Genomic DNA, 288,358 nt, shown 5'->3' on the forward strand with positions numbered 1-288,358 from the left:
ACCTCGTTTATCACTTAAAGGGTTAATGGATCACTACCCAAAATTTCGTCTGTGTGATGTGTCGAGGACATCTCAGCTTGGTAGCAAGGGGAATAATCTGTGTATTTGACGCTTGTATTTCAGATTGTTGTGTTTTTCGACAACGAAGACTAAAAGATAAATCAACTCTGAGAAAATTATGCGGATTTTATCTGGTAACTCTATCAAGTTATATGAGAATTGTTTTGTGGAGTACTGACCGGGAGCTCGTAAGAGACGAACTGTAGACACACTAGTCCGTAGAAAAGGGATTGCCGGTTAGGTGCGGCGCATCATAAACTCTCTCACACGTTGTAGATAATTAACACAGAATAAACCACACTTTAACTCATTCTCGTTTGTGGTTATTTTTATGTATAGCTTAACAAAAGATATAGTTATTTATTTTTATCGATTATAGAAGGATTGGAAGGCAAAGTGATCTCTTATCTTCTATAACGCTGTTACATTCAAGATGCATTACAGGAATATTCAGTTGAACCATTACGTGAATGGGAGTTTATTTTATTCATCCCAGAAGAATGAAAGGCAAAGTCTGACCTAAACAGGATTTGTTCTCAAAACGTCGGGGGCCGTAACTAAATACTGCAGGCATTTTGTCCGAACCCCTAAAGATTCTGCCAGTCGAGCAACTCTGACAGGATTTGAACTCAAAACAAAAAGATGAAACTAAATACTATAATACTGGTGCATTACTGTTTCTCTTGTCAGCCTATTCCTTCTTAGCCCCAGGTGAGCTTTTACTGAACAGATTAAAAGTGCTTCAGTCTTGAAAATTTCGTTTCTTTTTCTTAGTCTCGTTTATTTGTTTATGTTTTCCTACTCGTAAAGTATGTAAACTTTATTATCCAATGTCTTCCTCTCTTTTAAGACGGCAGGGTGTAATTTGAAAGCGATTTGGCTACTAATTCTAGCAATTCGCTTAACCACCTGGAAGCCTTCTCATTGGATAGTCTTCTAACGCAGCGTTTTTCAAACTTTTTGTCGTGACCCATTTTATCTCGCGACCCACTGAAGGGTCGGGACCCACGGTTTGAAAAACGCTATTCTAACGTTTATAATATTTATTAATCAAGGTGGCAAGCTGGCAGAATCGTCAGCATGCCGGGCAAAATGCTTAACGGCATTTTATCCGTCTTTACGTTCTGAGTTTAAATTCCACCGTAATCGACCTTGCCTTTCATTCAATTGAAGTCGATAAAATAAGTAGCAGTTGTGCACTGGGGTAGATGTAATTGACTTTCCCCTTTCCCTCGAAATCGCTGGCCTTATGCCAAAATCTGAAACCAATATTTATTTATCAAGAGCGGCATCCAGAATTTGTAACAACTAGAGAGAGTTCACGTCGCTGACAATGGTAATTGTAAATCCAGGAGATCCCGTTGAGTATCAGTAAGTTCAGTTGCCGTGAGACATGGAAAAACCTGAGGTGTTAGAAATAAAGCTCTCAGACAAGGATATGACCTAAAGCATCAACTTTTAACCAAATTATTTGTAAAGGGTGTTTTTTATCTGTTTTGTTTTTTTCATGATCTTTACTAAGTCATTACATTAGTCATCTTCGTATAATAGCCATAAACGAAGAAATAGATTTTTTAAAAGTTTGCATATATGTTTGTATATGTATTAGACTACCCGTGGCCCGTTGGGTCACCTGGAAAGTCTGAGTTTCACAGCAACGGAATTTTGTTTGGTGGGTTTTTCTTTTCTTTTCCAGGTTATTTCGCATGCTTTCAACGAATGTGACATCGAAATCACACGTAAACGGCTCCTTTCCCCAGAAAAGGAAAGATTTGACCGCTATTTCTTGCATGCCCTGCTACCACGTAACAGGTATTTCGGGTCCTTTATCAGAAATAGTTTGAGTATTATTAAGATGCGTTTGTATGTATGTATGTATGTATGTATGTATGTATGTATGTGTAAAGTGTATATGTGTGTGCATCAGAGTAGGATGGCTAAAATCGATGGAAGTACTTTGTGATAAATCTAGCTGTCTCAGGAGTTTGCTCCATTACACCCAAACTGATATCACCATTCGTCTTTTTCTGGGTCCGATATAAAATAGGTACCAGACAAATTATTGGGATTGATATAATGGATGAAAATTCTTGAACGCATTGCCCTAGCATGAGCGCAAGTCCAGTGAATAAAACTAGCGAAGGAAGAAAAGAAAAATTGTTATCTATATGCCACCCTTGTTTCAGAGTATTCTATAATATTTTTCTGTAGGAATTCGTTTACTGTTAGAGATAACTTCTTATAGACAATTCCTCTGTGAGAAGATACTGGGTGGGGGAGAAGAGTGAGATAGAAAGATTACAAAATCTCAAGGCAATGGATTTATTAAAGGAAAGAGAATACCGGAAGTTTATTTCTAAACTAGTGCTCTTTGCACAGAAAAGTATTGATTTCTTATTAAACACAAGGTCACACATTTTGTTCTGAGCGGGGAATGTGATTGTGTAATGTTCGTCAAGCTTGCATCAGGGACGTGAAATAGCTATAAACAAGAAACAAAAAGCGACTGTATGATTTAACAGCATTATCCAGAATGATTAATGAAAACAGTTTTAAATCTGGTTTTGGTTTCTAAGTGACAAAATAATTTTGGTAACTGCTGCAATTGGAGATTACAATTTGCTGAAACTGATTGGAAGAGGAGAGAATGAAAGAGAGAGAGGGGGGTGAGTGAGTGAGTGAGTGAGTGAGTGAGTATGCAACTATGTATATATATCTTTTCTTTTCTCTTTCACTTTATTGGACTGCAGCTATCTTGGGGCACCACCTTGAAGAGTTTAGTCAAACAAATCGACCTAGCACTTATTTTTAAGTTTAGTACTAATTCAAGTCGTCATTTTTGCCGAACCTCTACATTACAGGGACGTTAACAAACAAACAAACACAGGTTGTCAAGCGGTGGTGGGGGTATAAACATAAACATAAAGATACACACACACATATATATTTACGGTGGGCTTCCACACAGTTTCCTTCGACCAAATTCACTCACAAGGCATTGTGAGAAGACAGTTGCCCTAGATGCTGCGCCGTGGGACTGAACCTGAAACTACATGGCTGCAAAGCGGGTTTCTTAACTACAGAGCCATGCCTGAGCCTATGTATTTGTATTTATGTAGTGTCGTATGTGTATGTATGTGTGTTGTGTGTGCGTGCGCGTGCGTGCGTGCGCGTGCGTGCGCGTGCGTGCGTGCGTGCGCGTGCGTGCGTGTATTACTTGCTGGACCTAGAGGAAGAGGCAGTGTCCTTGACCAGGGAGTTTGATGCCGTTAATTTAAACTATTGAAACTGTTAACTCTGCTGCAGGAAAGACGTGAACAGAAAATTACAGAGCGATGATGTTCTGGGAAGGAAAGACTGATCATAATGGTTAGTCCGCAGACCTAGGAGACTGGATGCAACGAGGGTAATGTATGTATATGTATACACACACAGAGACACACGCAGACGCGCGCGCGCGAAAAGAAGAAGAAGAAGAAGAAGAAGAAGAAGAAGAAGAAATGTTTTTTTTTATATATATAGTATATCTAGGACCACACTGTCCAATGTGTAAGTCCTTTTTAATGACGGCTGGTTGTAATCTGAAGGATAGTAGACAACTCTCACTAGCACATGCTCTACATGAGGTCTGAGTTTCCCAGACTAGCTCTACATGAAGAGGTGTAAGGGTGGACGTGGGCTGATTAGCGTACAGGAATGCATCAACAATGAAAGAAGAAACATGGCAGAATATTTGATAAATATCAAACAAGACCTGCGATAGTATGCTGCTAATGCAGAAGGATTTACCAACAAAGGAGTTGAGAGTGCTAATGAATTCCAATCACGAATAGCCAACGAGAGAGAAGAAACTCTTCTCCGCATGAAATTATATGGTCTGTAAAAAGCATTACGGTAAAATTGACAGTATATAGATTGCTAGAAATAGGGACCAATTCACCACCAACTCGACCCGCCTATTCCGTCTTCGGAAAATAAGTGCACAGTTATCTGCGTAATGGTCAAATTAATTCAAATGACACGAAAGACCTGAAATATTATCAATTTTGTTTAGTATTTTCAGCAGTCAACATAAGGACACACACACACACACACACACACACACACACGCACAAACAAACAAACACACACACACAAACAAACACACACACATGCATACATACACAAACACACACATACATACATACATACATACATACATACATACATACATACATACATACGTATATGCAGAAAATCATAGCATTTTTTCCGTTCGTGTAACAAACTAAGACTTTCAACAAATCGTACCATTATTTTATGTACAAAGATACATGTCAAAATCCCTTCAAACAAATGTAGAGAGAGGGAAAAATGAGCGAATGAGATAACTAAGGACACAGTGACGTTACAAACTCTGCTCCATCTTCATATTCTTCCTTCTCTTCCCACTCCACTTGTACTTAACTTTCTTTTTTCTGCTCTTTCTTTTACTTGCTTTCTTACACAGTTTTTCAATTTGTAGAATTCTCTGTCTTTCTCTTTGTACTTTTTTCTAATTTTTTCTCTTTATTTTCCCGTTAATTCCATTATTCCTCTCCTTTTCTCTCTCCAACTCTGTATTCTTTTCCATTCACTATTATCAATATCAACGTCATCACCGATGCCTCCGCCACTATCACTACTACCATAACTACCAACTGTTTTATTCTAATCTATTTAAGTTACTTCCCTTAACAAAAAATAGGTAAGTAAAAATGTACTATTGCATTATAATTTATGTCCTCAAGGTTAACTGAAGTAAATATCAGACGAATTATCTGTAAAACAAGTGAGTTACTTATGGTGGAAAAGGTGTTAGTTAAGATAGAGTAGTGCTTAATATGATAAAGAAGTGCGTTTACCCAAAAAGCGATACGTAGGTAGTTCTAGTCACGTCAGAGGACCTATTCTTTATTTTTCCGTCCCAAATTAGTGATATAATTTACGTTTTAACTGTTCAATTGTTAAAATAGTTCATAAATTATTGAATCAGAGAAATTTAGTCTTTTTGCTTAGCGAGTTCACATAATGCTAGTGGGGCCACAATGGGAATACTCAGTCTTGGCCCCTTTAGTGTGACTAATTCAGAGAGAGAGTGTGTGTGTGTGTGTGAGTGTGTGTGTGTGTGTGTGTGGAACGGTCTAAGTACTTGGTTAGTACTTTATTTATCGATCCCACCAAAGGAATGGAGGGGCAAAGTGGATACCGGTTGGAATTGAACTTGGAATGAAATAAATGTCGCATAATATCCAATTCAACGTTCTAATGATTCTGCCAGATCGCCACCGATCTATCTACACACACACACACACACACACACACACGTGGATGTGTAAGTGTGTGTGCGAGTAAATACACACACATACACACATCTCTCTCTCTCTCTCTCTCTCTATATATATATATATATATATATATATATATATATATATATACACACACACATACATACATACATACATACATACATACATACATACATACATACATACATACATACATACATACATATGGGTGTGCGTGCGTGCGGTACTGAGCAAATTTCTCTGAAGGTTAATTATTTAACCTCGCTATTTTTAGTTATCCTTTTTTTTTTAAGTTACATATATAACAAAGAAGTTCCGAAATCAATATTGTAAAGAAAAGAGTAAGGTTTATTTAGTATTATAAGAACATTTAAAGTAAGTATTGTTAAGGTCACACAAACGCGAGCACACACTCGCGCGCGCGCGCACTCACACATACACACACAATACACACACACTTGTGCACTCACACTTTCACACACATCGATGGAAAGAATGTGTAGATCAAATAAGAGAAAAAACATTGCTGTGTTTTTGCTTCTGTTCGATTAAAAGCCGTTGAGCTTTTGACATTGGCTCATCGAATTCTGATATTCTTTTATTTGTTTTGTTTCTTGTCTCACAAACGTGATGCCAAGCCGCAGTTAAAATTTTCAGGATGATACTGCTGACAAATTCGTACACCATCACCGGTGCTATATTTTGTCTATGTCAATGGCCAAGACAATTTACATTGTGTGGCTCAATCCACCTAGGTATAAACTGATATTATGTAGTGATGTAGTCAATCATGGTAAAGCTGGCATTGGCAACCTTTTTCAAGAAGCGGACCGCATGAGACATGGTTTATCATTAGGCGTTTATCACACGCTATAAAAAATTCGAGGTCATTTTTCGTTAGGCATGCCATTCAGAAAGTCCCGCGAGGCGTAGTTTTCCCATAACTGCTGTAAGGAACAGAAACGTAACGAAAGAGTGTTTCGTTAGCTTGCGCAACTGATTTCAGGTCTTCTCTTGGTTCACGAATAGGCAGCTGCTGACTGTCAAATTAACAGAAATCCTAAAAACGGCGGATAGAAGGGAACATTAATCTTTTTACAACAATTTTGACGGTATAAAGAGACAGAAAACGAAAATAAATAAGGAGAAATAAGTGTTACAAATTTTTGACACCAGACTAGCTGAATTAAGAGAGGAAGCTAGTCGACTACAACATCTCTAGCTGATATACTTTTTTAACTCGAAAAGATGAAAGTCGACCTCGGTGAAACAGAAAAGCCGAAAGAAACGCCGTTAAGCATTTTGTCGATTCTACCAGTTCGCCACCTTAATAAGGCGAAATAATGACATGAAGTTGGGTGCTCAAGCGATGATTTCTAATACTATTAGCAAAAAACCACAGATCTGTAGTGGATAGAGTGCAGTCGATTCAATCGACTTCCAATACATGTTATGATAGTAATTTTACTAACTCTAGAAAAATGGTAGGTGAATTACAACTAACGGGGTTTAAACTCAGAATGTAATAGGATAAAACTACATAGTACTAGACATTTAGTCCAAGCATTACTGCTGCTGCTACTTTGCCGTCGATGGATCCTTTGCTTGGATACGCATTTACATGTAGTTTACTTAAATGACTTCGTTCTGTAAATAGTTACGCAAAATTTAAAAAGCAGAAGTTAGATCATCAGTAGTGCAAATTCATTAATTATACTAATCGCTTTAAATCAATGGTTTTCATTCTCTTTTACTTCTCAGCGATCCAGAAAAAGAAAAAATTAATGGTGTACTTCGTAACGGAAGCTGGGTTTTTTGTCTTTTTTTTTTTTGGTTTTTTTTGGGGGGGGGGGTAACGAGAAAAAATTGGAAAAAATAGAGGAAGATATTGTTTATCTTGTGTTATTAATCATACTTGTGTATAAGAAACTGATGAATAACACATTTTTTGAAGAAGATCAAGTATTAGTATGGATTTTGTAAACTCTATTTATATTATTAAAACGGCGCGCCGTTTGAGAACCAAAGATCTTAAATGGAAGGTACAAACTGAGTGAGAACCAATTTATCTTTTGAGTAGAAATGTTTAGCGTGAAGAAATTTATCAGCCTCTACACAATCCCTCAACTTGTTACAGATTGCAACCAAATCTCTTTTTAATTGCATTTCACCACTTTGAATACAGAAATGATATGTTAGAATATGTATTCCAAGGTAACCCTGAGAAAGACGTGAAAGCCTTTGATTAGATCGCTTTAATACAGGAAGTTTGTATCATATAACCAAGGGCAATATTAAGTAGGTTGCTATCAAAATGGAGAACCAATTACGATTTCTTCCTTCTACCAAAAGCCAATTGCTGTAAGAGAAAGGATTTCGCTGAATGTTTTGACCTAGCAAAACAAGTAGTATTACTGGTATTCATTTGATTGAATCAATAAGTAGTCGTTACAGCATTTCATTTTACTGTAAGTACAAAAGGATATTTCATATCGACATTGTAGTGGCGCGAAATTATGGCCGCCATTAAGAAGTACAATCTACGCATGCGCAAGGGACTTGCCTTCCCGGAAGCCCCTCGAGTGCGCATGCATAGTAAAACCAGTACTTAAAGAGCTACTTTCGTTTTCTAACTCTTTACCACGATGCCTTCGACGTGACAGCTACTTGCTCCTCTGGCATGCATCAACGAAGCTCTTAACCTTCCCATGCCGACTACAAGCTAACCAGCGGCTGCTAAGCTGAATGACACAGGATTTGTAAAACCAAGCATCACCAAAAATAAAACTTATTTTTATTATGTTGTTAATTGTTCTACTGTTTCTTAATATATAATTTTTGTTGAAAGGTGATAGAGAGAGACTAATGTCTCTATTACAACTATCAACCTTTTACAACATTATATTTTATAAGTGAAAACTGGATATTTATCTGTGACTAAGTTTTATCTTCATTGAAAGTCAATGGCTTTTAATTTCTTAATTCATGAAAAACAGAATTTGGTTAATGTTGACATTATTACCCGGAAACGAAATCGAGAGGTATTTATATAAAATTTCATTAAAAAAAAAAAAAATTTCCTAAAAGTTATGAGGGAAAAACATCAGATCTTGTGAATTTTCCGAAGGCCTCTCCCCACCTCCCGTTGCTTTCCGAGCATTTTTGTTTTCATATTCGCTTCCTACACCTTTTTTTCCACCCGTTGCACTATTGTTTTTTCGATTTCAATTTCTTTTCCGGGTAATAATGCCAACATTAACCCAGAATTTTATCACTTGACATTCATTACGTCTGGTGATGAATTCCTGCTGTATAATTGCTGTAATATTTCTTATGTATGGACGTACACAGTATATGTTATCCTATATTATGCGCATGCGCGAACTCGCGTTTTCTGTTCTTTCTCTATTTCGTGCTGTGCATTGGGAGTATCTTCAGTTTCTCTATGTAAAGAGATTGCTAGCCTCTTGTTAAACCCTCCTTCATTTCTGGAGAAAAGATCGCTGTAAGCGGTCTTTTACGGTGCATCATAGCTAATTCAGAAATACTATGCGTGCGCGCGTGTGTGTGTGTTTGTATACGTGCGTGCGTGTCTATGTGTATGCGTGTGTATGTGTAATTTTTTTAAAATTATTAACGGCTTATGTCACAGCTAATTACGCTAGATATTTTGGGGATACTAACAATTCCTCTGATACTGGAAGCTAATTTGTGAAACCTATCTGCCAGTGGTGAAATTATTGTTAAATTGTCTGTGATTCTCGTGGGATATGAGAGAGGAACAGATTGTTTGAAGATGTTTATAAATGTTATTTTGATAATCAAATAAATTCAGAATCTACACAGAGTAGTCGATAACCTGACAAGTAGCAGATACGTAGTTCGACTCTTGTGGATAAATCGATTTTGTTTTTGCTTTTTTTCTGTCTTGTATTATAATATATCTTATATAAATAATGTAGTACAAAGCAGCGTTGAATGAAATACACTCGTATAAAGCCATATTCAATACGCTAGAGTGCACTCGGACGTGAGAAAGCTTTTCGCTGCGAAGATAATCACGAGAGAAAATTCTCCTCGTAGACTTCGGTGAAAACATATGATGGGCTATCTCAACAGTAGAAGGTATTCTCACGTTTAAGTACACTCGAACGTATTGAATATAACTTTATATAAATATATCTTACATTATATATGAGTATGATTTTCCCATATTGAAGAATTGTGTAAACATCAACAAGGAAACCGAAAATCCGGTATTCACAAACGAAGTCACTAACAAAATTTGTTGTGCCCGAATTAACGACATACTCTTTTGTCACTTTTACCAACATAAATCAGTAAACCTGTGATTGGTTAGTTGGAAACATATAAATAATGACGTTATTGTTCACCATTCACGATATAAAATATATCCAAAGAAAATAATTTGTTTCTCTCAATTCGGATAAGTAACAGCTCTACCTGGAACGCTTCCCTGACCAATGAGCTATGCATTACTCTGAGCTAACATTACTCTGAGCTAACATTACTCTGACAACTCTTCGAAGAAACCTTAGTAGAATTCCACTGAAACAGGTGAAGTTCAAGTATCTCGAGCCGTTTTCACAAGTGATGGAAGGCAAGAAGCTGAATTGACTGTAAGAATTTAAAGAACTGGCGCAGTGATGCGTCAGTTTCAACATTCAGTCATCAGAAGACAGAAGATGGGTGTAAAATCCAAACCCGCTCTCTTCAATAGACAGGGCAAGAGGAGTTTCGAGAGACAGAAAGTCGCTGAAGAGGTCACAGAATGTGTTTCGGAAGAACTCTGACAAATAAACTAATAATATATAAAGCTAGAAATGAAGATCAAATGGCGCGGGTGTTTAATTAGCAAAAGATGACTGTCTCCAAATACATATATGTATATGACAACGCATCGCCAAGTGGTTAGGGAGTTGCACTCACGGTCGCGAGATCGTGGTTTCAATTCCTAGACCGGGTGGTGCGTTCTGTCCCTGAGCAAAACACTTCACCTCGCGTTGCTCTGCGATCACTTCGACACCTGACGCGTGTTACTCAATTCATCTATTCAGACAACGTCGGTTTGATGGAAAGAGTGAGCTGTGTAGCACGAACATTTGATCACTATAAACAAATCATTTGTGCAGGTTGTTCTGCAAAAGCTGAACGCTCATATGTCGTCTTCGTCGGGAGAGTCTATCATCTTAATAATACTAAAACTCTAGATGTTTGTTTGTACCCGAAATATCTCAGAAATAGTATATCTTATCTTAATTTTTTTTTTTTGCATATTTATTTTCATACTCACCTTCGGCAGTGCAGTACAAATTTTTGTGATATTTGGACCTCTATTTATTAATGAAAACGATTAAACACAATTTTTGCTTATTATTTCTTGACGAAAAAAAAAACATGGTTTCCGTGACGTCAACACTTAAATAGAATACACACACATACAATGAATGGATTGGCGTGTCAGTCAACACAAACACACGTCCGCTACCTGTGACATATACATACACATAGTCTTTTCGCTCTCTAAGAAAAAAAAACCTCAACTCTTTGACGTACACAATATTTTAATCATTTAGAAATATTTTTAACTGAATGTGATTTCAAAAATGTAAGTTGTTTGTACAGTAAGTATTTATATTTTAGCTTTCTTTAAATAGACAATATTTTAATGTCTTTTTTATTATTTTCAAGTGAATGGCGATCTTTCGTTTTGACTCTCAGAACTGCCAGCCGGAGTTCGTTAATTTCCGTAAATTTTTTTTTTTTTATTTACTTTTGTTTTAAAGTGAAAGAAAGGAAAAAGTGAAAGATGTATGTACATGTATATGAAATGGATGTATGTGTGAGAGAAAGAAAGAGAGAGGAAAAAAGAGAAAGAGAGAGAGAGACAGTGAGTGAAGGGGTGTGTTGTCATGTATACATACATACATCAATACATATGTATACATCTTTTTTGTATGTACGTGTGCATGTATGTGAGAGAGAGTGAACTTGTGTGTTCTCATGTATGTATAAGTGGCACTCTCTTTCTCTCTCTCTCTCTCTTGCTCTCACACACACGTGCGCGCACGTCCGTTTCATATACACGTTCATACATCTTTTGCTTTCTCCCCTCTTTCAATTTAAAACAAAAGTAAATTAACGAACAAAACCAGCTGATCTGGATGACAGTTCAGAGAGTCAAAGCGAAAAATCGCCCCAAGGGAATACCATTACAAAAAACTTTTCAAGCACATTCAACGTATCTCAGTGCCAAAGATTTGGCTGCTATTTCTAGCACGCCCTGTTATCACATAACAGCTATTTGCAATAAAGGACCCGAAATACCTGTTACATGGTAGCAGGGCATGCAAGAAATAGCAGCCAAATCTTTTCTTTTCTGGAGAAAGGAGCCATTTACACATGATTTCAATGTCATGCTTTGAAAGCATTTGAAATAACCTGGAAAAGAAAAAAAAACCCACCAAACAAAGCTCCATTGCTGGGAAACTCAGGCTTTCCAGATGACCCAATGGGTCACGGGTAGTCTAATATATATACATAGAGAGAGAGAGAGAGAGAGATGCAGGATGTAATTGGATGGCTGTTGATTCCTCTGAGTTCTTGTTTCTCTTTGTGCAGGTTGTCCAAAATCCATCCTGCTCACAAGCAGGCTTGGTGTTGTTGTCGGTTTCGAAGCCAGCCCGACCATGCAACTGGTTATACCGGATTACATCTAACCAGTGGCACTCACAAAATGTGTTTGCATGTGTGTCTGTGTGCATGTGCGTGTGTGTGCATGCGTTTGTTTTCTCTACCAGTGTTAGTTTAATTATGTCCCCGTAACTTGAAGGTTAGGTAAAAGAGACCAATAGATTAAGAACCAAACTTAAAAAATACTGGGAGTGATTTATTCGACTAAATCCTTCAAGGTAATTTCCCCAAGCATAGCTGCAGTTCACTGACTGAAACAAGTAAAAGAAGAACAAGATGATATATTTGACATCGTATTTGGGGAACAATAGTACCATTGGTTATAGGTTTCCAACAAGTCAATTGCTGGATGACTGCGTAATTAAATTGAGACCTTATATGCAGCATGGTTACATTTCACCAAGTTTAGTTTTACTGAATAACACTCTCATTAATTTATAACTGTTATGAAAGAAGTTGCACACCAAGTTGACAAACTTAATTTTTATGACGTAGATTGTAGGAAGTAAATAATAATAATCATCTTTGAAAACTAGATTTGGTTTACACATCAATCAAAAAATATTAAGACAAGAGGCACTTTTTTTCCCCCCCTCGTGAAACAAACAATCGACTTCTGTTCAGATTAGAATTAGAAGAGCTAATATTAAAATAGCAGTTTTCTCAAAGTGACACGAAATATTGGTTTCAAATTTTGGCACAAGGCCAGCAAATTCGAAGGAAGGTGTAGATTGATTACATTGACCCCCCACTGCACAACTGGTACTTACTTTATCGTCCCTGAAAAGATGAAAAGCAAAGTCGACCTTCGTAGAATTTGAACTCAGAACGTAAAGATGGATGAAATGTCACTAAGCATTCTGCTAATGATTCTGCCAGCTCGCCAACTTAAAGTAACACAATAAATATTTGTTTAAAATTTTGGTACAAGGCCAGCATGTTCGGGGGAGTGGGTAAGTCAATCTCATCAATCCTGACACTGAACTGGTACTTATTTTATTAACCCCAAAAGGATAAAAGGCAAAGTTGGCCTCAGCAGTATTTGAGCTCAGAACATAAAGACAGACTAAATGCTGCTAAGCATTTTGCCTGGCACAGTAACGATTCTGCCAGCTTGGCACCTTAATGACCAAAACAATTATTAAACAACATTAAATATAAGCTCAGGCATGATTGGTTGGTAAGAAGTTTGCTTCCCAACCAAACAGTTTGAGGTTCAGTTACACTGTGTGGCACCTAGAGCAGCTGTCTTCTACTAGAGTCCTGGGCAGAACAAAGCCTTGTAAATGCATTTGGTAGATGGAAACTAAAAGAAACCTGCCCTCTTTGTGTGTCTGTGTATCTTTGTGTTCATGTCTATATATATATATATATATATATATATATATATATATTTATATAAGGGCATTACTATACAAGAATGCCTCACGCTATGAGGGATTCTAAGGTCAGACTACCATAATAAACACATTTTTACCGAACGCAAGGAAATGCAACTCTCAAAGCTAGCCCCTTAAAAATAGTGTGAGGTATTCTTGTATAGTAATGCCCTTATATAAATAAATGAATATATTTTGGGGAATAAATGATGGATTTTTTCCCTTATGAGGCTTTTTTCATGCTAGCTACTTGATAAATTCTTGTAAAAGAATTCATCCTATTATTGAATTTACATACATATATATATATATATATATATATATATATATATGTGTGTATATATATATATATATATATATATATATATATATATATATATATATCCATCCAAAGAACCTCCAAAAACTAGAATCCCTTAAATATTATCCTAGCATGATACAACCACAATAAACACAATCATGCAATATCATACTAACAACAAACCTACCATAAACCATGAACTCTTTAACAAGTTCAACCTTACAAAACTGAAGGACAACTCAGAATAACAAGACCCTAAGATATAAAAGATTCACAGACAGCAAGCATATCAAATGTATATTACCATCATCAAATGCCTAGTGTACATCACTATGACAATATATGAGGTAGAGAGAGAGAGAAATGCAAAACAGTAAAAGAAAAAGAAGGTAGGCTGACAAAATTGGCAGTTAGAAAATTAAATATATTCATTACATGATTTTACTACTCGGGCTAAATACAATTTCAAACATAATACCAAGATGTGCAGAAGAAACATTATAACATAAAAAAGAAAAGGAAAATAATTGTTATTTTAAGACAGGAATAAACTTAGTATTTAGCACAGACACTCAACAAACATGGACTTAAAATACTTGCCATTAATTTATTTTACTTCCCTTCTAACTTTTCTTTTTTTCTCTTAAAATACTTGACATGACCTGCTCTTAAGGATTTTAGTTAATAACCAAAAGTCATTTTCTTGTACAAATTAATAAGAAACCTCCTAAAAATACAGTGGAAAAATGGACAGCTTCCAAGAAAATCAACCAGTAACATACAGAGAAAATTCCAGTGATATATAGTCTACAGTTTAAGTACTGAATGTCATGAGAAGACTTTATTTTATGATATCTAAAGAAAGAAAAATTACATCTTGATTTTCTTAAAAAATTTATTCAGAAAAGAACATTGGAAACAAATATACAGAGGTTTTTCAGATATAATGCAGATTCCATGTAAGCTAAAAAAAGAGAAAAAGAAAATCATAAATTAAGCATATTCTCCATATCATAAATTAAAACTTATTATATTATTATTAACAAAATAACTAACTAACCATTGACAGTGATGTTTTACACACTTTGATTCAACCACATGTGTACTGAGAATTGTGAAGTGGAGAATAGTTAAAAGGTCATCTTCTTCTTCTCTGACTCAAGTATTTCTTTCTCCAGTTCTGCACAAGCTCTTTCTATTTCATAATTTTTACTGACGAGGCCTACCCACCTGTAAAATAAATGAGACATTGTTTGTTATGTCAGAACAACTTGACATTGCTCAACTCAGATTAACACTCAAACATATGCATTCAAACACATACATTTTGAAACCCTGCTGCATGGTGAACTGGTTTGGGCTGGACAGTATAACAGAATCAGATGGGCCCAAAGACTACATTATAATCCAGTATGTTTTGGCATGGTTTCATTGGTTGGATGCCCTTCCTAATGCTAACCACTTTACAGTGTGTACTGGGTACATTTTTCATGCCACTAGCATTAGTGGGGCTGCCATGCAATTTGCTAAACTGTGAACCCCAAGGGGCAACTTTATACTGAGAGATAAGGAGTATAAGACTGATAAAAGTACAAGAGAGGGGCCAGAGCAGAACAGGTTCTTCACTACAAAAGAGCTACATGGCAACTCACATTTTAGAAAAGAAGGTAGGAGTAATTGAAAGGAGCTCAAGAACAATATGAAAATAATGATGATATCAGGTGGACATTCAAGGTATGAGATAGGTAGAAATGAGTGGGGTGGAGGGACTAAGAGTGAAAGGGTAGTAGGAAGTAACTGACAGTGTGGAACAGCGGAATAGTTATGATGAAACAGTAGACAGGAGAAGGATGAAAGAGGGTGCCAGTCATCGAATTTGATTCAGTTTCGATCTCACTTGCCCCAACAGGTCTTCATAAGCTAAGTTTAGTGTCCAATGAAGGAAGGTTGGCATGGGTGCCAGTCATCGAATTTGGTTCAATTTCGATTTCAATTTCACTTGCCTCAACAGGTCTTCGCAAGCAGGGTTTTGTGTCCAAAGAAGTGAAGGTACACATAAGTGGGCTGGCTACACCCCTGGTAAAGGCCACAGGTTATGGTCTCACTTGTCTTGCCGGGTCTTCTTATGTACAGCATATTTCCAAAGGTCTCGGTCACCAGTCATTGCCTCAGTAAAGCCCAATGTTCAAAGGTCGTGCTTCACCACCTCATCCCAGGTCTTCCTGGGTCTACCTCTTCCACAGGTACCCTCAACCACTAGGCTGTGGCACTTTTTCACACAGCTATCCTCATCCATTCTCACCAAATGACTATACCAGCGCAATCGTCTCTCTTGCACACCACAACTGATGTTTCTTAGGTCCAACTTTTCTCTCAAGGTACTTACACTCTGTCGAGTATGCACACTGACATTACACATCCATCGGAGCATACTGGCTTCATTCCTTGCAAGCTTACGCATGTCCTCAGCGGTCATATATATATATATATATATAAATTTAAGGAATGGAGTGAACGCATGTTATAACTGCATACTTTATTCCGACATATGTTTCGAAGAATTACAAATTATGCGATCCATAGGAATCGTCGATGTTAAAAATGTAAACTTCTCCTCAGGGAAATGTATGGGAACCATCTTAAACTTAAGACATTATGACCGAGTATCATAATGTCTTAAGTTTAAGATGGTTCCCATACATTTCCCTGAGGAGAAGTTTACATTTTTAACATCGACGATTCCTATGGATCGCATAATTTGTAATTCTTCGAAACATATGTCGGAATAAAGTATGCAGTTATAACATGCGTTCACTCCATTCCTTAAATTTATATATACTCAAATACCTAAAATATCAAGGAGTTTCTGCCTCACAAACAGGAATTACACCACAGTTATTTTGTGATCTTTGCTACCCTGGTTTCTATTAACCCATTTATTCTATCCGAATTATTATTAATTAGGATAAAATAAATACATATAATTAAATATATATATATATATATGTATATATATATATATATATATATATATATATATATATATATATATAATAAAAATCATTCCATTTGTTATCCTGGGACACTTCTTTTTGTCAGAACTGACTGTATGGTTAAGAAGTCCACTTCTAGAACAACAATAAAGATATGCTTGGACTATTTAGATGCTGTATTAAAATGATGTACAACTTACATAGAAGTCATTCGGATTTTGAACTTACATATTTATCACCACATGAGTATTTCTTTTATATACTGTTTGGCATTTCAATTACTAACCTAAAAATTACAAAAAGAAACTTACTGGCTTTCTAAATCCTTTAGTTTACCTCCAGCTTCAGTTTGTTCATTTTTCCGCTGCCAATTAATATCTTGAATTTGTTTTCTGCAGAAAAACAATTAAGAATAATTTAATTAATTGTATTTTAATGAATGGTTTTTAATTAATACATCGTAAAACAGCTACTTCTGTTGAGCCTATTAATTTAAGTGTTTTAAGGAAAGGAAATGTTAAATACTTCAAGTGCAATATTTTAGGTGCATGACTTTATTCTAGCTAATATCAAATAAATATTTAAAATCCTTTACATTAAAAATTCAAAACCTAATTACATTTCTATGACTCGAAATTTACTAAATCTAACCAACAGCTGCCAACAACAACTGCTTTGTTATTAAATGAGTAGAGGAATTCCAAGATATATTTCAAACAAAGAAATAAGATATGCAAATGAAAAAAACTGAAGTCAATTTTTTAAATAGATGTTAGTGAAAGACTTAGTATACATCAAATGTCTGTTATAAAAAATTATCATAAGTACAATATATGGGAGCTAACTTATTTTATACACGCACGACCTTCATTAAATATTTTATAATTGTTGCAAATTTTGTGGCTCTAGTGAGTTTAAAACTTTTTATCCAGTCTTCAGTTTAGTTCCACTTTTGGATATGTTGTCTATCCAGGTGAGTTATAAACCTTTCAGCTAACATGATTTTAATATCTACAGGTAAAAGTAAATCTATGCAAAGTAATATTGCAATGCCTATAAATGAAAAAAATGCAAGATATGTTATAAGAATTTAAACCAAATGATATAAATTATGAAATAATATTTTGTCAATGAATTATATATTTCTGATCAAGAATTGTACATTATTATTCTAAGAACTAATTTCAAAAGAGAAACTATGTACCAAACCTTCAAATCCATAAAAGATTATTAAAGTATATATGAAGGAAGTAAACAAAATGAGAAGCAACTCAACACAAATGCAATAGAAGAATTGCACTCAGATGAGTTAAAGTTCTGGCCAGTAATTGAGTGTCAAAGAGTTTGCATCAGAGACAAAATCATTTAATAAATAAGTATGGCTGAGTTGATAAGTTAGCTTCTCAACTACGTGGTTTCAGGTTCAGTTCCTGCTGCATACAGCAACTGCCTTCTACTATAGACCAAGTCAACCTAAGCCTTGTGAATGGATTTGGCAGACAGAAACTGAAAGAAGCCTTGTGGGCATGTGTGTTTATGTGTGTCTGTGTGAGTATTTGTTTTCACCTGCACTTTTACAAAATTCCATAAGATAAAAATGGTGATGTCATTCTCCTTGTCAACAAAATGTATTTGCACTTATGAAAACATGTGAAATAAGAGATCCCTTACATAAAAAACAGGTAAGGGTTAGCAACAAGTACTTCCAGCTGTATAACAATGCCTTAATAAGATACTCATCTGTAATGTTGTCATTATTAGGCTATCCACTGCAGACGTTACTGGTAAGTTTTCAACCTCAATCTACAAACCCACTTGCTAGAAAGATTGCACCTGGTGTGGTTTTCATACTTTTCTCATTAATATGAAAGGTGTGAATATCAAAACTTCCCATTTCTTCTCCACATAAATCTGCATGTACAAAGAAATAATGGAACAGTTTGCATGAAGAAAATTACATTAACTTACTTTATGTCTTGAAGCTGTTTCTGGCATTGTTCAACAATTTGAACCAAGAGAGTATTATATTTTTTCCAGGCATTGCATCCATGTTCTGCCATGAGTTCTAGATTCAAAATTCTAAAATAAAATGTACAATCTATTAGTTTGAAATAATGCTATAATTTTGGATAAAATAAGTATTAACTGTCAAGCTTTTCATTTATTCAGTTACATATTTTCATTCATAGATATTTAAATTTTTTCATAAAGCACCAGACATTTTGTTTCTGTCAAATTATGTAATTCCTATTTCACTACCAATGTTTGGATGATTGTGAGGCATGGACCTTAAGAATGGATAACATAAAGTGACTGAGCATGTTTGAGGTAACATGCTAGAAGCAATGCTCAGATCAATTTAGCAGTTTGTAGAACAAATAACTCAGTCCTGGAGGTGATGGGAACAGAAAGAAAGTTGGTGACAATGGCCAGACAGTGAAAACTACAATATTTTGGTCCTGTTATCAGAGTCTTGAACCACTGTGCCTCCAAACCTGGGAGCTGCATGGATAGAAAAGAAGCTTGTAAGCAACAAGACAAAATTGATGCAATGACATGAAGAACTGAACAGAGTGGACCCAGGCAGAGTATAGGACTACAGTATGAGAAGACACTGTGTAGTGAAGAGTGATGGTTGTATCTGTAACCCCCAACCCTTAGACATGACAATAGGAATATTCTTTTGTTCATTTCCTTACCTAATATAAAATGAAAATATACACTGATATTTTTATAGTTTTTTTTTTATTTTAAAATAGTTTACAGTAGTATTAATAAAGGTAATGAAGTTTTTATATATAAAAAAAAACAAATAATAACAAACAAGTGTTTGTATAACACTTATTAGAAGTTTGATATTTTATGACAATGTACAAAGGTGAATTAGCAGAAACAGTAATCACTTGACTGAATGTCCAACTGTATTTAATCTTATAATATCTATTGAAGTAAACAGTTCCTTGCATCCTTTCGAAGTAGATGTTGATAAAATAAGTAGGAGTAATATAATGGAGTTGATTTAAATGGCAGTGACCTCAATCAGTATTTTTTAAAAATAGCAAAGAAATTCACACTGAAAGAATGAACTTCAAAAATGGAAAATAAAAAGCTGACAGAAGCAGTAGAATGCAAGACTAAATGATTTGCAGTATTTTATATTTGACTTTCTACATCCTGAGTTCAAGTCTTGCACAAGTGTCACACAAATTTCTGCTGGAGATTAATAAAATATAGCAATATAGTGAGAATGATTTAATACATTATAACTTTCAGTTTTAAAAACTAGTTGTGATTGTAATCAAATGAAATCAGTATTGTATTCAATTAATATTAATTACATGGACAACAGACGTTAAATGATGATGATGATGAAATTCAAAAATATTAGGATAGTTTACAACAGAGATGACAAAGACAGGCCATAAAAAAATAACAGATTAAACATTCAGAAAAAAGGTAGTTTGGGAGTAGGTGGGGGTTAAGACATGAAATTTTTGCTTATATAAAATTTCTCCCTAGTAAACATTTAACAGTATTTGATGCAGTAACTGGTTACAAAAACTTTTGCCAAGCAGGAACCTAATATATAGAAAATGGTTTTAGATTTGAGAGAAGATAGTGGTTGGGTCATTCAGATACTGGTATAATAGTTTCAACTTATTTTACAAATAGAGCTAAATCCTTAATTAAGACATGCTACTGACTCGAATTAAGTTTATATGATAATTCAAATTTAAGATTTAGACAAAGAATCCAGTTACAAACTAAATCTATAATCTAATTAACCATAAAAATATATGAACTTCTAAAAATATGAAAAAAAAAACATTTCAGTCTTACAGTAGAAATACAATTCATAAACAGAATAATTGTAAATTTTATGAGTAAAAAAAACTAACATTTTTGTTGACTACATATAGAGAAGTTATTATGGTGGAGTTGTTTACCTTTTACGTAAAATGGTGGGAAGCAAGTTACTTGGAGATATTACTTTCAGCAGTTACAAAATGTGGTACCAATGTCCATCCAAATAAACATCAGGAATTAAAATAAGACAAGTTTCCTTCCTTTATACTAACATTCCACAATCTGACCACCACTACCTTCTACATCTAATGTAATTATTTATAATTATTTATAGATTTTATTTTCCAAGAATGAGTTTTTCAGTGAGTCTCAACTATTTCAAGACAAAGCCTACTGATGGTTCTGCACTAAAGAAAACAAAACATTTTTATAAATACAAAAAGAATACGGGTACTTATTATTCAAACATCTAAAAAAAACTATTTGAATCTAAACAGACATTGAATACATAGTCAACAAGAGACTGAGGCCATATCTTCTTTCTAACATAAGTATAGCAAGTTGATTGATCAGCTCTAGCTCTGTCATCTTATAGGTTCAGGGACAATGCTAATCATTTGTACCGGTCTTTTTTAGAGAAAATGGTTTGCCTTCTAAGTTTGACCTGCCAAACATTATGAACAGTCACCATTACCTACTTCATCTTCAACAACCAACTTTGAAAATATGTAAGAAACATAACTGGCACCCGTGCCAGTGGCACATAAAAAGCATCCTTTGAACATTGGATGATATGTCATGCTTGAGAAGATCCATCAAGCCAAGTGAAATCGTAGCCATGGCTGATGTCAATGTCACATACTTGGCACTCATGCCAGCAGCAGATAAAAAGCACCCTTCAAACAGTGGGCCTCACGGAGGCAGTGACAAGTGACTGAGACCAGTCAAACCAAGTGAGATCATAGTCGTAGCCAATGCCAGTGTTACGGAACTTGTACCTCTGACAGTGACACATAAAAAGAAGCACCCACTACATTCCTGGAGTTGTTGGCATTAGGAAGAGCATCCATCCATAGAAACCATGCCAAATCAGATTGGAACCTAGTGCAGCTCCCAGCTTACCAGTTTTCAGTCAAACCATCCAACCATGCCAGCATGGAAAACAGACGTTAAATGATAATGATGATGATGATAACAAAAACAAACTTACCGTAGAGCCTGATGCTCCAATTGTGCTTGAGAATTTTCCACACATTCATTCCATGCTGATATATCTGTCATTTTACCTGCTGGAGGTTGTGGTAATTCATATCTATACAAAGGAAACTAAATAAGATTTCTGTGGATTTTGTTTTTTTTTTATAAATGAAAATGAAGTAAATACATTGGAAATGTACAGAATATAATCCTCTGAGGTTTCAAATACTGAAAGTCCTGGAACTCTAAAAGTATCATCAAGACATAAATACGGATAAGTTATAGTTAATTAAGCTCCAGATTAGCCCTGTTTGAGCAGACCTATGATCACACATTAGTTCACTGTCGCCATCAAATTGACGTTGTCTGAACAGGTGCACAATGTACCACAAGTTGGGTGTCGAAATGATCACTGAGCAACATAAGATAAAGTATTTTGAACAAAACACACCATCCAGTCTAGGAACTGAAATCACGATCTAGCGATTGTAAGTACAACACCCAAACCACTAAGCCGTGCACCCTCGCTCTGTGTGTGTGTGTGTGTGTGTGTGTATATATATATATATATATATATATATATATATATATATATATATATACACTCCAAAATAAAACTAAAATAATATAATCAAATATGTAAGCAATGATATTTAAACAAATACATCTATGATTCTAAAGTTGATGAAGCTGAAATCTTAGTTTATTTTGCTTGAATATAAATTTTCCCCAGACATAGTGCTCTATTTTGATTGATAATTAAACCTAAGCCATGTGTGTATAACAGATTCCATAATTCCATACAATCCAATGGTCAATCAACTAATGTGGTTTCTATAAGCCTTATAACCTCAAATAACATGTATATTCCAAAGTTGTTTTCAAAAGACTGTCATATGTACATAACTTCTTCCTCTGTTAGATTCAATTACCAATCAACACACAGAGCCATAAAGTGATACCTTAATATTAGTATTTCTACTTCTTAATGTATTTTGCTTGTTTACTATTGAATGCACATTTAATTATATAATGTGTGTATGTATTGATGTGGGATGGTGTGTCAACCAAATTAATGTTTGTATATCAATCTGTCTCAATTAAGTCCTTTTTGTCTTATCCCAAGATCGACAAAATAAGTACCAGATAATGATATATAATTGACTAAAACTTGAATGCAGAGACAGTACCTCAGTGTGGTTGCAGTTTAATAATAAATGAAACTAATAAAAGAAGCAAAAAGAATTTTTTCTTAAATATATAAAATTTATATAGAGTACCTTTTCATACTTAACATCTCCATTGGCAATCGAGATTGAAGACGCTCAATTTCAGTCTTCATTATTTCTGTCTGTGATAGAATGGTAAAGCATTATAAAAATACTCATTCAGTAACAAAACTTCAAACATTATAACTGTTCACTGCCAAACAAAAGTAACAGTAAAAATATTGCAAGTAGCAAGATACTGAGAAAAGTGGCCAAATGAATACAATGCGTTGACTGCACAATATTTATTACACATTAAACTCACTCTACTCAATTCACCTCTCTCAAGTATTAAAACTTTCCAACATTTGCAACCAAGTTTCACAACATCACACATTTTACAAATGCCTCCTCTCTTCCTATATTTCCATTGAAGTCAAGTTTTTGTATTGAGAACTGAACCCTGATGACCTCCTACCAGCACATTATATTCATTGTTAACTCTTAACTCACTCAGAGCACTCCTGTTCATGGCTTGTATGGTTCTTATATGTTATTCCTCTACCCCCAGCTTCCTCAGGAGACTACAAAACAAGGGAGTCTGCCGAAGACTTTCCCAAGAACAACAAATGCCAAGTACAGTGGCTTACTTTTAGCTAAGTACTTCTCTTGTAATTGTCATACTAGAGAGGGGTCCAAACATTTGATATCTCTGTAATTACTTCTATCTATTGCATCTCCTTTACCCTTGTAACATTAGCATCATCATTTAACGTCCATTTTCCATGTCGGCATGGGTTAGGTGATACTTTCCTGTACAACATGACTAGGCCGTGTCATACTCCACCAGATATTTTAAGTATCTCAGCAGTAATTCCTAATGGACCAGGGGCGTTCCCTGCCTTTTTATTCTTAACTGCTTTATCTATCATACTGCTGTCAACTAGTTGAACACACTGTCGGGTCCATATTGGACCCATGCATTCTCTGCATTTAGTAACATTTCATAGTAGCATTTCTATGCCTCTTAGAGAAAGAAGCTGTACAAAGCACAAGTTCTTTATATACTTCCTACCTGCAAAACATTTGTCCCCAAAACCATTACTAGCAAACTGAAGATAATATAGCTTATCTTTACTCTCTCCTTTCCCAACCCTACATAACTGCTACATTAACAGCTAGAAATTTGTCATACTGTACTTGAATACATTAAAAATAAGACTAACTTTAACTTTGCAATCAAAGTAGCCACACAGCAAAACTTATAGCTGTAGTTTTTAATGACATAGACACACACATACCTATATGTATGTATATATATCATCATCATCATTTAACGTCCGCTTTCCATGCTGGCATGGGTTAGACAGCTTGACTGGAACTGGTAAGCTGGAGAGCTGCACCAGATTCCAGTCTGAATTTGGCTTGGTTTCTATGGCTAGATGCCCTTCCTAATGCCAACCACCCCAAGGGTATAGTAGTGCCACCAGCAGAGGTGCCTTTAAGTGTCACTGGCATCGGTGCTTGGCATGGAAGCTGTTATGTATCACCAGCACACACAAAGACACACATAGATACATACAGATATATAAACACATACATACATGTAGGTAGATGTAAAGAAACATTTCTTTCAAATCAAAGACAATAAAAAGTGATAATTACAATAAATAATAAAGTTAAAGAACCTTACTTCAAAAGCTGAGTAATTTGGAGGTGGCAGATTGTCAAGATAATTTTTTGTTGGTCTGTATCGCCTGGTTTCTTCTTCAACAAGAGCAAGTGCCTGGAATAATAAATAATTCAAAATATTTAATGACAGAATATCTTAACAGAAAATTTGAAAGACAAGTTCTCTACAGCTTTAACATGTCAACGACTATACATTCTAAAAATTATAAATTTAGAAATACTAAACATTCCTGTATCCCTTTGGAATTTTAGGATTTCACTCATATTCTAATATACAACCATCATTTGCATATTGAAGCAAATTACAACAAATAAATTTCATAGGAAATCACTATTTACAGATGCTTTTTGGCAACACCAAAGAGGTAACAGCTTAGATATCATCATCATCATCATCATCATCGTTTAACGTCCGCTTTCCATGCTAGCATGGGTTGGACGATTTGACTGAGGACTGGTGAAACCGGATGGCAACACCAGGCTCCAATCTAATTTGGTAGAGTTTCTACAGCTGGATGCCCTTCCTAACGCCAACCACTCAGAGAGTGTAGTGGGTGCTTTTACGTGTCACCCGCACGAAAACGGCCACGCTCAAAATGGTGTCTTTTATGTGCCACCCGCACAAGCCAGTCCAGGGGCACTGGCAACGATCTCACTCGAAAATCCTACGGGAGCCAGTCAGGCGGTACTGGCAACGGCCACGCTCAAAATGGTGCATCTCATGTGCCACCCGCACAAGAGCCAGTCCAGGGGCACTGGCAACGACCTTACTTGGCTTGCCGGGTCTTCTCACGCACAGCACATTTCCAAAGGTCTCGGTCAGTAGTCATCGCCTCGGTGAGGCCCAATGTACGAAGGTCTTGCCTCACCACCTCAGCCCAGGTCTTCCTGGGCCTACCTCTTCCACGGGTTCCCTCAACTGTTAGGGTGTGGCACTTTTTCACGCAGCTATCCTCATCCATTCTCACCACATGTCCATACCAGCGCAATCGTCTCTCTTGCACACCACAACTGATGCTTCTAATGTTCAGCTTTTCTCTCAAGATACTTACACTCTGACGGGTATTCATAGAAAGTTAATCAGTGGGAACTTAATATTCTTTTCTACTCTAGGCATAAGGCCCAAATTTTGGGAGGAGGGGTCCAGTCGATTAGATCGACCCCAGTATGCAACTGGTACTTAATTTATTAACCCCGAAAGGATAAAAGGCAAAGTCAACCTTAGCAGAATTAATATTGTAAAAGTAATGGTTGTGTTGAGGTACTTTCACTAAAATAACAATGAACAAATATTTCTAATGCCTAACCCATCTAAAGCAGCAGTAACTCCAGTTAAATTATTTGCAAGGGGTGGACTTAGATTCCATACACTATAGTGAAGGCAATCTGTCCAGGAGAGCAGTCATCATCATTTTAAAGTCTACCTTTGTATGTTTTGCATGGGTCAGATGAGAGTAACCAAGTTTCACTACATCACATATTTTACACATGCCTCCTCTCTTCCTGTATTTCCATTCAAGTCGAGGTTTTTAGTGAGAACTGAACCCAGATGAACATTATATACATTGCACATTATATTCATTGCTAACTACAGCGAGATGTCCTTCCTGTTGCCAACTCTCACTTGTTTCCAAGTAAGGTGGTAATCTTTTAGTCTACTTACTAAACAACAAACAATTTATACTCTCAGGAAGGACACATTAGGTAGTGTTTTTAGGCATACCCTGTGTGAATAAAAAATGTTCAAGAATGGGATGTTATGTCAGCTCGATCGAAGTTGATGTGGAGTAGAATAACTACACTCCTCTTACAGAATCCTCCTTTAAGTTCGTCTAAATACGTTCTATGTAAATAATATGCTTTTAGTCGTTTATTCTGATATTCGTCAATCTTAAATGCCATATTTGCATGTAACAACGATGGGAGGCAACTCCAAATTATAATTTCTGTATTTATCACACTACAGTACTGTAAACGAAAAAATATTTTATATACTGCATATTTTCTATTACTTTTTGCTAGTCGACAAAGCTACATTTTGCACGTGATTGAATGAATTTCAGTTTTAATATAATTAACGATATAGTGACTGAATGGTCACGGCTAGAATACCTTTGTTACTTCTTGTTATAATAGTTACAGAAACAAGTGGAAATTTAAGAATAATATTTTCTTGCAGTAGTAAATAGGTAACTGCTCAGTTTGATTAGATTTTAAAAAATTAAATAAAAATTAAGGGACGAATCAATCATAGAGGAATCGTGGACAATCATTCAACTAGGAAAAGCTAGAAACAACATTCTTCGGTGGTTGGCACGGCGTCAACTAATTGTAAATATGTACAACTGCGAAAATTGTAATTCACCATGTGGCCTTACTATACGTGGTAACGTTACTGATGGAAAATTATGGTACTGCAAGCGTTGTAAAAGGAGTAAATCAGTTCGTTACGGTTCATTTTTTGAGAGAAGTCATATTTCGCCAGTGTTTCTGTTGTGCTAAAAGTAGTGTAAAAAGTTGACTTATCTCCCCCTTAATTTTTATTTACTTTTTTTTAATTTCACCAAACTGAACAATTACCACAGTAAATAAATTAATAAATATATATATATATATATATATATATATATATATATATATATATAAACAGACTTTTGAAGCGCTTATTGTGTTGGTATTCTACAAGAAAGCAAATTCTGAACGCAGTGAAAACAGCAGACAAAGAATAGGTGTTCACCCTCAGAAGACGGAAAATGTTGTCAAAGGCTTTCACATTCGAAAAGCTATTATCTAGCATTAAAATTGACAGTAATTGGTAATTTAGCTTAATGGTTAGAGCACTCAGCCGGCATCTGAAAGATACGGAGTTCGTCTCCCCGTCTTCTAAGGGTATATACTCTGTATGTATGTGTTGGTGTCTTTTCCACCACCTCTTAACAACCGGTGCTGGTGTGTCCACATCCCTGTAATTTAGCGGTTTGGCAAAAGACCGATAGAATAAGTACCAGGCTTAGTAAAATAAGTACTGCAGTCGATTCATTCCACGAAAAGTTCTTCAAGGCGGCGCTCCAGCATGGCCTTAGTCTAAATGTGCTGTTTAGAGTTTTAAAATGTAAATAAATTGACCGGAAGCGATGACAGTAATATCACATCATTTCATTAAGAGTTGGTGAGATGCCTTAATTTATTTTAACTGAACACCCTCAATACGCTGCTCCGCAAGGACTTACGTGTATAGCATCTTCTAGTGAAAACTTAAATATTTCAGAAATACTAGCTGAGGTATACACCGTTCCAATGTACTACGAACATTACTTAAAAAGTAATTCAGTAGCTTGCATGTCGACGCATGACAGCCAACCTTGGTACATATGAGCACAATTAATGATCTAAAGAGAAAGAACCATCGGGAAGCGATGGTGTTATTTCATTCGATTCATGTTTTGTGTACAGGTTATATTACATCGATTGTTTACATGAAAGTATGGGATTTCATTGTCATCACTTCCAGTCGATTTATTTTCATTGATTTCTAAACTGCATGTTTAAATTTCTATATTTTAAGCGAAGGGGACAAAACTATAATTTGAAGTTCGGAAATAAAAAGATAAATCAACTTACTGCATCTCTCACACCAGGTTCCTCGTAACCTTTATCATAATAGGGTAAAGCATCTACAATAACTTCGCCAGCCATTTTGCACGTCAACACGGTGTAAAGAATCAAGCTGTTTTAGTTAGATACATTTAAGCAGGGTTATGCCCCTTGTTTACTATACCCGAGTTTTATGAAAAAATTGATGAGAGACAATGAATTCATTTCTCTTGAATCAATGGTTCTCAGCCTTTTTAACTCGTGCACCCCTTACCATTTGGAATCTTAGTTTTTCTGTTTCCCCTGGACATTATTCAGTTTTGTAATAAATGGTTAATAGTAAGAACTGATGGCCATGATTTTACCTCGCTTGACGTGTCTTCTCATGCACAACAAATCATCAGAAGTTTCAGTCCCTTGTCATCTCCTCCGTGAGGAGGTGACACCGCTTCTTCCTGAGCAGTATATTACCGGTTAGGACATAAGTGTTCAGAATGTTAATGACAGTTTTGTGCTGACTATTGTACTTGCTAATATTGCTGACACTTCAAACATAGACATTTGCCTGAATACAAACATCTGGAAATTCATAAAGAGACTTCACAACAATCAGAAGTTGACTATTAATCCCGAACTTCTGCAATAGACTCCACATGTCTCACAGCACGTAGTCATAAGCCTTTTTGTTGTGTCATTCTATGTAACCATGTTTTGTTATTGTGATTTTCATAACTATTATAATTGTTATTATTACTACTATAACAAGTGGTGAAACCACCATAACATGGGTTTGTCACTGATATATTTGAATGGAAAAACGAAAAAGCTTTTCATAAACTTCGCAAATAACTTCACTACTTTAGCATGCCAGACAAAATGCTTAGCAACTTTTCATCTTGCTTTATATCTTGAGTTCAGATTCTGCTGAGGTCAACTTTGTCTTTCAAGCATTCAGGGTTGATGAAATAAGTACCAGTTGAGCATTGAGGTCAATATAATCAATTATCCTCCTCTCCAAAACTTCAGGCCTTGTGCCTATAGAAGAAAGGATCGTTATTATTACTACCAATCTCATTATTGTGCATTTATTAGGAGCACATACAGATGTCTGTGACTCAGGAGCTGTTGCACGTGTGAGTTTGTTTGTTTGGGTCTGTGTGCTTGTGAATGTGTACATTTATAGATGCAGATGGTGGGTGAGCGAGTTCGAACACCAAAGCACATTTATCCCACTGGCCAGTCTTAACATCTGAACACAGTAACCTTGTGTTTGCTGAAGTATTTTCTTTTCTGTAGGATTGCTATAAATTCTATCATCACACTCCTGTTTCTTTCTTTCATCATGCCATGCTGACCACTGGCTATCTTTAACAGACTATTTTATCTTTTAATTTTTCTTTATTTTCCCTAATTTTTACATTTTTAATTCTATTATTATTCTCCTTATCATCATCATCATTCTTGTTGTTGTTGTAAGTGATATATGCTTTATGTGAAGCATTGCTCCAAAGATTTTTTTTTCTTTTCTCCATCCCATCACACTCCCTTCTCATGCCTTCATATTCTCTCTTCCTTCTCCTTTTATGGTAACTCTAGTATTCATATTTGCATACTGGTGTATATAAAGGCCTACATCTTTTTTCTGTGTTGTATTTCTGTTGAGTGATGCTGATGAACAGGATCAGTGGTTTCTGTAACTGAGTGTTAAGCTCAGTTACAGTTACATAATTGATGCCAACCAATCACACGAAATGCGTGTACATTATATAAAGCATTAACACAGACTACATTTTCTGTGTTCCTTTTCTGTATGCAGTGTGTAGATTCTAACTCTCTGGAATTATGAAGACCATCCAACCACATTGAAGACAGGAGTTGCGTGTAAAATTGATCTACCACACTCATACTCTTGAGTTGCACCTTTTGATTATATATATATATATATATATATATATATATATCATCATCATCATCATCATCATAGTTTAACGTCCGCTTTCCATGCTAGCATGGGTTGGACGATTTGACTGAGGACTGGTGAAACCAGATGGCAACACCAGGCTCCAATCTAATTTGGCAGAGTTTCTACAGCTAGATGCCCTTCCTAACGCCAACCACTCAGAGAGTGTAGTGGGTGCTTTTATGTGTCACCCGCATGAAGGCCAGTCAGGCGGTACTGGCAACGGCCACGCTCAAAATGGTGTCTTTTATGTGCCACCTGCACAAGAGCCAGTCCAGGGGCACTGGCAACGACCTCGCTCGAAAATCCTACGAAGGCCAGTCAGGCGGTACTGGCAATGGTCACGCTCAAAATGGTGCATTTTATGTGCCACCCACACAAGAGCCAGTCCAGGGGCACTGGCAACGATCTCACTTGGCTTGCCAGGTCTTCTCACGCACAGCACATTTCCAAATGTGCTGTGCGTGAGAAAAATCAAAAAAAGCAACTCGGATTTTCAAGGTTATTGCAGTACGCACGTTTCATGCCACTCCATTTATATAAGTAATGCGAGCATTACATTAAATGTAAAATGCAGAGCAATCTTCAGCTGCACAAGGATACAGAAAATTTACTGAAAACTTCATTACAGCAGAATGAACATATTACTGTTGTGACAACATTTAAAACAATCTAAGTGGGAAAGAAGAATACAAAAAAACCATCTTGACATAGCCAAGGCTAGCAGGCTAGTAATTAATTCTAGGTAGAATTTTAACTGTCCCTGATTCTATTTGTTTTTTATCTAGTGATTTAAAGGAGCAACCAGCCTTTCTCTTATAAGGAAAAGGAAGGGATAAACATTATACATGGATATGGTTATAAAGATTCCTCTGGTCACAGTGGCAACACAATTTGAGGTTGGGTTTTTTTTACTACCATCATATGTTAAATTTCCCCTACTACATTATGATAAGGGACAAGCATAGGTATCTTGCTATAGAGGAGATACTTGGCTGTCCCAAATTATACATAGGGGTAGTCGAAGTAGCTGAGGAGAAAAAAAAAGATGGAAAGGATGGAATGCCAGTGCAAACTCTCAAGGTACAAGGTAAATGTAAGAGAGGATATAGACAGTGGATCATGAGAGAGAAGGAGAGTAAATACTTTCCTAAGCGTGTAAGTGGGAGTAAGAAGTGGTTAAAAATAGGAGTGGATAAATGTAGTGAGTGATGAACAAGAGTGAAGGTATAATTGAGGAGAAATACCAGAATGGAGAGAGATATAGGAGTGGTTCAAGAAGGAGAATAGATCAGAAAGTAACAGAATGATGTGCAGTTGGTTTTAAAGACCAAATGAATTTGCATTGTCTAGTATTTCTATCAGTAGTTATTATTAGAGCTTGTTCTTAGACTTTAAACACCACTGGAGAGAGAATTTTGTCTTCTAATTATTTAGATAATCTCAGCTGATTGAAGTATTTCAACTCAATATTACATATGTGAGAATCAACCATCAAAGTGCATTGGTAAAAATGCTGTATGCACAGTTTTTACAAGTCGACACCAAAAAGGAGTATTTCATGCTAGTTATTTCCTGACCAATCAGATTAGTTAAACAGATAAGTGACACATTTCCACAAGGCATATTCCTTCATAATTTGATCATAAGTGTACTTGAAAAGAACTGAACTGAAATAAGCAACAAATTAGGATTGCATTTAGGTATAAGCTAAATAAGCTACAGCTGAATGAACCTCTCAAAATTTCAGAATTGTTTTCATTCCATTCACTACAGTTTCTAGGTTAATTAACAGCAATTAACATAAACAAATTATTTCCACAAATATGTAGGTTTCCCTCGTTTTATAATTATGCTTCAATATCAACTTTTATCATATTTTCCTTATTCTTTAATAAATACCAAATGGGATCTTTAGAAAGACCTTATAGCTTACAGCTTCCTATAATAGCCCTGAGCATGCAATTGTATGCAGAAGGGGAAAAAATAAGGAAAAACATTTAAAAGGAAGCAGAAATATATATAAAGACAAGAAGCATTTAGAAAATAAAAGCATTAGAAAATTTTTTAATTGATTCTGAAAGAACTGTTAGAATTCAGCAAATATTTCATGTTTTAATTCCCTTCAAATAATTATTTTGTGGAATTAACCATAACCTTGTCTTCAATCTGATACAGTAAACAAACAGAAAAGAAATAGAAAAGCAGAATTTCCATGAACTGACCTTGAATTGATTCTGAAAAGAAGAAACAAGAAAGAAACTTGCTATGAACTAATGGAGAGAATAAATGCTAACTCTTATACAACATTAACTTCTTTTTGGTTTGTTAGTCATTGTAATCTTTTATTTTTCACCAAATTCATGAATGTAAATGTTTCATATAATCAACTCATCTATTTTTTGCTGCACAAAACACAACCAACCAACATGGTGGTTATTGTAAATAAGGTATGGATGTTATGTGCATTGCCCGATGAAAGTCAGTAAAATTAATATCTTTAAGCATTTTATTGTTACTGATGATAAATAAGGTTTAAACCATATCAAAACCTACAGTGTAACACTAAGTTGTGTCCATAGTCAAAGCTTATTTTACTTGCCTTAACCTTTTTACAAGCAGTTTTCTGAAAGTATGACAAGAGATGGAAGACATCAGTAAGCAATTTTAATTGTTATATCATTTTTTAAAAATATTTAACAGTTCAATTTTCAAAATATTAATTTTTTTTCTTTTGTGTGTACGGCCAGGATGACGAGCTCAAACATTCGTTGATGTATGATGAAAAGTAGGTCACATAGTGACTATTGTTAAGGAAGTGTCCTGATGTGGAACACTTGTTTCAGAATTAATGCTCCTTTTGTTTTAGTTTGGAGAGACAATCTATATCCATGCCAGCAAAGACGAAAAATGGTTATAAAATAGAGAGTGATGTTCAATCTTTGATAGCATTAATTCTGTAAGATTTGATACATTACAGCAATTTTATAATTCTTTAATTAGGAGTATATTTCCATGCTAGATAAAAAACATATATAAAACCTGTAAAAGAAAATAAATATAAATAAGTGGTTCATAAAAAAAAATCTTATTTGTGTTATTGTTATAACATCATATCAAGCATATTTTTAATCCTTAATTAAAACAGGAGCAAACAATTTTCTTTTTTAAATTAACTATTTGGTAAGCATTTCAGCTTATTTAGCTGTAAGATATGCACCAAATAGTGAATGGAACTATTGTACAATTGATAAATGTTTCTTTAAGCTGCAGAGCTGAACCTCAATCCTTTAGTGGGTTACTGAAGAGAAAAATCACTAAGTCATGTATCCTTTCCTTTCAATCATTCCATAAAGACGAAGATATTGGTGATACCTTAACAAACTAATATAAAGCATTTAATATTGTAACATAAGGTGGCAAATGGTAGAGGCATTTCTCTGATTATTTACATTCTGAGTTCAAATTCCACCAAGGTTGACTTTGTCTTACTTCCTTTCAGGTTCAATAAAATAAGTACCAGTTGAATGCTGGTGTTGATATAACTGACTATCCTTTCCCTCTAAAATTGCTGGCCTTGTGCCAAAATTTGAAACCAATATTGTAATATGATATATAACGCAAAAATTGTGAAAATTATAAAAAGAATGAAGCTAAGTAAATTAGCATAAATGATTCAATAAAAACTAGATAATTTATAATAATTAGTTTTAATTACCAGTTTCTGAAGAAACTGGTTGTCAACGCTACATTTATCTTTCATCTTTATTATATCAATAAAATAAAGCATAAATAATAATAGTGTTGATATAAACTGACTATGCTTGTTTTTCTTATAAATTTCACTGTATTCTTTAACATAATTAATTTGCTCATTCTGTGCAATAAAACTGATATAAACATTTTAATCACACATTATAAAAGCCAACCAACATCTAAATATCAATAATGTCCCCTCCAGCCACAACCCAAAATTGTTAGAAAAAGCATGATTTTTCTCTCTTTTCTTTACCTTTCCACAAATGATCTACTGCTTCTTGATACTCTTACCTACATATTCTTAACAACAGATGACCTATACTCCTGTTCACATCCTGTGTGATAGTCAGGATCATGAAATTTGAATAATGAGAAGCAAGGTGTCAACTGCAATAATCATAAACAACTCTTCCCTAGACATGTTTAGAACTTTTCGGCTGTAACTATGTACACTATGAACACACATACATATATGTGTGAGCATGTGTGTATGTGTGCATTAAAATTATAAATGGATAATGTTGCTTACCAGTTACCAAACCAAGTAATGCATAATAAGGTCCACCAACTATAATTGACAGCCCTACAAGAGTAGCATATTGCAGCATTAGAATTATGAGAATGGACTGTTGCATAGCTGGAAAAAAATAAACATTTAAAATAAACAAAAGGGAAACAATTACATCAAATTTTTTTTTTTTTTAAATACAGAACAGAAAAGGAAATTAATATATTTTAATTCATTAAATGTAGTAAGGTTAGTAACCAAAATGCTTAATTTTCACAGATTATAAAATTCAGGGTGGCCAATACTGCCAATATTCAGGTTAATATTTGTCTTTATTGGTATGCCTATTGCCAGTTTCAACATATCAATATAGCCACATCTTTCTGAAATTCTTTTGCTGTCCATATTTTACCTTTGTAACAGGAAGTCCAGCCAAGAATTTGAAACCTCTACTTTCAGTCCGCTGGCCATTTTTTGACCATGAGTCATGGTCCTCACCTTGCAATGTATATATATATATTCTATATGTTTCTTTACACAGAAACAGTTTTTTGTCGACTTTTTAAAAATGTTTAGTGCTTTTTTTTTTTTTTTTTTACCCAATTAAATCTTTTTATCAGCATTTCTTTAATAAATGATCATCCATGTACAGCTTTCAAAGAAAAGATACAAGCTATGGTCAAAAGCAAAACAAAACTTCTTGACTCTTGCTAAGCACATAGGGCTAGATGTCTCCATTAAATTGTATTTCCATTTCTAATGAAGTACGTAACGTATGTACGAGTTTCTGTCAATTTTGTTTACCATACCCACTCACAAGGCTTTGATCTGTCTGAAGCTCTAGAAGAAACTTGCCCAAAGTGCCATGCAGTATGACTGAACCCTGAACCATGTAGTTGAGAAACAAGCTTCTTATTACACAGCCATGCCTGAGAATGTGTCTAAATGTGTGCATGAGAGAGAGACAAATCAAATTTAGCAGTACTTCATTAGAAATGGAGATACAATTTAATGGAGACATCTAGCCCTAAGTGCTTAGCAAGAGTCAAGAAGTTTTGTTTTGCTTTTGGCCATAGCTTGTTTCATCTCTTCTTTGAAAGCAGTACATGGATGATCTTTTATTAAAGAAATGCTGATAAGTTTTAATTGGCTCAAAAAACAAAAATCACAAAACATTCTTGAAAAGTCAACAAAAAGGTGGTTTCCAAATTTCTGGCAGAGTGAATTGAATCACAAGGGTGTTTTTCTCACAGACGGTGCCCAAATGACCCTACCATAATGTATAGTCAACCAAATTAAAAACAAACTATGCGCATGCACAAAATTAGAAATATAAAATGGCAACAATTTACCCATTCACACCCTACCATCTCGATTATGCTGCTGTTTCACGTGGAACAGCAGCATAGTTGAGATGGTATGTTTTCTTCAGTTACTCTTGTTTTTTGCAAACATCTTCAAAATGACTTTCTAAAATGAAATTCTATTATGCAGCTGAGGAGTACATTTTCATTGTACATTCTGTGGTGTTCTCACTACATGAATAAATGGAGCTTGTACGAAACGTACGTACTTGTTATAACCTATTGAATTTTTGTTGCTTATCTTCAAAATTATATATATATATATATATATATATATATATATAAAGAAATGAAGTTGGTATGCTCCGCTGGATGTATAATGTCAGTGTGCATACACAACAGAGTGTAAGCGCCCTGAGAAAAAAGTTGGACATAAGAAGCATCAGATGTGGTGTGCAAGAGACAACTGCGCTGGTATGGTCATATGTTGTGTATGGATGAGGATAGTTGTGTGAAGAAATGTCACACCCTAACAGTGGAGGGAACCTGTGGAAGAGGTAGACCCAGGAAGACCTGGGATGAGGTGGTGAAGCACAGCCTTCAAACATTGGGCCTCACAGAGGCAATGACAAGCGACCGAGACCTTTGGAGATATGCTGTGCTTGAGAAGACACGGCAAACCAAGTGAGATTGTAGCCATGGCTGATGCCAGTGTCACATAACCGCCCTGTATAAAAGTACCCTCTAATCATTGAGCAATATGCTGTGCTTGAGAAGACCTGCTGAATCATGTGAACTCGTTGTCATGGCTGATGCCAATGCTGTCTGACTGGCACCCGTGCAGGTGGCATGTAAAAAGCACCATTTGAGTGCGGTCAATGCCAGTGCCACCTGACTGGCTCCGCTGCCAGTGGCGCATAAAAAGCACCATTCAAACGTGGTCAATGCCAGTGGCACGTAAAAAGCACCCACTACACTCTTGGAGTGGTTGGCATTAGGAAGGGTATCCAGTTGTAGAAATCGTTCAGCCCATGCCAGCATAGAAAGTGGACTTTAAACGATGATGATAATGATGATGATCTATGTGTGTTTTTCTGTCTGTGTCCCCCCATACCGCTTGACAACCGGTTTGGTGTGTCTACGTCCCCGTAAATTAGCGGTTCAGCCAAAGAGACTGATAGAATAAGTATTAGGATTTGAAAAACAAGTCCTAGTGTTGATCTGTTCGACTAAAACACTTCAAGGCGCTGCTCCAACATGGCCGCAGCCAACTGATTGAAACAAGTAAAAGAATAAAATACATAATATACATATATATCTGCGTGTGTGTGTGTGTATCTTTCTGTATTCATCCCCTACCACCGTTTGACAACAGGTGTTGATGTGTCTACATCTCTATGATCTGGCGGTTCGACAAAACAGACCTATATAATAAGTACCAGGCTCTACAAAAGAAGAGAAATCAGTACTGTGGTCGATTCGTTCGACTAAAATTCTCCAGGGCGGTTCCCCCAGCATGGTTGCAGTCCAATGAATGAAACAAGTAAAATATTAAAAAGAGCAAACACATGATGAATCGTTCATCTTGTATCTTTTACTTGTTTTAGTCATTGGACTGCAGCCATGCTGGGGAACCGCCTTGAAGAATTTTAGTCGAACGAATCGACTTGTTTAAAACCAGGTACTTATTCTATCGATCTCTTTTTGCCGAAACCCTAAGATGATATAAACAAAGCAACACCTGTTGTCGAGTGCGGGGAGGGGGTATCCCATGTATAAATATACACACACACACGACAGGTTTCTTTCAGTTTTTCGTTCATCAAATCCACATACAAGGCTTTTGTTGGCCTGGGGCTGTAGTAGAAGATACTTACCAAGGTGTTACGCAATGCGACTGAACGCCTGTACCATGAGGTTGGGAATCGATAAACAAATGAAGGCCTTCTATCCACTAAAAAAAAGTTTTCACCCTACAACTCTAATAACATTTTAACTGGAAATTTCTGAAAGGTTTTTAAAATCTTTTAGTAAGGGAAGGAAAGTATCTTACTTTTACAAATTTAAATTATTCTAATTATAATCCAATATTTGTTTATTCCAAGCTAACTTTCTTAACTCATTGCTGCTTATTAAAATTGCGATGGTAATTGTCAACATGCAAAATAACGGTTTTTTTTCTTTGTTCGTTGAATGTCGCCGAGTTTTGGCGTCAAAGCGATTGTTTTTAAAGGTTATGTTGTTGTTTAATCCCAGAATCAGGCTAGTCAAGCCGTAACCGTTCTGGATTTTTTCAAACATATCTTGCGAGACAATATATGCAGGCATAACTAGAGTTTGTGCCACCCAAGACTTTGTTTCCTCATAACTTTATAAAATGCATATTATTAAAAGTGATTTCGCAGAAATACATTTTAGAGAGTGTATAAATACGTAATTTTTATGTTTAAAACATAAACCTGGAAAAGAAAAACGTGAAAAGTACTAAAGTTATGGAAATTGGTGGTAACGAAGTCGACGTAGGTGAGAATAATGATCTGAAACTCTCCCAGCTTTTCCTAAATATTTTCAACATAATCATAATCTATGCCATCGAAAATGTATTTTCAGGAACCTATTGAAGAAATGGGACACCAAACTAGTTATGTCTATGATCCTGTCTGTTTTTGGCTGCTTTTAAGGTAAGTTTGATTTTAGAGAAATTTGATTGGTATTTGTAGCAAGTCGAGCGACCATACAGAAACTCTCTCATTAACCCAGAAGTGTACCAGCGTTAACAGGAAGATGAAATAAGTTTTTTATTTACTCATACCTGTTAGTTAAGATTTCATTGAATTAATTTAATGGTTTTTACTCTACAAATGCGCACCTGCATTGTACCTTCTGACGTTTTGGCTTCGAAAGTTCTTTGTGGTTATATTACTCCTTTAGTACTGAGCTTTAAAATGACTAATCTTTTCGAAAGACCATTTACCGTCCTCCGATCTTAGTATTTACAATCTGAGAATCCGTTTGGTTGTCGGCGGAAGGATTTATGTTTTGTGGCTGTGCTGCGGTTAGCTTACCGGGGGAAGGGGATGATGAGGTGTCCGTTTTCTTTTTCTATTTTTTAATTTTTATTTGTGAAGCGAAGTTCTTTATATTAGTTTATGAATTATTTTGTTAGGTCAGCATTTTTTAATAGCTAGGGTCGAAATGACAGAAATTTATATAAAATATGAGTAACTGTTCATTTGTTTTTTTGTGTCGGCCGATTGTTAAATAACAGAAAATAAACAGTTAAACAACCACAGATCAATAATAGGAAACTTATCCCCAAAATGCAGTCAGAGTTAAACAAGATGAGAATCCTAGTGATACAATCTTTTTGCCCCGCTTGTTACTGAACAAGACTTTTCGTGAACCAAGGGCATTCTGTCATTTTAAGACCAAATCAAATGAGCCGAATCAAAACTCTCCTGCAAATCATGTGGTACTGGAATAACAAGCGCTCAACTATAAGTACAGAGGCCACCCTTGGCTTTTTTTTAGTGAGTGCATGTCAGACTTGTTCAACCTTATTAGTAGACTTTGTGTGAAGAAGTTTGATGTAGATGAACCAATAGATCCTGGAGACAATGGTCTCGAAATGCATAGTTCTTTGTATTTAAAATTGGCGAAACATATCTGGAAAAGGAACCTTCAATCGAGGAAAGGTGCTTGCTGAAGATCAAAGGCTCTCAGAAAAGATCGACGGTTGCAGAGAAAGTGTGATGCCATGTCAGTTACTAATGTAACTATAAGGAAATAGTTGTTTGTTCATGGATCTTTGACATCGCAATGTGGGGGCGGTAGCTATAGAACTGTAGTGACAACCCTGTAATTTCGTCAAAAAATCGTACCTCTAGTGATGAGATTTGTTCAGATCAGTTGACTGCATACGATAAAACTGACGAAAGTAATGGCTTCGACTCTGTCATAGCCAACAATCAAAATACTGAGCAGCAGTAGAAGACAATGAAGACTGGGCTTATCGGAAGGTAAAAGAGCACTTGCTCGATAAATACTTCACAAAACACTGAAGATCGACTGCGAGAAAAAGGTTCGATCGTTTCAGTGAAATCATTGCAGAGATTCACCTAGTCTAGTGAAAGATTTCGGTCTAAGATAAATTCGTTTTCTGTTATTTAACCTCCAGCCACTGATAAATATTTACATCATAAGGAAAAGAATAAAGAATAATATTCTTTCATAGCACCACATAAAAAAAAAACTGAATAATTTCTATTAGTTTTACCTCATAAAAAGAACAAAAAACTGATATCGAGACTTGTCAGCAAAAACAAAAAAATTATGTACGCCCGACAAGATGACCACAGCACAGCCAAAAAAAATTCATCCGCCAGCTGTCAAACGAAGACCATCTTTGCAACATCGTTCTTGATATTCTTATTGCAGTCTTTTATTTAGCAGATGTCATTTTTTTAAAAATTACAACCTCTCTCTCTCTCTCTCTCTCTCTCTCTCTTTTCCACGAAATATTATGTCGTTATATCAGAAACGACAAAGCTCAGAAATATTCTCTAGACAAGCGTTTCCTAAAATTAGTCGCATCGTGCGCGTTCTGTGAAAGAGAAATATCTGTTATAAAATACAAAGATAATATTAACGTATATTATGTGGAAGACAAATGAAAATGCCTTCGACTGAAATACTTTCGAAAGCTTTGTATAAAAGAAATTAAATTTGATCAGTATGGAAAGAACAGTTTTTTTTTAATTTTTATTAATTTTTTTTTTTATCGACGGACTTTCTGAAAAAAGCTATCACGAATAAAATGGAATTTCTTAGGTTTCTTTTTTTTTTTTTTTTTTGACATTTCAAAAACATTACAAAAAAACATTGTAAATCTCCATATTTTTCAAATATCTCAGCCTCCTCCCACCTCTTAATCGTGCTTCCGCAATAACTGCCACGAATAAAATGATTTTTTTTTTTTTTTTTTCGTTATTTTTCGTCGTTTGGAGTATTCTACATCCTGAAATATTAGTAATTCGCATTTTAAACTAGTCTTATCCCACCCCCTTCATCGTAACTCACGATTAAAGTGTATGTGTGGTGAGGTCCACTTTGGTTTGTTCTCTTTTTTCATTCTGTAAAAAGATTTTTTTTTCCTATACGACATTAAATGAATTAAGAGAAAAGTAAAAATTTATCACCTAATTTCACCAATGTTTGCATTGGTATTGAACAACTTTTTCCATTAAACTCTTTTGACTCACAGACAAGAAAATAATGACCACCCGACAAAAAGAAATAAAAATTGACAGAATTCCCATCACAGAATTTTTTAGAGGTTGGGGCACAAAAAGTAAGATTTACTGCATTTTTGACTTTGATGAAAAATATAGTTTTTACAAATGCTCACCACCTTACAAAAACTATAACAGCTAAGTAAATGACCTTCTCTAAATGCAGTAAAAACACTATAACATATTCAGGACATTATTTCAGAAAATTATCTCGTGTATCTTTGAGCATATAAAAGACAAATTTAGCTGGGCAAAATGAGTAAGACAAGATAAAGTAAATTCACTGCTGCAGTTCTCCAGAATTACATTTGAAAACACTCATATACATCAATATCCATCCTTAGGTATCAGAAATACAACAAAAATTTTAAGATATCTCCATCAAATGAAGGAGGATCATGAAAAAATGGCACATGATACGAAATCAATGAAACTCAACTAAATCTAAAAATTCATCATAAAATATTCTCTATAGCTTCTTCATGATCTCCTGGAGTGATTCTTTTCCCAGTATATTTACACACCGTGCAGATAGAGAAGAAATTATTGAAGTCAAAACTCATTTTTCCCCATTTTAGACTTTATTTTTTGAAAATTGAGAATTATTAAATTAGACATTAGTGTGGGGAAAAATTGACTTGGAATCTATTTGTTTGTACACAGGCTATTTTTTATTCTAGTGGTAACGCTCTCTGAGCAACCATCCCCACTACAGACTTGGTCACCTAGGTAGTGGAAGCTATCAACTACTTCTAGTTTCTCACCCTGGCATGTTAGGGAATCTGTTTTCTGAGCATTTGTGGTGTTTATTGCTCCTGTGCATCTGTCGCACATGAAAGCTATCTTCCCAGTTAATCTTCCTTTTATGTTGCTGCACCTCTTATGTGTCCATAGTTTACACTGGGTACATCTTCTGTCAGAGGTAATGACAGACCTTTGGCATTATGCTGTGCTTGAGATGAAGACCCATCAATCTGAGCAAAATCACAGTTGTGACAGATATGGGCCTCACGGCAGCAATGACCAACACTTTTGAAGCACTTTTCGAGTGTTGGGCCTCATGGAGACAAAGTGACTGAGCTCCTTTCAAGTGTTGGGCCTGTCAGAGATAATGACCAAAACTTTTGACATTATGCCGTGCTTGAGATGAAGACTTGTCAAGCCGAGCAAAATCGCAGTCGTGACAGATATGGGCCTCACAGAGGCAATGACCAAGACCTTTGGCATTATGTTTTGCTTGAGAAGAAGACCCATCAAGCTGAGCAAAATCACAGTCATGGCAGATACTGGTATCATGCAAATGGCACCTGTGTTGGTGGCAAGTAAAAGCATCCATTACACTCTTGGAGTGGTTGGTGTTAGGAAAGACATCCAGCTATAGAAACCATGCCAAATCAGATTGGCGTCTGGTGCAGCCTTCCAGCTTGCCAGCCCCAAGCAAACCACCCAACCCATGCCAATATGGACAATGGACGTTAAATGATGATGATTATGTCCTACTTACTAAGACTTTGGATTTTGCTAGGTTAACTCTAACACCCTTCAATTCTAGAGCTTGCTTTCTCACATGAAACTATGTATATATATATTATTCTAAAATGTTTCAGCTGCAGTCATGCTGGAGCACCACCATTGACTGAGCTACACCATTATTTGGAACCTCCTCTGATATGTGGCTTTTGGTCAATGAGGGTGTTTGATGCTGCTGCCAAAATCTGTGTTTCCTGCCAGGAGGTAGGCTTGTCTGGAACCTGTATCAGGAAGAGATCCAGTTTTGTCTTAAAGATACTTACATCCACACCATGCAGGTCTCCCAGGCATTTTCGAAGGATATTAAAGAGCTGTGAACCAGTAACCATGTGGTTGCAAAGCAAATTTCTTAACCACAGATTCATGCGCGCGCACACACACACACACACACACAAAGATTTTGTGTTAGTAAGTTTGTGGTAGACATACTTTTTCATTTGATCCTTTACATTCAGTAATTATTCCAAGCTAGAGTGACTGGGATAGTTTTTATTGGTGCAATTTACCACTCAACCAGAAATATTAGAACCATAGAAACTGAATGAATCAAAATACTTTTCTTATAAAACAAAGCAAAAATTTTTCATCATTATTTCATTATTTACAAATAAAATGTACATGATATAGTAAAAATATAGAAAAATAGTTTGATGGAAACTCTTCTGAATACAGAATTATCACAGATTCCATAGTAATGTTCAATACAAATATTTTAAACTTAAAACTTATAAACCCATGTTTAAAATTAATTTAACAGAGTCATTTATAAAATTACAAATAATCTTTGAAGTCATCTGCCATTTTGTATTTCAATGCTTTTGTTCGTTCAAAAAAAGATATATTCATCTCTAAAAATTATAACTTATTATTAATACTTAATATTTTGTCATTATATCTAAACCAGTGTAGAGAGCTAAGTACCTTCCTGAATGATTAAAGAATGTGTTTTTCATAATGAAATTAACAAAGGCAAAGAATTTTTTTTAAATGAAGTAATGATATTCTAACAACCTTTTAGTAGCACTACAGGTACCCATGCAAATTGCTGCATTAGTATTTATTTATTAACAGCAAGCCACAGCATACATAGATCAGAATTGGGCCTCTAGACTTGTAATACAGACCACCGAGCAATTACTCAATGTGCCTATGTCTTAAGGTGACATTGCCTGTTAGATGACCAGCAACTCATTTGTTGAAACTAACACACACAAATGCAGTTGTTTACTCGTAAATAGTAAAAAATCACTACTCCTTGGAAATTTATTTTTCACTAAATTATGAAAACTTTTCTTTTCAATTCTCAGATGTTCCCCATACCTCATTTTCAGGTTCGATGTCAAAAATTTAAGGACTTACTTTAGGTAAATACATAATTTGAGCAAGAGAATGAGATGATGTCCCAATAAACCTTCTCTATTTTAAGCAAATTTCTTGTGGAGCTTGTCCAAAGGGAAAAAAATCACTCAGAAAGTACAAACCTTCTGAATCCCAACAATGCATAGGTTTAATGTTCAATTCCAGTTTCTGTGGCATTAAACAGATGAGAAACAATTTGTCCTTGAATAGGACACTCATCTACAATAGATACACTTCTCTCTGCTATAGAATGTTAGCACTGCAAGCTGATGAAAATCAACAATTTCACAGTGCTGTTACTGCATAAAGTAGTGAAATATGTCTCATATGATACAACCTTGGTAGCATTATTCCTTCTAAGTTATTACATGTGTGCCTGCTCTTATATTTTTGCAATCAGTGCATTACAAAATTAATGTGTGCATAAAGTGCTAGTTACCTAGTATATGCATTGTTGTCACAAGAAAATAATTTGCACAACATAAAGATTTTTGCACACACTGACTATTAAAAATTTAAAGGAACATTGCTAGGAGAGCTGAGCTACTGAAAGCTAAAATACACAATGCAGAAACAATGACTGGCAACTCTTCACTTGGTTGTCCCTCACCTAACCTAAATGGTTTTACTAAATCAGATACAAATCTTGCAAGAGCCACAAAATCTGCTAAACACATCTTTAGTAGGCCTGTCTAAATATGTCCCTTGCAATATGTACCTTTAACAATTGATCTATGTGCAACTTGTTAAGAAACTTTTAACTTTTGGAGTTATGATCATCATGATCATCACCAACATGATTATCATCATCAATTACATTAAGTAGAGAGAATAAAAAAATTGTATACCTTCTATTTCATATTTTCCTTAACTATATATCATTTTAAAAATAATAAAAGATTTAGTGTGAAAAATATGATTTAATATGATCTAGTCATTTTCTTCATAATTATAAGCAAATTTCTCGTGACCATCAAAAGCAACTTTTTGTCCATGAATTAAACATTGTATAACCCACTCTGTCGACAATAGAGGAATGTGTTGACTGTCTGCTTGTTCAATTATATCAGGTGAACAGCTTCCGTCTGTGATGACTGCATCTACAGATTTATTAGATCCTGAAACATGAAATATCAACAATGAGATGCTAAAATATATGAAATATTACATGCACACACACATTAGTTTGGTTATATATACATATACGCACACATTACTTTGGTTATAAATATAAATATATATATATATATATATATATATATATATATATTTTATCATCATTATCATCATCATTTAACGTCTGTTGTCAATGCTGGCATGGAGTGGATGATGTGACCAGACCTAGCAAGCCAGTGGGAGCTGCACCAGACTCCAGTTTGATTTGGCATGGTTTCTATGGTTAGATGCCCTTCCTAATGCCAACCACTTTATAGAGTGTGCTGGATTCTTTTATGTGGCACTGCATGGGTGCTTTTAAATGGCGATGCACAGATACTTTTATGTGATGCCACATGGGTGCTTTTACGTGTTACTGCACAAGCGCTTTTACATAGCACAGCCATGGGTGCTTTATACAACCAGAAGGATTGATCTTCACACTTCTGCTGTGGAGTATGGGTCTTCTTGAGTACAGCCAGGTGCCAGGTATCTTGGTCCTTTGTCACCTTGCATAAAAGGTTCAGCTTCCCAAAGTCATTCTTCAATACTTCATTCCATGTCTTCCTGGGTCTTCCACTTCTACATGTTCCATCCACTTTGAGAGATTGTCACTTCTTTATGGAGCTGTCGGCATCCATCCGCATCACATGACCAAACCAGCGCAGTCTTCTCTCTTGCACGCAGCAACAAATTCCTCTTATTGCCTAACTTCTCTCTCTCAGAACACTGGCATTCTGTCAAACATGCACACTTACATTACATATCCATTAGAGCATACTAGCCTCATTCCTTTCTAACACTTGCAAGTCCTCTGTATCCATGGCCCATGTCTCACTATCATGTAGAATTGCTGTCTATATACATGCATCCTTTCACTCAGAGAGAGAAACGTTTCATGGCCAACAAAGATAACAGCTCTCTGAATTTCCTCCGTCCTATTCTTATTCTAGCTATCACACTCTCCATGCATCATCTCCCACTACTAATTTGGTCCCCTAAGTAGCAGAAATTATCTACTACCTCTAATGAGCCAGCAGGGCATCTGAGAGAATCAATTTCCCAAGTCTTTTAAAAATCCTATGCATCTTCTTACATACAAAAACTATCTTCTCTGATAATCTTCCAATTAACCCACTGCATCTCTTGTGTGTTCATAGCGTGCACTGAATACACTGCATGGAGTTCCTGTCTACACCTTTCCTACAAATTGAACACCTACCTGAATGGGGGTAAGGTCCTGTCAGTTTTATTACTTACTAGGACCTTAGTCTTTGCTAAGTTAACTTTAAGGCCCTTAGATTCCAGGTTTTGCTTCCACACCTGGAATTTTTCATCTAGCCCTGATATGGAATCGGCTATGAGGACAAGATCATCAGCATATCGTAGTTCCCAGGGGCTGCCAGTCTTGAATTCCTCTGTTATGGCCTGGAGGACAATGATGAAAAGGAGGGAACTAAGGACTTAGCCTTGATGAACCCCCTACTTGTACACCAAATTTTTTGCTGTACTTGTGGTTACCTCTTCCCAACTCACAGTGTCTTTGTACATGGCCTGTACAGCTTTCACCAGCCATCTATCCCTGGCCTCCCCAGAGCCCATCATATCACATAGCAGGGCACTCTATCTAAGGCTTTCTCTAGATCAACAGGTTTCAGGTGTAATGGCTTATTCTTAACTAAGTACTTCTCTTGCAGTTGCCTGACTATAAAAATAACATTCCCTGGACAAAGCCAAACTACATTTTGTCTAGCCTAATTCTGCTCCTAATTAATTGGGCAATATCTCTCACTGTAATTTTCATCACCTGGTCTAGGAGTTTTATGCTGCTATATTTGCTTCTATCTAACATATCACCCTTGCCCTTGTAGCGTTAACAATTATGCTGCTATGACCCAATTAACTATGCAGGTGACCAGCCCCTATCCTACCTTACCAGATATTTTGAGCATCTCAGGTGTGATTCCAGATAGACCAGGGGCTTTCCCAGTTTTCATGCTTTTAATCGCCTTATCTACCATACTGCTGTCCACTAGGACAGCTGGTCCCTCTGTTGGGCTCACATAAGGGAGACTCCCTTTATCCTATTTATTTTCTACATTCAACAGTCTTGCATATCCAGTTCACAATATAGAATGGTTGGCATTTGGAAGGGCATCAGCTGTCAAAGCCATGTCAAAACAGACCTCTCTGGTGCTGGTGCCATGTAAAAAGCACTCAGTCCATTTTGTAAGTCGGTTCATGTTAGGAAGGGCAACAGGAAGGATATCCATCATCATCATCATCATCATCGTTTAACGTCCGCTTTCCATGCTAGCATGGGTTGGACGATTTGACTGAGGACTGGTGAAACCGGATGGCAACACCAGGCTCCAGTCTGATTTGGCAGAGTTTCTACAGCTGGATGCCCTTCCAGCTATAGAAAATCAGCCTCAATTTCATCAGGTCTGTAGAAGTATGAAAAGTGAACACTAAAATGATAAGTGTTTCTTAAGCCTGCAAAGTTGAGATAAAGTACTTCTATGAGCTTAGAAAAGATAAGGTGTTGCTCCAGTAGTCGCCTCAGACAAAAATTCCCAATCATTTTTTGTCAAATTTGCCTTCCATTTTAAAATCTGAATAAAGAGTAAAAGACCCTTTTCGGTCATGAATGCCCATGGGATGCACCTAGAGAGTTACCCTCCAAAGCACAAGTCCAGGCAAGGTTGTTTATGAAAGACCAGCAGTCACCCATGTATACCAGCCTCTCCTCTCCACATCTCTGATGTTATCCAAGGGAAAGGCAACAGCCAATACAGCTTGGCACTAGTGACATTGCAACTCATTTCTATAGCTGAGTGAACTGGAGCAATGTGAAATACAGTATCTTGCTCAAGAACACAACACACTGCCCAGTCTAGGAATCAAACTCACAACCTCATGATTGTGAACCCAATGCACTAACCACTGAGCCATGTGCCTTCACCAAGTCTGAATACATGTTTTATAAATGCTTGTTTTCTTTATATGTGTAACAGGTTGAAATACAGCTATATCAATTACATTGTGATCTTAAACAAAGCACACAACTTTTATATACTGAAGTCTGCTGAGTTGGGCAAATAGATTCTGCTCTTATAGAGAAGATGAAGAGACAGGAGGAAATCAGGCAAATGCTTGAATCTGCAAACAGCAAATTTGTAAGAAAATGTAAAAAATAAATGAAAACGAAAATTTAATAATAAAAATTACAAACAAACCTTTAGTTTTTCTAAATTTCTTTATAATTCTACAGCCTGCAATTGTAAGAATCTCAGACCAAATACTGACAAATTCCTTTTGATTTGAAGTCACTAAGATTTCTAAGTCTTCCAAACATTTCGCTTTCATTTTGCTGAAAAATAAATAGAAACAATATGACAACCTCAACTTAACTTATATACAGGGTGGTGGAAATATCTGCCAAAAAAATAGAATTGGTATTTTCTGCAAGTCATGTTGCCTCAATAAATTTGATATATCTCAACAAAAAATAGTTTTAAATATGACGTTCCTCAACAAAAGATAGATTGGTATATAAAACAGCTTTCTGCAGTTACGTGTAATGGCATTTTGAGCAGATATGTCAGATTTCTGCAGTAAAAGGGTTAAATATTATTCTTTCCTAATTTTATGTTTTATTTGTTGACTTCCTTCTGTGATTTTCAAAATTCTGTATTGGAGAGAATTTGAATTTAAGTGTCTCTAATTTTACATCATCATCATTATCATCGTTTAACATCTGCTTTCCATGTTAGCATGGGTTGGACGATTTGACTGAGGACTGGCGAACCAGGTGGCTGCACCAGACTCCAATCTGATCTGGCAGAGTTTCTACAGCGTGATGCCCTTCCTAACGCCAACCACTCCAAGAGTGTAGTAGGTGCTTTTATGTGCCACCGGCACGAGGGTCAGTCAGGCAGTACTAGCAACGGCCATGCTCAAATGGTGTATTTTACATGCCACCTGCACAGAAGCCATTCCAGTGGCACTGGCAACGACCTCGCTCGAATGCTTTTTCATGTGCCACCAGCACAAGTGCCAGTAAGGCGACGCTGGTAACGATCACACTCAAATGGTGCTATTTATGTGCCAACGGCACGGAAGCCAGACAGCTGCTCTTGCAATGATCACGCTCGGATGGTGCTTTTAGCGCTCCACTGGCATGGGTGCCAGTCATCGAATTTAGTTCAATTTCGATTTCGATTTCACTTGCCCCAACAAGTCTTCACAAGCAGAGTTTAGTGTCCAACGAAGGAAAGGTACGCATAAGTGGGCTGGCTACACTCCTGGCAGAGGCCTCAGATTATGATCTCACTTGGCTTGCCGGGTCTTTTCACACATAGCATATTTCCAAAGGTCTCGGTTATTTCCAGGATAAATTAGTGTCTTAAGAGTCATATGGCTATATATAGGTTTAAATGTTCAGTATGTGTACAGTTGACTTTCTCTGTAATATAAGCTGGCAATGATAGAATTAATGCATAAATGAGAAAGAAAGAGAAAAGAAATATACCACCTCAAGACTCCTGTTAATAATTTGCCCATAACATTGATGGTGATAGTGGTGATGGTGGAGGTGGTAACAGTGACAATGATTTCTAACATAGACACAAGGCCAGAAATGAAAGGTGGGTGAACAATAAATATAACAATCCCAGTAGTTGACAATAATAATTTAGTGAAATAAATGAACTAACCTTTCCATAAGAGACTTTTTTGTAATACTTATGCCAGCCTGTAATAGGTATGATCTATAATCTAAAAATGTTCCCTAAAAAAGAAAATAATCAAACAATAAAATTTTGCAAATTTATCATTGAATCAACCAAATAAAAAATTCCATATTTTAGTATTTTCTCATTAATTCTTTTGCTATTAACCATTCACTTTTCCTTCAACAAACATTGCCATTAATTGTATGTTCAGTCTGTTACTGTCGAATAATATTTGAAATAAAACATGGAGATATAATGCTTAACACATTCATAATGATTTGCATGTATTATATTGCAAGTTTTTATATTATATAACTGGTTAAGGTGCTTAACTTGCTAACACTGCTTATCTGTCCAGAAAATATGAACAAGAACCTTTAAAAAAATCAATCTATAACAGAGTTACATTCATAATAGAGTTACATTCTATAAAATTGCAAAATTTTCTTTCCTCAGCTAAATTAAAAACAAAATACATAATTCAATATCATCTAACTATAGACCCTTCCCAGCTTAGAAAATTGAATATTTAACTGTCACTTATTCTAGGAAATGAAAAGCAATAATTTAGTGTATTTATCCTAATAGCATTTATCTTTCATTACAAAAATGTTGTGCATAATATCTGCAATTCTAGAAAGGACTTACCTGCTTACAACAATCTCTCACCCACAAATGAGATATACAAGGAATACCAGCTGCAAGTCCTTGAAGGTATTTGACAGTTCTCTGGTAAGTATTGGACACAACAAAACTTGTTTTATGAAGAGACAGAAACTGGAAATTAAAGAAATTTTCTTTGTATTGATAAACATGGAATAAATAAGCAAAAAGGGAGAAAATATGAGCTTTTATATGCATTTTAAAATATTCCTTATCCAATGTAAAAAAATGTATAGTCTATAAATTTTCTTTGGATTCCTTTGGAGTGAGAAGATGAAATCATTGCATGAGGTTAATGCACTTAAATGAAAAATATATAAAAAAAAGGTAAGTAAATAAATTAAATTAAAATATCAAATTACACAATTTCTATCATACAAACCACATCAACAGTTTTACACAATAAAAATCAACCTTAATTAAAATAGTGACAATTTTTCCCAAATTAACGTAGATAATAAAAGACTGCAAAATAACCTCCATCTCACTGACTCCATGTCTGATCCATTCTTTTATAAAATCTAGGATTGGGTTCATTTAGTCTAAAACATTTTAAATCCTTCTTCTGTATAGGTTGTTTTTTTCATGTTACCTAGCTCATATGTCATATACCTAAAAAAATCAGAATTGTTATTTTTGCATCTAACAACATATGTTACTAAAACCTTACCAATTTCTAAACTTACTCTACATAGGCAAAAATATTAAGCATTAACCTCCAGCATTTCTCAGACTTTTGCCTTCACTATACATCATACAGGTTAAACCTACTTCTTTAAATATAGAATTAAATACACTTTGCTGGTCAACAATGCCAGCAGTCTTTTATTGTCATCCATCTTCTTAGGCAAGTATCAGCTACTACATTTCATTAACATATTTTGTACATTGACTTTGTTCAGTGGTTACATCTCATTTCGATAATAGAATTTGTCTACAAGCTTAAAACAATTATTAACAACTATAAGTATAGATCATTAAACAGTCAGCTGAAATTATGTGCACTTGAAACTTTAAGAAACATATCATTAGACAAAACAGACTATGGGAAAATAAATTACTATTGTCACTTTATAAACATAAAGGTGACATTAGAAAAGGTATGCTACTGCAAAAGGTACACTCCAAAGAATCACCCTAATGCATGAGTTTTACAAATAACTCAACTCATGCTAATGTGAAAAAATAAATATAAGAAGAATTTTATATATTAATATGAGTAAGCTTACATCTTTGTGCCAGCAACTAAAAACTTGTCCTCCACCTGTTTCAAGTTGGATCCGTAAATGGTTTTTATCGAAGGGAACTTTAGGTTCAACTGCAAAAAAAGTATTAATTTTATTTTGGGGGAACAACAACCACCACCGCCGCCGCCACCACCACTGTTTAATGTCTGCTTTCCATGCTGACATGGGTTGGACGGTTTGACTGAGGACTGGCAAGCCAGAAGGCTACATCAGGCTCCAATCTCATCTGACAAGGTTTCTACAGCTGGATGCCCTTCCTAACACCAAGAGTGTAGTGAGTGCTTTTATATGCCAGTCAGGCAGCACTGGCAGCGACCACATTCATATGGTGCATTTTATGTGAATGCAAATATCTAATTCAATCACCTGCTTTTACTTATAAATTCAAATAAAAGCTATCACTGAGAGAAAAATCTCTAAAATAGTCGAGAAGCAGAGAGAAAAATTTTAGCAGCAATTGGAATTACACACTTTCACAATGGTAACCACAACATCTCTGATAGAATGAATGCATGATTTGATTGTAATTATTCAAATTACTGAGACGCTTCTGAAAAAAAGAAAACTGTTGGAAAACAGTTTATAGCAGAGACTCCAGCTAAGAAGATCTGAAGAAGGAATTGTAATTCCGAAATATCATCGGACTATAGATAACCAAATTACAACAGGTATATAGTCCATTTTTTGTTTTATAGTGCATTGTTGTACCATTCTAAACATTTTATTCTTTAATTATTCAAATATTTAGCAGTTACTCACAAATATATATGAAGTATGTTCATCCTTTCTTCTGAAAACATGAACCAGTATAAACCTTGTACAAGAGCCTCTATGTGGTCAATCAATTTTTAAGAATAACTGCCAAATCTCCCTCAAAACACTCCATACCATCTTAAGGACATATCTGAGACACAATTCATAATATAGCCCTAGATATACATGGTCAGGAAAAAAATTCCTCATGACAAGCATGCTTCTCATTGTAAGTCTGCTCATTCAGAGATGGCCTGGGGCTTAACAACATATTTTAATCTGTTAACAGTATCAGTTTTATTACCACTTTAATGTGTTATAATTCTAGCAATATTTTTCAACCTTTCTACATTGACAACATCCCAAAATGATATTGGTTTGCTGCATTCTTAATTAATGTTCATTAGAACTTTTATTAGATATACGTTATAATTATCATCACTGCCATTTGATTTTTGTGCATTATACAGGGTGATTCAAAAGTTGCCATACATAAGAACAATATATTTTTTTTATAAGAAACAGACAGTTTTTTTAATTCACTGTTTCTTATAAAAAAATAAATTTTTCCTATGTATGGTAACTTTCAAATCACCCCGTAGTTTTTAATGCAGTAGAATTTAGCAATTTTGCAGCAATATTTGACACAACAGTTGAAAATAATATATTAAGATTTGATTGCTGTATGACAGAGTTGAAAATTATTAGCTGCCATAATTGAAGAATTGATGAACTTTTTAAGTGACCTCTATGTGGTCACCCAACCCACAGCGAAAAATAACAGCCAAATGTCTGAAGGAAAATGGGATTGTCAGTGCTGGAATTCTTTTAACCATAGGTTTGCTTGACCATGACTAACTTGGGGCTAAACAACAATATTGCAGTTGTTGTTGGTGAGGGAGAGGTTTTTATACTAACAAGAAATTAACATTAAAATAGTTATGAGAAGAATGCTAATGGTATCACCTCCTAAGTCAGAATTAGATAAATTGTTTGAACTTTCAGATGAGAATTCATGAAGTAATTTCTTGTCGATTAACTTTTGTTCGGGTGATTTTTCAGTGTAAGTGAGCAAGAAATTCATTGCACTGAAAAGTGACTTCTTTGGAACAGGTCCCTTGACAACATCAAAGAGTTCTGAAATTAATCAAAATACAAATATAGAAGTCTTAGAGGAAGATAGAGTACGGAAAAGAGAAAAAGAAATGAAAGAAAATAACAGGTTTTTTTTTTTCTCTTTTGTCTTTTAGACGAAACACAAAACTACCTACATGTAGGGGATAATAACACAGTGTAACAAATTTTTTTTTTTGTCTTTGGTCTGTAGGTGTTATTTTCTGTTTGCTTCTATCTAGAAACCAATGGAAATGACTACTATTCCCTTCAAACTTTGCTTTTGTGACCTGGACATCAATGTTGTTATGAGTAGTAGTTGGGGAGCATGATAGCCATGCGTTGAGAGGGATTCTTTGGGGTTTGAATAAATGTAACAAAGGCAAAGTTTGAAAGAAATATTAGCCATTTTTCATATTTTCTGGGGGTAAGCAAATAGGAAATAAGAGTTGCTACACAAGGACAAAAATCGTATTGCATAGTGTAATTCATTCAATCCAATGTAATCAAAAGGGAGGAGATGCATCAGTATATGGTGATAATTTCAGGAACAAAAAGCAACAAGTATCTCGAGAGAAAAGCTGAACATTAGAAGCATCAGTTGTGGTGTGCAAGAGAGACGATTGCGCTGGTATGGACATGTGGTGAGAATGGATGAGGATAGCTGCGTGAAAAAGTGCCACACCCTAACAGTTGAGGGAACCCGTGGAAGAGGTAGGCCCAGGAAGACCTGGGCTGAGGTGGTGAGGCAAGACCTTCGTACATTGGGCCTCACCGAGGCGATAACTACTGACCGAGACCTTTGGAAATGTGCTGTGCGTGAGAAGACCCGGCAAGCCAAGTAAGATCGTTGCCAGTGCCCCTGGACTGGCTCTTGAGCGGGTGGCACATGAGATGCACCATTTTGAGCGTGGCCGTTGCCAGTACCGCCTGACTGGCTCCCGTAGGATTTTCGAGCGAGATCGTTGCCAGTGCCCCTGGACTGGCTTGTGCGGGTGGCACATAAAAGACACCATTTCGAGTGTGGCCGTTTTCGTGCGGGTGACACGTAAAAGCACCCACTACACTCTCTGAGTGGTTGGTGTTAGGAAGGGCATCCAGCTGTAGAAACTCTGCCAAATTAGATTGGAGCCTGGTGTTGCCATCCGGTTTCACCAGTCCTCAGTCAAATCGTCCAACCCATGCTAGCATGGAAAGCGGACGTTAAACGATGATGATGATGATGATGATGATGATGATTCACCTCAGACAGTTACACTTTGAGTTGATCAGTATATAAAGAAGCAGAGGGAAAGAAATAATGTTAATGATAAATATCAACAACAGGGCTGAAGGAAAACCTCTCAGGAAAGTATACTGCATACTAAACATACATATAGTAGAGTTCCATATAGCAGAGTGAACTGAAAACTTTGATTAGCTGGCGTTACTCTGGGAGAGTATCAAAAATTCTTTCTAGGAATGTTTGAAAAACAAAACCAACAGGTAAGGATGATAACTCCAATAATATTAGCTAAGACAGGTTTAAGTTTTTAATGCAATACATGGGGGAAATGGACACAAGTGTCATAATCAGGAACATTGGTAGTGATGTTGATGGTTGACTATCTCTTTACAACACAATAGGGGCAGGTGGGGATGCAGATAAAACAGGAAACAATATGTTGTCTGGTGGGATCTATGTACACACACATATATGTATACACACACACACACCTTGTGTGTGTGTAAGCTACTAACTACTTCTAGGGAGCTGACTGGGCATTTGATCAAATCTATTTTCCAAGCACTCTTAGTGCTTACTGCATTTGAAAGCTACCTTCTGTTAGCTGTCTGTAATTCCACTTCGCCTCTTGCGTGTCTATTGTTTACACGGGGCACAGCTTATGGAAACTCCTTTTCTGCATACAGAAAAATGTCCATTTCCCTGATAGTATCAGTGTCCTGTCTTCCTACAAACTAAAACATTTGCTGTTGCTAAGTTTACTTTGAGGCACTTCAATTCCAGATTTTGCTTCCATACCTGGAATTTCTATTTCAATTCTTCTACAGACTCTATTTAAGAGCCAGGTCATCAACATACACAAGTTCAGAAGGACAACCAGTTTCACAGCTTAGAAGATTATAATAAACAGGAAGGGGCTAAAAATTGATGAACCTAGCAGACCCTGCACATATGCTAAATTCATCAAATTCCTCACTGAACTCAATGCTGTATGGTCTTCACAAGCTATTCATCTATTTGTTGTTTATTTAATTAAGGATTCATCTTTTAGAAATGTTCCATGTAGTGAATATCTAAACATTTGTGCAAATGGAAAATCGAAAATAAAAGAAGAAAATGATCAACTACAAAAAAGCAAAAGAAGAATATTTTATAAAAATTCTAAAACTGAAAATGAACCAGAAACGGTCAACACCATTACTAAAAACAACTTCCACTATGGAGATTACCTCAAAACAAGTGTTTCTGAAAAATGGAACAATGAAAGCACTTGCACACAATACAAAAAGGTTTGTGTCATTCTTTTTTTTAAAAGATTTTTTTTAAATAGTTAATAACTCTTAAGAAAAATTTTCTTTAAATATGTGTGTATGTGTGTGTGTTTGTGTGTGTCTTTGCATATGTATATATGTTTGTATGTATGTATTTATTTATGTACGCAATTTTTATATTAAAGGTTTACCTTTTTTAGCACGTCGATTTGTTTCTTCATAATTATGTTTGGGAGATGCAATAGCAGCTCCAATATGGCAGATGCTGACATCAGAATCTGAAAAAGATAAAAATTATTTTTTTAATATTTAATACACATCACTTTCTTGTGTCACTCATCAATCTATATTTCATCTGAAATACAACTAATAAAAGTCTCTGACTAATGAACCTATTGAGTCAAATGTTTTGCTGTTGTAGCAACACTAATCTACAACTACAACCACCACTACAACTACTACTTAGATTGAACTTCTCACCCACTACTAATCTTCCATTCTTTCTTAATATTTATAAAAAAAGGCACCACTGATATAACTGGTGACCACAATATCACATGATTCTTAAGTTCAATAAGTCTTTGAAAAAAAAACACAGACAGACAGTGATTGCATCAAGTAGTAGGAATATAACATGAAACAACCAAAAACAAATATAACAACAGCAGCAATGGCGATGACAACGACAGCAACGATAATGACAATGGAGAATGATTGACAGAGAACAGTACAGACATGTATTTTGTATTTAAGATATGGCACAAAGCCTACTGGAAATGTGTGAATATACAATCTTTAAGTCAGAAGTTCAATATTTTATTCAAAAGAGTCTTAAGTAAAGAAGAAAATGAATATAAGAAAAATACCTTTTTTGAAGGCAGATGCTTTTCTTTTATGAGTTGGTGTACTCATTGCTTGTGGTTCCATTCTTGTCAATTTCTTAGTTTTTTCATTTTCAGATAAAACTTTCCGACTGGCTGAACGCCGTGATCCATCAACCAAATTATCTTTAATGATAAACAATAAGCTTTGAACTGGGCACGAACATGGTTTGCTGAATAAATGGACATGTCATCATCATCATCATTTAACATCTATTTTCCATGCTGGCAAGGGAAAGCTGGGGAGCTGCACCACGTTCCAATCCGATTTGGCATAGTTTCCACAGCTGGATGCCCTTCCTAGCGCCAACCACTATAAGAGTATAGTGGGTGCCTTTTACATGCCACCAGCATGGCTGCCATTGATGTGACACCAACATTGACTTAACAATCTCACTTGACTTAACAGGTCTTCTCAAGCACGGTATATTGCCAAAGGTATTGGTCACCTGTCATTGCCTCTGTGAGGCCCAACACTCAAACTGCTTTTTATGTGCCACTGGTACAAGTGCCAGTCAGACAGCACTGGTATCGGTCATGGCTATGATTTCCCTTGGCGTGATAGATTTTCTCAATGTTAATCTGCCCTAATTAGTACTGTGTCAATTACTTTAAAATATTATTTAAATTATTAAAAAAGCCAAGCCAGCTAACTTCAGTTCAGTGTTTGTACCTACCCTTATTTATGGTCATGAATGTAGGGTAATGACTGAAAGAATATGATCATAAGTACAAGCAGCTGAAATGGAGTTCCTCCAAAGAGTCTTTGGAATAATATTATTTGATAGAGTGCATAGCTAGATCTGAGAAGCACTCCAGGTAGGGTCACTACTTATCCAAATTGAGAGATCGTAGGTCCAATACTATGGACATGTGGTAAGAATGTCTCAGGAAAAAAATCATAGAACAGATTTTACAGGCAAAGCCAACCAGCCCTTGGGTAGGCCACGAGCAAGATAGTAGGATAACATCCATGAGCTCAGTTGGTCTTACTTGGGAATCCAATAAGATCAATTGGAGGTGGCTGCTTCTGACAGGACCCAATGGAAGGTGTATGGGAGGACTCTACATCATGACCTTCCAAGGAATAAGTGGGTGAAGATGATCAGATGAGATGGAAAAAAACCAATTTGTAAAAACAAAATCTGTATATTACTAAACTCTGTACATTATTAATTAAAATTAAATTACAAATATAAAATAAAAAGTGCGGGTGGCACATAAAATACACCATTTTGAGCATGGCCGTTGCCAGTACCGCCTGACTGGCCTTCGTGCCGGTGGCACGTAAAAGCACGCACTACACTCTCGAAGTGGTTGGCATTAGGAAGGGCATCCAGCTGTAGAAACTCTGCCAAATCAGATTGGAGCCTGGTGTAGCCATCTGGTTTCACCAGTCCTCAGTCAAACCATCCAACCCATGCTAGCATGGAAAGCGGACGTTAAACGATGATGATGATGATGATGATGAATTCACTGAAATTATAACACATATTTGGGAATATGGTACAGCCCCTCAGCTTACCAGACCTGGTAAAACTATCCAACCCATGCCAGCATGGACAACAGATGTTAAATGATGATGCTGATGATTTGAAATAATAAATACTAATTAAATTAAGTAATTACAATCTTAAATTTTAGGAAGGAAATATAGTAAGTGAATTCATACCTAAACTAACATCAGCTCCTGATGGAACTGGTGTAGATAGCACACCAGGCATAAGCAAAAAATCTTCATCAGATAACATGAGCCCAGCTTGATCTTCAGACAGAATTACTTGTTTCCTGGAACATCTGAAGTTATGAGAAGACAAAAGAAATGTAAAATTAAAGCCCTTTTGTAACTGTGTTTCTACTGAAATATACTATGTGTTTCAATTAATTTTGAAAATAATCAAGAATTTGGTGAGGATTTAGTAAGATAACTATTTCATTATCAAACTAATATTGTTTGGTACATAACAGATAAACATGTATTCTTCCATAGATTGATGTATATCAGTTTTTAAATATACAAATGTATCAGTCATTAAAATATTAAAACATTAAAAAAAATCTATGAATACATCATCATCATCATCATCATCATCATCATCATCATCATCATCATTTAACTTTCCATGCTAGCATGGGTTGGACGATTTGACTGAGGACAATACATAAATATATAAAAATTCAATATACATATATAAATAGATGAATGGAATTAAGTTATAAAAGTGTAGATGTATAAAAGTATAGATGTATAAAGATATATATATATATAGAGACATTTAGAATTATAGTCATATTACAAGGCATTGTAGAACGGCATTGTAAAAATTATTTAAGAATAAATATGCCCTTACAAAACGGTGAATAAAATAAAGTCTTACGAAAAGAGCAAATAAAGAAAAATCGTAGCATTGAGATTGGATTTTACAAAAACATATGTAAATAATCTAAGAAAACAAGTAATCCTGTTTAGATAAACTGTTGGTGGTAATCCTCTTATGGCTGTTTCAGGGGCACAGTAATCCATAGATTTTAAGGGTATTTTCATCCCAAAAATTGGATACGGTCTCCTTCATCAGAGAGTATATTATTCAGGATTCACATTTATATCTTGCATCTCAGGCTTTTATCTGAGCAATTCAAACTACTGCCTATACAATACACCAAGAAATTTTACTGAATATATATATATATATATATATATATATATATATATATATACACACACACACACATATGACTGGCTTTCACACAGTTTTCATCAACTAAATTCACTCACAAGGTCAACCCAAGACATTTGCCTAAGGTGCTGTGCAGTGGGACTGAATCCAAAGTTACATGATTGCAAACAAAGCAAGCTTCTTAACCACACAGCAATGCCTAAGAAAGTTAAATAAGTTAAAAACCTCGCCGACATACTTACTCAACAATTTTAGAATCGTCCATTTGAACTTGATATAAAACGTCTTCATCGGAATCAGATCCATTATATTTATAATTTATTATCATGCCTGAATCAAAAAAACCATCATCGGACTGTACCATCACATTCTGTCCATGTGGAAGATACGTGACTGAAAGAATTTGGTTAATTTTCACCCACAATTTATCACCATCAACAAACTTCACCAAATATCTACAAAGTAACCAAAATGTTTGATATTTTTAATAAAAAGTTTGCTTTTTTAAAGTTTTTTCAGTAAATGTTTCAAAAAATAGCATTTATAAAAAATAATAAGAGGGATTTTATTGCAATAAATTTAATATAAGTTATAAAAATATCCTTAATACCTTGAAAATTTCAAATGAATTTTAATACTGAACCCCAAATTGACAACAGATTTAATAATGACAGAAAAGTGCTGGACTAGTTACTTATTGTAACTCATTCAGTATTAAGGTCCCAAAATCTCTGCTTCAAACTGGTAGCAGAGTTATCTAAAGTTAAAGAGAGAAAACAACTGAACAATGATATGTGGGACTAATGAGAAACTGTGTAGGCATTATAGTTAGATAATTAATAATAATAAGACTGAATTATCTCACAGGAGAATGAATGAACAAGTCCAAAAGTATTTCACTTGTGAAAATTTACTTCAATAAACTAAGAATTGACAAAACTAGAGTAATGCGGTCATTTAACAAGGGTATTCACAAGTTTTTCAAATCTTGAAGTGGCGAAGAAACATGTACAGGATGTAGTAAATATATTGTCCTCTAAATTACGCTAAAATGAAAATAACACTGATATCTAATTTTAACAGATATATTTACCAAAATTACATAAAAATAACTTGAAATACTAAAGAGTAAATTTATTCAATAAAATCGCTATTGGCTTCAACCACAGCCTCCAGGCGATTTCAGAATCTCCTGCAACTCTTCTGGACAGTCTCCTTGTTTAAGTTGGTGAATGCTGCCATAACCTTTGCCTTCAGTTCAACTTTGATGTTACAAGGAGTTTCGTTGATCTCTCATTCAACTGCACCCAGCGCATAACAATCGAGGGAGTTGCTGTCTGGGGAGTTAGGTTGGAAGATGTTAGGGGTGATGTGTTCACAGAAATTTTCTGACAACCATGACTGGGTTCTCCTGCTAGTGTGGCATGGTGCAGAGTCCTGTTGCCTGACATAAGACCTTCCAGCAGTCATCCTCTTCACCAAGGGGAGCACTACCTCCTCCAGGCACTTGATGTAGGCACATCCTTGTTATATGTGTGTGTGTGTGTGTGTGTGTGTGTGTGTGTCTGTGTGTATGTGTATGTGTTTTTTCCCCCATCACCATTTGACAACTGGTGTTGGTGTGATTAAGTTCCTGGATCTTAGTGGTTCAGCAAAAGAGATTGATAGACTAAGTAAGTACTAGGCTTAAAAAAATAAGCTCTGGAGACTATTTGTTCGACTAAAACCCGTGAAGGCAGTGCTCCAGCACTGAAAGTCTGATAGATCTGTCATTTTAATGAATTTTAATTACTTATTTCTGATGATATCTAAAAAAGAAACAGCAATTTTAGCAAAACATATTAAGTAACACTAATAATAAATAAAAAAAACATTATATATACACACATACACACATATGTGTAAGTGCATGTGTGTGTATTATGGTCTAAAATGTAGTAAAATTATTACAAAATGATACAACAACTTATCAACTCATTTTCTTTCCTATCAAAAGAATTCAGTTATTTTTAACTGTTTTCCCCTGCATCTTTCTCTTGGATAACAAGTAACAGGGAGACATTTTATAAGCTAGTTCAGGAAACTCATCAGAACCACAGTCAATCTGCAGATTGGTTTCTAGAATATGGATAATAGAGGAAGACATATGTTGCAAATCATGTGAATGTTTTTTCTTAATTTAATTTTTGGGTCATGATGAAGGGACAGTACCCATTCTTCTGCAGGCCCTTCAGAACCAGAGAGACTGACAACATCAATGTTCCTCTTTAACCATTGTAAATCAATACTTGTAAGAAAGACATGAGTAAGACGGGTGTTCTAGAAAGCCAATGTAATGGGGAGGAAGGATTGGGTATAGAGATTAGTACTGGGCCTGGAAAGTTGGACACAAGAGTGATGAAAGGAGGAGAGATAAATTCATTAGGAATATCTATGTGAAGATGGCTTGAACCAAGCTAGCTACAATGAGCAGAAGTTATTATAGTTGCAGTTGAAAAGGCAGTGAGAAGAGACAGAGCACCTATGGGCCAATCAGTCAGGTGGCCCCTTCTGGATGCAGTCTAGGGTATCAGTTTGTGCAGCAGCAGCACAGTCCATGTACGTGTGTGTTTGTTTGTTTGTGCCTCCTTGTTTTGATATTGCATGATAGTTGTAAATGAGCCTCACCATCAAACAAGCAGTGTTATTTGTTTTCATTCTTCTGTGAAGACATGTTTGATCATAGGAAAACATTAGCTTGCTTGGAAACAAGTGAGAGCTGACAACAGGAAGGGCATCTCTGGCACTAGATAATCGACCTCAACAAATTTTATCTGACCCATGCCAGCATGGAAAAGTAAACATCAAAGTAGCAACAGTGGTAGAGGCAGCAGCAATAGCAACAGCTATGGTGGCAATGATGACAATTTTTAAAACAAACGAGTCAAGATATTCAAAGCTAGAAGAATTGGTTTGTCTTCCATAAACTTACTTGCCATTCTTTTCAGGTGAAGCAATCTTACCCGGATAAAAGAAACTGTCTTTCCATTTCGCCATAATTAAGATATCTGTAAGTATAATTATAAAAGTGTTTTATGACACCTTTGAACATTCAATTAGAACAAATTTAGATTATTACAAATTTGTGGTGTATGAGACATTTTTAGCTTCTTATGATCAATTTGCTAGAATATTTCTGAAACATAATTCCACTAAGAGGCTGAAATTGGTTACTACTGACTTGATTTGAATGCACAAATGAATGTTACCATACTGCATGCTTTAATTGTATCATGTCCTCTTCTGACCAATACTATACATGTTAACATGACAACATCTAATGCATTTGGAAATATATTGGTGCTGCTGTTGTTGATTATGATAATGGAAATGGTAACAACCTCACTAATGGCTTCAACAATGTTACCAACAACCTCACCACTACTAACATCAATATCCCCAAGCTAATAACTGCCAAATACCCTCTGCTCCCACTCCACCATCCTCAAAAAAAAAAAGAACACATTAAGTAATGTAGCCATGGATAGACAAAAAAGATAAGATGGTCATAGCTGTAATGTTTTTGATCACAGGTGTGCTTAACATCATCATAATCCTCATTAACATTGTTGTTGCTTCTATTGACATCATTGTCATCACCACTGCCACCATCATTCTCATTATTGTTGTCATCACTTTTTGTTAGGTCTTTGTTGTCATCACTTTTTTTTAAAATCTAAGTTTCTCATTCTAGCATAGGTTGAACAAGTCTACAAAATATCCACAAACTACTCTATGAATCTCTTTTTCTACTTTATCTTTGTCTACTAAGTTTCCAATGTCTAATCCATGAATGAATCAAAGACACATCACATATGGCCCTCTGTGTATATTTATCCACAAACTGTAAATCTGCCATTTTCAATTCTTCAATAATAGTCAGTAGTTAAAAAAGACTATAGTCTTGAATTAAATGATTTACAGTTTTTATTTCTGCGTCAAGTGTTTTTTGGTTCAAATTCTGCTTGAATTCATTTTGACATTCATCCTTCTTGGACTTATAAAATAATTACCTGTAATATACTGATCAATTCAATAAACTATACCCCACTTTTCTGACAAAAGTTGACCTTATTCCAAAATATAAAAAAAGTCATTCATTAAAATTCTTAAGATAATAATTGCCAAAAAAATGTAATTATGATTTAGAGAACAAATTAGCCCTTGAGCATTCAGATTACTCTGTCAAATGTAATGCCTATTTATTAACACTGTTTTTGAATGAATCGTGCATTATCTTGTAGCTTCAAGATTTCAATGATGTAATTGTATATATTTACAATGAGCTTGTAGGGTTGGTGTAAGAGCCTGGATCTGGTTGGTGTGAATATAAAATAGATAGAATATTTGGGCCAGATATGGCTAGTTTAAATATGAAGGGTTAAAGTATAATAAACATTGTTGAAACTAAATATTTTATTCTTATGGCACAATTAAAAAAAAATCCTCTATGTATAAGTTTTTTGTGTAGTTTTCCATTCCACTGTGAACTACAGTGATTTCTTTTGATTATGTACTAAGCCAAACTAGTAAGGGAGGGTTTATAATCAGTTGAAATTATTTTTGTATTTTTGTTGGCATTTATTTTATCCACTACAAAATGATGAAGGGCAAACTTGTAGGTTTATAATATATTCATCTGAGAAGCTGAGTGTCTAGAATACTGCTCTGTTGACCTTTTAAGCACTTCATCATCATCATCATCATCGTTTAAGGTCCGCTTTCCATGCTAGCATGGGTTGGACGATTTGACAGAGGACTGGTGGAACCAGATGGCTACACCAGGCTCCAATCTAATCTGGCAGAGTTTCTACAGCTGGATGCCCTTCCTAACGCCAACCACTCTGAGAGTGTAGTGGGTGCTTTTACGTGTCACCCGCACGGAGGCCAGTCAGGCGGTACTGGCAACGGCCACGCTCAAAATGGTGCATCCCATGTGCCACCCGCACAAGAGCCAGTCCAGGAGCACCGACAACGATCCCGCTCGAAAATCCCATGAAGGCCAGCCAGGTGGTACTGGCAACGGCCACGCTCAATATGGCGCACCTCATGTGTCACCCGCTAGTTGATGTATGATAATGTTGATAGCAGTGATGCTGGGTGGGGGGTGATGGTGGTGGTAATGGTGCTGTTAGTGATGGTGGTTCTTGACATGGTGGTGGGGATGCTGATGTTGGCAATGGTGGTATTGGTGGTGATCTAATTCAATGTGGGGGGTTGTCGATGATGATGGAAGTAGCGATGGTGGAGGTGATGTTTGTGACAGAGGCCGCAGTAACATATCTGTGGAGATATTTTTGTCATTTTTTTGTTGGTGCTATTGTAGTCATTATAGCTTTTGATGGTGGTGGTGGTGGTGCAATATTAAAAGTAGAGGCATTAGTGATATGTGGTAAAAGGTTAATGGTGGCGATGGCCATGATGGAGGTGGTGGTGGTGGGGTAATGCTGATGGTGGTGTGTTTTGTGTTTCCAATCAAACTGACTCCAAGCCAGCAGTTTGGAAGATGACTTGACCACAGTGGGCCTGGGGTATTAGTATGGTCTGTGGGTGGTGTTCACTGGGACTGACCGCTACAGCTGCTGCCGACGTTGGTGTAGTTTCAGCATCTGGCAAAATACTTCGATACGAAACATTCATCATAGTCACATCTGACATATCATAGTCGATTGTCTCACCCTGGCATTCTGCTGTTATCACCAGGTGGTGCTGTTGGCTGTTGTGTAGTGCAGCTTCTAGCTGGACATGATTGCTGTTGGTGACCACCACATCGTCTGGATCGACAATGAGACTCAGCGTATTTGCTGCTGCTACTGGTGCAGCTATCACTAACGAGCCTTCGGTCATTACTGCTGCTGGTTTTGGCAGACGCGACTTGGTCTGTTGCACACCGTGCATTTTCAGCTCATGCCGCTGTAAATGATGCTTGTGACGGAAAAGGTATCTGAACAGCGGAACTTTCCCTGTGTGGTGTGAGCTCGGAAGTGTGCCTGGCACATTACATCGGTCTTGAAACGCCATGTGCAACCAGGAAAGGTGCATGCAAATGGCTGGATGGGGTCGTGGACCCGTTTGTGCTTGTTGAGTGTTGACTTGTCCGTGTAGGCAAACCCGCATATGTCACAGATGACACTGCCCTCATTGTGCAACTGACGATGTGCATGAATTGCCGCATTAATTTTTTATGTGAAACCACATTGCCTGCACCGGTATGCTCCTTTTTTGTGTGTGCGTTCGTGTGCAGCCAAGTAGGTGCGAGTCTTGAAGCCCTTTCCACATGCCTCACAGAACATTGCATCTGTCCGGCGGATCTGTGTGTGCTTACGCAGATATCGTAACCTGTTAAACACCTTTGTGCATTTGGTGCAAGGGTATGACCCAAGGAGGTCTTGTTTCTCAATGCTTCGTACTCTCTTGTTGGTTGAGCTTGTCCTGGTCTTGAAACGGTTGACCATTGATTTATTATAATCCGACATCTTCATCAGCCTCTGGTTGTCACCAACGGGAACAGCGCCGAGATCAGATACAGAAGTGGAGGGGGCTTGATTCAATATTTCTGGATGTTTGTCTCGCATGTGGTTTATCATGGAACTCTTCCAATGTGTCCGAAACGGACAGTGAACACACTTGAACGACTGCTTGCCATAGGTGAACGAGTTGCCACGGACGATGCTGGTCACCAGGACAAATGTAAAGTCAGGTCTTGAAGTGGTGGAAGTTGTGCTCCCCGATTCAGAATGCATCGCAGATGAAGGCCGTAGTCCGGACAGGGGGACAGAATGCTGAGCGTCCATATCATCCTCATTATCATCTTCGTTGTTGGACGAAGAGTGTTGGTCAGCAGTGCTTGATTGCAGTGGGTCACTGAAGGTTGCTGTTGTGTCCAGTGAAATCGATGGTAGCAACGCTGTTGGTGGCAGTGTCGGTGGTGGAGTTGTTGCTGAAGCATTGTTGAAGTGTTCTGATAGATTAATTAATTCTTTAGACATATTGATCACCACCTCCTCTTCATCCTCATCATCATCATCTTCATCATCATCCTCCTCCTCTTCATTGCCATTATCTTCTTCTTCTTCTTCTTCTTCTTCTTGCTGTAAGCTCTGCATCACTGTGGTAGCGCCCCCTTTGTTGATGATAGCTGGGTGCATAAGGCTGATATTTTCAGCACTGTCATCCACCGAGTGAACAAGAACAACATCCTCACTGTTGCTGACCTTATCATTGTTGTTGTTGTTGTTGTTACCAATGCATCTTCTTCCCATTTGCGTATCAACCACAGGATGCACTCCTTCAACAGGGCCACAGATCTTCCGGCTGCTATTGCTGACCCGTGCTGGGCCTGAAAGCTGTGGTCTCGAAGAGTCGGTAAGGACCACTGAGCTGTTGTGTTGCTGTATTGAAGAAAACTGGGGATGAATAGACAGAGCAGCAGCACCACCACCACCACCACCACCACCACTGACATCAGCAGCAGCAGAACTGGCAACAGTACCTGTAGTAGTAGTAGTAGTAGTAGTAGTAGTAAGAGTAGTAGTAGTAGTAATAGTTGTACCAAGCGTCGAGGCTAAGGAGAAACCTCCAATGATACTTCTATTCTCGTTGCCTTCTGCTCCAGTCTCTCCCTGTTGAACCATCAAGATGTTTGTTGTGCCATGACCATCACTGCAGGCCGGCTGTGGTATGCAGAGCCTTTGAGAGCCATCACCGTTGTGCACACTGACAAAAGGATCCATCATAATCACGTCAGGTCATTCAGACTTCACGAGATCCTGGTAAGTTTCCAGCTCCCTGGTCAGTAAGCTGACCTTGTGGTTGAGTCGGGGTAAGAGGCAAGGTGGTTTGCCGGTGCCCTTGCTACTGGCCTTTGTTTTGCCTAGAAAGATCTTGTGTTGGCGGCAATAGTGTTCCTTCAGTGACATCTGTCGGGAGAATAGTGTACCACACACACTGCAACTGACTTTGGTGTTGGGGGACGCATGCTGTAACTTATGTTCCAGGATATCCAGTAGTTTGTGGTAGACCTTGTTGCATAATCCACAGATGAAGGTGTCCAATTTACCAGATGACACTCGGTCCCTCGCTCGGGTTTTCATTTTATCCAGATTGTAAACCTCAATCACGAAGTTATTCGGCGTGTCCGGAGGCCGAGGGGCCTGGAAACCATTAGTGGCCATCAGAGCAGGGTTAGTGGTCAGCTTGTGGTTTTCCACGGAAACGGGTAGAGAACCGGGTAGTGAGGCCACACCGGACGACACCACTGTGTTCACACTGTTGTTGTTGTTAATGTTGATATTGTTCTTGCTGTGATTAGCGTTGCTATTGTCGGTGTTGTAGTAGTTGTTGTTGAAGTGGTCACCGGACAACAGGGAAATGTTAACACTCTCTTTTCTTTCCATTTCAGTCTCTGAATATATTTGCTTACGGCGATTTTCACTTGCGTTAGTGTTGACGATGTTGGTTAGCCCCAGGTCAATCCAAGACGGACAGACCTATAATCAAATACATCCAAGTGGCCATCCCGTAGGCCTGTTGTCAAAGTTGATGTATATTTAATACTACATTATCCAACATGTCCTTCTTTAAAGACAGTAACGGTGTAGATTAACAGAGATGTCGATGCTATTTCTCACAAGTCATGGAACTAATGGATCTTTTTGTTGTTATTGTTGGTGTTATGTAACTCATTGAGTCCTAGGTCAACCCTAAGAAAACAAATCTGCAATCAAAAGGTTCCCAATTCACGATCATCGCGTTTTTCCTCATGGAATAGTGTACGTTGGACTACATTATTCAATGTATGTGTGTGTGCATGCATATGTGCGTGTGTGAGGGTGAGGTATGATTTGAGGCAGATTTTAACTGCTATTCCTGGCAAGTTAAGAGACGGCATAAAGAAATCCTAGAAGTCTATTATTATTGTTGTTATTGTTACAGGAAGTACTTAATGAGAAATTATATAAACAAAAATGGAAAAAAGTTAAAAACAAGTCTTCACACCCCTAACTGCCCAAATCAGTCCCCTACTTTTTGTCAGGGGGATTCGAATACACTCGAATTCCAAAGATAAAAATGATCCCCCCCCCCACAAGAACGACACCACAATCACCACCACCAGCGACAAAAACAACAACAGCAAGGCCAACAAAGACAACAACAACACAAACAATTATGTCATTTACAATAAACTATAAATTTATTGGTGCATTATTGGTACCTGTGGATATTTGCTATCAAATAGTGTAGGATTAGAACTTATAATACACCCAACTGTCCTTTTAATTAATCTCCCTCTGTTAGTGTATTTAAGAATATATAAATGCTAAAACCAACCTATAGCTGGTTGCTGACGATGCACATTCCTTTTTATGCCACTTTGTGCAGCTACATTCCCCTGGTCTTGAAACGGAATCTCAGGACTGAAGAAGAAGAAAAAATTATTTTAAGCTCAAAAATTAGATTTTGTATATAAGAATAGATTTACTTTTTCTGTTCAAAACAGAATTTTAACTGAGTCAATAATGTTTTTGTTCTCACTATCTTTCAAGAAATATTGAATTTCAAACCAAAAATTACCAATAATTCTTCAAACTTTATAAACTCTATATCAGGCTACTGTTCAGTTTATTTCAAAACAATTTCAATCAACTTAGAATTAGTAAACAAAATTTAGGAAAAAGTACTCTTCAAAGGAGAGAAATATCTACTCAGTTGACTGTGTTCTCTTTCTAATTAAATTTTATTTCTAATGCTACAGATACAAGTGCAGGTACAGGCATGGCTATGTGGCTAGGAAGCTTGCTTCCTAACCATGTGGTCTTGGGTGCAATCCCACTGCGAGGCAACTTGTGAGTGGATTTGGTAGATGGAAAACTGAAAAAAACCCCATCATATGTGTGTGTGTGTGTGTGTGTGTGTGTGTGTGTGTGTGTGTGTGTGTGTGTGTGTGTGTGTGTGTGTGTGTGTGTGCATGTGTGTGTGCGTGTGTGTATGTGTTTGTGTGCACCCTTGTCTAGACATTACATGGTGATTGTAAATGAGTGCCATCATAATACAAGCAAAGTTGCTCATTTCCAATCTTTCATGAAAAACATGTCTGGCCATGAGGAAATATCTTGCTTAAAAACAGGTGAGAAAAGGTATTCAGCTGTAAAAATATCTGTGCCAACAAATTCCATCTCATCCATGCAAGCATGGAAAAAGTAAGCATTAAATGAATGATGATGATGATGATGACTACACATTTCTAATAGTCCTTTTTATTTCCTATTTCAGTTGTCACTTAGAACAACCAACTTAAAACTTTCTTCCACTTTATTAGTGTAAAAGAAATTTCAAACACACAAAAATGAGGAGAAAATCCTACAACACTCTCCTTTCTCTTCCTTTCATCATCATCATCATTTAACATTCATATTCAATACTGGCATGGGTTGGATGGGCTGACAGGATCTGACGAACCTGAGGGCTGCATTGATCTTCAACGTCTGCTTTAACAAGGCTTCAATGACTGGATGCGTTTCCTAATGCCAATCACTTTAAAGATTGTACTGAGTGCTTTTTTCATGGCACCAGCACTAGTGAAGTCACCAATAAGTGGTTGGTGTTAGGAAGGGCATCCAGCTGTAGAAACTCTGCCAGATCAGATTGGAGCCTGGTGCAGCCATCTGGTTCACCAGTTCTCAGTCAAATCGTCCAACCCATGCTAGCATGGAAAGCGGACGTTAAACGATGATGATGATGATGATGATGAATCCATCAAAGGATACCATTGATCATTGAAAGGTCAAGCATCTGACTTTATTTATTACAACCAGAGTGTGAGACAGTAATAATTAACAATAATAGTAAAAAGAAAACAATAAATAAAACTTTCAAATACCTTTGGCTTCTATCACTACATTTAGGTTTATCATCTGAAAAATCTAAGATGAAAACAAAAGGATTAAATTAAATTTATACTTTTAATTGTCAGCATTTTTCTAGTTTACATAAAAGGTTTCTCTTTTGTTTATCTTAAGTCATATTTTTCAAGCTTTCATAAATTGGGTAATTTCTTTTATTTGTAAATTTTTTTGTATATTTGTATATTGCTGGAGATTTGAAGTAAGTAGAATTATATACTTTAATTATAGCCACAGTCAGAAGTTAAACATAGTAGATTTTGAACTTAGAATGTAAAGATATGTGATTAAATATTACTAGGTAGTTTGTCTGATGCTCTACCAATTTTTCCATTCATGATAACAACAACAACAACAATGATCCTTTCAACTATAGACACAAGATCTAAAATTGAGGGGTGGGAGTAGTCAATTACATCTATCCCAGTACTGAACTGGTAGTTATTTCATCAACCCCGAAAGGATGAACGGCAAAGTCAACTTTGGTGGAATTTGAACTCAGAATGTAAAGAGCTAGAAGAAACGTCATTAAGGCGCAGGAGTGGCTGTGTGGTAAGTAGCTTGCTTACCAACAACATGGTTCTGGGTTCAGTCCCACTGCGTGGCACCTTCTACTATAGCCTCGGGCTGACCAAAGCCTTGAGAGTGGATTTGGTAGACGGAAACTGAAAGAAGTCCGTTGTATATATGTATATATACCTGGTGCTGCCATCCGGTTTCACCAGTCCTCAGTCAAATCGTCCAACCCATGCTAGCATGGAAAGCGGACGTTAAACGATGATGATGATGATGATGATGTATATGTGTGTGTATATGTTTGTCCTCCCCAGCATCGCTTGACAACCGATGCTGGTGTGTTTACATCCCCGTAGCTTAGCAGTTTGGCAAAAAAGACTGATAGAATAAGTACTAGGCTTACAAGGAATAAGTCCTAGGGTCGATTTGCTCGACTATAAAGGCGGTGCTCCAGCATGGCCACAGTCAAATGACTGAAACAAGTAAAAGAGTAAAAGAGTAAGCATTTTATCCACCATGCTAACAATTCAATGATGATGATAATGATTTCTTATATAGGCACTAGGCCTCAAATTCTGATGAATGAACAGTTGATTATATGAACCTCAGTACCTGACTGGTGTTTAAGAAGGATGAAATGCAAAGTTGATCTTGACAGGATTTGAACACAGAACATAAAGAGCTGACACAAACATTGCAAGGCATTTGTCTGATGCACTAAAGATTCTACCCAAAATAAGAAAAATAATAATTGCATTTGGAATAGACTACTCAAAATCTGATATAGAAAGATTATAATTATCACAAATACAGAGAGGTAGTGAACTTATCCAACTACAAAATTATTATAAAATATCCACCATAGAACAACAAAAACATCTAGTAAAGAAAAATCATGAAATTAATACAAACAGCTACAAAACATGAACATAATTAAAAAAATTATCTGCTTTCAATAAAGCTAATAAATATAAATCAGAGGATGAAATAACACATAGTTATGAAAGACACAGAGAAACCAAAACAGAAATTGTAAAAAGGCTAAAATATAAACTAAAAATGGAGCTACAGAATTCTGATAAAACAATGGCAAGAAAAGTCCTTACATAACCAGTACTTGAAAAGTTAAATGAGTGGGAGTAGAGAAGAAAAAGTCACAACACTGGTTGAGAAGCACAGACTTCAATGCTGAGATTAAAGGTTGTTCCTAGGAATGCATAATTAAAGCCTTCCTACCAGAAACCATGAATAGTATTAAATAAAATAGAATACAGTAAATAACTGTAGAATACACAGAGCATAAGAAGAAAAAAATTAATTAGAATGTCTCTAGATGTCCTGTTTTAACCAATAAAAACTGCATCTATAGACACGACAAAGAAATGATATACAAATGAATAATCACATTTACAAAGTTTTATGGTCATCAATCTGCTTGGTCAGAGCTGACCAGGGACTAGACAACAAGGGCTAAGAATCTGATATGTATCTTTCTTAACTGTGCAATGCTTGCAGCAAGACTTAACATTAGGATTTGGCTTTTAAGTCAATATTAGATCATTTTTGTTACCATGGCAACTGGGAACTTCTATGTCATCAATACACTTATTAGAAATTGCAACCAAATTTCCCTCAAATCAAACCAGCTTAAAAATAGGAAGGACATATTGGACAATGTAATTCTGAATACACAAAAGTAGGGATTGTCTAAGGCTGGAATATCTTTGATCAAAGTTCTGTTTGATCAGGGCTAACTAAAAAATAATAACACTTGAAAATAGTGACAATATATAGGGCTAACTTTAAGAAGCAAATCATTAGAAACAAAATGTACTTTGTTTGTACTTTTTAGATGTACCTTGTTTGTACTTTTTAGATGTACCTTCTTCACATGGTTCTGGACTACATAACCTTTTTGATCCTCGAATTTGATTTTCAGCTTTATCTGGTGTTTTCAGATCTTCTTCATGTGCAGATGTTCTCAGAGGACTTCTGTTTGAAGAAGTTTCAGGTAAATTTAAATTCTTATTACTGGTATATATTTCTTGACAATCTCCAGCTGTTCCTGAAGGTTGAGTCACTGGAAGGCTTTTCATGTGATGTGCAGCTATTTCTTGGTCAGAAACACTGAGATTTTCATTTGATGAAAAAAGTGAGTCAGAATGAAAAACAGTCATTGCCTTTGTCTTCAGTGGTTCTTCATTTGATGAATATCTTGATAAAGTGGCAGTCTCAGTTACAGAAGTATTACATTTATCAGGAGTTGCAGTAATTCCATGCATCCCTAATTGGCCCCAGCTTTGTTGCTGCAGGTCATCTCCAAGACTGCAATAGGCCTTCTCACCAAAATTAAGAAAGAAAAACATTTTTTAAATCATTTGTCGTGTTTTCATGTAATATTTCAGATTTTTTTAAAATGTAGAAATGTTCCAAAATATAACAAAAATTAACACTTAAAAGTCTAGTTTATATAGACTTTTAACAAAAGAACATATATCAACATATTTACTGGCTGGAAATATCTATTTCTCATAATAGGTATGCAAATAACAGGTAAAATGACAATATTGCTTGATTTAATTGTCTACAATACTTATTGACACTTATTCATCTCCTCAGTTTTACATATTTTCTCATTATTGTTTGTTACTGTCTTTGCTTTTCTACAACTATAAAGTATTCTATTTTGATTTCAATACCAAACAGAATGTCTTTTGTGAGAAGAGAAACTCATTTTTATCAAGACAAAATCCTATAAATGTTTGTAACATACTATAATTATTACTGCAGTTCACATTCAATGGGCAAAGACATGATATTCGGTTGTAATCAGCCTACAGTAATACATCAAGTGTACACTAAGTAGCTGATATTGCTAAAACCAGCCCTTAACAATGAGCATAAATAATTGAAGTCATGTTTCTAATCTCAGATACAAGTTCTAAATTTTATAACAAGAGCCTCAAACATATACAAGGAAAGACTATATAAATGTTCAATCAAGCTTTGAATTCCTCATTGATTTACTACACTGTGTGATAATATTTTTATCCTTGGGTAGTAACTGTTATTTCCTATTTGCTTACCCCAAGAAAGTATGAAAAATGCCTAATATTTCTTTCAAACTTTGCTTTGTTATACTTATTCAAAACCCTAAAGAATCCCTCTCAACACATGGCTATGATGCACCCATAACTACTCCTGCTCATGAGCAGAGATGCACATATTGTCAGCCACTAAGGGACATGCTCAACTGGTTATGGTCAAGCAACTGACAGGCAAATCTGTGGTATTGAGCATAATATTTGCTATAATGATATTTCTGCTTCAGCAACTCAGTGCTGAAATGTAATGGAAAATAGGTCAGTTTCAAAACTTTCATGTCATAAAGCAAAGTTTGAAGGGAAGAGTAGTCTTTTCCTTTGATTTCTAAATAGAAGCAAAATGGAAATGACCAAAGACAAAAAAAAATTTTGTTACACAAATATACTAAATTTAAAGGCAATTTATAATTCATTTGTTTCAATCCAAAAAATTTAATTTAATTAAATGTTCACTTTATAAAAAGGCAATATACAATTTTGGAATGAACCTGTTAACTACATCAACAGGTGCAGGAGTGGCCGTATGGTAAGTATCTTGCTTACCAACCACATGGTTCTGGCTTCAGTCCCACTGCATGGCACCTTGGGCAAGTGTCTTCTACTATAGCCTTGGGCCAACCAAAGCCTTGTGAGTGGATTTGGTAGACAGAAACTGAAAGAAGCCTGTCGTATATATGTGTATATATATATATCTATATATGTGTGTGTGTGTGTGTGTGTGTGTGTGTTTGTCCCCCCAACATCGCTTGACAACCAATGCTGGTGTGTTTACATCCCCATAACTTAGCAGTTCAGCAAAAGAGACCGATAGAATAAGTACTAGGCTTACAAAGAATAAGTCCTGGGGGCGATTTGCTCAACTAAAGGTGGTGCTCCAGCATGGCTGCAGTCAAATGACTGAAACAAGTAAAAGAGTAAAAGTGTATCTCATTATCCACTGCCAGCAAGTAAATATATAAAAAAAATATTTTTAGAAAGCTTTGAACTAAATTGACATGATAGTGCGATTAATAATAAAGACAGAACAGTATATCAATGGAACAGGTGTGGTAGTGTGGTAAGAAGCTTTTTTCGCAATCACATGGTTCCAGGTTCCCACTGCGTGTCACCTTGGACAAGTGTCTTCTACAGCCTTGGGCCAACCAAAGCCTTGTAATTGGATTTGGTAGACGGAAACTGAAAAGAAACTCATCATGTATGTGTGTATGTAACTTCGTGTGTTTGTGTCTTTGTTTGTCCTCCACCAGTGCTTGACAACCAGTGTTGATATGTTTACATTCTTGTAACTTAGCAGGTCAGCAAAAGAGACCAATAAAATAAGCACCAGGCTTAGCAAAAAAATTAAGCACTGGAGTCAATTCATTCAACTAAAAATTTTTGAAGGTGATGCCCGAGCACAGCCACAGTTTAATGACTGAAACAAGTAAAAGATAAAAGATAACAATTAGAACAAGGCAACACCAATGTCCTCTCAACAACTAGCTGGAGATGATTTTTAAAATGAGAATATCTGAAATAAACTCAACTACTCTCACAAATGAGAATACTGAAAATGAACCTGATTGCTCTCAAAAATTAAGTAAAAAAACTGGAAAAATAATCCAGAATCCTTGTCTGGTACCAGATTGATCCCAAAATCTAATCAGTTTGTGCCAGTCACAAGGCCAAACATCCCTGAAAGTTTCATCTGAATCCATCCAGTGGATCTTGAGATATCTTGTCCATGGACAAACAAACAAACATGACTGAAAACAATACCTCTGCCTTTGCTGAGACAGAGATAATAAGAAAGTAATGAGAATTAACATTATAATACTTACAGAATGTTCCTGTTTGTCTTCTAATGTAATTGGTGACAGCATCTTTAACATATCTTCATCAGAAGTGTGACTTTGACAAGGCTTATTTGAAACAGACTGTCTCTTTTTTAAAATACTAACTTGGCCTTCCTTGTGCTGCTTCTCAGATTGATTCACAGATGGAGTAGATGGTAAGTCAATAGAAGAGGATTTTACTGTGAGACTGTTAAAGCTACTACTGTTGTTACTGCTGCCTTTACTGTCAGAATGAGACAATGAGCTAACATCAGCATACTCCCCAGATGTCAATGAAGTTGGACTACAAAATGATGATGTCCCTTTTGATGAATTTAAATACTTGAATTCTTCATTACGAGTACTTTTAATAACAACTGGATCATTTTTCTCCTAGAATTAGTAAAGTAAAATTCAAAGTAAAACTGAATAAGAGATAAAGAAAATAATGATGTCATGTAAATTTTCTTAGCCTAATTTAATATTAATATTTTTTTACAAAAACATATTTATTCTTTAGTTAAATAGAGAGGAAATTTTTCTGTAGTTAAACAGAGAAAGATAAAGACTTGCAGATTTCCTTAATTACTGATGCTATAAAAAAGGCTCTCTTCCTTCTCTCTTAGGCATAATTCAATTTATGTTCTAACAAACTAATAATAATTTTATTTTATTAGTTAGTCAAGGTTTGGTTTTGTCTTACAAAAGAGCCAACTCAACTAAAAACAAAACATTATGGCGACAAGTTTTCAGCAGATTATGGTTTCATCTGATACTGAAATAAAATATGTTCACTAAAACTAACACCAGAACTACTAAAGAAAAATTATAGAGCTATATATAATATAAAAAATATTAAATGATGAGTCACTTTTCCATTTTTTTTTTGTCCATTAATAAAGTAAGTTTCAATATTAAAGAGATCTGGCAATGAAACTACGGATCCAGGTCAAAAATATAACCAGTTCATCTCAGTTTCTAGATGGTAACAATATTTACAGAAATTATTGTTTGCAGCTGAGAGAAATGCTAATATGTATTTCTTCTTCAAAATATCGGGTTAAGAAATGGCTCTTTAATCATCAATTGTTTATCTGCTATTTTCTGTGTGAATACTTGACCTTTTAATTTCATCTACCTTGAGTTTTTCATATACACTCCCTACCACATATCCAAAATATCCATTCATTCTAAAATTATTTGATACAGAAGAAAGCAATGTCATATATAAAGAAACTGTTCCCCCATTTATTGAACATCTTTTATATTGCTAGTAAACAAATACCTAACAAAAATAGCATTATGTGATAAAAATTTGTGAATATGGAAGTTTTAATATTGTTTTTCCCTCACAAAGTATTAACTTATTGATAATTACTTACCACAACAACTCGACGATCAATAACTTGAGAATTTCTCAACATTTCTACTGTGGTTTTACGGTACACAATCTGTACAGTAGTTTCTTCCGTAATTTTTCTTTGAAAAACCTTTTTAAGATTCTGCAGATTAAAGACATGATAAAATAATATCACGGCAAATGAAATATTAATTTTAAATTTTGGCACAAGGCTAGCAAGTTCAGGGCAAGGGATATGTCAATTACATCAACTTGTGCACCCAACTGGTACTTATTTTATCGACCTTGAAAGGATGAAAGGCAAAACCAACCTCAGCAGAATTTAAACTCAGAACGCAAAGATGAACAAAATGCCAATAAACATATTGCCCAGTATGCTAATGATTCTGCCAGCTCACTGCTTTTCAAATAACAAAATATTAACAGTCAATAACAAGAGTGGAGTGAGAGAAGTTTGGGAGGAGTTTTATTGCAGGTGTGTAGCATGAAGCTGAAGGCAAATATGATGGCTTTTACAGACTGATTATTACCTACGGAAAGTGGTGAGAAGGAAGGTTTTTGCAGGAGATTAGCAAAGAGCTAGTAGAAGTCTGACCATTTTCATGGACTGAATTGACCAGAGAACTCAAGGAATGTAAGAATACTGTACAATAAGAAAAAATGAGATGTACAGCTCCAATTAGGCTGTGCTCAGATGATCTAATAGGTGCTGAGACAGTGATGGATGTACAAAGGTTGACTTTGGATGTGAAAAGGTCGAGGATATTTGAAGTCAGAGATATAGTTGGATGAGGAACCTAACTGGCACAGCTTGCTCAGAATGGCAAACTACTCAGCCTTTGTTAGAGTAGTATTAATGTGAAGGGTGGGAGAGCTAAGAAGAGTTGTGAGCCGAAGTGACTACAGATGATAATTTTAGAGAAAGGTAAGCTGAGATAAATATCCAGAACGCAATATGAGGCATAGTATTACAGTTTGGAAAAAATCTGGAAAGTAGCAGAGACAGCAGAAGAATTTAGAGAAACAAAAAAAATGGACTAAATAAGAATAACTGGAAGATTTTTGCTCCTGATATCCAGATAGCAGAGATGTGTGGTTGGGAGGCTAGATTCTATATATACATATGTAGCCATCGACTTAGAAAATGAAGTTAGAATATACAATAGACTGGACAACAGATTTAGGTTAGATAAATGACTTGTGTCAAGATAGGAGTAAGATATGTAGTTTGTATATTAGAAGGAAATAATTGATGGGACTAAACTGAAGTCCATGAATGCTTGTGTAATGAAGATAAAATTGTCCAGCAGACATATATGATTCTTGGTATTTACTTTCTTTAGAATTTAGTTTTGAATTGTTTTGGTGAAGTAAGAACTTTGACGCTAATATCCATATATATTAAAATATATATTTAATATATATGGATATTAGCGTCAAAGCTCTTATTTAAATTTTGATATATAACCAAGGAGATCAATTCACAAGGAGTTTATTATAAACCTTTGCAGACGGATTTTTGCTATTTTGGTAACGACTGCATGTTTTATCTTACCAATACATTTGGTAGATATCATTATATGAACATATATATATATATATATATATATATATATATATATATAATTAGTTCAACTGAAATTCAAGCCAAGGTTGGTTCTCACAAAATCTTGTGTTTAATGCAGCACCTGTCACAAACTAGGGAAGACACAGAATTCTGTCCCAGTTCATAGGACAGCTTCCAGAAGCATTAACCATGAGTTTGGACCTTTTACATATCTGATAGCAGGCTACTTCTAGCAAACATTTTTCACTAATATCCTTTCACAAACAAAAAGTGCAGCTGAAAATAGTGTCGAAGAGACTGTTTTATCCTGAAATCAGCCACTTATTTTGTATGCTTGCAACAGAGTGAACTCAGTTAACATGCACCCAAGTCTGGTGGTGGTGCTTAACCTAAGATAAGGAGGTGACATACGCAACTGAACTGACACTGAATAATCAGTTAAGGAGCACTGTTAGGTACCTAACCAAGGATTGCTGTTCTACTTACATCCATCCACAAACTTGAAAATAAATAGCAATCCCTACTCTTTGTGATTTGCATATAAAAGACTACTCAGTAATAATATATTTTTTCCAACAATTAACCAAATATTGCATGCAAAAGAATTAAAATGAAATAATATAATTTACATACGGTATAAAGTGAACATTGCTGCTGTTGCTGTTCCCTGGTTTGTGAGCCACTATCACTAGAACTGGGTGTTTTATCACCTTTGTTATGGATTTTAGAAGATAAAATGGACTCAATATCTTTATGCGATGGAACTTTTAAGAATGCTGGATTGCTGAGCAGAGTAATAGGATTACGAGCCCTTTTACGTATAGCTTCAAACCGTACTCTATAGACAGGACTTTGACGGTCTTTGCGAATACCTCGACTACGAGAAAAAATTGAACTCTTTTTTGGCAGCAGTTTCTTGGCACTTTTCTTTTGTGTAGACCTATTGGCTAACTGTAATTAGAATGAAATAAATCTGGTAAGTAAAATCCCCAATGAAATAAATGTGTAATAAAATATGCTAAGTGATAAAAAAAGTAATGCAAGATATGTGATCAAGAAGAACAGCAATGAATATCAACTTATATTATTGTTTAACACAGAATAAATTTATGCTATTATAAATTTTGAATCCTTTTCTCTGCATATATTCTATAAAAAGTTAAGCTGTTTTGAAAACATTTTTTTCATCTCTTTTGCAGTATCAGTTTCTATCATTAATGTACAATGAACAAATTACATGCTAACCTCCAATTTTTATCTTCTAAAGTGTTTTATGTTAGATAGATAATGTTGTTCTGCAGCCAGGGAATAACAAACAAGCCTTGAAAGTTCCAAATTCACTTGCTTGTGTCTGATGTAACACAAGAAAACAGTGTACTCCAAACATAGTCACTATTAACACACGTTTGGCTACATGCATTGTGATATATATATATATATATATATATATATATATATATATATATTGTACAATACAAATAAAAAGATGATATTGTTTCGAACACAAAGTTGCCGTTAGAACAGCAGAAATACTGGGTAAATTACCCTTACAAAGCAGAAAAATTTGTCAACAACTAGTCATAGTTGTTGACACACACACACGTATATACATACATACATGCATATGTATAGATGTATATGTATGTGACACTTGCCCAAGGTGCCATGCAGTGGAACAGAACCCAGAATCATTTAATTGGGAAGCAAACTTGTTATCACACAGCCACAGCTGCGCCTATAAAAAAGATGTTTCCTTGATGAGGATTGAACTCATGACCTTCAGTTACTTCTGTTTTTATGTTTGATTATGAGACTGACACGCTGCCTACTGCTTTTTCAAATGTTGTATGCAATATGTGGTGGATCAAAGCTTCTTGCATCTTTCACAATTGATGGCATTCACCAACAGACATATTTGTAAGAAAGACTTTCAAGCTCTTTGAGGACTGAGAAAAGTAGCTATTAATTAACACTAGCTATGAGAAAATGATGGCATTTGGACCTCAACATTATTATCATTACCAACACTGCATTCAGATTATTACTAAGTCTACAGTCACTAATAGAAAGTAAGATTAAATAAAGCAACCAACTAGAAGCATTTAAATTGTCATGAACTAAGAAGATATATTGGAATTATTTTTTTATTACATGTACCTTTTGACGTTTTCTTGATGTAACAATAGTAGACTTGTTTTTAAGTTGAGAATCTGGGAATAAATAAGGATCATTGGAAGTGCATGCACCAACATTTACATTTTGTGTCACAGCAAGCTGTGCCTCAGTATTTGGTACAATGTTTGTTACATTATTAGCTGGTTGCACAATAGAAATATCATCTTGTTGAACAGATTGAGTTTCTGAATCTTGGTTGTCTCTAGCTACAAGAGGAGAATATTGTTTTTGTCCTAAGATATTTATTGGTGTTTTCATCATACCAGTAACTGTCACTTCAGCTGTTGGCGTCACAAGGGGTTTAACAGGCATTAATTCTGTAATAGTGCTAGATGTTTCACCCATGCTGCATGAAGCCTGTCCAGGCATTGATGCTGATACCACTTTACCAAGACATTCTGTTGATTGCCTTTTGTAGGGCTGAGATATTGAAACACCTTTTCCTGGTATATTTCCAATTAACATTTGATTAGACATATTGTAAACATTCATTTCATCTTCTTCTTCATAAGGCATGATGGATTCTTTGGCATTGGAATTATTATTTTGGCTTGAAGTTGATGTAAGCCTTGCACATAGATTGTCAGGCATCGTGGTTTCATGATCATAAGAATTTGGGGAAATATCACTTGGCTGACCTACTGGTTCGGATTTTGAGGAAATTTTAGAATTTCCTTTAGAGATTAATTTATCTGGGAGAGATGCTGGTTTTCTTTTTTCTTGTTCACCATCGTGAAAGCTGCCATTAGCATCTCCAGCTCTAATGTCTATAACTCCCTGGCTTAAAGACAGTGGTTTGGCAGAAAGATGTTTTTCACCTTTGGGAATTAAAGAAAAATACTTATTTGAAGACACTGCATCTTTCTTCTCTTGAATCTTAGTAAAAGTCTTTTGTTGACAACTATCAAGAATTGTTTTTTCATGTAAATCAGCCTCATTTATCCTCTTTTCATTAGATATTTTAGAAACAAAACCTTCAGCTGAAGACATTGTTGATACAGAGAATTCACTTTTCCGTTGATCTTTTTGGGAACTTTTACCAGGTAATGGATCAAGCAGGTCTTTCTGTCGAGCCTTAAAGAAATGCTCTGAATCAAATGGATTAGCTTCTATAAATGATTCTAATGGTTTCAACTTAGATGGAAGATCCTCTTTTTGTGGCTGCAAATGTAAAGAGTAAAATCAGAAAATAATGAAAACTATAAAAGCAAAAGAGGCAATAAAAAAGAACAATATACTATTAAACCAAGTGATTCATGAAGTATTTTCAAATAAAGTAAACTAATGAAGAAATTGATCTAAGAGAGTAAATGAAATGCATATTTGAATAGCTAAATATAAAAATGACTGTTCAGATATAGTAATTTCTTGGAATTACCATCTTTTCTCTCTCTCTTCTCTCCTTTTCCAACTGGAGTAGCCATGTATCTCCTCTACTACAAGACACCTATTCTTGTCCCTCTATCATACTCTAACCTATCATCATCTAGCACAAAGATCTCTCCCTTAATACTACTCCAACCTCAGTTGAGGGACTCTTGTCTTGCAAGTTAGTTAATGACCTCACTAATGCTGGCGCCACATAAAAAAGCACCAGTACACTCAGTAAAGAGGTTCGCATTGGGAAGGGCATTCAGCCATAGGAACTATATTATAGCAGAGAGTAGAGGTCAGTGCAGTTGTTTGGCATGCCAGCTCCCGTCAAAAACATCTAACTCATGCCAACATGGAAGACATACATTTGATGATGATGATGGTTTCCAAGTCACATCAACCAAATCTAATCATTATCATGTAATATTTTATGTACAAATCAATATTATACCTGGGTTTTATGTGGATTAGCTGCATCTGAAGGTGATGATGTCTGCTGAGAAAATTCACTATTTGACCTGTCAAAATATCAGATAATAAAACTGAGAAAAAGTGTAATCAAAGCAGGTCATATTCACAAGGAGAGAATTTACAGATGTAAACCCTGTAACACTATGGAACTAAACTATAGTTGATTTTTACAGAAAGCAAGGCACTGTTAGTAAGTCAAAGTGTAAGTTAGAAACCAAATACAAAGACTCCAAACTGAATTTCCTGGAAGTTCACATTCACATATACACACATGAACAAACAGATAAAGAGAGAAGTAGAATGGGTGAGAAAATAGTTAAAATATGATACAAGCTGAATAAGTACTTGTTTATATTTATATTCATCTGAACTGTGACATCTGAAAATGCTTTTACCCAATAGTGGGGAATTCACTGGGCTTTGAAAGATTCTTCTCCTATCACATATATAAAAAGCATTGTTGAGTTGAACACTATATTATGTATATAACATTCAATTCTCAACTGTAGTAGCACTTGTTGCCATTCTATTTTCACTAAGATTTAAATTCTATTTCCACCAAGACTCAGCATAACAAAGACATCTGGTTATTTGAACTTAACCAGAAATATCTGACATGATGACGCCAAAGACGAGTAGAGTCATTAAGATCAGACAAAATATCTTGTATTTAGTTAAAGATGTTCACAACTGAAGAATCTTGAAGAGTTGATGGACCAGAAGTTTTTCTTCAACTACACAATGTCAGTAAATAATTTTTATGGTTGAAGGGAAACCTCTGGTCAGCTAACTTCTCTTGTTCTTTTTTTTGTTTTTTTTTCAGTTGCAAACAACCTTGAAAGATATACCCTATCAGCCTAAAATATGAAATTTATATCCCTATTAACATGATGTTTGCTTGATGGTTGACATCTTTTTTTAGGGAATTTTGAGCCCACATGAAAAATCTCTGAAGTCATCTCTGGTATGAAACTGAATCAGGATACACATCACAAGGTTACATATGTCATTCAAATTGAAGAGATTCACATTGGCTCTAAGGTCATCATGCAAAAACAGTGTTGACTAATTTTGCGATCAGACAAGTTCTTCATAATATCAGGAGAATGTTTACAGGTTAAATATTCACAAAAATATTTCTGTAAATATTTGTGAATAATCACAAGTGTATTCTTGTAAATATTTGTCTGAATCTCAGAAGATTGGTAGACAAACAAATGATATAGAGAAACAAGAATGCTATCCATCAAGATTATTGAAGAAAATTTAATGCAGAGGGGAAATCTTCTATGTAAGAAGATTTAATAAAGATTAATATTTAAGACTGATAAAGAAAAATATTAAATGTCAAAAATTAAACATGAAACTAGTGTTGTGATAGAACAAGGAAGCATAGTAAAAGATATTGTAGTAACGCTGTGCGCATGCGTAGTCTCACGCATGGGTGGAATTCAACAACCAAGCTTTCCCGCTTCATTCTGTCTCTTTCTTGCTGGCCAGCGATTGAGCAAGGACGTGTTTAGCTGTCTCCCTCCATCTTTCGAACTTACGCTACTTTCCACTAAAATATCTAAAAAATGAAAATTATCAGAAATTACTAAGAATGCAGAAAAGCAAAGAGAAGTAAGTCTCTGGTATATACAGCAAATATAAAACTGTATATTATGATGATAGGAATTAATCATGACAGTTATTTACATCCATCATCCTCCTCCAAACTCCACTGAAGGCAGTGAGCTGACAGAATCATTATCACATAAGACAAAATGCTTAGCAGGATTTCTTCTCGTTTTTACATTCTGAGTTGAAGTTCTACTGAGGTCAACTTTGCTTTTCATTCTTTAGGGGTTGATAAAATAAGTACCAGCTGAGCACTGGAGTCAATGTAATTGAGTAGCACCCCGCCTCTCAAAATTTCAGGCCTTGTGCCTACAGTACAAAGAATTACTCTGTTAATCTTCAAATAATGATCTTTATGAGAATAGTAACCGCACTAATATTCATCTACATACAACAGCAGAAACAGTTGATCCTGTTTTATATTAGTGTTGTATCATATTCAATCATCACTGCTCCAAGTTTAAATTTCATTTGAGATCAACTTTTAATAAATAAGTGTAGAGTCTACATTTCACCAGAAATTATACATAATCCACCACAAAGTCCAGTTTTTGTTGCTGTGTGGTGGCTTGTGTGCCTCATTGACCCAGAAAACCAAGCCAGTGGGGCACAAGCTCCTGGTAGGGTCTCCGGTGCTGGACTCCCCATATTGATACAAACGACCTCTTCCCAGAGGTAAAAGTAGGTTTGCATAGGGCCAACACCCCTATCTAGGAAAAAGGCAAAGTTACTGAAGCATCAATGACAATTCTACATCAACAAGACCTGGGAAAGAAGGCCTTCCCTCAGGGAAATATATGATGTGATGCAGCGAAATCCTGAAGGAAGAAGAACTGAAAAAGCCAGGATCCAATAGAGAGAAGTAGAAAAAGCAGCTCAGGGTTGAGAATAGTGGAGAAAAGTTATCAAAGGCCTATGCTTCATTGAGAGTGAAGGGCTTAGATAAGTAAATAAGTGTTATACACAATATCCAATTCATTACAAAAAAATATCTTTGTGCTTGATTAAAAGAGACTAAAGTTAATTAATATATAACTCTGTAAATGTAGTAGTAAAATTAAGACAGGCAACTAGGAATATATTTTTCATTTACTTACAGCTGAGGCATAGAATCTTGGTAATTCTTCATTTTCTCACTGGCAGAATCACTAAGACCACTCCCTTTCTGTGAGATCTGAGAATCAGATGAATTAGTAAGATCACTTCTTTTCTGTGAAGTTTGAGAAACAGACAGATGACCAAAACCACTCCCTTTTTGTGAAGTCTGAGAAACAGAAGTTTTTCTAACACTACTTTTATTTTGCGGTGTCTTAGATAAAGATGAATTATGAAAACTGTTTCCTGGTGATACTTTTGGCAAATTAAGGGTGAACTCAAGAACTGAAACCAAAGAAATAATTAAATAATTATATTTAACTGCAATTAAGAATTATCATCTCTTTTATCTCTGTAATTAATAATTAATTAATTGATACTTTTATTGAGTATTAAAAATATATTAGGTTACATATGAGTGAAACATGAAATAAAATTTCCTTACACATATTATTCTATTATTCCCAATCACACAAAATACTTTATATCAACAAAATTTATCTTATAATAGTACTTTCAAGGGTTTTGCTGTATCTATATATATGAAACTGATCTTAAAATTTTGCTGCTTACGAAACCTCACAAATATGATTAATAAGAACATTAATAAAAACTTACAATGAGTCATATCAGCTAGTAATTTAGACATTCTTTATATATAATGAAGAATTTGCTGAATGTATTACTAGAGACAGGATTGCACACTTAATGAAATTCATATACATGCACAAATGGATAAACTAGATACCTATTTTACATGTTGTTATTTCTAAACCAATGCCATTTACCTCTGCATCCACATTTAGCTTTAGAATATATGTGTAGACCAACGAGGAAGCTTCTACATGGGTCATTCAATCTTCTAGAAATAGCATCTCCTTCAAATCCACCCTAACATCTTAAACAAAAAAGGTCATTTCAACTCATATGATCCTTGGTACAGTGCCTAGATAAAAGCTAGAATAGTCAAATACATTTGTTTTGCATTCTTAGGTTAATCCTCAAAAAATAACTTCATTTATTTCATTTTTGTATTTGATCTGCAAGATTTTTGATGTGAACTCCTGTATTGAAACAGATTTTGTTGTATCTTGGAAGGGTCAAAATGTCAATAATAAACATGTACGTCCCACCCATATCCATATAACTACATAAATACTAAATCTAAAACTAAAAGACAAAGAGACCAGAAGCTGACCTAGAGTAGAAAGGGCATGTCCTTGAGGTCATAAATAGCAATGAAAGGTCTTTGGTAAACACAATTGATTGTTTAACTGAATGATTAATCAAACAATTTATTAATTAGTTGATTAAATAGCTAACCAACTGATGAATAATAATACAGAAGTGAAACTGAACCAGTGCATGTGTTTATTATTGGTGTAATGACCACCCCAAGATACAACATAATTTCTTTTAATTAAGTGAATTCAGATAAACTAAAAGTGGGGCACTGAAAATTTTTTAAATGATCTCATTAGAGATTAGATTTAAATGATATGGACTCACAAAGTAAGATTGAATATATGATACTTAAATGAACAAGATTGCTGTTGTTGTTGCATAGCTTGGATCTGCTCTACTTATATAGACTTATGGTTACTATGTTAGCCACTTAATGTTTGGACAGAATCCAGAAATTCAGGACCATAGATAAAACTTACTTCAGTCTAGGTAGGAAAAAAAAAATCATTGTACACTAGATCAGGTGATCATTGATTGCACAGGGTACAGTTAGGTAATCAAAGCATGTTGCATTTGTAAAATTTTTCTCAGAGGTGCTGTAGAACTGTAGAACAAAGCAAGTAGGAGAAAGACAATATGCAACAATCTTAGTTCATAAGAAATGGTTGTCAACTGTTTGGGCAAAAGGAAGTGGCAGCAATGGTAGCAGCAGTCATTGTCTGCAGCATTGTAAATGTGTCCAGACGTTTCAGGGTAGCTTGATGTATGGTTGCAAAGAGTTGGAGTAGAATGTGACAACATGAACTTTTTGTTTAGTACCTAGCCAGGAACAGAGGTCAGTGTACATGACCCTTTTTAGGGTCTTCAAGACGCTGGTGGATAAGAGAGAGGAAGATATAATTAAACTAGAAACCTAGCCATAGTGCCTATCAAGACTGGTCGCTGCTAAAGGTACCCAAGGCCCTAGTGGTGGTACTGAACTGGACAATGGATTTATTCTATCACACAGGTAGGCCACAACAGGATTTTAATACAGAATGTAAAAGCCAGAATAAATAAAAGTCCCCTCACCCCCATCCTACACTCTAACAGTTTTGCGAGCCCTCTACTGTAGACTTTAATTCATTCGACATCTGTTTCTCCATGCTAGCATGGGTCAAGCAAATATATTACAGAAGTATTGCTTTACAGCTGGATGCCCTTCCTTCAGTAACCCCTACCTGATTTTCAAATAAGGGACCTCTAATTTCACATGTCTTTGAAGATACAAAATGAGTAGATGATTTATTGACAGAAATGACAACACCACTTACACCAAAGAACTTTCATAGGACACAAATATAAACAAATACAGAAGCACACACATATAGTGTTCAGGTTAAATTTGACAATTTTCATATCTTCTTTTCTTCTGGAATAGTCAATGGCATTAGAGAGCATAGAGATTAAAGTTGTAGTTGAGATAAAATAAGATGACATGGAGGACTGGAAGCCATTTGAATTTTGGAAAAGAATTACCTGTATCATGATGAATCATACTGGGTGTCAAAATGCCAATATCATGATTGCTACTCAATGCTCTATGAACAGTGTAAGGGTTGTAAGATGTGGCATGGACAGTTGCAACAAAGACTATGTAGCCGTGGCCAGTAGGAAGGGACACAGCAAGTGTTCTCACTGCATTAGCACAGCAGAATTCATTCAACAACTGCAGAAAAAGGTGATGGAAGATCTGAGCAAGGGAATTTGGACTTTAGCAAGAGAGATGGGCATTGGAATCACTACCATGAAGCTGACTCTGAATGAGGACCTTTACAACAACTTATATAAGAGGTACATGGGACAAACTCTGACAGTCAAGGTCAAGGAGAACTGTTTGATGAAGGCAAAGAAGCTCCGAAAGAAACTGAGGCATCCTGTTGAACAAGGGATGATTTGGTTCTTCTCAGATGAAAAGAACTTCTGCCAGGACCAGTTCCACAACACCCACACACATTGGGAATGGTTTTTTTTTTTCATTTTCCCTCTACCAAATCCACTCACAAGGCTTTCGTTGGCCCAGGGCTCTCATAGGAAACAATCAGCCAAGATGTCGCACAGTGGGACTGAACCCAAGACCACATGGCTAGGAAGCAAGCTTTTTAACCACACAACCATGCCTGCACCTATAAGATAATTGGGTCAGATCTTCAATAACATAATATAAGCCCTTCAATTCATAACAGTTTAGAAAAGTTAAAGAGTAAATAATAAAAGTGATCTTCATTGAAGAAGCAGAATAAATTTGTAATTTCAAAACAGATCAACAGCATTGAGGTAAATATGTATTACAACATTGTAAACATACCATCTTCAGAACTACTGTCTTTAAAAACAGAACGAACACTTTGATTAGATTTTTCTTCTTTCAACATAACAGAAGTTCTGCTTGCTTGTGACTGTGTCATATCCTTGTTTTCAGATATTTGTGAACTGAGACTCAAATACAAATTTAAGTCTTGGCTCTCTAGAAAAGAAAAAATATTTGCAACAGTTAAGAATTTAAAAACAAAGAAAAAAAATCTTAAGAAGATATTCATTTGTGATAGCTGAAAGAGATTTGGGCCAAGGAGACTCACAATGCAATAATCAGATCAGAACTTAAAATATTAAAATTCATGCAGGAAGTTGTAATGGATAAGGAAAGACAGAGAGCAGTTCAGCTCCCCAACAATGTCATTCCACATGATATAAAGATCTCTCGAGTAATGTTACCCAACACAGTACATAGCTTGGAGATCAGGGAGTCTCTCCAGGTCAAAACTGCTATTCACATTGAGAGATCACAGCTCCAGCTCTATGCACATGTGATTAGAATGTTGCAGGGAAGAATCACAAGGTGGATTCTTCAAGCTGAACCAACCTGTAGGAGACCTGATAGTAGACCAAGAATGAGATGGTTGGCTAATATCCACAGTCTTAAAGTCATGCTTGGAAATTCAGCTGGAAAATCTAATGCAGTGACTTTTGTCAAGACCCTAGGGAAAAGGTACTTGAAGATTCTATTCCATGACCCTTCCAGGAACAGAGGGCAGAGAAAATGGATGGTAGAAATATAGAGTACCTAAAATTATTTAATTCAAACTGCCTTATATTCTTTGTGGGCTCAAATCTTACTGAGGCTGACTTGTCTTTTATCCTTCAGGGATGTACTGAGATCAACTAAATCAACTACATATAGCTGCCCTCTAAATATTTATTAATCTTCTGCCAACATAAGAAATTATCATCTAAGAAATGAAATATTTCTTAGAATATTTGAAAAATTGTGCTCTACAAAGGCAAAGTTCGCTATACAACTAAATTTTATATCTCATCTGAGTGGCTTAACTATATATTTCTAAATTGTCTTTGAAACTACAACTTTTGCCCTATATAACAAACACTTTTAACCTAAAGAGATATCAGACAATAGAAGGGTAAAGACCCCCTTTGGTCATGAAAGGCTATGGGATTGCACCTAGAAGGTTACCCTCTGAGGCACAAGTCCAGGCAAGGTTGTTTATGGAAGACCAACAGTCGTCCATGCAAACCAGCCTCCCTTCTCCACTGTAATCCAAGGAAAAGGCAGAGGCCAATACAGCTTGGCACCAGTGATATCGCAACTCATTGCTATAGCTGAGTGAACTGGAGCAATGTGAAATCAAGAGACTTGCTCAAGAACACAACACACAGCCCAGTCCAGGAATCGAACTCACTACCTCATGGTTGTGAGCCCGATGCTCTAACACTGACCCATGCGCCTTTGCTTGACATCAGACAATAACTACAATATTATGGTTAGCACTAATTATGTCACTTAAATAACAGGCATAATCACCTTCTAGCAGCTCATTTAAACAGTCAACAGCTTCCAAGTCTACAGTTTCTATTGTTAACTACATGAGATCCTTAAGTTTTGATTCCTTGACAGTCTTAGTATTCACACACAAATACATATATATTCATATCCAGAGAACACATAAACACAAAATTTAAACTGAGATAAAGAAGGGAGAGAGAGATTATTAAGATAGAAAAACATGCAATGATACAAAGAAAAGCACTTAGCTGTAATCCTAGAAATATAATCTGATATTCTCAAAGTGAATTGATATCAATAGTAAATCAATATATTTAAATAAACATACCACAAATTTCATCTGTATATTTTTGTGAATATGTTTTTGGGTCAATCTAAAATAAAATAATACAAATCAAAAGCGTTCTCTTAAATAAATAAATAAAAAAGGAACAACTGTCAAATCAACAAAAAAGGGTAAAACAAGCAACTTAAACCATTTCAGCTTCATTATAATCAGTTAATTGTTATCGGAGCTGAATTAAGCTAGTGTTTAATCCTGCAGCATTGCATTCAGTTAGCAGAATCATCAACTTGTTTCAAAAAGTGCTTAGTGGCATCTGTTCCAGTTCTTTACATTCTGAGTTCAAATCCCACCATGGTCAACTTTGCCTTTCATCTTTTCAGGGTCAATAAAATGAGTACCAGTTAAACACCAGGGTCAATGTAATTTGTCCTCTCCCTTAAACTTGCTGGTTTTGTGCCAAAATTTGAAACCATTTAAGTTCATTTAAATGTGCTCTCAAAGAGTACTATCTTTCAAATTATTTGGAAATGACTTAATAATAATGAGTGTGATGATGAAATCAAATATTTATTTCTAGCATTACCAGCTGGTTCAGCTTAACCAAAGACCTTTATAAACTAGTTAGATTAAACATCACTATCATCATCATTATTTAATGTGTTTTCCATGTTGGCTTGGGTTGGATTGCTTGACAGGAGCTGACAAGCAAAAGGGCTGCACCAGGTTCTAATTGCCTGTTTGGGTATGGTCTCTATGACTGGATGCTCTTCCTAACACCAGCCACTTTACAGAGGGTACTGGTTGCTTTTTATGGGGCACCAGCACATGTGCCTTTTGTGGGAGCTTGTTACGTGACACCAGCATGGGTGCTTTTTACATGGCACCAGCATGGGTGTTTTTTATGTGGTACAGTTCATATACAAAGAACTAGATTTGGTGCACAGAATTGTTGTTTATACACCTTGTTTCTTCAATCTTTTGAAAATAGGGAATCAAATCATGTTCAATATTCACTGTATCATAAGTACATACGTGGACAAGTAAATCACATCTTGTGTTTGTACATTAGAAAATGAATGCAATAAAATAATTCTTCCTATTTAAAATAGAAAGAATTATTTTATTACATTCATTTAGGCACAAGGCCTGAAACTTTGAGGGGAGAGGGCTAGTCAATTACATCAACCCCAATGCTCAACTGGTACTTATTTTATCAACCCTGGAAGGATGAAAGATAAAGTCTACCTTGGCAGAATTTGAACCCAGAATGTAAAAACAGTTGAAATGCAACTATGCAGGTTGTCCAGCATGCTAATGATTCTGCTAGCTAAACACCTTAATGAATGTAATAATATAAATTCTACCCAAATAAAATAGAAACTTATTGGGAATTAAGGAGATTTGAAGCATGTAAAAATATATTAGTTAATGGAAAAGCACAAATATTGATATAAAAAAATAACATTTTGTAAAACTACACTTTCCAATATTTTACTGCTGGTCATAATACTGGTGTCAAATTTTGGGTCAAGGCCAGCAATCCTAGGAGAGGAAGACAGTTGATTACATCAATCCCAGTATCCAAATGATACTCATTTTATTGCCTGCCAAAAGGATGAAAGGCAAAGTCAACTTTGGTGGAATTTGAACTCAGAACATAAAGAGCCAGAAAGTGCTAGTCATATATTAAACCACTTATTTTGTGCTATTGGTATTTTTACCTGTGAATACTCTTTTTGGCAGCAAACATTCATAAGGACTAGTAAGAATTTTATATCAAGACTCACTTATGCAGATAAAGTATCTTTAAAAAAATCAATGACGTGCACACAGTAGTATTAGAATTCAAGATATATGAATCATTACTCCAAGAATAATAATAATAATCATCATCATCATCATGATCGTCGTTTAACGTCCGCTTTCCATGCTAGCATGGGTTGGACGATTTGACTGAGGACTGGTGAAACCAGATGACTACACCAGGCTCCAATCTGATTTGGCAGAGTTTCTACAGCTGGATGCCCTTCCTAACGCCAACCACTCAGAGAGTGTAGTGGGTGCTTTTTATGTACCACCGGCACGAAGGCCAGTCAGGCGGTACTGGCAACAGCCACGCTCAAAATGGTGTATTTTATGTGCCACCCGCACAAGAGCCAGTCCAGAGGCACTGGCAACAATCTCGCTCGAAAGTCCTTACACATGCCATGGGCACAAGTGCCAGAAAGGCGACGCTGGGAACAACAACAACAACAACAGCAGCAGCAGCAGCAGCAGCAACAGCAACAACAACAACAACAACAACAACAACAACAACAATAATAATAGATTAAGTAATATTTAACCTGTGAACATGATTGTGTTGATGAGTAGTGAAGGTGTAAATTCTCACTGTCATCTTTAGAACCTTTATTGCTTTCATTCTGAGAGTATTCCCTTGATTGATGCAGAGAATCCTGTAAAATAAAATTGTTAAATCTTTACATTAAAATTTTGTTTAAGATATTCATCCTATTTAATAGCTCTACCTGTGGAAGGGGCACACTCAAGATGTGGGATGAAGTAGTGAGAAAGGATCTTCAGATGCTGGGCCTCACTGAGGAAATGACAAAGGACCAGGAGTTGTGGTGATTTGCTGTACTTGAGAAGTCATGTCAAGCTAAGTAAAATCATTGTCATCCACACCTACAGGCTTGTCCTTTGCAGGTGCCAGTGCTGTGAAAATGCACCCATGCTGGTGGCATGTAAAAGTCAACCAGCACACTCTGTAAAGTGGTTAGCATTAGGAAGGGTATCCAGCTATAGAAACCATGCCACAACAAACAGCACCCTGGCTGACCAGCTCCTGTCATGCCATCCAACCCATGCCAGCATGGAAAAATGGATGTTAAATGATGATGAGTAGATACAATAGCTTATGAAAGAAAGAAGTCAAGTATAACACATAGCAAAAGATGATAGGTTCATAATATCTTTTTATCTCTCTAATTTTAGCACAAGGCCAACAGTTCTGAGGGGAGAGGCAAATCGATTACATTGACCTCAGTACTTGACTGGTACTTATTTCATCGACCCTGAAAGGATGAAAGGCAAAATTGACTTTGGTGGCATCTGAACTCAGAACATGAAGATCCAGAAGAAATGCTGCTAAACATTTTGTCTGATACACTAATGATTCTTCTAGTTTGCCACCTCTGACAGTCTCATGATTATTTTCCACAATTATCATCCTCTATATAGCTTGTCTTAATTCAAGCTATTTTCTATAATCGATCATTAACAATTCTTCATTCAGTTCTCATCTTATTTTCCTCACATGTTTTCTTTACACTTGATAATTTTTTTCTCTAACTCTCTGAAGTTTATTTTTATTGTATGTTTAGAAAATAAGTGTGATTGTGTGGTAAGAAGTTTGGTTCTGGGTTCAATAGCACTGCTTGACACCTTGGGCAAATATCTTCTGCTAAGCCTTGGGCTGGTCAGAGCTGTATGAGTGGATTTGGCAGACAGAAACTGAAAGACGTTTGTCATATGTCTATGTAAACATCTATATGCATGTGTCTGTGCATCTGTGTTTGTCCCCCACCAGTGCTTGACAGCCAGTGTCGGTGTGTTTACATTTGAATAACTTAGTGGTTTGACAAAAGAAACCAATAGTTCTAGACTTAAAAAAAAAAAGACCTGGGGTTGATTCATTCAACTAAAATCCTTCAAGGTGGTACCCCAGTATGGCTGTAGTCAAATGACTGAAACAAGTAAAAGATAAATTAAATGTTGAAGTTTTCTAAAGTTGTTTTAGTCAATAAGGCTGCTAGACACGAAGAAAAGTGAAATATAAATAATAAAATAAATCTTACTTTGGATGTGCCATTGCCATGATTTATAGACCAGAGAACTAGAAAGTTTGTCAGTTATAGCAAAACATTTGGTGGGCTAGAGTTGTTGGTTCATTCTCAAAATTATTTTTGGAGTAGAGTTTAGGATACTGCTAAATTCCTGATTTCTCCTTTCATATATGCTAAGTAAAACTGTTTTGCTTTTTTTTGTTAGATTGGCTCTGAAGACTGTATAGTAAAGAGTCATTTGACTACTTTAATTGAAATCAAATTAACTAAGAGATCATCATCACTATTATCTATAGTCCACATTCCAAACTCTATGAATTAAACAATCAACTGTATCGATACTATCAAACTATAAAAATATTTTACACATCTATTCATCAAAAAGAAAAAAATATATATATATAAATATATATATATATATATATATATATATATATATATATATATATATATATATATATATATATATATATATATATATATATATATAATAATGTTAAACTTAACAGAAAAGAAGCCTTGACTCAATAAAATGTTTCTAAAAGTTACCTTGTTTTTTATTACAGTAGCTTCCATCACTGTAGATTCCATCACTGTAGATTCCATCATTGTAGATTCCTGACAGCCAGAATCTTCAATAAAGAAATAATTTCATATCAAAGATCGACAAAGTTATTTAGGTAACTGTAATTACCTCAATACTACCAAACAATACACACCTACATACTACACAACACCTTACCCCCTACTCTATGACACTTCAAGTCAATCAGCAGGTTGGAGCTCCACCAGCTTCATGCAAATTATCTCTAACAGAACACGTACTTGATTGTTAACCCATCAGAAACAACAAGGATAGTGACAACTAAAAGGATGAAATGATCCTTTTAAGCATGTCCTCCACGTACAAAACACAAGAATTCAATGCTCCAAGTACCCCAAGTAGTTCACTCAAAGCTGCACTACAGCTGCTCATGCAGAGAAAAAAAAAGGCTTGCAACATTTGGAGAAACACCTCCCCTAAAAAAACTGAGTGGCACATACCCAGCAATCTAACACTTGCAAGACCACGCATAAAAAAAGCCTTCATGCATTGCATAGCTACCAAGTTATCCAAGCTCCCAAACAACAGCCAATTCTTTTGATCCAGACCCCAACAATTATTGATATTCTACAAAGTTTAAGTGAGGCTCACAATGGTGTATTGCTCCCACATCTAGGATGGCAATGCTGCTACTCACACACAGAGGTCCTTAGAGTAAGGCTACTTGACTGATTAGCATAAAATCTCTCACAGATATAGTCAAGCATCTGATCCACAAGTGTGCTTTACTCTCTCTAACCTTTCTCCTGGTACTATAATAGCTTGCTTGTCTCTTTGTCTCACCTTTCACATTGTGTCCAATGCCCCCAGTCCTGCACTAACTCCTTTACCCAGTCCATCTTCCCCACAATGTCAACCCACTTAAATTTCCTCCTCAATATCATTAATCTCAGACAATCTGTAAATAGCATAAGTACAGCCTCTAGCAAGTTTCACTTGATAACATGTACCATGCTTTCAAATTATCTTAGGTGTCTATATAGTAACAAGCAGATACAGAACTCATTCAACCCCCTTGCTCTTGTAGAACATCCAGAATGTGACTGCTGGAAAGAGAGCAAGTTGATACTCATTGCAGCTAAGAAGACTAGAGCAATGTGAAATAAAATACCTTACTCAGAGGCACAATATGTCACCCAATTCAGAAATTGAACCAGTGACTTTGAGATCATGGGCTCAACACCTTAATCATTAAGTCACACATCTTCACAATAAATATCACAAGCAAAAATATGGTACTTTGTGCCAAATATAGTAGTAATTTGTAAACTGCTTTAAAAGTAATGGTAGAATAACTAAGGACAACAAAAGAAAAGTGGAACTTTTACTCAGAGCAAAATAGATAGTGATAGAGAAGCACTGATATGAAATTCCCCAACTTATGGCAGCATCAAGAAAGAGAAATGACAAATTATTATTTTCATTCTTCTAAACTCCCTTTATTGGGTTATGTTACAATACAAAAAGTACTCAACACCTTGCGTTATCATAAAGTAGAGAAATATTAAAATGAAAATATATACCATGGTCAGAATTATCTGTTGTTGGAGAATCAGGGATAATTATTGGGAATGAATGATGTTCAGGTGATGGATCAATGTAACTGTCAAAAACAAAAATAAGCAACAAATTATCAAATATCTAAAAGTAAATTAACAGAATTTTTGAAACTATCTCTGAACCAGAGTATTCAGCTCTGTTAACTCTACAGCAATAGAAACATATTCCATGCTGTCCATAAATTAATTTGTTCTTTAAATATTGGTTTCAAATTTTGGAACAAGGCCAGCAACTTCAAGGGAGGGCATAAGTCACTTTTTATTCAGGAGCAGTAATGCAGGAGATAGAATAGGCATGGACTAGTCATGAACTGAGGCAAAAGAAACTGAAACAATAAGTATTAAACTTAAGGAATAATTACTAGGGTTGAGTTGTTGAGCTAAACCCTGCAAGGTAGTGCCTCAGCATGGCCACAGTCAAATGACTGAAATGAATAAGAGGTAAAAAAAAAAGCTATTAAAATAATACAAACAACCAACTTACTTCATCTCATCTGCTGTATCTGATACTATCACAGACACTGGAGAAACTTGTAGAGAAGCAATATGTCTTGATGGAGTATTCACTTCTGGTTCACTATCTAGCAGAAGGTAAATTAATAATGCCCAAGATTATGCAAATTCCAATTTTCATAGGGGAACATATTTTAGAAAAAGTGATTGAATACATTAACCCATATTAAGAGTATCGTTACAGCTACTTAAAACAAAACTCATTTCTCTTTTTCAAATTACTAATTGCATCAAAATTTTTCTTACACACACACACACACACACACATATATACAAATAGAGCTTAGCAGTTGTAGTAACCGACTGAGGGATAAAATATCTGTATGTACTATCAGTATCCGTTACCTGTGTTATCCCTGGGCAATGGTGCGCAGGGACACCATACACGCTGAGTGCAGGTAACAACAGGATAAACAAGTGTTTATCAGGAACCAATGCAAGTAATTAGAAAATGGAGAAAACCATAGATTAACCAACACATCGATTGGACCACATTTAAAGCTTGTTTACTAATACAAAGCAAGACATAACAAAGCTAACAGTTATTTCTAATCAGATTACCAGAATGCAGTCTATACATAAATGCAAGAAAAAAATTCTTCATCTTCATAGGGCATCCGAATTAAGGCAATTGATCTTCATCAGAGTGGAAAACAAGAGCATACAATATAACCAAAAAGGAGAAGGAAGAGGTAAGAAAATATGGTTTAGAAAAAACAGTCTAAAAGCCCAAAATGTTAAATGCACACACACACACACACATATATATATATAAAGAGAGAGAGAGAGAGAGAGAGAGAGAGAGAGAGAGAGAGAGAGAGAGAGAGAGAGAGAGAGAGAGAGAGATGAAAAAACACAGAAGATTTGTTTTACAGGATTTAAGAGTATATTAGAGCCATGATAATAAAGATGTTATACAATTTTGTACAAAATAAGGCCTTGTTCTTTCAACATAACTGAAGTGAGGACTGGTTTCGCATTGCTCATCAAACTGAGAGTTGTAAAAAATAAAAATATTGCTAGGAATTTGTCTTTTTCAACTCTCAGTTTGATGAGCAATGCGAAACCAGTCCTTACTTCAATTATGTTGAAAGAACAAAACCTTATTTTGTACAAAATTGTATAACATCTTTATTATCATGGTTCTCATATGCTCTTTAAATCCTGAAAAACAAATCTTCTATGTTTCTTCATCTTTTCTCATTCTCTATATATATCCACCACATGTGTTTCCCCACTGAAATATTTTCTACCTCATATATATATATATATATATATATTCTTTTCTACTCTAGGCACAAGGCTCAAAATTTTGGGGTGGGGCCAGTCGGTTAGATCAGCCCCGGTATGAAACTGGTACTTAATTTATCGACCCCAAAAAGATGAAAGGCAAAGTCGACCTCGGCAGAATTTGAACTCAGAACATAAAGACAAATGAAATATCACTAAGCATTTCACCCGGTGTGCTAAAGTTTCTGCCAGCTCACTGCCTTATAGATATATTAACAGATACTCTACGTCAGCACTGTACTTTGGCTATTGAAATTCAATTTGTATATGATGATTTATATTTAATTGAATTTTTTTTTTTCATTTTGATAAGTCATACAATAATGCAGCAGGTGTTTCCAGCGGCTAAAATAAATTTTCAAGATGTAATAATTTCTCCATAAATAATCTTAGTCTGAAAATCAACCAAAACAAATATATGAAAACAATTACATTTTCTACTCTCTTGGAGAATTTTACTGAACTTTGAATACTTTAATAATGAGAATGCTTTAATAATGCTTACAAAGTGAAAGTGCACAGAAAAGATTAAGCAATTTACATATTTAAAAACTAAAATTCTACAGCTTAAGTTTAAACACACAAAAAAATTATTGAACGTTCAGATTTTTCTACCAGCATTTGTCTCCTAAACTATGTTATTCCAGAACATCTTCCATAATTTCCACACAATTTCTAACCTAATGAAAAATAATTTCGTTAATTTCACTCTGTTATGTTAATACTCAAGATTAGGAGTGTCTGAAAAACGTTATTAGAATTGCACTTCCACTGCATGTTTAAAAAATGATGGAAAAAAAATCTGAAAAATAGATAGCACATATATATACAGCTAAATAGTTCATATTACATAAATCATTTATGTGTAAACACTGGCTGCAATTATTTTGGTAAATTTTGAAGAACTAATTAATCTTGACATAGAAAAACATATTTATTTACAATCCTTAACATAGTATGAATGAAAAATACAACCATATCAGAACAGATTTGTTGTTTAAAGTTCAATTTTCAGAATCAAAATTAAATTTGACTGATATTTCCACAACATCTTTGTCTCTTGGGATTTTTACTAATAGACAACTTATTTACACAATAACCATAACAAAAGGAAATTCTATGAAATTTAACTTCTTAATAAACTGGTATACAAAATATTCAGTTTCATATCTTTACAATCAATATTAATTTAGTAACTAATTAACTTAAGTAATATTGATTCCTAACATGAACATAAGCTTTTAGTTTTAAAGAGGAGAGGAAGTGACACTGTAACATTCATTCAGTTCTCAACAATATTAAAAAAGTTACAACCAGATTTCAAAATCAGATTATAGAACTGGCTAGCCAAGAGCTTACCTCCATTGATAGAGAAGAAGGAAGAGAAAACCTATAACTGGTTGAAGCTATATGTTTATATAAAAATATAAATCAAAATGAGTGAAGGTACTTTGACCTCTGTCACATGAAAAAGCTCCACAGCATCTGTCAAACAATTTCAGTTATAAATCAACAATTCTTAAGTTATTACAACCAGTCAAATGAAGTTTAAAGGGTGCAATGCACTGAACAACACCATATCAAAAACTGTGATTGGCTGAGTTTTAAACATTTACCTTTTAGCTTTTGACATAAACAATCAACCCAGCTGAAGATATGGACGTTATAAACCCATAAGCCCCTATACATGTACAGACACTACCATAAATGTCTATTAATAACTATTATAGTTTAGTATTAAAAATAATGTAAACAGTCACAAACACATGGAGGTACACACACACACACACACACATACGTGTATTATTTCTGCTGACAATAAAAGGTTTCTCTCTGAGTAGAGGACAGAGTACAAAGTGTGATATTGAATGGTAGCAAGATGTGTAAGTACAGAAAGAGGTAGATGTGCAAAGGCTAGAAAGAAACAATGCTCACTGGTATGCAATGTATGAACAAGAGAGCATAGATGAGATGATAGAAAAAAATCGGTTTAAGAGAAATATCTCATTGTCTGTACACAAACATCATACAAACTGCCTTTCATGTTGAGGCAAAGAACTTTTGTTATTAATGGAGGTAACAACTTCCTGAACTTTCTCCATCATATTCTTATGCTAGGAATTATATTTTCAGAACATTCTTCTCTGCTGCTAATTAGGTCATCTCGGTAACAGAAGTTATTTGCTACATCTAAGGAACCTTTTGAGTATTTGAGAGAATCTACTTCCTGTATGTTCTTAGTGTTTATTGCTCCAGCACATGATACACAAAGTCTACTTTTTCTATTAACCTTCCTGTGATTCCGCTTAATGTCTTGTGTATCCATAGCCTGCACTGAGCACACCATATGGAATTTCTGCCTAACACCTTTCCTACATATCAAACTGGGCCATTTTCCTTCAGGAGAGTCCTGTTTGTTTTCTTGTTTACTAGAGTATTGGGTTTTGCTTGACTAGTTTTAAGGCCCTTTGTTTCTAGATTTTTCTTCCACGCCTGGATTTCTTTTCTAGTTCTACTATAGATTCTTCTTTAAGAACAATGTCATCAGCATACAGTAGTTCTCAAGAGCACCAGTCTTAAATCTTGCTATAACCTGGAGAACTATGATTAGTAGGAGGGGACTAAAAACCAAGCCCTGGGGAACTCCTGCTTGTATACTAAATAATTAGCATAGACTTTGTCTTCACAAGTGTCTGTCGATTTTCTGAATTGTGTGCCCAGCAGATTGATAGGTGGCCAAATGGCAAGTTGGTGGTAGATCATCAGATCATTTGCATAACAGAATTCCAGCAACCTTGTTTCTTTCTCATGTCTAGAACTAGAGTCATAGCCTCTATATATACTCATGTCCATTGAAGTCATCAGCCACACTAAGGTCACTACACTTCATCATCAAAATAATCTGCAAAAGAGCCCCATTGAATTGGTCCTTCTGTTCATCTGCCAGGCCAGATTGTGGAGCATAAGCAGTCCTGAGTTATTTTGTTTGTCAAAACATCCATTGTACTGGCTGACAACAGAAAGTACCTATGGCCAGGAAAAACTTGGGAAGAAGTAGAGGGCTCAGATCTGAGAATAGCGGACTTCATAAGTAAAAAGAAATGTAATCATCACTGAATAGCAATATGCCATATTGAAGAAGGCATGTCCTTTCTATGTTAAAAAATAATCATTATAATCATAATGATAGCAGTAATGATAACAGTAGTAATGATCTCTTATAGGTGAATTCAGCATATTTAAGTTTTGAGTTCGTCTTTTCTGAGAATTTTTTAAAAAAACAGTGATATGTGAATTTTAGACAGCAAGAATGACCAAGTAGAAAGCCAATTTTAAGTGAATAATATATATGCACTTAAAAAATAAACTTGAATAATAATTTCTTTCAGTTACCTTTATCCTCACTTGTATCTTCATCACTTTTAAACAGAAATTTACGTGCTAAAGCTGTTGATTTAATTTCCTCTGGTTTTCCAGTTCTAAATAAATTATAAGAAACAAAGCTAAATTTTTAAAAATTTGTATAATCTTTATTTCTTGTAAACCTAATCATGACAGTATAATCATATGAACAAACAGTTCGTGTGCAGTCACAATTATTCTTTGCATATAATATGCAAGTATGAATAAAAAGAATTGTTTCTAAATTGGACACAAAGCCAGCAACTTAGAGAGAATGAAGTTAAGCTATATCACCGACCTCAGTATTTGATCATTGCTTTATTTCTTTATTTTATCAATTCTTAAAAGATGAAAGGTAAAGTTGACTTTGACAGGATTTGAACACAGAATGTAGAACTGCAAAACATTTTTCTTACAATTCTTTCAGCTTACCACCCTTTGCATGAATAAGAGAATAAAAAGTGTAGATACTTCACTTTAACACAAATGCAAAAAAAAAAAAAATGGGACAATACAAGAAACTTGAAACATTCATGACTTTCACAAGAGCATTAAGCAAGTAAAAAAGAAACAATAGGATTTATTTCCTGGAGACAAATAACTACACTACAGCAAATGAAACCAAAGTCCAAAGAAAGTAGCAGTGGTCTATGTTGGCAAAAAACAATTAGTGAAGTTCACAAATGTGACTGAGATCATCTGTTGCTCAGATGTGAATCTGTTACTTAGAATAAGTGCCCTTCTGTGAATATACACTATATCATTTGCTCCTACATATACACAACTCTGTGTCTTCTAAATGCATATTATTGAACTATTTGCATTTGAATTCTCCTCCTGAGAGGAAAAATTGAAATGAATTTTAAAAAGACTATGAAGTAATTTGCAAAGGTGGGCACCATTAATTGAAAAGTTAACTTCATTAACTGTTAATCTATTAACCAAAAAGTTAACACCTTTAAAAAGTGCCAAAACTATAAAAATCAGTCATTTTTGGCCTTTTTAAGGGCTTTAGAACCCAAAGACTATAGTTTTTGTTGCTTTAGAGTTAAATAATGCTGATTTTATAGTTTTAACTTTTATAAAACCTAAAAAAGGCTCATTTTGTCCATTTTTTTAAGGTTTTTAAAGGCTGTTAAAGCCAGAAGAGGGTAAAAAAAAATTCAAATGAAACACAATGTTAGTATTAAACTAAAAAAAGTTTATTAATAAAGTGTCTGTAAAAAAATGAAAATTTAAAAAATGAAAAACATGACATATATATATATAATTAAATTTTTCCTCTTCTTCTTGTTCTCCATTTTGTTCATGAGATGAATGTTGCCCTTCATGAAAATTAGCATATCAAAGTTTTCATCAGACAGAGATGATCTCTTGGCCTTCAAGATGTCCTTGCCCATAGAGAACAAACACTCCACTGCAGCACTGTTGAACTTGATGAACAAGTCCACCAACATTTGCTAACTTGAGAAGGCAGTATCTGTCAGCAAGTCCTTGGAGTTGGTCTCCAACCAGGTCTTGACCAAATTCAGGGCCTTGTCTTTGAGTGACCTGTGGCTCCTGCTGCTCTCTTTTGGCCAAGTGACACCACTGAAGAAGTCATCCTCTTGCTCTTCGTTGTTCTTGCCTCAACTGTTGCTGCTCACTTTGTCAGACTGCTGCCTTATGGCCTCCTCAACCTTACCCTCCATACTTTTCCTCACCCTGGCAACCTTGATGTTGTCGTACTTATCCAACCAGATGAGGCAAAATCTGGGGTGGAAAGCAGCAGCCAGCTGGCATTCCTCATCTTCCAGAAGGGTCCTAAACCTTTTGTCGATGCCTGCCAAAAGTGTGTCGACCAAGAGACTGCAGTAGACAAGGCCCTTGGACTTCGAGTACTTGAGCCTAAAGATTGTTGCAGCAACTTGAGTTAGCGGAAGTTAACTCAAGTGGACTTGAGTTAATGGATAACAATTAACTTATTAATGGTTTGGTGCCCAAGTTTGATAACTATAAGAGAGAGAGTGTGTGTGTGTGTGTGTGTGTGTGTGTGTGTGTGTGTGTGCGTATGTTCCTTATGCATTCCAAAACTGAATTGCTGATTTTGACGTAAGGGGTATCAAAAGATTCAGTAAGCATTTGGCCACCAACTAAACTATATTTTCATTCACATATTTGCATTACAAAAATTTAACATTATCATTTTTCTTTTAGTCACCTACTGTAAACAACATTTTATATCACCACCACAATGACGAAGACATCACATTTTCTATATGAGTGTGTTCACATGTTCATTACCTACGTTAGGCCGATGACTGACAAGCATATGTGCGTGACAGTGTGTCTGTAAGTATACATGCATTTTTGTGACCACACACACACACACACATCTAAAGACAGAGACAGACACACACAGGGGCAAATATAGGCTTCAGGTGTGCGTTAATGTATGTAACCCCACCACCACCACCAACAACAGTGAAACACACTGATATTGAAAGTTTATTTGCAGCCTGGACTTCAAACAAACAACAATGTTCATCCGTAAGTATTACCAACATGAAGATTTGGCTGATTTTAACACCACTCACAATACTTGCAAATATATCTGAAAAAAAATATCATTCTGGTCATTATAACAAATTCGGAAACTTGGCGAAGTAGAAAGCCTCAGCTTTCAATATAATTACAGAAATGTTACTCCACTCCTTCTAACCAGTTTCACAATAATGTTTTTTTAAAGGTCCTTGTATTCTTCATCATTGTAAGTATCAACGTTGCACAACCTTTTTACTGTGTTACTCAGTATTTATTCTACAGCCTATAATGTTACACAGTTCAAAAACAGCATCTTCTTTTTTATACACTTGGTTCAGCATTCGTTTCAAAATTGTAAGATTAATTATTTTTGTATGAAAAATTGAATTATGCCTTCTGAATTTTCTTGGACTTTCACTTTCTTCACCATGACATTCATTCAGTCATGAATTTTATAACATTTAGTACATGTTGCAAATAAATGTTGACTTTCTGTACTTTCTTACATTGGTGACTTTCCATTTTTTTTATATCATAACTATATTGACTACATTTCGTTTCACTTGAACTTCATGTGTGTACGTTTTGCTGTTTCCAGTATTATCAATCTATGAGTGTGTGTGTGTATGTGTGTGTGTGTGTGTTTCTACGTTCGTTACATCTATAGTAAACTATAGTAAAGAACATTTTACACTGTTTTAATGAGCCCACATTTAATGAAGTAGCCATCCTTATAGTTGGTGATCCTATTGAAAATTATGATATTCTTATTCGTGTTCAAGGTAACAACCTTAAACGTGTTTCACAGACTCATCCCTTTTATGATGCTCTCCAGTATAATCTTGTTCTGTGGAATGGACAAGATGGGTATTATTTCAATATTCCTTGGACTGAATCTGCAACAGGATAGCCAATTATAAATAAAAGGGTGTCATCAAATGACTTCTATTCTTACCAACTGATGTTAAGATCAGAACAATCAAATCCTGTCTACTATAGGCACAAGGCCTAAAATTTTGGGGGAGGGACCAGTCAATGACATCAACCCCAGTGTCTCACTGGTACTTAATTTATCGACTCCAAAAGGATGAAAGGCAAAGTTGACCCCAGCAGCATTTGAACTCAGACCATAAAGCCAGGCAAAATACCACTCTAGCATTTTGCCCAGCATGCTAACGATTCTGCCAGCTCACCACCTTCCAGAACAATCAAATCAATTACACATGTCAAATAAACTTTATTTTCATTTACATATTTTTTACGTTATCTCAATAACCAGCTATAGTTACTTCAAATACACTTCTCTACAACAACCAGGTTTCATTACAAAATGAAAATAGTTTCACACTTTCAATTTGAACCAAAATTACAGTGTTGCATTACAAGTGTGACAATGTGTGAATAATGAAAGTAATGTTTCTCCGAATTAGTCACATGTGTATTATAATAAAGAAAGCTGTTTATTATGTATCTACCAAATAAACTATGTTTTTGACTCAATAACTCTTTTTTATAACTAAAATAACCTTGGCAACTAGGTTGGGTCGCACAATTTTGAGGTTATTTTCGGACAATATTTTGATTTGCTTCTAATGTATCACTTTCGTCTGATGTTTCACACATGCGTAGAATTCTACTCAGACAAACAGTTATGAAAATGTACACATAAATATTGTATTAAAATAAGCCACAACAAAAAAAATTGCATTAAAAGACATCCATTTTTCTATGTTATGAGGAAATATAGCCTCACTCACTCTCTCTTATGCACAAAAAAGATGTATGCATATATATTTATGGGCAAAGATCAAGATGCGCAACCCGGTGTTTAGGGTTAGAGTTACACCGAAATAGGTGATGTATGTATTCTTTACCTGCGCCTATTTATGTACATGTATATGAAAGATAATGTGTGTGTGTGTGTGTGTGAGAGAGAGAGAGAGAGAGAGACAGAGAGTAAGTGCCACTTGCACATATATGCAAAAAATTTCATACATCACAACACGCACCTTCACTCACTCACTCTTTCTCTCTCTCCCTCTGTCACACACACACACACACATGTCCATTTCATATACATGTACACCTTACGCTTTCTCCTCTCACTTCAAAGCAAATGTCACCTTTTTATTTTATACTCTGTTTCAATTTCTGCTCTCTTCAAAGCATACAGAAATTAAAACAATTTTACAGAAATTAACAAACAATTATATGATCCCATATATGTCGAGTTGACAACTTTGCTTCTTCAAATGAAAGAATGCCATAAAATAACTTCCTTTGACACACACACATGCATACACACACTCTAGGTAAAACTTCTGTGTGAATTACATTAATTCTTGCAGTGTGCACGTGCAAATTTATAGCTCAAACCCAATTGAAATGATCTTTTTCTATTGTGTAATTTGTGTTTGTGATGAGCGTATTTGAAAACCTGATTTTCGATATAAACTTAAAAGGAAGTTTTCCCCCAAATCCTGTCCTTTACCTCTTCTTTCTAGCATGTCCGAGGTGACATTCCCCACCCCCCTTATTTTTTTTTCTAAATTTCTTCCAATTCCTATATTTGCGATACAGGAAATTAGGATTTCCCCAACAAAACACATTCTCAATATTTTAATTTTCTCCCTCTCCACACTAAATTAATTTTTTACTTTTTCAAATTTTGATTCTTGGTAATCCATGGAGAAAAAAACAGAGAATATGAATCTAAGAATTTTACTCATCACCTCACCACTTTTAAAAAGCTACACACTCCCAATGTTTCACTTTTAGCTTTTTGGAAAGCAGGGAAGTTTCTTCAGAAATAATGTCGTTTACCTGTTGTTTCTAGCATGTTGGGTTTTCTGGTGGTGTTCTGATATTTTTTAAGTCTACTATTTCAGTAGAATTCTACACATGTGGGAAACATCAGACAAAAGTGAAAGGTACTTATTTTATCAATCCCGAAAAGATGAAAGACATATATGGAATTTAACTCAGGACATAAAGGCTGATGAAATGCAGCTAAACATTTTGCCTAGCAAGCTAACAATTCTGCCAACTCACCACCTTCTAAAAGCAATAATAAAAACATGTTCTATTAGCTATAAATGTTTGTAATTAAACTGCATTAAGAAACAAACACTTTTGTTTCCCTTCTCTAAGGAATAATCGAGTAAAAAAAAAAATGAAAAGATACATACAAATTATTTTTTGATTCAGCAGCCAATTCCCTGGATTTCTTTACATTTTGTATAGTCACTGATACGGAATCATCAGCACTTGATTTTTCATGAGAACCATGACCTAGAAATAATTTTAATCAAGATTACTTTGTTATTCAATGTATGGTTGCATGGTAAGAAGCTTGCTTCCCAACTACATGGTTCCGGGTTCAGTCTCATTGTGTAGTAGTCTGAGCAAGTGTCTTCTATGATAGCCTTGGGCTAACCAAACCCTTGTGAGTGGATTTGGTAGATGAATATTGAAAGAAGCCAATCATATATGTATATATTTGCATGTGTGTGTAAGATGGGTTTCTGTGTGTTTCTGTGTGTATGTGTGTCCTTGTATTTGTACCCATCACAACCTGACAATCAGTATTGGTTTATGTCCCTGTAACTTAGCAGTTCAGTAAAAGGAGGCTAAGAGAGTAAGCTCCAGGTTTAGAAGAAAAAGAAATGGGGTCAATTTGTTCAACTAAACCCTTCAAGGTAGTGTTCCAGCATAGCTACAGTCAAACACATGAAACAAGTAAAAGGTAGAAGATAATCCAAAATATTAAAAGTGAGATCCGATTTGACCAATGAAAAAGCACCAGCATAAATACTGGTTTCAAATTTTGGTACACAGAAACAAGTTTGTGGGAGGGAGAAAGTTGATTACGTCAAACCCCAGTATGCAACTGGTACTTAATTTATCGACCCCCAAAAAAATGAAAGACAAAGTCAACCTCGGAATGAAAGGCAAAGTGAACCCGGAACATAAAAGGCAGATGAAATGCTACTATGAATTTTACCTGGCATGCTAACAATTCTGCCAGCTCACTGCCTTGAGTAGGTAAAAAGTATCAGTTTTAAATTTTGTCACAGAACCAGCAAGTTTGGGGGAGGAGGTAAGTCAATGACATCAACCCCAGTGCTCAACTGTTACTTCTTTCATTGACCCTGAAAGGATGAAAGGCAAAGTCAACCTCAGTGGCATTTGAACTGAGAACATAATGACAGACAAAATGCCACTAAGTATTTCACTAAGTATACTAACAATTCTGCCAGCTCACCGCCTTCATACAGCATAAATAAATATTGATTTCAAATTTTGGCACAAGGCCTGCAATTTCGTGTGAAGGGTAAGTTGATTACATCAACCCTAGTGCCCAACTGGTACTTATTTTATCAATCCTGAAAAGATGAAAGGCAAAATCGACATCGGCAGAATTTGAACTCAGAACATACAGATAGATAAAATGCTGCTAAGCATTTTGCTCAGTGTGCTAATAATCCAGCTAGCTTATCACTTTCATCCAGCATAAATAAACATCAACTTTGGTTTGATATTTTATGGTTTTAAATACAAACTTTGCTTCCCTTCACTCAGCAGTCAATAAACTGAATACCAGTAGTGAAAAAGTCAAGAAACACCAGCAGAAAAAGGGTCAAAATCTTTCCAGTGTCAAGAATATTATGGAAAATAAGACCATTAAAACATTCTTTGGCTCATGAAAAGTTACAAACAATTGTAGTGGTGGTAGCTGTAGTAGTGTGATGTTGAAGAAAATAACAATGATGGCTAACATAATTAAATGCATAAAGAGAATTCATTAATCATTAGAAAAGAAAACTTCATCTGACCCATGCAAGCATGAAAAAGTAGATGTTAAATGATGATGATTATGATGACGACACTGATTATTATTATTATTATGATGATGATGATGATGATGATGAAAGAATTTTGAAACATGAAATTATAATCAAAGTTTATTAGTTTAAAAGATAATTTTGTGATGTTTATTGTTTATTAAATTACAAGAAATATAACTAAAATTGTATACCTGTAGGTGTCGACAGATTTTGTTTAGAACTGGGGTCTTCAATAGATGAGGGTGGTAAAGGTTTACAAAAATTACTGTGAGATTCTTCACTTGATGATTCACTGATAAAGAAAGAAACTTATGTAAATATTTAGCTGCATTAATAATCGGATTTAATTTGTTAATGTTAATTGTTGCTAATTAGATTAACTAGGTCATATCATTACTTAAATACAAGGTGTTCAAGCTAAATTTGACGATTTTTTTTTATATCTTCTGATTTCAGAAACAGTCTAATTACTTTCTCTGTTAGCCTATCTGTGATATCACTGCATTTCTTATGCAACCAGTGTTTATACTGGGTATAAATTTTCCACTCTATCTTATTCATTTTCCACATACCAAGCATAGTAACATCCCAAACAGCAGCATTCTCCCTACTCTTCTGATAATTAAATAATTTTTCTTTGATAGGTTTCTTTTGAGGTTACTAGAAACAACAATATATTACTGAGTAAGGTAAATAAATGAAAAGTCCCAATAGTTATATTTCTATGTTTAGAATTTTTTTAAAGCAAGATAGTAATTTGAAAGAGAAACTGCAACTGAATAGACAAAAAGTGAAGCAGTTCAATAAAGTCTTAGTGATTGAGATTTCTTTCTAGTGGTTTAGGTTTTCCTTATATGAACTAACTCTTTTACAAATGACAAGGATCCATAATGCAAGTGCTTGTCACGATTTCCATAACATTAAGCGAGTGAGAGACAACTCTTCCTATCTCATAGATAACTCATTGAGCATTACCACCAAAAGAATTAAAGTGAGTATTGCCAACCAATAAAATGTATATCAGTTACACAATGCTGCCATTGTTTATAGAAGTCAATTATACAACCCACAATATCAAATTGAAGTTCAGTGTGCTAAACTGTTTAGAGCTAAGAGTCTTAACTATAAACACAATGTTGTACTGATGACAAGATACAAACAGCCAATCTATCATTACCTTATCAATTCACCATTCATGTTCTATCTTTTCATATATTTTTAAGAACATCATAAGCTAACAGATTTCTACCAATACAAGTACAGAAGCAATATTCCAAAGTTAGTTTAAAATAATTTCCATTCACTTATTTGAAAGGCATTTAATCCTTTAGCATTCTGATTACTCTTTCAAATGTAAAGCTTATTTATTCACATTATTTTGAATTAATCATGCACTGTCACATAATTCGAAATTTCAATGATGTGATTGTTTAGTTTTAAATTGACATCATAGGGTAGATGTGAAATGCCAGAAACAGGTAGAATATTTTAGCCAGATATGGCCAATTTAAATGCTTATGGGTAAATATACTTCAATGTCTTTAACAACATTAAAAAAAAAAGATATAATAAAAAAATTTATAAATACCTTTGAGTTCTTACAGGCTGGTTACTTTCCATATTTGGTGCTTCCAAGAATTTTAATGACACTTGAGAAAAATCAGAGGAATCTACTGCAAGAGAAAAATAAAACATTTAGTTATTTCAACGTTTTATAGAATATATACAACAGTCTGTATTTTGGTTTTAGAATAGGATGCTTAACCCTGAGTGTATTAAGAGATAATTAAAAAGGATTTATGACAAGAAAAATCATGGCCTGGTGACTGAGATTTCCTTCTAGTGGTTTAGCTTTTTCTTATGTAACAAGTGATGCCATATTCTGAAAATAATAGGTTTCTTCTGCATTCTTATCAGAAATGTCAATTAAGCAAGATGTTAGAGCACACTGTTTCATTTATTATAATATCTGCAGATTTTTAGGGGAAAAAAACACATTTTGAGCAACTCATAATGTTCATGAAAGAGTTTCAATTGATTTATCATTGGATTATCAAAATTCTCACATGAATTTACAGAACTGTCCTCCCACCATCAATTCAGGCAATCTTCAAAGATCTAACATGTAATTTTGAAACTCTGTTTTCTCTCTATTTCAGTAACTATCTCTCAGATCATATGCTCCCTTTCATGTCTTTGCCTCTACCCAGTTATGAACATCATCCAACTGCAAACCACCCCAATGCATCATCTATCAATAAGTTCTATATTGCAGAGATTAAGCTTCTTTGTCACCTCTCAAAAATATATTTTAGACTGATTCTTTGGATCTCAGTCAGAATTTCCAAATAGGAGTTTTCAGTTGTTCAATCAGTTGGACAACCTGTACATTGAAATAGCATGTAAATGGCTAATTATTCCAGACACATTACCATTAGGTAGGGTAAGTGTGATATGGTGTATAACAAGTTTAAACCTTTGAATGGTACAATCAATCCAAAAAGCTTCCACACAGTTTCCATCTATTCAATTTCACTCCCAAGGCTTAAGTTGACCCAAAGTTATGATAAAAGACAGTTGCCCAAGATGCCACACAACAGGATCAAACCCAGGACCATACTGTAGCTAACATTTGGTAAGATATGCTCGTCTCAATGAGCAAAATATTAGATAATTAGGCAGCATCCTCACTCTGAAAAGAAAAAAACTTCAGTATTACTGATGAGAACATAAAGAACTCAAAATACATATATTAGTCCATAGGAGGCACTCCAAAATGATTCTGGTGTTTTGCATCTTTGCCTAAATTGAGAATTTTTCTCCAAGGTAAACCACAGTGAAAATGGCCCTTTTCAAATTTGTTCCAAACATATTTGAACTGATTGAAAATTTTGGTAATTTTACAACACTGCTTTATATTGCCAACTATGTATTTTGTTCTGGTCTAGTGGTCACAGCACACAATTGGTATTGAATTCTGATAAGGAAGCAAAGGATTCCAGACATTTCAGAGCTTAAAGAACTCAAAATACATATATAGTAATCATTTGCCATATCGTGGTTCACCTATCGCACTCTCAATACATCGTGGATTTTTCTGGCTAATATATGTAAATTTACATCATGGGTTTCTGCAGCTGATGGGTATTTATATTTTTTTAGATTTTAATTATTTAATTATTTAATAAGCATTTTCATGCCTAAAAATTAATAAAAATACAGTACAGTACTGCACTGTATAACACATTAATTAAAATATATTAAAAGAAAATATAAAGTGTACCATAGATGAGTAAACAAAGAATTGCACATACCCTATGAAAAACGAAACTTGGGGGGGGGGGGATGTGGTGTTGTTTTGCATTTGTGTGTAACATTGTGAATTTATTTAAAGTCCTACAATTTTGCCCAAACGTTCTGCACCTTCTAAGGCTTCTGGCAGTGAATCCAAGTGCCAGACGAAGATGCTTACTATAGCAGAGGTGAGACTCCTTGACATGCTTAAAGAAGGGAGAAAGTATGCAATGTAGGCTGCCATTATAGCATCATTCTTCTCTCCTACACACTACATCTGATGCTCCGTATACCCAATTTTCTCTCAAATCATGTACACTGTTTGCTACATCAAGAAGGATGAAAAATAAAAGGGCAGCAGGAGCAAAAGTGACTTGTAACAAGACAGCGAAAAGGGTGATAACTTCCTGCAATAAGGCTATTGTAAGGATAGTCTGCTTTAACCCTTTGGATCAGTGACTGCAGGAAGAACATTGCACTGGATACCAACACCATCCATGAGAAGGCCAGGCAGCTGTATGGCAAGTTTACGGATGGTGGTGACAACCCAGATAGCCCTGAACTAGGACCATCTACAGTATCTCCCACCAAAGCAACTGAATTTAATGCCAGCAAGGGCTGGTTTGACAAATTTCAAAGGAAGTTCACCCTTAAGAGTGTGTCCCTGCATGGAGAAGCTGCCTCTGCTGACAAACCTGCAGCTGAAGAGTACATGAATGAGATATTCAAGACCATCATCAAGGGATATTCGTGTGAATAAGTTTTCAATATGGATGTGACAAGCCTCTTTCAGAAGTGGAGGCCAGAGCCCTTGGATTTAAGGCATACAAAGATTGTGTCACAATTATAATGAATGGAAATGCTGTGGGCTTTATGATAAAGCCAGAGCTTTTTATAAGTCCAAAAACCCAAGAGCCCTCAAAAACAAAAATAAGAACCTGCTGCCAGTGTAGTGGATGCACAACCAGAAGGCATGGATAACAAAACCATTGACATTGGATTGGTTTCACCAGTGCTTCATCCCTGAAGCCAAGGTTTATTTCACTGAAAAAGGACTGGAATTCAAAGTGCTTCTCTGAATGGACAATGCTGGAAGTCATGTGCTCAACCTGTCATATGAGGGCATACAAACTGAATTCTTACCACCAAACACTGCATCACCGATCCAGCTCATGGATCAAGGCATTATTCATGCTTTTAAGGCACTCTATATGCAAAACTCCCAGCATATATATATATATATATATATATATATATATATCAGAAAAATGTTATTAATAAAAGATGAAAGAATACTCATTGTCCTATAAATGGCCCAGTATAATGGTAAACCTGTTCATGTTTCTTGGTATACCTAGTTCTGCTATGTGGGATGGTGAGGGTGGTCAGTAATATGAACAGCATGGTAGTGTATCAACTATCTTTGAATCCCTGAGCCATAGGACTGAGTCAGTGGGGTTTAATAAATGCACATGGAATATGGATGAAGGTTATGGTGAGAAAGTATGAGGTATGACGGAGGTAGAGATAGAGAGTAAGAATCTCAACTGACACTGGCTGTTAACCAGTTTATATAAATGCAAAAGTGACTTGAATTATTCTGTATATTTATAAATGCTAGACCTCTTGACTTCAAACTTTTTAAACAGCAATTCCATATGGTTGTTTCAAAAGGTGTTTCTATCCAGCTGTGTATTATATTTCTCATAATTTCCATCTTGCATAATACTCTACCATGCAGTGTATTTCAATAAATTAAAAGATGTTGTCAACTGAAGCCATCAAGTTTATTCATACATTGTAACTACTAAACCATCGTCACTATCACCACCGTTGCCACTATTATAACTACCATAATTATTTAAGGAAAGTGAGGGTATTTTATTTATTTTGATGGATTGATTTACATCCATTAAATTTCAAATCCTGCATGAATTTTCTCCATTTTGTAAATGTTGCAATACTCCTTCCATCAGATTCTGACTCATTAACTTTATGTGTCAGTATAACTCATCTCTTTATTTTCAAAAACACCCATAAGCACGGGAAGGGTATGGATGGTTGAGAAGTTGACTTTGCAGTCACATGGTTCCAGGTTTGGTTGCACTACTTGGCACTGCAAATTGAAAAATATCTGTCTCGAAATGTGTTGTGTGTGTGTGTGTGTGTGTCTGTGTTTATATATAATCATCATCATCATCAAGCATCCATCTCCATGCTGGCATGTGATGGATGGTTTGACAGGAACTGGCCAGCTGGAGAGCTGCCCGGGTTATATTTTCTATGATTTCTATGGCTGGATGTTCTGCCTAATATCAACCACTTTACAAAGTGTACTAGGTGCTTTAAATGTGACAATGGCACTTTTACATGGCACCAATATGGGTGCTTTTATGTGGTGCCAATACAAGTGATTATATATGGTACCAGCACGGACGCATTTACATGATACCAGCATGGGTACATGGCACTGGAAGCAGTGCTTGTATTTGGAACTGGCACAGGTACTTTCATGTGGCACCAGCAGCCACAAGCTCATAAGACTAGGCTCTCTTGGCTGTGAGAGGGATGTAGTAGACATGCTTGTATGCATGGATGGCCACAATTTTACTTCACTTGATGTGTCTTCTCAAGCACAGCAAACCGTCTTGACTCGGTCCCTTGTCATCTCCTCTAAGAGACCCAACATCTGAAGATCTTGCCACTTCATTCCATGTCTTCCTGTGTCTACCCCTTCCACTTGTTCCCTCCACAATTAGAGATCAGCACTTCTTGATGCAGCTGTCTACATCTAATATGCATTACATGACCATATCAGCCCATCTTCTCTCCTACACACTACATCTGATGCTCTGTACACCCAAATTTCTCTCAAATCATGTACGCTGTTGTACACGCACACTGACACTACCCATCCAGCAGCACATGCCAGCTTCATTTCTTTCAAGCCTTTGCATGTCCTCAGTGGTCACAGCCAATGTCTCTCTGTCATCCAACATAGCTGTTTGGAACAGTATTGTAAAACCTTCAAGTGATCTAGCTTAGTTTTGAGTTTTCTAATGGGTATATCTTGGAGAAGGTTGGGCTCTCCTAGGATGACTCCATAAATACACTAAATAAACCGAAAATATGTAGTGGTATATCTATGATTTATTGAGTCATCAGGTACACTACATCTAGCACATAAACTATACTTTAATTAAAATGTCATACTGTTAATACATATTTTAAAGGATTACAACCTTACAATCAACATAATTAAATGTTAATGATAATAGAAGATGATGCTGTTACACTTACTAAGGTCAATATCATATTGATAAGTCTCTGAAACTGCAGACTTTTGATTTGGGGAAGGATTGATGTGCACTTGCTCAGTCTAAAATAGGAAAGCAAAATCAATAAAGTTGGAATAACAAAACATGAAGCAGAAGATAAAGGGGTAAATTACCTAACATTAATGAGGTTACTTTCTAATTTAAACACTGAAGAGACATTGCATAACCAGAAAGTGATATATGAAATCCTGTCCAACAATTAAAGCCAAAAACTTGCAACAGCTGGTTGTCCACTAAAATAGTAAGAATGCCCCACAGGTTTTAAAGTCTAGCACCATTACAAAATAATTAAAAACAAAAGAATATTCAGAAGTTACTAAAAAGCTAAATAGAGAAAAGAAAAGCAAAAATGAAGAATGGATATAACAAGGGATAATCGTGGGAAAATAATCTTGTTGAAACAGTTGTGATATCAGATGGATATTTTAGATGCCTCAGGAAAAGTATTATTACAGATATTTGTGAATGAAATAGCTTGCAGAATACATAAATCAGAAATTACAAGTGCATTTATACGTTGTCTTTGTTCATGTTCATCTGTGTTGCATCGTCAATGTAATTGGACACACATTTGAATAAAAACACCAAATGATACCATATATGGAGGATTAACTAAAATGTAAGTATTAATGACTCTGATTTAGGTGTTTTAAAACAGACTGAAATGGGAGTAAAATGGTTCCAGATGAAGTTAAATATGTATATTTATAGCAAAATACACTATTTTTGCAAAGGATTTGTGTAAGAGTAATAAAACATAACATTTTAATACAGGATCTTAGTTTGAATAAGTCATCATGGAAACTCTGTTACATCTGATGACTACAAATACTATTACATTCTATATCTGAAGAAGAAACTCAGTTTTCCAATTTGTATCAAGGGTATGAGATTTCTGCAAGTCATGAAAATTACTCAATTGATTAGGAACAGAATTAAACTAGATGAGATGCAGTTTGGTTTTGTACCTGGGAAGAGTACCACTGATGCCATCTTCCTAGTGAGACAGCTGTAGGAAAATCACTTGGCCAAAAGTAAGCCATTGTACTTAGCTTTCGTCAACCTAGAGAAAGCTTTCGACAGAGTTCACTGCTCTGTTATATGGTGGGCTCTAAGAAAGTCAAGAGTAGAGGAGTGGCTTGTTAAAGCTGTACAAGCCATGTACAGTGGTGCCATCAGTAAGGTGAGAGTTAGCCATGAATACAGTGAATTTAGCTTTCAGGTAGGAGTACACCAGGGCTCAATTCTCAGCCCACTCTTATTCATTATAGTCCTCCAGGCCATAACAGAGGAATTCAAAACTGGGTACCTGTGGAAACTACTATATGCTGATGACATTGCTCTTATTGCAGAAACTTTAGCAGAATTGGAGAAGAAATTCCAGGTATAGAAACAAAACTTGGAATCAAAGTGCCTTAAAGTTAACCTAGCTAAGACAAAAGAGGTTATTATAAGAAAGAAGATAAAACTTTCTTTCCATCAGGTAAATGCCCTTGCTCCATATGTAGGAAAAGAGTTGGAAGAAATTCCATTCACTGCACCCAGTGTAAACTATGGACACATAAGAGATGCAGTGATATCACAGGTAGATTAACAGATAGAGTAGTCTTTGTATGTGGCAGATGTGCAGGAACAATAAGCACTAAGAGACAACAAGAATTAGATTCTCTCAAATGCCCAGGAGGCTCTCTTGAGGTTGTAGATAGTTTCTGTTACCTAGGTAACGAAATAAGCAATGGTGGAGGATGCTCTGAAAGTATTGTTCCTAGAATAAGAATTGGGTGTAAGTTCAGAGAGCTATTACCTCTGTTGGCAGCAAAAGTACTCTCTCTCAGAGTGAAAGGTAGACTGTATGATACTTGTGCATGAATGACTATACTCCATGGTAGTGAGACATGGGTTCTGAACGCAGAAGACATGTGTAGACTGGAGAGAAATGAAGGTAGTATACTCCGTTGGATGTGCAACATCAGTGCGCATGTACAATAAAGTGCAAATGTATTGAGAGAAAAGCTGGGCATAAGAAGAATCAAATGTAGCATACAAGAGACTAAGTTGGTTTGGACATGTGATACATATGAATGAGGACAGCTGTGTAAAGAAGTGCTGATCACAGGAGAGGGAGACCCAGGAATACATGGAATGAAGTGGTAAGGACTGATCTCAGGAAATGACCATGGACTGAGATGTCTGGTGATATGAAGTTCATGAGAAGACCTGCCCACATCAGCAAAACTGAGTTCTAGAAGTGATGTGTGTCCCACCCACACTCTATCACAATGAACCAAACTATGTCTCTACATCTCTTCTCTTCCTCCCATTTCCGCTCCATGTACTATGATTACCTCCCACACACCAATCTTGTCTCCTTGGCCCAGTGCCACTGTATCATTGCTCTCTACTTGCCCCCAACCTGTGCATTCTACCCACATGCCTTGTCCCACTCTATTATTGCCATCTGCCAGCCCCTGCTCTGGGTGTTCCACCCACACGTAACAAGAAAAATTTTCCCACTCTACCCCAACAAACCAATCTACATCTCTTCTCTTTCTCACATTTCCTCCTTCATTCACTATACCTAGCTCTCACTCCCCAATCTTGTCCTCACAACCCTATTCCTCTGTATCATTACTATCCGGTAGCCCCTCCAACTCTAAATATACCCAGGCCTTTTGCCACTTACTCGCACTCCCTTCACAATATCCTGTCACCTATATTATGGCATTTGAACCTCAAGGGTATGCCCTGGCACTTGCCACTATCTATATCTCTCTCTTCCTTTACTCAACCACCTCATTTATACTTTGATCTCCGGTCCTTGTGAGTATGCCTGTCATTTTGCCACCATCTCCATCCTGCGGTCTCCCACTCTCTCTCCTTCTGCACTTCCCTCAAGTTGGGCAACCATGTATTTTCTTTGTGGTAGCACACCTGTTTCTGTCTTCATTCCTGATCTTTCTCTCTCCAGCCGGGTAACCTTGTACTTCCTCTACAACAAGACACCTGTATCTGTCTCACTATAACCTTTTCATCATCACCTCCTCCCCTCTTAAAAGTTTTTGTCTTCAAAGTAATTGGTAACCCTGTCAGTGCAGGTGCCACTTAAAAGCACCCAGTCCACACTGTAAAGTGGTTGGTGTTTAGAAGGGCATCCAGCTGTAAAAACCTTGTCAAAACTGACTTCACCTGTGCTTGTGCCACATAAAAAGCACTACGTCCACTCTGCGAGTGGACGGTTTGAGGAAGGGCAGCCAGCTGTAAAACAGTCACAGAAGTCTGGTGCAGACTTTGGCCTGGCTGGCTCTTGTGGTACTGTCCCACCCATGGAACATGGACGTTAAATGGATGATGATGATTATAGGAGATGGTTGTGAGATGTGTATAATGCCAAATTACTTCAGAACATCTTTAAAATAAGAGGACTAATAATGCAACCTTTGATTATACAATCTTTATAAGATTAGCAAATAAAATCTTACATCATTCATCATCATATAACATACTTTTTTTTCCATGATGGCAAGGGTTGGACACTTTGAGAACAGACAAACTAAATGGCTCCACTAGGTTCTAAGTCTGCTTTGGCATGGTTTCTACAGCTGGATGCCCTTTCTGGTGCTAATTACTTTACAGTGTGTACTAGGTGCATTTTATGTAGCACTAGCAGCACCCAGTACACTCTGTTAAGTGGTTGGCATTTTTGAATTTTGTTTTGAAATACTTCCTGCTCCCACATTGTTCTATACAATTTAAAAACAGGACATCTCAACTGTCATTAGTAACAACAATCTTAGCAATTTCAAAAGTAACTTCCTCACTGCACCCTTGATAAACAATGATTAGCTTTCTGTTACTACTGAAGAGGGCAGGAAACACCCATTACCCTGATTTGAAGAAAAGCAGATAGGTGCCCTGGCTAAATACTTGCAGTAGAGCTAATAAATCTGCTAAAGGCATCTAAGGATCAGGTGGTGATGTTAAAATGGGTCATGGATTAATTCTGCTACCTAGGAACAGGAATGGTACCCTCCAATCAGTCTTTGTATAGTATCTACCATTAATATTTCACTCAAAAGGCTTTGATTGACCTGAGACTGAGGTACAAGGCACTTTCCCAAGGTGCCAAATAGTGGAATTGAACTTCACACTATGTTGTTGGGAAGTGAACTTCTTAACTTGCATGCATGAAAGGATGCTACTGCATAAAAGGTAGTATTATAAGAGGATGTAATCTTTTGATTAATCTTGTGATATATCCTAGAACAGTCTGATCTGGTACCATTCTTTAATGCCTAAGAATTATTAGCAGAACAGTTTCTGTAGCAAGTTATTTGGCTGTTTTCCCAGACAGAGCAAATTCCTAAGATCTAGTTTGTTACATTGTAGCTGTGGTGATGTATATATTGTGGATGAAAAATACACATTTCTTTTTAATGGTTTCATCATAATTTAAACACTGAGCAAAGTTACACAACCAGAAAGTGATATATCAGAGACTGATGGAAGAAAGAGAGGAAGACACTATGATTCATGGTACAAATGCTTGCAACTCCTTTGAAGTTATTGAAGGGCTTGGTGGTGATTTAAACTGATTAAAAGACTGAGGTTTCCATCCAAGAATAAGCACTGTCAATTTGACTGGCTAATTTCTGCCAACCCAATTTCTTTCAAAAGGCCTAGGTAAATCTGAGGTAATGGTAACTGCCCAAGGTCTTGTGCAGTTGGATCAAACCCAAATACATATGACTGTGAAATGAAATTCTTTACAAGATGAGTATATAATGAATTAGAAATATTATCAAGCAAGAGCTCCATAATCAAATATGCAAAGCCAAAAGAGAGCTGTAATATCTTGTAATTCATATGCTGATGATTGTCTTCTTTCAGTGAAATATGGAAAATCTCGGGCTATTGCCACCCATTTATTTTGAGAAAGATTTCCTGTGTACATATTCATGCCAACCTTCAATATATTTCAGATTAACTCACTTGTCTGACAAGTTCCTTGATCTAAAAGTAGATGTTAAAACTGAAATGATTAGGTCATGGAAGAGCCTTTTCAGTCATCTGAAAACAGAAAACTGTGAAATTCACTTTTCATTTATTTCTTGAGGTTGGTTTCTAGTTGGTCAGAATTGCTCTCCACGGTGCTTCTATATAGTCTTTACACCAAAAACTGTCACTAAATAGACTTTGATATAAATGAAAAGCAAATGTTTCACGTTTTTATGGAAATGAAGAACTAGATCTTGCTTTCTTGAAGTCGGGTCTTGTACGATAATTTGGTGCTTATCTCAAGCAGTTTTAAACTTTAGTTACAGTGAAGTTAACTAACGCATATAGAAAGGATTAAGAAATCTGAATTATCCAACTGTTCACAAAACTCTACAAGGACAAAACACTGAAAGGAAATGTCAGGAAGGGAAATCTGTGAAATTTTCTCACTTGAGTTTCTGGAATCTGAAGTGCAGGGAGAGATTTCAAAAAAGAAGTTTCATTTAATGGCTTAGAGCAAGAATTTTGAGAATCTAAGACGACGAAGTGACTGGGTTGAAAGTAATTGTAATCTTCAGATATTCCATCCATTCCATAGTCTAAGGAAATAAACAAAACTAGTTAGTAAACATCAGTAACAGAACATTTCGGTATATAGTAAAACTGACAAACAGTTGTTATATTTCTAATGTAAAACAACCAATAACATTTTTTTTTTTTTTTTTTGCGTACAACTTTCCTGGTCTGAAGTATATGAAGACATCTAACATGTTTGATTCATAAAAACGATTGTCATAATACTAGACTGAGGGTCACATGCGTGAAATGTTATCTTAACAGTATGAGAAACAGCAAAAACCGTTTATTTACTTTGGCTTCCTTATTTCTATTTTTCATTGATACTATTTATATAACATTTTTTTTTTAAATACATAAAACAAATCATCAACAAGTAGTGCAAATGAAAAGTTCAGTATTTTGTGAAACTATAATCGAAGTTTTCTTAACGATTTGTTGCTTGTATAAATATTTACTTACGATGAGTCCAAGAAATAATTTGAAATTAATCTGCGTGCTATTTACAAAAGTTTGACGCGGTATGTTCGTACTTTTAATTTCATGTTTATTGATTAACTGTCATTTAATTAATTATTTAAATTATTTTAGTATCTATTTTGTAGATAATAATGAATTTTTAAAACATTCATTTTGAAAAAATTGAGACATTATATACGTAACCAAAGTCGGGAATTATAAATTACATTAACGTGTGTGGATATAGCCTCTTTCTCGCGTGATAGTTCCGTTGTAAGGAACAGCTATGAAGGTATGTTAACAAAATATTAATTTTTATTTGTTTTATGATTTGAATCTTGCTAAAATAATATCATATTTGAATAGTAGATACTTTATTTATCTTGATGAAAATAAAACTTCTTATGAAAGTTATTTAAATAATGAAGATGACAACTGATAAAGTTGCCGAAAGTCCACGTTAAATACGACAGCCATGTAACAACACATGGGTGATCGAAATTAATTTTACGACTACTTATTTCAACGCTGTCTCGCTTTAACCTTTGTCAAAATGATACTTTTTTCCCCTCATTTCAAAAGCTGTTGATAATTTTTGGTTTTCAAATAATTTTTAGACAGTGCTAAAGTGGTGTACTATACTTGTGAATAAGCACTATTTCTACACCGACATTCAACCAATAGTTTATAACCTCCATTGTATATATGTGGCTGTTTTTATTTGTAAATTTACAATATCATTAAATTTCTGTTAGAAACCCCACTGAAGCCTTTAAAGTTGCATCAAAATCTTAAAAATACTGCATTTATTCGGTTTTGAAAACATGTCAGCTCGTATTTGTAGTTACAATTTCTTGTTCCATTTCAATTTTAAATTTCATCATTGCATTAACATTTTTCTAATGTAATTTCTTTGATTATACTACCGATTAGAATTTAAGCTTCAAATGTATATTTATTTTCAGCTGAATATCTCGTATCCAGCCACTGGCTGCCAAAAGTTAATAGAAATCGATTCCGAAAAGAAATTGCGACCATTTTATGATAAGCGTATTTCTGCGGAGATAAGTGCTGAAAGTCTCGGTGACGAATGGAAGGTAACATATTGATACGTGTTTGTGTTTATATATATTTGTACCTTTTCTATTATATCCAATGTAGACCTATTGAACATTTACATTTATGTTAAGTGATCCTGTTATGGATCATATTAGACAAATGTTAGTCACTCAACTGAAGACTAACTAGGGTTACCCACCCGATCTACTTGGTTGGCGGGTGGCCCAAACATATCTGCATGAAAGCCTAAATAGATCAATAGGCGTTTGTGGGGAATTAAATGCACTTCATTTGGTATCTGTATACGTGTAAAACTAACAGAAAATAATTGAGAGAGAAATGGCTGTTGCCCTCTATGGTGCTACTCGTTTATTATAAATACATATCTAGTTGAAATATTTTAATTTTTATAATTTGTTAGCTCTAGTAATTTGATAAATGTTTTTTTGTTTGTTTTCTCTTAGAGTTAACCCTAATATCTTGTTACTACAATGACAATTTTATTGTAGTTGAGTATAATTGAGGGGGAAAAAAACCACCCGGTTAAAAACTCACAAGGGTTTGGATCTTGTGAATCCTGTCCCGGGTAACACTTATTGATCTTTTGGCTAAGAAGAGCGCACGTTTTGTGCTCTAATTGCATATGCTGTAGTTTACTCTGCCGTTTCAGTCAGCATTTGGGCACTGACTCTATAATCAAATGAAACCAATTCAAATCATCCGTTTTCGTTTTGGTCGACTCCAAGTTACTAAAGCTGTGGTGATTTTTTTTTTTTTTTTTTTTTTTTGCTTCCTTTGAAATGGCTTGGTTTAAGCGTTTTTAATTTTGAGGTATTTTGGCTGTAATAAACATTTTTTAAAATTTCGTATATTCTTTCTTTACATTCAAAACTTTAGTGATTCCTCACATCTGTCAGTAGTTGGGTCTTGTTACTTTTGGAACAGCTTGATTGTGGACTCCCTTCCCCCTATTAAGTTATTTATTCTGCAACAAAACTGGGGTTATTGGTTTGGATATTTATATGAGCAGTTCTATTTAAAGGCAGGTTAATCTAGCCATGTTTGGTAACCCATTTCATCTACATACTTATATACCAACCACTCAGCTTGGGAAGGTCTATGTAGGAGATATTGGTGTGGCAGTCACTCCAAGCAAATCTGTGGACTGATGTGTCAATAGACATCTTCAAGGTGAATTTCATGTGTGGCTCATTCCATACAAGTATAGGTCCTTGCATGCTTGTATTGGTGACTTAATTCTTTCAAGATGTAATAAATTTACAAATATGAGGTGTGTTTGTGCCAAAAATGCTTTAAAAGTTCCAGATTAATAATTAGGGTGGAAACTTTTTTTTTTTTTTTTTATGCATTAGTGTTTCCATTGCTCTGTTCTATTCTCTCAAATCCAGATTTTCTGGCTTGAAGTTGTGACACGTTTTACATCAGGCTTCATAGAATATGTGAAACAGGCAGTACCTAGGGTTTCGTTACTTTCAGTTTACATGTCGCCCTATGGCTTATTTCTCTTACAATACCATAATTTTGAATAAGACTCTGCTTTCTACCTTCATACTCAAAGCAAATTTTTAAGTCTTTTCTTTATTAATTTCACCAATTCTATTTTGAGATGGTAATTTGTCAAAATAAAAGAAGCGGTATCACCTTTAAAAAAAAAAAAAAATCGATCTCCGTGGCAAGAAAACCATTTTCTTAGGCCAACTATGTGACGGTATTGGCATAGACTGGCATTAATTGTTTGATTTTGAAATTTCCTACCATATTTTTTTTTTTAAATGTCCAGCTTACACTACATTATAAATCTTTAGCCACAGTAATTACTGCAAATATGTGTATCACTTCAGTTTGGTTTTGATATTCACAAGTGCTCAAAGTATCAGTATAAACTGGTGGTGGGGTGGAGCGTACTACTGAATCAAAGCGTTTTGAGAGTAGAATGAGGTGGGGTTAGTGAATGCCTACCAAATATGCCTTTCTTATATGATGAACCATGACATCCTATTATTTCTGTGAATACTAGCTTGAACCTGTTAAAATGTATTGGGCGGTTACAAGTATCCCCGATGTTAGCAAAAAATAGGGCTTAAGCATATTCAAGAGTTTGGTGACTTGACAATTGGACATTACTGTTGTGCATGTACCTATCATCAGTTGATATTCAGGGAAATACATCATTTGAACTAGTTGTCAAATAAAGGGTAACCAGATAAAACTCCTCTCCTCCTTTCCTAAAGATCCTCTGAAATTCCCAAGAAATAGGAACTGCTTTATGAAGGGCACAGTTGTGACATTGTCACATGTGATATTCCTCTTCCGTAATTAAACTAGCACATCTTGGTATATCTGAGGTGAAATCGGTAAGGGCTTTATTCTATGTGGATGGGTATTACATGTTGAACAAAATCACTAGTCTACATTCTAAGAGAGAAAAACTAATATCTGTTGGTTTAGATAGTTACCTGCATTGCACTGATATTTCTGATCTCAAATCTGAATGATGTTGGAGTCTTGAATTTGTTGGCATTCTCTGTTTAACTGCCTTTCATAGTGGCACTTGCAAGCCTCTTTATGGGATCAACTGCAAGTGAACCATCATCCATGCAAACGTACTTCTATAATTTTCTCTAGCACTGTCTTGCAATTCAAAGCACCTCAAACCTCTGCTTCTTCAGCTAAATATACCATCTATTTCCCTTCTAGCTACTTGATATAGTTCTGTTACCATCACACTTCCAGTCCTTCCAAGCCTGATTCTTCTTTCTAATGTCCTTGTCTATTATACTGTTCCACCACCTTGGCACCCTAGGTCTGGATGGAACTTTGAACCTGCCACAAATTTGGTCACTGACCATTATTAACTTGTCCTGTAGAAACTTCCAGCTGTCACTCACCTAATTATTTTGTAGAATCACTGGTTTCTGGCACCATGTGATGGATGTACAGTGTCTAATGGCAACAAAATACTGGTAACTAATATATTCTTGCTAGGTATATCTGTGCATTAGTTTATGTGTAGCTAGTGCATCCTCTTGTGGCTCATGTCACTTATCTTGTTGATAATATACCAGTACCGTGTTACTGATAGATTTTAAAATCTGCTAAACTTTATTACTCAACATTTTCCACATTTGCATGGGTTGAAGGGGGTTTTTTTTTCTTAATGCCACTTTGCAACCTGTGTGGCTCAAACATATCTGCATGAAAGCGTAAATAGATCAATAGGCGTTTGTGGGGAATTAAATGCACTTCATTTGGTATCTGTATACGTGTAAAACTAACAGAAAATAATTGAGAGAGAAATGGCTGTTGCCCTCTATGGTGCTATTCGTTTATTATAAATACATATCTAGTTGAAATATTTTAATTTTTATAATTTGTTAGTTCTAGTAATTTGATAAATGTTTTTTTGTTTGTTTTCTCTTAGAGTTAACCCTAATATCTTGTTACTACAATGACAATTTTATTGTAGTTGAGTATAATTGAGGGGGAAAAAAACCACCCGGTTAAAAACTCACAAGGGTTTGGATCTTGTGAATCCTGTCCCGGGTAACACTTATTGATCTTTTGGCTAAGAAGAGCGCACGTTTTGTGCTCTAATTGCATATGCTGTAGTTTACTCTGCCGTTTCAGTCAGCATTTGGGCACTGACTCTATAATCAAATGAAACCAATTCAAATCATCCGTTTTCGTTTTGGTCGACTCCAAATTACTAAAGCTGTGGTGAATTTTTTTTTTTTTTTTTTTTTTTGCTTCCTTTGAAATGGCTTGGTTTAAGCGTTTTTAATTTTGAGGTATTTTGGCTGTAATAAACATTTTTTAAAATTTCGTATATTCTTTCTTTACATTCAAAACTTTAGTGATTCCTCACATCTGTCAGTAGTTGGGTCTTGTTACTTTTGGAACAGCTTGATTGTGGACTCCCTTCCCCCTATTAAGTTATTTATTCTGCAACAAAACTGGGGTTATTGGTTTGGATATTTATATGAGCAGTTCTATTTAAAGGCAGGTTAATCTAGCCATGTTTGGTAACCCATTTCATCTACATACTTATATACCAACCACTCAGCTTGGGAAGGTCTATGTAGGAGATATTGGTGTGGCAGTCACTCCAAGCAAATCTGTGGACTGATGTGTCAATAGACATCTTCAAGGTGAATTTCATGTGTGGCTCATTCCATACAAGTATAGGTCCTTGCATGCTTGTATTGGTGACTTAATTCCTTCAAGATGTAATAAATTTACAAATATGAGGTGTGTTTGTGCCAAAAATGCTTTAAAAGTTCCAGATTAATAATTAGGGTGGAAACTTTGTTTTTTTTTTTTTATGCATTAGTGTTTCCATTGCTCTGTTCTATTCTCTCAAATCCAGATTTTCTGGCTTGAAGTTGTGACACGTTTTACATCAGGCTTCATAGAATATGTGAAACAGGCAGTACCTAGGGTTTCGTTACTTTCAGTTTACATGTCGCCCTATGGCTTATTTCTCTTACAATACCATAATTTTGAATAAGACTCTGCTTTATACCTTCATACTCAAAGCAAATTTTTAAGTCTTTTCTTTATTAATTTCACCAATTCTATTTTGAGATGGTAATTTCTCAAAATAAAAGAAGCGGTATCACCTTTAAAAAAAAAAAAAATCGATCTCCGTGGCAAGAAAACCATTTTCTTAGGCCAACTATGTGACGGTATTGGCATAGACTGGCATTAATTGTTTGATTTTGAAATTTCCTACCATATTTTTTTTTTTAAATGTCCAGCTTACACTACATTATAAATCTTTAGCCACAGTAATTACTGCAAATATGTGTATCACTTCAGTTTGGTTTTGATATTCACAAGTGCTCAAAGTATCAGTATAAACTGGTGGTGGGGTGGAGCGTACTACTGAATCAAAGCGTTTTGAGAGTAGAATGAGGTGGGGTCAGTGAATGCCTACCAAATATGCCTTTCTTATATGATGAACCATGACATCCTATTATTTCTGTGAATACTAGCTTGAACCTGTTAAAATGTATTGGGCGGTTACAAGTATCCCCGATGTTAGCAAAAAATAGGGCTTAAGCATATTCAAGAGTTTGGTGACTTGACAATTGGACATTACTGTTGTGCATGTACCTATCATCAGTTGATATTCAGGGAAATACATCATTTGAACTAGTTGTCAAATAAAGGGTAACCAGATAAAACTCCTCTCCTCCTTTCCTAAAGATCCTCTGAAATTCCCAAGAAATAGGAACTGCTTTATGAAGGGCACAGTTGTGACATTGTCACATGTGATATTCCTCTTCCGTAATTAAACTAGCACATCTTGGTATATCTGAGGTGAAATCGGTAAGGGCTTTATTCTATGTGGATGGGTATTACATGTTGAACAAAATCACTAGTCTACATTCTAAGAGAGAAAAACTAATATCTGTTGGTTTAGATAGTTACCTGCATTGCACTGATATTTCTGATCTCAAATCTGAATGATGTTGGAGTCTTGAATTTGTTGGCATTCTCTGTTTAACTGCCTTTCATAGTGGCACTTGCAAGCCTCTTTATGGGATCAACTGCAAGTGAACCATCATCCATGCAAACGTACTTCTATAATTTTCTCTAGCACTGTCTTGCAATTCAAAGCACCTCAAACCTCTGCTTCTTCAGCTAAATATACCATCTATTTCCCTTCTAGCTACTTGATATAGTTCTGTTACCATCACACTTCCAGTCCTTCCAAGCCTGATTCTTCTTTCTAATGTCCTTGTCTATTATACTGTTCCACCACCTTGGCACCCTAGGTCTGGATGGAACTTTGAACCTGCCACAAATTTGGTCACTGACCATTATTAACTTGTCCTGTAGAAACTTCCAGCTGTCACTCACCTAATTATTTTGTAGAATCACTGGTTTCTGGCACCATGTGATGGATGTACAGTGTCTAATGGCAACAAAATACTGGTAACTAATATATTCTTGCTAGGTATATCTGTGCATTAGTTTATGTGTAGCTAGTGCATCCTCTTGTGGCTCATGTCACTTATCTTGTTGATAATATACCAGTACCGTGTTACTGATAGATTTTAAAATCTGCTAAACTTTATTACTCAACATTTTCCACATTTGCATGGGTTGAAGGGGGTTTTTTTTTCTTAATGCCACTTTGCAACCTGTGTGGCTCAAACATATCTGCATGAAAGCGTAAATAGATCAATAGGCGTTTGTGGGGAATTAAATGCACTTCATTTGGTATCTGTATACGTGTAAAACTAACAGAAAATAATTGAGAGAGAAATGGCTGTTGCCCTCTATGGTGCTATTCGTTTATTATAAATACATATCTAGTTGAAATATTTTAATTTTTATAATTTGTTAGTTCTAGTAATTTGATAAATGTTTTTTTGTTTGTTTTCTCTTAGAGTTAACCCTAATATCTTGTTACTACAATGACAATTTTATTGTAGTTGAGTATAATTGAGGGGGAAAAAAACCACCCGGTTAAAAACTCACAAGGGTTTGGATCTTGTGAATCCTGTCCCGGGTAACACTTATTGATCTTTTGGCTAAGAAGAGCGCACGTTTTGTGCTCTAATTGCATATGCTGTAGTTTACTCTGCCGTTTCAGTCAGCATTTGGGCACTGACTCTATAATCAAATGAAACCAATTCAAATCATCCGTTTTCGTTTTGGTCGACTCCAAATTACTAAAGCTGTGGTGAATTTTTTTTTTTTTTGTTTTTTTTTTTTGCTTCCTTTGAAATGGCTTGGTTTAAGCGTTTTTAATTTTGAGGTATTTTGGCTGTAATAAACATTTTTTAAAATTTCGTATATTCTTTCTTTACATTCAAAACTTTAGTGATTCCTCACATCTGTCAGTAGTTGGGTCTTGTTACTTTTGGAACAGCTTGATTGTGGACTCCCTTCCCCCTATTAAGTTATTTATTCTGCAACAAAACTGGGGTTATTGGTTTGGATATTTATATGAGCAGTTCTATTTAAAGGCAGGTTAATCTAGCCATGTTTGGTAACCCATTTCATCTACATACTTATATACCAACCACTCAGCTTGGGAAGGTCTATGTAGGAGATATTGGTGTGGCAGTCACTCCAAGCAAATCTGTGGACTGATGTGTCAATAGACATCTTCAAGGTGAATTTCATGTGTGGCTCATTCCATACAAGTATAGGTCCTTGCATGCTTGTATTGGTGACTTAATTCTTTCAAGATGTAATAAATTTACAAATATGAGGTGTGTTTGTGCCAAAAATGCTTTAAAAGTTCCAGATTAATAATTAGGGTGGAAACTTGGTTTTTTTTTTTTATGCATTAGTGTTTCCATTGCTCTGTTCTATTCTCTCAAATCCAGATTTTCTGGCTTGAAGTTGTGACACGTTTTACATCAGGCTTCATAGAATATGTGAAACAGGCAGTACCTAGGGTTTCGTTACTTTCAGTTTACATGTCGCCCTATGGCTTATTTCTCTTACAATACCATAATTTTGAATAAGACTCTGCTTTCTACCTTCATACTCAAAGCAAATTTTTAAGTCTTTTCTTTATTAATTTCACCAATTCTATTTTGAGATGGTAATTTGTCAAAATAAAAGAAGCGGTATCACCTTTAAAAAAAAAAAAAAATCGATCTCCGTGGCAAGAAAACCATTTTCTTAGGCCAACTATGTGACAGTATTGGCATAGACTGGCATTAATTGTTTGATTTTGAAATTTCCTACCATATTTTTTTTTAAATGTCCAGCTTACACTACATTATAAATCTTTAGCCACAGTAATTAGAGAATAGGAGTGATGGTGGGGGAGTCGGAGAGGATAGAAGAAATTATTTGCAGCAGTTGTGAAGTGTAGGCTAGATAAGGAAGCAGAGTATTTTGCAAACGACTTTTGCATGAATTATTTTGCTGGTATGAGCTTGATCAATTAAAGCATTTCAGGGGAGTAACTTGACAGGATTTGCTCCTAACAGCTTGAAATGTTCACTACACTCATATATTTTTCTGTGGGTTTGTCTCAACTCTTTAGCATTTAAAGTGGCCATATCCAGCCGAAATGTGTGTGCATCACGTACTGTTTTATTGTTTTTAAGATGCTTCGAAATATTGTTGACGAAGGAGTGAATCATATTGAGTATACTTCATTATGGAAATTTTTTTTACGAGTTTCAGGTAGCCCCAGGATGCTTACCACTACAGTAAACTTAATTACTGTTGTAATGAAAGATGGGGTAAATTAATTGTGCATTTCTATGAAAGCAAAGAATGTGTATTTTTGTTTAAATAGGTTTGCTACATGCAGTTTTGGGCATTATATGCCTAGATCCTTGTGTTAGTACAAAGAATTTTGTAATGAATAGACTATCCATTACATTCTTATTAATAAGGTAGATCTGCAATAGCATATCTTTTTGTGTCTTCTAGTTGAATTGTCTGTATCAGTCTCAATTTAGCTGTCAAACTTTTTTTACACTGAGTGAATTACACTAAACTTATTCCTCATATTACTGTAAATCATTATTACTAGTTTTATCTCTACTTCAAAATTATTGCTGGTTGGCTCTTGATATGTTGTGCTATTTACTAGTTCATGATTTTGTGTGGTTACTGTGATTGCACATCTTCACCGGCAAATAATTTGCATTTGGTGCTGAACTGGCTTTGATTACATTTTTCTTGAGATGTTATCTATTATGTGAACATGCTGCTTAATTTTGAATAAAAGGTTTTTCTTCTAGGGTGTTGCCACTGAAATTTATTTCTTATATTTATTTGCATACAGGGTTATGTTTTCCGAATTACGGGTGGAAATGACAAACAAGGCTTTCCCATGAAACAAGGTATCCTGACAGCTGGACGTGTCCGCCTTTTACTCTCTAAGGGACATTCTTGTTACCGTCCACGACGAGAAGGTGAGAGGCGCAGGAAGTCTGTGCGTGGCTGTATTGTTGATGCCAATTTGAGTGTTTTGAGCTTAATTATTATCAAGAAAGGTATGTATTCCAAGTTTTCTTTCTCTTTCTCTCATTTAAATTTTTCAAGTGTTTGTTGATGGTTCATTTGACTTATTTCTTTTTCAGGTGAGCAGGAAATTCCTGGTCTTACTGATATTACCATCCCACGTCGTCTTGGTCCCAAGAGAGCTGGTAAAATTAGGAAATTGTTTAATCTTTCTAAAGAAGATGATGTACGAAGATATGTTGTACGTAGACCAATCCCTCTCAAGGAAAACACCAAGCGTAAGTATTTTGCTTGCAGTGTTTATGTAATCAGTGTGTAGCAATTATATACACTACATATTAATTGCCTTTTTAAATGAATTTATGCTTAAATTAAGGTAATAATTCTAATTTTTTTTCTCTCTCTCTCTTTCCCTCTTCTATTTTCAGGTAAGAGCGCACTCTCTAAGGCTCCGAAAATTCAACGATTAGTGACACCTTTAGTGTTGCAAAGAAGGAGACATCTTCGTAGTATGAAGGCATTGAGATTTGCAAGAAAGCGTGAAGAAGCTGCAGATTATGCTAAGCTTCTGGCTTTGAGAATGAAAGAGCATAAAGAGAGGCGCCGTGAACGAAAACAATCATCAATTTCTAAGAGTAGGAGTGAATCACTTGCTAAGGATGCTGCTAAAGTGGCTGCTACTGTTGCTAGTATTCAGAAAAAGCAACAGCCACAGAGTAAGAAAAGGCCGAGCCCAGGAGATGCCAGTAAAAGTGGTGGCCAGAAATCAGTCCTTCATACTCCTGCTAAGATAGCCAAAGTTTCCAAGCCAGCTCAAGCAGCAAAGGGTGCTAAGGTTACAAAGCAAGGCAAACCAGCAGCAGGAGCAGGAAAGGCAGCTAAAGGTGTTAAGGGAGTGGCCAAGGGTGCGGCTAAGCCTGTTAAACCAGCTGTCAAAGCAGCAGCTAAGCTTACTAAAGCTGCTAAAGGTATGACAAAACCAGCTCAGCCAACTAAGAGACCTAAACCTACACAGGAAGTTGCAGCAGTAGCAGCCAAAAAAGCTAAGCCTGGTAAAGAAGCTCCAAAAGTTTCTGCCAAGGGAGCAGCCAAACCCTCTAAGCAGGCTCAACCAGCTAAAGCAACCAAACCACCAAAGGTTGTTGGCAAAGGAGTTCAGCCAGGTAAAGCTGCTGGAAAGGCTGCAAAGCAGGCACAGCCTGTTAAAGCTGAAAAGGTTATTAAGGCAAAAGCTGCTAAGCCAACTCAGGCTGCCAAACCAGCAAAGGGTGTTCAACCTGCAAAAGGTCAGCAAGCTAAGGTAGCAAAGGGTGCTTCGGCTAAGGCTGCAAAAGGTGTACAGCCCGCAAAGGGGGCTCAACCGGCTAAGGCTGCAAAGCCATCTCAGCCTACTAAAGCTCAACCAGGTAAGGGTGCAAAAGTGACCCAACCAGGAAAAGCTGCAAAGGTTTCCCAACCTGGTAAAGCTGCTAAAGTATCTCAGCCTGGTAAACCAACGAAGGGAGGTCAGCAAGGTTCCGGTGCACAGCCAGCTAAACAGGCTCAACCTGCCAAGCAGCAGCAAGCTAAGCCAGCTAAACAGGCACAACCAGGCAAAGGTGCTGCTCAGGTTCAGTCTAAATCTGCCAAGGGGACAGCACAAGCACAGCCTGTTAAAGCTACTAAACAGCCACAGCAAGCTGCTAAACCGGCAGCAAAACAGTCCCAGCCTAAGCAAGGTCAAACACCTAAGCAGGGTCAGGCACCAAAGGGTCAGCCTGCTAAACAAGGTCAAACCCCAAAGCAGGCTCAGACTCCTAAGTCAGACAAAGCACCAAAACAGGCTCAGACTCCTAAGTCAGACAAAGCACCGAAACAGGCTCAGGCTCCTAAATCAGATAAAGCACCGAAACAGGCCCAGACTCCAAAAACTGATAAGGCACCAAAACAGGCCCAGGCTCCAAAATCAGATAAAGCTCCAAAACAGGCTCAGGCACCTAAAACAGATAAAGCTCCAAAACAAGCTCAGGCTCCAAAGTCGGATAAGGCACCTAAACAGGCTCAAACTCCAAAGCAGGGTCAGCCTCAAAAACAAACTCAACCCCAAAAACAAGCCCAGCCAGCTGCTAAGACACCGAAACCAGCTCAGGCTGCAAAGCAGACGCAACCTGCTGCGCAGGCCCAGCCAGCTGCCAAATCACCCAAGCCAGCACAAGCTACAAAACAGGCACAACCTGCTAAACAGGCCCAGCCAGCTGCCAAGTCACCCAAACCGGCTGCAAAGCAGGCTCAATCCCCTAAACCTGCTCAGTCTACACCTAAATCTGCATCTGGCGCTCAGAAACCTGCTGCAAAGAAACAGAAGTAATTTACTTCTACGGTGTTATATATCAAAATAAATTCTACTCTTTTAAAATTGTCTTGTGGTTTTTGTTTTTCCTTCATATTTGTATTCTACTATAATCACCTTATAGGTTGCATGAAGATGAATATCTCATTCTGAATTATCATTGCTGCAGTTTCATGAAGATTATTATGCATTTTAAAGAAAGGACTACTCCAGGTAGACCCAGCAAAGTAGCAACTATTGAATCTATATCTTAGTTTATGGTTAGAAAGGCAGCTGGATTATCAGAGATAATGAGATGCTTGTCATTTGCATGTTTAATCAGTGCTTGATGAGTTCATAACCAGTGACTACAACAATGAAGACTCTCTGGAGATTTCTTATAAACTCATGACCAAGGTTGTGGCACAACTTTAGGAAGAGTTAGTATTGGATACCACTAATGCTTTTTCATCTTAGTGGAACAACTGCAGGAGAAATTCTTAAAGGTAAGCTATATCTAGCAGTTGATCTGGAGGAGGATCACTAGTGTGAGATTCTTTTTTTTTCTGTTTGGCTGACAATTTTCAATTTGTTAGAATTGATTTTGTAATCAGTGTAATGTTCTATATGCTAATTTTTACCATAAATCGAAGTGTAGTTTTAAAGTTTGCAAATTGGTTGATTTTAGCCAATTATGAGCTGCAGACATATTTGTACCTGTTTGCATAGTAACGAGCCAAGCATAAAGATTTGTCTGTGAGACAGTATGTGTTGGCAAAGATATTGTGTGTGAAAGCATATGCTTCAATGATATGTTTTGTTGCTTGTATCCTGGTTGAAATGTGCTAAGGTTAATAGCCATTCTGAATGTAAAATAGTTGATTTATTTGGTTTCATATTATAACAGGTTGCAGATCTTGTTTTTTTTTACTTGGTGGTAGGCAATCTTACAATACCAGTTCTGAAGCTGTTACTTACTGCACATGTGTTTATAAGTTGGCATGTGTATGTAAGAGAGATAACTGAAATTATTTTTATTTCCTTTTTATAGTGTGTGTCACTGAATCCATTCACACACACACATACATAACCTGCGTGTGTGTGTCACTGTAGCCATTCATACATACATGCATAACCTCTCTCACACAAAAGAACTTCACCACACTGTCTGTTTCGCATACATGCTATTAAAAGGAAATAAAAATAATCTGTTATCTGTCTCTCTCCGACACACATGCCAACTTCAAAAGAAATCGCGCTTTCACTTTTACAACGTCGTTTCCCTCCAATACTTTTTACAGAAAAGGCCAATGTGATGTAAATAAACACGTGGTGTATAGCTTCAGGACTGGTATCGTAAGATCGCCTGAAACTTTAAAAAAATTTTCCTGGTAAAAGTGAAAGGTCTTCTGAGATTCAGCTTGGATAACTACATTAATGCACTGAATTTTAAACTTTGAAATTCCCACAGCTGCAACCAAACAGAAATGGCCCTCTTAGTGTAGGTCCGTGATTCCCAACATGGGGCATGGTAATATTTTGGTGAGGGATGCATAGGGTTATGTTAAACTTGGACTTTTTGTGCATGATGTTTAGTATACAAATAAGAGAAACTGGTTAATTCGAGAATGAGTTATTAAAAAAAAAATTATATAGGCGCAGGATTGGCTGTGTGGTAAGTAGCTTGCTTACCAACCACATGGTTCTGGGTTCAGTCCCACTGCGTGACACCTTGGGCAAGTGTCTTGTACTATAGCCTCAGGCTGAAAGAATTCCGTCGTATATATATATGTCTGTGTTTGTCCACCTCAACATCGCTTGACAACTGATGCTGGTGTGTTTACGTCCCCGTAACCTGGCGGTTCGGCAAAACAGACTGATAGAATAAGTCCTGGGGTCGATTTGCTCAACTAAAGGTGATGCTCCAGCATGGCTGCAGTCAAATGACTAAAACAAGTAAAAGAGTAAGAGTATCTCTTCAGTGGACAATTTTATCAAATTTTTTACACTTTAGAGACAACAGGTCGTTTTCAGCATATTCATAAGATCTGATGTCACTAAAGAGGGAATAGGATTATTTCCTTTGATTTAGTGGTATGTGAAAACGTAGGTAATTACAAATGTGTATGTAGTAAGGAACTGGTCAGTACTGAAAGCAATGCCATCTTAATATCCTATGGAGAAATAAACTGACCGCAAACTTATGTGTTTAAAAGTACTGACACTTTTATCTCTGGCAACAACAAATCTAGGTACACGAGAAAAATGTGCTGCTGCAGGGTGTTGATAGGGCGGTCCAGATGGACTACATGTAATCTGAACCTTTCCCCCCTTGTTTTATTTTCTTTTTTTACGGAATCCCACGTTTTAGGCTATGGAGATTCCGATTCTGAAAAAAAAAATTTTCAAAATTTCGATTTCCTCCCCCGGTTTTTATATAGATCCACAGGGTAAACCTAAACCTAACACTGGTTTTGTGAGATTTGGCTGTTATTTCTAGCATGTAAATAGCCTGCTTGGGGGGGGGGGGGGGTCATTGAAATTTTTCAAAAAATTTTTTTTCAGAATCGGAATCTCCATAGCCTAAAATGTGGGATTCTGTAAAAAAAATTAATAAATAAGGGGGGGGAAGGTTCAGATTACATGTAGTCCATCTCTACCAATAGGGCAATAAATGGTGTTTGCAGGATGGAGGAATAGAATGGAGTGGAAGTAAGGGGTTTTCAGTTCATCTTAACTTCCAAGAAAATGGATATTTCTTAATGAAATTCTCTACAAATATACTGATGACATAGGAATTTTGGGGGTAAAATAATTAGGGGCTATTTTTGAGAACTGTTCCGCACTTGTGGATGTTTCTGAACAAGTCGTCCATATTCGTTTCATTTTCTGTTTTGTGCATCTGTGGATTTCTACTGAAGCAACAAACAGGCAATGAAGCCCTCACCAGAAAACTCATTATGCTAAAAATAACAGTAAGAGGTCTGGTACACTGAAAAATATTAAGACGACTTATCTGTTGCATACTATTCTTTTTCACTTTAAGTAAATTCCCAGGTAAACGTTTCTAATAGAAAGGCAGAAGATACCGAAAGCAATAATAAGGAATATACATGCGCAGTTAAGTATAGAAGTGTAAAGCATAATTTGTTATATAATTCCCCGTTTGAACTTTTTTAATTACATATGTGTGTGGTAGAAATCTGTGGATGCACAAAACTGAGAAAATGAAACAAATATAGACAACTTCAGAAACACCTGTGAATAGGGAACAATTCTCAAAAATAGCCTCCAATTGTTTTCCCCACCAAATTCCTGTCCTCTGAATCTACATAGTCTGAGGTATGTTTGTAGAGAATTTCATTAAAAAATATCCATTTTCTTGAAAGCTAAGACAAATTGAAGTGGACTCCTGTGAAATACGCCTCCCCCTCCTAAAACACTTTCCCCCAAAAATTTTGTATATTCAGAATCTACGTGATATAACACATTCGTAGATAATTTCATTAAAAATATCCATTTTTCTGAAAGTTATGATCATCCAAAGTTGAGGGTGCAGAAATTTGTAGTTATGCCGATTCAAAAAATATGGTAGTGCAAGTAAAAAAAAAGTCCATCAATATTCAGAGGAATATTTAAAATATGGATTAATACCCACTATCCACGATAAACTGTCACCAAGTTATGGGTGAAAAACTCAGATCTTGTGAATTTTCCGAAGTCCTCCCCCCACCTCTTGGAAAAGATAAAGTAAAGTGTAAGAGCAGTGAATGTTATAAAAACAAAAAAATTCCACAAGCAGTACAATTTGTTTTATGAACTTGTAACATGATACATATCTTTTGTAAATTTTAAAGATTTATATCGCAAGAAAAATAGAAGTTGTACAAAAATAACGCTTCTTACATGGCCAGTTTTGACTTCATTCGTCATAAGATCACACAGTACACAATAGTTTGGATTCATAAGATCAAGTACAAATAACTTTACATTGAATTTTCCTTTTTTTTGTCTAGATATGTAACACAATGTCTGACTGTTTCAGAAATATGTGTACATTCTTATTTCTTATTCTCATCAGTGAACAAGTGATTGTTTCATCAGAACTTGATATACAATGAATCTGCAAATACCTATGAAAATGGTAAGGAGGGGACTCCTATGTCAGTCTGCTTGTCAGAATTCCCTATTGTCTTATTGCAAAGGATATCAGTCTTATATATGCCTAAGCAAATGAGATGGTGATGACTGCAATGCCTTTTGATTAGGTGTTTGCCCTTTTTGTGGGGAGGGGGGAGGATTTAAGGGACTGTACACATCGCCTTTACAGGATCCCTGAGACCTATTAAATATATTCAGGATCTTTTCTGTTGCTGTCAAAGTTTTTGAAACTAAGTGAAAACTTTCAAACTTGGTACATTGATGTAATTTTTCACACTGAATCTAATTTTGTTATTCACTTGTTCCAAAAAATTTTAGGAAATGTTACAGAAGTTTGAACTTTAATTTTTACCCAATCAGAAAACAGGATTTGGAAGATGGCATTTTGTGAGTGTTAGCTGTCTCTGACATTATGAAGACAAACTTGTAAAAAGTTTTACTGAATAAAGTCGTGAAATGTTGGAACAGGCATGTAAACAATATAAAAAGAAATCCTCAAGGAATTTTTTTTATTTTTTGCAAAAAATTACAAAAGTACAAACTACATTAAATTACAAAACAAAAATAGTTCATTTCATGTAAATAATTGATACATTTTTTGTAGCAAAAATTAAAAAACAAAAGTTTGAGATACAGTCTAGAAGTTTTTTCTCAAACAAATTAGAGTTTTATTTCCTGTGCCACATATTATAACCATAAATTTCAAGAATGTCAGAAGTCACTGAAAATTGTGTTTCCTGGAGGAACTGATTGACATATGCATTCCCCCAGTGTATTACGATTCCGACATGGCACCATATAAAGAAAAACATGTCTGGTCTCACAACACACTCCTCTGAAAACCTGTTCAGGTAGCAAGCACCTTCCCCAATTGTATTTACACTTTGAGAAGACTGCTTCATTTATCTCAACAAATTTCCCAGGACTGTTTATCTGAACTGGGCTGTGGAGTAGGTCCTCCATACATATTTCACGAGCATAGCTATTGTAATCCCCAGTTCTTCAACACAAAGCCAGACTGAAGTCAATTCCTTGACCCATGAGTAAAGGGGAAAAAAAGCAGTACTGTCCTAAGAGGAAGAGTGCTGCCTTCCATCAATGTATTTTTTCTGGCAGACAACCTTTTTGGGAGCACCAACTGTAAATTTTCCCATAAAGCTTCTTGTTCATATGGTGTCTTTTTCTACATAATTTTCTTTTAAGGATAACAACCTTCTCTTGTAAGTAAGAAACCACATCTGCCTAGGTTTTCAATTTCTCCATCATATTTGAAAGGTTAAATGAGCTGGTTGCAGTCATGCATCTATTTAGGTTGAAGAAGTCCAGGAAATCACAGAGTTCAAAATTATGAAAATGAGGTAGTGAGAGGACAACAACAACAACAAAAAATATTTGTTCATTTCTCAAAAGAACAGGTGAAAATGACAAAAATGAGGTAGTACAAACTCAGAAAATAGGCATTTGTGAAAGAAAATAGTTAGGTAAAGATAATACATGTGGTTGGTGTTTTAAGGAAACTATACCTTGGCTTGTTACTATGGAAACCGGAACCAATATGCCTGTGGCTTTTGATTGGTTAAAATTACCCAAAATTTGTAAACTTCAAAAGTTATTAACTTTTTATGTATTAATTTATTGCAAAAATGAATTTCATTTCCATAATTAGCATATAAAACCACGTCAATACACTAAATCTGACAACAATAAGAACAAAATTTTAAAAAATGAAAACTGACAACAGAAAAGGTCCCATATTCACCTTTAACAAAATAAATAATGTTATAAATTTTTTTTTATTACACATATATCACAGGTTTAGGAAAAATTGGAGTTGTGGCAAATATTTTATTTTGATTTGCTATTCGCCAATTAAAGGATATTTATTTACATATGTCTGTGTGTGTTCAAATATCTTATATCTCAAAGTATCGACATTTGAAAGAAAGGCACTTTATATATTTTCATCAAATTTCACTTTTATTTTTAATATCAGTCAGAAACCTTATCAGTTCTATATTTAATATAAGAATAATAAATATCAAATCCAAACGATACTGAATTATCAAATAAAACACGAAATTTAAGTGGTATGAAAGCAAAATTAATCACTTGTACTGGAGGCCAAATTAGCCATTCAGAAAGTAACAAAGTTTTTCCACAGTTTTTGTATTCAGTTAACATTTTGTCAAATGAAGAATTTTCTAGAATTCCTAGTGATGATAAAAATAGAAAAATACCTATCGGTGTACCTATAGTTTGGTCAAATAGTAGTTTTTTGGCAACTACACGAACTGAAGAACCTGGGAAAAGATAGTCTATCAGGTGATACCAATAATGGCTTGGGGGTCCCAATATTAAACCAGTAATACTGATGTGTAGAGTCCGATCTTTGTTCCATGTTTGCTGTCGCTGAATTGAAAGTTCATAGAATTGTTGAACAGAATCTCCACCTGCTGCTGATGTTATACTAATGGCTGTATTAGTCAGGAGAAGGTATTTCCGTGAAAACAACAGCTGCACACCGGATACTACTTTATGGTATATTCTTTTGCGTGCACCAACAAAAACAGTCATAGTTTCGAACTGGAAAACATAAACAGTTTTGTTTACATTCACAACAGTGATAAAAATTTTAGATCTGAGTCATCATTTAAAAACTATTTTAAATAATTCATACTAAGAAATTGGTAGTCATTCCAGAAAAAATATATGAACTAGAAATAATAACCAAACCTTCCTCAACTCCCGTTACATGGTCTTAAAAAAGGACATCAATCATGTAGCCCCAGATACAATCTCTACAAATAGTCGCAACTTGAATGCTTTCTATTTTATAGATCTGCCCGATCAAAGCTAAACAATTTAACAATAAAGAGATAAAGGTGACAGTGGGATGGGCAACAGACACATCAATGATAGAGATGCATGATGTGAGGGTAGAAAACTAATATGGGCGTCAGAGGGGCATGAAGTTATGAAAGAGAACAGTGGTGTAGGTTACACAGCAGGGCAGATATGCATGTGTGTGTGCGTATGGACACAAATATACATAATTTTAACATCCATTTTGTTATGCCTGAGCAGGCAAGTGGGTCAACTGAGTTGATTGGTAATATGCTAGTCAACACGGTCCTTTGATATCTTCTTTGTGAGGTGAGATTTAGATTTGACTTCGCCATGTCACTCACACCTCCCTTAGTCTCCCTCTTCTACAGGTGCCAGTTCTTTGAGCGCACGGCACAACTTTATACAACTGTCCTCCTTGCGTGCGGGTGTATACATATACTTATTATGTACATATAAATTCAAATAAGTTATTATCTTTAAAATGCACTGGCATGTAGAAAGCACCATTCGAGCATGACTGATGCCAGTGCCACCTGACTAGCACCCGTGCTGGTGGCATGTAGAAAGCACCATTCAAGCGTGACCAATGCCAGTGCCACCTGACTAGCACCTGTGCTGGTGGCATGTAAAAAGCACTGTTCGATCATGCTCAATCCCTGGGCCACCCGACTGGCTCCTGTACCGGTGGCATGTAGAAAGTACCCACTACACACTCAGAGTGGTTGGTGTTTAGAAGAGCATCCAGCTGTAGAAACCTTGCCAAATCAGATTGTAGCCTCCTGGCTTGCCAGTCTTCAATCAAATCATCCAACCCATGCGAGCATGGAAAGAAGATGTTAAATGACGATGATATATATATATGTATATATTATCCAAAATATATAGTATTTTCTTTTTCTTAACATAAATGATAATATACCCATATCCATCAATGTAAAGCTAACATATTTTAGTATTTCACTGATACACTGGATAAAACTGGGGAATTTGGATGCTGACATCCTTTTAAGGTATTTATATCCTTGAAATAATTATATATATCATCATCATCATCATCATCATCGTTTAACGTCCGCTTTCCATGCTAGCATGGGTTGGACGATTTGACTGAGGACTGGTGAAACCGGATGGCAACACCAGGCTCCAGTCTGATTTGGCAGAGTTTCTACAGCTGGATGCCCTTCCTAACGCCAACCACTCAGAGAATGTAGTGGGTGCTTTTACGTGTCACCCGCACGAAAACGGCCACGCTCGAAATGGTGTCTTTTATGTGCCACCCGCACAAGCCAGTCCAGGGGCACTGGCAACGATCTCGCTCGAAAATCCTACAGGAGCCAGTCAGGCGGTACTGGCAACGGCCACGCTCAAAATGGTGCATCTCATGTGCCACCCGCACAAGAACCAGTCCAGGGGCACTGGCAACGATCTTACTTGGCTTGCCGGGTCTTCTCACGCACAGCCCATTTCCAAAGGTCTCGGTCCGTAGTCATCGCCTCGGTGAGGCCCAATGTACGAAGGTCTTGCCTCACCACCTCAGCCCAGGTCTTCCTGGGCCTACCTCTTCCACGGGTTCCCTCAACTGTTAGGGTGTGGCACTATATACACTGGTACGAACATGATATCTTTAAGATAGCATGTATTAAATTGATTTGATATCATTGTATCAGATATTTCCATAGTGATAGTCCTATAAGTATACATATTCATGTGGAGGAGCACTGGCAAGACATGCAAAATGAAGAAAGCTTGAATGTCAATAATAATGTAAAATAGAGCTATAAGATGAAATGCAATTATCTTAAAAGAATGTGCATTTATAAAGTAATGCAAAATTACTACCTAACTACTGCCTAAATTTTAACAATATCGGGTGGTGTGGGTTTATGGTCTTGTCACTCACATCATAAATCAGGTAGTTCATGAAGGAGTCATACCCAATGATTGGTTGTAGCAGTACCATAGTCAACTGCTACAAGGGTAAAGGTGATGCTTTAGACAGAAATAACTACTGGGGTATCAAATTATTGGCTCAAGTGATGAAAGTTACAGAAAGGGTCATAGCCCAACTAATTAGGGAGAGAGTTAGCCTAAATGAAATGCAGTTTGGTTTTGTACCAGGCAGAAGCACCACTGATGCTATATTTCTGGTAAGGTAACTGCAGGAGAAATATCTAGCCAAAGATAAACCTCTGTACTTGGCTTTTGTTGACTTGGAGAAAACCTTTGACAGGGTCCCCCGATCCTTTATCTGGTGGTCAATGCAGAAACTAGGGATAAACGACAGTAGATTGATTACATTATGTTATCAAAGTTGTGTGAGATTAGGCTATTATTTCTAGCATGTGGCTAGCCTGCTTGAAGGCCTGCTTTTTTTTTCTGTAGTTTCAGCTCAGAGCTGCGGCCTTGTTGAAAAATTGAAATTTTACAATGAAGGGGGAGGATGAGGTGGGGTGGGGTGGGATTGAAATTTTGAAAATGCAATTTTTTTTTTTTTTTCAGAATCGGATCCTCCATTTTTCCGTAAAAAAAAAAATCAATATATATCCATTTTACCGAAAGTTATGACGGAAAAATCGGATCTTGTGAATTTTCCGAAAGTCCCCCCCCCCCCCATCCCCAGGGTCGTTAACGCAATTTTTTTTTTTCATATTCGTTTTCTACATACTTGTTAACACCCAGCAGGCTGGTTTATTTGTTTATTTATTTTAAAATTTTTTACGAGTGAAGATCTTTATATTGACCGAAACGGCTTTGTTTCCTCATAATTTTCGGGGAAAATGAGGTATTTTAAATGAAAATTTCTACAAATACCTTTCAGAGTGCGTAAAGTACGATTATATTGAAATCTGATGTAGTAAAAATAAATAAATAAACGGTTAGCATGCACACTAACACATCACAATTTTCTTCGAAATTTCAAGTTTCATTTTGTAGATGTATGTGATGTGTCAGTATGTATGTGTGCAATTTCTTTCTTTTATATATATATATATAATCTCCGACATCTAAAACGTAGGGCATCCGAAAACATTTTTTCAAAAAAAATGCATTTTTTAAGGAGAGGTGCGAAACTGCATTAGCCCCCATTTTTCTAAAAATTGAGAAAAGAAAGGTACCTTGTGTGAATTTTCTGAAACCCTCTCCCCACGTACGGAAAATTTTTTTTTTCACAACAAATTCCAATATAATGGGATTCTATACCATCTAAAGCGTATTTGTAGAAGGTTTCATTAAAAAATATCCATTTTTTCTGGAAGTTATGAGGAAATAAAGTCAGGGGGAGGCACACACGTTATAGGTATGTTGCAGGATTAACTTCACATATGTGCCCCAACCCCAATATATCTGCAAAATAAAACTTGAAATTTAGAAAAATTGTTGTGTCAGTTTGTATCTGTGCATGCCCACTAAGTTGAGGTTTTTTTTTACATTAAACCCCAATATAATCGTAATTTACACACTCTGAAAGGTATGAACACTTCGCTCCGGTTGGTTAATGGCATATCATGGTACATTCGTTTGCGGTGGTCTATAACAAACATGTATGTTTTAAAATTATATCGAAGACATATATTACACACATTTACGCACAATTAACGACTTATAAAACACACAAGCACATAGACCCACCTCAATTTGGGTAGTTTGTCTCGAACTAGTAATTGCCATTAACCCAGTCTGTGACCTTGTGTTCAAATGAGGAGCGCTAAACTCTCTAGGACATTATTTTGGGGTTAAAAAACAAAAAAGGTAGATTTTCCGAGGTTTTATTTTTTTCTTAGTGAACCACGTGGGGGTGTACTTACCAAAAAACGTATTCATTTGCACACGCGGGTTAGGGTTAGGGTTAAGGTTAGGGATAGGGTTAGGGTTAGGGTTAGTGATAGGGTTAGGGTTAGGATCGACCACTCAAGACTAGCTAGCGCGTTCGGGTCCGCGCTGCTTTAGTAGTACCAAACAACAGAATATAACTTTAAGGTAATTTGGTTGTTGTTTCGAGCGATCGCGTGGAGAATCTATCGTTGGCTCGTTATTGTTTTCCAAAAAGGTAACTAACTCTAGTAATTCATCGAGTTATTCTCAGCTTCTCACGTGAAAATTTTCGTAATATGAGAAATATAATCTCTCAAGTTCGAGTATATGATGCGATTCAAACAATGTTCCTACCTTCTTTCTTGAATATCGAGGTTTCTGTTTTCTTTTTGTTACATAATGTTGTTTTAACACTAAGAGCTAACATCCGTGTTACTTCCGGTCTCACAGTATAACACCGTATCATTTGTATGGATGGAAATAATGGAAATAATTTTAAATAGAAGACACTAATTCCATCCGCAGTCTAGAAATAACTACTGTTCTTATCGATCATACTGCTGTTAGGTAGCTTGTGGAAGTAGTTGTGGCGGAGGTCGCTCAAGCAAAGGAGGCAAGATAACAAAATGATGACTCGGTAGGATATTCATGAGTAGCTTTTGATTGTTTGAATACCTACGGACTTTTGGACCCCTTCTACAGTTAGTGAGCTTGCCTCTTCGTGGTCGCTCGACTTGCTAGAAATACTTGCCAAATCTCCTTTAAACCCGTTATCATCTTATATAAAGGACATGGTGCATGCAATAGCTGACATATTCCTACATACACCAAAAAGAATGAGATGATCATGGCTAGAATGCCTTTGATCCACTAGATCAGGATAGTTATGAGCTAAGATGGTAAGAAGTTAAAATGTGTAGCAACAGAAAGCAATCACAAAAAGCTAACATATTTCTTTAAGGCATATCCAAGTTGCGAACGGAATTAAGATAAATGTTTAGTAAAAGCAAATTTTCTCAGATTGACGTTTTTTTAATATATACTTACAGAAGTTGTAAATGATATACTAATAAAATATAGGAGCTTAAAAAGAAACTAACACCGACAACAGTTACCTTCTACTATCAATATTAAAATATAACTTTGTGGTACGGTGCTACTTAAGCTGGGTGCAATGGGGCCGATCGACCTGGAAATGTGAGAATGGGTGCAAAAACTTACTCTAACATATCAAGTTCCCTTAACTTATGCCAGTCGTTTGGGTGTCACTTGAGACGCTTTAGCAGTCAGCCATGGCCACTGGTCATTGTTCTCCGGTTTACAATGTTTCTTTAAAGTGGATCCGCCAAAAGACTTAATCCTGCAGTACAGAAAACCCTACCATTCTACTGATACTAGCGGTGTTTATCTTGTTGATCCAATGCTGTTAGCTTGTACTTGATTAAATCACCCTCCTCAGAAATAATCTTTAAAATTCAATTCTTTTCTTCACGAAACATTTTTGAGTGATACCGATGAAATTTCCTACGTTTAACGTGCTTCGACGACTGAAAGGAACACCACCTTTCTGCTTCAACTTAACATGTGTATGAAGTCAACAAGAGTAGCTTTGTGTGATTACGCGACCTACCAGAAATATCAACCAACTCTCATTCGAATCAGTTCCATATTGCCCTACTATATCTATAAAAAGAAGAAAAGACACACTGCATGTTGTAATCCCTTACATCTAGTTTAGCTGTGGTCTGCCCCTTGGCAAGTCCTGTGCACGCGAACCTTCTCCAACACTCTCTATACAACCTGGGAGGGCCCGTATGCGAATTATTTTTCCCCACGAGAGTTCTGGATTCCAGTAATGAACTCATTTGCATACAGCCTATCAGAGCTCACTTTGACTTTGTTGTATACAAACAACTACGCAGAGGCAGCCATGCAGATAAGGAAGGATCAGATCCGTTCAGCTCTCAGATTATGCCGAGATGCAAAGCACAACATAACATTCGTGAATGTGTTAAAAACAACCAATCTCTTGGTAAAACACACTCTACTAAGTAAATTCAAGACGAAGAACGGTATTGTAAGTCGACCGATCGCCAAGTTATGCCTGATTTTAGAAGACAAGTAATTAGATTTGCATCTATACCTATTATCGGATGATTTTGTTAGGGTCCCATATGGTGAAGATGTGAATGGGAAAAATATGGGTAGAGGGTGATGTGCGAGCAACCCTGTCCCCTTATTGTTTTACAAATTAAACAACAACATAAATAATTGCGCAGAGCCAGCCATGGTTGAAACAAGAAAAAGAACAACATGCATTATTAGAAGAGAGAAGCATGGTCATTCTGTAGTGAAACCACCTCTCTCACGGTTATTTATTCACAAATGCGAACGTAGCAGGTAACAACTCTTTCCTCTTTTTAGTCACCAGTGGCCACTGGACGACTCATGGAGAATGAAGCCTGGCTGACACTGTCAGCCACTGCGAGACAACGTCGCCCACATCATAACCCTACCATCTCTCTCTCTATACAATTACTACTATAAAAAAGGTACATACAGATACAGGCCTAAATTCTGAACCTTGCATGTTTTATATACTATTACACTGGCCTATGGCAACATAGAATGTAACGGTAAAAATAAATATTTCTTATAAAAAATGTCTTTCATCGTTCAATCCATAACCGTTACAATTAGTAACCTTTCTACTATAACCGTTACAATTCCTTACCCAAGTGATCTTATCTTATCGCCCATCACTTGTTATGCGTTCATAAATTACTTTGATAGTTGAGCTCTGACTGCAAATGAGTTCATAACTGGGTCCAGAACTCTTGTGGGAAAAAAAATTTCGCGGCCCGTACCCTCCCCTGTCGCCGTTAAGTACATTACTGAAACTTCAGCCACCATGACTAAACTTAGGATGAATGCGGGAATGATTTACCGTTGCCTTCTCTAGTCAGGTGGGATTTGAACTCAGAAAGCAGAGAGCAGGAAGCTATACCGTAAAGCATCTCTGCCGACGCGCCAACGATTATGGCTCTATCCCAGTGAAGTGTTTTGTGCAAGAATACAACGCGCGGCCCGATCCGGGTATCGAACCCACGATCGCTCGATCGAGGGTGCAACACTCTAACCACAATCTCTTGCATACATTTTTCTGGTATAAGTAATTCCTTACATACATTTACGTGATCAAGTCAGACCGAGATATCAACATAGTTATCTATACTCTCAAAAATACATTTACAAAATTTCATTTTTTTTTTTAAGAAAAAAAAAAAGCATTTTCCAGAAAGTGATGATGAAACAAGTGCGTCAATCTGTAGCTATGTCAATAACAAGCCACTGAAAAAGTTTACATGGTTCTCGATCTGTTAGAAATATCAACTAAATCATACACCCTGCCGTCATAGAATATTGCTAACACATTAGATGAAGTAGTCCTAGATAAAGTAACCCTAGGAATAAAATGGCTGGAACGCATTTAGCCTTGAAGTAATTGAACCCCTCAAGTTTTTTTTACTTAAGCGTTACTTGTCGATTCTTAGGTTATTGCATTTTCTCAGAGTTAGTCCCTCTTATAGATTCTCGTCGTCTTTCCAATGATTTGACGACCTAATCTTCAGGAAACTCGATTGCGTGGCCAATGTCAGACTCTCCAGCGTCCCGCGACCAGGTTGCTTTGTCAATTTGGTTTGTGGGTCTAGGTTTGTGTAAGTGCTCGTCTCTTATCTTCCTTGTTTTCTTTACTCTATCCACGCTTGCTCCTCTTTGGTAGGTAACATTTCTCCTTTCCAACAGGGAAATGGACGAAGCTCTGTTACAGTGGAGCGAGCTGGGTTTGTCAGTTCCTGATACAGTTGAGAATAGACAGAAGTAGAGAGTATGAGGAAATCTGCGCCACTGTCAATTCTCTCTTTGATCAATCTGATCAATTTTCAAAGTGTCTCCTACTTTCTGCGAAATTATTGGGGGCGGGGGCATTGATGGCCAACATTGGCGGTCTACTCATTCTAGATGGGCTCCGCATCTCCATTGTACTAGAGTGTGAGCCGACGTCTGTAGGGACTGAGATGTCTCTGTGGTAGGCCCCTCGACTCTACAGGCCTTCACGGTTTGTCTTGCCGTCTAAGTCCTTGTCATTTCGCTCGTCGCATCAAGCTAACCTTAATCATTAAGAGGGCCCTGGCTCGGGTTAATATCCCCTTGGTTCTGGAGCCAGCGGGATTATCCAGAAGTTATGGAAAGAGACAAGGTAAGAGGTTAGTGCCTCATCTGGGACGCCACAGTCTGTGACTCCTTTGCTCCCTTCCACATCCTGGATGTTGCGGTAAATGGGAGGGTCACTGCTTCCCTAGCCGAACGGAACAAAGTCCTTAAGTATCGGAACTTTTCCTGTTCCAACACCTTGAACTTTTTGAGTTCAAATTATCCCCAAATCAAATTACTTCCATCCCTCCGGGATCGATAAACCAACTACCAGTGATAATCTTAGTCTTCTATTGTAGGTCTAATCACATCTAGGATACTTTATAAAAAATATTAAATCGACTTAATACTCGACTGGTGTTTGATTTTATCGGACCCGAAAAGACGAGAGACAAATTCGACCGCAGTAATATCTGAACAAAAGTCATAAGGAAATTCTGCAGGTATTTTGTGAAACACTTCAGACGACAATATAAAGCTGGGGCGGCGGGGTGACATCATCATCATCATCGTTTAACGTCCGCTTTCCATGCTAGCATGACATAACAATTCAAAATTAATGCTTTAAATAAAAAAAATAAATTGACTTATTATTTACGAAGAGTGGACGACAGAAGTTATCGCTATTTATCTCCCCTGGCGAACAATCTTCAGCAAGGTGACTGGGAGCTGTGGCTTCTCCATAACATATTCTTTTGGTACAGTTCTCATCCGAAAGTAAAATGCCCCTCGCTCAGTTATTTTCGGGAAAACATGCACAACAGCTTAAAAACGCGTAAGTATATATTATATGCATGTAAATTATATATCTTGAACGAGGTCAATATCTTTTTAATTAGCTTTCTAGGTATGCTTGTTGAAGGTCATACCAAAGAATTTCCTGCTTCTATTCTGTTCGTGATGAATTGCCGATTCTATTCTGTTATGTTGGGGTAGTCCAGAAATCCTTTCAGCATTTAAATGATATACAAAATTAAAATGCTAAAAAGGACTTTCGGATCTTAGTTATGTTATTTCCCTTTGTTTCATCTTGGTCGGTCAAAAGGTTATTACGTTGTTACAGACGAATTTTCGAAAATAGACTAAAATTGTTAGCATAATGTTGTCAAAATGTGTGAAATGAAAATTTTCTACCCGGGAGTTATTGTATATAAGATAAACTTGATTAAATGCCTTTGTGTCTTAGCATAAGAACTAAAAGTATATAGTTAAAAAAATAAAACTAAAAAAAGGGTCTAGCTTTAACTTGATACAATGTGTTTATGGTAAACTAAAAATCAAGCCTCAGTTTATTTCCTTCTCGTAGAATTCTACATCAAAAATTATTTTAAATGAAGTGAATTGTGATTTTTCGATTCCTTTTAGTTACCAGAAGTCTTTTATAGTGAATAGTCAGTGGTTTTATATTTGGCCTTCTTACAGAATCGTCTAGATTTTACAGCCTACTTTGCCAAATGACAATTTGATTTATTTCTGGAAAAAACATGCAGTATAATTTTTATTTATTTATCGAAGTTGCTGAAAAACGATGTTATAGACAGTTCCTTCCCAATGCAAAACGAAACTTGTATTAAGAGATTTTTCAGTCGGACAAAATGAGGGTAGGAACAATTGGCGGTTTATTAGGTTGTCACAGAGTTTTGTGAGTGTGTCGTACCACTCCTCTACAAACTCACGAGTCTCTGATTCACATATTCATAAGGAAAATAGTATTTTTGCTGAGAGAAGATACGTACCACTCGTCATTTTATCGTTTCGCTCCGAAGTCAACTTTGATTGAACAGACCTATAATCAAAGGTGTTGCAGTCGTAACCACCCAATCTTTCTGTAGATGTCTTTCTCTTTTTACAACGATTTTAGAAGATTTAGCAGTTATATCTAGCAGGTCAAACGATCATGCAGAGGTTCTCCATTGAATGAATCCGCGTTTTTGAGCTATCGTGAGGCTGAGAAACAGATGCAGTTATTGTTAAACCATTTACGGTTTAGTTCTAAGTCAGTGCTGATAGAATGTTGATATTAGTAGGGACGCATCCGAATCTAATGCATTCTCCCTTATCTCCAAAAAATGTATATCTCTTTGCGTAAGTAAAAATGTTATCCCGATAAGAGAGGACAAAGATTGTCTTTTATATTTTACTCGTGTCAGTCACCGGACTGCGTCCTTGCTGGGGCACCACCTTCGAGGGTTTAGTCGAACAAATAAACCTAATACTTTTTTCTTTTTAAGTTTGGTTCTTATTGCATTGAACTCTTTCATCGAACCTCTAAATTACGTGGATGTAAACAAACCAACACTGGTTGTGGAGGGAACAAAGTCGCGCGCGCGAGCACGATGGGATCCCATACAGTTTCCATCTACCAAATTCATTCACAATGCATTCGTCAACTCCGGGTTTATAATAGAAGACACTTGGTCAAGGTGCCATGCAGTGTTCTGAACCACTGTCATAGATATCTGTTTGTAATGGATTGGGTTCTGAAGAACATTTAAGAAAATAATAAAATACTCGTGAAAAGGAATGAATATGAGAAATATCAGGTTAAAGAAATTAGTTGATTTATTTATTTTTTTTTTCTTTGTGAACCTCTTTACTAATGTAAGAAAAGACTATTAAGTAGATCTTATAAAGAATCCTGAAAGTATCCAGTAATATATATTAGTTATTCAGAGGAGAAATAGTCCTCATGACTTTTGCACCCTGCTTCCTTGGTTAGTAAGATCAGTATTGCTTAAGTTCAGTTAAACCCTTTTGTTACTATATTCCTGTTAAAACATACTGTTTTTGCTTCAATTGATTTTGATAATAATAAAGAATTTGTAAAATAACTGTCATTAATAAGCTGATGTTTGGAACATATGTTAACATGAGATTTTGCTGTAAGTTTTTAATTTAGCTCACTTTAAAGCAAGAAGTTTGTATCATAGAATCAGGTTTGGTCTCAGGCTGGTTGGTATCAAAAGGATTCAAGAACATATGTAGCTTAACAGTGCTTGAGAAATGTAAGAGGAATTTGAAACTCATCTTCCCAAACAAGGTAACAATTACATCACTCCAACCAGACATGTTTTTGCTCTCTCAGAGTGTAAAAAGAATCATCATGGTCAAACTTAGTGTCTCTGGAGGACAGACTCAACATTTCTTACCAGCTTAAAGACAACCGAATATCAGTATGTGATTAACAAGGCACTTGTGGAATTGCAAGCAACTTCATTCCCTACTGAAGTTGGCTTACTGTAACTTTCCAGCAGATTGGTGCGCTTTTTCCTGTAGTGTCTGGAACCCAGACAACTGAAGCAAACCACCAAGGAGATAAGCATGACAGCTAAACCCAGCTGAAGTTGGCTGTGATTGACAAGAGACTATGTGTGGAACGCTTCTGCAGGCAAAGACTGATTTAGTCCTCACTGCCCGACTCGAGTAAAGCATATAGGCTAAGGAGTGAAAGGCTTGTGACCCTAATTTAACTACTGATGATAAAGAAGGGATTCTGACATTGCAGTTGATTCATAGGTGGAGTTTACAGTACCTCTTCTGTAGTTTCTACATGGGATTAAGCAACTCCAGTGATTTATCTGGATGGTGAGAGAAAGTGAAATGAAAGGAAGAGATACAAATGGTCTAGTGGTTTAACTGGAAGGACTATGCAGTTGGTTCAGAAAAACAGAGGTATTGTGTGTGAAGTTACCATAGGAGATCATCAGATATTGTAAAGTCTTATTTGCAGCAATTTTGAGAATTTTAGTCATGATGCTCCTCTCTAGAAAGGGTAAAGTACAAGACTGTTTCCTTGGTATATGTGGTAATTGTCTTTGTGTTGTTGATGGGGTTTAAGTTGTTATGTGCTCATTGCTGAATATTTTTGTAGCCTCTGATCATGTTCTAAGTATATTCTCCCCAATTCTTGCCTTAGATAACCTTCAGAAGAAGAAAAAATTTTTAAACCTATCCCTAGTGCTCTCATCTATATGTGTGTGTGTGTATATATATATATACACACACACATGGAATCTTCTCATCTCACACTACCAGTCACATGTAAATCTTTTCAAAGACTCCAAATGCATTCTCAACATTTTGCTTCTCTCTCTCCCTCTCTCTCTCACACACACGAGAAATGGAGAGGCACTTTAATTATTTTAAAAACATATTTTGAGATTTCAATCTGGAGATCTTCAGATAGATCTATAGAAGAAACATGACCCATTCTGAAGAGCAACTTTTTTGACCTTCCAAAATCTTCAAAGACGATGAAAAAAAACGTTATGTTTATGATAGTTTAAGGTAATAAAAAATGAGATGCTTGTATAATTCTACGAAAAAATTGACCGTCACAAGCAATTGCCACTAGATTTTTGTTTTCTTCCTTCACCTAAAATGGAAATTTCAATAAAAGTAGTTATGTATAGCTGTCAGTACATCAATCCTTAGCTTCGACATGGCATTTGAGTTATTTCCCTTATTTCAGGGTTTTAAAAAATTTTTTTTTTTATATCGTGCAAATGATATTGGACCAAGATTATTCATAACGTACAAATCTAAATTAACTGATCACCAGACTTGTTCAGACTACCCTATGCTGATGAAGACTTATAGATTGAAACATGCTACTTAACGTCTTAATTTCTTGAAATTATCCCCCTTTCCACTCCGAGAGTCCTTCACAATAGCTACTAGTTGTTGTTCTTTCTCCTGCTAAAAGGAAATGTTTGCAAGTAGTATTTAGTAAATCCATCAACCCTTTTATTTATACAGAAATAGATTTTTTTTATTAAGCTTTGTTTATATATATTGTCATGTTGAAAGAAAGCTAACGTAATGTATTGTGATTTATTGATTGTGCCTTGAACTTAAAAGTCAGTTACTTCTTTTGAAATATCATTCCTTACAAAATGTTTAATCCTTTTTTCATTGTAGAAGTCGATCATTAGGTATATTTGCTGCTACTGGAGGTGTAGCGCTTTTGTATTTTACTGACTGGAAGTTAATACTTCAATATGTCCCAATAATTAAGAGAAAATTCAAAGAAGAAGAGTAAGTCAACATTTTTTCTGTCTTTCTATTTGTTCAATATTATTGATACTAAGATCATTTAATTTGATTTTTTTGTTTTTTCTTGTCAAATGATTTGCAACACGTTTTTTTTTTTCTTTTAATGAATCTGTTGCACTAATATCTGTAACTATGTTTTAACTAGAATTTATAACTGCTGCCTTATCTTTGGAACATATTAATTCCAATGACAAAACTAAACACAACAGTATGCACATATTTAACAAGATATTCTCAGAAAGCCTCTCTAAGAAACACATGTTAAAGATTGCAATAAATAAGAAATATATATATGTGCACAGGTATGGTTATATGATGAAGAAAATGTATTCACAAGTATGTGGTTCTGAGTTTGGTCCCATTGCACAGCACTTTGGACAAGTGTTTTCTACCATAAGCTTTGTGAACTGAATTTGGTAGACAAAATGTAAGGAAGCCTGTCATGTGCATGTTGTCACTTTATATCAGATTGCTCTTAGCTTCATGCTTGAAAGCATTCTTCAGACATGTAGCTGGTAAAAAGATTAGTGCTGAATTATCCAAGAGTACCAAAGTTCTTTCTCCCAACCACTTCTGTCTAAGGGTTATATTTATCATAAATCTATGTGTAAAGTAACTTGATTTAATATAAACAATAAATTTACTCTAATTTTTTAAAGTTCTGTTTATTCATAAAGTTAATTTGTAGGTAATTACACTTGTAAATACAGCACCATAACTATATACATATAGGGTCAACCTAACAAAAACCAAAGTCTTAGTAAGTAGGAAGGCTGTCAAACCACAATCCCCTTCAGGTAGATGGCCCTGCTCGATCTGTAGAAAAGGTGTGGGTAGAAACTCCATACAATGTACCTGGTGTAAGCTATGGACACATAAAAGGTGCAGCAATATCAAAGGAAGGTTAACCAGGAAAATAGTTTTTGTGTGTGGCAGATGCACAGGGGCAATAAACACTGAAGATGTTGAGACAACAGATTCCATCACATGCCAGGGGAGAAGCTAAAAGTAGTTAATGGCTTTTGCTACCTAGGCAACCAAGTCTGTAGTGGGGGTATTTGCTCTGACTTTGTAGCGGCTAGAATAAGGATAGCCTGGGCAAAGTTTAGGGAACTCCTACCTCTGCTGGCAACTAAGGGCCTCTCGTTCAGGCTGAAAGGTAGACTATGATGCATGTGTGCGAACTGCCATGGTGCACGGCAGTGAAACATGGGCCATAACTGCTGAGGACATGCGTAGGCTTGAAAGAAATGGAGCTAGTATGATCCGCTCGATGTGTAATGCCAGTGTGCATACACAACAAAGTGTAAGTGCCCTGAGAGAAGGGCACAAGAAGCATCAAATGTGGTGCAAGAGAGACGACTGCACTGGTATGGTCATGTGTTACGTATGGATGAGGACAGCTGCATGAGGAAGTGTCACTCCCTGACTATGGAAGGAACCTGTGGAAGAAGTAGATCCAGGAAGACATGGGATGAGGTGGTGAAGCATGACCTTCAACCATTGGGCTTCACAGAGGCAATGACAGGAGATATGCTGTGATTGAGAAAACCCAGCACTAAAGTGAGATCACAGCCACGCATGTCCGGCCCAGTTAAGAGTACTCCTGATGTGTTGTGCAATATATGCTTGAGAAGACCTGTTGTGTCAAGTAAAATCAATATTGTAGCTGTGGCCAGTGCTCCCTAACTGACTCCCATGCTGGTGGCACGTAAAAAGCACTATCCAAACGGGATCGCTGCCAGGCCTGCCTGACTGGCTTCTGTGCTGGTGGCACATAAAAAGCACCCACTACACTCTCGCAGTAGTTGGCGTTAGGAAGGGCATCCAGCTGTAGAAACATTGCCAGATCAGACTGGAGCCTGGTCAGCCGCTGGCTCTGTTAAATCGTCCAGTCCATGCCAGCATGGAAAACGATAATGATGATTGCCAATAAAACAGGAAAACTGATGCTTTTGAATGAAGCTCCTTGTCATAGTTCTTTACTGAGTTATCAAGACAATCTTTTGTTATTCTTACCATTCAAAATACAGCAAAATTGGTTGACTTGTAGGAAACTTGTAATTAATGATGTTACTGTTCACCAATTGCAATATATAATATCCAACTATACAACTTTAGTTACTAAAACCTATGAATATTCGTCCTCAGTCACCTGAATTACAACTTCCAACTATGATCACCTCAAACTAACAGCAGAACTGAAGGCAAGCCAATGGCACTATACTGAGAAGATTGACTCAGTGCCACAGACAAGCTACCAAGAAGTTAAGAGCTAATGCTTTGCTCCCCATAGAGATGATGTGAAAGATATGCATTGATATATATATGAAAGATAATGGAAAGTCTAAAACCTAACTTCGGGATTGAAAGCTCTACCAATCACCAAACTAGACACCATTGCATTGTACCAAAGATCCTGTCCTCTCTGTCCAGAGTAAGGACCCAGTACTGTAATGGCTTAGGTTTCAGAGACCTGCAACTTTCCAATATCTTGCCAAAAGGCCCCAGAAATCTACTAGGAGTAGATGTATTTAAAGAATATTTAGACAATTTTCTGAAGTACTAGATGCACCACAACAAGAAATGCAAAGAAGGGCAGCCTTGTCCAACTCACTACTTCACCAGGATTGATTCCAGAGACGGAGCCAGAAAATGGGTCTAAAATAAACAAGCATTAATGCTGAGTGTCCCAGCATAGCTACAGCATGCGGGTTGAAACCAGTAAAAGAATACAAATGACATTAGTTCTAAATACTAACCAGCAAATGCTCTTATTAAACACTTTGCCTAATCCAGTAATCTAAGATTAAAACAACCGTGTTGCATCCATTCCCAAGCATATTATAGAAATAAGTCAAATTCAAGTAACATACAAAACACCTTGGACTTGCAAGGAGTTTCACTTTTCAAATATTCATGCAAACAGTACCAAATCTTCAAGTTATCAAAGGTGGTTTAATTTTAGGCAGATACATGAAAATAGCATTCAGTATTTATAATATGCATTAGGTATAAACAGTAAAAATTGAACTCTAGGAGAAATCATTAAAAAACTGCACACTTCTTGGCAAACTTATTTCATCTGGTGCACTTTGTATTTACTTTTTTCTGACACAATTCACTATTTTTTTCTTTTGATGGGTAGCAAAATCTACTGCTTCACTTTGACAACTTGTAGATTAATGTTTATTATACCTCTTGCTATTTATTAATCTGCTGGTCAATTACGAGATTAAAACTCTGAACTTACAAAAACATTCCATTTTTCCAAACACCAGGTCTCATGCTGAATATAGATGTTAAATGTCGTTTAGCAACTTAACTGCTTGTTTTGTATATATAGAGTAGCTTTAATTATATTACAATCCTTTAGTTAATTTAGAACTATAATATGCTTATTTGAGGCTCAGTATACAATCATCAGAAACATCATTATTGCCAGCAAGCTCTCAACCAAATGCATATCCAATGTAATTTTTATTTTAGCATCCATTGTCCATGCTGGTATCGGTTGGACAGTTTGACTAAGCCCGATAAACTGAGAGACTGCACCAGACTCCAGTCTAATTTGGCATGGTTTCTATAGCTGGATGCCAATTATGTGACACCAGTATCTGCCAGGACGACATTTTCACTTGGCTTGATTGGTCTACTCAAGCACAGCATATTGCCAAAGGTTTTGGTCATGTGTCATTGCTTCTCTGAAGCCATTGTATATTTCATATCCACTTTTCCATGCTTGCATTGGGTCAGATGGCATTTGAGACAGGTTTTTATATGGTCAAGCTCTTTTTTTGCCAACCCTCACTTATTTCCAAGCAAGTTAATATTTGCCCATAACCAGATAATGTTTCCATGTAAGATTATAAATAAACACCACCACCACTTGGACGATGATACTTGTAAACAGCTGCAACACCATATCAAGACAAAAGCACACTCAGATTCAGAATGATGAACTCCACTTACAAGGTTTTGAGATATGTAGTGTTGAATGAAAGCATTGTCAAAGCTTTTATAGTTGGATCCAAATTTCCAGGTTAATATCTAAGTATTTTATCTCACAAGACACTCATTTTCAGTTTTATTTTGCATCTTTAGAGTCTATGTACACACAGAAAGCTATTTAGAAAAGTGGAATGTTTTGCTGTGCATTTGGTCAAGTAAAAACTGGTAGTGGTGGTAATTTTGTCGAAAATATATATATTTTCTGTAATTTAGTCAATAGATTAAAGTGTTCATCTGAAACGAGGTGCAAGATACAATACAAGTCATATACTGAAGATTTTCTTTATTATTTTAATTTCCAATAATTACTTTTGAACTGAGCTTTATTTGAAATAATATAACTGTTATATTTCCCCTTGAGTACTGATTGTCTTGGCAAGGAATGAATATGCTTACTAAATTCTTATATGGGAAAAAGAACTGAATCATCCTTTAAAAAAAAAGGTATGATGAATGAAGTTGGAAATAAACTCTAGTCATTTGTGTTCTCACAGACACCTTTTGAAAAATTTTTTGCTGATTATCATTGTAGTGAGTTATGTCAGGAATTGTTCCATTTTGATAACAATGTTGCAATATTTATATATGTGAGGATAATTTATACATGATATCCATTGCTGAAGATAGGTAATCACTGGTTCAACTTGAATAAGCATAGTTAGTAGGTAAAGACATCATAGCAAGCTGTTTGATAGTTTTTGTAATTTGAAGTGCCGGCCTTTAAACTCTCAAATTCTATATCATATTTGACATTTCTCTTTTATAATTGTAACTTTCTTCTAAAATTGATGTAGTTATGATTAGACTACATATATGGCTTGCTAATGTGGAACACCAATCTAGAAAAAAACTTTTTAATCAGCTATGTAGAATTATGTTCTTTGCACAGTGGCTGTAGTAGTAAGTTCAATATCTTATATTTCACCTTTAATAAACAAATCACAGACCTCTAGATGCTGGTTGGCAGCAATTTCTAGGAACACAACTTGGAATAAAAGTAAATTATATTTATTATTCAGGTAAGCTTTTGACAGTTTAAATTTTATCCAACTGGCTTTAATCTCAAAGAGTCAAGACAAAATTGATTTCATAAGTTGTGAAAATTAAATGTTTTTGGAGAATTACTATTTAAGAGGCACATCTCCATTTTTCATTGCTATACAGCAACACAGAGACCATTTAATTGTTTCTCAGTTGCCTATATAAATATTGAAGAGGTTTTTAAATGCTATTTCCTCATGTTGATGGTAATTAGATTTACATTTGATTTGTTACAACTTATCATTTTTGTAAAAACAGCTCAAGCAATAGCAAGTATTGAGGTAATAAAACAAGAGTTCTAATAGTAGTTTCTTAAAAAAAAAACTTGATTTCAATTTTACCATTAAATTTCAAAGTAAAGCTGGGAAATTTAGAATGAGATTCTATAAAACAGAGCAACAGAACTATGGCTATTAGTGAATTAGTGTTGCTGTCAAATGTCTTTATACTCTTATTGAACTAATTAGGTTTACTATTGTATTACATTAATTTATCAAATAATTACCATGTATTTGTAAATCAAAACAAGTCAGCTTTACTGTTATAAGATCTGGACAAACCAAAATGTGAAACTAAATATTTAAAATTATTTTCTCTTTAACAGGTAAATGTTAGCTGGACAAGAAAATTGTTTGGATATGCAGCTATATAGAAGACTGAAAAATAAAATTAAAAAATGAATTGTATATTGTCTTCATAGTTTTTTTTTTCCTTCACGAGATAAATCTAGTGTCAGTCTTAGTAGTATCTACATATTCTCATTCTAGAACATTGATATATTGTGTCGGCCTCCATTTTTTAAACAATTTACAATGGGCATACATTTTATTCATACAAATAACTTTAAATTGTATATTAAAATAGAGGAAAAGTATACTAAGCTTTTCTATAAACCCTTGAAATACTCATTCCAGCCTGTATTTTTTTTACTGATTTTCAGGGCAATGGAATGCAGTCATGCTGGGCCACTGCCTTCAGAAGTTTTAGTCACAGCCATGCCTATACTTTTATACATCCATGAATTACAACCTCTATCATGTTACAATTTAATATTTTAAATAAAAGCTCCATTGCATGTAAAAATAAAGATTTTGGGATAAAGTGAATCCTGATTCTTCCAATAGAGTTGATAAATTTAAATGCTGAGCAATGCATGTGAGAAATCAAACACTTCAAATTTATTTTGAAAGTTTAACATATAGGCAATCTTTAAAAAGATTAATTTTCAGAGTTAATTCAAAAGTGTGAAACTAAGAAAATTATTAAACTTAATGACTGCTATTTCTTTTTCACTTCCAACTTTGATATGAAAATCTTGATAGGATGGAAAAAAGGAAAGCAATGATTTTTTAAGAAAGCAGGTGTGTCAAATATATTCATAAATGCAAATTAATTTCGTTTGCAATGTCCACTCTTGCATGGGTTGGAACATATATCTCAACTTTTGCAACAGATCTAAAAGACGTTATCAATAACACTATGAAACTGAAATAGCTTAGTTCTTAATTCATTATTGAGAACACTTTAAAATAAAAGCAAGTAATAATCTTCTTGCATGCTACAAGCTAGTTTTTATCATGTCCAAGTTTTTAACTCAACCAGCTAAATCTAACAATGATGGAAAGCAAACCAGACTTCTGTAAACATCCTTTTTATTATTTAGACTACAAAGTGACTTGAGGGAAAAAAGTTTGGAATGTAGCAGGAATTTGTTATTTTAATTAGTTTTTCAAAATTTAACTTAAGCTGATTAATTTGGTAGTAAATCTTGAATGATAGTTGGATGTGTCACTATATTCAAGTAAATATAAAAAGGAGCAAAGCAAAGCAAATAAGAAGAGTAGTTTGGAAGTCACATTGAAATGAAACAAATGTTAAAAACAAAAAAATGGAAGATGTCGGATTTCCAGCTAAATGATATTGATATATACTTATTGAATTAATTTTGACTGTCTGCACTTCTAAGAATGAGAATATGAGCTTGAGATTTATATTTTTGAGATAGAGGAACAGTTTACAGAGGACAATTTATTAAAAATGAAAACAGCAAACTATCTATAAGACAAGCTTTTTTCCTTTTACCATCATGATTTATATACTCATAATTTTACATGGATGAACATACGCACAGAATATATGCATCCAAAATTGACATTAACATGAACAGACATACCCTTTAGAATAGAACTAAATGTGTGTGGTGTGTGTATTTGTATGTGTGTATACAGTCCATTGTAAAATAGTAACAATGTTTGTGTGTGTGTGTGTGTGTGTGTGTTGTGTGGATTGGTGTATTTTTGAAGTTATATGTATGTATAAATACTAAAGAAAGTGCAATTGTTTATCTCTAACCAATGGTTGATTCAAGAAACCTTCCAGGAATGCAAACGTTTAGAGTGTTTAGAAAATAAGTAAAATAGTTCAATTTACTCATAGTTTGCATAAAAATTTGGATATTAAAAAGGTTTCTGAACTTGGCTGAAATTATATTCAGAACAAACTAAGAAAGTTGGAAGAGTGTGGTAGTTGTTGATGTCACACTGTCCCTTAGCATACTTTTGTCTCTTGGCTGGTGGCTTGTCAGCAGCCAAATAGCAAGTTCTGGCATCCTGCTTCCAACGGCTCATTGACACCAACCAATTTTATAAGTTCAACAGCAGTTACTACCACTGGTTCCTCCGCCACCAGCAGAAGGCATGCTGGTGTTGGCATTGGAATGTTGTGGACCAATCTTGATTCCATTTGCCTGTGAAAGAAAAAAAATTTTTTTTAAATCTGAAACTCGTAGAACTTGAATATCAATTCCAAAAAAATCTAATAAAATAATTTGATATCAGTGGTGAAGGACATTAATTCTTATCAAAGGAAGATTATATGTGTTTTTACATTTTATCTTAGATCATTATCATCGTTTAACGTCCGTTTTCCATGCTAGCATGAGCTGGATGGTTGGCTGGAGTCTGGGAAGCCAGGAGGCAGTACCAGGCTCCAGTCTGATCTGGCAGTGTTTCTACAGCTGGATGCCCTTTCTAACACCAACCACTCTGTAAGTGTAGTGGGTGCTTTTTATGTGCCATTGGCACAGGGGCCAGAGGAGGCTGGCAACGGCCACAATCAGTTGGTGCTTTTTACGTGCCACCGGCCACGTTCGGATGGTGCTTTTTATGTGCCACTGCACAGGTAACACAACTACAATCTCCATTTTGACGATATACTTGACTCAATAGATTTCCTCAAGCACAGCAGGTCACCCTACGATCCAAAGTACTCCTGAATGGGCTGGGGCTGGTTATGCGAAACTGGTGTAGAATACAGCTGTGAACTCACTTTATTTGCCAGACCTTCGCAGTCACAGCATATCTCCAGAGGTCTCGGTCTTTCGTCATTGCTCTGTGAGGCCCAACGTTTGAAGGTCATGCTTCACTACCTCATCCCATGTCTTCCTGGGTCTACCTCTACTCCAGATTCCTTCAACTGTTTGGGAGTGGCACATTTTCACACAGCTCTCCATCCATCCATAGTACATGATCATACCAGCGCATACGTCTCTCTTGCACATCACATCCAATGCTTTTTATGTCCAACATTTCTCTCAGGGAGCTTACACATCCAGCGGATCATGCTAGCTTTGTTTCTTTCAAGCCTACGCATATCCTCCACAGTCACGGCCCATGTTTCACTGCCATGAAGCATGGCAGTTCGCATACATGCATCATACAATCAACCTTTCACTGAGCGAGACGCCCTTTGTCACCAGTAGCTTTGCCCAGGCTATTCTTATTCTAGTGGTAACACTCTCAGAGCATCCACCCCCACTACTAACTTGGTCACCTAGGTAGGAGAAGCTATCAACTACTAGTTTCTTCCACTGGAGTGTGATGGAATCTATTTTCTGAGCATCTGTGGTGTTTATTACCCCTGTGCATCTGCTGCACACGAAAGCCATCTTCCTTTGATGTTGCTGCATCTCTTATGTCTCCATAGCTTACACTGGGTACATCTTATGGAGTTTCTACCTACACCTTTTCTACAGATCGAGCAGGGCCACCTACTTTAAGGGGTATGTGATGTGTTCACCTTCCTACTAACTAGAACTTTGGTCTCTGCAACATTAACTCTAAGGCCCTTCGACTTTAAACCTTGCTTCCAGACATGAAATTTCTTCTCTAGTTCTGCTATGAGGGCCAGGTCATCAGCATAGAGGAGCTCCCAGGGGCAAACGGTCTTGAATTCCTCTGTTATTGCCTGGAGGACTATGATGAATTAAAGGGGACTGAGAGTTGGTCCTTGGTGGACCCCTACTTCTACCCAGAATTCTACACTATACTCATTGCCAATCCTAACCTTAACAGCTTCTCTGTATAGGGCCTGTACAACCCTTATTAACCGTTTGTCAATCCCCAGTTTCTGCATCACCCACCAGATGAGGGATCAGGGGGACCCTGTCAAAGGCTTTCTCCAAGTCCACAAAAGCTAAGTATAGGGGTTTATCTTTAGCTAGGTATTTCTCCTGCAGTTGTCGAACAAGGAATATAGCATCAGTGGTGCTTTTACCTGGCACAAAACCAAACTGCATCTCATCTAAGCAGATTCTCTCCCTAATGAGATGGGCTATGACCATCACCTGATCCAGTAGTTTGATACCCCTGTAATTATATCTATCTAAAGCATCACCTTTAGCCTTGTAGCAGTTGACTATGGTGCTGCTATGCCAGTCATTGGGTATGACTCCATCATGAACTACCTGGTTTACAATGCGGGTGACTAGGCCATAGCCCACACCACCAGATATTTTAAGCATCTCAGCAGTGATTCCTGATGGGCCGAGGGCTTTTCCTGGCTTCATACCCTTAATTGCTTTATCTACCAGGGATCTGTCTATTCAGATAGCTGGTCCCTCTACCGGGTCGACATTTGGCAGGCTCTCCTCCTATTCATTCTCCACATTCAGCAGTCTTTCATAATGGCTTCTCCAAGTCTCTTTCTTTTCAGAATCATTAAAAGCAAGTGCACCATCATCCATGCGGACACATTTCTCTCCTGTGACATCACAATTTTCTCTCACACACTGTCTTGCAATCCAAAATACTTCAGTTCTTTGGTTCTCACATCGCTGGACATTGGCAAACTTCTGCACAGCCTTCCCTGCTATCCCCACCCTTCCAGGCCTGTTTCTTTGCTCTAATGGCTTTGTCTACGGTACTATTCCACCACCACGTAACTCTAGGTCTGGAAGGGACTTTGCACTATCCACAGACTTGGTTTGTGGCACTCAGCAAGCTGTCCCGTAGGAATTTCCAGCTACCTTCTATGTCCGATGTCTGTATTTCCTCCTCCCTCTCACCAAATTTCTTGATGAGGATGTCCCTAAATCTCTGACCATGTGAAGGGTTCTTTAACTTACAAATCCTTCCTTTCTGGATTGGTCTGCTTCTTGGTATCCTTTGGGCCTCGAGCCTAAAGTCACTAATGACTAGCCTATGCTTGGGGGTACATTCTTCACCCAGGAGGGTCTTTGTATTTAAGAGTAAGCCTGCGTCCCGCTGTCTGGTGAGGATGAAATCAATCTAGCTAGCAGAGTCACCTGATTGATAGGTTATCAGGTGGCTGTCTGGTTTCCTGAAGTTAGTGTTGCAGATTAAAAGGTTACATGCATCACAGAACTCCAGTAGCCTAGTTCCCTCATCGTTTCAGGAACCAATACCATGGCCTCCGTGTACACCAGTGAAGATACCGGATTGCCGCCCAACATGTCCATTAAAATCTCCAGCCACAAAGATGAGGTCATTGCCACTCGTCTTTGAAGTAGCCTGTAGAAGGGTATCATAAAATGGCCCTTCTGACCATTTTGTAGGTCCGCTTGTGGGGCGTAGGCAGAGATAATTGTAGCTACACTATTCTGCAAGACTAGCCTGAGCTTAAGCACTATCACATACCCTGACAACCACTATGACTTTAGCTACCCATTTCTCTGCAAGGAGTATGCCTACACCCCCACCATATTACCTTGCCAGAAGATTTTATACCTATGTGCCTTAGAATTTATCATTGTCCAAATTCCAATTGGGCAGACCTATGTCCAAAGGTTTTTCAGTAATTAACATTACATCGTTTCAAATATCTATAACAAGCTTGTCCAGTATAATTTAGATAGTAGTGTGATTTCAGAAAATTTGGTAGTTACCTCTAGCAAGTCAAGCAATTATTTAGAGACTACCTCACTGGCTCAAATGTATCTTTGTTCTTAGAGCAGGTATTTTTACAATTGGATTCTTTTAGATGTCAAATCCAGGCTAATTGGTTAGTGAATTTAATTTCCAGCTTGGAAAATAAGGCAACTAGTATACACAACAGTTTGCAACCCTACACTGCCTGCAGTCTGAGTCAAAGTACAGCAAAGAATCTATCTTGCAAACATTGCATTCATATTTAAATGGTTATTACAATTCAAAATAAAGATCGCAATTCACTTCACAGTACAAAATGAAGATTGTTTTTAAAACAATAGATTCTAAAATGAAAGAATTTTCTCTCAAATAAATAGATCCACAAACCTCATTATTAATGTCAAAAACACCATCTTGAATCTTTTGATATATTTCTTTTGCAGTGTTAATGAAAGCCTAGAAAAGATAAACAATTAATTAAAATTCTAAAAATAAGCATTAAAATGTCAATGCTGATAAAATATGCAAAATGTCGATAAGAAAAATGCAATCACTGGCATAGTTTCAAAAAAAAAAAAAAAAAGATATTGAAATAAATTCCTAGAATATTCAGACTAAAAAGAAAAACTCATTCTGTCAAACTGATCTCTGTAATGAGATATCAAAAAAAAAAAAAATTACACGTTTTCTGTATGACATGAGAGCATGTGAAATCAAGATATTACCTCTTCCACATTTGCAGCCGTCTTGGCTGATGTTTCCATGAAAATCAATCCATGTTCCCTGGCAAATGCTTCACCTTCTTCTTTTTTCACATCTCTCCTGGCTTCTAAATCACTACAAAGGCAAAGCCAATTGAGAATTAAAATTATGCAATGAAAAAAAAAAAAACAAAAAAAAAAACACTTTACAAGCATTAGAAATACATTATCAAATATAATATACATTAATCTGATGTGAGCTTCCAAAGATAAAAATTAAGAATACATACTAAAAAAGTGAAGAGTAAAACTAGGATGGCTAAAATCTAAAGAAAGAATAACAGATACTATAGTGATAGTGGGTAGTATGTTTTAATGGAAATTAGAATATGGAGTCTATACATTATAAACGATTATTTTGTATTGAGAAGAAAATGGGATTTGTCCAAAAGAAAGCAACTATATGATGTATTTAACACAACGAATAAAATAATATCTATACCATGCCTTTACTATAAGATTGGGCAGTTAAAAAAGTCACTATAAAGAAATTTGCTGACTTTTAACCACGAGATTAGAAGCCTTAACATTCTGGAGCAAAAGAGAAATTGAGATTTTCGGGGAACAGGGGATCATATTTTGAAGCATTGACAAATTTGAAAACAAGTCATTTTACAAATTTGTACAAATGTAGCTTGTAGTAATTATTGGAGTTTGAATTAAAACACTAATTAATAATCATTGAGCAAATAGTTAACTTAGGAGTTGGCAAAAATACCTAACACGTGCATTCTTTAATAATATTTGGAGATGAATGGTTTCACATGAATTTCATGTAAGACTAAGTAAATAATGAGAAATTATTTCATAACTAATTGCAGCTGGAATCTGTTGGGGCTGGGGCACCACTAGATACTTGAAAGCAACCTTCCAAAAGAAGAAAGTATGATCTGGGTTAGTACTTTGTAATTTACAGCTGTTGAAATTCATTTCTGTACTAAAGATTCAAATCCCACATGCTACTGTCACAACTTATTACATATGTAGTGAGACATGAAAGAACTACGTCCATTTCATCCAATTGGAGCTGGCTGCGGAAGAATGCATGTGGCAACTTCCACCCAGCAGCATTGTATGACTTTTTCAAGGAGCTAAAACAGTTGCAGCATTGACAACGAGAAAGCAACATCACTTTCTAGAATGTGGCATCTGTTTTATGTTCACCACCAACTTAATTGGACAGAGTTAATGGTCCTAGTGCTACATCAATCTTTCAGCTATGTATTTATTATAGAGTTTATAACCAACATCACATAGTTCATTTCATTTTTAGCAGATTTCATTGAGTGGCTTGTAAGCACCAACTTAAATACATCATAAGTCTAGGGAATTTCATTCATGACTCACTACACATTTCGTATTCTCCCATTGCACTACACACTTTTTAACTTTTACAAACCAACTTTAGTGGTTTTACTGCAACACGTGATTTACACTAAAGAATACAGTATTATATTCTATTTACAACATTGCCTTCAGATATTTATTTGTACATTCATGTCATACACATAGTGGTACCGATTAAATTGGTGACTACTAATCCACTTAAACTGTGACCCCCCCCCCCACTGGTGACCTTCCTACATATTGTCTCATTACTAAACATATCAACAGAAGAAATATTTTTATACTTGTTAATAATGACTTCTTTGCTAGGTATAAAACCTGTTGTAAGGTAAATGAGTGTCATACCTTAACACAATTATGTTCATTTTTAAGTTATAAATAAAGTTTCAAGCAAATAAAATGGTTTAAGTGTAACAATGCCACCAGCAAAATACAAGCTCTAAATTACTTACTCTATTTCAGCAACTACTGTGCAGCATCATTAAAATAACATCTTAATCGGGATTGCAGACTTAGGGTTATGGGAATGTGAAGTAAAGCATTTTCAACTGGAGATGAAAACGAGTGATAGAAAATAGACAAGGACTCACTCAATGATCTCATCAATAAAACAGCAACTAAATATTTTCTTAACTGAAAACTAACTTTTTGTATCACTACAATGCTTCCTTTCATTTTTTTTCAATCAACTTTTTAGCATATCAATGGTGATAACAGCAGCTGAGCCTAGGGTAAGATGGCAAGAAGATAAAGTATGACAGGAAAAACAGATTTAATTAGTGTGAAAGGATAGTAGAGGAAAGAGAAACAGCAAAGGCAATGCTAGGAGGAAGACAAGAGTAATATTAGAGTTAGTGGGAGAGGCAGTAATGGCTGTTTGGAGGTGAAAGGAGGATTGATTGATGGGAAATTAGAGATGAGAAACAGTTAGAAAAGAGTGAAACCTCAATCATAAATAACGTGAGAAAGGGAGTGATGGTCAACACAAAGATCCATATTTCCCAAAGTATGTAGTGATGGTGGGGAGAGAGACAGAGGGGTTAAGTATTGTGATGGGGAAAGATGAAAGAAAGGATGGTGTGGAGGTTGAATAGAGAGATTTCCAGTGTTATCTCATATCATATAGACTACATGATACAGTGAATATGTGCAGGTGAGACAGAGAGAGGTAAGATAGTATTCAGGAATTGGAAGGGCTTGGCCTTCATGCCGGTGGCACGTAAAAGCACCCACTACACGCTTGGAGTGGTTGGCGTTAGGAAGGGCATCCAGCCGTAGAAACTCTGCCAAATCAGATTGGAGCCTGGTGTAGCCATCTGGCTCACCAGTCCTCAGTCAAATCGTCCAACCCATGCTAGCATGGAAAGCAGACGTTAAATGATGATAATGATGAAGGTGCATAGAAATTAAGCCAAAGGGGTCAGGAGACACAGGATACACACACACTCATCCACAAGGCAAAAACTAATCAACCTTTACCTTTTATTTCCAATAAGCATAATAACCATGTTAGAATTTGAGTGTTGACGTGCATCTTCTAGCCATGTTGTCAGATGGTTAAATGTATCACGCCTGCAAGATAAATTGAAAGAGATTTTTAATTCATGAAACTATAAAATGAGATAATGTTTAAAACATTTCTGTAAATTAATATGACTAATGATCATCTCTGTAACTTGATAATAAAATTATTTTTGTAAAATAATTTTAAAATTTATATTGTCTTTTTCAATGATCCAATTGAACTATTTTAGAATGAACCAATAATTGCTTGCAAATAAACTACTGCGAACATCTGTGACAAAAATGGCATTTATAGTCAAGTTTGACAAGAAGTATTGGTTTATATTAAATGATATTGATTTTTTTAAATCCATTCTTAAAATCTCAAGACAGTTACAAGAGCAAGAGACAGTAAAAAGTTGTGGAACTGATAAAAAGACTGATAAAATCCTTCATACAAAAGCAGAAAAATATATTCAAATTTGTGTTTCTATAAGAAAGACTGACTACTTAAATGATATGGTAATATCTGAATCACCTTGTAATATCATAGACCAACAAAGCACCAGCTGCACCTCTGTAGTAGGATCGGGTTATTGACCGAAATGACTCCTGACCAGCCTGTAAAATAAATAAAAACATTAACCTACTTTTTTCAAAGTTTGAAAGGATAATATATATACACACACAAATTCCTTGTGAAAAAAAGTACATAATTCAATTTTGTGAAAGACTAAAATAATTAATGATACTATTTATACCACAGTTGGCTGACTGACTGATACAGAAGAAAGTACCAATGGAGTGGGTTTCTTTGAGGTGGACCTCAACTTGTCAGAAAGTGACCCATACATTTGGTTTCATTACCTTCCTCTGCAACAGACAGCCACTGACCCAGTTTTAGTTTTGAGTAGTACCTTCTGTAGCATGTCCGTCATGCATAACCCTCTTCTTCATCTGCTGGCTCAGGCATTGAGATCTGTTGTAGTCATCAAATACTTGTTCCACCGTTAGGAGGTTGGTCGCGCTTAATCAAGTTCCTTGTCCTCGACCTAGCAGTCAAGGATAGCTCTACCAAGCGTTCAGAACTCCTGACTGAATGATGACCGATATAAAATCAGTTGTATCACAATTAAAAGTTTTCTTTGACACTCATCTACCAATAAAATACAAGTCCCACATGTCTTATTTAGTTCTACTTTTATGGCCATCATAGTGTGAAAAAAAAAAAAAAAATCTAATACTTGTGCAGTGAAAAAACTTTACCTTTCTAATATTAATTTAATCTTGGCAAGTCTAGGCAACAAATCCGGACATGTTTTGGTTCTCTATACCCTCAGCTAAACATAGCTTCCTCTGTAATTGATGTACAGTAATAAATGCCCTTAACATTTCTGATCTTATAGGAGTTATTCATGCCAGCATTCTTGAATGAAAAATATATTACAATGGTGTGCAGCAAAGAAAATTGATAAAAATATGAAGAAAAGCAAATTGATTTTATCTAAAAAGTTGAAGTTGATATTTCTATACAAACCAATAGGTGGATCACATGCTACTAATATATTACTGACAAGTTTATTGCTTTTCAATCAATACAAATCTCATTCCAAGAAGCCTATTCTTACAAAACTGCCACAATAAATTTATATACTCTCAACCAAATACACTAATTATCTGATTAATGAGAGTAAAAAGAAAAAGTCATTTAGGTAAGCAATGAATTTCTACCTCTTCATTCTTTTAGGAAGACAATTTCATAATTTGACTCAAAAGTAAATCAAACCTGCTTTTTAAAGTAGTTCTCTCAAATGGAGGATAGCAAATTTAGGATCTTTTTTTTTTTTTTCATATAGTAAAAATTTTGCAAGATTTTTTTACTAAAACTGGTTTCAAATGTTGGCAAGTTGTCTCTACATAAAATTAGATTTGAAATAAAAATGTGCTTGTTGGTTTGCAATGAGATGAAGTAGATCCTTATACACTTTGCAGAGATTTTCATGGATATGAAATTAGCAGCGCACAACTCGGCAAAAACAGTGTGCTAGACCAAATATCTTTCTTGGACAATTTTCACCAACTCAGGATATTTTAGAATTTCCAAGTTCTAACAAAAACTAAAGCAATACATTAATCCTTACAATTTAAAGTGTCATTTTACCTCTCTATTCTCTCAAATTGAGTAAATGATTACCTTATTACCATCTTGAAGATTGAAATGAAAATATTGATTCCTAACAGTGATATAAAGGCTTCTTTTTTTTTTTATTATAATGACACTCTTCAGTTTTAAGTATTTCTCACAAGAATACATGTGAAGTGAGACTTAAAAAGTTTTTATATTTATTTTGAACACAAGACATTTAGAATATTACACAATACATTGTTTACTATAACACTAAAATCATTTAATAAAATGAAATATCTTTACATTAAAAATATGTATGTATATTAAACATCACACTCCAGGGGAAGAAACTAGAAGTAGTTGATAGCTTCCACTACCTAGGTGACCAAGTTAGTAGTGGGGGTGAATGCTCAGACAGTGTTACCACTAGAATAAGAATAGCCTGGGCAAAGTTTAGAAAACGTCTACCCTTACTGGTGACAAAGGGTCTTTTGCTCAGAGTGAAAAGTAGATTGCACAATATATGTGTGCGAACTGCCATGCTTCACGGCAATGAAACATCGGCCGTGACTGCAGAGGACATGCGTAGGCTCGAAAGAAATGAAGCTAGCATGATCCGCTGAATGTGTAATGTCAGTGTGCACACACGACAGAGTGTAAGCACCCTGAGAGAAATGTTGGACATAAGAAGCATCGGATGCGGCGTGCAAGAGAAACGTTTGCGCTGGTATGGTCATGTACTACAGATGGATGAGGAGAGATGTGTGAAGAAGTGCCACTCCTAAACAGTTGAAGGAATCCGGGGTAGAGGTAGACCCAAGAAGACATGGGATGAGGTGGTCAAGCATGACCTTCGAATATAGGGCCTCACAGAAGCAATGACGAAAGACCGAGACCTATGGAGACATGTTGTGACTGCGAAGACCCGACAAATAAAGTGAGTTCACGGCGTATCCTACACCAGCTTCACATAACCAGCCCCAGCCCATTCAAGTAGCTTGGATCGTGGGGCAACCTGCTGTGCTTGAGGAGACCTTGAGTCAAGTACATCAACATCAAAATAAAAATCAACTGGAAATTGTAATTGTGATACCCATGCTGGTGGCACGTAAAAAGTACCATCTGAACGTGGCCAATGCCAGCGCCGCCTTGACTGGCTTCCGATTGCGACTGTTGCCAGCCACCCCTGGCTTCTGTGCTGGTGACACGTAAAAAGTACCCACTACACTCACGGTGTGGTTGGCGTTAGAAAGGGTATCCAGCTTCCAAGACCCCAGTTGAACTGTCCAACCCATGCTAGCATGGAAAACGGACATTAAACGAAAATGATGATGATGACAAACAGTTTGAATATATTAAATGATATATTGACTGGATAGTCACAGCAAGAATGCTTTTGGAAAGTTCCAACAGCTATTACAGTAGTTGAAACAAAACTTTTAACACCTTTCTTCTTGTAACAGCATATAATGCACAGGTTGAGGTTTATAACAGCATTTAAACAGAAACTACATAGCCTTTGTTATTTTCATCTGAATCATTCTGAAGTGTTTCAGATAGTAAATGACAGAGCAATCCAATCTTAGGGGCACGCTGTTCTTGTGAAACATGAACCTTTAATGTACTATCACTTACCATAGAAAAATGTAACATTGTAATATCAAGTTAAATTCTTTATTACACATTTGTTAGCTTGGACAATAGATATAACTTTTGCCATTCTGAATATGACCGTGGAATAAGGAGTAATATCTAGTTCTTGCATATAATGAGCACCCTTAATTTTTAGGGGTAACAATCTAGAAACAGTGCATGTTATACAAAAATTAGATATATGATACATGGGTGTGTATATACAAAGTGTATCATTAAAAAAAAAATCAATAAAAAAATAAAAAATTGTACAAAGAGTCTTGAAATGCCATAGCCGGTTCATATCAGGTTAACTAATATCAGAGAGAGAGAGAGTGTGTTTGTGTGTTGCCTAAGAAACGACTTACTGTTTAACCAAGTTAAATAAACAGTTGATTAGTTAATTGGATATTTAACAAATTGTCTAATATTAAAGGAGTGGAACTGAGACAGTGCATGTGTTAATAATATTGGCATAATGACTCTCACTAGACAACTAAATTTATTTCAACACACAAATTCACATAAAGAATCTTGCAAACCAGATACAAAAATGTAGATATAACCATTACAACCAATCTTACCAATCAATTTTGCACTGGGTACTAAAATTAGATGTTACATAACAGCATGGTTGAGTAATACCATTTGCTTTTCAGAGATAACAGGTATGGAAAAAGAAAAATTTTATTATTTTTTTCCATACCTGCTGTCTCTGAAGAGCAAATGTATTACTTAACCATGCTGTTATATAACATCTGATTTAGTACCTAGTGTGAAACTGATTGGTTAGATCAGCTATAATGGATTTATAATATTGTATATTGAGATTAACAAACCCACTGACAAACATACAAGTGCATCTTTTTTCTAATGTATGGATCCTTAGACAACTTACACGCTCTCACACATTGCATGGTATATTGCAACAGATTGCACATGACAGTTGTTATCCTTGACAGTCTGATCTACATAGTTGTCAAAGACTCACCTCAGATACATATTCCCACCATAGAATACATCTTATTCCCACCATAACCTAGGACATTCAAAAAATATCTCAATGCCTTCCAACAAGTTCTACATGAGGTGGCTGCCACTGCAGATGATGGACCTGGTCACATATTTTTTCTGCCATACCTGCTATTTTTGAAAAGCATGCAGTATTATTTGACTGTGCTGTTATATAACATCAAGTTTTAGCACTCAGTACAAAACTGATGGGTAAGATCAGTTGTAATTGATATGAGAGAGAGAGAGAGAAAGAGAGAGAGAAAGAGAAAGAGAGAGAAATATTGGTCATGGGGAAATATTACTTTACTTCGAAACAGGTGAGGGTTGGCAACAAGCAGGGCATCCAGCTTACAGAAAATCTGCCTCAACAAACTCTGTGCAACCCATGTGAGCATGAAAAAGAGGACATAGAAAACTTTGTCAATGATTATGATCTAGACATTTATACAACACTTGAAATCCAGTTGTTGTCTTAAGAATGATGTGTAGTTCTCAGTGAATCCATAAACCAATTTCAATTTCCAGTTAGACTCAAATCACTTGTGTCACTAATGTTCTTAAGAGAACAAGAGAATAAACTTAATTCATAAGTCAATAGAATTAATCATCTATTGACATCTACCCTATGAACAGTCAAGTGACTCATGTGAATATATAGAAATAATACAATTGTACATAAATCTGCTCTTCTAATACAAAGAATATTGATGGGACACTCCTATAAAATGTCTACTAAGTGTAGACAACAGATAGAATAGTCACCGGAGAAAGAAAGAAAAAAAAGAGATGTGATGTGAAAGTTAGATGTAAAGACCAACAGAAAGTTAATGATGAAAAAAATGAAAAAAAAAAGAGGCTAATGGCTTCAAAATCTGCAACAACTCTATCACAATTGTATCCATTTTTATTTGTGCATTTAGTTTTTGCTTCAACAAGATTCATGACAAGCTGGATTTTGAAGAAAAAATAAATAAATGTAACAGGTGTTTTTACAAATTCAAATTGATAGTAAGACTTCAAAAGTCTAGCACGTGACTACACATTTGTTGCAGTCTTAATTCCAGTAATGTGACATTTTTTTCTTAGCTTGGAATTCCTTTATTTGAATGTAAAGCAAAAAGTTTTTTAAAAACAAGTATATTCACAAACATGTGCATACAAGTATCCTTTTGCTCAATTTTTTTTTTTCTTTTACTGATTGTTTCTGCTTGCCATCTGTTTTAGAAGATCAATGCATAAAGTTCAATCTGAAAAGTTCTGTCTAGAATAAAATAAAACCTCGATAATTTGTACTACAATAAAGATATTTAAAATATGGAACTTAATTTTGAATCACTGTAAACTGCAAATATGATTTCTTAGAAACTTGTAGTAAAAGTATACTATCAACTGAATTGATACCATTATATACCTGGTGGTTATTTTATCAATCCCAGAGAGGTTTGAACCTGAACATAGAAGATTTAAACTACACACTCTTAGGCGTTTAGCCTGACATTCTACCATTTCTGCCACTAAGACCATACAGTAATACATATATTGATGTTTTCCAATTAGGGAAACAAAAAGTGATGGGGAGAATAAGAAAATTCCACACCAATTTATTTTCTCCACCAATGTTTATTAGTACTCATCTGCGTGCTATTTTCTGTTTAAATTTATTCTCAATTTCAACCTAATTTAAGTTGCCAGTACTTTGAACACGCTAGTATTTCAATATTATGACCAGCTGTGTTGTTATTCACTGACAACATACAACAAAATTGGATAGACTAAAACCATTCAAATTCCCAAGTATCCTGTAAAGAAAATTAGTTATAGAAGGGTTATTAAATTTAAACTTAACTTTTTAAAATTCTCTTGTGTATTCATTTTTTTTTTTTTTGAAGTATGGGTGATAGTCAAACATACCCAGTGCCCAAAATATTTGTAAATGAATACTAAACTATTAAAACAAGTCAAATAACACTACTGCATTATATAAGTTACCAGAATATGAGAATAACAGAATGGCTAATACACAGTAAAGTAAGATATCCATAATGGAACAAGCTTGATCACATTTGCTAGACTTCTACCTATGCAAACAGAAAAGCTTATGAAAACGAATTTGGAAGTTTCATGAAGTTGCTTCAAGAGTAAAACATTTACAAAAGTAAAAAGCTTTATGCCAAAAACTTCAGCAGTGAATAAATATAATATTTTGACAAACCTGTTGAATATATTAAAACCAAACTTACACATTGTTAGATAGGAAGAGGGTTCTAGAATGACAAATTTCTGAGGAAGAAGAATTCAATTCAAGTGCTTAATAGGGGATTAGGATAAGGGTATCAAAACAGTGGAAGAGAAGAGACAAGTGCATTGAGCCAATTTTAGGTGAGAAAGGAGTAAACTTTGTGGCAACTGGATAATATTTTCCTATTGAAGAAGCGTCTTACCAACCTTTGGTACCTTTCTGAGAAAGCCAAGATATGGTGATGGTTGAGAAACCATGAAGACAAACCAAGGAATGTATGCAAAACATGAAAATAAGTCTACTGGAATAGCCAACAAGAAGTCCAGACTTGAACTTAATTGAAAATATATGGAAAATGTTGGCATAGCTTGTGTATGACAGACCAGAAATGACTAGTGAGGCAGAATTATGGAAATAGATTTTAGGAGCTAAAAGAAGACTGTAAACATGAGGCTTAATATCAATATAGGCAGTGTCCTTTGCTTGCAGTCAACCATGAAAGCATTTCTAGGCTGGTCATTGCTTTATGGACTAGGAGGTTATTACTTTGTTAGGAAACAGATTAGGATTAGCAACAGAAAGTGCATCTGGCTGCAGAAAATCTGCCTCAACAAATTCCATATGATCATTTCAAGCAAGGAAAAGTGGATTTTAGAATGATGCTGATGTATACTTTGTTTGTATTATATTGACATCAGGAATCTATCATTTATTTTTTCCCCCACTAACTTCAATTATCGGTGAATGTGACAAAACACATGCATACAAGAATAGAATAATATATATAAAATGAAAACTTTTAGCTAATTTGATCGACGGAACAGCTTTATTGTTACGGAAGGATAGTAGTGGAAAGAAGAGAGGAATGGAAAAGGGAAACAAAGTCCGGAATTAGCATGAAGAGAGAGCAAAACGAAATAGTAATGGTGAAAGCATGGATTGATCTTCTTGCCATGCCTGAACAATTTAGATGGTTTATTAGGGTCAAAAACAGATCTTATTAGAGATACACAGGTTTATTATTGAGAGAATGGTATGAGAGAGAGACTAGCAGAGACAGTATTGGACAAGGGGGTTATATGTCAGTTTTCAGTATTTTTGAAATGGGGGTGGAACAAATAGGTATTACATATTTTTTATATAAAAAGAGTTTTCAACAACATTACACTCATAAACCAAAGCTTTCTATTTTGGGAGCTGTAGCAGACAATGGAGCCCTCTCCACAGAGACATTAATAGAAAGTGGAGTGCCTCAGGGAACTGTATTAGGGCCACTACTGTTCATGGTGACTTTTTCGGACAAATCATCAGTTACACAGATAGCCATACTTACTAGCTATGCCAACGACACAAAAGTAGTACAAGCAGTCAAGGAACCTTCTGATGCTAATCTTCTACAGAAAGACCTAGATGCCATATATAAATGGGCTAAGGACAACAACATGCAATTTAATGCAGACAAATTCCAAGCATTCCGCTACCAGCTAATTAGTGCTCAGAAGTCACAACAACAATACTTTGGACCAAAAGGAGTGGAAATCCTAGAATCACATACAGTGCATGATCTTGGGATTTATATGAGCAACGATGCCTCGTTTCACATGCATGTCACCAAGATGGTGATAGTGTGCAGGTGAATTGCCAGATTGATTCTGAGAACCTTCAGAACAAGGGACCAGGAAACTATGGTGGTCCTATGGAAGACATTTGTCCTTAGCTGTCTGGACTACTGCTCTCAACTATGGTCACCCTACATTGTAGGATTAATAGCAGAACTCAAGGCGGTTCAGCAATACTACATGAGGAAAATTGCATCAATGGAACAGCTGAGCTACTCGGAAAGACTAAAAGAGTTACAACTACTCCCTGGAGCGAAGACAGGAGAGATACACAGTGATAGATACTGAAGGGGCTGGCACCAAACTTTGTAATCGTGAGTTATACCAGACCTTGAAATAGACGTCACTGCACTGTTCCAAAAGTCTCAGCTGTCTCATCTAGGATGAGGACCATGTACTGCAATAGCTTGGAATTCAAAGGCTCACAGCTACTTAACTCTTTGCCAAAACATCTGAGGGACCTCCATGGAGTGGGAGTAGATGTTTTCAAGAAACTGGACCTCTTACTATCTAAGATCCCAGATAAACCAATATCAAGGCAGGAAACTCAAAAGAGGGCAGCAATATTGAACTCCCTCCGTCAAAAGCTAAACCCATTGAACTGGCCAATTTAAAGGTGATTACAATAGCGGTGTCACAGCCTCAAGGCTGAAACATAAAAGAATAAATTGTATTTTTCACTATTGACCCCAAATTATCTTTCCATTAACTTTGAACTGAGGATGCTACAAATACCAGCCACATCTTTCTCAAATAATGCTCTAACATCCAAAAAAAATCTGAAGCTAAACAACTAACAGGATCCACTATATGGTCAATCAATCTACTAGAAATAGCAGCCCAAGTGCAATCAAATTATACCCTACTCCCTTCAAAAAGGAAGGATACATTAAAGAATAATATACAAAGAGTTATATAATCATGACTAGAAGTTTTCATAAGTTGGATCAATCAAGGCTAAACAACTAAGTTTTTAGCCAACAAAGAAACTTTTTTAACGATTTTCAACCCATCTGCTTTCATCTACCCTTACTTTAATTATTTTTGCCATTTTCTCCTTTACTCCCATATAACAATATAGTACAAAATAATTGTCACTACTGAGACACTATCTTTGAGATAGTGTGTTAAAACAAGTTGACATTCTTAAAAATATTATATCAAGTCTTTAACATTGAAAAATGATTAATTTTTATCTAGTGCTTTACAACAAAAATATATCAAAAGAATCATATGAATAAGAATCATAAGCATAATTAAACAGGAAAAAAGGAACAATTAATACAAAGACAAGTATAATCATAATTATTAATTCATTAATGTTTTCTTTTGAATTTGTTTAAATTTGAATAGAAGAATATAAACTTACAGTATCCCAAATCTGTAATTTTATTTGTTTTCCATCAATTGTAATCATTCGAGCACCAAATTCCACACCTGAGAGAAAAAGGTTTATTAACTAAACTCAAATAAAAGATTTTGCAACACTTTAATGGAATCTTAGAAAAATTCCTATACTTTCTCAATTCCATCATTAAACACAGATCTTGCCTTTCAGAATAATGGATTTTATCTGGGATGAAACTGATTGGCTAATATTACAAAATTTCATTTCAATCTTTAAAAAGGTTCATAACTATTATAAATTTCATCAAAATACAGCTCTACTATTCATAGTTGTCATGAAAAATTACATCTATGAGGAAATTTTCAATGAGATCAGAACCAGTATGAGATGACAGTCAGAGATATAACCTTTCTTAAGACAAAGCAGACAGCTGCATGCTTCTGAGCTTCAAGATAGCTAAATTAGATTTTAACAGGTTAACTAGTTCAGTGAGGATGGAACTCATCCAATTAAGCTGTATAGAGACTTTGAAAGAATGCTGCCATCTGAATTTTCTAGTGCTGATTAACTCCATTGCTAATAAATTCTTCATTAATCAGCTGACATATTTTAGCCAGTCATATATTTCAGTGAGATTTTCCTTTGATACATTAACATGGATCTAAAGAAGACTCAGTCACCGTTTAAATTTGTACATGTTTCTTCTGTATAACTTGAGAATAAGAAGCAGGTCATATGAAACAGACTTATTGTTTATGTAAAAGACATATGATGCAGGCATGGCTGTATGATTAAGTAGTTTACTTCCCAGCCATATAGTTTCATGATCAGTCCCACTGCATAGCACCTTGGGAAAGTATTAACAATAGCCCAGAGTGTCAATCAAAGTTTTATGAGTGAATTTGACAAACAAAAACTGAAAGAAGCCTGTCGTTTGTTTGTGCACGCATGTGTGTGTTTCTTCTGATCTGGATATCACACAGTTGAAAACAAGCATTGTTGTCATACAAGTGGGGTTGTTTGTTTCCATTTTTCTCTAAAAACAAGTCTGGTCATGGTGAAATATTAATTTATTTGGAAACAAGTGAGGACTGGCAACAGGAAAGGCATCCAGCCATAGAAAATTTACCTCAATAAATTCTGTCTAACCTATGCAAGCATAAAAAAGTTTACATTAGAACAATAATGATAATGAATCTAACAATGGAGACTAATGGTGGTCTGAGTAGATAAAAATTTTCCAATAAAAAGCTCTGCCTATAAGGTCAGAATTTCCTATCTTCTACAGCACATGAAAGCATACAGAATTATTCAAATTTGCAAATGTTATTTTCTTCTGATTACCAGATTTGACAATAAGTTAAAGGTACATAAATCATCGGAGTGTGCACAACATGCCAAACTCTAGACTAGATGTTTTCTGATAACAAATGTCAACATTTGAGTTTAAACCATACCAAAATCAACTTTACTTTCCAGTTCCCTATTTTAATGAAATAATTATTTGTAACATATTGGAAGGGAATCAGTTATACTCATTAAAAAATCCTTAAAGCTAGAAAATATTTAACTATAATCTAAGAAGTGAAGTTGAACTTCACTAGTTATTTTTCATATTTATAGAGGTTATCAGATTTTAAATTTCAATAAATGCAATTTAATCAAGTAAAATACTAAGTAAACAAATACAAAATAATTTACTATTAACCTCAAAATGAAAGAATTTCAATGTCCCATGATGTTGGGTATGTTTATGGCAATTAATAAAATACCATTATTTTGGAGATACTCAACTATCACTAAGTTGGTGACTACTGCTATGTTCAAATTGGCTAGCTGCCAATTTGAATACTATCTTCCCTAGATCTCTGGCTACCATAAACATCAGTAATGTAATGTTTACCAAATATAAATCATCTAAAATAGTATGTATTCACCTTTCTAAAAAATTATATAAAACATTCTTCAGGCAAGCATTAGTTAAGCTAATAGGATAATTGATTTTGGTATCATCAAATTATTAACTGTTTTTTGGAAAATAGGTTACAGAATAAAATTCAAATAAGATACAGATTTAAATCATACTAAAAGATCTTACCCACAGTTCTCAAACAAATGGATAGTCAGCAAAACGTTGATTAACAAAGTATCTGTAAGTCTATTCATTAATGGAAGTGGTTTGATAATTTTGAGTTAAAATAGAATAGAAATAATTAGAAACATTTTAAGACTAAATAAATTATGACTGGAATGAATTTATTTATTACCAATAAGATACTTTTTCAATCATTGCTAGCAAAGCATTCAAGATTATTTATAAAAAGCTAAACTTCATTGAGAAACCTTCCTTCATTGTTCAACATAATCACTTCCACTTCTAATAATCTTAAACTAGGCTTACAAGATGTGTTCATTCTGTCTAAAATTAAGTACTGTGTCTGCTTCTCAAAAGATTGAGCTACACTACAATTTCCACACAAATTATTTTATGTCAGAAAGTCTACATTCACAAGTTTACTCATTAAGTATTAATTCAGTTTCAAGCTTTTCATTGATTTCACTTTTTAATCCAAAACATTGGTCTTTGGATTGTAAAAAAAATCCAAGATGTACAAATATTTGAAAAGCATACAATTTCAGGTTAAAAACAGACCTCAATCATGAATAAAAGGTATTGCTCTTAAATGTCAAATTTGATTAAAATATAACAAACCTTTATTACCTGTGACAATTCTAGTAAATTTTCAAATACAAGCTTTAGAAGTATTTTCCCCTATATCTCCCACTCTCCCTTTGCATCCTTGCAAACCTACTTGCACAAAATGTGTCCCTGTTAAATCTGTTTCTCACAACATATTCTCCTAACAGCCCCTCCCTCAATTTGTGTCTGCTCACTGCATTCCCTCTCTTCCACAATCTTGCAAACTTACCCACCCATTCACCCTATCTAATCCTTGATTCCTCTTCACTTATCCTCACCCACACACACTCTCTATCTCTGACTGAGGTAGCCATGTATCTCCTTTAATGCACGGCCAACACAATGCCACCTCCCTTAATACTACTCCTACCTCAGTTGAAGAGTTTTGTCTTGTAAGTTACCTGGTGACCTCACTGGTGCTGGTGCCATGTAAAAAGCATTCGGTATACTCTGTAAAGTAGTGTATGTAAGTGAAGAGGAATAAAAGATTAGGGTGAATGGGTGGGTAAGTTCAAAAGAGTGTGAAAAGGGAATGGAAGAGAAGGAATGCAGTGAGTGGACACAAATAGAGGGAAGAGTTGTTCGAATATGTTGTGAGGAAGAGATTTAACAGGGACACATTTTGTGCAAGTAAGTTTGCAAGGGTGCAAGAGCATCTAGCTATAAAACCATGTCACAACAGACTTGCCAGCTCCTGTCAAACCATCCAACCCAAACCAGCATGGAAAACAGACATTAAATGATGATAATGATGTTCCAAACACCAGCTCTATAATAAAATTATTTTACCAAATCCCTCCAAACTCTTGATTATTATCAAAATTGGAAAATACATAGTTATTCCACTAGAAATATGGTTGTAAAGAGATCAAACCATATTTTGTGCTAGTATTCTTTATTTTTAAGCTCAGTTTCTATTGATGTATTATCAGAACCTCTTCATAGATTTTCCCCAAACTACAAGACAAGATTTTTTTTTATAACATAATATTTTCACTAATTTCACTCATAATTTAAGATTTAACAACAATTTTAATGATTCAAGACAAAAATGAATAAAAAATATATACCAACCTATGGTTAAATCATGTACAGGCTGAAATCTCTTATCAGTAAACTGCAGCAGCAGACAGGATTTACCAACACCTAGTGAAGTAAAGAACTTGGTTACTATCAAGATACAATAGAAAGATAAAACAAACAAAAAAAAATCATAATAATTTCATTACAATGAAGGCAGAAAAATGTGTGAGGAAGAGAGAGGAGTATATATGGGTACTTCCCCCACAATTTCATTTGATTTTTCAGAAATCAAAACCTGAGATTTTAAAATTTATGTTTGAATTTTAGAATTCTACAACCAACCATATAGTTAACCCTTCTGTTACCATATTTCTGTTGAAATACACTGCTTTGTTTAAATCAATTTAAAAAAAGCAGAATTTAGTAAAATAACTCAAGTTGGTGTTTGGAACATCACCATCGTTTAATGTTTATTTTCCATGCTTGCATGAGTTGGACAGTCTGACAAGAGCTGGAGAGCTGTCCAGGCCCTGTCTGTTTTGGTATGGTATTACAGTGTGCCAGGTGCTTTTTATGAGGCACCAGCATGGGTGCATTTTACATGGTACTAACACTTGCAACTCAAAGACCTCTCAGTTGGGAGAGGGAGTAGGTGCATGCTTGTATGCATGGATCGCCACAATATTACTTAGCTTAATGTATCTTCTCACGTACAACAAATTGCCACAACTTTCAGTTCCTTGTCATCTCCTCAGTGAGACCCAGCATTTGAAGCTGCTTTCTCATCACACTGTCCCAGGTCTTCCCTCCACAATTAGAAATCAGTACTTCTTTAAGCAGCTGTCCTCATCCATACACAATACATGACCATACCAGCAGAGTATTCTCTCTTGCACACATCTGATGCCTCTTATACCCAGTTTTCCTGTTAAATCATTTACACTGTTGTGTGTGCACACTGACATTACCCATCCAGCAGAGCTTGCTGGCTTAATTTTTTCAAGCCTTCACATGTCCTCTGTAGTCATAGCTCATGTTTCACTGCCATGTAGCATACACAAGCATCATACAATCTGCCTTTCACTCTGAGGGAGAGGCCCTTTGTTACTAACAAAGATAGTAACTGATTTTTGCCTAGCCCATCTCTTACTCTAGCAACTATGCTTTCAGAACTTTCTCTACTGCTAACTTGGTCACCTAGGTAACAGAAGCTATCTACTACTTCTAAGGATCCCCCAAGCATTTGAGGGAGTCTATTTTCTGTACATTTTTAGTGTTTATTGTACCTGCACATTTGCCACACACAAAGGCTATAAATTACAAAAAACTGATGGAAGGTTTTAATTTAAACAGGAAGCTTGTATGATAGAATCAGAGGCAATCTTGGACAAGTTGGTATCAAAAGGGTTGTATGTTGTATTGATTGTATAATACAACCTGAGAATTTATAGATTTATTACATGATATCAGATGTCCAAAAGATCAATAATGTCATATAAGGGAAGAGATTTCAATCCAGAAAAACATTCTAGAAATTGTGAGAAATTTATAAGAAAAAGCAATCAAAATTTATTATTGTATTTATAGAATATAAATGTACAAGTCTGTTTTTCTTGGAAAATAAATGCATAGATATTAAAAGATAAGAGTAGTTATTACAAAGATATCTTTAAAAAAAATTATTTTTAAAAAAACAAAACTGGGATGAGATTGGAAATCTGAATGACTTTTTTAAACAGAAACAAGTAGCACACAGGTGCGAAATTGAGAAGTTTATGTATCTTAAAAAAGTTTAAAGAGCAAAAGTGCTTAAGAAAGTCTATTGATATTCTACTAACAAACCTTATTTGACAAGAGGTTTGACCTGAGATCATGTGCTGAAATGAATATGGCTGCATTATTATAGTTTTATTGTATATTTATGACCTGGTCACCAAAACTCAGGATGAAGCATTAGCAACTGTTCTAGAATTTATCCTACTTTTTAATTGTAGCTCCAATTAACATATTCTGTTGTCTAACATAGGAGGCTTATTACCATTAGCCAGATCTGAAAGGCTCTGTTTCCCACAATGAAGAAGCTAGTAATAAGTGGAATTTGAACTTAGAATGCAGAGAGAACAGGTACTGCAAGTTATCACATTTACTGCTGCAACAATTCTGCCAATTCATTGTCCTGAACTGGTATTTTATTGAACCCCAGTTCCTCCCCCCCCCAAAAAAAATGAAAGGCAAAGTTAACCTTAGAGAACAGAGAGCTAGAACAAATACCTCAAAGCATTTTATCTGACACTCTAATGACTACCAATTTGCTACCTTTTTAGTGCTTTATAATACAGAAGGAAATACAACAATATGCCAGTAAAACGGCTAAACTTGCTATTATAAAGCCACAGACTGACGAATCCTCAACTTATATTCCACACACAGAAATAAAAAAAATTCCATGAGAATTTTAATATTTTGACATTTGTTTTTTAGGGCCATCTATTCCTGAATTTTAAAATATTTTTAAATGGAATATTTTCAAAATTAAATTTGTTTGAGATTTAAGCCAGCATAAACTTCATTAAAAATTAAAAAATGAAATCCAAACATATTCTAGCCGTGACAAACATTATTTACAGAATGTTCTCAAATAAATTTGAGTTTTAAGCAGTCTTGAATGTATTAAAACAGTTCAAATGTTACAGACATACTGTTTCCCTTAATTTTTCTTTTCAACAGGCCATGATGTCATTTGCAGAAAGGACTAAGTAGTTTTCAACTAAACTTTTAATGAAGCCATTCATACAAATCTTCCTTATCAAAATCAATAATTTTAAAATCCCAAAACTAGCAGATCAATTTATTACATACAAGATTATTGCTCAAAATTAGTACAAACACATAAGCTTTGTTCACTGATGAAAAATTAATCCCAGCGTTCATATTTTATTATAAACATGAGTTGATTAAATGAAACAGAGACCTTCATAAGGAAGAATATAAGATTGTAATATTTTGGGGATTAGCAGAATCCTAAGAGTGTCAGACAAAATGCTTTATGGTATTTGTCCCAGCTTTCAAATACTAGAGTCAATACAATCAACTGTTCTTTTCCCCCTAAATTTGAAGTCTTGTATTAAAAGAAATCAGTACTTAGGAAGAAAAATTACTGGGAGGAAATTAGGGTGTCAGCAGCTTATTATGAAATGCTTTGTCAGAGTTCTACATTCCTGGTGCAAGTTCAATTAATGATATTTACTTCAAAAACACATTTCAAATACTAGAATATTACAATATTTAATTGCATTTAACTAATATTACTCTTAGTAACTATTAATACCAGTTAGGAAAAAAAAAAAAAATTCTAACCTTCATAAGATGACTAGCCCAAACCAAACCAATAATATACTTACTCCATGCATTTATCAAGTACCTCTTCCATAGGGTCCAATCAGAAGCAACATTCTCTGGCTGGATTCCCAAGCTTGACCAACTGAGATTATGGATATTATCCAACAGTCTCATTCTTTGTCAACCCCTAAGTCTCCTACCAGTTGATCCTTCCCTGCAGTATTCTAATCATGCCGGTAGCATTGGAGTTTTGACCTCTCAATGCAGAGAAGTAGCAGCTCAACCAAAAGAAACTTACTAATTGCTGAGCTATGCAACCTGTTGAGTAATGTTACTCCAGAGATCCTTTGGAAGAACCCCCATTTCAGCTGCTTGCATTCACAGTTGCACTCTTTCAGTTATTACTCAACATTCATGACCAATATAATATAGTTCCTATCCACTGAAAATAAGTAAACCTGCAATAACTTAGATAATACTTTCCATCACCAATGTATGTCAACATCCGACCAAATTGTAACTATATTCAGCTTATTCAACCTTTACATTCTATAAAATTTTAATATCCCAATAAATAGGTGTAGAATGTAATGCATAACGCAAACCTTTTTTGCAGATATTTAAATTATGACTGGCAGCAAAATTTCCTCATTCATAGAGACTACTTTGACAGTCTATTTCTTTACGAAATAGTCTAGATTTATCAACCAATGTTTCTAAACATGAATTTCCCACCAGTTGACAATTTTTTTCTTTCATTAATTAAAACATGGATATATGTCAGCTATACATTTCAAACTCAGCACTGTAAACCACTGAACCAATCACCACATTCAGTTCAACACTATCACAAAAACTTCTCATCCTGAACGCATTATCTTCAACTAAATAGACTGGTACATAACATAAATATAGCACAAAACTTGATGTGAAATTCAGTTCACAAAAACAAGATACTTTATTCAAATGGTTGGGTGATTATTATGAAAGCATTTACAAATGAAATCCATATACAAAATTTCCAACAAGATTTTACAGAAACTATTTAACCTGAACTGAATGAGTATAAATTGTTTGAATTATGATTTTAATGTGATGTGCAAGCCTGTCACTGAAATGTTCATGTTAGTTACTACATTCAACCATATGAAAAACAGTATAACTCAAATGATCTATTTCAGGAAGAGCATTTGTTAAAACAAAATTGTTTAGTAAATGTCTTCTATAATAAGCCTCAGGTCAACTAAAAACTAAAACCATGAGAGAAATTTGATATGAAGGCGTGGAAGGCATGTTTTCGGATAGTTGACTCAACATAGCATCTGGTTTCACACCACCCAACTCCTTGTGGTGTGTTTAGAGGAGTCCACTGCTTAAAGCAGTGATTCTCAACCATTTTTTGCCAATGGACCCTTTCGATTCCTATTTTAATCTGCTGAACCACCACAGCCTTTCGATGTATATAAAAAAAAAAAAAGTTTTTTTTTTCTTTTTTATATTTAAGTATTATTAGGAACTGCATAAAAAATGTGTTGTAAAAGTATAAGAAATTTATTGCACATAAAATTTAACAAAATCTTTTATAGACCCCAGTTGAGAATCAGTGGTTTAAAGAATTCAGGCAAAGTCCCTGATTTGCAGATAACTTCTTCCTTTCTGTCCTGAAAAGAGTCACAAGAACCGTCCTTCTGACTACACCATAAAAAATTTTAAACAAAGATATAAATTTTTTTTATTAATTTAATGAAAGTGCTATCATTTATTTTTTTACAAATAATATATAAAAAGGTACAAGATGTAATATCATTTAAATAAGTGTTTGTTTGTTTTTTCATTCAAATACTTCATGAAGAGGTTTTATTTGATAAAAATGTAGCTTGCTTTCCTATCAATAGCGATAATCTCTAGAGTGAAAATTTGCATAGAATAATCCATCCATGAACACACAAATGGCTTACATATTCATAAGGAAAACCAGTGAAATAGTGAAATTCAAGAGAGTATAATATATGAGCAACAATCATCAAGTGAAAAGCTTTGCTTAAGGAAATTCCAAAGACACAAACATATGGAGCAAGAATCGGGAGTAATTGCTTCTAACAGGTAGAATGTATAAATTTCATTAATAACCTTAGTAGAAATCTGGTTGTCATGATCACTGGACGATTATGAATTATATCAAATTTTTTTTCAACTGCTTAAGATTAAATTATATTACAGAATTATCTAAATTAATTGAATGTGAAATATATAATTTAAGAAATATTTAAGAAACGAGACGACAGAACAAGAAGTAGTTTTAGTTTCATAATCAAATTGAGATCATCATATTTGCTATAGAAAAAAAAAAAGAGTACAATTGATTAGTATTAACAGCAATCTATGTACATACACACACACATCTTAGAGAAATTGGATCTGTAATTATTCCTGAAATCAACACAATTTCGGACTACCATTCTATAATTCAGCAACTGAATTATTAAATTTCTCATTCACAACAAGCTAGTTAAAAGTGTCGGACAATATTACGCAGATGATGAGCAAAATTGAGGAAATTAAAGAAAAAATGTGAAAAATAGCCTTTCAGACTTAAAAATCAATATATAAGTTATGAGCTATAGGAAGTAATAATAATTATGCCTGCAAGGGTTTCAGAAACATAGAATTAAGTCTTTATATGAATCGTTCGAAAGATTTTAAAATGTTGGTTTTGTAGTATTTAACTATTTTTATTAAAAAATTTTCAATAACATTCGTCTTGGGTTTACATTAATAATCACATAATGCATCCAACAGTTGTTGGAAATGAAAGTAAGATGTAAACAACCAATATGTCAGGATATTGGCAACTAGAGAACTATGTCACTCAGATTAGTCTAAAGAGGAGTGATTATATACAACAGCACTACTACCACTGGTAAATCTGCATTGTTAACGAAATATATTGGACATATGGTGTATTCTCTCAATAGATTGTCGCAAATATATATGACAACTTAAGATTGAATTAATAAATATTCATGTATTTTCTCTCCGACGACGGATTCTGCCCGAAACGTTAGGCTTTTTTATGGCACAATTTATTCCACTGAATTACTTGCATTACTCTTTGCCAACGTAGAATATCACTAGTTTCTTATTTATTTATAGCTTGCTATAACGTAGACTATATTTCATCAATAAAAATACAGAGAAAAAGATGAGAAAACAAGGCTTGCAAATGAATTCAATAAATCGAATCCATATTTTTTCAGGCCAGCTGCGAACCTAACGTAATAAATAACTTCCACAGCAACTATATTATATACACACACGCACTAATAGCTGAACAAGCTGTTGGTTGAACACGTACTAGTCATACATAGATATTTGCTCCACTCACAACTCAAATCATATAGAATTGAAGACAAATACGATTAAGAGGTTTCTCGCAAGAGGCATGCATGAAGAAACGAAGTAGTAGTCGATACAAATAAAGCTACCTTTCATCTTATGAATTTTTAACACTATCGAAAAGGCCACTGACAATTGAAAATAGTTAAAAGGATGTTAACTAAATGAATATGTATACATACACACATACACACACATGTATACATATATATCTTGTGACTTTCTAAAAATAAATCGATAATGCATCAATATGGAGACAATGTTTTAGTATATATACTGCCGAAGGTAACAAAGAGACATCATTGACAATATTTTATTTTACTCATTACACAAAGCATTAATGAACAAAGCTTGAACTAAGTGAAATACACCCATAAACACGAAATAGGGCAACGAAATTCAGTAGCAGTTCGAGTAAGAGAGACAGCGAATGATCAGTTACATTTATAGAACTATAATCTTAATGGGTACAGTTATATTCTACATAGGCAAAGAATATTTAATGACAGTAATTAACAACAGTCAATCATAGAAACAATTTTATTCATTACAATGGTTGCAATTGATATACAAAAACAATATTCAAACCTAGACAACCATTATGGTTGTGTAGGATATATATATACATTGCAGGTCGTCACACCCAGAAAATATTTTTATGCAAGTCTTTTAAAGCGGGTCATTTGTTCATATATATACTGTTAAAATTAATCTCACCCGATAAATATCTTTCAAAAATCGTTCTGAAATAGCTGCAAGGTACTATCTTATTTAATGAGAGTTCAGATAATTATTTACATCCCAGAGAGCAAAATATTAGAGATTCAGTCTAAATAACAAACGACATATTTATGAAATTCAATATAAAGGACCCGAAAACGAGCAAAGAAAATCTCTTTATGGACCCATTACGAAGTACAAGGACGCAGTTTTAGTCATGTTTAACTGGCCGACGGCGGGGACTGCTTAAAACCCTAGCGTAAATATTGATTGCCTCTTAGAATAGGAATACACTTGAAAATACTCGCAGACACACAAGTACATGGAGATATATCATATACATTAGACAATTGTATATTTTCACCAGTGATCTCGCTTTCTATATACCAAAATATACACCTATTAGGCTAAATGGTCTACAGTATACTTATAAATATACACCTTACTAACCCCTTTAAATAATTAACTAACAGATATATAGAATTCAACAATTCCTACAAATACGTAAAATACACAATGTAAACACGTCTCGTGTTGGTGAATTTTAATATGAATTATTGAATGGGTTTAAAGGCGCATATATATATATATATATATACACACACACATCTGTGCCCCGTGTTAAAGAAAAAAAAAAGAATCAGTAAGAGGCAATTTAATATGACAAAAAGTAATAACCAAAAATATAATATACTCTAATCGAATCTGAATAGCAACAAAGGAAAATTATATGAATCATTTTAGTTAATTAAAGAAAATGAAAGGAATTAAGGTACTATGTTGATTTTTTTTCCTGACTAGCCAAACCTAGTAGAATATTCCACTGTAATAGGAATTTCAATTGCATGGAAATAAAAATGATATTTATATAAAAAAGCTACCTTTGTGTTATTCAAATAAAACATTGAAAAATATAAAACAATCAAAAGAGAAAATAAATATTATCCAGATGTTTTTGATTTATAAAACGAAAACAAAGGAACAAAAGGGTTGAAAATAATCAAAAGGTGGGATACATAAATCACAAGTAACAAACTACTAATTGGTGCGTTTTATTTTTCATCAATAAAAATATGGCCATTAGTATCTAACCGCGACTATGCAATTGTCACGTTTCCATTATATAATAACAGTTATTGTAATATACTAGGGGTTTTTTTGTTTGTTTTTTAACAGTAATTAAATTACAGAAGTATAAACAGAAAAAAAGCAAACAAGTGTTAGGTAATATTTTTCAGAGATGAAAAAAAAATATTAAAATACATAAAACGTCACCGAGAAACGAAACAAACAAAAATGCATGGAAGATAAACGGTATACATATATATATATATATATTAACATCTATTGAGGCATAGGGAACAGAGGGAATTAGTATTATAGCTAACAGGTGACAATTGAGTTGTGAATATTTTTAAAATATTATCTTCGCAGTGCTGCTAGTGTCAGTAAAAGAGAAAAAGGGAAGAGGCGTGGGCAGTAGTCAGGGAAGATATCAAACGTCGACAAGTGGTATACGAATGGTGTACGACTTTCGTCAACATGAAAACACAGAACATTCTCAGCACGTAAAATAATTTATCATGAAAGTTATATAGAAAATATATTAAAGTAAAAACTATAAATACTATATATAAATCTTACCTGTATCACCTATAATAATGTACTTAAATAAATATGCATATGACATCCTGAAGCTTGATCCGAGACAGTTTAAGCTACGTAAAAGTATGTCTGCTGATGACGTCACCGGACGTTGACGTCACGCTTTACCGTTCTACGTTATATAGAGGGCGCAACCGTCTGGAAAAAAAATCTGTCTTCTTGCTTTATATATCTTCGCAGATTATGAAATACGATTGTCTACTTTAAAGTATATATGCATCAAGAAAAGAAAGGCGGGAAAAAAAGACGAATTCCAAGCATATAAAGAATAAATGAAAAATGTAATTCAAAAAACCGATAAATTTATTATACAGTATAAACAACTGACTTTTTCTTCAGTTGCCAACAACAACAAAATGAGGGCGAAATATAATGCACTAATATACATTTTCGACAGTTTTAAAACCCATTTCTTACACTCATTTATAATAATTCCTTTGTTAGAAATTTATTAAACACTATAAAATATTTTTAAGTCGAGAGATTATCAACGCCAAAATAAGTGGACGAAATTTCATATTTGATGATTATGTTAGGAGTGATGGTAAAACAAATGCAAAATAGGATTAAAATAGGGGATATGCACTTTAGCATTAAAGGCACCACATTATTCCAGTTAGATGTTTGCCTAAATAGAAAATAAAAAGTACTTTTCCTTTGTTGAATTAAAAGAATCTTTGACAAGATAGTGTGTAAGCATTTGTTGAAAAAGTATCAAGGGAGTTAAATACCTACCAAATGAGGTTCTATATTATTTAAATTTATTTTCTATGTATCCCTATTTTAGAATAGCTACACTATGTCCCTAAGTGATAAGGGGGTTAAATGCGGATTAATGAGGATTTATCTAACTATATTTACTGTTATTTATGTACCTAGGTTTTAGAATAGGTACACTGTATCTCTAATGGAGTTGGAGACAGGAAAAGCATCTGGCTGTAAAACACTACCTCAGAAAGTCTATCCAATCCATGTCAGTGAATGGAAAAGCAGATAAAATCGAGGTGGAGACAGACAGTCTGGATAAAAGTGTTTAATAAGTCAAATTATAAGCAACATGTAAACACAGGAACAGTGTGTGTTATATATATATATATATATATATATATATATATATATATAGGGTGGTTATAAATACTAAAATAATGGTAGTAGACAAATATAATTTTAATGTAACATTTATTACAACAGAAACATTTACCACTCAATATGGCTGCTCTTTTGGGCAATTACTGCCTCCACACAAGAACAAAATTTTTTGCAGCTGCTGCAACCTCTGCCTTTTTGATTTTGCATGTCACACACATGGTGCAAGTCTTCAAACTGTTGACACTCAAGTGTGGTGAAACATTGGTCCTTGCATGAAGTACACCCCATAAAAAGTAATCGAGAAAGTTGAGATCTGTGCTATTTCTGGGCCAGATGTTGGCCCTCACAAAAAATGGCATCTCACCAAGGAAAGCCTGTGTTGCTTTTGACCCATGGTATGGTACAGAATCCTGGATAAGTACCATATTGTCAAGCCCAAACTTGTGCTCCATCCAAGGTAACAGAGAGTTCTTCAGGATGTCCAGATACTCCTTTATGCCAATCTTAAAGCCAGACTCAATGAAGTGCTGGTCCATGATACTTCCATCACTTGCCACAGCTCCACATACCATTACTAAGACAGGATTCTTAGTCTCAAACACAGTGGGGGTGGTGTCAGAAGGGTTGTATGCGATCACTCAAGAATTTCTGTGATTCACCTCAGCATCTACAGTGAACTTTTTCTCATCCACAAACATGAGAGTTTTTTATGCACCTTGATGCTTGATGAATGACAGAAGCTTTCAGCATCTCTCAGCTCTGATTGCTTTGGCCTTGGCTGTTACGAGGTGACAGCATCATCGAACATACCTAGTCATGCTAAGGTTCCTATTCACAGCTCTAGACACTATGGGAAAGAACACATTGCATTTCTTTTCAAGATGTGTTGGCTTCAATTGAGCATTTGAGGCCAGCAAGAAACTTTGGATTGTGTTTGGAATCACTTTGAGTCTTGTGTTCTTTTCTATCAATCTTTTCCTCTTCTTTAAATTGTTTATACACATGATAAACTGTTGCTTTTGGAAGTTTCACTAACATAGCAATTTTATTGGCAATGTGCCTGGCACACACCAAAACAACAATGGTAGAATGATTCTGTTGTTCCATGACTTTCTGTTGTCGAATCAGTATGCCTTTTACCTGAAAAATAAAGAGAAGGATTAGATTTTCAAACAAGTAGGGTTTTGTCAAAAAATGAAACATTAAATTCACTAAGTCACTGCTAAAAATTGGTCTCAATTTATCTACAAGACCCTGTATATATTGCTACTAAATACAAACAGAAAGGACAATGCTACCAGAATAATTTGAAGAATTTAAGCTTTATTGTATCCCACTTATTTTTAAACTCAAAGTTGAAATTCAGCTTGTGTAAAACACTGAATAGTTCTGGCTTTAAATCACAGAAGTGAGACATTTTAGAATTAAACCAGCTGCCTCCCTGAATCAAAAGTCAAAGGAACTCCATAAATATAAGTAGTAGTATTTTTGAAACAATGTCAACGTGATGTATCATTAGACAAAATAAATATCATATTGACATGATTCTATACAATGTTCATCATGTTAAATCGATAGAAATGACAGTTAGAAATTATGTAGAAATTGTTAATTGAAGATAGTGGGTCTTGAATTTAAGGTCAAAGAAATAGTACTTGAGTTCTATATACAATTTTTCTCATTTCATCCTTGAAGGTTTGATATTTGTAATATCTTTCAGTAAACCAACGACCCACTGACTAATGAGACATTGTTATCACAGGAGCTTCTACAGGGTTTGAATTATAAAATGAAAGACTCCAGGAGATGTTTGAAATCTGGAAGAAAGCTATTTAGTCAATACATTTGAAGAGAAACATTGTTAGTTAGTAATAGAGATATTTAGAGGTGAACAGCATCAGAAAATAGGAATAAGATACTATGAAATTGGATAAACTGGTTATATACTTTAACTATAATAGCAACTGTAAATAAGAGTACCTTTAGCTTAACTGAGAGTGTATAATTAAGTACATGTTTGCATAGTTGTGTCAGAATGAGGTTAACTTGAATAAGAAACAGTTTGGCTTGCATCAGCATGTAATCCTAAAGATATCATCTTTCTTGTTAACCAATTGCAATAAAAGTTCTTAAAATATGAACAAAACATCGTTTGATCTCTGACAGAATTTAATGGCTTAGAGTTTGGTGAAGACTGAAAAACTAATTGGACACCTGTGATTCTTAATCTGGTTGACAAGCCTATCCTTAGGTTAAGGATTACCAATCAGGTTAAAGTGGGCACTGTGGTGGTGGTGGTGGTGGTGGTGGTGGTGGTGGTGGTGGCAGTGGGTGAGGGCATTTAGTGTTTAGAAAAATTATGATGTTCTTTTTTAGAAATATAATATCTAAGCTAGGTATAATACTTATATTTTATTCTTTTATTCTTTTTTTCTTTTATTTGTCTTGGTAAATTGACTGTGGCTATGCTGGAGCACCACCTTTAGTCAAACAAATCAACCCCAGGACTTATTCTTTGTAAGCCTAGTACTTATTCTGTCAGTCTCTTTTGCTAAACTGGTAAGTTATGGGGATGTAAACACACCAACAACGGTTGTCAAACAATAGTGGGGGGGGGGGGGCACAAACACAGATGCACAAACATATACACATATATATATATATATATATATATGTGATGAGCTTTCAGTTTCTGTCTACCAAATCTACTCACAAGGCTTCGGTCGGCCTGAGGTTATAGTAGAAGATACTTGCCCAAGATGCCACGCAGTGGGACTGAACCTGGAACCATGTGGTTGGGAAGTAAACTTCATACCACACAGCCATGCCTGCTCTTATTTTAACTTTTTGAATTCGAATATGAGTTGGATATTATGTTATCAGTGAGGAGAAGACATGGCTGATAATGAACCAAGATCCAATACAATTTCATTATTGAAGTCCTTGTCTTCTTTGATAATTTCCACATAAATTTCACCTAGAGGGCAAATATCTAGAAATATCTGGAAGAGGTTCATACTAGATTGTATAGTGTAAGAAAATGTGGACAATATTAGCAAGATTGGTTTCTGTTTCATTGAAATAACTGCTTTTCCAGTGAAAGGTGATACTGAGCAGCAAAAGCTGAAAACCACTCGGTGTAGACAAAAGACTTGTAAGAATTATTCAAACCGTGCATGAGTAAGTAAGAAGAAGATTGGCAGGGAGTACAGGGAAGCATATAGTATGTGGATAGATAGTCATCAGGTTTCTGCTTCCAAACCCCTCATTTTAATTATAGCTCTTAAGACTATGATAAAGGGATTCTAGACTGGATATCATTTGGAATAGATTTTGAGCATATTAAAAAGTAAATGATGATACCTCAGTTCTTATTGACAAGACTGTTAAAAACCTGCTGAGAAAATTACAATGAATGGGGAATTGTTCAATCACTTAAAATAAAAGTGGCAAAGACCATTTTGTTAGTAACAAAAAGCACCAAATCTCAATGAGATATGAAGTCTTATTTGATATGTCAGTAGTATCTCAATGTGTATTCATTGTAAATAATGAGTACACATAAGACTGTGGCTATAATAGATGCACAGATATGATTAACAGTAGGAGTGCTCTTGAAAGTAAGTTTACAAACTGATCAGTCAGGTTTACCAGATGTAGTTGCTAGTTGGTGACCTAATTTGCAGTAGACATTGTAGCAATTCTATAGTAGCCAGAGTAATAGAGGGTTTGTCTCTCTCTCACTTCTTACTCCCTATGTCTCTCTTGCTCCTCTCTCACACATACACACATGCACACGCACAGAAACATACACACACATGTACACAAACAGACATGCACAGAGCAAAAGAAAACTGTATGAAACATTTGTAAAGTATGTAATACTGCATGGTAATGAGACATGGATGTTAAAGAAAGACAAGAAAAGAAATGAGTAATTTTGGTTTAAAATTTTGATACAAGGCTAGTAATTTCAAGGGAGGGGTTAAATCAATTACACCAACCCCTGTATTCAACTAGTACTTATTTTATCAACCCTGAGAGGACGAAAGGCAAAGTTGACCTCAGCAGAATTTGAACTCAAAACGTAAAGCTGGATAATATGCTGCTGAGCATTTTGCCCAGCATGCTAACAGTTCTGCCAGCTCACTGCTCTTGAAAAGAGTAAAATTAAGCAGCTTAGAATGAAAGCAGTAATGAACAGAGAGAGCAGCTGTGTATTAAAGGAGAGTTTCAATTGATGTATATAGGCACCATGACAACATTAGTATGGAGATATGATGCAAATAGGGGGATGAGTAGAGGTGGGGAAAAGTACTTGTAGCAGATTTCAAGGTATTGAAATGTTGAGTATCTCATACAATACAAGATAACAAAAATTTGAGACAAGTGGTGATGTCCGTTCCTTTCCAACCTATCTCATGCCAGCAGTGGGAAAGCAATGATGACAATGATGATGGTGATGAAAAATTTTGACTTCAGTCACAAAATTTACTTATTTTTTTGTTATTTATTTGACCAGTATGATTTACAAGTTACAATTTCTAAAACCTAGACTAACCAGTGCAAGACAGATGCAATGGAATACATGACAGATTGTCATGTCTTGAATGCTAATCAAAATATAAATTTCCAATCATTCTTAGTTTGTGGGTCATTAACAATTAGATATCTAACTCCATCACATAATCTAAGTTAATGAGGCCCATTCAACAAGAAGGACTACAACTACTACTACTACTACCACCGCCACCACCACTACCACCACCATAATTGCTGTAAAACAACCCAGTCACAAAGCTCACTACCAGTATTACCTACTTTTGATGTTTATTATTTAACTAAGCCTATTAAATATAACAATATTTACAGTGGATTAAAGAGCTAACACAGTTTTTAAAGTAGGCTCTTTGTTTCACAGAAAATAAACCAACAATATAACTTAAAGCAGTTGTTTTTCAATTTTTTCGATACTGAGGCACATGAGATCAAACAGAAAGTTGTTGATGCATTTCACATGGAAGTGTAAAAGAAATTACTTGCAGATTTGGTGTTCAAAAAAATAGTTTAAAATTCAGGAAAATATAGAAAATTAATGCTTATATAGGTGCAGGCATGGCTGTGTGGTTAAGATGCTTGCTTTACAACTACATAATTTTGGGTGGCATGTAAATAGCACCGTTTAAGTGGTATCGTTACCAGCACCACCTTACTGGCACTTGTGCCGGTGGCATGTGAAAAAACATTTGAGCAAGGTCATTGCCAGCGCTGCTGGACGGGCTCCTGTGCATGTGGCATGTAAAATACACCATTCTGAGCATGGCCGTTGCCAGTACCGCCTGATTGGCTCTCGTGCCTGTGGCACGTAAAAGTACCCACTAACACCAACCACTCCAAGAGTGGTTGGTGTTAGGAAGGGTATCCAGCTGTAGAAACTACAGATCAGATTGGAGCCTGGCGCAGCCATCTGGTTCGCCAGTCCTCAGTCAAATCGTCCAATCCATGCTAGCATGGAAAGCAGACGCTAAACGATGAGGATGATGATGATGATATAATAATCATACATGTGAATTACAAAATTGGGAATAATAAATTTCAAGATATTCAAGTTATAGTATAGATTTTCTAAAACCTTAAATTGTATTTTTAAAAATGTAAAGTACATCAATGCATTGCAGCACACCATATAAGAACCAATGGTTTAAAATATCTGATATTATCCGTCTACATAAACTATTTTGTGTTTATTTACTTTCAAGTGTTGTAATCTGTGGAAGAAAGTTGTGGGTTAAGTTGATAGAGCACTGCATTATCTCAAAGAGTTAATGACTTGCATTTTGCTCATGGTTTCATAGTGTTTTTATGGCCCTGACACTTAAGCCCTGATTGCTTGTCCGAACTAGATCTAAATAAGGTAAGAGATCTGCTGAAAGCTCAGTAAAATTTGGCAGCTAGCAAATTTTTGCTCATTTGCTGCTCTGTATTCAACTCGCCTTGTAGATACCTATAACCAAAGCATTCCATTCATGACCATCTCATCTTATTTTCAAGCAATTATATCCAATGATGTCTGTTCTTTATTTAATGATATGATAATAAAGAGTTCAAATTATGCAATAGTATCAGCTCTAGAGTAAAATTTTCATCTATAATACATACTCAATGTACATATATTTTTGAAAAGTTTGACACTGCAGTGGTCATCTTGAGAAAAGATCCCTTTATAGACACAGTATGTTTAACACACTACATCCATAAAAGGATCCTTTCTGAGATGACAACTCCAGCTTCTGACTTTTCAACAATATACCTACATTGAGTGTGTCATATAGATAAAGATTATAATACAAAATATTTTGAGATGAAATTGGTTCCTCTTTTTAGCAGGCTGAACAACTATGTAGATGGTCTTTCATTTGAACAATAAGGCTTGTTCATCTGGGGATGTGCTCTATGAAGCTGATTTTTCACTGTATGAAGATGAAACATTTTTTAGTGATATTTTTACACTTCAATGGATTACATGACACATTGATCTACTTATGAAATAAATCTATTTATTCATAGCTAATTAAGTTTACATTGTAAATGATACATATTGCCATTTATTTAACACACACTTTGATATTATCCATTGGCGTTAGGAAGGGCATCCAGCTGTAGAAACTCTGCCAAATTAGACTGGAGCCTGGTGTTGCCATCCGGTTTCACCAGTCCTCAGTCAAATCGTCCAACCCATGCTAGCATGGAAAGCGGACGTTAAACGATGATGATGATGATGATGATGATCTTACATATCTGATTCTGTAAGCAATGATTTATTTATTATTTTCTAAGGACAGAAATATCAATGTCCTCTGAACTATTCAGAGATGAAATTATATCAGTATGCAGTGATCTTCAAATTTACAATGATCATCCACATTTTGTACTGTAATGAAACAATGTAATAGAAAATCATGTGAAGTTTAATTTGATTTCTTTCTATTTTCGTTCAACTAACACAGAATTATCAATAAATTTATTTCAAATTTGTATGCAAAAGTAAAATTACTAAGATCAAGAGAAACAAAAACACCGAAAAACGTGTGGTGCTACTACTCTGTATTTCCACTGGTACCATCTGTTGGTTAATGATCTTGTTAGGACAGAATGGTGATATCATGACTGACTTGATGTCAAAAAGGTACAAAGTGTAACATATGTCACTTGAGTACCTAGAAGTGGAAAATACTTTAAAATAGGTCACAGACGAGATTTTTTTTATTTGCATGTATTCCACTGAAGATAAAATTTCCTGTTTACTATCATATCAAATAATTCCTGTTCCAATTTCAAGCATATTGATACAACTGATTTTGAATATCAATACATCAATCCTGGCTTTCATGAAGAAGTCTTTTTTTTTTTTTAGAACTGAGTAAATGGCATCAAAGATGAACTCAGTAGATGAGTCTGATTACAACTCTATACCATGCAGAAGAAAAAGAAAATAATTTTGGACTATTTTTCAATGGTGTCATAATCTCAGTGTCACCATAGCCAGTTGCAGAGCCTGAGTCTGATTTATCAGGAGCCAATAACAAGTATGAATAGAAATTCAACTAGATTAAATTAGTCATAAACATCCACCAGGTGGTATGCCTGTGTGAAATCATAAAGCATGAGACATCTGTTAAAGTGAAATATCTGAAGATATTCCTGCCAGTCACAAAGAAAGTATTTCAGAAATAGGATTGTGAAGTTTCAGAAGTTGACTGTGAAATGACAATATTGGAGTTCTTAAGGCATGAAAATTATCCCCACTGGCTGTCTACCATATACACAAATGAATGAACCAAATATTAAAAAGTTGTTAAAAATCACATCCAGAATTATGTTAATCAAAGATGCTTGAAAATTTCTTCAAGAAAAGAAACTGAAAAGGCATCTGAAGTTCAATGGGTGTGCATGGTAAGCAATTAAGTAGTGCAAATAAACAACTTTGTGACAAAATTTGTGGACCAATGATGCCAAATCACATTTGTGACAAACAACTGGCCATCCAACTGTAATAAGCCATTTACTCCATATAATACAATTAATTTTGAACTTCAATACATTAATCCTGTCCTTCACAATGAATCCTTAAGAGCTATTATCGAAAGTGATCTATACTGATTTTTACAGCAAATCTCTTCTATTTAAGCTATCTCCTTCAAATACAATGATTTAGCTGAGAAAATACAGAAAGGCGACCCAGGTTTTAAAGCTGAAAGTTATAGTCAGTCATAGTAAAGAAGGAAATTTGATTAGGAAGTGGTGAAATAATTGAATCTAGTGCAGCAGGGCATGAATAGGCATTTTTCAGAGGCACAGAGCAGTCTATGCAGTTCAATAATGGTCAGTAAAACATAAATCAGTGGAGACACCAAAAACACAGGAAGATACATTGGTATGTGTGCAAAGGTGGATTGCCTGAAGGAAGAGCTTGGTGTTGAGCATCTTATGTTGAAATCAGTATATGCAACACATAACTTAGCAGCTGAAGTAAAGGAGATCTTCAACTCAGTTGCAAAAATTCAAAATATTGTAAAATGCTTGTAGAATTGCTATTTTTTTCCCACAAGTCACAATGACAAACTTCAAAACAAATACAAACTTAATAACTCAGAAAAGGGTTACAAACCAAAATGGTTTACAAAACATTTAACCCTTTGCTTGACCTGTGTATCAGAAATGATACACAAGACATATTTCCCTGGTGTCGATGTATCATATATGATATATAATCTCAATTTTTTTCAACCACCAGAGTAACAGGGGACTTATGAAAAGAATGTTTTATATTACTCAAAATCTATGAAACAAGGATTAACTAAAATTCTGAAAACAAGCATGGCCATTTAGGATAAACTTATGAAAATGCTTTGGACAGGTAAAGAGTTAAATTTGACCAAATTGAATTGATAGAAAAGCTAAGAGATACAAAAACAAACAAACAAAAATGCAACTTTCTGAAGTTAGATCTTACTACTTTTGCCTCAAAAGAAATACATTTTATACAAATGTAATAAGGATTGACTATACACAGGTGTTCTCTTTGTATCAAAAAGTTGGCCCAAATATTGTATGTGGCAGATGTGCAGGAACAATAAGCACTAAGAGCATATGCAACTTAGATTCTCTCAAATGCCCAGGAGGCTCTATTGAGGTGTAGATAGTTTCTGTTACCTAAGTGACTAAATTAGCAATGGTGGAGGATGCTCTGAAAGTATTGTTCCTAGAATAAGAATTGGGTGTAAGTTCAGAGAGCTATTACCTCTGTTGGCAGCAAAAGTACTCTCTCTCAGAGTGAAAGGTAGACTGTATGATGCTTGTGCATGAATGACTATACTCCATGGTAGTGAGACATGGGTTCTGAACGCAGAAGACATGTGTAGACTGGAGAGAAATGAAGGTAGTATACTCCGTTGGATGTGCAACATCAGTGCGCATGTACAATAAAGTGCAAATGTATTGAGAGAAAAGCTGGGCATAAGAAGAATCAAATGTAGCATACAAGAGACTAAGTTGGTTTGGACATGTGATACATATGAATGAGGACAGCTGTGTAAAGAAGTGCTGATCACAGGAGAGGGAGACCCAGGAAGACATGGAATGAAGTGGTAAGGACTGATCTCAGGAAATGACCATGGACTGAGATGTCTGGTGATATGAAGTTCATGAGAAGACCTGCCCACATCAGCAAAACTGAGTTCTAGAAGTGATGTGTGTCCCACCCACACTCTATCACAATGAACCAAACTACGTCTCTACATCTCTTCTCTTCCTCCCATTTCCGCTCCATGTACTATGATTACCTCCCACACTCCAATCATGTCCTCTTGGCCTGCTGCCACTGTATCATTGCTCTCTGCTTGCCCCCCAACATGTACATTCTACCCACATGCCTTGTCTCACTCTATTAATGCCATCTGCCAGCCCCCGCTCTGGCTGTTCCACCCACATGTAACAAGAAAACTTTTTCCCTCAATCTACCCCAACAAACCAACCTACATCTCTTCTCTTTCTCGCATTTCCTCCTTCATTCACTATGCCTAGCTCCCACTCCCCAATCCTGTTCTCAAGGCCCTGTTTCTCTGTATCATTGCTATCTGGTAGCCCCCTGACTCTACATATACCCAGGTTTTCACCTCCTCTATCTCTGCACTTTCTAATTACACTTCCTCGCAATATCCTGCCACTTATATTACATTATATACTCTTATATAGACATTCGACCCTCAAGGGTATGCCCTGTCACTTGCCACCATCTATATCTCTCTCTTCCTTTACTCAACCATTCCATTTATATTCTGATCCCGCTACCTTTTGAGTATGCCCAGCACTTTGTCACCATCTCTCTCTCCTTCTCCTGCACTTCTCTCACATTGGGTAACCATGTATTTTCTTTGCAGCAGTGCACCTGTTTCTGTCTTTATTCCTGATCTCTCTCTCCCCTCTCCCCCCAGCCAGGTAACCTTGTATCTCTTCTACAACAAGACACCTGTTTCTGTCTCTCAGTCTCACTATAACCTTTCATCATCTGACACAAGATCACCTCCTCCAATGCCCCCTCTTCTCACAAAAGAGATGTTTTTGTCTTGCAAGTACTTGGTGACCCTCTCAGTGCAGGTGCCACTTAAAAGCACCTGATCCACACTGTAAAGTGATTGGCATTTAGAAGGGCATCCAGCTGTAAAAACCTTGCCAAAACTGAAGATGCCTGTGCTTGTGCCACATAAAAATCAACTAAGTCAACTCTGCTGAGTGGTTGATGTTAGGAAGAGCATCCAGCTGTAAAAATCCTGTCAAAACAGTTACAGAAGTCTGGTGCAGGCTTCTGCCTGGCCGGTTACTGTCAAACCGTCCCACCCATGCCAGCATGGAAGGCAGATGTTAAGTGATGTTGATGATGATGATGATAAAAATAAAATTAATTAATAAAGACAGGTAATTTATTATGGTAGCCAATGAATGGTACTTTTGATTACTGTATCTAAATATGTACTAATTATTTACTAAATGCTTGTAGACATTGTGTAATATTTGTTAAAGTGAATACTTTTCAGTGAATACTGGAACATGAATTCGCTTGCTTGCTATTGCTATTTATATCTGATTCAAGTGGTTTGTTGTTACTGATGATGTTATAAGTGCATAGGATAAAACGGTTTTCTAGACATTAAACAGTTTTCAATAAATTTTCTGATATTTCTGTTGCTTTTCTTTTTTTTTTTTAGACATATTTTTAAATGACAATCAAGTATACTTCTTCACTGTCTCATATGAGTTGGAAGATGAATGCATCTGAGACTTAAGTGATAGAAGTAATCAATAACCACAATAAAGGATTTCTGAGAAAATTCATAATATACTTAGCAGTACACACATGGTAGCATGCATGCCTGAGTAAGATAATCATTAGAGCGAGCCAGAGCATAGGCTGTGCAAATTATGCATTGATCAATTTTTCTTATTTCATACCCTGAACTAAATGGTTACAAGACTTAGTCAAGCAGTCTAGCATTTCAGCCATTCATCTTTGACCTAAGTCGTAAAGATGAGATAAATGAAATAGATAAATAGCAACCAGTTATTTCTATATGTGCATGTGTGTGTGTGTGTACATGTAGGGCAGAGAGGATGGAGGTTTTTGAAATGGCCATTAATCAACCCCAGTAGGCTGCACCAGGTTCCAATCTGATCTGGCAAGGTTTCTACAGCTGGATGCCCTTCCTAACACCAACCACTCCAAGAGTGCAGTGGGTGCATAGATATATATATATATATATATATATATATATGCACAAGCACCTACACATGAACACAAATACATCATATATAAAAAGAGAAGCAGGGGTGATCAAAAGTTGCCAGGGAAGGAAAGGGAAGATGCACTTACCTACACATCTACCTTTTCTGCTCCTTTATCTTATTGTCTCTCATATTCACCTTGTGCCTTGACCTCACATCTCTCTCTCTCCAGTGGACAAGCCATGTATTCACCTCTTCAGCCAGATACCTACTCCTGTCCCTCTATCCTAGTTTCTTATCCTTTCATTCTAAACACCACTCAGTTAAGGGCTCTTGTTTTGCAAGTACTTGGTGACATCAGTGGTGCTGGTGCAACGTAAAAAGCACCCAGTACACTTTGTGAAGTGGTTGGCATTAGGAAAGGCATCCAGCTGTAGATGCCATGCCAAAGCAGACACAGACCCTGATGCAGTCCTCTGGCCGAACAGTCCAACCCATGCTAGCATGAAAAAAAGAGACATTAAATTATGATGATGATGATACATATAAATATATATATATGGTGGTATAGTTGTTTGGATAGAAAGATTGCTTTGTAACTTCATGGTCTCAAGTTATATCTCACTTTGTGATACTTTTGGTGTCTTCTATTGCAACTTCAGACTAACCAATGTCTTGTGAGTGTAATTGGTAGATGAAACTGTAAAGGAGCCACACACACACATATGTGTATGTGCACATGTATGCATGTGTGAATACTTATATTGTACTTCACAGTAAAGCATTATTCTAAAAAAATGTTGACATTTATTGATATTCTTTGTCAAGAAATTGTCCTCTAGCTCTAAACTTTCAAAGATGAGAGGAATACTAATTAATACTTACTTAAAAACAGGTAAAGTTTACAACACCCAGCTGTAAAAACAGTGTTGCAATGACATCTATTTGGCTAAGCCATGCTAGCCTGGAAATACACTAGAGAAAAGACATATGGAGGGAATCTCAGAGGGAGAGTAGTTTCTGGCCAGATGTGGGGTAGTGTACATGTGTAGGTACAACCAACGAGTTTTGCTGACCATTGTGAAATGAAGCTGGATAATCTGTTCTGATTTCATGGGTGTTCTTATTTTTTTGCTTTTCCTTTTACAGTTAGGCTATATAAGTTATTTTGTTTTGCTAAAAGAATTTATCATCATCACCATCATTATTTAACATCCATTGTCCATGCTGGCATGGGTTGGACAGTTTGACCAGGGCTGGTAAGCTGGAAGGTGCATCAGACTCCAGTCTGATTTGGCATGGTTTTCTATGGTTGGATGCCCTTCCAAATGCCATTTTCACAACTGCTTTTATCTGTAAGGTTTAGGTTGAGACTTTATGAGACAGTATCAATCTTTTAATCTTTTATTTGTTTCACTCATCAGACTGGCCATGCTGTGGCACCTCCTTGAAGAATTTTAGTACTTATTTTTATTTTAAGCCTGGTAATTTATTCTATCCACTAGCTCAGGAGTGAAATTTGCTTAGGGGTGCAATCCCAGATCCAAATTTTTTTTTTACAAATAAGGAGTTGTTCTATTTATTTATTTTTTTCTTTGAGAAAAAACCTAATTTTAAGCTACTTTTTACACGTTGTTTCCTAAACATGAAAAAAAGTAAGTAGGGTTACAAATTTTGATTTTGTACCCACCAAAAATTTTAGGAGGTGCACTTGCACCCCTTGCACCTGGGCCCATGATTCTAACTGAACCACTAGTTGTCAAGTATGGTAGTGGGGGACAAACACAAAGACACACATAGATACACACACACACACACTTATATAACAGGCTTCTGTCAGTTTCTATCTACCCCACTCACAAAGCTTCAGTTGGCTTGAAGTTACAGAAGAAGATTCTGGCCCAAAGTGCCAGGCAGTGGGACTGAACCCAGAACCATGTGGTTAGGAAGCAAGCTTCTTACCACACAGCCATTCCTGCACTTATGTGTGCTGCAGACATGTACATGAATGTGTATATGCATGTGCATGTCTTTGTATTGAAACAACTTGTGCAGTGGTGAGTTTATGTTCTACATAAACCATAAAGTCCAGCAGTTCAGTGGTCCAACAAGCAAAGACATGGGATAAAGTATATTACTAGAAAAACAAATAAGGACTGTTGTTAGGAAGGGCATATGGCCATAGAATACTGCCTTAAGAAGTTTCATGCAACTCATAGTGGCATAATAAAAAGCTAGCATAATAGTGATGATTCTACAAAATGACAAGAAAAGAGAGTTTGGTTAGGAGAAGGAACATGAAAATTAAAAGTGAAAATAGAAACAATATGTGAAAGTGTTCGAAACTTCCTATTGAAAATTTATCCATGATGGAGTAGGGAAAGAGAGAGGTGAGGAAGTAATGAGTGAGATTCAGACATCTGAGGATGCACTGTGAACAAAGGGAAGGGAAGGATTGGAAAGGAAAGACAGAAAAATCAGTACTTCAAACGATGTATGAAAAAATAATAAAAAAGAAAACAAACAAATAGAATGGTGGTGGGGATGAAGAGTAAGTAGGAGTAAGAGACAGTAACCACACCTAAAAATACCACACATAGCAACAACTCTTTCAATTTATATAGAATATTCTAGATCTTGAATGAATAATTGAAAAAATATTTGGGACACATTTGCATGCCTTCCTTTACAGGCCCACACATTTTCAGATACATACACAAATATGTAGAAGTAGGAGTCAATATATACATGGCATAGACACCTTGGGCAAGTGTCTTCTACTATAGCCTCTGGCCGATCAAAGCTTTGTGAGTGGATTTGGTAAACGGAAACTGAAAGAAGCCTGTCGTATATATGTATATATATATATATATATATATATATATATATATATATGTATGTGTGTGTGTTTGTCCTCCTAGCATTGCTTGACAACCGATGCTGGTGTGTTTATGTCCCCGTCACTTAGCGGTTCGGCAAAAAGAGAATAAGTACTAGGCTTACAAAGAATAAGTCCTGGGATCGATTTGCTATTGCACAGAAAAGATTCCTTTTAAGATTGCGTGATAGGATTGATATCCAGACAACATCTATTTTGTTTAGGAGTGACCATACTGCATGGCTGCAGTCAAATGACTGAAACAAGTAAAAGAGTAAAAGAGTATATATATATATATATATATGATGGACTCACCCATTGAGGATGACATATGAGCACTCTGCTTTTGCAGAATGACCTGCACAAATGATCTGTTTATAGTGATCAAATCGATGTTGTCTGAACAGGTGCACTGTGAACTATGTATCAGGTGTTAAAATGACTGCAGAGCAACATGAGATGAAGTGTTTTGTTCAAAAACACAATGCACCACCCGGTCTAGGAACTGAAATCATGATCTAGCGACACAATATCTTATCCTTTATTTGTTTCAGTCATTTAGACTGAGGCCATGCTGGGGCACCACCTTGAAGAACTTTAATTGAATGCATTCACCCTATTAATTATTTTTTAAGCCTGATAGTTATTCCATCAGTCTCTTTTGTCGAACTGCTAAGTTATGGGGATGTATACACATCAAAACCAGTTGTCAAGATGTAGTGGGGAACAAACACACACATGGCTTCTTTCACTTTCCATCTATCAAATCCACTCACAAGGCTTTGGTCAGCTTAAGGCTATAGTAGAAAACACTTGCCCAAGGTGCCATGCAGTAGGGCTGAACCTGGAACCATGTGGCTGAGAAGCAAACTTCTTACCACACAGCTTAACAAAAAGTATACACATGCATAATTATCAGAATATCATGTAGGAGTACATGTGAAATAAGCATGGGAGGGAAGAATTGTAAGAAGTTGAGGCTTATATTCATTCTCTGTAGAGCTGAAGTTTCCTGGTCTTAGATGAGATGCTTATTTTGTGCTGGTAGGAATAAGTTCAGCTATCATCATCATCAGGTTGAGCTTGCTCAAACATTTTTAATTTACACACACCTTCTATCTCAGTCTTGCATTAGTTGAGTGAGATCTTCAGAGAGACATTCAGTGTCTCTGGTGAGTTGATCTACATACATTGTGTTCAAATGACCTGCTTGAGTACAGCCATGCTTTGGCGTCCATAACAGTATATCACTTACCAGCTCTTGTTTAGCTCACCAGCAATGCCCTGCAAAGTGCAGGTGCCTTTCCCTTATGATGGAGGATACAGGAAGATTTCCATACAGCTGATTCTTGGTGAGATATGTTCTCCAAGATATGTTTAAGACTGCTCTTAACATTCGGAGTGTCAGTTCCATCGAGTTCCATTGGATTCTAGTCTTTTGGTAAGCGACCAGGCTGCTATTCCATGTAAAAGGACTAACTTTGCTATTGCACAGAAAAGATTCCTTTTAAGATTGCGTGATAGGATTGATATCCAGACAACATCTATTTTGTTTAGGAGTGACCATACTTTGGCTGTGTGAGTTTTTACATCTTTTTCAGTTGAGGCCCTCTCAGAACCAGTCTTAGAGGTGCGGTAAAGGATCATGGACTCTTAATTAAAAGACAAAATATATCAGGCATAGTAGCATAGTAAGAAGTCTGCTTCCCAACCACATGATTCCAGGTTTAGTCCTACCGCATGGCACCTCGGACAAGTGTCTTCTACTACGGCCTCCAGCTGACCAAAGCCTTGTAAGTAGATTTGGTAGATGGGAACTAAAAGCCTGTTGTGTGTGTGTTTATGTCCTTGCAACTTGGCAGTTCAGCAAGAGGCCAATAGAATAAGTACTAAGCTTAAAATTAGAACGGGTTAATTCAATTAAAATTTTTCAAGGTAGTGCCCCAGTATGACTGCAGTTTGATAACTGAAACAAGTAAAAGGTATATTAATTGTAATAAAATTATCTATCATTATGCATGTGACATACACGGTCCTATGTGACTAGAACTATTACACTTGACATTATAGGAACTTTATCCCAAACCATTTTTTGTTAAAATGCATTAACACTTTCGATATGATTATCCATAGTTTAATTAGAGGAGTTGGAAGAGGAACATGTGCATGTGGAAGAACTTTTATTCTACAATCAGATCTGACCAGACGTATTTTAAAAACAACTTGTCTTCTTTCATAAAAATAGACATCCCATTCAGTTTCAATTCTGGCTATATGAAAATTGTTAACACTTTGGAGCCCTGCAAAGTGGAATGAGTTGTTCAGTGTTCTCCCTTCCCATTTTTCAAAGCAATACCTTTTGTAGTCTGCTTTAGACTACAAAACATTTGCAAGACTTGCAACAGTATATTTCTCAATAAACAATTTTGTGAGTGAGTTTGCAAGAATAAGTTTAATTTTGTCAAATGTTGACTATCAGTTAAGTATTCAGAATGTTGTTTCTCAAAATTGCACAGATATATTACATCCAAAGCAGATATGTTAAGTAAATTATCAAAGAAAAACAGAAACTTGTCAATAGTACAACCATTCTCTCTCTTTTTTTTTTAATAATCAATAAATTAATACAACATATATATATACAAACTATTTTGGTTAGTATTTTCTTTTCAAAAATATCTGAATGCAAACATGGATTCAATTCAAAATAGTTGTAAAATCATTTTTATACAGTTATTTTGATTATTTTCATTTATGAATGAAAAACTTTATTTTTCAAAATTACAACCAAAAATAGAAAAAGAAAAAAGGAGCAATTTCAGTTGATTTTTTTGATTTTTTGACTGAAACATTTGGATTATGTTTCATTAAAAAAAGCAGAATAAATAAAAAAAAATTATATCAAAACTATAAAGCTGAAAAAAAATAATTAAAAGTAAATTGGATAAAAATTATCAACAAACAGAGCAATGCTACAAATTCTCTCACAATTATTATTCTTTGAAAAAATATGTAATTAAAATTAAAGGAGGTAAAGAAGCTATAATGTTAAGGAACTGGGCTACTGACGACATGAAAACAATAACTACAAACTGTTGTACTCTGCAGCAAAGTACGAAATTCTGTTAGTCTCAGCATACTTAGCTGAAAATATTTAATACATATCCCACAATGCATTCAAGTGGTTGAGCATCCAACTATAAAAGTTAATCTCAATTATCCAAATGTAAATATACAAATTTGAGAAAGAAAAAAAAAACTCACATAATAAACTGTTTTTGTTTTTTAAACAATCTAAGAAATATGCTAAAACGTCTGAAATAGTTACTAGAAGTGAAAAAAAAAAAAAAAAAATTACATGTTCTTAGAAATAGTACAGTTAGAATAGCAACTTAACAGTTAGTAAAGTATTGTATATATTTTGAAATAGTTTCTGATAAGCAATATTTGGTGAAATAATTCTAAATGGAAGAGAAAACTATAAGATGCAAATTAAAATTTATTGAACAGTTTATAATTTCAAATTTGCCCTATAAATAAACATTTTAATACTATAATATCAAGTAGGCATCGTATTAACAAAAATGTAATGTGAAGAAAATGGTTAGATGAGACATATAATATCAAAATAGATTAGAAATCTTTTTTATTTTTATTAAATAAAACCATTTCTTACAAGGCAATTTTTGTTATGGATGACAGCCAGAAATCTTGAAACAAAGTTGCAATATCTTAAACAGCTATATACAACTTTGTGTATTCAAGAGATTTCTTTTAATAAATACTCCTATATATTTGTCAGGATAAAGTATTTAGGATGACTTAGAAAATGGTACAAAATAAGTAATAATCATTTCTTTTCTATTATCGGCAGAAGGCCTGAAATTTGGTGGGCAGGAACTAGTCGATTACATCAACCCCAGCACTTGAGTGGTATTTATTTCATTGATCCCTAATGGATGAAAGGCGAAGTCAACCTTGGAGGAATTTAAACTCAGAACGTAGTGAGACAAAATACCGCTAAGCATTTTGCCTGGCGTGCTATTGATTCCGCCAGTTCGCTGCCTATACAAAATAACTAATAATAATAAGTAAATATTTGACTCACTTATCATGCATTTTTGTTAATCTTCTGGCCATCTTCAGATGGTATATTATTTTATACTATTAAGGAGGGTTTGAACTCCGAAACCAATTTTCTAATATGAAATTTCAATGCTCTTGACTGCTCTAATGGTCAATGCCATTGAAACCTTATATAAGAAATAAAGATGTTGAGTTCTGAACAAGCCTAGGGATACATATTATATAACTTTTTGACTTCATTAAAAAATAAACCATAATTCAACAAACTAACAACAAACAAGAACTAATTAAATATAATAATATGATGCACATTTTAACAAAAGTTGTTAGTACTGGGAACAAAAAAAGATATGTCAAAATTAATGTAATTCATTCAGTAACAAAACAATTAGAAACCTATAAATGAGTACAATATATATAACAATATATATGAAACTAAAGTAGAAGAGACACGTCTTCTACTGTTGCTTCAATTGACCAATACTTTGTGAGTGAAACAAGCATAAATATGTATCTATATTTCTATGTTTACATAGAAATACATCAATGTATACATATGATATATACACATACACACATATAGTTGCAAGCCTGATTATATGGTTATGAAGTTTGCTTCTCAACCATATGGTTTTAAGTTCAGTCCCACTTTCTGGTAATTTGGGCAAGTGTCTTCTACTATAGCCTTAGACCAACCAAAGCATTGCAAGTGGTTCTGGTAGACAGAAACTGAAACAACTCCATTTTCTCTCTGTCTGTTTGTCTCTCCTATTGTATCTATGTGTGTGTGTTCTGTACAGCCTTGCTTGGACATCACCTGATAACTGAAAATGATTATCACTACGGACATTAAAAGATGATGATGACAATGATACAAGCAATGTCATTCAATACTAATATTCTGCAAGAATATGTCTGGCCAAGGAGAAATATTACCTTGCTTGGAAATAGGTGAGAGTTGGCAATGCAAAGGGCATCTGGCTATAACAAATCTGCCTCAATAAAGTCTGTCCAATCCATGCAAGCAAGGAAAAGTGGACATTATGATGATGACATACAGTATGTGTGCATGTGTGTATGTACATTTGTGCATATTTGAGTGTGTCTCTGTGTATATTTTATTGGGTCAACCAGAATCAGAGTTCATCTACACTGTATTTGCAAGCTTAAATATTGAGACAGAAATTTTGAAGTTTGTGAAACACAGAATACTGATTCCAGTTGGCCTAATAAATTACACTATACTTTAGGTAGAGAGTACTCTTCTTTACTACTACTAACCCTAATGATTACGCACATGCACATACACACACGAACTTCTACATAATTTCCATCTACACAGGCCAGTCCAAGTCTATGTTACATATTCCCAAAATGCTGTGCAGTGTGGTTGAACTAGGAACCACATGATTATGAAACAAACTTTTTAACCACACAGTCATGCCTGCATCCATTTTAATAAGGAAAAAATTAAGAGACAGATGAAGTGTTTTGAGAACAACCAAAAATACATATAAGAATGGCTGGATGGAATTAGATATTATGCAAAGTTGAACATGTAAAAAGAAAACAAACAAACATACTTTTAAATTATATAATTAAATAACATTTCAAAAAGTAAAATTACTTTTTTTGTGGTTTAAATATAAAAATAATAAATAAAGCAAATTTACATAGGAATGTACAATTGTTGTCAAGAAGTTTTGTTGGCATGAATATCATTGCTAGCCAGTTTAGAGAGTTTGCTACATGCAAGAGCATAAGCTTTACAGCTGCAATGACATATCATTGCAACAAAAGCTATCACTATAATTAATACAAATACTGATGCAACAAAACTTAATTGGTATATTTGAGGGACAGACATTTCTCTAGGCAAACATATATATAAAAAAAAAAGAGTCTTTAGGTTATATTGAAATAAACAGCATCCGTATGGCAATCCCAAATGAGAAAGAGAATGAGAAGGATTTTGTTGGATTGGTTTATAAGAAGTAAATGATTATTTCAGTACTGTGAATTTTTTTCTTCTTTATTCAGGAAGTATATTCGAACAGTGCCTTTCGTAGTTTCTACATCTTCATGATATCTGACCAACATCCAGCAAGCAATGCCATATGCCAATGTAGGAACACCTATGGTTTAAAAATAAAATAAAAAAATATTTAGACATTGAATCATTGTAACAAAAACTTGACGATATATGTACACACAAGCACTCAATGGCATAGATGTGTTATTGAGGGTTTTAGAACAAGGAGTATATATATATATATATATATATATATATATTGTTGTACTTGGGGATGGTCATATTGCCAGTTTAGCCAATATATATATATATAAAATAGAAGGAACCAACTTCTGTTAAAATCAACAAAAGAATCAGTTATATAAATCATCTGCAAATACAATGTCAGAGAAAAGCACAGCACCTTCAGTAATTAATGGTTGCTAAGCTGCTGAAAGTGCCAGAAAACATTATTGAACCAGCTTATACAGTCAACCAGTATATCTATATCTATGTCTCTCTTTTAATTGTTACAAATAGAAAAAGTTATTACATTCAGGAAATTAAAATGCAAGCAATCAAAACTAATAGAATAAACCATAAAAATTGTAAAGTTAACAGAACAGTAAAAAATATAATTCAAGTAGATAGGACATAATTTGAGTTTATCATACAAGATAGCTTACATCCACTTGTATACTAAATTCTTCATAGAATCTAATCTTAATTCAAATCAGTAACTACAACTGTTCTTATGAACCAGACATCTGATTTTGGCAGAACTCTTTCAGATTAACAAAAACAAAGTTGTTTGTTCTTGGCTAAGGGCTATACTTGTAGTTATTTCATAGGTCCTTGCATACACTTTCACTGCATCATCATTGTTTTATATCCACTTTTTCATGCTGGCATAGGTTGGAGAGTCCTTATTCAGAGTCACTAAGTTGGGGCCATAAATCACACAATCAAGGAATTTAAGGTTGAGCAACCTGACAAATAATTCCTTAGTAACTATAAATATTCATGACACAGTTAATCATCTCAAACATGAATACTGAATTCACAAGTAGAAACAAATTCTTGGTATTTACTCAATGATAGAGAGGATGTGGTTATGTTTAATAATAGGTAATTCAACTATTGTGTGTGTGTGAGAGAGAGAGAGAGAGAGAGAGAGAGAGAAAGAGAGAGAGAAAGAGAGAGAGAGAGAAAGAGAGAGAGAGAGAGAGAGAGATAGAGAGAGAGAGAGAGAGAAAGAGAGAGAGAGAGAGAGAGAGAGAGAGAGAGAGAGAGAAAGAGAGAGAGAGAGAGAGAGATTTAACAGAAACAAAATAGCAGCTATACATGATGTCAGAAATTTGTTTAAAAAGTACTTTTTGTCAATCATGTAATGAGGGATGGCACAGAAGCTGCCAGTGTCCAACCATCATCCTTATCTGTTAACATTGGACTTCTTTAAATCTGACACACTCTACCATCTGTGTTGCTAGCTAACACTCACATTACCATGCCACTCATTATTGATGACCATCACTGATCTTTTCCATTACTCTCTGCAGCACAGTTACACTTCTATCACATCATTCTCTACCTTTTTCTCTCCACACCCTTGATCACTTTGTTTCTCACTCCCTCTGCTATTCACTCTTATGGACTTGTTGCTGTGAATGAATGGAGACATTGTAGAATAGTGAAGGCTGTTCATTTAACCTTGCAAGGTACAAGGCAATCTCTCTAGTTCTGGTACAACAATAAAATGCACCTAATATGATCTGTAAGATAGCTGGCAAAAGAACAGAGAAAATGCAAATTGAAGAGGATCCTTCAGGCCAGGACCTCACTAATGTTGGTATAATGACAAAATACACTTAGTGCACTGTAAAGTGGTTCATGTAAGGAAGAGTATCCAGCCGTAGAAACCAAGTCAAAAATGAGATATGATAAAGATCTCTGACCTGTCTAGGATGGTAGCAACTTCAAATTAAAAAACTGACTTGGGCTATGGTGACACATCTACCTCAAGACAGCATATAAAGCAGATGTAAAATGATGGTAGGTGATAAATTTTGGGGGAATCATAGATGTTAGATGTTTATTATTAATGTAAGATGGTAACTTGAGCAGAAATAAGCTGAAGTAAACTAATATAAAATGGGGAAGAGTAAATTAGATTCAAAGTGATGTTTTTTCTCATTTATTATGCATACTTGCAGTCACTTAAATTATCTATATGAATTTAAGTTTTTATTAATGTAGAATTTTTTAAAGGAAGCATTTTGCAAATATGTGAAAGAGGGCATGGTGTGAAAATGTAGTAATTGTTATTATTGTCATTTTCTTTATATTGCTTTTCTACAAAGGATTTTCTTTTGTATAAAAAGTGGATTTACCAGTATGACATATTCGTGATGTTACTATCAATGTACTTCTAAACTATTTATCTTTTATACATTTTCTTAGTGTCATTGTTTAAACAAGATAATTATTGCATAAAACAATACTTGATATTTTATAATGTTCAGCACAGCTTACTTCAGTATTTATGGAATGCCATGGGTGATTACTGTAGAAAATAGAATTTTTTTAGTTTTGGGGTTGAGGTTAGTGGAGCAAAGAAGTTTTTTTTTCATCATTTATTTTTATCTTTATTATAGATGTTGATGACAAAGAAACAGAATAAAACTAAATTTTAAAATGCTTTCTACTTTTTTATTATAGGCACAAGGTCTGAAGTTTTGGGAGAGGGTGTTAGTCAATTACATTGACTCCCAGTGCTGAAATGGTACTAACTTTATTGACCCTGAAAGGGTGAAAGACAAAGTTGACCTCAGTGGAATTTGAACTCAGAACATACAAATGGACAAAATGACACTAAACATTTTGTCTGATGTGTTAAATGATTCTGTCAGCACACCACCTTTGCAACTAAATCTTAGAATGATAAGGAAAATAAAATTAATTCTTATGATTGACAATTTCAAATCTATTAAAATAAGTTGTATTAATTTGAATGTAAATTATTTTTAGACAAGTAAAAACAATGAGTTGCAAATTGTGCTGTAGTAGAAAAGAGTAAGTTTCAAACATATAATGAATAATCCAAGTTCATTTACATGCTGTATTTACTCAAGTACAATGTAATCTCAAATATAATACAAACCATACCCCTACTCTAAACAAAGTTAGTAATATATTTTATTCTTTCATGTTTTTTTTTTATATTTAAGTGTAATGCTTCCTCAAATTTTGACTGCTATTTTGTATTAAATATCTCACATTGTACACAAGTAAATACAGTAGTCCAAAGTCAAGTACTTACCTAAATTAATAACCTTCAAAAAAGTGAAGAATGTGTTATCAAAAGTCAGATCTTCATAAGGTCGTCTGGTACAATGATACTTAATGAAAGGAAAACAACCAGTTCTTAAAATATGATAGTTATATTTGCCAACTGTCCAGTTGAAATGAGAGAGGCCAAAATGATCGTTACACACTGATTTTTTATATACGCTGAACGATGTCCAATATGGATGTTGTCGTTGAAGAAGGTGGCACGTGAGAACTTCTGATGCCAAAGGTCTATTTGGGTAGTTATGAAGGTGAATTTTCTGTATAATCTTGTTTACCACCTTCATTTAAATGAAACCAAATATTTCCTCACTATAACAGAGAAATACAGAAATTTTACCTTAAAATGTTATCTTTTACATATTCATGAAACAACTTTTAACAACTTTTAATTTCATGACAAAAAACAAAAATAAATTTCTAAAAATTTTAATCTCAATATATGGAGAAGTAAAAGCAAGTCCACCTGTTGCTTTATATAAATCCTATCTATTATTTTCATGGTATTCACCCAAGATCTAAGTTCACAAGTTAGTTGCACTCACCCTTAAATTAGTAATCACAATATTATTTCTTGAAATACTACCCAGAATAAAGATTATATTTTTATTTGTTTGCTTAAAGAGAAAGGATCACACCACATCTATGGCTAAACTGAGCAGTTTAATTTCAATTGTTGTACATTAGAAATTGGAGTGAACACAAAGGCAAGGAGGAATTTTCAAATGGATGCAATTCTGTGAAGCTGAAAGTTAGAGCAATTAGGAAAATTATTGGCTGAGTCAGGAAAGTTGTCTTTCATAGAGATGAAGCTTACATTATAGTTTTTCACAACTTAAAGTCCCCTTAAATCAACAAGGAGGAAAGGAGAAACGAAAACAGAATAAGAGAGATTATAAAATTTACTTAGGAGGACTAGTAGTTACCTATGATTGGTGTTAGATATTATGTATACAAAAGCAGCATGACTTTTTGTAAGACATGGAGGGTGAATATATTGACAAGGTTAAATACTGAGAGGTGGAGAATGGTACCTAAGAAATCAGTTGTTGGGTTTGTCATGAATAAAATATTCAGGTTAGGAATGAAGATATACTTCTTAAAACTGCACTATTTTTACTGGACCACATACAAAATATTGAAGAAGAGTAGGTAGTAGTGTTTTGATAACTCTGAGTCAAGTAGCAAGTCTAAATTTTCTAATATTTTCAATTGATTGAGCATACCTATTATCAAGAACATTCCAGCTATGACAACTCATCTTTTAGTAAATGTAGGACTCTGTTAATCAATCTATCCATCCTTTTCCCAAAATTATAGAGTATGGGTTAGGAGAATTTCGCTGCTATTTCTAGCACAAATTTCCCTCGACTAAATTGTGACTGTCTTTTGAAAGAAGGCTGTGCTTTAAGTAATAAAACTTTGCACAACTGTCCTGCAATAAAGATGAAACACTGCTCAAATGAACATACTGAACAATTTGAACAATAAATAGCAGAAAGTCAGGACTTGTGGTTGCTCTTAGGCATTGTATCACTACTTCTAAAGTCATAAACCTGTTTAGAGTTGACTAAAGTTACTGAAATAAAAATTTCTAGCTGACTACATCAAGACTGCTAGTGCTTACTTTACTATTAAGTTTCCAAGTAATAGGCATTGCTGAATATCCCCACTATACACACCTAGTCATTCTTATTAAACAAAAACTGTCCAAATATATATCACATTTCTAAATCAATGGGTGACATTTAGACATAACCGAGTTCCATACCAATTATACCTCCTACTTTAGCATGAGAGATATTACACTAATGTAATTATAATAAATTTAAGCAATCAAGTCTTGTTTTTATATGAACAACAAAATAGACCTAACACTGTCCTAAAATGAAGTGCTCTGTAACTTGATTCACAGGTTTATTAACTACACAAATTCTATTGAATACAAAAATGAAAAGTGGCTCTTGATTGAATTAGACCATGACAGCCTTAATGTGAATACAGAAACTGCTTTAAGCAAATATCAAGGAAGAAATGAGATATAAATAGAATAAAGAAAAAAAAAATCTAGTTTTATTTAAATAAATGGTTTCTTATCTTGCCACAACTTTGCTCTTGCTACTAACACAAAGCTGTGTATGCTGTATAACTGGAAAACTGACACATTTTTGCATTCAATTCTTTATAAGTCAATAAATGAAAATGTCTGTTCAGCGAAAGTTCACAAGATCAGTCATTATTCTTTGATTATAATGATTTGTTAAAACATGTTAAATACAGTCTCAGAATGGCTTTTATCTGTATTTTCCCTTGCTCTGGAAGAAATAGCTGTTCTAAGTTTGGTAAAGAAGTTTTATATCGCTTAAACCAGATTAGAGAACCTTTTAATGTTTAGAAGGCTGTGTTGAAGTTAACTGCCATTTAACAAGGCCTCTCTCCTACAACAAGACACCTACACCTGCACCTGTCTTTCTATCATACTTTAACATCTCACCACCTGGTATAAAGCTACCTTCCTCAATTCTACACCCCTCAGTTGAGGGGTCTTGTAAGTTACCTAGTGATCTCACTGGTGCTATGTAAAAAGCACCCAGTACACCCTGTAAAGTGGTTAGCATTAGGAAAGGCATCCAGTTGAAGAAACCATGCCAAAACAGATATTGGAGCCTGGTGCAATCCTCTGATTTATCAACTCTTGTCAAACTGTCCAATACATGCCAGTATGAAAAGCAGGTGTTAAATGATGATGACAATGATGTTAAACCAATTATTATATAATATGTGCATAGAAATTCCAATGAAATGTAAAAGATAGTTTTGGAATAAGCACACATATCATAACATGAAAAATTTCTTCAGATTTCTGTTTTAAACATAATTTTAATTAAAAGTTTAGATAAACAAATAGAGATAGATGTCTCTAAAATTAGCAATTAGTTGAAAATACAGGCTTTAAATAAAATTAAATCAACAAAAATATATTTCAGTATAATCATTTCCTCTCAAATCAGACTTCTTTCAGAAGACTACACTCAGTTTTTCAGATGGCCTAACAGTAACGCATGTAAATGAATTTGTCTACAGATAATGCGATTATACAATAGTCTGTGCAAATGCAGAAATGACACATTATTCTCATGTCTAAGGATTCAATCTTGATATTGTAAACTAATAAAAAGTTACGACAGTTAGGCCAATAACTTGGACAAGTATGTAACATCACTTAAACAACTAAAAGCCAGAAAACAACAACTTTGGCCAGGTAAGAACAGCACATTTTAAAATAGTACTGAAAGATAGACAGATTGTAGGTAAAAAGGAAGGAAGCAAAGGGTTTGTCAGAATAGTATGTCCATATTAACACACACTGAAAGAGCAAATTTCTTGTTGCTGAGGTTTACCAATGTTCTGTGGCGAAAGGTTCTTGCAAAGCAGTGTCAGGGCAAATAAAGACATTGGAAGATAGAAAGGTGTACAGAATGACGGTAGTGCATTTACCATCACTGATGCAGAATTAAAGCTGTTTGGAAACGTTATTACAAGAAGTTGCTGAATGAGGAGTAGGTAAAAAGGTTTGTGTGTGTTGGCACTCCGTCGCTTACGACGCCGAGCGTTCCAGTTGATCCGATCAACGGAACAGCCTGCTCGTGAAATTAACGTGCAAGTGGTTGAGCACTCCACAGACACGTGTACCCTTAACGTAGTTCTCGGGGATATTCAGCGTGACACAGTGTGACAAGGCTGATCCTTTGAATTACAGGCACAACAGGAGGTAAGAGTGAGAGAAAGTTGTGGTGGAAGAGTACAGCAGGGTTCGCCACCATCCCCTGCCGGAGCCTCGTGGAGCTTTAGGTGTTTTCGCTCAATAAACAGTCACAACGCCCGGTCTGGGAATCGAAACCGCAATCCTATGACCGCGAGTCCGCTGCCCTAACCACTGGGCCATTGCACCTCCACAGGTAAAAAGGTCTACTCCAAGTAGATCCAACAGAGAGACCGGCAGTTACAGTTCATAAACACAACCAAGGATTAGAAGGCAGGGAAAGCAGCTGAAATGCCAAAGAGAGTCATTGAGATGCTGAAAATATTCAGTGCACTTGTTACATAGGTAGGTGCCATACCCAATGACTGGCATAGTAAGTATTAACGACAACTGCTTTAAAAACAAAGGAGATGCTCTAAAAAGCAACTGCAGAGGCATCAAACTGACAGGCCAAGTTACGAAAGAATTATACAACTGATTAGGATATATATTACTGGAGATGAGATGCAGTTGAGTTTGTAGTGGTTTGTATCACTGGCGCCCTCTTCCTAGTGAGGCAACTACAGAAGTTCTTCGTTAAAAGTCACTGTTATCTTGCATTCAGTGATCTAGAGAAGGCCTTGGTAGTCTGATTGTTGCAGAAAAAAAAAACTGTTTGGCTGGATGGGTTGTAACAGCATGCAAGCCCTATACAGAGACACCGTTAGAAACGTGTGAGTTATATATAAAGCGAAGATTTCAATGCACAGGAAGATGTTTATCGAGGTTCGGTTCAGATAACTGAATCTGTCGAATATTTATTTATAGAAATTCCCAAAACCAAGAGGCTTCAAGTAGATCTAGCAATGATATAAACAAGAAAACTGGACAAGAGACATTAGGGAAGTGCCTCTGCTCAATAGAAAAGTAGTAAATAGAAAAGCTATGTTATGAATTCAATGTAAACTATGAGTGCACAAGAATTGTAGAGAAATCACTAGGTAATTGACAGAAAAGGAAAACTTGGTATATAACACACAGGAGTAGTCAGCAGGTACACAGGTGTAGTCAGCAGATGCACAGGTGTAGCCAGTAGATAAACATAGTCATTAAATCAAATAAATTGGGCAACCCTAGAGTTCAGTATTCCATTGTTACTTTTATCAATCGGCAGGTAAAAAAATTTTGTTAGGAGACTGGTGAAGAAATTTGTTTGTATGTCGTTCATTTTTCACACACAAATTCTAAACAACCTGATACTATCATACTCTCCTCAGTGAGTTTGCACTGAATGAGTAAAATACTAGACAAAATAGAGTACTAATCTTAATTCAACACACACATTCAAAACAACCTATCTTCATTACAAATCAAAATATCCACTTCTCAAAAAAAAAAAAAAAAAAAGCTGCCGATCGCTAAACAAAACGATACTAAGCTGTTTGATTCACATTTGTGAAAGTGGAGTACTAAACTCAAAGATCACCGACAAAGTCTTTCAAATTCTCGCAAGGATTCAGAGAAGTAATTTAATAGTTTATGTTACCTAATTAGCAGTAAGGTGAGCTTCCAAAGCATCATAGCCGGAGTTAGAACGGTGTAGATGAAATCTGCACGAACGACGAAGCCGAAATGAGTTAAGAACTAAAACGAAAGAAGCTATGTCCAGCACCTTTTCCACTACTTATTTTCCTTTTTAAAGATAATAAAGTCTAATTTGAGGAATATTTGACTGTTATTTCTAGAAGGGTGAGCGATCACGTTCCTAAAGATCGTTTAATGATCGAACAGACCGAGACTCAAAGACATTCTAACCAAGATTATCCCATTTTTTTTTCAGATATATATATTTTTTTTATCTCAGGCCTTCCCCCTTTTTTAAATATAGTAGGGTGTGCTTTGAGAATTAGCTGCTGTTTCTACCAGATCCAGCGACGGTGTAGAAATGTATTCGCTCCAATGAGCATTATAAAGAACTGAAAGATTGTTTCAGTTTTCCGGCTACACAATGCACTCAGCCTTGTGTGAATACATTGCTGATATAAAGTTTGTATAAAATGCTGGTACTAGATATCGCTAAGAACGAATCATAACTGGAGATCTTATGACATAGTTCAGAAAGACATTATTCCTTTCGCATGTCTAACAGAAACCTGTATCTGCAGCCGTTTTAAACACAACCAATGAAATAAATATTGATTCAACCAGACAATAAGGAAGTACTAAGACTTCGAAACATGTTTAAGTTCATACCTTTTCTGAGAATTCATAATAGAAAGGCAACAGAAAGGCACGCGCATTTTACCACCAACATATTGTACCCGTAAAGTTAAGGAAAGTATTTAAAATTAAACTAATCTAGTTAAGACAGGTTGTTTTGTGATTATATTGAAAAATGTCTGATGATTGATGTGTACAGTTAGAAAGTGTGCTAAACAAATAACAAAAGAAATCTACGTTTCGTGTCTGAATATAGTTTTATCATAATTTACGAAAACAGTTAAAGTCAATAAACAAGAACGATAATAACAAAAACAAACATCGAAACAAACGGTTAATCAAACACGGTAATTTCTTAACACATTAAATGTGAAAGGCAACTTTTAATTAAGAATATATTATGTGAACGAAGAGTAGTTTTAGTGTTCATAACGGTGTTGTAAAATAAAATTTGCAAACTATAAAAAAAATAATAAATTCCTTCGATAAATTGAAATATTCTGCCCGTAATACTTTTAAACCTTAACAGACGACAGTGAAGAATTGCAAAGAAATGAATGAAAGAAAGATAACCCACTCAAATACAATTAAATATCTTTGTGATATAAGATGAAAGCAGTTTAAATTTCAAAAGTCAGTGGGTTACTCTACAAGTTAATGATTAGAATGAGAAAAAGTAATTGAAGATCAATAAATTACTTGCCGTGTGGAGGTCACGCTTGCATTACTGACAGCTTCGCAGTGCATTGTGGGTGTTCAAACATCCGGTACAACAATTTTATGGTACCTCTCTCACATGCAATAAAATGATAGACATGCTAGAAATAGCAGCTAAAAATCTTTCAAAATCCCACCGTGCTGTATTAAAAGAAGGAAAGGCCAGTTGGACAGTCAAATCCCTCATATACAAACAGACGGGGTTAGTCACGGCTTTTAATCGAAGATCTGCTCTATAAGGGCTGATGTAGGGCTAAACAGCAACGATGTCACGTGGTTGAATGCGAAATGGGGATCTTGTTCTGTGGCTCTACAACAATTGTGGGCAATCTGTGACCAGAGAAATTTTCTGAATGGCACGCCTAATGAAAAATTATCGTAAAATTTTTTTAGTGGTGCGACTCACCTAATGATGAACCATGCCTCATGCAGCTCGTTTCTTGGAAAAGGTTGCCCATGTCTGCTACGTGCTGAGGAAATGAAATCTACAATTTACTTGATCATTATATCCATTTCAACAATGTCTTTTTAATCTAGTGGAAATTGTTGATTCTGTACTCAAATGTATTTTGTAATTGAATGTGAAATAGTTGGAGTTAGTCTCTGTAGTCCGCATAGAATTTCGATTGCAATTGGGTGGAGCAATTCGGCAAGTGTGGTTTCTTGCACTAATGCCAAAGTATAATTTCCTAGTTTAAATAAAATAGATGAAATACCGCACGATATTTGCCCAGCATCAGACTAGGGAAGTGGGGCGACCTAGCGTAGGAGAAAGCTCTTAAAATTTCGAACAGTAAGTTTTTCTGGACAAGAAAATGAAATCAATGGGATAAATATCTATTCTACATAACATATTGAGCACTCTTTGCTTCGTAATACACACACACACACACACACATATATATGGCGGTGCTCCAGCATGACCGATATTATATATATATATATATATATATATATATATATATATATATATATATATATATATATATATGTATTCGAACTTTTTATTTCTTATTTCTCACGTATTTCAGTATTTCGTTTTCTTTTTATAGTACACCCTAAACTAAAGCTTTTTTTTTTAAATACATATTTTGTTAAATATTTTCAAGTAATTTCGAAAATATCCAACAAAATTCAAAAATAGTAGTTTGAAATGTCCAGTTTATTTCTCTGGAAATGAAAATTACTATATTAAATCAACTTCAAAATAGAAATAGTTCAGCAGAAACATTAGCTTAATATACACGGAGCAACTGTTGAAACAAGAAAGACAAAGATAGGAACCAGAATAATCCCAGGATCTTCTTTAACTTTGATGTTACTACGTATATGTGATCATAGGCAATAGCATTATTGGAAGAGTAGATAAAGCTCTTTAATTTGATTACAAGTTAAAACCTAATATTCGACAAAACGCATACACACGTGAACATACACAAATACAATAATCATATTTATTATCCTCCTCACTTTTCACAATTTCAATTTGAACGGTGAGTTGCGAACCAAACAACCGTATAAACCGAAGGAATAGAACTCTATCTATCTATCTATTTATCTATCTATCTATCTATCTATCTATCTATCTATATGTCCGTCCATTCATCCCTCCCTCCCTCCCTCCGTTATCTATACACACCCACATATATACACACATAAATACGTAGGTACGTATATAATGTATATGATTCACGCCTGTCCACGTGGACAATCTTTCAATTTTGTTTTCCTAACTTAAGTGGGATTTTTTATTTTTCTATTCTACTACTAACTGGAATTTTCGACTTTCTGAGCCAGCTTCAAGAAATTACTACTCTGAAATCTATTTTATCCCTTAAACTATTTCTTAGCATTGTTGAAATTATATTTTTGGTTTTGAATACATCAATTCATAATATTTATTATTTTTAACGCTGTTTTGAACCAGGACCAGAGTTTGACGGTATTATAGATGAGTTTGAGGCAAAATCATCCCAATATTGATTTCTGAGTTTCCCTCACTTGTCGATCTGACAAAATTTTCGAAACAAATTCTTGACGATCCGAGTCATTTTAGTTTTTGCTCCTGCAAAAATACAGTTCATCACATTTTATGATAAGCATTATTGATTAGGGGCTTAGGTAGGATTACTCAGGTTCAGGGTTTAGAGTTTGGGGTTAGAGTTTATAGTATACGCTTCTGGAGTTTATAATTTAAATGCCAATAAAATGATAGGTGGAGTCATTTTTTTTTCAAACAAACGTCACACGTATTTCCCGCCTTTATAACAGGTATCTTCTGAATATAACTTGCTGAATAATGTAATGAAGATGGTGTAAGGAAATTAATCATTACATATAATTAATGTGTTTTATTAGATACAAGTAAAGGTTAGTGCCGTTTGCTAACTACGACACAAGTATGTTAATTAGAAGTGAAAGACACGGAGAAAGAACCATCTGAGACAAGCGACATAGAAACCTCCAGATCGATGGTTCTCAGCCGGGGTCCATATGGTCCTCGGGGTTCCAGATCAGATTTTGTTAAAATTTATCTGCAATAAATGTTATAATTTTACAATACACAAAATATTTCAACAGTTTTTATACGATTCCTAGTAATATTTGATTATAAAAATATGATAAAATTGTTTAAACATCGAATGTCTAGGAGGGTCCATCCGAGTAAAATCGGAATCAAAGGGGTCCCTAGGTCAAAAACCGGTTGAGAAACACTGTTCTAGATGGAGCTTTGCGACTCTCTGGTCCATTTCTCTATTGCCTTACTACAGCAAGGTAAGAGACTATCATATGAAGGAAGAGCAACATGACCTGTATAGTTCTGCCTAAAGTTGAATTCACTCATCTATTTATTACTGTTGGTTTGAAAGTTCTAGAAACTTCAACTAAACTGTTTGGTGGGAAAACTCATATACTTCCTTTGAAGATTGCCATTTCAGCCATAAGTCTGTCAATACTGATTGGTTGGGTCATACTCACATAGGCATTAATATATTTATGGTGACATTTTTGCTTTTATGAGATTATATTAGTTCAAGGTTCTAGATAATGAAAATTTGAGACTTATGGTTCAAATTTCAGCTAGAGTCTCAGAAGATTTTGTTGCTATTCCTAGTAGTTCACCTAGAGCATCCACCCAAATCCTTTTTGTAAATAAGTTGTAGATAATTATTGTGGAGGAGTGAGGTGAGACATCAGGATCAGAAGGGAAGGGAAAGTGACATCGGGACTGGAAGCAAACGGAAATGACATCATGTCAAGAAGTGAGGCATTTGGAGAGCCTCTTTCTTCATCAGGACATTGATATGTGAAGAGAATTTCGGAGGGAGAGTAGTTTCTGGCCAGATGTTGGGGTAATGGACATGTATAGGTATGACCAACGAGTTCTGCTGATCTTTGTGAAGTGAAGCTGGATACTCTATTCTGATTTTGTCTTGAGGTAAGAGTATTCTTATTTTAACCTCATTCCTTCTGCAAGCTATTTTGACTCATTGATTATCTGTCATGGGGACATATTTCTGTTTTTTTTTCTATTGCCTTACTGCAGCCAACACTCAAGATTGTTATGCAGATAAAGATTAGTAATGATGATTTGAGACCATTTTCAGGGATAGGTGATGTGGCCTGAATCAAAAATATTAAGCTTGTGGTGAAGTTGCAGGGCACTGAAGATGTGGCTGGTCTTATGCCACTTCTCTTAGAGAGAAGTGTGCGAAATCTGTATCTAGAAATGGATGAAGTGGATAAGCTGAAAATAGAGAATATTGAAGTGTGACTGAAGGATGCATACACAGGAGGAGCATTCAAAGCCTACAACAAGCTTGGAAGAATGAGATGGACAGACAAGCAAGTTCTGCTGACCATTGTGAAATGAAGCTGGATACTCTGTTCTGATTTCATGGGTGTTTTTATTTTTTTGCTTTTCCTTTTACAGTTATGCTATATAAGTTACTTTGTTTTGCTGAAAGGATTTATCATCATCATCATTTAATGTCCATTGTCCATGGTGGCATGGGTTGGACAGTTTGACAAAAGGGTTGGTAAGCTGAGGTGCTGCACCAGACTTCAGTCTGATTTGGCATTGTTTCTACAGCTGGATGTCCTCCCTAACACCAACCACTCCAAGAGTGTAATGGGTGCTTTTATGTGCGACTGGCATTTATAAAATGTTGGTCAATAAAACCCTCTACAATTTCATCTAAATAAAGAAATTTATTTGTGAAGAAACTGAATATTGTTTTTGGTCACATTTCTTCAATTAGAATTTCATTCATATGTAGGCTGCTTGATAATAATATTGAAAAGCTTCCCATACTTGACTGGTACTTTATTTAAAGCCCTCTGGAGGATAAAAGGTAAAGTTAAACACAAAATGTAAAGAGAGATTCATAACTAAACATTGTCTGATGCTCTAACAATTTTGTCAATCCTCTATTTGGTCATATTTTAAGGGCAATAAGAAATCAATGTCATCAATTATAACAAATCATTGATTGAGCCAGTGAGATAACCTTTATGTAGTTGTTCAAACTGCTAAAAATAAGTGCTGAATTTCACTCAGATCACACACTAGCATCATAAAAAAAGAAGTTCACATTTGATAACAGAGACCTAGATACTTCTAGATCATGACTGTAATTTATTTGATCTGGTTTCATATGATGCAAAACACTGATTTCATAACAAGCTACTGAAAATGTGTTCAACTTCTTAGTTAAATATCTCTCTTTATTGGCTTCAAGTCCTATAATTTATTTGGGGCATTGAGTTCTGGTAGGGACAAAGAATTTCTATGACAAATGTATTAAAAAATGTTTAGTTTTCAGTTATCTAGTTCATGACTATTTTCAAAATTAATGAGATCTAGATCAGTTCTAGAATGTTCAAGAGAAGTAAATTACCCTACGAAAAGGTAAATGGAAATATTATATAGTTAACATTTTTCAGAAATTGTTTAAGAAGGGTGTAGAAAGTGATTGCAAAGTAATTAAGTAATTAACTGCCCAAATTCTGCTTTCAGACATAACCAATTAAGATTTCATAAGGAAAGCTATTATTCTAATGTTACTGGAGGGAACAGATCTAATGTTTTACAGTATTTTGTTCCTTCTCTTTCAGTTTTCTGAGTTATAAGTTCAATGAAGTCAACTTTACCCTTCATCTGTGTGTTGTGATAAAATAAGTACCAGTAATATACTGGTGTTTATGGAATTGACTATGCACCCTTTCCCTACAAAATATTGCCTTATCAATCTCAATATTAAAAATTTACATTGTTTGCGTGAATTTTCTGTGACATACTTCCAGTTGACACATGCATATACATATGATAGACTTCTTTAGGTTTCCATTTAGCAAATCCACTCATAAGATTTTGGTTGACCTGGGGCTATAGTAGAAGACACCAGCCCGAGATACTATGAAATGGCATCTTGGGTAAGTATCTTCTACTATTTGTTTATCATTATCAGCATTTAATGTCTGTTGTCCATACTGGCATGGGTTGGACAGCTTGACTAGGGCTAGCAAGCTAGAAGGCTGCATCAGACTCCAGTCTGATTTGACATGGTTTCTATGGCTGGATGCCCTCCCTAATGTCAACCACTCTGAGAGTGTAATGGTTACTTTTATGTGACACTGGCATGGGTGCCATTTGCATGACACTGGTATTTGCTATTACTGCAATTTTACTTGGCTTGATGAGTCTTCTTCTCAAGCATGACATATTGCCAAAGGTCTTGGTCATTCGTCATTGCCTCTGTAAGGTTCAACACTTGAAAGGAGCTTCTCACATGCCACTGGCATTGGCCACTTTGCCTCTGTGAAACCCAACACTCGAAAGGTGTTTTGTATGTGCCACCGGCATAGGTATCAGTTACATAACACCAACATCAGCCACGACTACAATTTCACTTGACTTGACAGGTCTTCTCAAGCACAGCATATCACCAAAAGTCTCAGTCACTAGTCATTGCCTCTGTCAGGTCCAAAGTTTGAAGATCATGCTTCACCACTTCGTCCCATGTCTTCCTTGGTCTACCTCTACCACAGCTTCCCTACACAGTTAGAGATCAGTACTTCTTTACACAGCTGCCCTCATCACATGGCCATACCAGCATAGTCATCTCTCTTGCACATCACATCTGATACCTATTACACCCAACTTTTCTCTCAAGATGCTTACACTCTGTCAAACATGCACACTGACATTGCACATCCAGCGAAGTATACTGGCTTCATTTCTTTCAAGCCTACGCTTGTCCTCGGCTGTCACAGCCCATGTTTTACTGCCATGTAGCATAGCTGTTTGCACATAGGCATCATACATTCTGCCTTTCACACTGAGGGAAAGGCTCTTTGTTGCCAGCAGAGGTAGGAACTCACTGAATTTTGTCTAGCCTATTCTTATTCTCACAGATATGCTCTCGGAGCATCCACCTTCACTACTATCTTGGTCACCTAGATAATAGAAGCTATCGACTACCTCAAGCTTACCCCACTGGCAGTTGATGGAGTCTATTTTCTGTACATTTTTGGTGTTTATTGTACCTTATGGAGTTTCTACATATGCCTTTTCTACAGATTGAGCTGGTCCATCTACCTGAAGGGATCCGTGATTTGTCTACCTTCCTACTTACTGAGACTGGTTTTTGCTAGGTTAACTCTAAGGTCCTTCAATTCTAGACCTTGCTTCCATACCAGAAACTACATCTCTAGTTCTGGTAGTGATTCCACTATAAGAACAAGGTCATCAGCATAGAGGAGTTCCCAAGGGCAGGCTTTCTTAAATTCCTCTGTTATTGCCTGGAGGACTATGATGAACAAGAGGAGGCTGAGGACCAATCCTTGGTGAACCCCTACATGTACCCTGAATTCTTCACTGTACTCGTTGCTAATCATCATGTTACTGATAGCTTCCCTGTACATGGCTTTTACAGTTCTCACCATTTATCCCTAGTTTCTGCATTGACTGCCAGATAAGGGATTGGGGCACCCAGTAAAATGCTTTCTCCAAGTCAACAAAAGCCAAGTACAGAGGTTTATCTTTGGCGTAGTATTTTTGCTGCCTTACCAGAAATATAGAATCAGTGATGCTTCTCCCTGGCACAAAACCAAACTGCATCTCATCTAGACTAACTTTCTCCCTAATTAGTTCAACCATGACCCTCTCTGTAACTTTCATCACCTGATCCAACAATTTGATACCTTTGTAGCTATTTGATACCTTTGTAGTAATGGTAAACTTTGAATTACATGCTTCAATAACTGAATATGTAAACAATGCCAAGTGGCAATAGTGAAAGCATTCTTGGTCATTCGTCATTGCCTCTGTAAGGTTCAACACTTGAAAGGAGCTTCTCACATGCCACTGGCATTGGCCACTTTGCCTCTGTGAAACCCAACACTCGAAAGGTGTTTTGTATGTGCCACCGGCATAGGTATCAGTTACATAACACCAACATCAGCCACGACTACAATTTCACTTGGCTTGACAGGTCTTCTCAAGCACAGCATATCACCAAAAGTCTCAGTCACTAGTCATTGCCTCTGTCAGGTCCAAAGTTTGAAGAAAGAGATTAAAGTGAAAACTTATGAAGTATTTCTCTTCCAAAGTTTTCTGAAACTGGAGCCAATCCGTGACCCTCATAACTCAAACCCATATTAACTTTTGTTTATTTCAGTTCAAATGTTCATATATTAGTGAAGACATTTTTATTTTTCAAAATGCAAAGAAAGATAAAAGAAGGATAAACTGAATGAGATTAGGGCATGTTTGCCATAAATATAATCCTTTCTACTCTAGGCACAAAGCCTGAAATTTTAGTGGGAGGGGATTAGTCAATTACATCGATTCCTGGTACTTATTTATTCTATTAACCCTGAAAGGGTGAAGGGCAAAGGGCAAAGTTGACCTTAGAGGCATTTGAACTCAGAATGAAAGGACCTAAGAAATGCTGCTTTGCATTTTGTCCAGTGCTCTAACAATTTGCCAACTTGCTACCATATTTTTTGCCACAAATATTATATAACAAGCTTTTATGAAGCCATGTGATATGGTATAATATTGACTCATAACTCATTTTATATAGTGATATTTAAATAAAATTTAAACAACTTTTGCATGTCTTATCAGTACTTCCTTATAATTAGAGTAGCTTTGAGACAAAAGTTCCATAACAGATTTATCTGTAGCAGAAGTGATTTACACTGTCATTATGTATGAGATGTTTTCATTTTGACTCATCTAGGCTTGAATACCAGAATGTCGGCTCCACAAGCCTTTTTATTTCAGCAGCTTCCATGACCTCGTGATTAAATGAACTTGTTATTTGTATTGGTCCATTTCCAGCCATCCAATCATGTTGACGCAACAGTTAATTTTTTTCCTTATGTGGGAAATTAATCACTAGCTCCTAGGAGTCTACTATTCTCTATAAGAAACAGCAGTTCTCAACTACTCTATGTCTTTGGAACATGCCACTAACCACATACAACTCGTCTCCAGTAACAATGTGTCTGACACCAACCAGTCTATGCTTTGAACTCCACCAAACCCCTGCTTACATCGTTTCTGTATGAATATCACATGACCAACAGACCAACAGCTGCTTCTAAACACCACCAAATAGTTCGTCAACTTTGGCTACAAGATCAATCCAGCCTAATCAAGAAGTTACTCACACATCTTTGTTGTAACTTATGTTATTTTATTTCATGCATGGCAATCATTGTATTTTATAACGGAGAATAAATCATCTCTTACCAGTTCATTTCATCTCAAGTTATATACCTTTTACACATTTCCCTCATTTATCATCTATGTTATATATCTATGAATCTTTAAGTTATGTGTGAAACATTATTTTAAATTATCGATAAATAAAAAAATATTTAGTTGTTTTAGGAAAACTATCTAAGTTCATTTTCATTTTAAAATTTAATTGAAGAACATAGGATATATAGTTTAGAAATATAGTTATAAAGCAGTTAAATTTTTTTAATGAAATATGGTGAGATTACATAATGATCTGAATATAAAATGACCTGATTGTGAGGTAGGCTATGAATGTCTGGCAAAAACTGGTTTAAAACATTCTTGTGGGGAAAGGCTTCGAAAAATTGGGCTGCGCCTTGTAAGCATATATGTCTTATTAACCATCAAATATGGTATTAATTAACAAGTAAAGTTATTCACCCTCTCTTTTTCACTGCAAACACGTGCACACACTCATAGGCAAACAGAAGCGGATATACTGAAACAAAATATAAACACACACTCATTGACTAACATACATATACAGATTCACAAACTGCTACACATATATTGACAGACATGCAGACATACACATGCACAAATCTTCATTGATATGCGTCTCTGGCAGGAAGCTCAAATTAATGGAAAGTCAGTCAACTTTAAGAACAGCAGTGATATATATATATATATATATATATATATACACAAAGAATTTTATATATATAGATTAAGCACATGTATTAAATGTTAATTTAAGGGTTAATATGTAACTGTAAATACCTTGCAACTATATACATACATACATACATACATACATATATATATATATATATATATATAAATATCATCATCATCATCATCATCGTTTAACGTCCGCTTTCCATGCTAGCATGGGTTGGACGATTTGACTGAGGACTGGTGAAACCGGATGGCAACACCAGGCTCCAATCTAATTTGGCAGAGTTTCTACAGCTGGATGCCCTTCCTAACGCCATATATATATATATATATATATATATATATATATATATATAACAAATGAAAGACAGAAGATGGAATATACGAGACTATATTATTAACCACAACAATTGTTTCGACACATCTATTATCGACTCCTTTTGTGGGACACAAAAACTGGTTCAGGAGTATCCGGTGGTGCAGACGTATCTCATCGGGTGATAAATAAATAAAAAAAACTCGTTAAAATGACTGTTCCATAATGCAACTTTCCGTACTGTAGAGAGAAAAACAGCCAGATGGAGGAAAATTCTTCATATATGTAGAAGATCCAAAAATAAAATTCCAGAAGACAAAAAGAGAAACGAACACTTAATCCAGCGAGAAAAGTATTGAAAATAACCATTAATAGATGTTAATTTAAGGCAGTGGTTCCCAAACTTTTTCGGGTTGCCACCCACTTGACGCCCAGGTTACATTCCTAGTGCCCCACCCCAAGTAACTATCACAAACGTACACTGCTTTTTGAAGTAAATTCAAAGCAACTGTATTTCACAAATAAAACTTAACCTCACAAATCCATTATTTTGTTGTTTTTACATGAATTGCTACCCCATTATTGCCCCACTTTTCTTCAATTCCCCCTTGAAACTTTCCATTGGCCCCAGAGGGACAATACTGCCCACTTTGAGAACCACTGATTTAAGGGTTAATATGTAAAAAGCACCATTCTGGTGGCATGTAAAAAACACTATTTGAGTATGATCGTTGCCAGTGCTACCTGACTGGCTCTCGTGCTGGTGACACGTAAAAAGCACCATTTGAGCATGGTCAATGCTAGTACCAGCTGACTGGCCCTCATGCCGGTGACACATAAAAAGCACCCACTACACTCTCAGAGTGGTTGGTTGGGAAGGCCATCCAGCTGTAGAAACTTTGCCAGATCGAATTGGAGCCTGGAACAGCCTTCTGGCTTGCCAGCCCTCAGTCAAACTGTCTAACCCATGCCAACATGGAAAGTGGACATTAAACGACAATGATGATGATGATGAATGATGTAACTTTAAATACCTTGCAATGTTGCAGCTTCTACGATAATTATTAACTGGTATTTGAATGTTAAATGTGTAAAATAAGATGATCTTAGTGTTATCACATTAGAATTAAAAGTGAAACTATTATATCACATTACAATATAGATGTTGTTGTTTCACTTTTGACACATAATACTGGACTAGTGTAAGAGATAAGAGATTGCTCTGGGCCCACATTAGGCAAGAAGTTGAAAGTTTTTTTTAGCCCATAACACTCCAGGGACCCTATCTAATGCATGCGTAAAATTTGAATGAAATTGGCCGGGTAGTTCTTGAGTGTGTGTGTGAGAGAGAGAGAGAGAATGCATATGCGTGTGTGTATGTGTGTTATAGTTGCAGGCATGGCAATGTGGTTGAAAAGCTTACTTCTCAACCATGTGGTTTCAGATTCAGAACTAATGTGTTGCACCCTTTAGCCCTAAGTATACTTTAGCCCCAAGTATACCAAAATCTTTGAGTGTATTTGGTAGTACTTTGTGTACACCACTTTTTAACATAGATACATTGTTTCCCCCAACACATTGTTAGAGGTGACTGAAAGGGCTGGCATCAGGCATGACACCAGGTCATAAGACACTGCCACTAAATGTTCTATCCACGTCATGCCAGCATTGAAAACCCAAACATAAAAATGATTATGATGACAATGATGATGATGATGATGATAATAATGAGGAGGAGGATGTTGTACAAGCACTCAGCTCTGAGTGCACTACTTCTTATAGTAGAAACAACTATAAGCTAATGAAAGTAATGAAAGATTACATCACTCCTATTCTTTTGTCATTCATTAATTGATATTATGCTCTATTCTTTCCTAATGCATTCTAAAGCATAAGTATATTGAGTTCTATGTCTTAGTGAAATCACACACACACACACACACACACACACACACACACACACACTCGCACGCACACTCGCACACACACATAAACACACAGACAATAAAATTGCGGTACATACAAGCACATGCTGCTGCTCTCCACTCACCACTATCTTTAAGATATAATCTATAAGTGCTAGTTAAAAAAAAATCAATCATTGTTAGAGAAAATGACCTGAAACAGCATGTTCCAAATAAATACACAATAATAGGAAAATCTATTCAGGAACACCTACACTAAATTGACAAAACTATGTCATAATGACAGATATGAATATAAACTGTAACCTACATTAGCAACTCGAGCAAGAAAAGGTTAGAGGTCAAATTATCCAGTTTTAGGCTGGAGGACCTTAAAGGTCCTCCACCTTGAAAAATAACAGTTATTATATTAATGAAAAACAATACATTAGTATGAAAGATAATATAAAGTATAATTAAATATTCTGATATACTTAAGTTTATCAGAATATTTAATTATTGTGATGAGTTAATATGAACTGTTTGAGTGGGCAAAATATTCAGCAATCTGCTAATGGTTTGTAAGCTCATATCTGCAGCAAGCATTTCTGTGTTTCTAACAAGGTATTTCATTTTACATCAAGAGTAGGTATTTCATGTTTTCCAGATTCATAAGTAAAAGACTAACCAGTCCTCAAAGTAAGTGTTGACATGCTTATACGGATGTTGAAGAAAAATAGCTCTTGTTGCAATTGGTTCAAATCATCTCAAGGAATTGCTGAAAAGCTTGAGTGAATATAGACCTTCTACCATTGGTGAATGAAATTTGTTGTCAGCTATGCTAAAAACACCACAACAGAATAAAGAATGTGTCCAGGTTTCTGTGACTAATGCAATTAATTTTAGCTCTTTTAACTAAGAGTTAAAAAGTGAACTTTGTATAAACTTTGGGCATTCAAAAACTAATTTGTATTTGGATTTAAGCCTATCATGATTCATAGGGGATTGTGTATTGTTCTTATTTAGTTTCCTGGAACTTTTCATTGCTGCCCTTTATAGACCAGCTAGCATCCCTTTCTGTGTCTGTTTATTATTGCATAAGCTAAAACTCACATGTGGTGCTATGTCAGAGGCTTATGTAACAGATGTATGTCACTGATATATGCAATGAATTCTGCAGTTATTAGTATTAATAACAGATTATGTAAACTTTGTGGGACAGTGTGATATGCACCAAATGAATCAACAGAAGAAAAGAGTTATTTCTCAAAGATTTTATTTTCTTGTCAATTTGTTATTAGGAACAGTATACTGTTTCACAGTGGTAGAGGGGTGCTAGTATTGACATGATTTGCACACTTGATAGTATTTGTGTCAGCTGTTGAAGTTAGAAAGATAAAGGTGTACTAGAAAGAGAAATGTGTAGCATCTAAAAGCAAAAGCAAACTGTTCTAGAATATTTGGAGCAGGCATGCTCCCCAGACAAGGTGTCAGGTGAAAAAGAGAGGCATTTTCCTCCAGCAAATGCTGGATACCAAGAGCAAGGTGCTCTTTCAGTGTGGTGCCAGATGAAAGAGGAAGAATTTTATTTAGTATTCTATATTAATACATGTTGAAAGTTGGATGCAAGTCAGAGAACAAAAGAAGGTAAATGCATTTATTTCTCTTGAACTGGCTTTAACATTAGATGTTTAGGAAAACAATAAAACTTATTTAAGTATAACAGTATTAATGCCAAGAACAATGGAAGGGAGTTTACAGAAAAATCTTGATTGAGTTTTTGATTCCTGACTAAGAATCTAGGAAACAATCTTTTTCACATATATCAGGTAAACCAGAATGAATTGAATAAACGATTTTTCATGCTTAACCCTTTAGTGTTTAGATTATTCTGTTAAATGTATTCCTTATTTATTTATGTTGTTTCGAATTACTCATGCATTATCTCATCTTCAAGATTTTAATGATGTAGTTTATTTTTAGAATGACATTTTAGGGTAAATGTGAGAGGCCAGATCTGGCCTGTTTGAACATAAAGCAGGTAGAATATTTTGGCTGGTTTAAATGCTAAAGGATTAACTTTATCAGAGGCTGACTGGTATGTGTATATCTAGGTAGAACTCGAGAAGATTAATCTAACTAGTTTGGGTTTGGATCCCAGTTGACCAAGAAGGAGAATATTTTTTTGAGGATCACAAAGTCCTTGGATGTGTAACAGTATCCAAGAACATTTGTACTGGCAATGCCAGTGCTTGACTACATCGTATGATGGTGCATCATCACCATAAACTTCTTTCATCTCATCGAAAGCCTCTTTTGGTGTACGACCTTTCAAGCATAAGAACCTGATCACTGATCTGCATTCAACTGCCTCCATTACAACATCTCAGTCCATTTCAGCAATGTAGAGATATGTATGATTATACCGGAAGTGGGTCAGGATAAATCTTTAATGAACACCCCTCGTAGTTATAATGAATGTATATAAATATCATCTCATGTGTCAGACATTACAGCTACCACTGTGATTACATCACAGATCTTTTTAAGCAATTATATACACACAGGTTTCTGTGTATACACACAATACACAAATGCATCCACACGTATATATGTATACATACATTATATATATATATATATATACACACACACACATACATATACATATGTGTGTGTAATTATCCCTTTAAGAGATTAATATATCCTCTAATTAGCTTATATAGGCACACAATTTGTCTGCACAGTGAACTGTGTGTATTCCAAAAATATACTTCAGTTTTAGTATATACTACTTTTCTTCTTAACATATATATGTATGTAAACAGATTTGTTTGCATATACACTTATACATTATTCAGAAAAATATTTCATTATATCTTATCTGTTTAACGAGCATTCAAATGTGAGGCATTTTCGTTTTGCTTTTTTTGTGTGTGTGTGTGTTTTGCAGTTGTATAGAAGGATAAACAGGATAAAATTGCCATGGTTTCATTGGGGGGGGGGGAACTATGCAACAAAATTGGTCGCCATTCTAAAATACAGATGTGCCCTGAAAATCACGTCTGCTATTTATGTACTAAACCTGAACTCTTTTCAAAATAGATGGGTTGAATGCAGTAAATTTCGTATTTCTATCTGCCTTCATTAACTCTTGGAGATCTCAGGTCAAAAATTGGCACACTACGATTCTGTGATGGATGGGGTCTGAGAAATGGTCCAACTATTAAACTGTCTCTTCAGTGCCTAGTCTGTGTTTTCCATCACCAATGCTGTCAAACATTCTGTTACACATGATATAATTACTACTTGTGTATCTGAGGAAATTAGTGATAGACAGGCATTTACTGGCAACACATCAGTTGCAAATAACTACTAAATTTCTAAGCCAGGATGTGAAACCAAATCCACATTTTACCTAAAAGTTCTCTGTCTACTGGTTTCATCTGTTGCACTAGGAAATTTTGGGCAGAAAACTAACCTCTTAACCTTTTTGAGTGGGTCAAAGCTTATACAGAGAAAAAATCCTTTGATTGGCCTGACCTAATTTAGTTAGGAAGAATATGAATATGCAACCAAAAGTCAGTTCTTTCTCTTTGGTCCCTTGGCTGCTGGTCAGAGAGTATCTCTCTTTCTCACTTTGAGTGTGGCCTTTCATTGTGCAACAACACAATTCTTAATCTTTCTATCTACCTAGATTCTCTTTTTCTCTTTCTAGTAATTACCCACAAATCAAGCTAACTATGCACAGAATGCTGTTTACCACAACAGCTCAAAGTAGTTGTAACTTACTTTGTAACAATTACGATGATAAACAAAAGTCCTTTCAACTAACAATTAATATCTTCTCTCATTTATTCGATGCATATTATCGTTACACATGATCATTATAATTACTGACCTCTGATGTTTATAAACTATTAAGATTGGATCTTACTCTTAACTGTAACAAATTGGTGATGCTAACATGTACACATATACAATGTTGCACTTAACGATTACAAATTGGTAATGCCAATGTGCAAATATATTTATTGACAATGCTTTGAATTACTCACGCATTATCTCAACTTAAAGATTTTAATGATGTGGCAGTTTATTTTTAGAATGACATTTTCGGGTAAATGTGAGAGGCTAGATCTGGCCTGTTTGAACATAAAGCAGGTAGAATATTTTGGCTGGTTTAAATGCTAAAGGATTAACTTTATCAGAGGCTGACTGGTATGTGTATATCTAGGTAGAACTCGAGAAGATTAATCTAACTAGTCTGGGTTTGGATCCCAGTTGACAGGGTCCCTCGATCCTTTATCTGGTGGGTGATGCAGAAACTGGAAATTGATGAATGGTTAATAAGGGCTGTACAGGCCCTATACAGAAATGCTATTAGTAAGATTAGGGTTGGCAATGAGTATAGTGAAGAATTCCAGGTAGAAGTAGGGATCCACCAAAGATCAGCTCTCAGCCCCCTCTTATTCATCATAGTCCTCCAGGCAATAACAGAAGAATTCAAGACAGGTTGCCCTGGGAGCTTCTCTATGCTGATGACCTGGCCCTCATAGCAGAATCACTACCAGAACTAGAGAAGAAATTTCAGGTGTGGAAGCAAGGTTTAAAGTCGAAGGGCCTTAGAGTTAATGTTGCAAAGACCAAAGTTCTAGTAAGTAGGAAGGTGAACACATCACACACTCCTTAAAGTAGGTGGCCCTGCTCGATCTGTAGAAAAGGTGTAGGTAGAAACTCCATAAGATAGGTGCAGCAACATCAAAACAAGATTAATGGAAGATAGCTTTCGTGTGCAGCAGATGCACAGGGGCAATAAACACCACAGACGCTCAGAAAATTGATTCCATCACATGCTAGGGGGAAAAACTAAAAGTAGTTGATAGCTTCCACTACCTAGGTGACTAAGCCTGTAGTGGGGGTGGATGCTCTGAGAGCATTGCCACTAGAATAAGAATTGCCTGGGCAAAGTTCAGACAGCTTCTACCCCTGCTGGTGACAAAGGGCCTCTCACTCAGAATGGAAGGTAGATTGTACGATGCATGTGTGCAAACTACCATGCTTCATGGCAGTGGAACATGGGCAGTGACTGCTAAAGACATGCATAGGCTCGAAAGAAATGAAGCTAGCATGATCCGCTGAATGTGTAATGTCAGTGTGCACACACAACAGAGTGTAAGTGCTCTGAGAGAAATGTTGGACATAAGTAGCATTGGATGTGGCGTGTAAGAGAGACGTTTGCGTTGGTATGATCATGTACTACGGATGGATGAGGAGAGCTGTGTGAAGTGCCACTCCCAAACAGTGGAAGGAATCCAGGGTAGAAGGAGACCCAGGAAGACATGGGATGCGGTGGTCAAGCATGACCTTCAAACGTTGGGCCTCTGTGAGGCAATGGCAAACGACCAAGACCTCTGGAGATATGCTGTGACTGCAAAGACCCGACAAATAAAGTGAGTTCACGCCTGTATCCTACACTAGTGTTGCATAACCAGCCCACTCAAAATGTACCTTTGGATTGGAGGATGATATGCTGTGCTTGAGGAGACCTAGTGACTCAAGTACACCAAATCACAATCAAATGGAAATTGTAGTTGCGGTCCCTGTACCAGTGGCATGCAAAAAGCACCATCCGAATGTGGCCGATGCCAGCCTCGCCCCTGTGCCAGTGGCATGTAAAACGCACCATCCGATTGTGGTCGATGCCAGTCCCCTCTGGCCCGTAGAAAGCACCCACTACATTCTCGGAGTGGTTGGCATCCAGCTGTAAAAGCACTGCCAGATCAGACTGGAGCCTGGTGCAGCCTCCTGGCTTCTCAGACTCCAGTCGAACTGTCCAACCCATGCCAGCATGGAAAACAGATGTTAAACGATGATGATGATGATGATGATACTTTATATCAACATACAGAATCAAATTTGAGGAAAACTTCAGGGAATATAGTTATATACGCAAGGCTGCACTCTTTATTTTCTTTAAGAAAAACTTCTTTTATTCCAGAAAATGTGATATAATAGATGTTTTACAAAGAATTATAGTTGCATATAAACGAGACAGCAATCTAATTTATCAGCCCTACATCACATTGAAATTAACAGCTCATGATTATTGTTTTTCCAATTAGTTTTCTTCACTCAAAGTGAACCAATTTTCACATTCATAACTAGTATAACATTTTATATATACACTTTCTTCCAAACCAACTTAAAAAAAAGCTATAGGTCACCAGCTGCTGAAAAATAGAAATATTTGCTGGCAGAAAATAAGCAGGTCTTGCATACTATATTGAGATCTTGGGGGTAGCCAGTGAAGATCTATTTGATAAAACATATGCATATATATATTTAGGGAACTATTTTGTGTCTTTCTTGTTCACCTGTCTTTTGTACATTTTAAATCTTCTTTGTTACTGTGACCTGACCCCAGTTCCAATAATAACCTCAATATTTAAATGTGATGTGATCTAAGCATAATGGTCTTCCAGAAAGCAGAACTTAATGTGATTTACAATGTTTTCAAATAAAGTATAGCAATATCATCTCTTTTATGAATACAGTATAGCTCAGTCTTCATAACTAGTTGAAAGCTTTTGAAATTTTCTGTTATATCTTTTGCAAAAAGGTTTGATCTGACAATCAAAAGTCAGAATTAGTGTTACATTATGATAGAGTAATTTTGACATTTTAGTATATACATATATACATGTACTATTGCATTCACTTTTAGTATTCTTTTTATCAATAGTATATAGTATTAATTATTATTCATCAAAAAACAGTACATTTAATGACTGACACTCCACTGTACTATTAAATATTTGATAAAAGGAGTGAAATGAAGCTGACTCATGAATAATTACAAAAATGATACTTTATAGTTTACATAGTAATCTATATACATTTTGAGCTGACTAGAATTAAAATAATAAAAAAATAAACTAGAATTTTATAAGGTTGCAATATAGAAAAATTATTAAAAGGAAACTAAACAAAATTAAAAATTTAATATAAAATTGAAAGTTCATAATGAATAAGTTTAAGGCAGTATACACAATAACAAGGATATTTTATAGCAAAAATATATTAGTTATCATGTAGTAACTATTAAAATGTTGGTGCTAAAGTATGTTGTTGCTGAAGTAAGCTAAGCTGATAGTCACTAACCAAATATTTGTTAACATATTTTTAGTTTAACTTTGGTAAAATAGTTTCTTCTGTAACACTGCATTGCCTTTGTTATACTATATAAAAATATTAATTTAAAATCTATGACATGACTGTATAGTTAAGAAGCTTGTTTTCCAACAATGTGGTTTTGGGTTCAGTCTCTGTGTAGCACTTTAAGCATGCATTTTCTTCTATTAATCCAGACTGACCGAAGCCTTGTGAATGAATTTGTTACACAGAAACTGAAGGAAGTCTGTCTTCTAAGTGTGTGTGTGTGCATGTTTTCCCCTTGTCTTGACATCACATGATTGTTGTAAGCAAGTATCACCACGAAGTAGTTGTATGCTGTCAACTTAATGTGACAGTCCCCTGAAGGGAATAATACTACTGTTGGTTAGACCTAGGAAGCTGCACTGCTTCCTGTCGGCCTTGATACATTTCCTGTGTCCTTATGTTTACAAGGGGAAGACAAGCACCTCCACCCTTGTAGACATAAGGACACAGGAAATGTGTCAAGGCTGATAAGAAGCGGTGCAACCAACAGTAATATTATTCCCTTCAGGGGACTGTCACATTAAGTTGACAGCATACAACTACTTCATTGTATCACTACTGCATAAATCTCTCTGAGAGATTTAGAAATGTATTATTTCTAAAAGTATCACCACATTGCTCATGTCCAATCTTCTATGAAAAACACATTTGGTCACGGGGAAATAGTACCTTGCTTGGAAGCAGATAAAGGTTAGTGACAAGAAGAGTATTGGGCTGTAGAAATCTAACTAAATGAATCCTGACTGGCCCACACAAGCATAGAAAAGTGGATATTATAATGATGATGATGAATATGTTGTCAGTCAAGTCAATCAATTTGTACAATAATTGAGAAATAGTGGAGATAATGTAGAGAATATTTCACAACTAATTTACATTAAGAAAAAAGCAGAGTTGCTGTCGAGTTTTATTTGAAACTTGGGTTCTTAACTGCAGAAAGTACATGCAGTTGTGAAAAGATAAGTCTCAACATTATGCAAATAACCAAATATTAAAAATGCTTCCCTCTTATGCTAACATTGATATACAAACAGAACAGTATATGAAGTAGAAAATAATTGCCCTATTTCAAACCATATTGAAAATGTATACTGGTGATTACCAAACATAAAGAAATGCAAAAGAAGAAAAGTTACAGGAAATAAACTAAAATAGGTTTTCCTCAATGAATTATTTCAAATAATTAAAACAGTGTAATATTAAAAATGACAAAGCAAGAGTAACACAGCAACACATAATTGTACCAGTTTTGTTGTTAGGAAAAAAAAACCCCCCAAACATACACCAAAAATTTAGAGAAGAAAAAATTTTATGAAGCAATGTGTTATATGTTGGACACTTTTAATTGAAAGACGAATATATAGTTCTTTAATTGGTTTGAACAATTGTGGGGCTGGTCATGCTGGAGCACCACCACAAATACATGAATAAATTATAAAACACGACTATTTAGCTGAAAATAATGCAACGATGAAATATGACATGATAAATTGATTTCACTGGTTAAACATTTTCAACGTAAAACTAGTAATGTTTCACATTTGAGTTTGTATTATAGCTTCAAAATTATAAATGTATATAGCTTTCTAAAGAAACAAAGCCTTAAGAAAGGAAATTCAAACTACATCATTGTAATTTTATATATGAACGAGTGTATGTGCATGTGTGTGTAAGAGAGAGATGGTTAAGTAAACAAGTTCAGAAAAAGCTTTTGTGTTTGCAAATAGTTTTAAACTGAAACCTTTAAAGTTTTAACTTAATTTTCAGAACATAAGGTTTCTGTACAAGTAGCATTCATTAAAAATAAGAGATTAACGAGCAAAAGCTAATGTAAATAGAATAAGGCATTCAGGTGTTTACCTATGAATTATTGAGAGTTCATTTTTCACATCAAATTATAAGTAATGCTTAACTGGAATTATATGTTGAGGCTGATATTGGTGCTGCTTATTAAAGTGTTGTCTCACAATTCTTTCAGAAATAGTTTCTAAAGAATGCCTAGGAAGAAAAATGAAGTAAAATTTGCTAATAATACCAAGTTTTATCTTCCTTTTTTTGAAATTTATAAATAGTATAAGTCACTGATAGATCTAATGGTCAGATTTCATAGAAAAAAATAAATAGTTCGGAATCCATATAAAAGTTTGGGTATATTTAGAGACGAGCAATGGGAAAGACAAGGGTCTTGCATAGAAAATTAAAGGAGCAAATGGAAAAAAAACATTCTTGTAATATATGTGTGTGTGTATTTATATCCAAGTTAACATAGATATCTTGTTAGAGCACCAAATACAAGGCTTAATAATGATGTATTCAGTGTAGTAAGAAGGCATCCATATTTAGCTGGATATAAAGATTATCTTTTGGCATTAATACTGCTTCTGTCACTCATAACACACACACACATACATATATATATATATATATATATATATATATATATATATATATATATATGTATATATATGTGTGTGTGTGTGTGTCGACTGGGTGAAACCTAATGACATTTGAGGACAAAATTAGGGAGGGGAGTTAATTATTTAATTACTGTAAGGCTTGACGAATTAAACTTTAATATTCAGAGCTGATTCATGCACAACAACGTGGCTCAGCCTGCAATGTAGATATCACAAGCAGATAACATAAAATATTGTTGCTGATTGGGTTTTACAAGTTTATTCTTTTACTAATCCTAATCTACAGATATTCACAAGGTATTTTAAGGATTGAAGCTGCAGTCACATCATTGGCAAATATAATGCACATAATCTGTGGTAGTGCTGAAAAGGACTTTCATCCACTCAAGAGAGGCATGTGTATGAGTGTATGTGCATGCATATATACACACAATACACACACCATGTTTTCAAAGCTGAGTCAACACAAGTCTCTATTCAGAGTTATCCCTTGAATGGAGAATAAGAACAAGAAACTGAATAGTAACTGGTGCAAACTCAACTTTGAACTAATTGATTCTACTCTCCTTTAAAAGATACGTTTTTCATACCAGTGTGAACCCATAACCATGTATATATAACAGACAGATTGAGAGAGAGAGAGAGAGAGAGAGAGAGATAAATGAGATGGTACAGAATATAAAATAAAGCAATATAAATAGACAAAGAAATAGAATATTGTCGAGAAACATTTTAATAAAACAACAACATGCTTTCCCAATATTTCCTGAGTATTATTTAAGGAATCAAACTTGTTGCAGAGCACATTTATTCTGGCACCTATCAACTTAGACCACTTTCTAATATTTTGGTTGGTCAGCCATTCCTTTATATAGGACAATCTTGGCTCATAGATTCTTTTGGTAAGACTACAGAAGAGTCTCCTATAAGACAGAAATTTAGGAGGAAAAATAAGTGAGGAAAACAAGATTGTTGAATTCGAATTAATAATTCTTTGTGTTTGCTATAAAAAAGTACTTTTCTGTTTGGAAGAAATTTTTCTAGCAGTGTAAAGATTATATTAAATGTTTAGCACTAGTGTCAAGAAGTCAGTTTCTGTGGAACTTTGCCATCAACAATTGCTTTGACATCATCTGAGTCTAAAGTTTCATACTTCATAAGGGCTTGAGCGATAGCTTTGTGTTCTGTACTGTGAGTTTTCATGATATGTCGTGCTCGGTCATAAGATTCCTGCCAAGAAAATAATATAATTATACAATAAAATTTTTTAAAATACAGTATTTACATATTCATTTACTACACATACACGTGCATCTATATTCTTAAACTTTGTTTTGACCACTTATACACTTCTCCGTTCATTCTGTCTTGTACTTTCCGTCTTTCTCACTATTTTTTTGTTTTTGGTCATTAGATCTTATATACATACATCAATAACATAGGCTAGTATATTTACAGTAGCACAACATGCTTCTTGGACAGTTAATATGGTTGTTAGTGATATAACAAGGTGTAAATAGAAATTATTTTTGTCACTGATGAACAGTACAACAGTCAAATATGGAAAATATGAGTATCTGACAATTATAGTAAGTAGTCCTCTATGGAGCAGAAATGTAACTCCTCTCAAAGACCCTGGCAAAGAAGATCAATGACTTTGATAGTAGAGTCCTGAGAACCATTGAAAACATCAGATGGTACCATCACGTTTCCAACAAAGAACTGCATGCATCAGCCTGCAGCCTCCCACCTCATAGCTATCTGTTGCATGCGCTGGTACGGACATGTCCTCCATCTGTTAGATCATCCTACCAGGGCTTTACTCTCATATGATACAGTATAGCCTCATGGCAGGCTCTGCATGAAATGGTTAGATGTGATTGGGGAAGATCTCCAGAGGCTCAACTTTGGAGGATACAGAGGAGCTGACACAGGACTACCAGCGACGGAGAGCACTGGTGGGCCAGGTTGGCTCTATGCATGATGAAGTCTCTGGGACCACTAATTTGGATGACCCCCAACGTCATCAAGCAAGCAGTACAACAATCTTTAATTATCATCTAAGAATGACTATTATGTTACAACATGAGAAGTTTTTCTCTTTGACATACACAACAGCAACTAGCATATTTTGCATCTGAACCTGCCAAGATGTATTAAGAATAGATATGTGAATACTGTTCCTGATCTCGCTGTATATGGAGTAAACAATGATTTTATATGATACAACTATTCAATAACTATGTGAAGTTATTTTATAGTTCTATGTTTTAGAAAAAATTTCTTTACATGGTACAACTTTGATAGTCACATGGTAAAATATTTCTGACATGAATACCTCAGACTGAAAATAATTTAACATGGGTATAGTTGAGTATAATGAACCTCATTTTCACTTGTCCTTATCTTATTGATCTCAAAAAGAAGAATGTCAGTCAACATGGCTGGCATTGCATTTCAAATATAAAGGGACATAGCCAAATATTTCAAGGTAATTAAATTTTCTACTCATTCTGCTAGTCACTGTTTAACAAAAACATTTATATATTTCCTAAACTGTAAGCTAAGTTATTTTTTCTTGATACTTAAACCACTATTCTATCCATGAACACAAACAGTATTTTAAAATCATAAGAACAAAATATGAAATAAAACCAAGAAGTTAAAATATGTTTTGTAATTCTGACATATGTCAGTCTTACCTGCAAAATACGTTTAATTTCAATATCCAGCTGTTCTTGCATAGCAGGACTTAATTCATTGACTTTCAGCATAGAAAGGCCACTGTCAAAGGGATCGTTATCATCAAAGACACGAACACCAATCTGAAATTAACAGAATGAAAAATTCCATAACTTAAAAGAATTCAAAATAAATGGGGGGGGGGGGAGTCTGAATATCGCTTCAAGGTGGTTGAATGTTTACCATTTCATTCTTGTGTACATGCATACAGACAAAATAAACACATTGTTTAAAAAATTATTAATGTTTTAGATATATAGCTACAGGGATAGATGTTAAGAAGTTTGCATTGCAATCAAGTGGGTTTGTATTTCATCCCACTGTGTGGCATATTGGCAAGTGTTTTCTACTATAGTATTGATTTAACCACAAACTTGAGTGAAATTTGGTGGTAGGCAATTGCAGGGAAGTTAAAAGATAACACCTCACACAAAAATAAATGGAAAAAAAAAACACTATTCAATGTGAAAAATATGTTTTTCTCCACATTCATATACTACTACTAGAGAGAAGATAGTTACATTCAGAAATTTTTTTTTTAAAAACCCTATTATTTACTCTGCTAAAAAAGCATGGAGTTTTTTTCTTTAGGTTGTAGTTTAATTTTCTTCATGAACAAACAATATCTGTCCCATTTCTCTTTCTCTCCAGGTGTATGTACATATATACTGGGTCATCCCATAAATAATGTGGCTTTTTCAATTGCATGAACTAAAAGTCGGAGGGGGATGGGATAAACTACCTGCATCAACTTGTTATAAAAGCAGGTAGCAATTTTACCTTTCGTAGTGCAAGTTTTGAAGAGTGCAGTTCAATTTTAACTGATATTTTTTCAAAGCTATAATGGAAGTGACAAGTATTCAGCATATTTTGCTTTATGAGTTCAATAAAAGCAATAACGCAACAGAAAAGTGTTGGGGAAAGTACATGGGGACCAGACAACAAGCGTAAGCCAATGTCAACAGTGGTTCCAGAAATTTCAAACTGGAAACTACAGCCTAGAAGACAAGCCTTGTCCTGGAAGATCTGTAGAGCTTGATGAGGATGTCCTGCAAACCACGATGGAACAAAATTCCATCATAACTGTTGAGGAACTAGCAGAGAAGCTTGGATTTAGTCATTCAACCATTCATTAACACCTGTGTACCATCAGAAAAGTTAGCAAATTGAGTCAATGGGTTCCTCACAAACTTTCTGAGTTTAATCACATGCAGAGAGTGAATGTGTGCTTTTCTTTGGTGTTACGTCTAATGAATGAACCTTTTTTTGGACTGCATAGTAACTGGTTATGAGAAATGGGTTCTCTATAAGACAGTGGGTAGAGAAAGGAGAAACACTAGCACCCCAGGTTAAAGCAAGTCTTCACCCACGTAAGGTGTTGTTATCTGTTTGGTAGGATATGAAAGGTTTAGTCCACCTTGAACTTTTAAACGCAAACCAAATGATAACAATGTGAGCAGCTTGAGCGACTTAAGTCAGCACCAGAAGAAAAATGACTCTTTGGTTTCAAGATGAAAAGTTTTCTTCTATCAGGATAATGCTTGGCCACATACAGCGAGGAGAACATTCGCTGGACATTGCCCCATCTGATTATCATTTATTCCACAGTCTTCAAAATCATTTAGATGGAAAAAAAATGAATTCTGTAGACGAGGTCAGAACAGTAGTGGAGGGGTATTTTTTGTCACAGACAAGTGAATTTTGAAAGAGGGGCCTTGCAAGTCTACCAGACAGATGGAAAAGCATTGTAGAAAATGAAGGAGAGTACATTTTAGATTAAAAAAGAACTTTATGTTAATTTTGAAAAATAAAAGTAGCATAAAAAAAACTTTATTTATGGGATGACCCAATATATATATTGCCAGGTGGATGACATAATTGGAGAGCATTGGACAAAATATCTTGCGATATTTGGTTATCACGTTTATTTATGCCATTTATCTAGGTAAATGCCGTTTTTCAGGAGTGCTGAGACTGGTGAGATGATGGGAGGAATTTATCCTCAAACTAAAGACTTGGCCTGAATGCTTACAACCAGGGTGAACTTCACTGAAAGCGGACAATGACCAGCTGGTGGTGTTAAACTGAGTAATGAATCAAGTCAACTATTCAAGAACTCAAAACAAAATGAACTGGAATAAATAGCACCGATCCACCAACCTAAATTGGTACTTTGGTTTTATTGACTTTAAAAAGATGAAAGCAAAAATGACAATGGTGTAATTTGAGCAGAGAGAGAGCCACAGTAAATTCCACTATGGCATTTTAAACTATGTTCTAATATTTCTGTCAATTTGCTACCAATGTCCCAAAGTTTGATTATTGCTCAAGTCCATTTTGTCTTTCACTCTTCAGGGTTAGAAAAATAAATACTAAGGGTAGGGTTTGATGTAATTACTATCACTTAGAAAATGGTGTTCCAGCATGGCCACAGTTGGATGAACAAAACCAATCGAATACTTTTACCCTATAATCCTATTTTAATCATCATTAGGATCATGATATGCTTAAGAATATAGACAGAGAATATACAGTGGCAAGGAACAAGTATAATTGGAACAAAGATTTATTTGTTACATCAGTATGATACCTGCACCATACTTGGGTATATTCCAAAAGCTTCATTCTACAACAAGGCTATCCATTTTAGACATAAATATACTTTAGTGTAGTAAAACAAAATAAGCTATGCATGATTGGAGAAATTGCAACTGACACTAGTTTAGTGCCATGGCTACACAGACGTAAAAACATAATACAATATTGGACAAAACTTTCAGGACATCCCCTAGTATCATTAATGCTGCAAGGCACTGTTTGAAAGAACAACATTATCAGAAGGTTCCAAAATCATTATGGTCTCCAGTTTACAACTGACTTAATTTCTTTTAGTGCCATGTTCCGCTGGACTGGCTCCCATGCAGGTGGCACATAAAAAACACCTCTTTGAGCGTGGCCGTTGCCAGTACCGTGTGACTGGCCCTCGTGCCGGTGGCACATAAAAGCACCCACTACACTCTTGGAGTAATTGGCGTTAGGAAGGGCATCCAGCTGTAGAAACTCTGCCAGATCAGATTGGAGCCTGGCTTGCCAGTCCTCAGTCAAATCATCCAACCCATGCTATCATGGAAAGCGGATGTTAAATGACGATGATGATGATAATTATAAAATGAAAGTAAGTAATACCTTTTCAGACATTCCAAACTTTTTTACCATAGCTTCTGCAATAGCTGTGGCTTGCTGAAAATCTGACCCGGCACCTGAAAATTGATGGAAATGTCAGTTCATGAAATGGCATCATGTAAATAACATGTAATTCACTGAATATAAATCATCATAAAGTATTTTTGAGGATAAATTGTAAAAATACTTTTGATAGAGTGATTATCAAGAAGGACTATCCTAAATTAGTGAGAAGTGAAACATTGTAATAGAATTAACAGAAATGCTTTAGTGTCAAAGGTAACAAAATTTGACAGGCCAATTATATCAAACAAACATGATTAGAGTGAAAAGCTGATGAAAATCATGTTAAAGAATAAGAGTTACTACTTAATAATTTAGGAATACAGAATAGCTTATGTAAATCATAACTTACAAACTATGAAACATAAGTACAATACAAATGAAAAAAATGTAAATGTTTTTGCAGTTCAATAAATAAATTTTTAAGAGTCGTTACACAACTCAGGGTATGGAAGTTTTACCCAGTTTTGTAGAGGTCTAAACTACCAAAACTCAGTAAAATCGTGCTATAGCTGCAGTATTATATACTTTGTGTTGCATATTTATGAAATTCTCGAAAATGTCAATTTTTCGAAAAGCTACAATGTAAATCTCTAAGGTATTTCATCTGTTTTCTTATACTTAACCTTTAAAGAAGATATTTTGCTCTTTATCTTTGCCTCAGTTGGATTTGTGGATATATCATCGTGTGGAGGATGTCTTTGTTGGAACAATTCCCATGCCCTGCGTGGTATAATATTAGGATCTTCCTGAAATATTTCCAGCATTGTTGACTTGAATGGCTCATGAATTCCATGGCTAGCATTATACAATGTTGATTGTCCTTTTGTTTTGTTTGCCATCATGGATGAAATAACAGTTCAAATTTCTGTTTTCGATGGTTAATCCAAATGCCCAGGATGTTTACGTTAAAGTTCCACTAACATTTTACCTGGACCTCATTTCATAGCTTTGTTTTCAATACCCAAATTAAACATATCAATAATTTCTTGTTTAAATGGATCCACATACTTTTGACCATACTTATTACCATGCTTTCTTGTTCTTGCCCATCTGGTTTCAAATCCACAACACTCATTATTATTATGCTGGATTGCTTCATGAATGGGATCAAACATCTTAAGTTCTTCAACATTTGAACTAATATTAATCACCTCAAATTGATGCTGTACATGTATATCTTTAGCATAAACAATAGCATGACTGATTAAATCTTGTTGTCCTACGGCTCCCTTGCAATTATGAATTTCCATTTTGTAGGCAGTTGCAAATTCCCTATGACATAAATTACATTGAAGAGGATTTTCATCGTCTGATTCCATATCTAAATCATTAATATTTGATGCTACAGCAAGTCCAATACAATGCTTCTCTGGGATATTCCCCTCAACACCATAAACAATACATTCTGTTAAGCTGCCTCTACCTTTCTCTATAAGACCAATATCTTCAACAGTGTCTGTATCAAATATTTCATTTTCATTGGAAGCACAATCCTCATCGAATTTGCTTTCACAATTTCCTTCATTTACGTCATTCGTAGTGCCAATGATAAGGTTGTATGTTGCTGTCAATGGTAAGTTCGAATTTTCATAAAGTGAAGTGGGATTTCTTGTCAAATCAAACTGTACTTCCATATGATCACCTATGTTTTGTAATTTTCCAATTATCTTAGTTTTCCTGTTCAAACTGTTCAACAGCAGGCCTATTAATACCAACCAATGCTGTCACTGTATTACTTACACTGCCATTAGCATTTAAAGCATCAACTAATTCAACAGGAGTTATAACATCTGAACCCATATTACAATGCATATACACATGCCTCATAGCTGTAGCAAAATGAGCGTCGATACTGCCTTTAACATCTTGTACACCAGTGTGTATAAAAGTACAAAGTTTAAGGTTGTATCTACCTGCAATTTTATATAATGTAAACAATAAGTTTCTCTTCTTATAACATCTTGCGTTGTCAGATTGTACATAAAGATTTCAAATGTATAGAAATTTGGTTGATATTTATCTACATACTCCATCAAAATAGGACATAACAGCCACATAGTCTTGCTTACTACCCCCAGTAGAAATGTGATCGAAATGATATGATAATCCTTTAAATTTTCAGTATTACGCCGTTCTTCATTGATGTATCTTGTATACATCATGGTTCCATGCCACGATGACCCTTTCTTACCGTAAAAATCTGTAGTTTTTTCCCTATAGTATATAGCTTCGAATTTCATTTTGAAATCCATAACAACCATAGCATCTTCTAAACGTAAATTGAACATTATTTCATCAATCCTATTGCATTGATTAAGTACTCTCACATGATGACCAAATAAAAGATGCAATGTTTCCATAGCATCATTCAAAAGAATTATATGTTCTGGGCTCACATGCCATTTAATGTATTGTATTACATACTTGGAGAAGCAACAAACACCACAGTGTTTCATTTCCGCTCCAGAGATGGATAAAGAAAACTCTTTATCAGTGACACTACATGTAGAAATGTGTCCCTCATAGGTTGTCTTAATGTAAGCTTCTAAACCGTTAACAACAGCATTCAAAGATTCTGATTCGGCACTGGTAGCAACAACAGTCTTCAAACGTGCAAAATTATCATACAGTAATACTCTCATACATAATTGACTGCTTGTTTAATTGTTTGATCCTTGGTAGTTAACGTTTTGACTATCTTCTGGAATGATGTAGAGCCTAATTGTTTATTTGAGGTATGGTTTTTTTGTAATCACGTAGCATTATAGTTGTATTCTTTCCCTAATCAGCTTGGGGAAATGTATTTCTTCACCATTAATCGTAAATGTTTTGGTACTCCATGAGATTCGGCATACATTAGCATCCGACAAAACAAACTCCTCTGCAGCTTCCATTTGATCATGATCGTATCGTATAATTGATCTATTGGAAGGTGTAAGCTGCTTTCCACTGGCATATGTTTATACTTTCGTCGTAATGAAGCTACTTTCTTCATACCAATACCAAAATGATCTTTCAAAACATTTGAAACTAAGGATACTGCTAATGGAGCTGTAACAGCATCAGCTTGTACATTTTTTGGCAATGCATCTTGTACTTTAATGATATTTTCTGCTAATTTGCCTTCATTGATGACACCTTCTTCATTTTTAACAACCTCTTTCATAAGGCCTTCAGCATCATACAGACTAATGATAGAGCATACTTTTTCATTATGGTACTAGTTAGTTTCACTAGTCGTTTTTTAGCTGCCTCGTCAAAGTCTTCCATTCGGGTACTTTCACGTTTAGCTTTTCCCGGTAATGATGATGATGATTTTAAACCAAATGCTTCATACAATGCCCCCACTGTTGAAACAATTCGTGACGGATCGCTAACTTCTGGTTCAGAATCCTTTTGTTCCGTATATACACTATGTTTTCTTGTATTCATATTTGTTTTATGTGTGCTGACATCTCCCATAAGTCGTATTCTCTTTGTGGCACATGTGTTTACATTTTCGTTGCGTTTATTATCTCCATGACATGTACATCCACATCTGTAACATCCTTGACAACTAATACATCTATCTTCTTTGCAAGTACATGATAATTCAGACATAACTGCCGACTGGGTGAAGCAAAATCAAAATCAAAATCAAAATCTGGACTACCTGTGTGGGTTTTTTTTTATCTATTAATTTTAACCAATCAAATTGCCCTGTTTATTATTCAGTTTGTGATAATTCAGTATTTTAAAGTTCTACAAAAAGTTAATACTCTGACCCACGAAGCAACTCTTAAGAAAATTTCAAAAACAAATAAATGAATATTCTTGAGATATATCTCAACAAAAAACTTTAATCTGTTGTAACTTCTGTTAATAGAAATGACTGTTTCAAAACTGATTAGGATAGAAAGAGAATAAATGTACAAAGGAATTAGGATAATAAAAGTGAATATGAACAAGTATGAGTGACAGTACCAAGCCATGAAGTAATTATTGTCACAGCAAATAGAGTAAGGAATACAAGTATGCTTGAAAAAACCAGGTTGAACAAATTTAGTAATATTTAGATACATATTATATAAATGTGTGTGTGTGTTATGCTGAAATGATTACAATAGGAACTGGACCACAAACTTAGAAGAGAACAAGCAGGTTTTCGAAAAGGAAGATCATGCAATATTCACATTAAGGAAACATCATTGAGCAATCACTAGAACATAGAACCCCAGGAGCAATAAATTATGTTGACTTAAAAAAGAAAAAAAAAACCTTTGACAGCATACACTGCTAGTCACTTTGGAAGATCCTTCAGATCTATGGTGTCCCTGATTGCTATATCAAAATCTGTAAGTCACTTTATGAAGACTCAAGTTGTTGTACAAAAGCAGAATTGGAATTTACTGAGTTTTTTTCAATTCTATCAGGAGTGTAACAAAGATGCATCCTGTCCCCATTCTTTTTCTTGATAATCTTGGACTACATTCTATGGTCCTTGGATACATGTAGATATGGCTGAAAATGGGGAAGAAGGAAACTGGCAGATTTAGACTTTGCTGATGACTTAGCCCTTCTTGCCAACAACTGCACAGAAACACACACTATGACAAATGCTCTAGATGAAACAGCTGGAAAATCCACTTGAGGGTAAATATATCAAAAACAAAAATACAGAAAGTTGCCTGCAGTGAAATACATGAAGTCTTAATCAATGGGGAAAAGATAGAAGAGGTTCAACGCTTCACATATCTTTGTAGCATTCAGGCAGCAGATGGCAATGCTGAAACTGACACAAAACAAAGGACAACCAAAGGCGCAGGAGTATCAAACAAGCTCCAATTGCTATGTCAATCAAAGAGGCTCATGTCACAAACCAAATTAAGGTTATTCTGGTCAATTGTTGTCTCAACATGTATGCTGCTGATACATGGATGAGTATCACTGGAATTATCAACACTTCATATACAAATGTCTCAAGCTAACAAATAAATTAGATGTGAATGAAATATATATGTCTAAAGCATAAATTGTGATGAAAGAACACCAAAAATGTTTACCTGTTGTAATTTTCTCACCACCATAGATAACTTCTTCAGCAACACGACCTCCCATACAAACATCAATTTCTGCTAACAACTGAGCTTTTGTTTTATTAAAGATTTCTTTCTCAGCAATATATGATGTCTGTTATAAAAAGAATAGAAATAGAAATTGTCTAGCATTCAGATTTAATATGTCTAATTTAGCAATTGAGTTAATGCACAGCACAAACATTTGATTACTATAAACAAATCATCTGTGTAGGTTGTTCAGTAAGGAATTGCAGAATTTTCATCTGTCATCTATGATAGAAAAATCCACCATACATTCCAAAACACAAATAAACAAAAATATTATTTTTTATAATTCAACTGCTAATAAATAAACAGGAACACAAAAGAGCCAGCAAGAGAGCCACGGTGGGCACTCAGTTTGTTAGTATCACACAAGGAGGATACAGCGGATAGTATACTTTTAGTTATCTAATGTGTGAAAGAAAGATGGGATGGTCAGACATAGAATGCATTTGATTATTTGGTTGACCACAATAACAACAGCAAGAAAAATAAACATTAAATTCAAAGTCTTTATAACATTTTAAAATAACACTAAGTAGGAAAAAGAAAATTTGTAATACTTACATGTCCCAAAGACATACCCCGAGGAATTATAGTGACTTTGTGTAAAGGAGTAGCATCTGAAGTAAAATATGCAACAATCGTGTGACCAGCTTCATGGTAAGCTGTTAACCAGTTTACTTCTTCGTCAGGGATTCGGGACTTCTTAGCAGGACCTTAAAATAGAGTTTGAATTTTGTTGAAAACTCAGTGTTATATGTTATATTTGTTTCTTATTTAGATATAAACACATATTGTTTTAGAGTTCTAGGAAGTGAAATGTCCAAATTGTGAACTAATAATGATACAATACACATTGTCTAAGAGAGAAAGAAGGAAAGACATAGATAGACTGGTCATTGATGACCTGGCATGAAGCTAAATAATACCAGTAACATAAATTTGACTGGAAAAGTAGGAGTACAACTATTTTCTTCCAAAGTAAACATCTTGTAGAATTTTGGGGGATAAAAGCATTAATTATTACATGTATTTTATGTAACCCTCTTACATTTCAGTTTTGCTTCATTGTCAGAACATTTAACTCTCCATTATCAAATTACTATTAAGCAGGGAATACAACATGTTGTCAGTAGGGTTTAGAAAAGATTGAGCTTTGTCATTCTAATTTGCATTTGATACACTTCATCAAAGCAAAGTCTTCAGTGGTGTCCTAATAACAGCAAGATTCACACAAACTTCCAAACTCTCCTGCACACATGCTAATGTAAATAGTTGCTTACCCATGAGTACTTTGTCACGTGCAAATTCCATATGTTCCATACTAACATTTGAAGCTCCATCCATAGCAGCTTTCAATGCAGCTTGGTTAACTAAATTTTCTAAATCAGCGCCTTTGAATAAGAAGGAAAAGAAAACAGTAATTTATGATATGATATAAACATTCATGGAGAATAGATATTTAATTTTCAAGTGAAAGTAATACTTCTTGTAGTTGAATTGATATGTATATATTTATGTGTGTGTGTCTGTGTTTGTTCCCATCATTTCTTGACAACCAATGTTGGTGTATTTACGTCCCTGTAACTTAGTGTTCAGCAAAAGAGATCGAGAGAATAAGTACTAGGCTTACAAAGAATAAGTCCTGGAGTCAATTTGCTCAACTAAAACCCTTCAATGTGGTGCTCCAGCATAGCTGCAGTCAAATGACTGAAACAAGTAAAAGAACAAAATAATATGATAGTTATTATCTTACCAGTAAAACCTGTGGTTCCTTTAGCCAACAGATCAACATCGAGGTCTAAATAATAAGAAAATAAAAAAGGCATTTAATGGAAAAATATTACTTATATTTGTAAAACACAATAACTAACTGGCAAACCTAACATTGTTATTATATATTGTAAAAACTGTATTATTAAATTTTACTTTGTAGTTTCAGTATCAAACAATAGTATTGAGAAGAGAGATCAGTAAATGTAGATAAATAATCATTGTTCTTGTTTAATCTCAGGTCAGCTCTGATTAAAAGGTATTTCAGTTACTATAATCCCAACACTTTTGGGGGCAGGGCAGAATGGGAATGGCATGTGTATCAAGGACTGCATAATGTAATATATCCTTCAGGTGTGGAAGCAAGGTTTAGAATCGAAGGGCCTTAGAGTCAATATTGCAAAAACCAAAGTCCTAGTAAGTAGGAAGGCGAACAGATCACAAACACCTTCAGGTAGATGGCCCTGCTCAATCTGTAGAAAAGGTGCTGGTAGAAACTCCATAAGATGTACTCAGTGTAAGCTATGGACGCATAAGAGGTGCAGCAACATCAAAGGAAGGTTAACCGGGATGATAGCTTTTGCGTGCAGCAGATGCACAGGGGTAATAAACACCGAAGATGGTTCAGAAAACAGATTCCATCACATGCTAGGGGGAGAAACTAGAAGTAGTTGATAGCTTTCGCTACCCAGGTGAGCAAGTCTGTAGTAGAGGTGGATGCTCTGAGAGCATTGCCACTAGAATAAGAATAGCCTGGGCAAAGTTCAGAAAGCTCCTACCTCTGCTGGTGACAAAAGGCCTCTTGCTCAGAGTGAAAAGCAGACTGTATGATGCATGTGTGTGAACTGCCATGCTACACAGCAGTGAAACATGGGCCATGACTGTTGAGAACATATGTAGGCTTGAAAGAAATGAAGCTGGTATGATCTGCTGGATGTGTAATGTCAGTGTGCAGACAACAGAGTGTAACGCCCCGAGAGAAATGTTGGACATAAGAAGCATCAGATGTGGTGTGCAAGAGAGACGACTGCGCTGGTATGGTCATGTGCTGTGTATGGATGAGGAGAGCTGTGTGAAGAAGTGTCACTCCCCAACAGTGGAAAGAACCTGTGGAAGGACCCAGGAGAACATGGGATGAGGTGGTGAAGCACGACCTCTGAACGTTGGGCCTCATAGAGGCAATGACAAGAGACTGAGACCTCTGGAGATACACTGTGACTGAGAAGACCCGGCAAGTAAAGCGAGATCACAGCCGTAGCCTATACCAGTGTCACATAACCAGCTCATTTAAAAAGTAAGTTTAAATCGTCGAGCGACACTCTGTGCTTGAGGAGACCTACAGAGTCAAGTAAAATCAATATCACCATCAGAATCTCAATCAAAATGGAAATTGTAGTTGTGGCCAATGCCAGTGCCGCCTGACTGGCTCCCATACTGGTGACATGCAATAAGCACCATCCATGCATGGGTTGATGCCAGTGCTGCTTGACTGGCTCCCCATGTTGGTGGCATATAAAAAGCACCATCCGAATGTGGCTCTTGTGCCGGTGGCACATAAAAAGCACCCACTACACTCTTGGAGTGGTTGGTGTTAGGAAGGCATCCAGCTGTAGAAACTTTGCCAGATCAGATTGGAGCCTGGTGCAGCCTTCTGGCAGTGAAACCATCCAACCCTTGCCAGCATGGAAAATGGACGTTAAACAATGATGATGATGATCCTTCCCTTTTCAAAATGGTAGAATGTAATGTAATTTGAGTGAATTTAGTCTGCTATTTCCTAGAGGTCAAGTAACCATGCAGAAGCTCCCTTGGTGGCTTGAACACAGGCATAACTGTGTGGCTCAGAAGTTTGCTTTGCAACTGCATTGTTTCACAAATACATGGTACCATGGGCAAGTCAACTGATGTTTTGTGAATGAAACTTGTTTGGCAGAAGCCTGTTGGAGGGACAGTTCTTGTTCATGGGTGTCTCTAATGGAATCCACTATATTACAGGCATTCAGGCCAGATGTCCAACCTGAGGATAACTTCCTCTCAGTCACAGATATTTTCTTTATTTAATGACTAAGTTGAAATGTCAGTGTTTGTTGTTGTGTTAAACAAAGTGAAAACAGTATGAATAAGCTGCAAGCTTCTTTAATATTAAAAATATCTTTATTCCTTTATCTGTTACCAACATCTAACCTCTATGCAGTTGTCTGATCTAATAGAAATAGCAGCCAAATAACCTTTAAATTTCACACTACCAGCTTAAAAAGACGTTTTGAATAATATGGTGCTGGATGTATTTGAATATAAGATAAGACAGTCATAGCTGGAGTGCTCATGATCATAGGCCTGTGTAATCAGAGCTGAACAGGAGTTAAAAGAAATAAAACTGAAAGTTAAATAAGATACTGTGACTGAGAAGTAGTTGGACCACTAACCATAAAGTTCATCACTTCAGACTTGCTAACAACTACTGAATTATTTTCCAAGGTAAAGTATTAACTCTGCTCATCTGGCTAACAATTATCCCCATTTCTAGTTTACAGTCGAGCTGTTAGCAGTAAAATGGAGATTCAGTTGCTTAAAATCCCAAATTAAAATCCTGCTCATAAATTTAATGCGTCAGCATACCGATAACTGTACTGTCTTAATAATGAAGGAAGTGTGTGTGTGAGAGAGAGAGAGAGAGACAATTATTAACATAGTTGAGTAACAATCTAATTCAAGCTGTTGACTTGAGTTTGTAAAGAGATCTAAGTGCCTGCTGGAAAGACTTACAAAATCGTTGTTCAAACAATTTGTTGATGTAAATATACATAAACCCAATATAATAGTAATCAATAAATGAAATACAGTAATCCCTCGACTATCGTGGGTGTAACATTCCAAAACTCCCGTGATAGGTGAAAATCTGCGAAGTAGAAACAGTACTGTACTGTATATATTTTTAAAATCATTATTATAATTTATATATATTTATTTTATTATAAAAGCAAAACAATACCACACACTCGCCTCCCAAGTTTTGTTTTCCATACAGTATGGGTGATATTTTGTTTACTTGTCTATGGTACACTAAGTATTTTCTTTTAATATATTTTAATTAATGTGTTATATGGTGCAGTACTGTACTCTATTTTTATTTATTAATTTTTAGGCATGAAAATGCTTATATTACCACAGAAATAATTAAAATCTATGTTATTATTATTATTATTGTTTAGGTCACTGCTTGGAATCGAACTCGGAATCTTGGGGTTAGTAGCCAGTGCTCTTAACCACTACGCCATGGGCATATGGTGTAGTGGTTAAGAGCGTGGGCGACTAACCCCAAGATTCCGAGTTCGATTCAAAGCAATGACCTGAACAATAATAATAATAATAATAATAATAACATCGAAAATTACCTTAGGAATGAGAACCCAGGTTCGAAATTTCCCCAAGACACCTGATGAAGGCAGGAGAGTATATCAGCTGAAACGTTGTGTTAACAACAAACAAGACGAGGACAAATATCTGTCAAATGTAAATAATGTACATAATTCCTCATCTCTTAAATATAGACCTGTAAAATCCGCAATGTACTGAGTGTGCGATAGGCAAACTGTGATATGGTGAGGGATTACTGTACACACAAATAATATATGCAATATATTTACCGCTTTCCATTTTAATTTTACACATGTAATATTTCAATATATCTCTTCGGCCTTTTAAGTCTGGTGGAAACACCCTTACTTCAACATCAAACCTTCCAGGACGTAATAAAGCTCTAGAATAAAAAAAACACCGATGACATATATTTTTTACTGTTTACAGCTAGAACAAAAACACTTTAAGTTATTACTTTTCAATATATTCTGGAGCTCAGACATATAAATGGACTGACTCAAATAAAAATACCCATGATATACACCTCATCTCACTCATTTCGGTTGCATTTCTATATTTTATACTGTATTTCTTTATTTTGAATGATAAATGTTTATCACTTTCTACATTTCCTCAGTACAGAGTATATGAAGTAATCTATCTTGTATTAACATAGTTAAATAGTGAATATTGTTTTTGAAAGCTTAACTGCAAGTTAATAAGGAAGCCTTCAACAGAGTCACTTGCTCTGTGATCTTGTGGTCTCTGAGGAAGCTAGGAGTAGAAGAATGGCTTGTGAGAGCCATACTAGCCATGTACAGCATTGTTGTAAGTAAAGTGAGATCCATAGAAACCATGCCAAAGCAGATAATGGAGCTCAATGCAGTCCTTTGGCTCATCAGATCCTGTTGGACTTGAACAGCCCATGCCAGCATGCAAGCCAAACAGTATGTGATGGTTGTTGATGAAAATATACAGTAACAACATTAAACCATAACATTTGCAGTAAAGAAGGAGAATCAATATTGACAATATTGACTCTTCGTTGAAAAGTCTGTCAGACAATGATTCAGCAGTTTAAAGTTAATAAATATATTTAAAAGAAAAATAAAGTGAAGAAGGATACTTAAATTAATACTCACTTGTCTAGGTTATCTCTTCTGTTGGTGGCACCAAGAACAATGACACCTTCATTTTGGTGAAATCTGTAGAAGAATTTTTACTCATTTTTCATATGACTTTAAAAACAAAATGGTTTGGCTGTTTCGGTTGATGGCCAACTAACCTTTTAAAATAATTCATACTTTTATTTTTGAAATTTACATGTTTAGTGACTAAATGTATTTTTAGTTTGCAAGAAGGCAAGGCTGTGTGGTAAGAAGTTTGCTTTCCAACCACATGGTTCTGAGATCAGCTCCTGTGTGTGACACCTTGGGCAAGTGTCTTCTACTATAGCACTAGGCCGACCAAAGCCTTTTGAGTAAATTTGGTAGACAGAAACTGAAAGAAGCACATTGTGTGTGTGTGTTTGTGTATGTATGTATGCATGTGTATGTTACTACTCAATGCCTTGACATCATGTGATAGTTGTAAAGAAGTGTCACTACCATACAACCAGTGTCCTTCATTTCCAATCTTTTGTAAAAACATGGTCATAAGGAAAATAGGTGATGGTAGGGAACAGGAAGGGGATCCACCCATAGAAAATCTGCCTCAACAAATTCTGTCCAACCCATGTAGGCATGGAAAACTGGCTGTTAAGACATGATGATAATGATGACCCATGACACCATTTGCAAGGTTTTCCTTGTAAAAGACATAACAGTAATACAGGTAGTCTTTTCTCTCCCGACCAAGTAAGCACAAAGCTTAAGTAACTGCGCATTCTATCAATGGATGTTTAGAAGATTTTATTCAGTAGTGACATGAACTTGCTCTGATTATATTCACTAGGTGGGTTACTAACACAAGAAATAGTAAAATTGTTCGTCTTACTCTATTTTCTTATTGGTTTCAGTCATGCTGGACCACTACTTTCAAGAGTTTGCATTGATCACTTTAATCCAGTAATTATTTCAGGCTAGTAATCTATTTTATCAATCTCATTTATTTTGGTGTAAAAGTACATAATTCGACACTGTTTTAGAGTGAGAGAGAGAGAGAGAGAGAGAAAGAGAGAGAGAGAAAACACTTGAGTCAGCAAGCAAGCGTCTATGCGGTAGCTCAACTTTCTAGAATGAGCAGTGAAATTTACCTGTAATTACACCTTATCATATTGAAAACAAAAACATAGGATAATGTAGGTCAATCATGAATTGTCCAAGAGAAGGACAAGGTGGTCATGATTGGAATGTCTTTGATCAGAGGTCACTCAGTTAGGGTGACCTGGGGCTAAATAACAATAACCTCACACATGTGTGCATATATGTGTATGTATGTAAGTCTATATGAGTGGTTTCTGCAGTTTCTGTGTGCAAGTTTTACTCACAAAGTATTGGTCAACCTGAAGCTAGAGTTGATGGATCAAGCCTGAAACCATATGGTTTCAAATTGAACCTCTTAACCAATGGCTATGATAAATATTTTATGATTTGATGATAATATTTAATTTGAAGTCCAAACAAATGTTGATGCACCTTATTGTATTAATAAGATGCATGTATTGGGTCATCCAATAAATAATGCAGTTTTTTCAATTGCATGAACTAAAAGTCAGAGGGGAATGGGATAAACTACCTGCATCAACTTGTTATAAAGCAGGTATCAATTTTACCTTGTCCTTATTCTTAGTGTAAGTTTTGAAGAGTGCAGTTCGATTTTAACAGTTATTTTTTCAAAGCTATAATGGAAGTGATAAAGGAGCATATTTGGCATATTTTGCTTTATGAGTTCAATAAAAGCAACAACGCATCAGAAAGTGCAAGGAATATTCATGCAGTATATGGGGATCGGACAATAAGTGTAAGCCAGTGTCGATGGTGATTCCAGAAATTCCAAACCGGAAACTACAGCCTAGATGAGCCACATCCTGGAAGATCTGTAGAACTTGATGAGGGTGTCCTGCAAACACTGGTGGCACAAAATCCAATTGTAACTGTTGAGGAACTAGCAAAGAAGCTTGGATTTGGTCATTCAACCATTCATCAACACCTGTGTGCCACCAGAAAATCACCATCTTTAGTTTCAAGACGAAAGGTGTTCTTCTATCAGAATAATGCTAGGCCATGTACAGCGAGGAGACATTCCAAAGGCTGGAGCAATTTCAATAGGAAATGATGCCCCACCCACCATATTCACTGGACATTGTCTCATTTGATAATCCTTTATTGAGCAGTCTTCAAAATCATTTGGATGGAAAAAATATGAATTCTGTAGACAAGGTCAGAACAGTACTGGAGGAGTATATTTTTGTCACAGACAAGTACATTTTGGAAGAGGGGTCCTGCAAGTCTACCAGATAGATGGAAGAGCATCGTAGAAAATGAAGGAGAGTATATTTTAGATTAAAAAAGAACTTTGTTTATCTTAATTTTGAAAAATACCACATTATTTATGGGATGACCCAGTATATCTCATCAATAGAAAACATTGCAAATGAAACTGAAACAACATTTTTTGAAATATAAAAAAAAAAAACAAAAAAACTCAGAACAAAGATTGGTTTTGTAGTTGTTGGCACTCCGTCGCTTACAACGTCGAGGGTTCCAGTTGATCCAATCAACGGAACAGCCTGCTTATGAAATTAACGTGCATGTGGCTGAGCACTCCAGAGATGCATGTATCCTTAACGTAGTTCTTGGGGATATTCAGCGTGACAAGGCTGACCCTTTGAATTACAGGCACAACAGAAACAGGAAGTAAGAGTGAGAGAAAGTTGTGGTGAAAGAGTACAGCAGGGTTCGCCACCATTCCCTGCCAGAACCTCGTGGAGCTTTAGGTGTTTTCACTCAATAAACACAACGCCTGGTCTGGGAATCGAAACCTCGATCCTATGACCGCGAGTCCGCTGCCCTAACCACTGGGCCATTGCGCCTCCATGGTTTTGTAGTAAACAGTTTGGTAACTACTATTCTAGTGTTGCTATAAACTTTGCTAAATACACACAATATGAAAGGAATGAGGTATTTTTATTTTCCATGCACAAGTTATTGTGCCAGAGTCAAAACAGCCACTTAAAACACATTCACTTTTGTATATTTTTTGATAGCATTATGCAATCATTATACAACACTATAAAGAAATAAAACACAACTGAATGTAATAATACCTGTGTTTTAATTAGATCCACTATGATCTAATTATTCCAGTTTCAACATACAATCTCTAACCAAGTTATTTGCCAAGCAACCACATCTCTGATATAAGTTATTTAGTATTTGGTTTACTTAACAGATAGAATAATAAATAGTAATAACAAAGTATACTCACCCATCCATCTCAGAAAGAAGCTGATTTATGGTTTGATTAGCATAGGGATGGATCTGAGAACTTGTTCGTTTGGCCCCAACAGTATCAATTTCATCAATAAATATAACACAAGGTGCCCTCATTTTGCCAGCAGCTAAAATGAAGAAAAATCCCCAGTTTATATTTAATTAAGTTTTATTACTGAATTTAAAAGTATATAAATGAAAATAAGACGGAATAACTAAATTGGTTCTGCAAAATTATTTTGATCTGATTTTATATTAGATAGTTAACCAAGTAGCCTTTCACCATTTAATCGTGATTTTAGATTACTCAATACTTGAGGTAATGCATGTGTTTTTCATATGCTGACTGCTCATTACATTTATTTCTCATTCCACAATTTCAAATGTTAGGATCAAAGAACAGTAGCATGTCAGCAATAACTGCCAATGACAAAGAGTTTAAATAAGATAACGAACATCTGAGCAATCAATATTGAAGATGATATGATTATTTAAAAAGTGATTCAATCTGAAAGTTTTTTCACAGAAGATATGCTAAATAATTCCAGAGTCGGTAGACATTCTAGCAGATAAACTAGATACAGAAATGTGAAAATGTAAGTGAAATTGTACACATAGTTGTAACTAATTTGTTTAAGTAAGCTGATAGAATTGTAATTATTTGAAGGCTGTTTTACTTTCATATGATGCTGATGGTTGGGATAGGTGATTTGCTGGAGCAATTGTTGTGAAGTATGAGTACAAACTGTAGTTGAAAGCTAGGCAAAGTGGAATCATATGAGTGATATATACTCTCAAGTTATGTAACTTAAAATTATTGTCTCAAAAGTGAAAAATGACATACAAAATAATTGCCGCACTCTCTTGGCACCAGTTCCAACAAAGATTTCATCAAATTCCGATCCAGATGCATGGAAAAAAGGGACACCAGCTTCTCCTAAAGATACAATTAAAAGTTATTAAAATAGTAAGCATATATAATAATGCAAAGAAGAATATCAAAGAACAATAGTAGAAATCAGAAATGTAAAATATTCTCTTTGAAGTGAACTTTAGTACTTCTGAAAATTTAGGAATCATAGCAAAACATTTAGAGGATATATAACAAGTTGCACTTTTTAATTCAAAAGTTAATATAAATTTATTGAACCTACTGATTCTGTTATCTAATTGATACCTCACAGGCAACATGCTTAGTATTTTTAACATACACATATATAATGAGGCATGCTCGAGCCTTTAAGAAGTTTGCTTCGTGACTACATTGAGTTCAGTTCAATCCCACTGCATAAGCAAGTATGTTCTGCCACTGACTCCATCCAACAACTGAGTGATATTTGATATATAAAAATTGTGTGGAAGTTCGTTGGATGTATGTGTGTGTATCAGTATGGAATAAAAAAAAAAAATACTTAGTATTTACTTCCGTCCAAGTTGTGTCCCTTTATGGCATGGTCGAATTGCAAAAGTAATAAAAATAAGTATTAAAAGTACTTGTGTCAATATAATTGAAAGCAGTTTATCCCAGCATGGCTGCAGTCCAATGACGGAAACCAGTAAAATAATAAAATAATAATTGTGACTAAAACGGTTTCAGTGAAATGAAATGTGTTTCATGAGGCGAGTTCAATTGGCTGGCGAGATTATTTTAATTTTATTTTGAAATATAGTCTAACTTTATTCACACTGTACATAAAGGGAAATCAATCCTTTACTACTAAAACTTATAGAGAAAGAAAAAAATATGTCGGATTTGTTTTCCCTACTGTTACAGGAATGAAACACTCACATATGAATAATCAACTTCAAGAAATAGTTTTCTCAATGTTAATATAGCAAAAAGTATAAGATTTTAAGTATGTAAGGACAAGTGATTACACAACCCAACAGGACGTTTTTACATGATATGAAGGTTTTTTTTTTTGATTTGATGAATCCAAAAATGGAATCTATTTTTTATCATCACAAAGATTTCAAGATACCCAAACACCCAAATCCTCAGTAGGTGATAAGGGTGGACTTCAAGATGGTCAATTTTCTTCTAGAGCAACAAAGTGGATATATAAAATATCCACGCTTTTTATATATGTGGGATAGAAAAGCCAGGGAAAAAAACCCTGGGTGATCAAAGAAAGCCACAGAAAACATTAGTTCCAGGGTATTCTATTGTGATTGAAGAGCCTTTAGTTTAACCTGGAAAAATCATCCTATTTCTACTCCATGTCAAACTTGGATTATGAAGCAGTTTGTTAAAGCTCTGGATAAAGATGGACCATGCTTTCACTATATCTGCAGTACATTTCCTTGTTTGAGCAGCGAAAAGATAAAAGCTGGAGTATTTGAAGGGTCTCAAATCAGAAAATTGATGAAAAATGGGAACTCTATAAATTCAATGAATTTCAATGAAACAGTAGCATAGAATTCATTTGTAATAGTTGTAAATGAATTTCTGGGCAGCAAGAAAACTGCTAACTATGCCGAAATAGTTGACAATATGCTAGAGAACTTTCATGAGTTGGAAGCAAATATAAGCATAAAGCTTCACTATCTTCACAGACGCCTTTAAAATTTTCTGAAAATTTTGGTGACAAATGACAAGCAGAGAGAATGTTTCCATCAGGACATAAATTAATGGAACAAAGGTATCAAGGCAGATGAGACTTGTGTATGTTGGCAGACTATTGCTGGAACTAGGCTCATGATGTTCTTGAGCTTCAACACTCAAGAAAATCATCCAAATGCAAATTCATGGAAAATTAGACATAAACAATCATGTAATTTGTCTGTAGAAATTAAAAATTTTTTACTAATTTTTCAGTTAAATTTTAAGATAACATTCTGGTTTTGAAGAAAAACTAATCTCTATGTATGCTTGTATATTATGCCTTGTTCTTCATAAACTGTTTTATTGAAAAATAAAAAAACAATGAAATCCTATGGATCCTGTATTTTAAAATCTTGACATGATGATAATAAATGGAAATCATTTATGGATTCTGTATGTCAAAAAACCCTTAGTTAAGGTCCAGATATTTTGACAACAGAGAGAAAAAATAGAATAGAGTTAAAGCATCGTGACATGGCCAAGTCAGGGCATGTTGAAATCATGGGATGCAGCATGGATGTGATCTATTTTGGCAGATGAATTCATTGAATCAGTTTCACAAGATACTGAGTGAAAGAACAAGCAACAAGCTGTTAACAGCCAGGTTCAACCAGTTAGTAAACTATTGGTATCATTTATAGTTGAGGAGCATGCAGATGAGATATTTCAGCTAGTAAAAGACCAATGTGACTAAAACCCAAGCCAGACAATCATGCCTCATTGTTCAATCCAAGATATTTGGCATGAAAAAGTTGCATTGGTTTGGGCGAGTTACCTGATGAGATTAATTGCCAAAGCATCAACATAAAAAAATAACTAAAATTTATGAGTTAAAACTGCTAGATGATAACTGCAAACATTTTTAAGTAACTAACTGATAACAGGAAATAATTTCTGATTAAATACAAACTGTAAGTAAAATTATACATGCTGTGCAGTTTAGAAACACGTAACAGTTTAAATAGTAAATTAATTTAATAAATTGCTTTTTAAGAACTTACCGGCAACTGCACGAGCTAATAGAGTTTTCCCAATACCAGGAGGCCCAACAAGTAAAACCCCTAGAAAGAAGAAAGTAGATGATTCAGATGAGATTTTAATTAACTGGTTATATGTTATAGACAACAACTTCATTACCATAATAGTAATGAGTGGCTACATTGCTGACTTCAAAAGCATGAATAAAAAATAAGTAAATATACAAGATTTGTAAATTTGTACTTTTGTAAGTTGAAAAATAGAAGAAAGACCAAGGGGAAAATTAGCTATTACGAAGAGAATCTAGGGAAAGATAATTAAATTAATTTATGATATAAATCAAATAAAAAAAATAAAAGTATAATAACTAAGTTGTAATCATAAAATATGAAGGATTTACCTTTAGGTAACTTAGCTCCCAGAGCTGTAAATTTTTCTGGATTTTTTAAATATTCAACAATGTCTTTCAATTCTTGTTTAGCTTCGTCAACCTAGAATATGTCATAATAGTGTAAATGAAAATGTATAGACTGTGAAGTAGAAGGTTATTTAATTAAATAAAAACAAGGACTAACAGATATCGAACATTTGGTTCACTAATATCACTGTGTGACATAACAATAAACTCATAGCATTCTGCAGTAATTTCCTTTAATTTACCACAAATAGATATAACTTATAAATTTTGGGATAAGGCGGAGAAGGAAAGTAGTTGCTTTAATTGATCTAATACTTAAAATTGAATGGTATGTATTTTATTGACCCTCGAACTGGGGTTGGGGAAATTTTGATTTGAAAGAAAAAAAATCATAGATTCTCTGAATTCAAAAGGTTTATTGAATCTATTTATGAAGAATACAATTATAGATATAAAAAGTATAAAACAAATGTGATAAATTAATATCCTCATTATGAAACAGAAGGATTTTTCTAGAAACTTTTTCACTTCGGGCTTTGGAGAAATGATGTCGACAACACCTTAGTAACCAAATTGCTTGTAGTTCAAAATGGCATGACATCTAAACACATCTATTACATTGGTCAGATGTAGTATTACCAGAAGAAAAATTTGTCATAACAAGGAACACATTTTTATATAATTTTACTTATGTCTAACAAATCCTCATTACCCACAAGAATTTCATTTTTACTCCACTTGGGGTAATTTACCCCTATTCATCCTAGAAGATTAAAAAGGATTTGAACTTAGAGTGTTACAAGACATAACTAAATACTGGTTACAAATTATGGCATAAGGTCAGCAATTTCGGAGGTGAGGATAAATTGTTTACATTGACCCCAGTGCTCAACTGATGCTTATTTTATCAATCCCAGAAGGATGCAAAGCAAAGTTGACCTTGGTGGTATCTGAACTCAGAACATAAAGACAAACAAAATGCAGCTAAGCATTTTGCAGAGTGTGCTGATGATTCTGCCAGCTCACTGCCTTAACCCTTTCATTACCAACCTGGCTTTGGCTCTGAGTACAAATGTCTTGTTTTCATAAGTTTTGAATTAAAATCTTCCACGAAACCTTAGTCACAAATTATGTTCCTAACACTAGCTGAATGATAACTAAGTTATTTTATAAAATTCTTTGTTATATTTAAAGTAACTGAAAGAAACACAGAGCATCTCAAAATAAATACAGTAACAAAAGGGTTAACATAATTAAATATCATTAGGTATTTAACTCTTTTGTTACCATATTTCTGTTGAGATGCTCTGTGTTTCTTTCAATTGATTTTAAATATAATAAAGAAGTTAGTAAAATAACTTAGTTATCATTAAGTTAGTATTAGGAACATAAATCGTGATTAAGGTTTGGTGAAGATTTTCATTCAGAACTTTTGGAAACAAGACATTTGTACTACAGAACCAGAGGCAGTTTCAAGCAGGTTGGTATCAAATGGGTTAATACAACACTACTATTTCAGATACTAGTTTACTCCACTACTACATAAAAATCAATGCAACAAGTGAGTATCTTGGTGGAAACAACAGCCAAATTTTCTTCAGAACACACCCTAGAAACAATGTCTGGTAAAAAAAAAAGGTGGAATAATCATGGCTGGATTATCTTTTGCCTGTATGTCTACCTGATCAGGGCTAATGGAGCCAAATAACAACTATATAAAAATAACTGCTAAAGTTAATACTCTTTTGTTTATAGATACATATGACTTGAACTCAAACATTTGTTACAAGTTCCCTCTTCTTACATAGTTCTTAAAGGATAAAAGTTACTATTCAGTTAGTTTTTATTTCTCTATATATGGAATAAGAAAATCTGGTTTTTAAAGTATCTGTGCAAAGAACTTAAACATTCAAATGTGCAAGCTCAAAGATAAGCATGAAAAACTGCAAACATGAGGGGGAAAAAAAATATGGCACTTGTTTGGTTGGAACTGATAGCAAGAATGATTATGACTCTAAAAGGAAGAATATTTTGAAAAGTATACTTTAAAACAGCTGATTGAAGTCAAGAAATGTCATAACTAGGACAATTTTCTAATAATAAAATGCATTTTTTTCTGATATTAATATCATTTTACACTGAAAAATCTGAGCAGTTAATGCATTCATAATTTCTCAGACAATGTATTAAATGGATGTTTCTGTTTAGGTTTACAGGGGCTTTTTAATATTGATTTCTAGCATGAGTACAAGGTCACAAGTTTGAAGGGAGTGACTATTTACATCAACCCAGTATTTTATTTCGTTAAACAATGAATTCCGGGTAGAGGTAGGGGTCCACCAAGGTTCCGTCCTCAGCCCCCTATTATTTACCATAGTCCTCCAGGCAATCACAGAGGAGTTCAAGACAGGTTGCCCCTGGGAGCTCCTCTATGCTGATGACCTTGCCCTAATTGCGGAGTCACTATCAGAACTAGAGGAGAAGTTTCAGGTGTGGAAGCAAGGTCTAGAATTGAAGGGCCTTAGAGTCAACCTAGCTAAAACCAAAATCCTAATAAGTAGGAAGGTAGATAAAACACAAACCCCTTCAGGTAGATGGCCCTGCTCAGTATGTAGAAAAGGAGTAGGTAGTAACTCTATAAGATGTACCCGGTGCAAGCTATGGACACATAAGAGGTGCAGCAACATCAAAGGCAGGTTAACTAGCAAGTTAGTTTTTGTTTGTGGCAGATGTTCAGGTGCAATAAAGACTGCAAACAAACAGGAAACAACTTCTATCTCATTCCAGGGTGAAAAACTAGAGGTAGTCGATAGCTTCCGCTATCTGGGCGACCAAGTTAGTAGTGGGGGTGGGTGCGCTGAAAGTGTAGCTGCTAGAATAAGAATAGCCTGGGCAAAGTTTAGAGAGCTCTTACCCCTGCTGGCGACAAAGGGACTCTCACTCAGAGTAAAAGGCAGACTGTATGACGCATGCGTACGAACAACCATGCTACATGGCAGTGAAACATGGGCTGTAACTGCTGAGGACATACGTAAGCTCGCAAGGAATGAAGCCAGTATGCTCCGTTGGATGTGTAATGTCAATGTGAATACCCGTCAGAGTGTAAGTATCTTGAGAGAAAAGCTGAACATTAGAAGCATCAGTTGTGGCGTGCAAGAGAGACGATTGCGCTGGTATGGACATGTGGTGAGAATGGAGGAGGATAGCTGCGTGAAAAAGTGCCACACCCTAACAGTTGAGGGAACCCGTGGAAGAGGTAGGCCCAGGAAGACCTGGGCTGAGGTGGTGAGGCAAGACCTTCGTACATTGGGCCTCACCGAGGCGATGACTACGGACCGAGACCTTTGGAAATGGGCTGTGCGTGAGAAGACCCGGCAAGCCAAGTAAGATCGTTGCCAGTGCCCCTGGACTGGTTCTTGTGCGGGTGGCACATGAGATGCACCATTTTGAGCGTGGCCGTTGCCAGTACCGCCTGACTGGCTCCTGTAGGATTTTCGAGCGAGATCGTTGACCGTGCCCCTGGACTGGCTTGTGCGGGTGGCACATAAAAGACACCATTTCGAGCGTGGCCGTTTTCGTGCGGGTGACACGTAAAAGCACCCACTACACTCTCTGAGTGGTTGGCGTTAGGAAGGGCATCCAGCTGTAGAAACTCTGCCAAATCAGACTGGAGCCTGGTGTTGCCATCCGGTTTCACCAGTCCTCAGTCAAATCGTCCAACCCATGCTAGCATGGAAAGCGGACGTTAAACGATGATGATGATGATGATGATGATAAACCTGGTGGAATATGAAATCAGAATGCAACTAAATGCAATAAAGTATTTCGCTTGTCATTCTTTAATGTTTCCTCCAACCAACCACCCTTTCAATGTGAGGGAAATACAAACAAAAGTATTTTGCAGACATCAAACTGACTTAATTATTCAATACCTTCATTACTATCACTATCATTCCAATTAGAGGGAATTCTAATAAGAGGAAAACAATAGACAATTCAAACTAAAAAGAAATGATATCACAATTCATCTTTAAAATAATTTGAAGTCTGAGTGGAACTAGATATATTTGGCTGGAACCAATAAAAGATTATACTTACACCTTTGACATCCTCGAATGTCACAGTTATGTCTTCTGGATTAACTTCATATTGATCCCTATTGAGAACACCAAAACCACGGATACCTGCTTAACATTGGAAAATATTGAAAAATAATTTCAATATAATTCTTCTGTTAGATAAAAAGGAAAAAGAAAAAAAAAAAACCCAAACCTACTAAGAATTGCCTGAATTTGACAGTTTTTCTCCAGAATGATAGTCTTAACTGGCACATGGCACCTGCACTGATAGGGTTACCAAGTACTTGCAAGACAAAAAAAAAAAAATTTCAAGAGGGGAGGGGCATAGAGGAGGGATGAAGTTACAACAATGCTTGAAGGAATCATGAGTGACGGGACCAATTTGCATAGTGGTAGTAATTTAGTCTAATAATGAAAGTTAAAAAATTTATTAGTTTGATAAAAGGAAGAAAGATTTTTTACTGATTTCTCTCAGGCACTGCTTATCTTCTCTTCTGAACCTAACATTTATAATAATTTATTGTCAGATTTCTTGGTACTCCTTATCAAGACAATTTATGATTGAATTATTGATCAATAATTTACCTTATACAAAAATAAAGTCACTATAATACCCTAAATTAAAAATACAATTTTGTCATATCCATCACAACTATAGACACACCAGATTTTTACTCTTTGTTTGACCAGTTTACCATCTTAATCAAAGATTATATGTAAACAAACTCTCCATAGACTCACCTCCACCAACACTTCCAAGAACTTGAATAACTTGAAGTATAACCCATAAAAGAAACAGATAGAAAAAGACACGGAAGATTCGATTCATTAAAGTACTCTTCATATCTGGCTCTCGCCGTTCTCGAGCAGTATATCCCTCAGCAAAAGCAACTTTAAGCTTTTCCTGGAATTCTGGGTTTGAGTCAAAGTCATCAACAATAGATTTAAAACGTTCAGTTTTTTTGGCAGACTTGACTGACTCTGGAAAAAGTCTTTCATAAACCTGAAATAAAAGGATTTATTTTGTAACGATTACTATTATGTAAAGATACAGTATCAAACTAACTAAATATTTCATATGAACATCTTAAATATATCAAGTATCATTTATTTTGAAAATTCAAATTTCTTATATTTTTATGTCATCAACTCAAAATTATTATTTGCATTATCAATTCAAATTCATATGTCTAAAGAAACTGAAGAAAGAAATTTCAGTTTAAATGAATGCACTTTTCAATTCTTTTTTGAAGGAAAAAGGCTTAAAACTTCAAATTAATGAAACTGAGAAGTGTTCATATGATGCTTCTTGTTATTTACAGAGTAACCTGGAGGGTTAGCACACATGCCCTTTGTAGGTCCTCCCAGACCAGTGAGATCAATGTAATTTACTGCTAAGATGATTACAGTATTCCATACATTGTAAAAGAAAAATACAAGAGAAAGTATTAAAATTTGTTTAACACATTAGAAGAACATACAAAATTAAAGATTCTTACTGATCGTCGGAGGTCATCTAGAGATGAAGCAGTCAAACTTCCTTTTCCAAGACCTGTTTTACCAACGCTGCGATGTGTTTTGAACCCACGAATTGGCTGGTATGTAACTGAAGAAAGGAACAATAATAAATTACATTATTACTGACAATAAAAAAAAGTTATCTAGCACTAATTAATTAACATCCTCAACAATATTTCTCATTGTTGGTATGGATTGGATGGGTGTAGTACTAACAGTGAATTCCAGAAGTCTTTCCTTACTCTGCTGTAGGTGTTATCTTTCATTCTTAGCATGCAACACTTTTTCACTCAGAGCTTCCAAAAGCATTGCAAGTCCTGAGTACATCAGCTGAGATCTTTACTACAACTACTTTCTCAGTTGATATTTCACAGTGAATAGATCTTTCCTAACTTTCCTTTCATCCTATATAATATAATAACTTACCAAAACATTATTGACTGGTTTAATGGAAGGGTCATTGCCATTCCACAAAAAGACTACAAAGGCCTCAAATAATGGATCAAATGCTGATTTAAGGTCACTGAGAAGCTTCCAGAAAGAAAGTGGTTAACCCTTTTGAGACCATATTTCTAATGAAAAATATTTCTTCTCTTTAATTAACTTTAAACACACAGAACTAAAGATTGCCTCAGGATTAAGCATGTAAAGCGAATTTTACAAGAACAAGTAAATGTAAAAAGTAAGTGTTGTCTTATAATAATGCCACGGGCAGATGAATGTCGTCAGTAAAAACATTCAAAAAGAAAATTACGTAGAGTTAAGAAATCACTCTTTGATTAACAGAAAATAATGGCAATTAATTATTATAGGTTTATCCAGCTGTTTTAATCCCCTGCAATGTATAAAAGAAAGGAAAGGTGGTAATTTCCAAGGTGGATGGGACCTGTGCCCAGAGACACCAAGAGAAACACAGAGTTGATAACTACAACTTGAAGTACTTCAAAACTTCTGGAACTGGTACACAACTGATATGATGGTAACATAGTAAGGTAATTGAGGTTACAGTAACAATAAAGATAATGAAGATGAGGAGGAGGAGCAAAGTTAATGATTGTTCTCCACTCTTTATGTTGCAATTTATAAAGTGAAAAACAACATACACAAACCCTTCAGCTCCTTCTTAATGAACTGGTTGAATGTTTGTTTACTAAGAACTGCTGGCCCTCCATTATTTAAATTGAGCTGATTTTCAGGAAAACCTAAAATAAAAGTTAAAAAATAATAGTAAAGAAACAAGGCAAATTTTGGACAAAAGGAAATATCTATATTCACATAACCCATAGGTTCTCAAAGTGGGTGCTACCGTTGAGACGTTCCAGGTGGGCGCTGATGCTTAAGGGAACAGTGTGCGTGTGTGTGTGTGGGGGGGACCTATTGAGGCAAATGAAATCGATCCAAATTCGACGACTGGCACCCATGCCAACCTCTCCTTCATTGGACACTAAACTCAGCTTGTGAAGACCTGTTGGAGCAAGTGAAATCGAAATTGCAATTGAACCGAATTCGATGACTGGCACCTGTGCCAGTGGAGCACTAAGAGCACCGTCCGAGCGTGATCATTACCAGAGCAGCTGTCTGGCTTCCGCGCCAGTGGTACGTAAATAGCACCATTTGAGCGTGATTGTAACCAGCGTCACCTTACTGGTACTTGTGCCGGTGGCTCGTAAAAAAACATTCGAGCGAGGTTGTTGCCAGTGCTGTGGACTGGCTCCTGTGCAGGTGGAATGTAAAAAACACCATTTTGAGCATGGCCGTTGCCAGTACTGTCTGACTGACCCTCGTGCTGGTGGCATGTAAAAGCACCCACTACACTCTTGGAGTGGTTGGCGTTAGGAAGGGCATCCAGCTGTAGAAACTCTACCAGATAAGATTGGAGCCTGGTGCAGCCTTCTGGTTCGCCAGTCCTCAGTCAAATCATCCAACCCATGCTAGCATGGAAGGCGGATGATGATGACTATCGTATACAAATTGTATTATATTAAATATCAAATGATGCATAATATATATAAATTAGTAAAATATAAAATATTTCTTTATACATAAAAATAAGGGTGGTGGTGCTGAGGGTATTATGTGGCCATAAGGTGGCCCAAAAAGTTGGAGAAACTCTGACATAAACACACTCAAATATAAATTCTCATCAAGGTCATTTATGTAATGGAAAAAAATAAATTCTTCAAAATGATAATTAGTTAAATGACTAGTTGGAGAGAGATCAATGTTCCAATTAAAAACCATAATAGATCTCTGCAATGAAAAAGGCATTTTTTTTACCCCAAGATGTAAAATGAAATAACTTAATGGTCTACAACATAACATGAAGGCAACTCAGTTATATTTAGAATGGATTATTCATTTTAACAAGAGACAGGATTTCGATGTGAAGGTCATACACAGAAGAAGTGATAAATGGAAGTAAACATGTTCAAAGACTGAAACATTTACAGATGTTGCATCATAACTCTGCTTGCTTTAGTCTGCCTGGCTGACAACAGGTTCCATTTTTACTTATTGGTTGTAAGATTACTTGTAGAAAGAGTCTCCATCTGTAAAAACAATCATCCTATTCATTCTAGCATGGAAAATTTTTTTAAAAATGATGATGATGATAATAATAATAATAATTAAAGAATAGTAGCTGTCTCTAAAAGACAAAAATCCGAAGAAAATGAAGAGAAAGACATGGAGTAGCAGGTTTGAATTGGTAATTCATTCCCTGCTTTAGTATTTGTTAAAAAAGATGAATAAATGTAGATTAGATAGTTAACTAATCTTAAAAGCTTGTAAGAATTATAAAATGTGTTGGTGGAGGATTCAAGTTTTCAAACAGATTATTAATTAAAAAAAGCCTGTATAATAATAATAACAATAATAATAATAACAATAATAATAATAATAATAATATACAACAGGTATTTTTCAGTTTCTGTCTACCAAATCCAATTATAAGGCTTTGGTTAACCTGGTACTTAGTCAAAGACATTTACCTAAGATACTATTGCAGTAGAATTGAACTCTAACTACATAACCAAGCCCAGAATATTAAAAAAAAATCAAAATATACCCTATAAAATTCATATTCTTATACACTTCAGCTGTTAATAAAGTATACACACACTTCATATAGAGTACCTTCTTCTCCATATGTAAATATGACCATTGACCAATACATACACACATATTTGTTTGGGACAGATGATTAACTCAGATTCACTTCAGTTTCTTGGTATGTGCAGCCCTTCAAGGGAAAAAAAGTATCTCACACAAATGGCCATACAGATACATATAACCATAGACTTATGCAACAACATAGGCAAACAAAGTTGCTTTGTTTTGTTTTTGGAAGCGTCGAATGTGTATATTTAAATAAAACGAAAAAGCATTATCTACAGTTGAATTTTGTCAAATAACACAAGTATAAAAATGTAAATTATTTTCCCTGCTTCAAGGAAAATGGAAAGGATGATGAAAAGTTATGTCAAAGATAAACTTACCAGATTTATTTTCAAAGAAAGTCTGGGCAGAAATACATGTTTCTAACCATTTGAGTGGTTCATTCACTTTTCCTTGTTTACAATTATATGTAGCTAGGGAACCCAGTACAGGTGTTAAGTCAGCTAGAGTAATATCAGCAGGTATATCTTTGAAGCCATGATTTTTTAAAGACGGTTTCTCCTGCAATATCACAAAAGATGGAAGTATGAGCATCTCAAACATCAGGAGATAAAAAAAAAATATGTGAAAGAATGATAGGAAAGAATAAACAGTTTTTAAAATTTGAAAAAATATGTAATTCAAAAGGAGGGGAAGAAGAAGAAATTCTAATGTCATATTCTACTTCATTAGGACTCAATATTTTAAACTTTTGACGGGGGAGTAAAGATAGTAGAAAGAAATCTAACCATGGATACACATCACAAAACTATTGTTTCTGTAAGTAAACTGAATTCAGTACTGTAATTGTTGTTTGTCTGGCTTTGTGTTGCCTACTTTAAACTAGGTAGATTTGGTCTCAACAATACAATTAGCATCAGTGATAAAATATGAATTCCCAACTTCTCAATTGGTTTTGTTATTCTAATCACCCAACCGTTGACATCCCCATAACTTTATTCTGTATATTTATCTAATGAGAAATAGAAATGTCCCATAGAACCAAGTGAAATATCATTCCAATATATAACTGGAACACAGCTTAAACATTAGTCTCACTTCAAATTTCTCTCTTTCCTCATCAGTCTAGACCAATACCAATTTCTTATCACCTTCAACCTTTTTCTTCTCACCTCTCTACAAATACTACTTGCAGTTTTATAACTGTAACTTCAGTATTGTAGACTGATTGAAGGTCTACAGATTGTTTAGGGTAGTAACTGAATAAACACTGACAAAGTGCAGAGGGAATACTTTAGTCCAGGGAGACAAACCCTATAGTGATGGTAGTGTGATAAAATGCAGCCAGTCCATGCTGTAATGTGATTGGTAACAGGATGAGTATCCAGCCTGTAAACCTATGCCAAAGTCATCAAATATTCTAATATTGACAATGCTTATATTAGGCATAGGTATGGCCGTGTGGTTAAGAAGCTTGCTTCCCAACCACATTGTTCCATCGCATGGCATTGGATGTCATTTACTATAGTCCCTGACTAACCTAAGCTCTATGAATGGATTTGGTAGATAGAAATTGATAGAAGCCTGCTGTGTGTGTGTATGTGTATGGCTACATGTGAGTTGGTGTCTCCTAGTCTTGACATCACACAATGGTTGTAAATGCATGTCACTGTCATACAGCAGTGTCCTTAATTTCCAATCTTCCATGAAAAGATGTCTGGCCATGGGAAAATATTACTTTACTTGGAAACAGGTGAGAGTTAGTGACAAGAAGGGCATCTGGCCATAGAAATCTGTCTCAAATTCTGTCCATACCATGCAAGCATGGAAAAGTGGATGTTAAAATGATGATGATGTGTATATGGAACTAGCACTTACCATGCTAGTACTGTACACAACAGTGGGGTGGTTAAATGGAAACATATACCCATGTGCAAGAATTCCTCAACCCAAATCAGGGTTGTACCTGTAAATGTTGGTACAATAAAAGGTAGATCTGATAAGATTATAGAAATGTTGCAGTGGAGGTGCAAGGTGAGATGGAGAGGAGCCTCAGTCAGATTCCCCAGAGGTAAAGAACACAGGCACAAATTCTTCTGGGAAGGTAACAATGTTGATTCAAGTGGAACTGACATAATGGATAAATGGATAAATACATAATTAAGCTTAGAACTGAGTGGCAAGCAAAAGGGCTGGTTTTATGAGGCCCTATAGTGAACCACTACACTAACAAAATGGCTACGATGTCATTAACTTGGCTGTTGACTTCAATGGACATCATGTCTATAGATATGGTTGTAAGAATATAATAGGATAGAAGATTCTTCAGTCTACAACATGAATTTCAGTAAAAACCAATCAATCATTTTTTCACCTTCCAAACATGCAAACCAGATAGGTTTTCTTTTCAATAGGAAATAAGATACACATAGTTATAAATATTAAAACTTTTCTGCTGAAGAACAGAACACAAAGAATAAGAGTTAGAGGGACTGAGAACCATAAAACATTCTGGAAAAGGAAGGCATGGAAAGTGAAACTGCCTTCTTCTAAATGTATGTTTAGAGCCTATGTTAGATGACATTTATGATGAAAAGTACATGTCAGTGTAAATCAAGATGATGTTGAGGAAGTGTGTTTGAAATGACAGTGGTGCAATTACTCTCACTAATAACGAGAATAAAGTGACACTTGAAATGTTAGGAGAGGCTACTGAATGGGTAAAATGTGAGGGTGGAGGAGGAACTACCTCAAATATATACACAAGAGGTACCATCTTTTGAAGTGGACACTTATATGATCAAATTGGCCATAAAGGAATGAAGATGGAGAAAGCAACCTATCCTAGAGTTTTTGGGATGCTGAAAATCTATGGTGATGTAGATATCCTGTTCAGAGATGCAGTCAGCAATGAGTTTGTGGAATTTAGCATATGGATAGATGTTCATCAACATTCATTACCAACTGCAGTATAAAATAAATGACTAAATAGACAGTGGATAAGACTTTCCTTTATATGTGCAGTGATTTTGATGTTCATCTTGACCCTGACTGGCTTCCATGTTGGTGGCACGTAAAAAGCATCCATTACACTCTCGGAGTGGTTGGCGTTAAGAAGGACATCCAACTGTAGAAACTCTGCCAGATCAGACTGGAGCCTGGTGCAGCCTTCTAGCTTCTCAGACCCCAGTTGAACCATCCAACCCATGCCAGCAAGGAAAACGGACGTTAAATGATGATGACTAGATTATCCTGCTTCTAAGGTTCTGGTTAATGAAAATGATACCTGCCTGACATGATGTGTTTAAGCTGTGCTTGGATGATACCTATGTGTGGAAGGTAGTATCATTTGCATTTACATGTTGCTAACTGGATTGTGTGGAAAGTTGTATCATTTGCATTTACATGTTGCTAACTGGATTGTGTGGAAAGTTGTATCATTTGCATTTACATGTTGCTAACTGGATTGTGTGGAAAGTTGTATCATTTGCATTTACATGTTGCTAACTGGATTGTGTGGAAAGTTGTATCATTTGCATTTACATGTTGCTAACTGGATTGTGTGGAAGGTTGTATCATTTGCATTTACATGTTGCTAACTGGATTGTGTGGAAGGTTGTATCATTTGCATTTACATGTTGCTAACTGGATTGTGTGGAAGGTTGTATCATTTGCATTTACATGTTGCTAATTGGAGTAGTGTTGATAGAATGTGGATCAAGGAGAAACCTGTTGCTACAAGCTGCAATAGTGATGACTAATAAAAAGCTAATAATCCAAGAGATGAGATGTAGACAACTTAACTAGGAGGTCCTCATGTTAGGCATGGTTGAAGGCTTATGCCACAATTCTTACTGGTGAGTGACATAGAACAGGTTTCCAGTAATTCTAAGCCACACTGGTTGCCACTAATTAGAGAGACTCAACATGATGAAAAAGTTTGTTTACAACTGTTTCTATCACTTTTGAAACGTTGAAATTGAATGCAATAGGTTGATAATCAGCAGTGCTCTAGCATCTTAATTTCTGTTACATGAAATCAACATGCATTGTGAACTAGCAGAAGTACCCGGCGTTGCTCAGAGCTTAATTGCTTTAAAGTACCCTTAATGATTCTACTCAATTATGATTATTGAGGCAAAGATTGATATAAGTTTACGCCCAACCAATTGATTTGCAACTGGATAGAAAGCCCTGCAAAGAGCATTGCAACACTCTCAGAAGTGGGTAACAATAAAATGTAAGGTGGCCCTGAAAAGGCTGTGTTATTGTTCTCACAATTGTAACAATTTGGTAGGTAGTCCTGGAAGGGTGTGTAAAACACTCGCAGGTAAAAATGGCGTCTTCCTTTTCCACCAATGGCAGCGGATGTGCTGTTACAAAACTTCATGCTCTGTGAAAACAGAATAGATGCCCTATGGAGGAAAGAGGGGGATTAATCATGGGTACCCAGCCCACTTTTTAGCATTGCAGAATTGTCAATTGAAGCACATTTCCCCTATATTTATGTCAGCAAGGATGGAGTAATTAAAGTTGGGCTCATACTTGAAAGCCCGTAGGTGCCAGTAAGGGCTGTTGGGACTCATCACACCACATGTGGCTTCTTGCCATCGACTGTTCCACTGCAATGTAGAACATTGCCCGTGTTGGTCTTGGGAAGGTCTCGCAGCAGTAGCAGAAGCCACATTTTCAATGGTAATGGATCGCCCATCTGCATCTTCAGAAGCCATGGAAGCAGTCATAGCGGCAGCGTTCCTAGCAAGGCAAGTCGTCCATTATTCCAAACGTTCGGAAGACCTGGAAGCAGCAGTAGCCGCAGCGTTTGTAGCCAGTCGAGTGGCCCTTTAATGTTCCTGGCCTTCTGAAGCCTTGGAAGCAGCATTAGCAGCAGTGTTTCTAGCCAAGCGAGTCACCCTTTGTTCTGGGCCCTCTGTAGCCCTTGAAGCAGCGTCATATGAAGCCATTTTGGCTAGGCGTACGGTGCGCTTTTGGAAACTTTCAGCAGCTTGGCATTCCACTGAACGTAAGACGCTTTGTGAAAGTCTAAAAGGAGTTTGGTCAGAGGACTTGTTTGCTCCAATCGCCTTTAGTGCCACTGCTGATGCGGTATGGCAACTGAGCCGATTTCTCTTTTTTGGTGGCATTTCATGTCCCAAAGAAAGGGTGAAAGTTACTTGTACAGTGAAATTGTCTTGGAAAGTATGCGTAAAATTGAAGGCGGAAAGGGTGATAAGAAAAAGCAAATAAATAAATAAACTGACAGGTATTTGTATGTATGTGTGTATTTGTATGTATGTATGAGTGTGTACTCTTTCTCTCTCTCTCTCTCTCTATATATATATATATATATATATGGTAGTAAGTAAATGTGTTTTAAAAAAGATTTTCAAAGAACTCAGTTTGTTTGACTGTCGATCATATTTGAAAAAGACTGACAGGTATTTGTATGTATGTGTTTATTTGTATGTATTTGTGTATTTGTACGTATGTATGTATGAGTGTGTATTGTCTCTCTCTATATATATATGGTAGTAAGTAAATGTGTTTTAAAAAAGATTTTCAAAAAAACTCACAGTTTGTAGGGAATGAATGTTTGTCAATCGTATTTGTCGCTATTTTTTTTTGTTATCTTGGTGAAGGACGGTGTTAGAAATGGAAAGTGAACTTACAATTCCCGCCAATTAGAATGAGGTCATCAGTAACCATAGGTACATATATATGTGTGTATTTACGTATGATTGGTAGTGTGTCTGTTTATTTGACTCTCACTCTTTTTTCTTTGTTTCTTTGTCTTTTTTCTTGGATCATTCGTAAACGTTCATAAGAGAAAGTAGCAGTTGAAACGATTTGTAATAGTAGTAGAAAGAGTAAATTAGATTGTATTAGAGGGGAAAATGGTTATGTATGTAGTTTTATCGATTTTTTTCGTAATTAGGAGTTATTTTGACTGAAAAAATGACCCTATGACCTAAGTTATGGTATTTAGAATATTAATTCCAATTTTTCCATCCACTAAATTTGGAATTGTGTAAATGTATATATTTTAAACATGCATACACACAGAGAAAATCTGCCTTTTATAGATAAGATTAGGTATGATGGTGTATAGACATGGCACACAGTCAACCTTTGTTGAAATATCTGGAATGCAGTGATAGTTCATTTAACCTTACTGATAACACCTTTAGTCCTAGGACACAAAACTCCTTGCTTTAAAGAATTCATATTTCAAAAGGAACAAACAGTAAAAGTGACTTTTTCTTACAGGTTCTGCTTTATTGATTGTTTGTTGATCAAGAACTGCTGCTGCTTTATCCTCTGACTTGGAAGTACTTGAGCTTTTCGATACCAAAGTCTTATAATACTTGGAAACAAGAAAACTGTGTACAGCTGGTCTTACAGAACTACTGAAAGTAGCCAGCTGGGACAAAGCAGTTGTCACCTGAAATAAAAAAACAAAACACAAAATAGTAAAATATATGAGAGCATTTGTAAAACATCAATTTTGAAAATTTTGCTGTTATCTGTGTTAACATTTAAATAAATTTCCTTTCATATCAAACTATATTCTCACAATGCCACCATGTTCATAGGGACTACAAGTGCTTTGTTTCATTTGTAGACAGGACATCTATTACATGTATTAATTCACCAAGGTGTGTGGAGTAAATATCACATCTTTTGACAAACGTTTGTTCAATATGATACCAAACTAAAGGAAGATTCTTAATTACTTTAACCCTTTAGCATTCAGATTACTCTGTCAAATGTAATACTTATTTATTCACATTGTTTTGAATTAGTTATGCATTATCTTGTAGCTTCAAGATAATGACATTGTAAGGTAGGTTGTAAGAGCCTAGATCTGGCCAGTTTAAACATAAAATAGGTAGAATATTTGAGCTGGATATGGCTGCTTTAAATGCTAAAGGGTTAATAATGCTTCAGAAACCAGAGCTCAGCACTAATTATGTTAATGACTTTATAGTTTGTAAAAGTACCAAGAGAATTCAGCCTTAGTTTATTGTAAATAGGTTTGCAATTAATGGGGGGGGGGGGAATTGTGGAAGAAACAGGTTTCTGTAACAATTTAAAACCTTAAGTAAATGAAATAGTGTACTCAATTTGACATTTTTGTAATAAACATTCATAAGAGAAAAAGTGTTAAAAAATTTTGCTATGAAGGTCAGAAGGATAATAACTATCCAAAATGCAGACATAGAATGTCTGGTAGTCTAAAGTGGCTCAGAATAAGTATAATGTAGATTAATTATAGTACAGTGAAAAATATGAACTTGTCAAGGTAATTTTAGAGGTCTACAAAAAAAAAAAAAGGAATAGTATAAAATTAGAAAAGTATTTTAACTATGACACACACACACACACACACATACACTTTGACCATAATTGCTTTATTTATACTTTTCATTCCTATATTAACTTTTCTTATGAGAAGAAAGTTGGATAAGCCTGGCATTTACATGTGAAAAATTGAGAAATATTTTAGGTCAATGACAGAATCAATTATTAAATATTCCTTTGATTTCAAATTGTTCTGATTTATGTACATAGTTGCAGATAATCAACAGAATAATGCAAAATAAATTCATACAAGCTTCACAACACTGGAAAACAACCCAGTCTTGAAATTTAGCAGTCAGGAATGAACCTGATTTGTAGAATGCTAGCACTTCAATCAAAATATGCTGAACAAATATGAAATTCATAGAAAAAAAATTAACTTTTAGTGTGGGTAAATCAATTATCTTGGCCTAGTGTACAACTGGTATATATTTTAATGACATTGAATGGATGAAAGGCAAAGTCAACCCTGGCAGAATTTGAATTCAGAATGTACAATTAGAAGAAATGCTTATTTCTTTATTGCCCACAAGAGGCTAAACATAGAGGGGACAAACAAGGACAGACAAAGGGATTAAGTTGATTACATCAATCCCAGTGCGTAACTGGTACTTAGTTTATCGACCTCAAAAGGATGAAAGGCAAAGTTGACCTCGGCGGAATTTGAACTCAGAATTTAACAGCAGATGAAATACCACTAAGCATTTCGCCCGGCATGCTAATATTTCTGCCAGCTCGCCGCCTTAGAAATGCCATTAAGCATTTTGCCTTAAAATGCATAGATACTGAATAATTTCAAACTTAATACATTAATGCTGATAGTCCATCTAGACAATATAATTCAGAATCAAAAACTCAACTGCAAAGATGTTTCAGTTGACTTTTGAATGATCTCTCTTATAACCTTTGGCCATCTCAATGATGTAGTTTACAACCTTAGTTCGTCTCAATGAACAATCTTAAACACTTATGTCACCACTTTGCCTGCCAAACGCATTTTGCATCATATTTTCTTTTGTATCTTTGTGACAAAGTATGTTTTAAACAAATTTTTTAAAACCATATATATGCTCTAGTTCACTAGATAAATTACCACATTGATTTATAGCATGGCTATCACTGCTGACTCCTGTAGTGCAGAATGAATATTATACTCATTCTGCAATGCATAGAGTCACTGGTGACAGCATGCTAAAAAGTGTTAAAATGTTTATTTTACCTCCATTTATAGATATTTTCATTTATTTATGATTTTTTAAAAATGTGTTGTATTTCAGCCTATGTTATACAAGCTTTAGTGATTTCTTTTTTCACAAAAGTTGTTTTATGAAAAGCAACACTCCAATGAAAGAGATGAGAGTAACTTGCACTCTTCTGATATTTTGATGATTTCAATGTCTCTGCAATTGAAAACAATCCCAGAAATACAAAGAAACATGTATTCTGCACATTTCCTAAAATTCAAACACTGTAGTTTCAGTCATATACACACATACATATATATATACGATAGGCTTCTTTCAGTTTCCGTCTACGAAATCCACTCACAAGGCTTTGGTCGGCCCGAGGCTAAAGTAGAAGACACTTGCCTAAGGTGTCACGCAGTGGAACTAAACCCGGAACCATGTGGTTCGTAAGCAAGCGACTTACCACACAGCCACTCCTACGCCTGTTAAGAAATTTTAAATGCCGACATCTACAAGACTCAATGTTAAACTATTCCTCATCCATGGGGGGGGGGGGGGATGATATATAGGTGCAGACATAGCTACAGGGTGAAGAAGCTTGCTTTGAAAGCAGTTGAATTCAGGTTCAGTTCCATTGTGCAACACCTTGGTCAAGTGTCTATTATAGCTCCAGGCCAAAGAATACTTTGTGAGTAAACTTAGTAGATGGAAACAGTGTGGAAGCCTGTTGCATTTGTATGTGTGTCTTTGTGTTTACCCCCTGCCACAACCCATAACTTAGCAGTTCAGCAAAAAGACTGATAGCATAAATACTAGATTTGCAAAAATATATGTAGTGGGGTCGATTTGTTTGACTAAACTCTAAGGCAGTGCCCCAGTATCATGGCAGTCCAAT

The 288,358-nt window shown here is 35.4% G+C and overlaps 10 protein-coding genes and 3 long non-coding RNA genes across 26 annotated transcripts in view; 4 read left to right on the top strand and 9 right to left on the bottom strand.

The window, feature by feature from the left end:
* Nucleotides 1–14,658: 14,658 nt before the first annotated feature.
* LOC106878732 (pre-mRNA-splicing factor SPF27) lies at nt 14,659–28,457 on the bottom strand. Its single transcript, XM_014928045.3, has 8 exons — nt 28,300–28,457; nt 24,680–24,772; nt 23,059–23,129; nt 21,792–21,893; nt 18,743–18,853; nt 17,086–17,166; nt 14,842–15,011; nt 14,659–14,745 (listed from the first exon to the last, which is right to left on the bottom strand). Exons 1-7 carry the CDS (start codon nt 28,372–28,374, stop codon nt 14,912–14,914), a joined length of 633 nt encoding a protein of 210 aa, XP_014783531.1. The 5' UTR covers nt 28,375–28,457; the 3' UTR covers nt 14,659–14,745; nt 14,842–14,911.
* A 4,270-nt stretch (nt 28,458–32,727) lies between these two features.
* Nucleotides 32,728–38,757, bottom strand: LOC149136016 (uncharacterized). Its single transcript, XR_016241459.1, has 3 exons — nt 38,616–38,757; nt 34,521–34,628; nt 32,728–33,274 (listed from the first exon to the last, which is right to left on the bottom strand). It is a non-coding gene; the product is annotated as an uncharacterized LOC149136016 (long non-coding RNA).
* LOC149136017 (uncharacterized) lies at nt 38,190–48,376 on the top strand. The gene is made up of 3 exons (XR_016241460.1): nt 38,190–38,326; nt 38,414–38,484; nt 48,156–48,376. It is a non-coding gene; the product is annotated as an uncharacterized LOC149136017 (long non-coding RNA).
* On the bottom strand, nt 43,204–122,402 carry LOC106881144 (uncharacterized). 3 transcript variants are annotated; one of them, XM_089350601.1, is made up of 33 exons: nt 122,302–122,402; nt 121,714–121,862; nt 116,231–116,309; nt 111,225–111,309; nt 109,828–109,928; nt 107,978–108,080; nt 102,258–102,343; nt 97,546–97,642; nt 97,026–97,105; nt 95,448–95,530; nt 93,399–93,509; nt 91,096–91,141; nt 89,274–89,432; nt 85,744–86,026; nt 83,007–83,073; nt 81,164–82,342; nt 79,640–79,957; nt 77,462–77,581; nt 76,086–76,472; nt 73,020–73,497; nt 70,624–70,666; nt 69,075–69,160; nt 62,677–62,752; nt 59,948–60,160; nt 58,700–58,824; nt 57,013–57,153; nt 56,338–56,424; nt 53,504–53,674; nt 51,767–51,855; nt 50,523–50,651; nt 49,857–49,930; nt 48,378–48,511; nt 43,204–45,101 (listed from the first exon to the last, which is right to left on the bottom strand). In XM_089350601.1, exons 2-33 carry the CDS (start codon nt 121,852–121,854, stop codon nt 44,914–44,916), a joined length of 5,559 nt encoding a protein of 1,852 aa, XP_089206727.1. In that variant the 5' UTR covers nt 121,855–121,862; nt 122,302–122,402; the 3' UTR covers nt 43,204–44,913. The 3 variants fall into 3 exon arrangements, with proteins under 3 accessions (XP_089206727.1, XP_089206728.1, XP_089206729.1); XM_089350602.1 differs by lacking the exon at nt 116,231–116,309 and having other exon boundaries at nt 122,302–122,362; XM_089350603.1 differs by lacking the exons at nt 102,258–102,343; nt 107,978–108,080; nt 109,828–109,928; ... (2 more) ...; nt 121,714–121,862; nt 122,302–122,402 and adding an exon at nt 100,224–100,325 and having other exon boundaries at nt 44,884–45,101.
* LOC149136018 (uncharacterized) lies at nt 65,205–67,480 on the bottom strand. Its single transcript, XM_089350604.1, is given in 2 exon segments — nt 65,205–65,689; nt 65,692–67,480. Coding segments are annotated over 2 exon segments (2,259 nt in total). The 3' UTR covers nt 65,205–65,219.
* Nucleotides 67,479–68,258, bottom strand: LOC149136019 (uncharacterized). The gene has a single exon (XM_089350605.1). The coding sequence runs from the start codon at nt 68,138–68,140 to the stop codon at nt 67,493–67,495; it is 648 nt and encodes a 215-aa protein (XP_089206731.1). The 5' UTR covers nt 68,141–68,258; the 3' UTR covers nt 67,479–67,492.
* Nucleotides 122,403–122,546: 144 nt separating the features above from the next.
* Nucleotides 122,547–134,725, top strand: LOC106881151 (uncharacterized). The gene is made up of 5 exons (XM_014931435.3): nt 122,547–122,590; nt 123,264–123,395; nt 132,149–132,359; nt 132,447–132,605; nt 132,756–134,725. Exons 1-5 carry the CDS (start codon nt 122,585–122,587, stop codon nt 134,672–134,674), a joined length of 2,427 nt encoding a protein of 808 aa, XP_014786921.1. The 5' UTR covers nt 122,547–122,584; the 3' UTR covers nt 134,675–134,725.
* A 4,563-nt stretch (nt 134,726–139,288) lies between these two features.
* LOC106881147 (mpv17-like protein 2) lies at nt 139,289–147,279 on the bottom strand. Of its 5 annotated transcripts, none has more exons than XM_014931430.3 (2): nt 147,184–147,279; nt 139,289–141,379 (listed from the first exon to the last, which is right to left on the bottom strand). In XM_014931430.3, exon 2 carries the CDS (start codon nt 141,368–141,370, stop codon nt 140,786–140,788), a length of 585 nt encoding a protein of 194 aa, XP_014786916.3. In that variant the 5' UTR covers nt 141,371–141,379; nt 147,184–147,279; the 3' UTR covers nt 139,289–140,785. The 5 variants fall into 5 exon arrangements, with proteins under 5 accessions (XP_014786916.3, XP_014786914.1, XP_014786913.1 ...); XM_014931428.3 differs by lacking the exon at nt 147,184–147,279 and adding an exon at nt 146,678–146,816; XM_014931427.3 differs by lacking the exon at nt 147,184–147,279 and adding an exon at nt 145,811–145,949.
* A 53-nt stretch (nt 147,280–147,332) lies between these two features.
* On the top strand, nt 147,333–160,464 carry LOC149136020 (cytochrome b-c1 complex subunit 10-like). The gene is made up of 3 exons (XM_089350611.1): nt 147,333–150,446; nt 154,592–154,708; nt 160,383–160,464. Exons 1-3 carry the CDS (start codon nt 150,394–150,396, stop codon nt 160,384–160,386), a joined length of 174 nt encoding a protein of 57 aa, XP_089206737.1. The 5' UTR covers nt 147,333–150,393; the 3' UTR covers nt 160,387–160,464.
* Nucleotides 160,465–161,413: 949 nt separating this feature from the next.
* LOC106881148 (ras-related protein Rab-2) lies at nt 161,414–192,457 on the bottom strand. Its single transcript, XM_014931431.3, has 8 exons — nt 192,360–192,457; nt 183,312–183,383; nt 179,558–179,625; nt 170,095–170,177; nt 169,533–169,625; nt 166,671–166,782; nt 166,333–166,401; nt 161,414–162,524 (listed from the first exon to the last, which is right to left on the bottom strand). The coding sequence occupies exons 1-8, from the start codon at nt 192,403–192,405 to the stop codon at nt 162,429–162,431; spliced, it is 639 nt and encodes a 212-aa protein (XP_014786917.1). The 5' UTR covers nt 192,406–192,457; the 3' UTR covers nt 161,414–162,428.
* Nucleotides 192,458–210,701: 18,244 nt separating this feature from the next.
* On the bottom strand, nt 210,702–225,142 carry LOC149136021 (uncharacterized protein C15orf61-like). Of its 5 annotated transcripts, none has more exons than XM_089350608.1 (3): nt 224,656–225,142; nt 217,542–217,882; nt 210,702–214,346 (listed from the first exon to the last, which is right to left on the bottom strand). In XM_089350608.1, the coding sequence occupies exons 2-3, from the start codon at nt 217,855–217,857 to the stop codon at nt 214,219–214,221; spliced, it is 444 nt and encodes a 147-aa protein (XP_089206734.1). In that variant the 5' UTR covers nt 217,858–217,882; nt 224,656–225,142; the 3' UTR covers nt 210,702–214,218. The 5 variants fall into 5 exon arrangements, with proteins under 5 accessions (XP_089206734.1, XP_089206732.1, XP_089206733.1 ...); XM_089350606.1 differs by lacking the exon at nt 224,656–225,142 and adding an exon at nt 224,236–224,286; XM_089350607.1 differs by lacking the exon at nt 224,656–225,142 and adding an exon at nt 224,232–224,286.
* A 339-nt stretch (nt 225,143–225,481) lies between these two features.
* On the top strand, nt 225,482–233,020 carry LOC128247571 (uncharacterized). The gene is made up of 2 exons (XR_008263897.2): nt 225,482–227,688; nt 232,600–233,020. It is a non-coding gene; the product is annotated as an uncharacterized LOC128247571 (long non-coding RNA).
* Nucleotides 233,021–246,255: 13,235 nt separating this feature from the next.
* The window catches only part of LOC106881149 (ATP-dependent zinc metalloprotease YME1L), a 58,810-nt gene continuing 16,707 nt past the window's right edge, over nt 246,256–288,358 (bottom strand). Inside the window, exons 2-20 of one of the 4 annotated variants that reach the window (XM_089350612.1) lie at nt 285,180–285,356; nt 279,295–279,475; nt 276,907–276,999; nt 275,779–275,885; nt 275,021–275,282; nt 274,299–274,384; nt 270,183–270,273; nt 269,806–269,865; nt 267,044–267,136; nt 266,195–266,327; nt 262,909–262,971; nt 262,054–262,166; nt 258,390–258,434; nt 257,917–258,027; nt 257,198–257,349; nt 256,574–256,700; nt 251,469–251,542; nt 248,243–248,365; nt 246,256–246,770 (exon numbers count right to left, since the gene is read on the bottom strand). In XM_089350612.1, the coding sequence (XP_089206738.1) occupies nt 246,621–246,770; nt 248,243–248,365; nt 251,469–251,542; nt 256,574–256,700; nt 257,198–257,349; nt 257,917–258,027; nt 258,390–258,434; nt 262,054–262,166; nt 262,909–262,971; nt 266,195–266,327; nt 267,044–267,136; nt 269,806–269,865; nt 270,183–270,273; nt 274,299–274,384; nt 275,021–275,282; nt 275,779–275,885; nt 276,907–276,999; nt 279,295–279,475; nt 285,180–285,356 (2,241 nt within the window). In that variant the 3' untranslated portion in view covers nt 246,256–246,620. Of the gene's footprint in view, nt 246,771–248,242; nt 248,366–251,468; nt 251,543–256,573; nt 256,701–257,197; nt 257,350–257,916; nt 258,028–258,389; nt 258,435–262,053; nt 262,167–262,908; nt 262,972–266,194; nt 266,328–267,043; nt 267,137–269,805; nt 269,866–270,182; nt 270,274–274,298; nt 274,388–275,020; nt 275,283–275,778; nt 275,886–276,900; nt 277,000–279,294; nt 279,476–285,179; nt 285,357–288,358 lie in introns of all 4 variants that reach the window. The other 3 variants (XM_014931434.3, XM_014931433.3, XM_014931432.3) reach the window with 3 other exon arrangements.

The sequence above is a fragment of the Octopus bimaculoides genome, chromosome 4, assembly GCF_046866305.1.
Source record: "Octopus bimaculoides isolate indiv1 chromosome 4, ASM4686630v1, whole genome shotgun sequence".
NCBI lineage: Eukaryota > Metazoa > Mollusca > Cephalopoda > Octopoda > Octopodidae > Octopus > Octopus bimaculoides.

Excerpts from the sequence above, each read along its gene's own strand:
- LOC106878732 (XM_014928045.3), bottom strand. The coding sequence starts at position 28,374 with ATGGCTGGCGAAGTTATTGTAGATGCTTTACCCTATTATGATAAAGGT. Across the intron at positions 21,894-23,058 it reads GAGATGTTAAGTATGAAAAG|ATATGAATTACCACAACCTC; the intron begins GTACTCTATATA and ends TCCTTTGTATAG. Across the intron at positions 15,012-17,085 it reads CTAAAGGATTTAGAAAGCCA|GTGGGTAGGCCTCGTCAGTA; the intron begins GTAAGTTTCTTT and ends TTTATTTTACAG.
- LOC149136019 (XM_089350605.1), bottom strand. The coding sequence starts at position 68,140 with ATGGAAAGAAAAGAGAGTGTTAACATTTCCCTGTTGTCCGGTGACCAC.
- LOC106881144 (XM_089350601.1), bottom strand. The coding sequence starts at position 121,854 with ATGGATGGAATATCTGAAGATTACAATTACTTTCAACCCAGTCACTTC. Across the intron at positions 89,433-91,095 it reads ATATACAGATGAAATTTGTG|AGAGCCAAGACTTAAATTTG; the intron begins GTATGTTTATTT and ends TTTCTTTTCTAG. Across the intron at positions 56,425-57,012 it reads AGCATCTGCCTTCAAAAAAG|ATTCTGATGTCAGCATCTGC; the intron begins GTATTTTTCTTA and ends TATCTTTTTCAG.
- LOC106881151 (XM_014931435.3), top strand. Across the intron at positions 123,396-132,148 it reads GTCTCGGTGACGAATGGAAG|GGTTATGTTTTCCGAATTAC; the intron begins GTAACATATTGA and ends ATTTGCATACAG. Across the intron at positions 132,606-132,755 it reads TCTCAAGGAAAACACCAAGC|GTAAGAGCGCACTCTCTAAG; the intron begins GTAAGTATTTTG and ends TTCTATTTTCAG.
- LOC106881147 (XM_014931426.3), bottom strand. The coding sequence starts at position 145,312 with ATGGCAATTACTAGTTCGAGACAAACTACCCAAATTGAG. Across the intron at positions 141,380-145,273 it reads GACAAACTACCCAAATTGAG|TTCGAAACTATGACTGTTTT; the intron begins GTGGGTCTATGT and ends TATGTTTTCCAG.
- LOC149136020 (XM_089350611.1), top strand. The coding sequence starts at position 150,394 with ATGCCCCTCGCTCAGTTATTTTCGGGAAAACATGCACAACAGCTTAAA. Across the intron at positions 150,447-154,591 it reads GCACAACAGCTTAAAAACGC|AAGTCGATCATTAGGTATAT; the intron begins GTAAGTATATAT and ends TTTTCATTGTAG.
- LOC106881148 (XM_014931431.3), bottom strand. The coding sequence starts at position 192,405 with ATGTCATATGCATATTTATTTAAGTACATTATTATAGGTGATACAG. Across the intron at positions 169,626-170,094 it reads TTGGTCTATGATATTACAAG|GCGTGATACATTTAACCATC; the intron begins GTGATTCAGATA and ends TTTATCTTGCAG. Across the intron at positions 162,525-166,332 it reads TTTTTGACATTAATAATGAG|GCAAATGGAATCAAGATTGG; the intron begins GTTTGTGGATCT and ends TTTCTTTCACAG.
- LOC149136021 (XM_089350608.1), bottom strand. The coding sequence starts at position 217,857 with ATGAAGGTGGTAAACAAGATTATACAGAAAATTCACCTTCATAACTAC. Across the intron at positions 214,347-217,541 it reads TTTGAAGGTTATTAATTTAG|GTGTTCCTACATTGGCATAT; the intron begins GTAAGTACTTGA and ends TTTAAACCATAG.